This window comes from Pseudorca crassidens, chromosome 2 (assembly GCF_039906515.1).
Source record: "Pseudorca crassidens isolate mPseCra1 chromosome 2, mPseCra1.hap1, whole genome shotgun sequence".
Taxonomy (NCBI): Eukaryota; Metazoa; Chordata; class Mammalia; order Artiodactyla; family Delphinidae; genus Pseudorca; species Pseudorca crassidens.
Genome location: NC_090297.1, coordinates 86,224,631 through 86,497,190, shown reverse-complemented (window position 1 = coordinate 86,497,190; position 272,560 = coordinate 86,224,631). Strand labels below are relative to the sequence as shown.

Sequence of the window (272,560 nt, the reverse complement as noted above, 5' to 3'; positions counted from 1 at the left end):
AGAGAGCTACATCCTGGCAGTCCACAGGTGAAAACAATGCACAGTTGAGGGCCGGGGAATGTGGGAGTACATTTTGGGCTTAGGAAGTGTGGAAGAGGAGCACTGGGTAACAAAGCAAAAGATATATGGAACAGACTGGTGATTCAGAAGCTTAGATTAGGAGTAGGGGAGATGGAGAATGCGGAGAGTGATAAAACTGAGGAGACAAGCAGTACAATTTTTTTAGGCCACACTATAGAGTTTGTTGGTTTTCCATAGGCAATGGAAGACCTTTGCATTGCACCTGGACAAGCTCTGTTCTGCCTCTGATACACTGACACAATTATGTCCCTTCACTTGTTTCCACAAAGAATCCATTTCAAAAAGCTTTTCATGGGATTTATAGACTTACTGAATGCCTTGTCTCTGATATGGTGACCATGAGGAATGTTCAAATCTAATTGTAATGAGTTTCCCATGACAACATTGTGCTGCTTTCCCAAATCTGAGGTAAACTTTTCAGACTCTGCTCACTGGTACTATTTTGTTATATTCTTGGACCCTTTGGTTAGGTAACCTTAAGACATTCACAGCAGTGGAAAATGAAAGATGTCCTCAATTCCCTGTCTGGCCAAAATTGAGGACATTTGACAGGACTATGAAAACTTTTTTTTTGAGAAATGAGATGCTTTTTGCTTTCTACTCTTTCCCCTCCAGCTCAAATTAGAATTAATCCTCTACTACTTGGGCTTTAATTCCCTTTTCATTTCTATTTCCTGATGTTTTATTAGAAAAGAACTTCAAAGCCAAAGAGAAACTGGATCCAAATTTCGAGGCATTATTTTTTTACCTCTCCTACTCCTTAGTCTTACTCCAGACCCTCTGGCATCCTGACTCTTAAATTCTAAGAAACTGTAGACTCATTTGAGAAGATTGCTTCTCAAATTCTTCATCATACTTCTGCACCAAAACTGAGGAGTAAAAATGGTGAGCAATCAACTTCTTTCTGATTCTCTACCTGACCGTGTGATACATTCCCAAGTCCTTCAGCCAGTAGCCATTTCCCATGCTTCGCCGACCCTGAGGAAACACTGCCTCTTTGATCCTGTGAGCCTTCTTCTTTCCTCACCAACACATCAAGGGAAAGTTGTGTACAGGGCAAGCCTTTGATCGAATATATGCATAGAGCTTCTTAGCAACCATGGCTTAAAAAGACACACTTTTTTGAGGGAATGTTCTATACATAGTCTCAGAAACTAAAATGCTATTACTTTTTGAACAATTCCACGTGAATTACACATGAGAGGCAGAGAAAATTATATTCACCATAATTTCTTCCAGGAAGAACACTGAATTTGTTCTGAAGTAACTCTTTTATAACCCCACTTGGGACTTGGGTACACCCTCCAAAGTTCAGTCCCCAAAGAGATTCTCTCACATGTAGAGTATTACTTATCCAGAGGTAAGGAGTAAAAACTTTTGTTGTCACAGGAAAGCGGTAAAAACAAGGAAAAGGGAGGGGAAAAGGGCTAGAGTGGATAAAATAGGCCATTGTGTGGTGTGAGCTCTTTCTGTATCTGTAATCATTAGTAAAAAATATTTTTATTTTATTTTTTATTTCTTTGTTGAGAGAAGACGTTCTGAAGAGGTTGACTCCTATATCCAGAGAGTCTGGATTCGAATAGTCACAGCCATGAGATAATAGGTACACAATACATAAGTTGTGTGTTCTGTTTTGAAAATGGACTATTTGGGAAGATTGAGAAATGTATTAAATTTTAAAACATATTACGCACAATTATTTAGGGGCTATCTTGCAGTAGACAAACCTGTATTTAAATCTAGACTCTACTTCTTGCCAGTTATAGATCTTTTTGTACTTCCGTTTGTGGGATTTTAAATAGATAGCAAATGTAGAATACTTCCCAGGTAAATATTCAATAAATAATACCTGTGATGATGATAATGATGATGACAATGATGAACATCATGCCTACCCCAGCACCTGACAGGTTGTAGGCTCTCAAATTACAACCACACACTAGCATAATAATTATTAGCATTAGTGGAGCATAGTATTATTTAAATTTTAAGCAAGTGTTTGTATGCTGATATATGTTCATACAAAAATAAAAAATAAAAAGTGAGTAAAAGTATGAATGAACAAAGATATGTTTTTCCATATCATTAAATGAGCAAACTTAATGGTATTAGAAATGAAACTCACATTAGAAACAGGGGCCATAATCACAGCACTCGGTCCATTTCCAGAAAGACATATTGGAGTCATTAGGAAACTGAGATCAGAAGAAAATGTGACCTATAAACTACTTCTCCTAAAATAGCTTTATTTATTTATAATGAACATTGACATGAATGTTCTGTTAAACACAAGCTTGGACAATTACCAAAAAATCAGGATATGCTAATTTGATGACTCTAGGACACTACAGGTAAACCTTCCACAGGGACTTTTGCCCCTCCAGAAGTATAAATGTGGATTGCTCTATGGATTAGCATAAATATAGAACTTTGAGAGTCTTCAGGGATGTATTTTTATAAAATATCAATACAGAGGAAAAATTTTGCTACTTAAAGAATACTTCATCTCAGACTCTATACATCAAGAAATCTACAGTTAACAGAGTGAATAATAAAGGCAAATGAAGCAGTTTACTACAAGTAGCAGTCCACCTATAAATACCACTTGTGACAGACACCATCTCATCTTTGCAAGATGTAGTTTTTGGCAAGATCTTAATTGGCCACTGAGATTGTCAAAGAAGTAAATGTCTTAAATATTTCACCATTAAGGAGAATGTTCAGTGCTGTTAGTTCTAACAACACGGGACAATGGCCAGGTATGGCAGGTCAGTATCATCCAGCATTAACCTGCTCGAGATGAGCTTAATAAGGTATTCTTCCCCCTCCTTCGTTTTCCCCTTAGCTGAGGCCATCTTTTAGCTATTTATTAAGACACTGATTAAGATGCTATGCAGTACTTCCTTCATCATTACTGATATAATATTATATATTTTCTTTATTTTCCTTCCATTCTTAGATGTGTGCTTCAGAAATATAAATTCATCATATTTTAGTTGTAAATAATTAGGTCTAACTGTGAAAATAAAGTTGAAAATTCTTATTTTCTTGACAAATGCTGTTTCTAGTATATTCAAATTTCTACTGTATCTTTTTTTGTTGTTTTTGCTATATTCTAGCTTTCTTCTCTATTTTTGTTTGAAAATTTTAACACAGAATTTCATGCCAGAAAAAATTTTTTTTTCTTCTGAAAGCTGGAAGAAATCATTTCAAGTTTCAAGACTGTGAAAATTGACTGTGCCTGACTTTTTCCAAAATGACTCGTAATGCTTTTTGCCAGGCAGATTCTAGGACTAGTTAGTTTATGATCAAAACTTACAGATGGTACTTACAGAAGACCAGCCAGTAGGGCATTTTTCAAGAATGTCAAGATCAAAAACTATAATTAAAGGTTATTTTTGGAAAATTCAGCATCCCCATCACTACTAACTCCACGGGGAAAAAAAAAGAATAAGAAGCAAAAATGATTTTGTGACAAAGTAATTGCTGACAAAAATATTGTAACCCAATGTGTCATTTGAAAACAATTGAATTCTGGTCTTTTCATTGCAGAAGCTTAGCTTTCAAAGTGATGGTTAGTGTTATAGTGTATAATGCTGACTTTTCCTTAAGATCATAGGTTATTTCACAGCTGTCATAGTAACATAGCCGTCTTCCCTGTCACCAGTTCCTGTATCTCGTCCTTGCTGGTGTTATCTTTATGCCCAAACCCTTATAACATTCAATCACCACAAGGTCGAGGTCACATGATGGCAAACCAGTGATGAAATTTTTACCTTCTAACAATGCACAAGTGAAAATTTTATGCACTGAGGCAAAAGCAGGAAATAATGAATATCTATAGTTTAATTTCCATGCATCACTGCTTGTGGCAGTGAAATAAATACCGGGGTGAAGTAATAGAGTAGTTGCAGGGGTGGGCTAGTGGGTTAAAGAAGAGAATTAATATCCATGATTAAAACTGCATGTATCATTGCCAAGGGCTGTGAAAATATGTCAATTGCATGACTATGTCTGTTTCAATGACAGAGAAAGAACATTTAAAGTTTAATAATTGCTCTGTTTCCTTGTATGAAACAAACCAAAGTCCTTACTCCAAAGTCTTGCTAACAATAAATGAATTCTACAGATATCTGTTTTTGAAAATGATCGACTTAATTATATGTATATTTTTATGTACTAACTGATACGTAGTTTTTCAATCTTTTTTTATTTAAAAACTATGCCAACCAACCTAATGTTGCATATCTGCAGGTTCATTTTTAAATTAATTTTGTAAATTCTAGGCAACAAGTCTATGATCATACAGTATTTAATTAGTCCTTGAATTAATATTTGTAGTTCAAGTTTATATTGCTTGAAAATGATGATGAATTTATAATATCCTGTTGCTAGGAAAAATGGCAGTGCATATTCTCAGTATTATTTAGTTATAGGTTTAGGGTTTTTGTGACCAATAACCATGTATAACCTTAAATTACGACATATAAAATGTTCACACGACAAACAACTTACTGGAGTAAATGAAGAACATGTGATTCTTTTATCCTAAGAATATATCTGATTTCAACTGTAGAGAATAAGTTGAAAAAGTATCCCTAGTATTCACATTCCCTACATTTTCAGAAGTCCTACTTTTCATCAGGAAGTGAAAAAGTAGGCTTCCAAACAAAGACTAGTTTGCAAGCCTGGGAAAACATTTTTTAAAACCATTTAACGTACATTGTTACTTCTCTTAGAATTCTTTTTTTTTTTTTTTAAGATTGTTAATTCACTACAAAGCGAAACTCTCAAATGCAAAGCATTTTTAAAAATAATGCTTTCCTGGTTAGAGAAGACCTAAGATAGACTGATTTACTAGCTATCAAAAACAACTAAATCACACATACGCACATACACACGCACACACAGAGCCTTTGTCCAGATTTTTGTTCAATGTTATGCTTCTGCATCTTGTCCCCTTGAAGGAGATGAGTACTGTACTCTTTGTTTTGCTCAGAACTGAGGAATTGAGTACTTGGTCAGCACTCAACAAATAATAAGTCATAATGACAAGTACCGAATCCAATTTGAAACCGTAGGGGAAATTTAAGTGGTCCCAAATGCTAGTGTTCTCTGAGTTAAATCCATTTGTGGAGGAGCTGCAATTCCAGATGGAGGTTTCGTGAAATAATTCAAATTATTCTCTTCTATTTTTAACTTCTGGTTGGGCCGAAGAGATTTTTCACACCAAAGATTACAGCCATGGCTTCCACCAAGCTGAAAAAACAAGCTTTAATGTGATGATCCACACAAGACCAAACTTGATGAGAAATGTAGGGTGTTGCTATGGCAATTCCATTCGTTGGAACTTTTCTCTGTTGGCTTCATTCTGACAGTACATTCTAAAAAGAATTATATGAAAAGGTGTGGTGGCTGTGAAGACATACTTGAAGCCAAGAAGATAGAACTTTCTCATCTTTCTTTCTCCCAAAGAGAGAACACATCGTCATCTTGTAATGCCACCCTAACGTAGTCAGAAGGCTAGCTGAGGAGGTGTCATTCTGAGATTTCATTGAAACCCTGGGGTGTATTTCTTTTTGGCTTAAGTGGAAAAGTGGCGATGCTAGGGTTCTAAGCACAATTACAACATGGAAGAGGATGCTTAGTCGAAACTGAAAGATGATAAGTCCTTGGCTCCTGAAGGAATGAAGATCTGTTTTGTGGTGGTGGTGGTGGTGTTTTGTCTTACTTTCAGCAGAGGGTGGATGTATTAAAATTCATTTAAATCTAGGCATCAGAAGTGAATGAATCCCAGGTCTGAGAGTCTCTGATGGAGAAGGGAGATTTATTAATTCACCTAATGTCATTTCTTTTCAAATAGACCTTCATTTCAGAAGTCATAATCAATCCAATTGTTTATAAAAACAAGCTCAGTTCGAATCTAATTGCAGCCATTGTGTCAAAGCATTTTTTTTTCCTGATTAATATCACTTACACTCTTCACAAACAACCCTATGAGGTAGGTACTATTTTCAACTCTATTTTGTACAAAGGGAAATTCAGAGAAAATGTAACTGGGCTAAGTTTGGTCATCTGGAAAGAAGGAAATACAGAAGTTGAATCCAGAACCAAGATCTTAATGTGTTGTTAAACAGAACTAACTGTGTCAAAATTTGAAGGGGGCGGGGATTCCTAAGCAATTTACTAATAAGCAGGAAAAATTTTATTTTTGCCATTACTGTAAAAACTTATTTTTCCATGCTACAAAGCACAACCAACCAGGTAAGATTAGGGAGATGGTGTATCAGAGAATCTTAACCTTAAAAAGAACCCATTTTACAAATTGAATTCAATGATAATCATTTATTGAGCTCTTAGCACATTCTCTAAGCATAAAAAACTTCTAAAACACCAGTTCTTACCCCAGAAGAATTTATCAATTGCTGGGAGAATGTAGTCAACAAGTAGGGATTAATCCATTTAGAAGTGAGCGTAAGTGTATTTAGCAATAAGACAGAGGTTATGAATTAGTGGCCTGCTGGCTGATGTGGCCCTCAGACATGTTTAATTTGAACCACAAAATCTGAATCTTCTTTTTAAAAAAACCAATTATTTGTGAACACAAAGTTTGCATTCCTATTTGGCAACAATTGGCTGAAGCTAATAGACAGTTTCCACTTTAGAAGTGGTGTGTACTCTCCAGTTTTCCAGATTCCCCACCCCTACTCTTTCTCCCACACTGAAGTTCAATGACAATTGTCATTCATTATAAAACTGTTCCCTTTTTTTTCTTATACCTATTTATATATGTTACTTTCCTGGCCCCTATAGGCTTTTGAGGTTGTCACCAACTTGTAAGGACACCAAAAGCATTTGAGATTCAGATTTATGATGGGTAAGAACAAAAAGACCATCATTCAGGTAGTAGCAGATTATTTACTACTTTCTATCTGCTTCTGTGGATATACTCAAATAGCTAAAGAAGAGATCTGGAATAAGAATTAAAGTTGGCACTACTACTGAGTTTTTCAGAGGCATGATTTATTACAAAACAATTTTGATTTATCTAAACCTGGAGAGGATATAGGTCATTGAGTTGCCCAGGTGTGGGCGTGTTGTGTAAACATTTGCAGATAAACAGGCATAATTTATGTGCAAAGAAAATTCCAACTGGGGAGATAGATTGAGAGAGGAAATAAAATGGAGTAGAGGGCTAGAATGAGGAAGGGAGAGAGAGGTAGGGAAGGAGGGAGAGACTTTAAGAGTTTTGAGATTATAGCCCCTCAAACTCTTAAGCGTTGAGCAGAGGCTTGGTCCTTTCTAGCCATTCATCCAGTAGCCTCTGATAAAATGGACAACGGGCTTTTTTCTTGACTCTTGCTTTTATCTCTACCTGGAAAGACTTCTTTCTCTGCAAACCCTCAATTCATGTGACTTTTCTCTTACATTTCAACACCTGGTTCAGGAGGCTCATTTACCACTAAACTTTCTTGTTGCTCCTTAGAAAACGGAAATAATTTCTCCTTTTATGCTACAAATCTCTTGTATAGGTTTCATTCATTAGACTTACTACATCCCATTGAAATTATGTATCTATGTGCCTGTTTCCCTATAGACTACGAATTCTTGGGAAGGTGCCCATGTTTCACTTATCTTTGTATTGCTGTCTCCCAGCATGGTATAATAAATATTTGTTGAATAAATGAATAAATAATCCTCAAAAGAGAGCCCAATTATTTTATTAACATTTTCTTGACCTATTCACTAATTACATAATTTTAAGGAGCCAAAATTCACTCAAAATAGCTAGTTTACATATGTAATTATTAATTCAATTGATAAAAATTGTGATATTATTCTGAAGTTAAACGTGTATTATATATACATATATCCATGTCTATATATCTATATCTATAGTTAGTGGAACATGTTCTTCATTTGGGACTAAATTAGGCACTTGGCAGAGCACCTGAGTGAAATTTAATTATATAATTAAATAAACATTTAATTTCATTATACAATTTACCAAATATACCTCCTATCCAGCCACCAACCAAAGTTATCATATTCTTTTTAAAAATGTTATCATTAAAATATTAACCAAGGCAAGGAAACAATTGTAAGTCTTCTATATAGTACCTGGAATAGGTATTTTTTCACTTTATTGACATATAATGAAGAAAAGTAAACATAAGGGTATAGCTCAACTGAACAGGCCTGTAGAACAGCGCCTAGATCAAAAATACATTACCACCAGTTCCCTAAAACTCCTATTTCCTCTCCTGTCTGTAGCTCTCTTGTAAGGTTAACTGCATTCCAGACTTCTAAAAGCATAGATTAGTTTTTGCCTGTTTTTAGTAACGGAAATGTTTACTGCATTTAAAACACTACATAATGCACACATTATGACTTCATAAAAAAAATATATTCTTAACTCTGCAGAGTTACAAAGGTAGAGAAGACATAATCTTGACATTCCAGAAGCTTATCTGATAGAGACGGTAACACATAACCAAATACCTGATGCCAAATATGGACACATAGTAGTACATAGTAAATGGATTCTGAGTGATAGCTGAGTCTTACAAAGGGAAGCTCTTGTTTCGTTTCATACAAAATGCAGAATCACTATGGAGGCACCAAAAAATGTTTTCAGGCTCTGAAAAATTATTTCGAATAATAGGTTTCTGTCAGGTTGGCAGGAAAAAAGCTATTTATATCTCCATTATTGTGATAAATTTATCTCATGGGTAGATAGAGATCTCCATAATCTTCTTTCTGGTGGAAGCCTCTTTTTATTTATTTATATTTTAAAAGTTTATTTATTTTATTTTTTGCTGTGTTGGGTCTTTGTTGCTGCACGCGGGCTTTCTCTAGGTGAGGCGGGCGGGGGTTACTCTTCGTTGCGGTGCGCATGCGCCGGCTTCTCATTGCGGTGGCTTCTCTTGTTGCAGAGCACAGGCTACAGGCGCGTGGGCTCAGAAGTTGTGGCTCACAGGCTCTAGAGCACAGGCTCAGTAGTTGTGGCGCACGGACTTAGTTGCTCTGCAGCATGGGATCTTCCCGGACCAGGGCTCGAACCCGTGTTGACACCCCTGCATTGGCAGGCGGATTCTTAACCACTGTGCCACCAAGGGAGCCACTGGTGGAAGCCTCTTAAATCACATTAAAGGTGGGTTGAAGGAGAAAAGTTGGGCAGTGGCCATGATGGTAAAGCACCTCTTTAACCACTTGGGTTACTCTTTGGAAGAAGAACTGTTAATTAACTGCAGTGGTACAGAAAAGTGCACCAGAGGGCTGAGTTTTGAAGATACTCACACATGGATGAGAAGTCACTCAAAGCTAGAAGTAGGAGTTTTGCTAGGAAATAATTTGTTGTGGGTTACACATTGCCTGGACTTAAGCTTCCAAGTAAAAAAGGCTTCTACGTTGCAGAGCCATGTAGGGTGGGTCAGTGGTTGTCTCTGGGAGGCTGAACAGCCAAGGGGGACCATGAGTGTGAACTGGTGAGTATGATACACTACTTTTCAGAAATGCCTTCTTTATGCTGTGATGAAAAATTAATGCCCTTTGTCAAATCATCTTTCTTGGAAGCAGAGTTGTCCTTACTCAAACAGTTTTCTGCCCTAGAATCAACTTAATCTCTTGAACTTCAGGGTCTCATCACCCAGAGCCTTGTATTTCAGGCTGGCTCTCATTAGGCAATGCTTCCTATTACAGGCTACTTGCTTGTATAGTTGGCCATTCCTGACCTTACTCTGGTCTCAGCCCAGGAAATCCTGTCCTCACACCATCACCAAAACAATTTCCCAACAAAAATTCTCTTCTCAAGAAACTCCAATGAGTTTTGGAGAAAAACTGCTCCCCACATAAAAATTGAATGCTCAGAAGTTATGCTATTATTCCATGATGTTCCAAGAACAGTAGAATTTGGCTGCAACTGTGCACTTATTTTGGTTTTGAAAAAACAACAGTCTGAATCACATCTAAACTCCAAAGGACTCATGTTCCCGAGTCACAGTGGAGGAGAGATCTGGTCAGGATGGGGACTGTGTGCTTTCGGAGGAGTCTCCCTGGAGCACAATAAAGAAAGAACCATGTGCAGTTGAGCTCAAGCACTAAAGTAACATTAACATAATGGCACAAAGTGAACAAACCCCTTCTCCCTTGAGTTCTGGAAATGGATGTTCCCTCAGCATATAAGAGAAAGTGCTTCTTCTGTGCCTCTTTGGATAATCTGTCTCAGAATTTGCCTTAGGGAGGATTGCTTTCTCCAGCCCCAAATCATGTAAACACTAGTTCTTAGATTAATTTGAAGGATGTGTTCAAAATAAACTTACTTTACAGTATGGTCTCAGTTATGGAAAAAACAACAAAAGCTATACATGGTTTCAGCAAAAGGAATGTATACATACACACGTATATAGTATAGAGAAAAGAATACAATAGAATATGACCAGTGATTCTTCTTCCTGGGTTGTTAGAGTGTATCCTCCCTGGTGGTGCAGTGGTTAAAAATCCACCTGTCAATGCAGGGGATGCAGATTCAATCCCTGGCCAGGAAACTAGATCCCACACACAAGCTGCAACTAAGAGTTCGCATGCCACAACTAAGGAGCACACGTGCCACAACTAAAGGAGCCGGCAAGCCACAACTAAGACGCCCAGGAGCCACAACTAAGGAGACTGCCTGCTGCAACTAAGACCCGGCACCACCAAAAATAAATAAATAAAATAAAAAGTTAAAAAAATTTGTTCTTAAACTTATCTATAATTTTCTTGTTTTATGTATCAAGCAATATTAGTTATACAACCAAAACTGAAACCAAACTGTTGTTTAAAAACTGTGAACCAATGAATTACTAGAGATCCTGATTTGCAATCTGGGGAATGTTCAGTGGTGTGGGCCCTTTTTGGCTCATAGCAACATTATTAAAACACATCTGTCAAGATTGAGGTATTCCCAGAAGGGCAGGACAAATTGGGCATCGCCACAGTTGCTATGCAAAGTGCAGCACACTGAGTTTATGTGGGTCTACGTATTGACTTATATGTGTTTCCTATTTGTCTTTGACCTTGAGATAAACATGTAGCCCCAGTAAAGTTCCTGGTACAAATCAATACATATTCATTGAATAAATGATTGAAGGAATGAATGAATTTAAATCATGTATGAATGACTGAATTTCCCAACAACCACTTGAGAGTTTCCTAAATGTTCTACAATCTGTCTTCTAACAATTTTAGTTACCACCAACTAAATTCAAAATTTGCTTTAGAAAAATGGGAACAGAGTCAAAGTGAGGATGTTTTTTGATTTCTTTATTCCTTCTTAGGAATATACATTACCTATTTAAAAATTCTATTGTATCCTACCTAAAACAAATGTTTAAGGTAGGATACAATACTAAAAGGTATAGATTAGATGGCAAAAGTTACCCTTGGGAAAATTTATTTATAAAATCAAATCAGTCTATCTTATGGAATCAAAATAGTCACGGTCAGTGTAGATTGGAAAAAAAGTAAGATACCACATTTGATCATAAAACCTTATCTTGAAAAAAAAACAAACAAACCTTATCTTGAACCAAGATCCAATGAAGTAATGATATAAAAATTAGCCTTTTAGTAAAATATTAGTGTTTTATACAGATAATTCAATTATAAATTCATCAAGCAATAGAAGAGAATATATGAGATACTAAAAATAATATGAAAATCTCCATGATATTACATAATTGGCGTAGAATAATACATAGAGTTTTTGATTTTTAAAATGTATCTATTTCCTTGTAGTAGAAGATAGCATTACCAGTTATATATTAATATTTCAGGAATAAGCAGGAAGAATTTTATTAGCAGTATAATATTTTACAAAGAGGTCACTTTTTTAAAGAAGGTGCTCATAGTACTGATCTGATTTTCCAAGGAGTTTATGACTCAAAATTAAATCAGGATGACAGCTTCAAAGTTCATTAGATTTCTGGTTCCTCAGTAACCAGTATCCTGTTAAGGTGTCCGGAACACAGTTTTCCTCTTTTGAGTGCAAGCCAACAGATTGTGCTACTTTTCTGCTGAGTAGTATTTACCCACAGGGACAGATTTTGAGAATAATTTTCCTGAGAAAGTTGATATTTTCATAGAAATCAGGTAAATTCCATTTATCTATGGTGAAATGTTGGCTTCTACAGTGTTGGCCTCTACTTATTATTAAAATACCCATGGAGAACAAAAGGAGCAATGGACAAAGCAGTCACAGATACAGTTTACTTTCTCTTAACTGTACATCTGCCCTACAAAGACCTTTATTAGGAATCTGTTCTCCAGGATTTATCACAAAAAATCCTTTTTCTGTTGGTAGGGAACTCTCTCAATTCCTGGACTACTCATAAGATAAATGAGCATGAACCTCTCTGTGACATATCTCTTATTGAATTGAACTGTTATTTAAATCTTGCATTGCCATTTAATTTCTCACTTGTGTATGTTTTATCTCTTCAACTGAATTGTAAGGTTTTGGAAGGTCATAGAACATGTATCCCATTTTCTATCTTAACCACAGTGTCTTTCATAGTCTTTGGTAGGTACTCACTAAATATTGATGGATAGGGTAAGATTCTGAAAAATACCAGACCTGTACTTTACATATCAGCTGCCAGTTCAGTTCTATGACTTGCAAATTTAATTTTGAGTGAGTACAAAGTACTCACTTATTCTGCAGAATGAAAAACTGTGCATACTTAGAAAGAATCTATCTTCTTCTGGGAACATCAAAACTCTAGATTTGCTTTCTCCCTGAAAGGCCCAAATAATCTGCACATTTCTACCACATTAATTTGCAAGTATTGTAAAGTAAAAACTCAGCATTTCAAATGAACACATCCTGCAAATATATTTTAAAATATGACATTTCTACTGATGATAGGTTTTACTCTACAGAAGGTGAGTGATTTTTACATGTGAATTATGAACCAATCAATGTAAATATTATATCTTGAAATACCAGCATCCTCCTAATTTTGAATTAGTATTCAATAAAAATTACAACTAAAAGGCATGTGGAGTTTTTATTTAATTTGTTTGTATAACATGGGTAAAAGATAAAGGCAAAATCACATAGTATTAGGGCAGGGCTGAGTATTTTCTATTTACTCAGAAAAAAAATAGTCTGTTTCAAATGAATGGTCAAATTTGCTAAACTTTTACATTACTTCAAATCGTCTTAACAACCAAATATTTTCTTAATAATATGGAGGAATATTTGTGCAAGAATTTTCAGTATAACTTATCAATATAGCATTGTATCATATTCTCTAAGTCATCTACCATACTGTGTCATATTAGGTATTTCATCCCAGCAATACTTTAAAAATCTTAAACAGATAGGAAAAAATACATTGTGTCCAATCAAAGGGTGATAAATTTAGTAGCATCTACTTTTACAGGATCATGATAACATTTTCAAACCAAATAACACAATACTATCAAAGACAGCAAATTGGCATGAAACATTTATTTAGAGGACCTGGAATATGGAACTAGGATTAAATGCTTGAAAAACAGAACTTCATACTTATCGATAACCTTAATATACCTTTTTCTTCTCTTTCTCTGAAACAAAAACAAAAAGCTGTAAAACAACATCCTACCTTTAAGTAGTTTCAAAACCCAAGGGCATGTAGGTAACTAATAGCCGTTTAATAAAAACACTCACTGATACTGTACTGTGGTTTAAAAAAAATTGCTGTTCATATTTATTTTGATGAAATGTTGAAAAGCCTAACTTTTGTTTGTTTTTAAGCAAATGCAGTCTTTTCATATTTTTCAATAAAAAATGCAGGGAATCAGCAAAATTATGGAATATATTTCAGTGTCCATTATGTGTCTCCAGGATTTGATTATTTGGAGAAAAATTAAAGCTAAATGGCTTTGATAAAGCAGATATTTAATACTCAAATGACATTTTATGCTTTTTAAAAAAATGATGGGCTTTTGAAAAATCCTGTTTTAAAAGAGATGTATTTTTTACAAATACACAATATAGGTACTAGAAAAATGGCAAAGCTTTGGAAATAAGACAACAGCACTCCCATATACTGCCTCTGTTTTGTCATTGTTGATGTAGCCACTATTCATTTAGATTTAAAGACTGGAATCTTACTCAAGAATCTTTCAGCTTCAACTTCCTCCTCCTAATTGCTATACATATGCTGATATCTACCCTTTAGTGTAATTTAGTTATTTTCTTTTGTTCTTTGCTATCTTAAAAAAGAAAAATTATCTTAAAATTATTTTCTTTCTGTAGGCATAAAAAGTTCTCAGTCCCTTTACTATTCTGGGAAAAAAAATGAAATGAATTGAAATGATGTCCTGGATTAGAAATAATTATTTAAATTGCTTTAGTTTCAGGAAATTGAAAAAGACAAAGCATATTTTCATTTAATACTAGCTCATTTTAAATAAGCTCCTCCAAGAATCTTGGCTACAACTTGCCTGACCACTGTCCACTAGATGACACTGTTGTATAAGCACAATAATGAGAGGCCATAAGTTTGACAATAACTAATTTACCATATATATATAGATAGATAGATAGATATTGTCAGTGTCTCTCTTTCATGGTGAAACTGGCTTAGCATTTTTAATTGGATATGGATGATAACTTCACATAATTTAGAGTAAAGTTACCCTCAAAGGTTAAAACACAGGAAAAAAAAGCATATCTATTTCATAGCATTTATATTTTTTACAATAGAAAAATCTTTCAAAATCTGTATATTTCACAGTTAAAATAGACTTCATTATGAGTTTTAAATAGTGCCATTTTAAATCTAGTGACAAAGATTGTACTGATAATGTTGGTTTTCAAGTAGTGTTTTGTCAGTAATCTTTTTTTTCCTCTCTCTCTCCCTTCCGCGTGCCCGAGTCCTCCCTCCCTTCTCGTCTTTTCAATTCTCTTCTTCTTCTCTCCTTGATTCTGGATTGGGAGCCATTCAAGTGCAGTGCCCAAATCAGGGGAAGAATCAATTGTCTTAAGCTAACAGTCTTTGTGGCACATTGCTGCCAAGCTAGGAGACTTTAGCCTCAGAAAAAGCAGGGGAAAACAGACACAATCTTGATGCACTTGTGTAGATAGAGCCATCGAAGGAAACTTCAACTACCTGGAATTGTATACAAATTTCTGGACGTAGAGATTTTCCTGTAAAATCCGACATTTGAAAAAATCATGTAGATTACTGAGATTTCCACTGATATTAGGATTCTTTTGTAATAACTCATTTTTCCACTGATGTTCAAAATCACTGTTACATTAAGCTTATTTGCCATGGCTTCAATTTAATAAGAATGTTGAAGTAAAAGCATTCATGCTCCTAACTATACGTTACATACACTAATCTCAGGCTGTTTACCTGAAAATCTCGGAGGAGGAGCCAGGCCTAAATGGAAATTACTTAGAGTGCAAGTGGCAATAGAAATGTTTTATGGCAAGCGACACGTCTCAGAGGGAAGCAGCAGACACATCGCATTGTTGTTTTTCTCTTTCTTTTTTTAAGCCAGGCGTGCTAGAGCTAGGGAAGCAAAGTGTCAGATCCCTGCACTTCCATGAGAACTCCCTACACGACAGTGTCTGTCCCACACGACAGACCACACCCCTCCAGGGCTAAGCTCTCACTAGCCTGTTTTGTCAACATGACTGGTGAACACAACTACCAGATTATATCATTACATCTATGACAAGCCATAGAAAAGTGACCCACACACTAAAATTTGTTTTCAAAGTCATGGTTATAATCCTTAAACATCTGAACATCCTCTTAATAGGTGGATGGTGGGAATTTGGATCAGGTGAACATGAAATATAATTAATTTCCTTTTCTTTCTCTTTTTTCTTTCTCCTTTCCCACTTCTCAGAGTCCGTGTTTTCTTTTCTGGTTTTGTTTTTGCTTTTACCCTCTGCTTACTCCAAGAAGAAAACCATTCTCTCTAATCTTAACTGAAAACTATAATATGACAGACAGAAGGACATTTATATGCCCACTCTCCCACTCTGGGCATATTATATAATCTCACTGAGCCTTAGATTTCCTGGTACATAATTCTGCATAGTTGAAGATTAAATGAGACCCTAATATTTGTGAAGTACATGGCAAGTTTTTGACATACAGTAGGTGCACAGCAAATGCTGACCTATAGAAAGCATCCTAAAGGCGAGGCAGGGCGGAGGGGGTGGGTAGTGTGCATGAGAAGGAGGTGGGTGTTAGACAAGAAGCCAGTTCAATGGTGGACCATAAAGTGATGTTGCTTCAGGTCTAGATAAAAAGCAAGGGTGTAAAGACAGGAGTAGAAGAAACTAGAAAGTATCAGCGAGCTGGAGAGAAGAGAATCTGGAAATGGTGTTACAAGCAAAACAGAAGGAAAAGGGAATAATATTATGACAAGAGGAATTACCATTTCTTGAGTGAATATTGGGTGATAGGCACTGTCTATACATTCTCTCATTTAATTCTCACAAAACCCCCATAATGAGTTTTTATTAGCATCTACTTTTTTTTTTTTTTTTTTTTTTTGCGGTACGCGGGCCTTTCACTGTTGTGGCCTCTCGCGTTGCGGAGCACAGGCTCCGGATGTGCAGGCCCAGCGGCCATGGCTCACGGGCCCAGCCGCTCCGCGGCATGTGGGATCTTCCCGGACCGGAGCACGAACCCGTATCCCCTGCATTGGCAGGCGGACTCTCAACCACTGCGCCACCAGGGAAGCCCAGCATCTACTTTTTCTACTGGAGGACACTGAGGCTCCTAGACTTCAGGTATCAAGCCCTAGGTACCCTGGTTCCTGAGTGGTAAAGCCTGTTAAATTTCCAAACACTTTCCACTGCCATTCAGCCACCTCTCTCTTAACACTTTACAGATAGAGCAAATAGGACTCCAATTTTTGCCTTCCTGCCATTCCACACTGATAAATTTGGTGTTTAGAAATTTTCTTTGAGCATACAGAATATATTTTCCTTTAGGAATATGGTTTATAATGCTGAGTGGTTATTTAAGCTTTTTTATCAAAAGCTTAATTAATTCAGAATGTAGCTGATCTACAGATTACAGAACCTGTAGTCTATGGGCCTACAAGATAGTCTGCAGAAAACCCCTTCTTAACTCCAAATAAGAAAGTTGAAGGCACCCCACTCTTTACCACTTTAACACTTTTTACAACTTTAATCACAGCAGAGAGAAGTCACTTCTCTTATCCTCACCCTGTGGATAGATTTAGTATGTGTGAAGATGAAAATGAGGGATGGATTTCCCAAAATATTTAAGGAAAAATGTAGCACCCATTACTACACATTGCTAATTGTGAGCTATTTGGTAGGTGGGTGACCATGTGTGATGGAAAATAAATGTATATTTTGGCAGACATATATAAGACTATATATCTGCAAGACTCAGAAGTTCAATTAAAGGCATAGATACAACAAATTTAGCCCCAGTAATAGTGCAATGTTCTCTCTGAGATCTGAGATCTACTGGCTTTGCATTTTCCTCTTTCCTAACGTTCACAGACATGTCTGAAATATGAAATCTGGATCTCTTACCATTGAGTTACTGTCATATGTTTAGCAAAAGGCAACGTGAATTTAGTAGTTGTTTTATAAAACTGGACGTACACTCCTCTTCCCCTACACACATATATCTTGGTGTCAAATTTTGGATCTCGAATGTGTCCACTAGCTTAGTTTATAGACCCAAAGATGTGATGGGTATTTTCATGAAGACAGCCTCCATTTCTGTGGCTTTTAGAGTAATGTCCTGCTGTATTCTTCCTCTCATGAGAGATCCGTATGTGAACCACCCAGTGATGACTGCATCAGTGGCATGAAGGACTCATCGCTTATTCTCAATCTACTCTTCACTGACATTGCAAGGGAGAAAAAAAGCTCACTGACATTTGCCATTTTGCTCTACCTCTAGCCAAGTATCTTCGGTACTCCACCTCCCTGCCTCCAGCCTCCACTAACATTCTCCCCTTCAATTTACAGTACCCTTTCCTTCTGACGTTATATACAATCTATGATCATTTATTTTTCTGAGGAAAATTGTTACTTATCTCCTATCTAGAAGGTCACAAGGCACAGCAAATGATCAGGAGAGTTAGGAAATCCTCAAAGATGTGGATCTGTTCCCAGGTACCTATGATTTTCTGATTAAGTTCCCTTAAGTATTAAAAATTATCATTTAGTACTGGTGACAAGATTTTTGGGCTGCTGAATCCAGGGGTGAGGTGTTGTCTAAAACATCGAAGGGGTATAGCTATAGTTGCTCTACTGTAAATTCAGGCTTTTAGTTACTTTTTCTATTAAACAAGGCATTTCATAGGACTGGATTCCATGGCTTGGCCTTTAGTTAAGAAAGAATGGTCTGGGACTTCCCTGGTGGCGCAGTGGTTGAGAATCCGCCTGCCAATGCAGGGGACATGGGTTCGAGCCCTGGTCCGGGAAGATCCCACATGCCGTGGAGCAACTAAGCCCGTGAGCCATAACTACTGAGCCCGCGAGCCACAACCACTGAGCCTGCGTGCCTAGAGCCCATGCTCTGCAACAAGAGAAGCCACCACAATTAGAAGCCCGCGCACCACAACGAAGAGTAGCCCCCCACTCACAGCAACTAGAGAAAGCCCTTGCACAGCAACAAAGACCCAACGCAGCCGAAAATAAGTGAATAAATAAATTAATTAATTTAAAAAAATAAGAAAGAATGGTCTGTGTTTAGAGGGGGACTTTTCTAGAGCCTAATTATACCTTAGGACATTAAGTGAGTTCTTCCATCTCTCTGCTAGATTGACATTATTCTATGACCTTTGTAGTCAGAGAATTCAGATTTTACATGCATGAAGGAGAAATTCTTTATTTTCAGCTAAATGCTGAAGATTTCGAAGCAGCACAAGTGCCCAAATGAGTAAGCAATTCTACTTAGAGCATCTAGAGGTCTTTGTTCCCAGAACACTTGGGTGACATGCTTTTTTAAAAATTAAAACATCTTAGAAATTAAAGCTTTTGCTTTCTCTTTCATACACATATTGCTAATTTCTTGGTAACTGGATAGTTTAATTTGAACAGGAAGGAAATGACTAGGAAGCTTTTTCTCAATTATCAGTAGAAGATGTATAGGACTATAAATTGCTCTTATTAAACTAACATCATAAAAAGACAAGGTCAAATGCTGACCATAAAGGCCAAATCATCAGGAAAATAGATACAGCTATCTGTTCCTTACTCACTTGGGAAGCCTGATTTTTCAGAGCAAACACATTGGTATATACTGCAATTTTTCATGTCTCCTCAGTATATACTTCAGACATCTGCCAAACCCCTCACTCAACATCAGAGGCTTGGTCATCTCATTTGGATAATAAAGATGCTACTATTTTGAAGTTACTCTGAGGAGTAAGAGGTAATATAAAATATGTGAACATGTTTTTCAAAGGGTAAAGCAGTAACATGTGTAGATATTATTGGCATTTTCACAGCTTTGCATATATTCAGGGTGAACTATGTTTAAAAGACAAAGTCGGGCTTCCCTGGTGGTGCAGTGGTTGAGAGTCCGCCTGCCGATGCAGGGGACACGGGTTCGTGCCCCGGTCCAGGAAGATCCCACATGCCGCGGAGCGGCTAGGCCCGTGAGCCATGGCCGCTGAGCCTGCACGTCCGGAGCCTGTGCTCCGCAACGGGAGAGGCCACAACGCCCGCATACCGAAAAAAAAAAAAAATCGGAAAGTAATTTTTGAGATATCCTTAGAAATCATGAGGAATGAAACTCAATAGTTTATTTTCTAAATCAAAGTGCTGCCATTAAGTTGGCATTTTCTTGTTTGACTTGGACAACTAAGAATTGGTTTCAATGTTTGAAAAAATTTGACAACTAAAGGAATTCACCCAAGCAAGTAGCTACCTTCTGGGGTAGAGCATCCCATCACTAGAATGTCCCCATATTATCATTAGAATGGTAGAGCCAGTGTCACCCTGTTAAGGGTATGGTGATAAAATTTCTCATCCAAAAGAAGTACCCTTGACATTTCCTAGTCCTTCCCGAATAATTATCTCTAATCAACACATTGTACACTTTACTTATTTATCTGTTTTATTCTCTCTCTCTCTCTCTCTCTCATTAACATGTTAACTCCATGAAGGCAGAGATTTTAGTTTATGTTGTTCATCAGCATATTTCCTGTACTTAAAATTGTGTTGGGTACATAGAAGGTATACAATAAATATTTTTAACATATTAAAGCCTGGATGAGGGCCTCTCTAAGATTCCTTCCTCTTTCCACGTTCTCAGAAACTATGAAAAGAATGCAGTGAGTCCTATATATTAATAAAAAGATCACTGACTTTATAAAAATATACAGATCTTCCATAGACAATGAATCTCTGCTTTGACTCTCCTCATGGGATTTCTTTTACCTAACTTTTGAGTATTTGGGAATCAACAGTGTCCATATACTCTTGTTCCCAGAATTAGGGTGTAAAAAAATATCAACTGCTAAAAATAAGATAACAAAAGAGCATATAGTTATTTTGTTTCTTTACTGACTATTTGGATTTCACACAGAAGGAAAATAGATACCCATTAATTTATTCAACAAACATTTATTGAGTGCTTACTCTATGTCAGGCACTTGCTAAACACTAGGGGAAAAATATTCTGTCCTGGAAGAATTCACATTTAAGAATGAGGGAAAAGACACTCTTAAGCCTCTTAATTTGTTCTTTTTCTCTGAGCCTCAGAATGAAAGTAACAATGTGCATTTAAATGTAGTTGTGCTAGGAGGTTCTGCTCCTTCAAAGCCTTGCTAGCATGTTGGGAAGCTGATAAAAAACAATGGCTGAAAATGTCTTCACAGACTTTAGCTGAGTCTCTATAATATGCCAAACATTGCAAGGGTTCAAGAGTATCTTCAAACTCTGGGAAGGGAAACTTTTAAACAGATCACTGTAACAGTATAAGTGGCACCCATCCTTGAGTTGTAGTGGCAATGCAAGGGAAACAGAGATCTACTCTGATTAAAAGAGTGGGGTAGGGCTTCCCTGGTGGCGCAGTGGTTGAGAGTCCGCCTGATGATGCAGGGATCACGGGTTCGTGCCCCGATCGGGGAAGATTCCACGTGCTGCAGAGCAGCTGGGCCCGTGAGCCACGGCCGCTGAGCCTGAGCGTCCGGAGCCTGTGCTCCGCAAAGGGAGAGGCCACAACAGTGAGAGGCCCGCGTACCGCAAAAAAACCAAACCAAAACAAAACAAAAAACAGTGGGGTAAATGAAAGTGTCCCCGTTAGAATTCTAACAAGAAACACAGGCACCCTCACATTAGGTAGTTATAGAAAAGGCTTTTAATGTGACTATTTACCAAAAGGTGAGCAAGTGTAAGGAAACAAGATAGTGTGATATGTTGGAGGTCATTATACTCCCAGGCTTCATGCAGTAAAGGGGAGATAGATAGAAATTTCTGGAATAGAAACAGCTATTTGGGGGGAAAAAGAAACTGCTAACAAGTGCTGTGGTTTTCAGTTTAGGGATACAGCTAGCCCATGCAGTTTAGGGATGCTAGCTAGCCAGCTTGCTCCCGGGGAGGGAGCTGGGGAGATTAAAAACCCTCGAGTCACTCTCCTTCTTTCCTCTAATCTCTGCCAGTGCTCACATTGGCTGAACCCAAGAAGAAGGCAAAGGACAGAGGGATCCATCGGTAAAGTCAATATGGGTCAGCTTCTCTGGCCACAGAGCACAGGGGAGAAGAACAATGCATCAGTATGGCAGGGCGAACAAAATATAGCCAATGCAGAGGTCTTTGGTGGCAGGAGACACTTGGGCTGGGGCTTGAAGGCTGAGTAGGAGTGCATTCGCTAGATGAACTGGGTCATTCCAGAGAAAAGTTTGAAGAGTGTCTGACAGGAGGGTTGCTACAAAAATTAGAAAATATAGACTTTGTCTAATTGCTTAGGAGATTCCCTGAGCATGCTTTTAGTGCCATGAGCTAATAGCAAAATAACTTGAGTCAAAAGGAGTCTCAGAATCTGGGAACTGACTAAAACCTCTTGTAAATACCAGCAGAAGCACTTCTGCAATCTCAAGATTTTAGGAGACTATTCCAACACCTTCGGTTAGATCCAAGGTGAGACTAACAGTTGGAAATAGTGTTATTTTATGAGGTATGATATGAAATTATAATGTGATAGACCCTTACACAAAATATTAATAAGTGCTATGGATTGAAACTTCCTTTCCACGCCTGTTTGATCAATATAAATCAAGGGTAAATGGACAAAAAAAACAAAAGTCTTCAGTCTCAAATTATTTCAGAGTATAATGGGTTGCATGACTCTTGATGAGAGATTGTTTCTTTGTTATACAATTAGCTTGGACTTTGGAGTTCTTCTGATTCTTATGCATGTAACATCACTGAAGAGTTGATCTATAAGTATTGAACCCTAGCCTACTCTAAGCAGCAGGGTGACCTGATACAGTGGTTTGCAAACTTTTATAAAATGAATTCTCACACACAACTTCAATACACAAATGAGATAAAAGTCAGGGTTCTCTGACAGTTTAAATACTCATTGTTCAGCAGAAAACGTTCTATTACTTGCCCCAAACCCTGAAGTACCATTGTGGACCCTTGAGTTTCCTTGAGTAACAGTTTGAAAATCACTGACTTCAAGAATAGGGGATTATAAGTAGTAACATGACACCCAAGGTTCAAATCTCAGTTTTAAATTAAAATGTCCCCTGAAGTTGCATGGAAAGCAATGACACTTCTTGAGGGACACAGAAATACTTGTATTGATCCTCCTCAGAGGACAGATTCACAGTGTGACTCCGGGCAAGTCACCACACCTCCTCCTGCTTTAGGATCCTTTTCTGTAAAACACGGTTGTTCATAGTTACCATGTCCCTCCTTTATCACACAGATACTGGGAAGATTAAGGAGTGGTTGTTGCTCAGGCTTTAAAAGATCCTTTGAAGAAAGGCTGTAGATAAGACAAAAGAAAAAAAAAAATAAAAAACAAAAAAGAAAGAAAGAAACCCAATGTATTTTAATCAATTCTAACCAATGCTCTGAGAGAGTCCAGAAACAAATACCTAAACTCTAAGTGGATAGTATCAGTTCCAGTTTACTTCTTTGCATGGACAGAGGTGGTGGCATTAGAGCCGACCAAGGATATACGCCTCTGCTTTCTGCTGACTTGCTGTGAGAAAGCAGCTGCAGGGTGGAGAGGAGTGGAGTTAGCAGATATGTCTGGGCACCTGGGGACTAGTGAGATGAGTTGGAACAAGTAAAGGGTAGAGGAGAGAAGGAAAACACTAACTTGAGCTTTCTGAGCACTGCGGGGCCAGAGGAGCTGGTGACAATACACAAATGGAGGTCCTGCAAGAATGGCAGCAGCACCTTCAAGTGTATGCTGTGGGGAGGAAGGTATCATTGGTCCCATCTTACAGATGTTGAGACCAGCCAGTTTCATATCCTACATAGCCTCCACTTTAGCTATCCTGTCTGCACTGAGTTTTATTATTTTGCACAGACAGGACTACTTTCAAAGGAGAGGGACAACACCCCCTGTGGAAATCCCTAGTGTGCACCTCTTTCTTTCCACACCCCTCACTCAGGGCTGGGCTATCTTTACTTCCAGCCTGAAATATTTCAGTGGTTTTCTAAGCACAGTAGTCTTGGTCTCCCATGTCTTCGTTTCTCCAGCTTCCAACTGTTGCTGGAAAATTATCCCAAAGCACAATATGACCTCACAGGCCAAGGCTCAGAAACATTTCATCATGCCTTGGCTGATATCATGCATGTCAAGTTTTTCATGTGGCTTTCAAGGTCGTCCATTATCTGAACCCAACTCATACATCCAGTCCTTCATCTCACTACATTGCCTCACTCTGAGCACGTTACTGAACCAAACTTGGGTCTGCTCACCCATGCGTGGTAAAACCAATCTATGGACACCGAGCTGTGGTGCAGCAATTATTCCAGGGCCAACCAAGGAGTGCAGGCGGCTAGTGCTCAAAAGGCCTGAACTCCCCGAGAGCTTTCAGGAAAAGGTTTTTAAAGACAGGGTGAGGAACGGGGGCTGTGGGGTGTGTGATCAGCTCACAGACATTCTTCTAATTGGTTGGTGGTGAGGTAATTGGCAGTCACATTATTAACCTTCTGGTGTCAGCCATTCTGGGGCCTACACACTTGTGGGCAGCATACAGTTAACTTCTTCCACCTGGTGGGGGCTTCAGAATCTGCAAAACAGCTCAAAGGTCATAGCCCACAATATTATCTCTAGCCCTTGAGGAGAAACTAAACACCTTTGACTTTGCTTAATGGCTAAACTATTATTATTTTGTTTTGCTTGACTATTTTCCTTTGTTTCTGCATTTTCTCACTTCTTTGATTAGATTTATTCTTTGGAACTCAGGGAAAGCCTAGGAGGCTAAAGTTTTTCTACAAATAAGAGACAACCAGAGGACATGGGGTCTGTCCCAAGAAGACCCCATGGGGTCCTACTGAGTTACAAACACATCATATTTCTCGTTGCTCTCAGAACTCAGTCCACAGTCTTCCATTTTAATGCCTTCTCACTCTCCAACATAAATTGCTCTTTCATTGTGCATAACAAGGGAACCAATGACACTCTGTCCATCCTCAAATCTTATTTCAGTTGACAATCTACAGATCCTTTTCAGACTTTCCTACACTCTTCCCCTTTAACCTCTCCCACCACTCTGCTTCCACCTCCGTTTGTCTCTATATTTATTTTCACTTGGGACACGTGCAGTGGGCATGGAGTCCAAAGCCCCAGGTTCACAATTAGCCCTCACCTTGGGACGATAAGTTGTTGTGATTTGGGACAATAAGTTAATTTCTCTGAGCCTCAATTACTTAACCTGTAAATAGGAATAAGATACTTTTAAATGAGAAATGTATGAAAGCCCTTAGCCTTGTACCTGGCACAGAGGAGATACTTGACAAACATTTATTGAGTGGGCGAATGAAGAAAAGAAATAAACTGATGGATTCTGTAATGATACAGCATACTAACTGTTGTCTGAGAAGAGTGGAATCACTCATCCCTGCTTATCCAGCTCTAGAATGAGAACACTTTGTAACAAGGTATCTCTTACAAGATGTGTTGAATGACAGGCCTGTGAAACCTACAAGCTGCAAGTAGGAGGAGCCATTTAGTTTGAGTGTCTGTGTTGGCTTTTTCCTGAGATGATGCAACTTTCTATTTCTGCATAAAGTCCTTCAGGTTTGTTTACCTCAAGATCCAGTTTCCAGCATTATGTCTGCTTCGTTGTTGTCCTTCTTCAAATTCCCTTTCACCAGACAAAGTGAAAAGTTTGGCTTTGAAATCGTAGGAAGCTGAGCTGTCAGCTACCGCGGGAACCCAGGTAGTACAAGTGAAAGCTGGCATTAGAGACCATGGAGATCAGAGGGCATTTCAAAAGCGGCAGGAGCTATTCAGATTCTCTTATTTAAAGGGGCTCTGATGCTACAAGATGGTGTGTTGGACTCTTCTGTGCTACCGGTTTGAAATGTATTTGTAGTTTAATCCTAGAGAGTCCTGATTTAAAATTCCCACTTTCAGGGAGAAAAATGTTTTCTGTTCTAGGGCTCTTGTGCAGCAGCCCTTCTAAGGAAGCCATAAGTCATGCTGTTTTACCATGTCTGCAATTCCTGGGGAGGATTTAGGAGTCAGGAGATAAAGGAAAATGAGAAGACGTTTGCTCTATTTATTTTTCTTGCTCCTAGGATAAGCTCATTGCCTCGATGTTGAACTCTGACACTAGTGTGCTGTGGGTCTAGAAGACATTAAGCAGATATTTGCAGATTGATCTGCAGATTTCAAGGATTGCTTCTTCACTCTATGAGACAATGAAATTCTTTTCCCAAGTACAAATTTAAAGAAAGAAATGAGGTTAGCTGTGGGCAGCCCTGTACTGGCATTTCTCTGACAACTGAATTTGACAAGTGAGAAAAAAGGAAGAGGAGAGGAGACTCTCCTGGTTTGCGTTTCACTCTGTGCAAAGTGATAAAGTTGAGGATGAGTAGACTTATTGAACTAAAACATTAAGTTGCATGCACAGGAGAACTGAAGAAAGCAAAATGTGCAGTTGCCTCTCCCCAAAAGCCTTTTATGGGCAGGGGAAAAAAAAAAAAATGTGTCCCTGTTGTCAATTTCCCTTCCCTCTTAGAAGCAGAATTCTCTCTTGCTGTCCTCCAGGTGACTTTTCTGTATTGTTATTTCAACTACCATAAGCACTTTACCAGATGACAGTGATTACTGGGTTAAAAAAAATTAAAATCGAAATTAAATTTTGGATAGAATACATCGAGGAAATAATTGTATAGATCTTTCACACTTGAACCAAGTTTCTCAGCTGGAGGAACAACAACAACAATAACAAAAATAACATTTTTTCTTTTATTTGCATCACGGCACTATATTCTATTTTAAGAATTAAAAGGAGCATGCTGCGCAGAACAGAAATCAAAACATACTGGGTTGAAGGGAAACAATGGTATGATTCAACTCCAACTTCTTATGTAAACTTACATCATATGATAATGTAGTTGTGCTGCATATTCAATTTTGATATGTAACCTTTGAAATAAATTGGAATATTTTTTCCTGCTATTCTTGGCGCATGCCGAGTGATCATAAACAATAATCTCATAAAGGTCACTTGCTCGCTAAGTGCTGCTCTCGGCAAGAAGTGTTCACGACTACTCAGAGAGATTTTTCCTTTTCTCTGAGACTCTTAATTTATTCTTTTTTCCTTCTTTGAAGCTCCAAACAACACAAATTTTCTTATACCATGTAGACTCACAAGATTTCTGGAATGATTATTGTTTTTCTTACATTTTATTCTTTTTTTAAACTTAAATTGGCTAGTGGAAAGTAGGCAAGGCAGTTTGGGGTGGGGGAGGGACTAAAGTTATTCAGCCAAAAACTAATTGGCTATTTTAAAGAAAACGATTATTTGATTTCAGTCTCTCTCTACTCAAATTAATTTGTGTGAATAGACATGGTTAAAACACATAGGCATTTATATGATGCTTTGTGATGTTCTCTTTTACAGAACTGGTTCATTTATAAAAAGGATTTCAAGAATCTTATAACCAAACCCAAATGTGCTCAATATTGCTTTACCACAGTAACTTCAGCTCCTTATACAAAAACTGAAAGCTGTATTCAGTTAGATTTGAGCTCCGATCATGTCAGTTGTGTCTTTTACCTTTATTCACCAGCAAAATAGCCCCAATCAATATTACTGTACTTGCAGATAACTTCTCTTAGTATATGCCAAGTTGTCTGCTGCTAAATAATACAGGTGACTATCCACCTTACAAGATAATGACATAGGAAAGGACTTCCTTGACACAAACCTATCTAAATATATTTAATATCTTGATATTTGGTCATCTATAAAGCAATGAGGAAGTTATATGGAAAGGGCAGTCAAGAGAGAAGATCATACAAAACTTTCTGTAGGGAGCATTTGCTGCATTCCTAACTTACAGCCCATTCATTTCAAATCTCTTCACCAATTCTAATCAAATAATGAGAATAGGACATTTTCAGAATGAAATAAGTAAAATAAAACTTTTCATTATTTTTTCTGCAACTTATTCTAAGAAGACAACTTGGAGCAACTGAATAAGCTTAATTGTAATTTCAATTTACTATATGCCAGGTTATTATTATCTTTTTTAATCCTTACATTTAAACTCTCTCTTGGATGTTATAGAGTCGTTTAAGCAATAATTATTGTTCTCTCTCAATCTCTCTCTCTTTCTCTCTCTCTCAATATGAATTAATTGCCATAAGTTTTCAAATAAGGAGGAATTGATTTGATTTCCAGTTAGAGTTATTATGAGAAAAATTATAGAATTGCTGTCATTTGAATTGGGATTGAAGTAGGAGTAGTTGTCAAGGGACACTGATGCAGGAATGCCATGTAGGCCTGGGAGTATTGGGAGAGGTAGTGATGAGAAATCTTCTTTTTACCTTATGTCAAATTTTGCATCATTATAATGTCTAAAATTTATTATTACTGATGCTGTTACAGTGGACTTTTGGAAAACTGTAGGCTCTTGTGAGATGTTTCGTTAAGATCTTATGTTCTTCTCTGATAATTAAAAAGTGAAAGTTTATCATAGAGGAAACACTAGCTACAGCACACAGTACTTAGAATTTTTAATAAAATCAGTGATGGACTTGGATAAATCTAACAACTATTGACAAAATGTAGATTTTACTGTCCACTGGGTCTTCTTCTCAGCCACCAAAATGATAGAAGAATACGAATCTAACAGAAGCCCAGCTGAAGGTGACTTTGGGAAGGAGGTGAGCAATCGTGGCCTCTGATAAAGGAGAGACTGCTGTGGTTGTGACTGTTTCCCACAGAGCTTCCTCCTCTGTTAATGAATAAAAGTCAGAGAATTTAAGATATGGTCAAAATTTGTAGTTTATTTTTATGGACTAAAGGGTACAATTATTCCTTTCTCTAGATAATTTTAATTTGAAACTTAAGTAGGCACAAATACCCACTTAAACCATAATGATCTAAGGTAAATATTTAAATTTAGAAATGCATATCTTTGAGACAAATTGTGGTATTAATATGTGGTAGGGCAGATGGACCAAATAAAAATTCAGAACTGAACAAACTCCAGGCGCTATGAATATATTTTACAACATATCTTCTATTTGTTCATTTTTTTAAAAAGCTGTTTCCCTCTTTATTATGCTACTTTAGTTGTCTAGCACCTATAGGAATGGATCTAGAAAATGTGACTTGATTTGATGAATCCTGCAAGAATTTACATTTATCTTTGTCAAGAGGATAACTGAAGGCAGTGAGGTTTCTGTGAAATATTCTAATTAATCCAACTCACCATATTTTTGTATTCTGAAAATCCCATCAACTAAAGTTCAGTTCTCATCTTAAGAAGAAGGAAAAGCGCAGAGGTGTCCCTGAGGAGGAAAAAAGGGAGGAATGAAAATTTAAAAAGCGAACCGAACTAAAGGAAGGAACCAAAATAAGAAGCTTCTGTATAAACATCACCCATCTTTCTGCTTTCCTTCCAACAACCCCTGCCCTCTATCTTCTTGGAGATCTAATCCTGTTTTCAGGGAACACTTTACTCTTCCAGAAAACCCAGAAACTTTTACCAACTTGTCTTCAACTCAGCCAGCTTGTCCGTCTGTGTCTGCATTCTAGCTGCCTCATCTGCCATACGTAGTAGCTGTCCCTAATGGGTGGCAAATTTGAGTGTTTCCATATGCAAATTATGCCTCACAGTACTAAGTAAAGCAAAAGAGGTCCACGTTCTAAGACTCTGCACTTGAGAATGTTTTCGGACAATTTCCGCCCAGATGCTAGTGTGCAGATGCATATCTCAGACATTTTTTTCCTGATTAGCGTGCAGCCAGAACACCTGTTTTGCTGCCTCGTGGAATCAGATTTGAAATGAAGATACACCTGCGCAGTCAAATATTTTCATTGTACTTATAAACAGAGCTCTTAGTGTTGGAGTGAATAACTTCCCATCAGTCCAAAGGTGTGCAGCTGTACGCTCTGAAATGACCTCAGTCCCATTTTGTAGCTTCTCATGGCTATTTAAAAAAACCCTGCATTTTTAAGCAGGTTTGAACTGTTATAATTTCCACAGGGATTACTCAGCACTTGTGTGTTGTGTGCATTGGAAGGGTGACTATCCAAATCTGGGAGCAAATATCCCACTTTGGCAACAGGATAAGACAGACACCATGCATGATATTTCTGAATATTGAAAAGGACAGGCAGGCCATGGTCCAAATGTACACTTTTCTTTGAACACTTACACATATTTAAACCATTTATCATTTGAAAGTTAAGCTTAAGCCTATAACTATAAATATGAAACAGTCATCTCTAAAAGCAAATTTAAAAATTTGTAGTTACTTAAAATTACAACAAATGACAACTCAGATACAACAAATGACAGTTATACTTTATCTTTATTATTGTTCAGAATGATTTTATTTTTAAACATTATATGAAAAGCCTGGCTATTATATGGCTTGATTTAAATGATGGAATTTGAGTAACATAATTCAGAATTTGTGATTAATATACTTCTTGGAACTGAGCTTTCAAACCTTTTCAAGTTCATCAAACACTGCTTTCATAGGCACTTGGATGGATAAATTATATTCTTCTAAATTCCTTAGAATTGAGAACATTAGAATTAAACTCTATCAGTTTAGTACTAATTCTACATGAGCCAGATCCCAGTCATTCATAACTAAAATAGTGAATCCCTCAGCCTAGAATAAGAAAGGAAACACTCAAATAAGACATTTGGGCTGTTATAGAGTACAAAAATATAGATTGGCCCTATATTTTTTACTTAATCTGTCTAAATCAATTAGACATTTGAATTGTGGTATTGTATTTCCGGGAAGCTTCATTGCTTTCTATTATCCTCATGACAAAAATAAACAATTCCTTTTGAAATCGTGAAGAAAAATGCCTCCCACTGAGTTGACGTTGTATGCTGTTCTATGCAAGAATATATGTGTAATAAAAAATGAGAAATTATGGATCAAATAATCATGTTGGAGCCATTATGTAAACAATAGAGAGCATTTTGGATGAGCTCCAAATATCGTCACTATTGTTTAATTTCAGCCCCCTTATGCATCTGCCTAGGCTAGTGTCAGAGATAATAATTTCACCAGATATAAAACGCACAACTAAAATTACATGGCTCTATTATTGTGTTTACACATAGAACTAAACCACTTTTTTCCAGCTGACTGACCCAATGGAGTATTTTGTCCATTGAGCTCCCTTGCAAATTCAGTGGGCTGATGCTCATTCCTTTGTATATATTTGGTCATTTTGTACCACGGTAGGAATAAAGTAACTAAGAAGAGGCATGAATATGTTTGCTCTCTAATGAATCTGTTCTTTACATCTTGCTCTCTGCCTTTCACACACAATTATGGGCTTTCAAAGCAAGGGAGAGCCTTAGAGGAAGTCACAAAATGCCGATTAAAAGAAATGGACAGAAGCTGGGTGCCAAATCATTCATTCTGGGAAAAAGAGGAAGACAAAGAGAGCTATGCATTTCAGCCCTCTTTGCTGAAACATCTTCTGCCAGTCAACACACGATAGGATCCTCAACTAGAAGGAGATTTAGAAAGTTACTCAGTTCAGGACTCTGTGTTTAATTCAAAACCACTTCTCAGAGAAAATTTTCATGTATGATACTAGCCCCCCACCCCCCCCAAAAAGAAAAAAAACCCAAGAAAATTCTAGCCAGAAAATTTTATTGCCTAATTTATAACTAAAGTAAAAGTATTGTAATTTTGAAAGCTATGATTTGTTGGTGGAAAGAAATATCATATTCTTTTGTTTAGTCATGAATTGCAAGACAAAACTTTTGTCATTTATTTTCTTTGAATGCAAAGCATTGCACTCTAAGTAGGGCTGAACAGGATCTGCCTCTCCATCACTGACAGTTAATAATTAAATCAAACATTATATTCAGCAATAGAACATATGCATCAGCTTCTTTCAAATTGCATTTCCTTCCTGTTAGGTCCATTAGTGTAAACCAGACTGCCTTTAGAAATCCCCTTATTGCTGCTGTCTTTCAGCACAGTTCCTGAAATGGATAATGTGGTACATATTATGGGCAATTACACAGAACTCCCCAGCGATAGGGCTTTAGAGTTACAGAATGAAACAGCTGGAACTACAGAGCTATAAGCTAATCGTAAAAAAAGAAAATAGTTAAAAAAATAAATAACCCGGATAAAGAAAAAAAAAACACAAGAGGTTCTGTAAAACGATTGTTTTTAGAGAAACTCTCTGTACCTAGAAGAATCTCTAGGATTCACAGTGTAAAACTATCTACATCTAAACATGTTATTTTTTAAAGGTATTTTGCTAAGTTTTTCACACCCATAGTGTAAAAAGCATTTAACAAACAGCTAGCAAATTTGAGGTACTGGAACCTGACATTTTTCTCTCCAACTTTATCAGTGTGGTGTTTTCATATTAGTACATTGTGAGAAATCTAGTCTTCTTTTTCAATTTTATTTCCATGAAAACATATATGGTACTAGAAGATGAGTTTTCTATTCATTAAATGAGCTACACACATAATATTTTCATCTTGTTATTTTATGCTTGTGCTTGGGTGTGCAGTGCTCATGCCGTAGAGATAAGAAATGATATAATCTATCTCTCCAGTTGGTTTGGGGACTGCAATTGGAGTGTTCTGCTTGAAAAATCAGACACAAACATTAGACATACACCTAAGGGAAAAGTTTCATATGCTAAGGGGAAAATATATGTTCTGATTTTTTTCCACCGTTTAGGGAAGAAAGTAATAATGGGTTTGGATGGCAAAAAATGTTGCTTTGTTTGGTTGTAAGCAAAGTGCAGTTTTAGCTTGTACCAATGAAGTGTTTTGAACATTTTCAGTAAAATTACTTTATAACTTGAGAAATAATGGAACAATCTGCACAGTAACTACTGTGAAATGGAACAAAAGTGGGTGCAATTTCAGACTTTAAATATAGCTACCAAACTATTTTCAAATTTGTTGCTAAAGCAGTCTACCAAAATCTGAAGATATTAAAGGCAGAATATTTGTACAACTCTTGGAGGACTGTTCTTTTTCTCTCTAAAGAGATGGATTACATAGTCATAGCCAGATTTATGTGACTACTTATGGACCTTCATAAGGCTTTAGTAGCCAATATTTATTTCAGCAACAACAAAATGCAGTAGGAAGAAGCTGGACATAAAACATGCTATCTACTTTGATATCCTTAACAGTCATTGTCTCCTACTTCCCTTAAGAGCAGTGATTCTTTGTTGTTGTTAGTTTTGTTTTTCTTCTTCTTTCCAGTAAAAGCTTTATTATGATAGAGTGGAAGGAGGGGAAACAGGGATGTTAACAAGACAAAATGTTAAAATCAAAGGAAGACTATGTCTCCTCATTATAAAAAATAATGTTCATTATAACAGTGAAACCCTCATTTGTTTTTATTATTGAAGCTATATTGGTGACTGTACAGTATAATAAGTGAATATGCTCTGAATGCCCAAACCTATTTGTTATGTAACAAACAAAGTTCAGGAGATTTAATTGGAGGTTATGTTTTCGTATGTCCCTGTTTTTCATAAGGAAGGACGTTGAATGGAGGGAGAAAAGCCCTAATAGAAATGACGTGTGTATTGGGCAGAGGCATCAAGAAACTAGTAACTGATATTTAAAGAAATTTCTTACTTGCTTTTATTTCTATATGGATTTACCCCAAGGAGGAAAAAACTGTTATCTGTCTAATATAAGAAATTTCCAGGGCTTCCCTGGTGGCTCAGTGATTAAGAATCCACCTGCCAATGCAGGGGACACGGGTTCGAGCCCTGACCTGGGAAGATCCCACGTGCCGCGGAGCAACTAAGCCTGTGCGCCACAGCTGCTGAGTCTGCGCTCTGGAGCCCGCAAGCCACAACTACTGACCCGTGTGCCACAACTACTGAGCCCGCACGCCACAGCTACTGGAGACCGCACGCCTAGAGTCTGTGCTCCACAACAAGAGAGGCCACCACAATTGAGAAGCCCGCACACCGCAACAATGAGTAGCCCCCGCTCACTGCAACTGGAGAAAGCCTGCACACGGCAATGAAGACCCAACATAGTCAAAAGTAAGTAAATAAATTTAAAAAAAAAGAGAAATTTCCAGGGGAATTCCCTGGCAGTCCAATGGTTAGGACTCCATGCTTTCACTGCCAGAGACCTGTGTTCAATCCCTGGTCAGGGAACTAGGATCCCACAAGCCACACAGCACAGCCAAAAAAAGAAAAAGAAAAAGAAAAAGAAATTTCCAGAACGATGTCCCTCTTCTTCATATTAAATAATAATTTTTAATCTAAATTTGTCTGTGTTGTTTAACCATAAATATGGTTTGCATTTCTATTTAGACAAAATAATTGCCCTTAGAACACACTTTGCCAGTTGCTGCACTTGATAAATATTAACTGATTTAATTCTCCTAACCATACTATTATTATCCTCATTTTTCTGATGAAGAACCAAACCCGAGGAGTTACCTAAATGGCTAGTCACACAGCTTTATTAAATGCTGGAGCTGAGATTTGAACCCAGGAAGTTGGAGCCCAGAATCTGAGCTCTTAAGTTTTACAGTATAATGCCCTCAAAGAAAGGCATTATATTGAGACCTATAAGGTCCATAAATTATCAGATCTTAGAACATGCTTCTCAGCTGGTTCAAGAATGACTAGACAGAAATGAATCATGCATCCATGTTTGGAACATGCAAATCATGATTATGCAACATTATTTTGGTTACTATTGGAAAGCCTGTAAAATTCTCACAGTTACCTTAGACCTAATTCCAAAAAGAAAAAGGACCGAGCCCCTCTTGCTAATATCATGCTACATTTAGTTCATTGATCTGTTAATTTAAAATATTTTGCTTCATTCTAACAGTTATTCTCCAGACACCTTCAGACTCTTGGCTGGAATGGTTTTGAAAGCATCTGGAAAAATATCTTCCAATAATCCAATGAACATGAGATATAAAAAAGTTGCCTAGTGATAAAGCAGCCTAACATGCATAATAAATTAACACCACATTCAGATCTCTTAAAATTTATTATGTTTTGCTTCTTATTAAAACAGGTAATCACATGTATAAGTAGTATTTTTAAAATGAAAATATCAAAAGAAAATATAGCACAATATTTGTATGATTTTGAGTTGAGTGAACTTGTTATAAGGGAGCCAAGACTCTCAGAATTCATAAAGAACAGGATAAATATTCTTGAGTACATAACCATTTTTAAATGTATGGCAAAGATACCATGCATTTTTAAAATACATCCAGATTATAGACTAGGAAAGCATTTGCCACCCATATGACATAGAAGGGGCTAATATAAATATTAACCGATATAAGGTGCTTCTTACAGTGAGGTTTTTTCTTACTGCATTATCTATACTAGTATTTCTCAACCTATATATAAATCAGCTAGAAACTTGTTAAAATGGAGATTGTGTTTCAGGAGGGATTGGGCCTGAGATTGTGCGTTTTCGACAAGCTCCATGTGATTCTGGTTCTGTTGGTTTACATATTGCAATTTGAGTAGCATTGCTCTAGACCATTCCAGTTCATGTGACAATATAAGTAACCTAACTGACTTCAAATAAAACTTTGAGAACAAATTGTCATGTTTTTATTCATTGCAATTGTTTGAAATTGTGGTTACTTAAAAGGAATACATTCCTTTAACTTTTTTTTTTTTTTTTTTTGCGGTACGCGGGCCTCTCAGTGCTGTGGCCTCTCCCATTGTGGAGCACAGGCTCCGGACGCGCAGGCTCAGCAGCCATGGCTCACGGGCCCAGCCGCTCCGTGGCATGTGGGATCTTCCCGGACCGGGTCATGAACCCGTGTCCCCTGGCATCGGCAGGCGGACTCTCAACCACTGCGCCACCAGGGAAGCCCCATTCCTTTAACTTTGGATTAGAGAAAGTATTTCATATCCATATGACCTAAGGGTGAGAGGAGAACTCTTTTTTCCTTCCTATCCTCTCTAAATCTAATTTTGAAAGAAAAATAATTTTAAAAAGAGGACACAACCCAATAGAAAATTGGGCAAATAATAGTAAAAGATAATTGATATGAAAGGAAGTTAAATGGACAATAAACTTAAGAAAGTATTTTTGATCTCACTATTAGTCATAAAATACAAATTAAAGGAGTAAGAAAATACCCATGTTTACTTATTATATTGGCAAAAATAAAAGAGTAAAAATAAAACTTTTGCTTCTGTGCAGATGTACTAGGTCATGGCAGGTCAGTGATCCTGTAACTTAAAAAAAAAAAGAAGCTTATAATATGTTATATTACACGTAAAAGATGAGAAAATGGAGGCCCAGGGAAGGCAAATAAATTTCCAAGGTCACACAACTGATAAGTGAGCGAGTTGGGCTTTGAACCCAGATATCCTGCCCTTAGATCTTACTATTAAATGCTTCAGACTCTCAGAAAGGTGCTGATTATTTAAGAGGTCCAAGTGATTTAATTTATAACTATAGTGAGTACTGTTTAATCCAATTTTTACAAATGAGGGTTAACTGGAATGCTTAAGTTCTAGGATTACAGTGCAGATACTAAAATAAATTCAAAGAGCATTGACTTTCATACATCAGCTCTAATTTATATACTGTCTATTTGATAGAAAAGCACACTAATAATCATGTCATTGTAAAGAAGAAAACAAAGCTCTAAACATAAAATTTATAAAATACTGTACTTTATATTCTAGAAAAAATTCCATTCAAATTAAAGAGTGAAGTGAAAAAAAAATGAAAGCATAAAATATTGGTATCAAGCGCAGATATACCCTATGATTTCAGGATGGTGAAACCTAAAAGTATTGTTAAAGAAGAAAACACAAAAGAATTAAGGAATCATAGATATGGTGAGATGGAAAGAATGGAAGAAAGAAAACTTCTGTCTCAATAGTACCATTTTAGGTATGTTCATTTATAAATTATATTTATTCTTTTGAAAATAGACTGTTTACATTCTTGACAAATTTTTCTCCATTAATTTGTGCATTTTCTTGTTGATTGATAAGAATATTTTATGCTAATAACGTTAACCTCTGTCAAATATTGTAAATGGTCTTTCTCTGTTCATCCCAGGCCTTTTAATTTTGTTCTTAATGTTTTGGCATCAGTCCAACATACCGTCTGGTAAAAATATATAAATAGGCCCTCTACAAAAGAAGAAATATACAAATGTACAAAGACGTGTACAAAGAACATAAGGAAAAAATGTTCAATATGACTTCTAATGAAAGAAATAAGAAAAATAAATTATTTTTTTCTCCCATTAGATCAAAAACAATTTCCAATAACGATACTGCCCAGTGCTGGAGCAAATTCAGTTACAGGTTAACTTTTACAGACTTCTAGTTGAAATGTAAATTTGTACAGTGCTTATGGAATACAATTATAGAATTTGTAAAAAACAAAAAAATTAAAAAATTTCAATCCCATAAATATCTTCATTCAGTGTGGTCAGGACCCTGAGTTAGTTCCCAGATGTACAGATAAACATTATATAGTGTTTGACTTTACTGAGTTTAGGAATCCACAGTAGAACAGAGTCAAGTGCTCAAGCAGATGTGGCATCTGTTCATGGCAGAATAAGTTATTCAAATAATCTTACAAAGACCAACTAAAAATTCTGTGTGGCATATAATAAAAGCATCTTCTTTATATATATATATATTCATATATATAGGTATATATGTATATGTGTATATGATAGATTTTAAATTTTACTGCTATAGAGTTGCACATAGTACTTTTTTTGTAAATATATATATTTTGTTTAAAGACAAAATATATACATTTTTGAGAAATAATTTGGAAAAAATTTAGACCTAAGAATAGGTTGAATCTAGATAAGCAAACAAGCATTCCAAGCCATGCTTTATCTGAATGTATTTGTATTAAAATTTGTACTAAAATTCTGTGAAACTGAGCTGTTAGCTTATGTCTTTCAAAAAATTGGTCCACTGTATCTAAGTTGTTAAATTAATGTGTGCAGAGTTATTCATAATATTCCCTTATTATTCTTCTAATGTTTGTGGCATCCATAATGATATCTCCTCTTTCATTCCTGATACTGATAATCTGTATCCTCTTTTTTTTTTTTGTCAGTTGCTCTAGAAGCTTATTTTACTGATCTTTTCAAAGAAAAAGTTTTTTTCTTTCTTTGATTTTTCCTTTATTGTTTTTCTGTATTCAATTTCATTGATTTTTAAAAAAATTTATTTGTTTAGTTTTGGCTGCATTGGGTCTTCGCTGCTGCGCACGGGCTTTCTCTAGTTCCCGAGAGTGGGGGCTACTCTCCGTTACAGTGCACGGGCTTCTCAATACGGTGGTTTCTCTAGTTGCGGAACACAGGTTATAGGCGCGCGGGCTTCCGTAGTTGTGGCTCACCAGCTCTAGAGCACGGGCTCAGTAGTTGTGGCGCATGGGCTTAGTTGCTCCGTGGCATGTGGGATCTTCCTGGACCAGGGCTTGAACCCGTGTACCCTGCATTGGCAGGCGGATTCTTAACCACTGCACCACAAAGGAAGCCCAATTTTATTGATTTTTTTAATCTTATTTTAATTTTGTCCTGCTCCTGCTTGCTTTAGGTTTATTTTGTTCTTTTTTTAGTTTATTGAGGTGGAAGCTTAATGAATGATTTAAGCCTTTCTTCTTTTTTAATATAAGCATTTAGTGCAATAAATTTCTTTCTAAGGACTGCTTTAGCTACATCCCACAGATCTTGGTATGCTGTGTTTTCATTTTCATTTACTTCAAGCCTTTATGAGTTTTTTTTAAAAATGACGCATACCCACCATTATAGTGTCATTCAGAATAGTTTCACTGTCCTAAAAATCCTCTGTGCTCTGCCTATTTATCCTTCCCTCTCCTCCAACTTCTGGCAACCACTGATTTTTAAAAAAAATATAATTTTCTTTTTTATTCAGATTTTAAGGTTATGATGGATTCATAAAATGAAATTAGGACATTCTCTTCTTTTTGTGCATGTTAGTTTGAATTATATTAGAATTGTCTGTTTTTTAAAGATGATGTAGAATTCATCTGTGAACCCATCCCACCCTAATACCTTATAAAATGATTGATTTTTAATTGCCTTTCCAATCTTTTCAATGGTAAATAATTCATTTAAGTTTTTATATTTTTCCTTGGTTAACTGTTAGTAATTCACATTTTACTAAGGAACCATCCATTTCATCTAGATTTTAAAATGTACTGTTATAGAGTTGTACACAGTACTTCTGTATAATGCTTTTAATTAATGTAATCTGTGATTATATTTCATTCTCATTCCTGATTGTGCATACTTTTCACTTTTTTTTCTCTTTAATCAAGTGCACGAGGAGGTTACTTAAATATATTTTTAATTGAGGTATAATTGACATAAAACATATTAGTTTCAGGTTACAACATAATGATTCAATATTTGTATATATAGCAAAATGATCACCACAATAGGTCTAGTTAACATCTGCCACCATACATGGTTACAGAATTTTTTTCTCATGATGAGAACTTTTAACATTTATTCTCTCAACAACTTTCAAATGTGCAATACAGTATTAATAACCATAGTCGCCATGCTGTACAATGCAACCCTATGATTTATTTATTTTACAACTGGAAGTTTGTACCTTTTGACTCCTTCCACCCATTTCACATGCCTCCCCACCCCCACTGCCTCTAGCAACCACTAATCTGTTCTTGTTTCTATGATCTTGTTTTATCATTTTTTTCTAGATTCCACATATACGTAAGAGCATACAGTTTTTGTCTTTCTCTGTCTGACTTATTTTTCTTATCCCGATGTCCTCAAGTTCCATCTATGTTGTTGTAAATGGCAAGATTTCATTCCTTTTTATGGCTGAATAATATTTGATGGTATATATATATATATATATATATATATATATATATATATATATATATCACATTTTCTTTATCCATTCATCTGTTAGTGGACACTTAGGTGGTTTCCATGTCTTGGCTATTGTAAATAAAACTGCAATGAATATGAAGGTGCAGATATCTTTTCAAGTTAGTGTTTTTGTTTTCTTCACATGAGTACTCAGAAGCAGAATTGTCACATCATATGGTAGTTCTATATTAAATTCTTTGAGAAACTGCCATTTGAAATATTGTTATTTTTAGAGAACAAGTGTTTGGATTTATTTATTCTTTCTAATGAATTTTTTCTTTTATTAATTTCAGCTTTTATTATTTCTTTTGGCTGCATTGGGTCTTAGTTGTGGCACACGGGATCTCTTTGTTGAGGCATGTGGGATCTTTTGTCGTGGCATGTGGGCTTCTAGTTGTGGCACGCAGGCTTCTCTCTAGTTGTGGCATGCAGGTTTTCCCTCTCTGGTTGTGGTGCGCAGGCTCCAGAGCACGTGGGCTCTGTAGTTTGCAGCATGTGGGTTCTCTCATTGAGGCGCGCAAGCTCAGTAGTTGTGGTGCACGGGCTTAGATGCCCCACGGCATGCGTGATCTTAGTTCCCTGACCAGGGATCAAACCCGTGGCCCCTGCATTGGAAGGCAGATTCTTTACCCCTGGACCACCAGGGAAAACCCCAGCTTTTATTTTTATTACTTATATATTTCCAAGTTTGGGTTGATTAAGTTGATTCATTTTCTAATTTCTTAAAAAATTAGTTTTAAACACAAAGTTCTTTTATTTATTTTTATTAAAAAAATAAGTTTTAGTTTTTAGAGTAGTTTTAGATTCATAGCAAAATTGAGCAGAAGGTACAGAGATTTCTCATATACCCCTCGTTATGCACAGTATCCTCCACTATCAACGTCCTACACCAGAGTAGTATATTTGTTATAATCAATGAGCCTACAGTGATGCATCATTACCACCCAAAGTCTATAATTTAAATTAGTGTTCATTCTTGGTGGTGTACATTTTATGGGTTGTGAAAAAGGTATAATGATATATATTTACCATTATAGTACTATACAGAATACTTTCCGAGGTATAAAAATCCTCTATGCTCAGCCTATTCATCCCTCCCCCACTAAACAGTTTACCCAAGGACATCATGATTGCTTTAGAGTTTTGGAAATTAGGAATAAAAGTACTACAAACATACTTGTGCAGGCTTTTGTGTAGACATAAGTTGTCAATTCCTTTGGGTAAATACCAAAGAGTATGAATGCTGGATCACATGGTAAGAGTATGTTTAGTTTTTTTAAGAAACTACCAAAGTATTTTCCAAAGAGGCTGTACCATTTGCATTTCCACCACCAATGGATTAGAGTTCCTGTTGTTTCACATCCTTACCAGCAATTGGTCTTGTCAGTGTTTTGGATTTTCACCATTCTAATGAGTTTGTAGTGGCATTTCATTATTGTTTAAATTTACAATTCCCTAGTAACATATGGTGTTGAGCATCTATCATATGCTTATTTCAACATCTTTTTAAGTTTCACTTGAGACATCCTCTTTGACTCATGGATTATTTTGAAGTGTGTGTCTAATTTCCAAACCTATAGAAATTCCCTCAGTATTTTTTTTTTAAATTTTCGATATCTAGTTTGATTCCATTATGGTCAGAGAACATTTTTCTATGATCTTAATTTTGTAAAATTTGTTAAAGTTTGTTTTATGACCCATGATATGTCTATCTTTGTGAATATTCCAAGTTTGCTTAAAAAGAATGTGCATTTGTTTTTGTAGAATGACACATTCCTTAAATATCTATTAGGTCCCATTGATTCATGGTGTTCAGTCCTTCTACATACTTGCTAATTTTATGTCTAATGGTTCTATCAGTTACTGAGAAAGGGGTGTTCAACTCTCCAACTGTAATTGTGGCTCTACTTATTTCTCCTTTCAATTTTGTTAGTTTTGCTTTCATATTTTAAAACTCTATTGTTGGTGCATACACACTTATGATTTTTGTATCTTCTTGGTGAATTGGCCATTTTATAATTATGTAATGACCTTTCTTGTCCCTGGTAAATTTCTTTGCTCTGAAGTCTACTTTATCTGATATTACTATAGCCACCACAGCTTTCTTTTGATTAGTGTTTGCATGGCATATCTTTTTCCATCCTTTTACATTTAACCTACCTATAATATTTCAAATGATTTTCATGTAGACAATATATAGCTGGGTCATGTTTTTATATCCATTCTGTCATCCTCTGTCTCTTAATTATGTGTTTAGAACATTTATATTTAACGTAATTATGGATGGTCAACATGGAAACACTTTACACTCTCCATGTCTATAGCACCTAGAGGGAGAGGTGAGAGTCACCACTCAGTGTAAAGTAGGCATGATCAATAATTTGCCCACAGTCTCTTTGAATGCAATGCCTGGTAGGGAAGAAAAGTGGCATAGGCAGCCATTTCATGGTTTCTACCTGGAGTAGGCCAAGTTTAGTCAACATGGTTCTGTTCTTTTTTCTGGTCCTTTGGCTACAAAGATCATGTTTTTACTTTTCTTTTTTTTTTTTCTTTTGGCTGTGACTATGTCGTTTTTGGATTTGGGGCTTCTCTAGAATCCAGGGGGTCATACAAAATAAAACAAACCCAGGGAACTCACCTCCAGTCCTTAGCCAGCCTGCCTTCTTCTCTCCACATTTCGGAGTCTTATGAGAGTTGCCATTTGTATTTTGTCCAGACGGTTAGTTTCAAGAAGAAATATAGTGGATCATACAGTAGCTCTATTTTTAGTTTTTAAGGAACATCCATACTATTCTCCATATTGGCTGTACCAATTTACATTCCCACCAACAGTGTAGGAGGTTTCCCTTCTCTCCACAGCCTCTCCAGCATTTATTGTTTGTGGATTTTTTGATGATAGCCATTCTGACTGGTGTGAGGTGATAACTCATTGTAGTTTTGATTTGCATTTCAAATGAATTTATTTACAAAACAGAAACAGACTCACAGACTTAGAGAACTAGAACTTATGGTTGGGGGTGGGTGGGAAGGGTGGTGGGGAGGTAGGGAGGGATGGTTAGGGAGTTTGGGATTGACATGTACACACTGCTATATTTAAAATGGTTAACCAACAAGAACCTACTGTATAGCACAGGGAACTCTGCTCCATATCATGTAACAACCTAAATGGGAAAAGAATTTGAAAAAGAATAGATACATGTATATGTATAACTAAATCACTTTGCTGTACACCTGAAACTAACACAACAATTTTAATCAACTATACTCAGTATAAAATAAAAAGTTAAAACAAAAAAAAGAAGAAATACACTGGCATGAGTTCACCCCATCTTTTCTGGAACCAGAAGTCTTTCTGGATTAAAAAAAAATTACTATGTTCAATTAAATTGATTATTAGTGTAAATGATACTTGAAATATTCCTCACACAAATGAATTGTTCATAGTATTGGACTTTACCACTTTGTTAAAAATATTTTCCTTGACTGAAATTTAAATGAACTTTAAAATGATGTGAATCTTTGAAGAAAATATAAAATCCATATTTTATTTATCAGAATATGAAATGAATGGACACTTATCCATTGAAGTGAACATAAGCATCAAGGAAATTGGGTTCTGGGGGAAAGTTTTAGTTTTCATTTTATTGAAACAAATTCTCTTTCATTTTCAAGGGGCATATTTCAGATTCAGAATTCACTGGAACACCTCTTCTATGTAGCTATGTACTTTATTTTTGACTTGGCGTTAGTTCCCAAATTATTTCAGTGGTAAATCTGGTTACATAGATGCAATGACTTATTACTCAGTCTAGTTCCTATGTACTGTATTCATGGCACACACTGAGTGTTCAATAAATGTCATCAAATAGACTGAGTGCTTGTTTTATCATTGATTATACTTTTATACCTTATTCAAATTCTAGTGTTTAATTCTCAATAAAATTATTTTTTACATTCACTTATTTAACATGTATTAAATAGACATTTACAGGGACTCTAAAAAGTGCTCTATGGTAGACATAGAAAAATAAAACATAACCCCTTCACTCGAGAAGATGATAATCTAAAAAAAAGAAAAAAAGAGACAAATATGTAAACAAGAGCTTCAGACATAGGGGTTTATAAAGAGTTTGGGGAAACACAAAGCAGAGGACAATCAATTCTACCATATGAGTTGTAAGGAGCTGGGAATCTGAAAAGATTTCATGTTAGGGAGAAGAAGATTGTAGAGTGCTGGGGGCAGCTGGGGGAGGAAAAGCTTGCCAATGCTTGACTTTGAATCATCATTATTTTTCACCTCTTGGCAGTGTTAGGGAAGATGGAGAAGAAGGTTTCAGTTTGGGATACATCAAGGACACAAAGGCAATACAAGTTCAGTTAATGTATGATTATATTCCATACATTAATATATGATTACACACATGTTCAGATTAATGTATGAGCGAGAAGGTATCAAAGAGGTGAGCATTATCAATCCCTGGGTTTAAACTGCTTGGTGATTGGTAATATACTGTTCCTTGAGATAGAAGATTATGTACCAAAGTGTGTGTATTTATATGTAACACACACTTCTCTAGGGAGAATCTGAGTCTTAAAATACAGACTTGGCAGTCATTAGGATGAAATAATCCAGGGGAAATGTATAGAGTAAAAAGAGAAAATGTCAAGTCAAGGAGTCAAGGACATCACCTTGGAAAATATCATAGTTTAGCGGAAATGAGAGTAAAAGGAGCAAGAAGGAAACAGAAAAGAGACATCAAATTTTTGGGAGGAGAGCCAGGTGTAGGCAGTGTCACTGAAACCAGGGAAGTGAAATATTAAAGAAAACAGGCACTGTCAGAAGAGTCAAATGCAAGAAGGCAATCAAGTAGGAGAAGACTGCCAAAGTCCATTGGCTTTGTCAACTGATGCTATAAATAAACTCAGACTGCAGCTGCTTTAAGTGTGAATGGGAGGTGAGAAAGTGGACACAGTTTCTATAGATCATTTTATCAAGAATCTTGACTAAGATGGGAAAAAGGGATAAAGAGGGATCCCATGGGCAAGTAGTCAGAAAGAAGTAAAAGCTAAATATTCAGGAGAAAGACTTGCTGGAGAAGCAAGATCCTAGCAGAGATAAAGGGTAACTAGCCTTGAATAGGATAACATGAGCCTCTGAAACCAGAAGAAAGAAAGTAAGAAAGGAAGAAAGGAAGAAAGAAAGAAAGAAAGAAAGAAAGAAAGAAAGAAAGAAAGAAAGAAAGAAAGGGAGAGAGAGAGAGGGAGGGAGGGAGGGAGGGAGGGAGGAAGGAAGGAAAGAAGGAAGAAAGCTGAACTTGTTCATAAAAGTGAGTATTGTCTTTTTCACAATTGTCTCCTTGAAATGTTATAAAATTATTCCAATTTTGGCTCATTTGCTTAAAATGCTTTAGGAATGTCCTTCTCTTAAGTTCACCTTCAAAGATGGGTGGATTTACCACACACACACCCATACACCCATACATATACATGAGCATGCACACATATCTAAACTTTCTTGTTTAAATTATGTTTGGAGGGCTTCCCTGGGGGCACAGTGTTGAGAGTCCGCCTGCCGATGCAGGGGACACGGGTTCGTGCCCCAGTCTGCGAAGATCCCACATGCCGCAGAGCAGCTGGGCCCGTGGGTCATAGCCGCTGAGCTTGCGCGTCTGGAGTCTGTGCTCCGCAACGGGGGAGGCCACAGAGGTGAGAGGCCCGCATATCGCAAAAAAAAAAAAATTATGTTTGGAAATTGAGAAAAGTTATTTTGAATCATATGAAAAAGGCAAGCTGGTAGATAATCCTTTGGCATAAAACAATGTTTTCTAGAGCAGATTTATTTACTGGCACAAAAATACACTCTAAAAAGTGAGTCCCCAAATGTTTGTTATTTGAAAACTGTTGGAAGAAGTGCGTGACCTTTTTTATTCAATACTTTTATGTATTCATTTGACAAAAATGCATAGAGATTTCACTGCTTGTCAGGCATTAACCTAGAGGGTACTTTGATGAATAGGATTCAATTGTACATGTTCTGATAAATTTATTATAAACTAGATTTCATTACAATGTATACTAACTTGATGTGACCACATATTTTCTCATTAAAATCAGTTAAAGTCACTATTTGCCTCAAGTTTGGACTCTTCTAATTATTTTTTTATATCAATTCTGAAGCATTTAGGCATGACTCTCACTGTCTTAATTTGCAATTATATACACTAACAAAAGAATTCAACTGAATAGAGGAACTTCTATAATCTCATGATGTACTGCTGAAGAAAGAATTCTAGGTTCACCAAACTCAACACAGTTTATAATATATCTCAGTAGAAGTTTGGAAGTATTAACCACCCACATAGAAAAGGGGCTGGTATCAATATGCACAGTAGATTTTCTTATTGCTTCATTATGCCTATGACCCTATGATGATACTTCACGCTACTCCATACTTCAACTTCCCTACTGCAGTTTCTCCTAGTTGGTCACGTGGTGAATCTGCATTTTCCATAAATGTCCCAGGTGATATTTATGTAGCATATAGTTGAGAACCACTGCTAAAATGTGTTTGAAATTGTTGGGCAAGTGTTGTAAATATATATATATATATATATATAGCATCCTCCAGAGACCATATGCTTTGATTTTGAAGAACTACACCGCGTTGGTCAGGTATGACACGGGGTCAGGCAGGACCCCGTGTATTGGCAGCACAGTGTATTGCCAAGACTGTTGATTTTGGATGAAGCAGACTTGAGTTGGACTCTTGTCCACTTCTTTCTGGACTGTGTGTTTAAGAACAATAATTTTACTTCTTTGATCCTCAGTTTTCTGCTCTGTAAAATGGTGGTAGTCACTCCCTCGTAAATTTACTGAGGGGATTAAATAGGCTTAGAAATACAAGTGCCCAGCTTTCTTTCTTCCATCTCTTTATTGATCTTATATTCATTTCCTCACCCAGTCTCCATTCCAGAGAGGCAATCTCAAATACCTTTAAAACCAGGCCCGTGTGTAATATAAATGAGCTATGCAGTCAGGGTATACCAATAGAAAATTATAGAGACTGTGGTGAACTGGAGAAATGTACACCCTACTAAAGACATTTTTATATACATAAAAAAAAATCACTGTGGGCCAAACAAAACCTACCTGCTCATCAAATCAGACATGACAGTTTGTATCCCTTGCCTTAAACTGGTAAATTCAGATCACTTTTTATAAACCAAATGACTTTGATGGTAATGCCTGTTCTTAATCATCTTGATACATATCCTTACTTCCCTGAACTAAGTAGCTAAATTCAGTAACCATGGATTTTATTCCCTTCTCCTGGCTTCCTCTTCAGGTATACTGTAGAATAGGACCCAGTTAGCATGAGAACACTGCTTTCTTTATATATAGGTTTTTTCAAGCTTTATTGAGGTATAATTGACAAAAATGTATATATATATTTGGTGTACAATGTGACGATTTGATGTATGTATACACTTTGAAATGATTATCACAATCAAGCTAATTAACACATCCATCTCCTCACATACTTACCTTTTTTGATGTGTGTGGTAAGAACACTTAAGATCCACACTTTTAGCAACTTTCTTGTATACAGTGATTAACCACAGTCACCATGTTGTACATCAGATCCCCAGAACTTATTCCTCTTATAATTGAAACTTCATACCCTTTGACCAATATCTCCCCCTTTCCTCTCCCCCCTTGCCCCTGGTAGTCATCATTCTCATCTCTCCTATAAATTTGACTTTTTTAGATTCCACATAAAAGTGAGATCATACAGTATTTGTCTTTCTGTGTCTCACTTATTTCCTTAGCATAATGTCTTCCAGGTTCTTCCATGTTATTACAAGTGTCAGAAATTCCTTCTTTTTTATGGCTGAATAATATTCCTGTGTGTGTGTGTGTGTGTGTGTGTGCATGTGTATGTGCGTGTGCATGTGTGTTGCATTTTCTTTATCCATTTATTCACTGACAAACACTTAAGTTGTTTCCATATCTTGACTATTGTGAATAATGCTGCGATGAACATGGGAGTGCAAATCTCTCTTCAAGATACTGATTTTATTTCCTTTGGATATATATCCAGAAGTGGGAGTGCTGGTTTTGAGAACTCTTATTCCTTCACTCTGCTCAAACTTCCTGCCAGCTTGAGGGTAGAGAATAGAGGAGACATGATAAAAGATTAGGACATGTCACATCATCCCTCTATCCTAATCTAGGAGAATTCATTTCATTGTTTACCAGAATCCAAAGCAAAGGGCCTATTGGAGGAAACCTCATCTCCACAGAGAAGTAGAAAGAAAATGATTATTTGAGTTTTATACCCAGCTTCACAACTTAGCAGCTTCACAATCTACATTCAACTACTTATTTTCTCTGATCTTAAATTCCTATTCCTGAAAAACAGGCATAATAATTCCTCTTGTTACTGTTTTAGGTATTATACATTATAATATATATAAACCTCTTTGTACCACAAAAACGCTCATCTCTGCCTTTTGAAGTTTTTCTTGGTATTTAGCTGATGTATTTACACTTCAGGTTAACTGAGCCAGTTCTAACCAAGCTGGCAAATCCATCATCAATTTTTTTCCTTAAATAAAAGGCTGGGTGGGTTGGTGGTATCCAGTGCTAGATCTGAGCATAGATGTGTAATACTTCAGTTGCAGTTTCTTGGCATAGAGTCTAGGGCCAAGAGAAAGCACCCTCTAGGAATTCTGAGTCAGTCATGAAATAGACAAGCTGGAGCTAAGAAACCGAATCTAAATTAAGGCAAGGCAAAGGAGCAAAATCAAGGGACAAAGCCAAGTTCTAGTAGCACAAAGAGTGGGTGTATGGAAAGTTAGGGCAGATATAAAAACAGCAAAGTTAGAGAAATACTCTGGATAAATAGGAGCAGTTTTTTATAGGAATCTTGAGGTGAAGGTAGGGTTCATATATCTAGGAAAACAGCCTGGGAGTAAGGTCAGACATGGCTAACTTCTACTCTAATTAGTATATAATTCTGGTCCAGAGTCCTATTTATGGTTGCAGCCCAGAGACCAGCTAGCCAGCTTTCTTGTACATCCACCTGTTGTCCGATTCTGGCCCCAAGCTCAGACCAGATAACTATCTAACTGGAATATCTCAAGCTTCCTGACATCCATTGTTAATTTGTATTTGCTTCTGTGGATTCCTGCTGACCACACTGGTGAGCATCTTCCTCAATGGATCTGACTTTTAAGAAATCTTGACTTGATCCTCCTTCTGACCATGGGTTATTGTCCCAGGCACTTTGCACTGCTTCCAGCCCTATCTCTTTCAGTTTAACACCTGTTATTTAAGATGGAAGTGTTAATTGCTCTTTTTACATATTACTGTTCCTCACCTGGGTCAACAAATGCCTTTAAGTGGTTTGATTAACCTAGCCTAAGCCATCTCTTGATATTTGGATTTCTTAATTGTAATATCTTTCCCATATTCCCAAACTGCCCCATAAATTACCTCTTTCTCCTTTCCCTTGAGTAACTGAGAATATAAAAGGGAATTCAGGGGCTTCCCTGGTGGTGCAGTGGTTGAGAATCTGCCTGCTAATGCTGGGGACACGGGTTCAAGCCCTGGTCTGGGAAGATCCCACATGCCGCGAAGCAACTAGGCCCGTGAGCCACAACTACTGAGCCTGCGCGTCTGGAGCCTGTGCTCCGCAATAAGAGAGGCCACGATAGTGAGAGGCCCGTGCACCGCGATGAAGAGTGGACCCCGCTTGCCACAACTAGAGAAAGCCCTCGCACAGAAACGAAGATGCAACACAGCAAGAATAAATAAATACATTAAGAAACTCCTACCCCCAACATCTAAAAAAAAAAAAAAAAGGGAATTCAATGAAACTTATGGAGGCCTCATTCTGTCTTCTAATCCTAATTCTTTAATTCTGGGCTACATTTAGAAGTTGAGGATCCAATCTGACTAAATTTTCAAATGAACTTTTCTGCATATTTTGAAACATGTCAATAAGATTAAACATGGCTTAAATAAATATAATTCCCCCCCAAACCTGTGCTAATTATACTACTCTGGCTCTTCGTCCCTGAAATACAAGATACAACCCAATTTTAGAAGAGCAACCACAAATGTATACAGCAGTTAATGCATACTATTTATTATTTGATTAATATTAAAAAATTACACAGTATTGCATACGGCTATAATACAAATCATAGCTTATTAGAAAACATGGAGGAAGGAAGATCTAGAGTTAGCATTCATAAGAATTTTATAAGAACTCAAGGTTCCAAATTTAAGATAAATTAGGGAGAAATAATTTGGATTTCAAAAAATTGATGTGATTTATGACAGAATTCAGCAGAGTTCTTTAAAACAGTAAACAGAATGTAAAATATGGTTTTGATTTCCAAACATCAATATGTATTTTTTCAGCAATACAACAATGGTTTAAATAGCCTAATACACTAAAAACATTACATAACTATGAATAGAACTCCTTGAATATCAGATACACAGTGAAAATTCAAATTTATCATTAAATTACATCAACTTTTCAGTCAGACTGTATTATCTACTTTCAGAACAGAGACAATTACAGTAAGTTCCCTACATACGAACGAGTTCCGTTCTGAGAGTGCATTCGTTAAGTCCAATTTGTTTGTTAAGTCCAACAGTTAGCCTAGGTACCCAACTAACACAATTGTCTATATAGTACTGTATTGTCATAAGTTTATAATACTTTTCCCACAAATAATACATAAAAAACAAACAAACACAAAAAGTAAAGAAAACGTTTTAAATCTTACAGTACAGTACCCTGAAAAGTGAAGTAGTACAGTGGGCTGGCATTGAGTGAACAGGCAACAAGCGTTACTGACTGGAGGAGGGAGAGGAGATGGGAGATGGTAAAGCCAAAGCATCATCAGCAATAGGGGACAGAGGTCAAGCTGCAATTTCACTAATGCCTGACATTGATGGAAAGCACATTCGCATCTTTGAAAGTTCTCAACTTGAAGGTTCGTATGTAGGGGACTTACTGTACCTGATTTACTCCCCTACAGTTGTCTCTTAATTCTTTATAATAGGTGAAAAAAATGCATGCACACAGAATTTTGTTTTGTTTGGTTTGCATTCAAGTTCATGGCTAAGGTTTTGCTAGAAGATTATCTCTTGTAGTAGGAAAAACATGAAAACAAATAAAAACATCTAGAGACATACATCTTAAAGAAATAGAATTTATGACAGTATATTTTAACTTTATTATGTGTATTTGTATATAATATAAATATCTAAATTCTGATCTGGTTATAATATAATTAAATCACTTTGCTGTGTTTTTTGGTTATTTATATGAACAAAAAATGTGAAAAATAAATCTTACCCACAAAAAATAACAATAGTTTAGAGCTTCATCTAAATACATTTATTAAAAGAAGAAATGTTCATAATCTGAGAAAGAACATTTGTGGTAATACCAAAATGATCAAAATGTTAAATCAAGGCTGTGATTGATATAAATTTGCCTTCAGTAAATAAATCATAAACAATTTATCTTCTCATTATTGTATTGTTGCTTTGTTATATAAATATAGGTGAAATCTCTGGACAGAAATTATAAAAAGGGGCCTTATTTTAAGATGGATGCTAAAATGTGGATTATGCTTTGCAACAATAACATTGTGGAAATTAATTGGGATCAACATCTTTTTCCAGCCTGTGAAGCAAGTTTGAAAATATTTTATTTTGGGAGGGGGGTTTTTAAGTGGTGATTCAAGAGGGTATAACTATTCATGCAAAAACAAGATTTGAATCAGTGACTATAATTACATTTGGTGTATTTATGTATTATTTATGTTTATTTGGGCTTCATCATGTATAGGTTTTGTGTACTAATTACTTATGTTTTTTGTACGTTTTGTTAGTTTTAGAAATGCTTGTTTTTAATTAAATAGCCCTATTTGATTCACCAAAAGCAACTTGTACTTGAAGATCTAATATAGTCTTATCATTGGTAGTGAATGATCTTCACTGTCCTGTTTTTAAAAGTATGACATTGGAGGGTTTAAGAAGGTAGAAAAGAAGAACCTGAACTCACCTCTTCCCATGGACATAACAGATCTACAGCTACATATGGAATAATTTCCTCTGAAAATTGGATAAATAGAGTCTCCACAACAAAGGACAGCATTGAGACAGAGAGGAGAAACAGAGATATGAGCTCACGAAGGGAAAAACCACACCTCAGCCAGTGATCCACAATTGGGGAGGCTCACAAAGGTAGGGTTATTTTGCTGAAGAGTGAGGCATTTGAGTTCCACATCAGGCACCCCAACCATTGGATCATGCACAGGAGAAACGAGCCCCCCTCCAAACACCTGGTTTTGAAAACCACCAGAGAACATGTAGAACTATAGGGAATGGAAAACCCACTCTTAAAGGTCTCATGCATCAACTTACTTGACCTGAAAAGAAGCACAAAAACACCAGACTGAAAAGCAGATGGACTATAGGTGGAGGGGACCCACTTACTAACCCTGAAGCATCTGCTGGAGAGGCAGGAACCAGTTGGGATGCTCTCTGGGGACATAGACACTGGTGGGAGTCATTTTATCAATCTCAGACTACCTTGCTAATGCCAGCTCTGATGGGATCCATTTTGGAAATCTCAATCTAACTTGTTAGCATCAGTGGCCATCCCCTGCTGAGAGCCCTGCCCACCCCAGCCACAGCTAGCCAGGTGACAATCCCACCCACTAGCATCCAGCGGCTGTGGTGGCTGCCCCCCAGGCATTCCAGGGGCTAGTCCTACCCACCAGCACATTGCAGCAGCAGCTGCAGCCCTGCCATGACAGGCTGATATTCTGGATGAGCATAGATGCAAAAATCCTCAACAAAATATCAGCAAACCAAATCCAACAATACATTAAAAGGATCACATAACATTATCAAGTGGTATTTATTCCAGGGATGCAAGGATGGTTCAACATCTGCAAATCAATCAATGTGATACATCACATTAACGAAATGAAAGATAAAAATCACGTGATCACCTCAATAGGTGCAGAGAAGACATCTGAAAAAATTCAACATTCATTTATGATAAAAAAAATCTCTCAATAAGTGGGCATAAAGGGAATGTACCTCAATATAATAAAAGCCATATATACAAAACCCACAGCTAAATTCATACTCAATGGTGAAAAGCTGAAAGCTTTTCCTCTAAGATCAGGAATAAGGCAAGTTGACTCACTCTCACCACTTTTATTCAACATTGTATTGGAAGTCCTAGACAGAGCAATTATGCAAGAAAAAGAAATAAAAGGAATCCAAATTGGAAAGAAAGAAGTAAAACTGTTTCTAGTTGCAGATGGCATAATACTACATAGAGAAAACCCTAAAGACTCCAACAAAAAACTGCTAGAACTAATAAATGAATTCAGTGAAGCTGGAGGAAACAAAATTGATATACAGAAATCTATGGAATTTCTATACACTAATAACAAACTATCAGAAATAAAAATTAAGAAAACAGTCCCATTTGTTACAATTGCATCAAAAAGAATAAAATGCTTAGGAATAAATGTAACCAAGAAGGCAAAAGAGCTGTACACTGAAAACCATGACACTAATAAAAGAAATTGAGGAAGACACAAAAAAATAGAAAGGAATTCCGTGTTCATGGATTGGAAGAATTAATATTGTTAAAATGTTCATACTATCCAAATCAATCTACAGATTTAATACAATCCCTATTGAAATTCCAATGCCATATTTCCTGGAAAAAGAACAAATAATTCTAAAATTTGTATGGAGCCACAAAACGCCCTGAATAGCAAAACCAATCTTGAGAAAAAAGAACAAAACTGGAGGTATCAAACTCTCTGATTTAAAACCATATTACAAAGCTATAGTAATCAAAACAGTATGATACTGGCACAAAAAAGGCACATAGATCAATGGAACAGAATTGAGAGTCCAGAAATAAGCCAACATATATATAGACAATCTGTGACAGAGGAGCAAAGAACATACAATGGAGAAAGGACAGTCTCTTTAATAAATTATGTTGGGAAAACTATACAGTCTCATGCAAAAGAATGAAACTGGACCATTCTCTCACACCATACACAAAGATTAACTCAAAATGGATGAAAGAACTGATTACAAGACTTAAAATCTTAAAATTACTAGAAGGAAACATAGACAAACTCATCAACAGTGGACTTAGCAATGTTTTGTAGATCTGAGTCAAAGGCAAGGGAAAGAAAAGCAAAAATAATAAAAGGAGATTACACCATACCAAGAAAGCTTCTACACAGTAAAGGAAACCTTCATCAAAAAGAAAAGACAACATACTGAATAGGAGAAGATATTTGCAAATGATATATCTGATAAGGGGTTAATATCCAAAATATATTAAAAAACTCATACAACTCAATAACAAAAGACGAAGCAACCTGATTTAAAAAATGAACAGAGTATCTGAAAAGATATTTTTCCAGAGAAGACATACAGATGGCCCATAGGCACATGAAAAGTTTTCAACATCACTAATTATCAGGGAAATATAAATCAAAAGCACAATGAGATATTACCTCACACCTGTTAGACTGGTTCTTATCAAAAAGACAAGGAATAACAAATGTTGGAGAGGATATGGAGAAAAGGGAACCCTCATACACTGTGGGTGGGACTGTAAATTGGTGTAGCCACTATGAAAACCAGTATGGAGATTCCTCAAAAAATTAAGAATCAAACTACCATGTGATCTAGTTGTTTCACTTCTGGGCATTTATCCAAAGAACATGAAAACACTAATTTGAAAAGATATATGCACCCCTTTGTTCAGTATAGCATTATTTATGATAGCCAAGATATGGAAACAACTTAAGTGTTTATCAATGGATGAATGTATAAAGAAGTTGTGGTATGTATATAAAATGGAATACTATTCAGCCATAAAAAAGAATGAAATCCTTCCATTTGCAACAACATAATGCCCTCAACATGACCTTGAGGGCATTATGCTAAGTGAAATAAGTCAGACAGAGAAATATAAATACTGTATGATTTTACTCATGTGTGGAATCTAAAAAAAAAAAAGGAACAAACAAATTAAAATAAAACAAACTCTTAGATACAGAGAACAGATTAGTGGTTACCAGAGGGGAAGGGGATTGGGGGTGGGTGAAATGGGTAAAGGGGGCCAACTGTATGGTGATGGATGGTATCTAGACTTGTGGTGGAGATCACTCTGTAGTGTATGGAGATGTTGAACTATAATGCCGGACACCTGAGACTTATATAATAAAATAAATAAATAAATAAATAAAAGTATGATGCTATGTGAGGCACTCTAGATAATTTTGGAGTCTCTCAGTCTTTTTGCTTGCTGGAAATATGTAGTCAGATAGGTATGAGAGTTCTTTATATACTTTGTATTTCAGGACAAGCTTTCTTCTAAGCAAACCCAGGATTATGCTTCTTCACATTTATGCAACAGATCTCTGAGAGAGATGATATTTTCATATTCATTATACAGGTGATTAGCTGGAGCTCAGGGAGGTTAAGTATTTCATATAGTTAGCAAATTGCAGAGCCTGGGCTTGGATTTAGATCTTCCATAATGAACTTCATTCTCTTTCTTCTCTATTCTTTTTTTTTTTTTGCAGTACACGGGCCTCTCACTGCTGTGGCCTGTTGCGGAGCACGGGCTCCAGACGTGCAGGCGCAGCGGCCATGGCTCATGGGCCTAGCCACTCCACGTCATGTGGGATCCTCCCGGACCGGGGCATGAACCCGTGTCCCCTGCATCGGCAGGCGGACTCTCAACCACTGCGCCACCAGGGAAGCCCTCTTCTCTATTCTATGTTGAATATCTATTGACTCCTCCATTGCCCCAGTGAGAGTTTTGCTGTGAGTCATACATGTGAATTTATTTGTGTCATGTATTACTTGGACCAATCAATATACTGAGTGAATCCATTTTGATGGGGAATGAATGGCAGAGAGCATACCTACTGCTAAACTCACTCATCAATATGTCTCAGTGTATATGTTGATAAATATTTATACAAATAAAATTTCAAAATCATATAATGTTTTGAAAATACTAGAAGAGCTTTCTATTTAATTCAGTGAACATTTCTAGAGTACCTAATATGTGGTAGAGATACTGAAATGATTATATTTCTTATATGTCTTTTAAAGAAAACTCTACAGTAAAAAGAAAATACATGAATGATCAATAAGCACATAAAATGCATATTAAACTTCACACTTGTTGGAATTGCTAGAATTGACTACTAGAAACATTGATGAGATTATGGATCAATGTGAACTCTCATATATCCAACCACTTTAGAAAACTATTTGTTTTCTTTGAAAGTTAAACACATACCTACCCTCTGAGGCAGGAATTCTACTCCTAAGTTTTTACCTAAGAAAAATAAAAACATATGTTAGCAAGAAGATTTGTATAAGAATGTTTTCAAAAGTTCTCATCACAAGTTAAAAAAAAAAAAAGGTAACTATGTGTGGTGGTGAATGTCAGCTAAACTTATGCAGTAATCATTTCACAGTACAGACATATATCAAATCATTATTTCATACACCTAAAATGAATACAACATTATATGTTGATTATCTCTTAATAAAAAAAAATAAAATCACTTTAACAACTTTGTTTTTAATAAATCAAACCAGGAAACAATTCAAGTGTCCATCAATAGGAGATATATTCATACAGTGGAATACTACACAACAATAAAAAAGAAAGAAATACTGATAACACTCAGTAATATTAACAAATCTCATAAAACTAAAGAACTGAAGAAGCCAGATATGAAAGAGTGCATACTATATGATTTCAATACATTAAGGTTAAAACAGACAACGTATGGGGATAGAAACCAGAACAGTGATTGCCTATGGTAGGGTGAGGGTAAAATGACTCTAAAGGGGCATGGGAAAACTTTTTGGGATGATGGAAATGGCCTATATCTTGATTTGTGTGTTGGCTACATGGATATATACTTTTGTCAAAACTCATCAATTTGGTCACTTAAGATCTGCGTGTTTTCCTGTTTATAAATTATACCTCAATTTTTAAAAAGTAATCTTCTGGTAAATCCCTTTGTAAAGAAAACAACCTGTTTATAAGCAACTTCCACCTTTTTTTTGTATATTAATAATTAATTTTGAAATTTAATGTTTGCTTAAAGTCAGGGGTACCAACCAGACCTAACAGGTATGAATTTTCAATCTATCCCTCTATACAAGTTCAGCTTCAGAATAGATTTTACTCATTCATTTATATATTCATTCATGCATTTATTTTGAGATTTGAGAAATAACCAATCCTCACCTGGGGACTACCATTTTCTAGCAAATTGATAATAACATGTGTAAAAGACGAGGATAGGCTATCAGCTATGATTTCTAACAATTGCTTCAAGACATTAAACAGTTATTTGCCAACTCTTTTCAGGCATAAATATGAATGGACCCTAGGCCTTTGTGTTTAAGTGCTGCTATGGAAATGGATTGCTTTTGACAAGCACACAGCTCCCAAGCACTATGCGACATATAGCCTCAGTCATCCAGAGGGGCCAAGAGCGCTTCCCTGCTTGGCTTCCCAGCCTACCTTGCAGGCGACTTAAGAGGGCCTCACCCACAATGTTTGTGGAATGCGTTGTGCTAGTTTCCAGGAACATTCAATCTGTGGCCTCTGTGCAGAGCCTGCCAAAAGCACTGCAATTGGTTGTACCAACTGTGTTGGTGTTTTATGGCTCTGTTCATCTTTAATGATCTGCAGCCTCTCTCACCAGGCAAGCTTCTGAATCTTGGCTCCTTCCCAACTGCACTATTGATCTGAAATTTGGCCAGCAAGCAAAATCCTTTTGTTTGTTTTTGGGATTATTTTTATTATCTGGCTCCAGACAGGGAGTACAGAACCCGGTGGAGACCTCACAGAAATTAGGACATCCACTTCTTTGGTAGCGCTCCTGAGGGTCTAAGACCAGTCCTTCGGTGCTATAAAAGAACCCTGTTCAAAGCTGTAAAGAGAATTCACATTAGCATTGTACTGATGGCAACAAGAGCTTGTCAGGCCCCCATCTGTCAGAACAGAAGGTATTCAGCAGTTCAGAGAGTCAGGGCTCTGAGGCACCTCTTTCTAGTATCTTTCCAGAGTGATCTAATGCAAGACAGCAGACACAAGTTTACAGAATACTAGTTTTGCATATAGGAAGAGACATATCTTTCTATACATTAACATTTCAGGGCTGAGAAGCAGCTCAAGTCTTAATTTATTCAAGCTCAAACTGGAGTTTTAAATTCCTCTAAACCAGTGTTTCCAAAACTGGGTACCCTAGGTAACCTAGTAACTCTAAATGACAAAAGTGATTCTAGGAGTTTTGTGTTCAATTATTTTGGGGAGAAACTAAATATCATATTCATTGCTTAAGGATATATAATTTGTATTAACACGTTTAAAAGCTGCAAAAAATCCTCTGGAAAAAAAAATCTGTTTTTCTTTCTTTAAACTAGCACCTCCCAAGTTTCTTGACCATGGGCCTCATTTAGCAGAGGTTTTGCAAAATGCATCTAAAATTTGAATGTAAGAACTTCCCATGGAAAACTTTTCAGAAGAGATATTGAGTGAAATATACATTAAGGTAATAATGGTTAATGTCAGGCATATTTTGATGGTACAGAATATGTGAACACGTGTGTGTGTGTTTGCATGTGTGTGTGTGTGTGTGTGTGTGAGTGTTAGAGAGGGTTAGCTATCCAAAAAATCAATTATTCTCTTCTATAGTTATAGAGTCATATCTAGGAAGCAGCTGCCCAGCTAAGGACTACATTTTCTAGCTTCTCTTATAGTTGGATATGGCCCTATGATTAATATTTGCCAACAGCATCTGAGCAGAATTGAGATCTAAAACTTCTGGCTGAGGCTTCTCCCGCAAAATACGGATGACCCCAAGTCCTCTGGGGACACAATATAAAAGTTTGACCCCTAAATCAACGTCTAGAGGACAGCCGCTTTATAAACAGGAATAAAAACCTGTACTATTATATGAATGAGAAATAAACATCTATTATATTGAGAAATGTCTTAGGATCTATTTGTTACAATACTTTTTAGCCTAATCTCATTAATACTATATTGGGTGAGGGGATGTGAGCAATAACATTTGTAAAGATATTGGAAAAGAATGAAGAGAATGACTAAAGAGCATCAAACACTTGAAGGAGATAAGCAGTAAGTATCTCCAGAGAGAAGAGCCAGGGACTGATGGTTCTAAAATTTAGTTTTACTTTTTTCACTCTATCTAAGTAATTTATAGCAGCAGCATTGGAGACAAATAAACCCAGTTTCAGTGTTTGGCTTGGACAGTTACTAATGTGTCTTTTCCTTGGCCAAGTCTCTGTTGCCACGTGACAAAAAAAATGGACAATGATTTCAATTTGCAAAATTATTTTGAAAATTAAATGGGAAGGTATATGCAGTGTTTAACACAGTATCTACCCAGAAGCACACATGTAAAGTCATTAAAGTCATTAAGCCTAGTCACTAATATTTTATGAGTCTTCCTTCTGGTCTTATACTGTGATTTCAATTCCCTACCTCTTTTGAAATTAGGAGCTGTCATGTGACCTAGGCAAAAGTTTTAAGAGCCAGTACACAATTTTCATGTCTCCCTTTTCCTACCTTAGCAATTATGAAACATGAAATGGATCGCATTTGACCTGGTACTTGGAAGAGGACAACCAGAGCACAGTCCCCAGCTGATGTGCACTGGACGTGTAGCATGAGTGGAAAATGAACCATTTTGGTTCTAAACCACTGTAGCCTAATGTGGTCATTACTGAATGATTCAGAAATTGGTACCACCATTAGAGTTCTGCCACAACATGAACCTGAATTGCACTTACATACATAGAATTTGCTTACTGTTCAGTTGACAGTAAAGAAACTAGTATTGCAGGCTGGAAAGCTGGTGACCTACATTATGAACTCACAAAATGTTTGTTCAACCTGTTGCCTGCAATAATTTGGAAGGCAAACAAGTACCTAATGAACTTGGAATTCTAGGAGAAGAGATTGTAAAACAAAATGCCAGCATGTGTTAGAGTTAATCTTGGTTGCATTTGACAAGGCATTACCAAAAATGAGAGAAGCATAACAAAGCACTGGCTAGTTCACAAGCAGAAGTGAAGGGGGTTAGAGTCCAGACTTTAGCATTTTCATAGCGTTAGAAAGATATGTGCTTTTCAACCCCAGTGGAAACAGATGAAACTGAAGAAGCTTTTGAGCAATAAAGACCGATTAACACTAAGCCTGTGAGGAGGATCAAATCAAGAATACGGCTCTCACACCCATTTTTAAAACCCATGAATTAAGTTAATCTCAGAACAAAGACCCAATTACAATACTGGCAACCAGTAAATCCTTTTAATTGGAGAAAGAACATTGATTAGAGAAAAGAGATTAAAAGTCACTATGTGTTTAAAGAGAGTAAGACATATGGTGGGGGGGATATGGAGAAAGCAAAAAAATATATACAGAAATAATGAAAATTATGTTAAAAATAAAACAATAGATGTGTTGATTTGAATATACATCTGAACATAATATAGGTAAGAAACAATTTTTTTGAGAAATTCATACCATCAAAAAGACAGTCTCTAGTAAAAGAGAATCTGACATATGTTGACCACTGACTTTCCAACCCCCCAAGGTATAATTTTTAACACCTATTTCAGAGGTGACCAAAAGGGATAACAGAGAAGGCAAAACATGGAAGGCAGAGTCAGATTCCACAGGCAACACTGAGCATTATCTAAGCATCCTAGCCTTTGAGCCTGATGTCTTGACTGGATGGGAGACATATATTGACTGAAGTGAGCATTTGTACTCAGTAGTAATTACAAGGATTGTGGTAGTCATTAGGACTATTCATGATTATTCGATTTCTCCTCCATTTGGACATATGGTAAGTTAAAATATTTCTGATCTCTTTGACATGAGGGTGTCCACATGATTTCCTTTGCAAATAAAATGGGAGTGGACATGACTCACAGTGTCAATTCCAACTGGAAACAGAGAACTTAGAAAAATATGTCATATTTCTTTTTCCTTCTTGGCAATAATGGTAACACAGAGATAGAACCTGCTTTAGCTTGGGTCCTTATATGAGGCTGACCTAGAAACTTTCCAAGTACATGAAGACTGAAAAGCAAATCACTGAAAAGTAATTTTAAGTCAGTGAGATTTTGAAGTTGTTTATTACTGCAGCATAGTCTAGCCAATCTTTTTTTTTTTTTTTTTTTGAAGTAGAAAAGAATAGCTTTATTTCTTTGTCAGGCAAAGGGGGACACAGCAGGCTCCTGCCTCAAAAAGCCTTGTGTCCCAAACCCAGAGGATTAATCTAGCCAATCTTGACTGAGAGAAACTCAAGCCAGTTTTACAGGGATAGTTAGTTTTATATTAGGTTCAGTCAAAAAAACATGCAAAACTGATGTTTAGGAGCAGTGTTTTTCTAACCATAGATTGTGACTTGCTTATTAGTGGGCTGTGAAGTCAGTTTGGTGGGTTTAGGGTGCAGCTTTTATAGAACAGAAGGAAAATACACAGTAAGATTAAACATGTTCTGTGTGTGCGTGTGTGGGAGTGTGTGTAAAAGAGAACAGGAGAGAGGTCAATGTAAAGTGTATTTCTTAGTGTAACTCACTGTCAAAAAGTTTGAAAGCCAATGACTTGAAACCTAGTTAATTGGAACATTTGACTCATTGAATTTAGATATTTAAGGCTATCCCCAAAGGGTTTGTGATCTGGTGACATCAAAGGGCTCTATTCTCAAACATTTCCTGTTCAAACGTTTGTTCATAGAGTTAAATGAAGGGCTTATCGATACTTTATTGATATTTTATTGAGTTCAAATGAAATTGGTAAACCAATGTTGGTAATGTATGAAAAACTATGTCAAATACAGCTAGAGGGAATGATAAAGATTAGCATATATTGTCCTGATTTTCAAAACAGGATAACGTTAGTGACACCTATGAGCCAGTGAGCTTGATGTTGTGACAGAAAATATTATAAACTGATAAAATGGTATCTCTATAAAAATTTAAAGAAGTGACAGCATTAAATTTTGTGATTAAGTTATGCCAGATGAATACATTATTTTTAACAGTATTCCCAGATATTGGTTCAGAGTTATGTTAAAGATTGTGTCAAGATTTCAGAAACTCATTTGACAGAATTTCTTATAATATACTTGAAAAAAATGAAGAAATTTGGGCAGGGTGATTGTGCTATTGGATAGATTAATGATGTCTATCATGACTATTTATAAAGGATGTTGTTAATAAATTCATTTATCCTAAGGACGTGTTAAAGGCCTCTGCCCCCATATCTTTCCTACTCAAATATATCGTCATTGTCTTCAGTGAAAAGCTTATCTCATTTTGGGGTGACATAAACCTGAGTGGATAGTGAATAAAGTAGGAAAGTAGGTTAGCAGCTCAAAGTTAAGAATGTCCTCGAAAGGATAGAATTCTGAGTCAAACCTAAAAAATAAAACCTAATTAAGATAATTAAAAACAAACACTTAAGGTTTAAAGGCACAAACAAACCCAGAATAGACAAAATTATAGATACAAAGATGTGTTTCAAAGACAATAGCAAATAGTAAGAGAAAACCTTTACTTTGTGAAAGACACTTTTGTAACTATTTTACTTATATTTACTCATCACGATCACCCTGTGATGTAGGTATCATTTTTACCCCCAATTACTGATGGAAAAACTGAGGCACAGAAATTTTAAACAGCTGCCTAACATCACAGAGCTGACAAACCATATGTTTTTAATACTAGGGGTGTTTATTAGAGGATGCATACTAATACATCAAGAATATAATAAAATTTTTATGCATATAGTTGAGTTCAGACTACATGGTCTCAAGTATTTATAGGTCTGAGAGTTTAAGATTCTGTGAATTTCAAAAAAAAGGAGACAAATTGGTGTCATTTCTCTTTAGACAGAAACAACCAGGGACATGCTTATATTTGACCTGAGTAGTGTTTATTGGCTTGTTGCATTATTTACTCTTGGGGCATCTCAGTAAGAAGGTGTTAGAAATGACTTGTTTTAGGATTTGTCTGGGGTTAGGCATTTTGGGGGAGACTTTAAGGAAGTGGGGCTTTAGTCTGCATCAGATGCTAAGAAGAAGCAAAGGTAATTCTATGATTAGGTATCTTAATACTTCTTATCTAGAAGGTGAGAAAAATGGAGTGAAGCTACACTTTTGATTGGTGGTGAAGCAGTAGATACTCCTATTAGCCAGGATAGGGGAATATATGGTAATATAAAGTCTATTTTTGTGGTGGGGACAATATTTTGTTTTGTCTGTGTATATATATATGATTACACAGTTGCCTTGTTTTTGTCTTGATTTATCACAATCTCAGAGTGGTCTGATTCTGTTGCTCTGTAAAATTGTTTATGTTCAACCAGAGAAGAGAAGCTTAGCTGTGAGGGCTAGGGCTTTTCTTCCCCAGCTCCCATACTGCCTGCGGTAGCATGTCCTTCATGACTTCAGCTCCTACACGATACGCCTGTCTTGGTTCCAACTTCCACTGGTAACCTGTTCTCTAATAAAATTCTCAAGAGCAAAGGCTATGCTTTATTTACCTGTGTATTCCAAGGATAGAGCCTTGTGTCTTAGCGTAGGCATTATTATTATATTATAGACTATATAATATTATTATATATCTTATAGCATGTATGTTATAGAACATATTATGTATTAATATTTTATTATATATTTTATATTATATTCTTATATTAATATGCAGACGTGATATGAAGTTAATGCTTGCATTTTGTTAGCTTTCCATACTGAATTGAGTAGAGTGCTACTCCATTTAGGTGAAACCAATACAACTCTGACAGGCTGAAACATCTCATTGATTTCCAAAAACTTTAGACATTAGATAAGCCTGTACCTATAAGATTCTCGATGTCAAAATCAGATTACTTCACTAACACACCTGCAAAACTTGAATGAAGAAAGCATAGGGGCTTCCCTGGTGGCGCAGTGGTTGAGGGTCCACCTGCCGATGCAGGGCACACGGGTTCGTGCCCCGGTCCGGGAAGATCCCACATGCTGCGGAGCGTCTGGGCCCGTGAGCCATGGCCGCTGAGCCTGCGCTCCGCAACGGGAGAGGCCACAACAGTGAGAAGCCCGCGTACTGAAAAAAAAAAAAAAAAAAAAAAAGAAAGCATAGAAAGGGGCCGGGCAATTTAATGTGCAAATTGCATAATCAGACCTGTAGCAGCCCAGCTGGCATGTGAAAATCAGTGCTTTTAACTATGCCCACTTCATTTAATAAAGAATCCTCTTAGACTTTTCATGTTGGTTGCTCCCTCATTTTTATATGCATTGGAGTTTCCATGTAGTGTGATAGCTGTGAATGAAACTTCTCATGCTATGACCAAAATTTATTGCACATGCACGGAAGCCTCTTTATGTTTGTTTGTTAATAGTGTTCTCTTACTCTTTGGCAATCTAAAATATATATATATATATATATATATATACTAAAAGCACAGGCATTTTTCAATACCCCTGCAAAGGTGAGTAGTCAGAAACATCAATAATGGTATTTGAAAGTCCTCACAGGTTGGTTAGGTATTTGCCTGCAGTACCTATAGTTATAGTTATCTCAGTTGGTTAGTACCTAGTGTTAAGGAGACCAAGTATCTGGGTTTGATCCATTTTGAACTAGAAAGTTTTGTTGAGTTGTCTGAGATTAAAAACTCTGTCCTATTGCCAAAGGCTATGAAAGGCCTACCTGGTTGCCGATTATCCTATGGGTACTAGTGACAGGAGTCTGTCATTTCTGATGCTATAGTGCCTCTTGTCTTAGCTGGGGCACTAACTCAGCCCATTTTGCAGCTCTTGGACCTCCTGAATCTTTTTTGTCTCATCTTCCATTCAGTCCCTTCAATGGGCACAATAACCCCAGCCTCTGCTTCAGGGTCACCTGGCTTCTTCCCATAATATGCCCACTGGCTTTCAACTCAGAAGAGGCAGTGGCGACCTCTAAGTCCCATCCATACCACAGAGTCCAGGTCTGTCCAAAAACCTGAGCTGGAAATTCTTTCTCAGTAAGAAATCATTTCTGTATAATTTCTAACTTCACATCCATTTTTTTTTTAGGGAAATGAATTGATCTCAGAGATGAGCAGTTTAAGGAAAATGTGGTTTGTAGAGAAATTAAAATACATTTGACTAACATTTGCAAAATTACTATGATAGTCTCCTAACACATCTAGTCATTTATTAATCCCTTACTAAGTGTTCAGCACTGGACCCTTGACACAATTCTTACCTCATCTCTTTGTTTTTTTAAAACTTAGCAACAGGAAATATTGGATGGGGAAAATCAAGGTGCTGGTTTCCATACAGAAGTAGGGACAGGGGCTTTCATTCCAACAAACTATTCCTACTCTCATTTTGCTGACTTTAGCATTCCATCTAATACCCTGGTTTTTCAGCTTGTGATAACCACAAAGATACACAGGTGATCATTATACTCTAATACTATCATATTTTTCAAGAGGCATAATATTATTCATAACATCTAAAAGCACACTTTTTATTTGAAATAGACACAACATAGCTTCTTTTGCAGATGGTGACCTAGAATTTGTAAATATGTTCAGCCATGCTAAAGCAGTAATGAGTATATGGAGGGAGCCATCAAGGGTGTGGGAACATTTTCAGGACATCTGGGGCCCATCAGCATCAAATCATTTAACAGAGTGCAAACAATTTAACACTGAGAGCCTCTCAATTATCCACTTGCAAATAAATAAATGATAAAGTATAAATCTTTACACTGTAAGCAGTGAGTACACTTCTGGGTTGCCTCCTCCAATTTGGCATCATTAGTTGATGAATGTTCAAAAAATGCACAAAAAATTTAACATTTATCTGTGAAAAAGATAAATTACATATTTACATATATATTATAAATATGTCACAAATATAGACACCCTAAAAAACACTGAGGTAATGTAGTCAAACAGAAGTATAATATAGGTGATCCACCAGACAGGATAACCCATACTATTCTTTGATGAACACTTACATTATGTATCTGACTTGTATCTGGGGCCCTAATACTTGACTTTTTTATAGACTTTCTAGTATCATGAAAAGTGCTAGTATTTGGAAGCCAGACAGATCTTTTTTGGCTTACAGTTGCTAACTATGTGACTGTGATACTTTTTAAACCTCATTGTTCCCATCAAAAAATGGGAGCAATAATATTAATAATAATACAAAAAATGGGAGCAAGGAAGCTTGTGAGAATAAAAGAAAGGAATACAGCCAGCATTTACTATGTATTATTGTAATAGTAGCTGTTCCTGCTAATGTTATTATAATCATCACTTCAGCGCTTCATTAGTAGTACTTCATTTGACAGTATCAGTCTTTTGATATAAAGATCATGGTGCAAAGAAATCTCAGGCCCGTGAAACAGCATTTCTTGTGCAAAGTTGTATAGATATAATCTTTGTCACAGTCAGATGACAAATTCCAAACTCCAGTCAATGATGTTTCACTATATTATTTCTTATTCTTAAGGTGTACCTTGATATTCTCTTACTTTCTCCTCCTATGCTTCATTTCGTCTTGCAGCCATTCTCCTCTCCTTTCCATATACCACACTGTGAATACTGAGAAAACTTCTGCAAATCACTGTAGAACTTTTCTTACACGCAAACCATAAGTTCTGAAACAATATTCCCTTTAACCTCATGTAATAAAACCCAAACTATTTTAAACAATGTTTTAGTATTTTGATCATTCAAGGTTTTAAAAATAATGAATGATTTAAAAATTTCAGAAATATTAGTTAATTTTTAAATTAAACTTTTTATTTTAGAACAGTTTTAGATTTAAAGAATTACTGCAAAAATAGTGTGGAGGGCTCTCATATACTCCACACCCTTACACTTATATGGTACCTTTATGACAATTAATGAACCAATATTGGTAAATTGTTATTAACTAAAGTCAATACTTTATTTGGTTTCCCCAGGTTGTTCAAAAGTCCTTTTTTTCTGTTCAAGAACCCCATCCAAGACACCACATTTAGCAGTCATGTCTCCTTATGCAGCTCCTGGTATGACAGTTTCTCAGATTTTCCTTGTTTTTGATGACCTTGACAACTCTGAGGATTACCGGTTAGGTATTTTGTAAACTGTCCCTTAATTGGGATTTGTCTGATGTTTTTCTTGTGATTAGAGTAAGTAATGTGTTTATGATAGGAAGATCACAGAGGTGAAGTGCTAGTCTCAATCACATGACTTCAAAGGTACATAATATCAATTTGACTTATTGCTGTCTTCTTACAAGACGTGCTATTTGTCTTTTATTTTATACAATTTGAGTGTGATATGCCTCAATGAATTGTCTTTTCTTTTTTTGGTACTTTTTTTTGTGCGGTACGCGGGCCTCTCACTGTTGTGGCCTCTCCCGTTGCAGAGCACAGGCTCCGGACGCGCAGGCTCAGCGGCCATGGCTCATGGGCCCAGCCGCTCAGCGGCATGTGGGATCCTCCCAGACCGGGGCACGAACCTGTGTCCCCTGCGTCGTCAGGCGGACTCTCAACCACTGCGCCACCCGGGAAGCCCTTTTCGTACCTTTTAATGCTTCATAGTCTCTGAGCTCCCTAGATCTATGGTTTAGTGTCTTTCCTAAATTTTTAAAACTCATTATTACTCTATATTTCTTCTACTCCATTTCTCTTTCTTATTCTTTTAATATTACAATTACACATATGGTATATCTTTTAAAATTGTAAAAATTAATAAACAGAAATCTCATTTAAAATGGCATTGGGAGGACAGAAAGGAGAGCTGTCATGCCCTACCACTCAATTGCAGAACCAAAAGGAAGAAATGTATTTTAGCCTCTCCAACAGGAAGAAGGTTACTACTTTACTACCCAGCAGGAGGAAGAAAATATTTTTCCTTGCCTGGTAACAGCCCAGCCAATTAAAGACTGTCACAACTCAGCCTATGAAAAGTCGCTATACTACAAACTTCCAGTTTCCTCCAAAGGACTCTTTGTTTACATGAGTCACTCCCAACTCCCCCTTCTCCTCTATAAAAGAAACTTTCATCTCTTACGTTCTTCTGACTTGCCTGTGGTTCACCACAGATTGCATGTCCCAAATTGCAATTCTTTGCTGTTCTCCAATTAACCCATTTTGCTGGTAAAATAACTGGCTGTTTTATTGTTTTAGGTCAGCAGTACTGGGTGTCAGAGAAGTGGGATCCAGAAAAGACTCCCAATAACTCTGAGGCTGGTGAGAAAACAGGTGCTGGGACCCACAGAGCCCACTGAGCTCACTACATTCTTGCTGACCTTGGAGTTTGAGGGTAAGTTTTTCCTGGATTTGAGCTCTGCTCCTTTTGTGTTTTAAAGCTCTCCAGACTTTTTTCAGGAACTGCTGTTTTTTGAAGGTTTGTCCTTTCTGTGAGTACTCATTTGGCACTTTGGCCTAACTCTTTTGGAACCAGGCTGTTCCTGTTGGAACTGTGCTGCTAAGATTTTGGTCCAATTGTTTTGGAACTGGGCTGTTTCTATTGGAACTGGGCTATTTAGATTTTTTTTTTCCTTCTTGGATCTAGAGAAAAAACCTCTGAGAAATAAGATCTCGGTCATCTAAATGTTTTGAGGGCACTCCCCCTTCAGGGACCCTGGCTGGTTTTATGTTTAAAAACCATGGTCCCTCCTCATGAGCATTTCTAACTAAATGGACTGACTTAACCAGAAGTAACTTAGAACACTCAAGGACATTATTGGGAACTTTTGAACTCCCCAAAATTACTTTTCTTAAAATGGTATTGGACAGCTATGGCTTGGAAATTGTCAAAAGTGAATTGGATGCCTATTTTGACTAGTATTTTGAGGCTTCCAAACATTATCAAGAGTCTAAAATTGCCTCTGAACAAAATATCATTTTTAAATTAACTGAGGCAAGCAATTGAAGAAAGACAAAATGGCTTATGAGGCCTCCCTTTCCTGTCCTCTATCTCCTTTGTCCCTGGAAGTAGGGCAGCCAGCTTGTGCTTAGGTCCTACCTCTGGTGCCATCTTCCTCCTTCCCTTCTACACTGCCTCTACTTCCTCTGTATCCCCTATTTTCCCATTTTAATTCTCTCCCCGAACTTCCCTTTTTCCCTAAACCTTTCCCCATTACCTCTTTCTCTGAACCTATCAGAACCTGCCCTTTAAAGTTGTCTTCTGAGAATATGAATAGCCATTAGCATAATTAATGCCATTTGGGCCTGTTCTGTTCCTTCTGTCTTTCCGCTGACCCTACCAAGGACTTCACTGTGTAGTAAACTTCTTCTTTCGTCATTAATGGCTTTGTAGTGAATAGATATTGTTTGATGATCACTAGGTCTATGAAGCATGGCCTCCATGCTCTGTTAGTCTCCAAATAATGGTAAAAACATTCACTGACGTATTCCTGGCACCAACAAGACTAGTTAACCATCAATAATCTTGACTTAGGAATGCATTCCCTATTTCCAAGAATGTACCCCCATACCTTAGGTTAACTTTGAAATTGCCCCTTCGTGTCAATGGTCCTTTGGCAGTGTAGATGGAGTGCAGCTGCAAATGCTTCTGGATCACCATCTGTCCAATCCTACCCTGTATGTAAGTTACCCTATAGTAAATTGATCCATTGGCTATTTGGAGCTACCTGCCTCATTTTTCAGGTTCAAGATACCTTGTCAGTTCAGTGGGCATTTTTTATTCCCTCCAATCTGGGACAACTGGAAAGCCAGCCAGGAGACTGAAAACACAGGAATGGATAGAGTAGTTGTGTTGGGGGAAAGCCCGTTGTTGGTGGGGGAAACACCAGTCTGGCTAGCCACTTCCATGTGGGTGAACTGGCTGGGTCTGTGGAATGCTTTGGGCTGGTGCATGAGTATAAGGAAGCTCCCCAAACACCAAAGGGCTTATTAGATATATTAATTGAAGGGGTGAGAAAGTAAAAGTGCAGAAAAGAAAGTGAGCAAGCTATTGAGGCTACAACATGGCCCTTGTTATGCATGCTAAGGATTAGCACAGAAAAAGAATTATGGCTCGGCAGGGAACCAGAAAAGACTGAAGAGACTCTGGTGTTACAGAAGTACAGAGTGCATGCTCCACCAATTTGGACATTATGTTAAAGAAAACACAACATAAAGAAGAGTATATTGAAGTGATGGCATGTAAGATGACTAAAATGCAGGGCTGTAGTCTGCCCCATTCAAAGATGTGCATGATTATTTTACAGGAGAACCTGGACCCCAAGAGGTGGGATCCTTAGGATAATGACTCATCAGAAGATGAGGACAGGGACTTCCCTGGTTGCCACAGTGGTTCAGAATCTGTCTGCCAATGCAGGGGACACGGGTTTGAGCCCTGGTCCAGGAAGATCTCATGTGCTGTGGAGCAACTAAGCTTGTGTACCACAACTACTGAGCCTGTGCTCTAGAGCCCTCGAGCCACAGCTACTGAACCTGCATGCCACAACTACTGAAGCCTGTGTGCCTAGAGCCTGTGCTCGACAGCAAGAGAAGCCACCTCAATGAGAAGTCTGCGCACCGCAATGAAGAGCAGCCCTCGCTCACCGCAACTAGAGAAAGCCCATGTGCAGCAACAAAGACCCAATGCAGTCAAAAAGAAGAAGATGGGGACATAATTATAGAGGAGGAAGAGGACCTGTGGGCACAGTCTCTGATCCAAAGTAAAAATGAAGGCCACCAGAGAACTAGAAGATAATGCAAAGAAGATCCTGTGAGTCAGAAGACAACTGTACAGAAATATTTCTCCACTGACCTAGTAGAATTAATCACCATGTTTAAGCAAAAGAGTAGGGAAGGAGTTCCAACCTGGACACTTTCATTCCCTCCACCTTCAGATAATTTCTTTGTACTGGAACCAAACAAACTCAAGTTTCCTACGTTCCCTGGACTAAAGCTGAATTATGAGCCATAGTTACAGAGTTAGCTAAAATAACTAAGGACCTCCATAGGTTTGCTGAAAATTTTAACATAGCTACTCAAACTTACCAACCTGTTTTTTTAGATATATCAGTTAGTTCACATGCCTCTTGGTCAAGCAAACATTGGATGAAATTTGCCTGATGGGAACATATTAAAAGAGATTTAGAAAAACAAACCCCTAACTTTTGGCAAAAGGCTAGAACAGTCACTGGAGAACTCCACTCAACAATTACAGTAGCTTTTCCTAAGCCTACTGATTGAAACAAAATTCAGGGTTGCACACAAAAATATGATGAACTTGCTCATGAATATTATAATTGACTTCAGATATAGTTTGCCAATATGTTTTCCCATTCATAGGTTGTCTTTTTTCCCTTGATAGTTGATTAATTAATTTTTAAAAGGGATATTTGATCTAGAAAAAATGTTTTCAAGATTATGAATTTGTTACACTCATTACAAAAAAAATTAAAAAAACAAATAAGAGAGCAGAAGCAAGAAGAACTACAATCCTGCAGCCTGTGGAACAAAAACCACATTCACAGAAAGACAGACAAAATGAAAAGGCAGAGGACTATGTACCAGATGAGGGAACAAGATAAAGCCCCAGAAAAACAACTAAATGAAGTGAAGATAGGCAACCTTCCAGAAAAAGAATTCAGAATAATGGTAGTGAAGATGATCCAGGACCTCAGAAAAAGAATGGAGGCAAAGAACAAGAAGATGTAAGAAATGTTTAACAGAGACCTAGAAGAATGAAAGAACAAACAGAGATGAACAATACAATAACTGAAATGAAGAATACACTACAAGGAATCAATAGCAGAATTACTGAGGAAGAAGAACGGATAAGTGACCTGGAAGACAGAATGGTGGAAATCACTGTGACAGAACAGAATAAAGAAAAAAGAATGAAAAGAAATGAAGACAGCCTAAGAGACTGCTAGGACAACATTAAACAAGCCAACATTCACATTATAGGGGTCCAGAAGGAGAAAAGAGAGAGAAAGGACCTGAGAAAATATTTGAAGAGATTATAATCAAAAACTAACACCTCACTTACAGAAATGGACAGATCATCCAGACAGAAAATTAATAATGAAGCACAGGCTTTAAATGACACAATAGACCAGATAGATTTAATTGATATTTATAGGACATTCCATCCAAAACCAGCAGATTACCCTCTCTTCTCAAGTGCACAGGGAACATTCTCCAGGATAGATCACATAATGGGTCACAAATCAAGCCTTGGTAAATTTAAGAAAACTGAAATCATATCAAGCATCTTTTCTGACCATAATGCTATGAGATTAGAAATAAATTACAGGGAAAAAATGTAAAAAACACAAACACATGGAGGCTAAACAATACGTTACTAAATAACAAAAAGATCATTGAAGAAATCAAAGAGGAAATCAAAAAATACTTAGAGACAAATGACAATGAAAACACGACTATCCAAAGCCTATGGGATGCAGCAAAAGCAGTTCTAAGGGGATCATTTACAGCAATACAACCCAACCTCAAGAAACAAGAAAAATCTCAAAAAAACAATCTAACCTTACACCAAAAGGAACTAGAGAAAGAAGAACAAACAAAACCTAAAGTTAGTAGAAGGAAAGAAATCATAAAATCAGATCAGAAATAAATGAAATAGAAACATCAAAAACAATAGCAAAAATCAATAAAACTAAAAGCTGGTTCTTTGAGAAAGTAAACAAAATTGATAAGCCTTTAGCCAGACTCAGCAAGAGAAAGGGGGAGAGGACTCAAATCAATAAAATTAGAAATGAAAAAAGAGACGTTACAACACACACCACAGAAATACAAAGCATCATAAGAGACCACTACAAATAACTCTATGCCAATAAAATGGACAACCTGAAAGAAATGGAAAACTTCTTAGAAAAGTTTAACCTTCCGAGACTGAACCAGGAAGAAGTAGAAAATATGAACAGACCAATCACAAGTAATGAAATTGAAACTGTGATTAAAAATTTTCCAGCAAACAAAGGTCCAGGACCAGAGGGCTTCACAGGTGAATTCTATCAAACATTTAGAGAAGAGCTAACACCCATCCTTCTCAAACTCTTCCAAAGAATTGCAGAGGAAGGAACACTCCCAAACTCATTCTACAAGGCCGCCATCACCCTGACACCAAAACCAGACAAAGATACTACAAAAAAAGAAAATTACACACCAATATCACTGATGAATATAGATGCAAAAATCCTCAACAAAATACTAGCAAGCAGAATCCAACAACAATTAAAAGGATCATACACCATGATCAAGTGTAGATTTATCCCAGGGTTGCAAGGATTCTTCATTATACACAAATCAATCAATGTGATACACCATATTAACAAACTGAAGAATAAAAACCATATGATCATCTCAATAGATGCAGAAAAAGCTTTTGAAAAAATTCAACACCCAATTATGATAAAAACTCTCCAGAAAGTGTGCAGTGTGGGAATCTATCTCAACATAATAAAGGCCATATATGACAAACCCACAGCAAACATCATATTCGATGCTGAAAAACTGAAAGCATTTCCTCTAAGATCAGGAACAACACAAGGATGTCCACTCTTGCCACTATTATTCAACATAGTTTTGGAAGTCCTAGCCATGGCAATCAGAGAAGAAAAAGAAATAAAAAGAAAACAAATTAGAAAAGAAGAAGTAAAATTGTCACTGTTTGCAGATGACATGATACTATACATAGAGAATCCTAAAGATGTCACCAGAAAACTACTAGAGCTAATCAATGAATTTGGTAGAGTTGCAGGATACAATATTAATGCACAGAAATCTCTTGCATTCCTATACACTAACAATGAAAGATCAGAAAGAGAAATTGAGGAAACAATCCCATTCACCATTACAACAAAAAGAATAAAATACCTAGGAATAAACCTACCTAAGGAGGTAAAAGACCTGTACTCAGAAAACTATAAGACACTGATAAAAACAATTAAAGATGACACATATGGATGGAAAGATAAATCATGTCCTTGGATTGAAAGAATCAATATTGTGAAAATGACTATACTACCCAAAGCAATCTACAGATTCAATGCAATCCTTATCAAATTACTAATGGCATTTTTTACAGAACTAGAACAAAAAATCTTAAAATTTGTATGGAGACAAAAAAGACACTGAATAGCCAAAGCAATCTTGAGGGAAAAAACCAAAGCTGGAGGAATCAGACTCCCTGACTTCAGACTATACTACAAAGCTACAGTAATCAAGACAATATGGTACTGCACAAAAACAGAAATACAGATCAATGGAACAGGATAGAAGGCCCAGAGATAAACCCACGCACCTATTGTCAACTAATCTTTGACAAAGGAGGCAATAATATACAGTGGAGAAAAGACACTCTCTTCAGTACGTGGTGCTGGGAAAACTGGACAGCTACATGTAAAAGAATGAAATTAGAACACTCCCTAACACCATACACAAAAATAAACTCAAAATCAATTAAAGACCTAAATGTAAGACTGGACACTATAAAACTCTTAGAGGAAAACATAGGAAGAACACTCTTTGACATAAATCACAGCAAAATCTTTTTTTACCCACCTCCTAGAGTAATGGAAATAAAAACAAAAATAAACAAATGGGATCTAATGAAACTTAAAAGCCTTTGCACAGCAAAGGAAACTATAAACAAGATGAAAAGACAACCGTCAGAATGGGAGAAAATATTTGCAAATGAATCAATGGACAAAGGATTAATCTCTAAAATATATAAATAGCTCATGCAGCTCAATATTAAAAAAAACAAACAACCAATTAAAAAATAGGCAGAAGACCTAAATAGACATTTCTCTAAAGAAGACATACAGATGGCCAAGAAGCGCATGAAAAGATGCTCAACACCACTAATTATTAGAGAAATGCAAATCAAAATTACAATGAGGTATCACCTCACACCAGTTAGAATGGGCATCATCAGAAAAACTACAAAGAGCAAATGCTGGAGAGGGTGTGGAGAAAATGGAACCCTCTTGCACTGTTGGTGGGAATGTAAATTGACACAGCCACTATGGAGAACAGTATGGAGGGTCCTTAAAAAAATAAAAATAGAATTACCATATGACTCAGCAATCCCACTACTGGGCATATACCCAGGGAAAACCATACTTCAAAAAGATACATGCACCCCAATGTTCATTGCAACACTATTTACAATAACCAGGTCATGGAAGCAACCTAAATGCCCATGAACAGACGAATGGATAAAGAAGATGTGGTACATATATACAATGGAATATTACTCAGCCATAAAAAGGAATGAAATTGAGTCCTTTGTAGAGATGTGGATGGACCTAGAGACTGTCATACAGAGTGAAGTAAGTCAGAAAGAGAAAAACAAATATATGTTAACACATATATGTGGAATCTAGGAAAATGGTACAGATGAACTTGTTTGCAAGGTAGAAATAGAGACACAGATGTAGAGAACAAACGTATGGACACCAAGGAGGAAAAGGGGGTTTGGAGTGCAGGTGGTGATGAATTGGGAGGTTGGGATTGACTTATATGCACTAATATGTATGAAAAAGGTAACTAGGGCTTCCCTGGTGGTGCAGTGGTTGAGAGTCCGCCTGCTGATGCAGGGGACACAGGTTCGTGCCCCAGACTGGGAGGATCCCACATGCCGTGGAGCGGCTAGGCCCGTGAGCCATGGCCGCTGTGTGTGTCTGGAGCCTGTGCTCCGCAACAGGAGAGGCCACAACAGTGAGAGGCCCGCGTACTGCAAAAAAAAAAAAAAAAAAAAGGTAACTAATTAAAAAAAAAGAAAAACTAATAAGATTAAAGCTGATAATTTAACAAAAATTAGGCACCTTAGTAATTTCTACTAAGATTTTTATGAATATCAGTATTTATGCATGTACATATTTTCTTTGCATTTTCCCTCTAAGCCTATTTCATTTCTAAAATTTTTCACTTACCATCATAAAAATCATGAGGAATTATTCATAAACATTATTCTAATGGATTGATAATATTCATCATGGGGATGTTCTTTAATTCATTATGCCATCTTATTAGTGGGTACTTAAGTTGTTTTGTGTTTGTGTATGTGAGTATGTGTGTGTGTGTATGCATGTATGTATGCATGTGTGTATGCATATGCTCATATGCTTCATTGGTTCTCAGATGGCCAGGGCCTAGTCAATCATGCTCCTCAGTTTCTTCCATATTTTTAGCATCAGTACATACAAGTCCTCTTTTGTTTCTTCTCATTTTCCATGATCTATATTACCATTCTTATCAATTATAGGTCCCAAGTTTAATGCGTTTTATGTATATCCTGGAACATGCAGGTATCCTTTTAAATTATGATATATTTTATGTTTACATAACTTTCTAGCAAATGGTATAATGTTTTAAAATTTCCAGCATTTTAACACAGAGACTCTCTTTTCTGAGGATTATGCATTCTGCTGTATGTACATATAATCTGTTTTTTCTTACTGTTGCCCAGTGTATAGAACATTGAAAACTATTTTATTTCCCATTCTCCACCAGCACAAGTAACATTGGATTAAATGTTCTCCTACATGTCCACTTCCATACTTGGAGAGAATTTCCTTGAAACTTATAATCAGAAATGGGACCTCTGGGATAAAGAGCATATATGGTCTTCCAGGAATTTTGCTAAATACTGACATTTTGCTTTCCAGAATACCTGAAATAGTTTACAATCACATTTATGTGATGTTTATGAGTTTTTTTTTGCCCAGCTTCTTTGTCAGCACTTGGTATTATCTGAGTTACTATTTTTTGCCATTTTGATGCATGTAAAGTGATATTTCTTAGTTTTAATTTGTATTTCTCAAATGACTAGTAAGTTTGGCTACCTTTTCACATACTTCTCACTCATGTAACTTCCCTGTTCATTTTCTATGTCTGCTTTCTTTGTGTTTCCTTTTTAGTAGTTTAAAAAATATCTCCACAAATTATTATGTACCCCTCCTTTCAAGAGGTGTTGCTCAATTCTCCTCATTTTGAGTGTGGGCTGGACTTCTAAAGAATAGAATGTGGCAGAAGTAACGGTGTGTCACTTGATATGGTCTAATTGTTACTACCTGTCCTTGAATCATTCTGTTCATATTCCTATATATTTCTGACATGTCCTAACATCTAATAGAATGAATGTCCTGGCCTTTTTGAAAGTTAACCAGAGTATTTGAAAGCCTTTGAAAACCAGAGTATTTGTAGATTCTTACTCTTCCATATCTATTTTAGAATGATTTATTGACTCTTCCCCTAATACCTCTAATAACTTCCTCTAATTTTCAAAAGTTTAAATACCCTCATTCTTTTCTCACAAAGAAATAGAAATTTGTGCAAAAGGTTCACATCCTTTTTTTAAAAAAATTATTTTATTTATTTATTTTTGGCTGTGTTGGGTCTTCGTTGCTGCGCACAGGCTTTCTCTAGTTGCGGTGAGCGGGGGCTACTCTTTGTTGCGGTTTGCAGGCTTCTCATTGTGGTGGCTTCTCTTGTTGCGGAGCACCAGATCTAGGCACGCAGGCTTCAGTAGCTGTGGCTCACAGGCTCTAGAGTGGAGGCTCAGTAGTTGTTGTGCACAGGCTTAGTTGCTCTGAGGCATGTGGGATCTTCCCGGACCAGGGCTTGAACCCGTGTCGCCTGCATTGGCAGGTGGTTTCTTAACCACTGTGCCACCAGGGAGGCCCCTCACATCCTTTTTATACATACAATATAAATTTGTTTGAATAAATACAATATTCAAACTATATTTAGCTATGACTTAAGCTCTTTCAGCTCTCTATCCTTAGATAGGACCCTTCTACTTTCAAGGGGTTCCTACCCCTAAATGGGCAAAAGCCTGATATCAGAATGACTGACTGACACCTATAACCAAAGTTCTGGCATAAATTTCCATACAATTGCTTCATCAAACAGGGGAGAATTCTTTTTTTTTTTTTTTGAGAATTCTTGATTTTACTATTTTTTAACAAATTCTCCTGGAACGACAGGATGACAAAATCTATTCACAAAAATTCTTAGTCTTAATATCCATAAGCCATAATTCATTACTATATTCTATTTGGATTGAATAATAAAACCTAGAAGTTTCAAATAAGGATCCTTTTATACCTGGACAGGATTTTGATAGGGGCCTATGTTCATTCTGCTTGTATTATGGGAAGGCAACCAAGAATAGTGATTGTAATATTAGTATCTTTTCTTCCAATTAGAAGAAAAAATGTATATTACATAGTAGGATTAGAGGGATTATTGGTTCCATTTGGTGATTTTTCTTAGAAATAGCGCATACAGGTGTTTATTACGGATCATTTGGAAAATTAAAATGACATAAAGCTTTATCTTTCAGTTTGTCTTCCATGTATATTAAAGCATAAAGTTAAAGTAATTAAGCTGCTAGATCACCCCTTACCTGAAATGAGTTATTTTGATACATCTCAGTTGAGAGAACAGGTTGCCAGCGGGGAGGGGCAGGGGGGAGGGGTGGATTATGAGTTTGGGTTTAGCAGATGCAAACTATTATATATAGAATGGATAAACAACAAGGTCCTACTGTATAGCACAAAGAACTATATTCAATATCCTGTGATAAACCATAATGGAAAAGAATATGAAAATAATGTATGTATATATATACATGTATAACTGAATCACTTTGCTGTACAGTAGAAATTAACACAACGTTGTAAATCAACTGTATTTCAATAAAATAAATTTTAAAAATTAATGCATGATACAAAATTCATGTTAGACTATGATTTTTTTTTTTTTTTGCGGTACGCGGGCCTCTCACTGTTGTGGCCTCTCCCGTTGCGGAGCACAGTCTCCGGACGCGCAGGCTCAGCGGCCATGGCTCACTGGCCCAGCCGCTCGCAGCATGTGGGATCCTCCCGGACCGGGGCACGAACCCGGGTCCCCTGCATCGGCAGGCGGACTCTCAACCACTGTGCCACCAGGGAAGCCCTAGACTATGATTTTAACAGTAGGATTTCCACAATTGTCCAGAATGGTTATATAACCAACACAAGCTAAACTTCATTTGAAGTACTTTGTGCTTCTAAACACATCTCAAGTATCCTAAATGGTCTCAAATAGTAACAGGAAAGTGACTCCTAGCCTGCAGTTGCCAAGTGGTAAGACTAACCCATGGATAGAAGCTAATAGGTCATCAGGAGATCACTACGTACAGCTGTACACGAAAACCAAGTGAACAAACTATTTTCAAAGGTAATAGAAATATTTTGTTCTACTATATGTAGAAAGGAGTATAAAACACCATATAAACATTTTATTGCAATTCTTTGTATGATTGTTATTTACAATGCAGTGCAAGAATGCTCCCAGTAGCTGATAGTGGTTTGAGATAAAATGTTCTTTGTAAAGCAATTTCCACTATTTTCCATCTACACCAATTTAATGTATTCAGTTGTTTAAAACAGCTATTTTTATATTCGGTTAAATGTAATATTACAGTTCATATCATTTTCTTTTCACAGGAAAGTGATTCTATGAATCTAAAACTGAAAATTTAGATCAAAAGAAAACAAATTTAAATCGAGAAAATAATATGGAATAATAAATCAGTTAAATGATTTAACTGGGTCAACTAATTGTTTCTACAAATCAATCAATTATTTGATAAAATTTGTTGGTCAATTTAGTTAAAATATTAATCCAGATTGTTTTGTAGAAATCTTTCTTTTGCCTGACTTCTACTTATTCATCAAGACTCAACCAACTAAAGGGTGACATCATTCAGTAGACCTTGGATCTGACCTTCTTATCATTTTACTCCCAGTTCCCCCAAGGGTTCCAATAGTGTCTTGTGTTATCTCTGTTATGGCTCTTTAATTACAAGTGTTAATATTTATTGAGTCCCAGCTTTTGTCACACATTATCTAATTTCATCTTCAACAACTCTGTGAGACAATTTTTTTGTTCGTGGTGTCGTTTTGTTTGTTTGATAAATGAAGATACTGAGATTCGTGAGTTAATTAATTTACCCACAGTAAGTTAGTTAATAAATAACAAAGATCAAGAACGTATGATCAGAGAGACGAGAGAAGAGCCATGAACAGTGTTTGGTCTCAGAGGTCAAAAAGAAAAGAGAATTCCAAGGAGAGGAAAGTCAAGAAAATCAAAGCAAGAAATATGATAGCTAAGATAGAGCAATAATTATCATTGTATAGTTTTAGTCTGGTGTTGGTGGCAGAATCTAAATTATATTATTTTTAAAAAGCAGTGTATAAAGAAGTAGTCAAGATTCAAATTTGGATCTGTTTGATTTGAAAAGCTCCCAGTTTTTCTTCCAAGCTAGCAGCTTTCAGATGTTAGTACGTATGCATATGAAGCTTCTAGAGAAATTCTTATGAATGTAGGTTCCTGTCTCAAACAGCAAATCTCTGGAGTTAGACGTTGCATTTTTAAGAATCACCACCCCCAGGTGATTCTGGTGAAGTTGCCACTGGGCCACACTTTTAGATACATTGAACTCATGCCTACTATAACAAGGAGCTTCTTGAAAGCAGGGACCTCACTGGGTCTTCAGTAGTGAGCAGAATGCTTGATTCACGGTGAGGATCTAATGTAGTTTTGCAAAGCTAAACTGTGTTGTGGTTTGGAACAAATAATTTACTGTAATTTGAAAATATTATCTTACATGGGAGTGGCCATAATTTCTATAACTCAAGCACCCCGTTTGTTTGTGTTCTGAATTTGCATGCTGATTCTAAACAGTGTCCTTTTTTGTTTCCCAGTGGTTTGGATCTTTGCCCTATGAATGGTCTCCTGACTTATTTCAATGTATAACTATTTTCATTGACTGTTGTAACAATTCATTTGAGAGGACTTTAGCCTTCTTTAAAATAACTTGGCTTACCTCTATCCAATCTTTTTTCTAGCTTTTGTGATTTTAATTCTTATCCCAAAGATCGTATATGCTTATTTTTGAAAACTGAACATTTTAGCAAAGTAATAGGTAAGTAAATTTTTCTTGTTATTCTGCAATAGATGACATAGTTGTATACTTCCTTTCAATCCTATAATTATACATATTTACAAAAAGTATTATAACGTATATATCATTTTGTAACCTCTTTTTGAACTTAAATCATTAACAATGTTTTTACTATTAATTTTCACTAAAACTAAACTTTAAATAGACACATAGTATTGAAATGAATGTATATATTATATGTTTAACCATTTGCATATTTTTGAACTTTTAGGCTATTTTCAATGGTTTCATATTAAAAACTATGTTGGATAAATTCTCATATTTAGATCTTTACACACTTTTTTTACTGTTCCCTTAGCATACATTTCTAGAAATAAACTTCCTAGCTCAAAATATAAATATACTCAAGTTTTTTTGCAAGATTTCCATGTAAAATGTTTTACAATTTATATGCCCTAAGTAGTGTTTGAAAATATCTAAGTACCCTCATTAACATTAGATTTTATTACTTTAAAAAATTTGGTCACTCTGAAGGTGACAAATAATTTTATTTAATGTTTTAACTTGATTACCAGGAAGTTAAATTATTAATTATGTTTATTATTTGTTCATTTAAAAAAAATTATAAAATGCTTCTTATGTCCTCTTTGCTGGACAGAACTATTAATTCCTCAGGATTTTATGATAGTCCAAAAAGATGGCTCTCCCACTTCTGGTGGAGGATTCAACATAATTTCCTGATTTCATCATCTTTGAAAGTGCTTTACCAAGTACAACTGCTCCTCTGTTGTCAGGACCGGCCCTGAGTTATGGTGAGAATTAAAGGAGATAAAGAAAGTAGATGACATTAAAAAAGTAAAGTGCTTTTCTCAGTACCTGGCACATAGTAATCATCCAATATATGGAACAAATGATCATAATTATATTAGGCAAATATAATCCTTGAAATAACTGATAAGCAAAATGATGGTCCAAACAGAAGTTCGTAAACAGGAAAATATAAGCATATTGATGCTTCTTGTGCAGCTGAAATAAGATAATATATATGCATACTCCTTGAAATCTAGAAAGCTGCATATGTTGAAACTATCACTATAATTAAAGTAGTTCCTATAATCTATTGATGGCCATCGATCAGTAAAGCAGGTGCTGTTATTTTTTCACTTTGGAGAGAAAAACACTAGGCAAGAAAAATTTTAAAGTTGACCAAGATTACATAGCCAGCAAGTGGTAGAGCCAGGATTCCAAATAGGGGATTGGTGTGACACCAAACTCTAGCTTCTAATATGTCATGAGGTAGCTTTTAAGGTCTCTGTAAAAAAGATGGAATACATCAGGTTGATACCTGGTGCAGGAGTTCTAAATTTATTTTTGTCTGAGGAAAATGTCAAGTGCTACTTTGGGAATCCTATGAAAACCCTGGACTCAAGGGGTTTGAGGCTGAGGCTCATTCATTTTCTCTGTGGTATATACCATGTGTACTACACATCTTTTCTTTGTTTTCTGTTTTGTTGTTATAAACATACCATGCTATTTCAGATATATTTCCTGACAAACATTTGTAAAAGTTTCTCATGCAATGTAACTAGCAAGTGGAAGTTGCTGGGTTCTAGATTGCAAAATGTTTCCATGAACAAATTATAACATCACATTATTTGAATTCCTTTAATGTATAGTTATATATATAGAAATGTATGCTAACCTTACAGAATGAGTTAGAAGGTACCTCCTTCCTATTTTCTATAAAAATGATTTATATAGAATTGAAAATATATATTCTTTGAATGCTTGGCAAAACTCGTATGTAAATTCTCTGGGACCTGGTATTTATTTTTAAATTCAAATGTCCAATTCAGCACTCTTTTTTATGGTTACATGAGTAAACAGATTTTTTAATTACTTCTTGAGTCAGTTTTAGCAAATTGTATCTTTCTAGAAATTCTTATATTTTGTTTCATGAAGTTATTTGTTAAATACAACATTGTCTTAATATTTTATTTCAGTTGCAACTCTATTATGTACCCTTTTCCTTTTATTATTGTTTATTTCTGCCTTTTGCCTATATTTTTGTGTGTGTGTATCTGTGTTTGTGTGTGTGTGTTTAAACCCCCCAATTAGATTTTGTTTTTTACTATTTGTATACTCAATTTTTATTTATATATACCCACATGTCTATTGTTTATTTAGTCTACTTGTCTTTCTGTAACTCTGACCTTTCTGAGATCATTTTTCTTCTTATTGAAGGACATTGTAAGTTCTTTAGTGGCAAGGTTTTGGTTAAGATGAGAAAATTAACTGAAAATGTCTTTATTTCACTCTGATTATACCAATGTAAGTTGAATGTTTTATTCTCTTAGCACTTTGAAGATATTCCGCTGTTTCCTACTTTTATTTCTACCAACTATTTATATTATTATTATTATTCCTTTTTACATAATTTGTTTTTTCTCTGCTTATATCCTCTTTGTTAATCTATATTTTGACTCTAATATATATTCCTTTTATTGTTGATGTCTAGGATTTCTTTGCTTCCTAAATTTAAGAATTGCTATGCTTGGACTTCCCTGGTGACACAGTGGTTAAGAATCTGCCTGCCAATGCAGGGGACACGGGTATGAGCCCTGGTCCAGGAGGATCCCACATGCCACAGAGCAACTAAGCCTGCGAGCCACAACTACTGAGCCTGTGTTCCAGAGCCCGTGAGCTACAACTACTGAGCCCATGTAACACAACTCCTGAAGCCTGGGTGCCTAGATCCTGTGCTTTGCAACAAAAGAAGCCACCGCAATGAGAACCCTGCACACCACAACAAAGAGTAGGCCCTGTTCACCGCAACTAGAGAAAGCCCGCGTGCAGCAATGAAGACCCAATGCAGCCATAAATAAATGAATAAAATAAATTAAAAAAAAAAAAGAATTGCTATGCTTCATCAACTCCATATTTTTCTGGTTACGTCACTTCCCCATTAGCTCTATTACCTCCTTCTGGAAATCTGACACCTCTTCCTTTCCTCCATGTCTCTTATGCGTAGCTTCACATTACCCATCTGATGATGTATCTCTGGTGACAGCTTCGTGTAACTTCTTGATATCTATCTTTTAGTTCACTAATTTACTTTCACAATGTCCAATCTGTTCTTTAATCATTCCTTTGAGTTTTTAATTATGACATTTTCTATTATTAGAAGTTGTATTTAATGTTTTTCCCCTCAAGTTTACTTGGTCATTTTGATAGTCTCTTGCAATGTATTTATAGTTTTAATTCACTCTTTGTTTACTTTAAACAAATTATTTCTGTTTACTTTTTCCAGATAACTTGAAGCACTACCAACCTTTGTTTTCTTTAATAAAAATTCTCAACTGTGATTATTCTAATTAAAGTTGCAAAATTAGAAAGGACTCAAACTTTTAAACCATATGTGGGCCTACTGAAGGCTATCATTTCTCATGGAGATGCTTTTTTCCCTTTTCCACTCTAAACCAGAGCTGAGAGCAATAAGCTCTTTCAATGTCTACCTCTGAGGAGAAATGCTCTTCCATGACTCCAGTTTATCCTTTTCTGAGCCCTGCCTTTATTGGTAGGAGAGGTCTCTGATATGAACCCCAACTCTGGGAAAGCCCAATGGGATTTTTTTTTTTTTGCCATCTAATTAATTACTTACAGAATTAAAACGAATTCAGACTTCTCAAACCTAAGTTCTCAAATTTAGTAGGTACATAAATCACTTGAGTATCTTAAAAGATAGATTCTCAATAAGCAGGTGGAGCCCAAGATTTTGCACCTCCAATAAGCACTCAGGAGATGCCAGTACCGCTGGTTTAAGAATCAACACTGAATCTCAAGGCTATGACCATCAGAGACTGCAGAACCAGTGGCTATTCAGTGGCTTCAGTGCTAGCTTAGCTCTAGGAATTTATTCTCCTAGTTTGTTGCTGGCCACAAATGATTTCATTTAATTTCTTATAATGTCATATATTTATTTAGAAGGATGTCTTATATTTTATCTAGCATGAGTGTTTTGCAGTATGCAGATTTTAATCTACTATGTTGTGGGAAACAGAATTCTTCTCCATGTAAGGGAGAGAGTCTTATAATCCTTGGTATTCATATGCAAACTCAACCTATTAAGCATTATTTGTATACTATAAAAAAAAGTTGCACTGACATAGATTTAATCAAACATTTTCATATGGAATAAAATTCAGTCATTTTAAATGACTTCTAATTAGCTTTAATGATACACGCAAAAAGAAAAATGAATAAATGAAATAACAATACAGTGAACTTTTACATAATTTATGCAGGTGACAGATGAAAAATAGATCTCATACAAACATATTAGAAACCCATGGCTTGACTGTTTTCTACGACAGGGTTATATTAAAGTAGACTTACTGTACTTTTTTTTGTTGTTGTGTTTTTGTTTTTGCGGTACGCGGGACTCTCACTGTTGTGGCCTCTCCCGTTGCGGAGCACAGGCTCCGGACATGCAGGCTCAGCGGCCATGGCTCACGGGCCCAGCCGCTCCGCGGCATGTGGGATCTTCCCGGACCGGGGCACGAACTCGCGTCCCCTGCATCAGCAGGTGGACTCTCAACCACTGCGCCACCAGGGAAGTCCCAAAGTAGACTTACTATACTTTTGATCAATGCATTTTAAAACCTATAATAAAACTCTTTTCATACTTTCTAAAAAAATCTGAATTGCAACCATTTGATAGTTGTCTTATAAATGTTTAGATCACTTAAAAATATTCATTCAAACTTACTTGTGCCACTTTATAGCTTTGATTAGATATTGATGATGCAGAACACTTAATTTCTCATAGTTTCATGCCAGGAAGGTGAGTGCTACTAAAATCTTGCAAGTTATTAAAGTCCCACTGCAATGACTATTTCTTTAAGTAATAAAAGGTTAATAAAAATTATGATTATTTTGTTTAACTGCCTTTTAAAACAACAAGCCTCTTAAAGGTTATTCTAATCAAAATCTCAAAAAGCTGCTCAAATCAACAGCAAAAACTTGACATATCTAGTGACATTTGAATCTTAGAACAACTCAAGAACAAACAAATGAATGCTAAAGGTTTGATTGTAGATATTATTTATGAAGTCCCATTAGACCATATTTTCATTTTTAAAAATAAAACAGAATGTCCCTATGTGCAAATTGTAAAACACATTCTAGAAGCATATGCCAACAAGAATAGATTTTTACAAATGAAAAGAAGGAATGACCCATTCTTTTCCCACAAAAAATAGTGTACCAGAAAAAAAAAATCTATACTGGAAGTAAATGAAGAAACTCAACTAAGCATAGGTTGTCTCAACTACAGTGTGCAAATAAAATAAGCAAAGACATAAAGCAGAATGGATTCATTGTATAAAAATTAATTAAAGTGAATGAGACTTTTTTTCCCCAGATATAGCAAGGGAAATGATGAAATTAGCAAAAGGTAAAATATATATCACTAATGAATAAACAAGGACATGAAATAAATGAATACTCTTAATTGTTAGTGTTCTGAATTAAGAAAGAAATAATTGATTCACTGAGAATTGTACAGACTCTTCAAAAAATGGTCATTGACAAAAGACACATTAAGAAATTATTGAGACAATGTGAACATGCACTAATTTCCAAAACCAGATGCTGCAGGCTATGAACACTCCAGAAGGAATTTATAATCATTTTCATTGAGTCCCTTAAAGTTGTTCTTAAGATATCCTTAACAACAAGACAAGTTTGAGAAGAATTAAAAAGTAAAAACAAAACAAAATATGAACCTGACTTAACTGAGACAAATGATCCTGAGTATGGCTTAGTGTAAGTCTGTTAAGAAGAAGTAAATGTTATGTCTTTACCTCATAAATTCTTAAAAGTGGTAAGGATTATATCTTTTCAATATATTTATAAAGTTCTTGGTGATGGTTTCTCTCTTTGATAATATCAATAGTAAAGTTATAGATAGAACAGATCCAGATTTTCCAGCTCAGTAGTTCTAATGAATAAAACAGGGAATACTTAATAAAATATGAAGATCATGTACTATTCCATCCTCCGTTCATGTCCATGTGAGGCTAAGCTAGAGAAATAATACCTATGCTCCTTTCGAACGAACATAGAATTAGATCACATTTGATCAGTCATTATCTGATCAAAATGGCTAACATTGCATTCTGTGCTTTTGCTGTTTTTGCTAAGAAGCAAAGGAGGTGACGTTTTGTCATAGAACATGAAGAGACTCGAAATAATATTTTAAAAGACTTTTATACAGCTTACAATCTAAATATCTTATAATAAAATTCAAAAGAATAAGCTATTAATAACCCATGCTCACATGACCTTATAAATAAGGCAGTGTACTCTGAGAATCTTAAATCACTAATGGTTTTTTATGTCTGTGTTTTTTTCTCCTACATGAACAGGTCTGCACTAGTCTGCATTAATTAAATTTAAGTAGGATTTCTGAGCCTGGATCATCATTAAGTCTGTGGCCCTGATTTAAATCTGCAGTAAAACATTTCTCCATTAAGCCTTGTGCTTTTGTGTCATATTTCATACACTAGTTGTCTCTTAATTAAATCCATGATGGTTCACCAACACAGACTATTAAAATAACTATACTTTGCTCTTGACATATTTATGAGACAGAGTCATAAGACTATAGACTGATACTTGAACTACTCACTAGAAATGCTAATAAGATTATGATGAAGGTAAGATTGGAATATTCCTCTTCTTTCTCTCCTCTTCTTTCTAGAGATTTATTTTTATAACTGAAGTTCACTTCTATTTCAGATTCTAACTTTTATGCCAGGCCATCCGAAAGCTCTTTCATTGTAGAATAACTGCCAATTAATAGTCAATGGAAGCCTTGCAAAGTGTTAATTTACATCACATGATATTAATATAAACATTCAGATATATTCTCCTCTGAATTTTTTTCTATTCACAGCTGCAAATAAATATGTTAATCTAGATATATGTTTGCCAAGCCTTTAGGTGTTCAGAGTGAAGAAAATTTACAAGGCCTGAAAAGAGAAAATAGCCCTGAGTGAGAAAGCAGTTAACTTTTAGATGGGGTGAAAGGAAGTCCACATATGTCAACCTCAGATATACTGAATTTTCAGTCTGCTCACCACAAAGAATGATGGTGTCTTCCCGGGAGATTTTTCAGAGAACTTCTTCCTCACAGCATATGGTAAAAGAGAGTTTCCAGTTTGCTTTGCTTGCTTTCAGTAGCTTGATGTACACTTTGTTTTTTTTTTTATTTTTCTTAGAAACATTTTTTTTAATCATTTGTTTGGGAAGTAGGGGGTAGGGCCTTTAAGGGGGAGAAGTGAGATTAAAGGATCATAAATTTCAAATAATCAAAGCAGAGAATATGGACAGAACAACAGGGAAGCTCTTCATCGAGTGACTAACACAAACAGGCATTATCTAATACAAATACAGGGAGGAGCTTTTAAATCCATTTATCTGTTTCTTTCTGGTATCAGTATAAGTTCTGCAGCTTTTAAAAATAATACTATACAATTCATCATTCGGCTCAATATTTTTAGCAGAAGTTTTTAAGAGTAAACAAAAATGAGAGATTTTAACTTATAGTTTTATTTCAGCGTAGGTCTGCAATGAGCAATGCAAGTATGAAATAAATTCTAAGGTCTTGTCAAGAATAGCAGCTACAGTCAGGCAGCTCCACTAAACACATTAAATCTAATAAAATCACCCTCACGTACTCCTGACACTAGTAGTAATTAAAATAACTTGTTTCAAAAAAATTGGTCCTATACATGAATACTTATTGGCAATTATTTCTTAGTTCTTCAAACCAAAGATAACATAATTTGATTCTCACACAATTTTCTTGTCAATGTGGTTCATATTGGGTTTTATATGCAGCTTAAGACTGTTAATTGCCATTTTGAGCCTCACAGTAAAATAGAGTTCAATATGTCGCTTTTCTCAAGCATAGAGAAATGTTTGAGAAATGCTTGTCTTAGTCTAATGAACTGTGAATAATTTACATCCTGAGTCCTGTTTTTCAGTATAAGTGGTTCTGACTTTTCTTAAAACTTGTAAAGCCTAATCAACTTGTTACATTCATCTGATTAAAGAAATCTATGACAAAGTAGAAAGATGAATCCAGTGCTTCTTAAAGGCTGCTTTGGTGTTGTTTTGATTTTTTTAAAGGCCACTTTTTCATTTGGTTCTATTTTTCCTTTAACATTCTAGACAACGTATTATAAACCAAGGGTTTTATTTTCCATATTTGTGAGAAAATATTATCTGACTTAAAATATTTCCAAAATCTCCTATTTCTTGGCAGGCACACTCTTGAATTTAGAGACCTAGCTGTTCTGTCAAGAAGAAAAAGGAGCTCTTTTAGGGTGTGAATATTTTTCATTTCTGAAAGAATCACAAATATGAGACGTGATTCCAGCTACTTCTGAGCATGTATGCTTAACAGAAGTAGGCGGAAGAGATCAAGATAGTGAATCTACATTCAACAACGACCAGTGAAAACAGCAGCTTTGTGTCACTGGCATGAGGGTGGTGCAGACATTTTATATTGCACAGGAATTTGAAAAAGAAGTAAGCAAGTTTAATATTCACTAGGTATTTGCTCAAGGATCATTTTTTGGTAAAAGGTATAATTTTAAAAAGACTTAGAAATATATTAGAGAATGTGTGAGTCAAAAGGAATTTTAGAGACAATTTGATTTTACTCCTCATTTTGTGACAGAGGAAGCTAAAGTCCAGAGAAATTAAGTAACACATTTATTGTTTCATAACCTTGCTGCAGACTGATTGGTAACAGAACAAAGGGACTCATGATGTCAATTCTCTAAAATTAGGAATATGAAGAGAAGACGTATCAGTGAAGGGACCAGCAAACAGTTATTCTTTCTGAGACCATATTGTGCTACGGCTGCCTGTAAAAGAGATCCCTGCTTGAAGCTACATGCCTGCCGGCTATGGGGTCTCCTTATCCTCAAAGTATGGATAAGGAAAACGTAGTGGAAGATGAAGGCGGGGGGAAGAGATAATTTTTTTGCATTTTGAATCTACCCAAATATTGAAAGTCCATGAAGTTAAATGGCAGAATGGAGTCCCACTGTGTATATATATTTGTATTTGTATATATTATTGTTTCTGGGTAAACTGTGAGTTAGAATATGTCAGAAGAATCATCAAGCAAAGCTAGAAGGTGGATATCAACTACCCCAAAATTCAAGGTATGGAAACTAAAATGGAGCCACTGGCAAAAAAGATGAGGATATGCTGAAGTCAAATTTGGCAGTAAATGGGCAACACAGAGAGGACAGGCCAGGAGACCCAACCCAAGGACTAGGACAAGAGAAATAATGACATGTGTTGTGGAAAATCAGAATCTACGTATAAGAGAAAAGTATAATATCAGGGGCTGGAAATTTTTTTTTTCAGCAAAGGGCTAGGTAGTAAATACTTGGGGCTTTGAAGGTTATATGTTCATTGTCATAAGTACTGCAGTCTGCCAGCCATAGACAATATATATACAAAAGGGGATAGCTGTGTTCCAATAAAACTTTTTTTACAAAAAGAGGAACCAGGTGGATTTGACCTGCAGGCTATAATTTGGCTATGACTCTTTTAGATAGAAAGGTAGATACAGATAGATGCTGGGTAGATGGTTAGATATGAGAGAGAAGGGGAGAGAGAGAGAGAGAGAGAGAGAGAGAGAGAGAGAGAGGTATAGGTATAAATCTTTATCGCTTCATAAGCAACATACTTATTTCTCGGATTGTAACTAAATACACTCTGAGAATGATAAAGGAGCATAGGTTTCTATTAAAAATAAAGAACACATCTTTGCTCCAAATAATCTCCACACCACAGCCAGCACAACTTTAAAATATACAAATCCAGTCAGATCCTCCTACGATTAAAACCCTCCCAAGGCTTGCCATTACAAGTAGACTACAGTTTTGAACCACGCTTAATTCTCTCATTTCACCTTTTACCATTCTCTTTCTTATTCACCACACTTTAGCTCAACTGGCCTTGTGATTTTTCAAACATAGAGATTGACACCAAAGTCATTTAGCTCACTGTTCTCACTGAGTAAAACCTGCCTTCTCATATTTTGGTATGATTGGCTTTATTTCAATATTCAGGTATCCTTCAATATTCAGGGCATCAGGTCATACCTTCTCTGTTTACTTTCTTTGTAACACACTCGTCAAAGTCAGAAATTACTTTATTCACTTACTTGTTTATTTCCTGTCACCATAACTAAAATAAAGCTGCTATAAGGGAAAATATGCCTGTGACACTTCTCACTACATTTTAGGACTTGTAAGAGTGCCTGACACATGGTAGATGCTCATTAAATATTTGTAAGTAAATAAACCTGATAAGACTTTTTCATACATTTTCTTTTGTGATGTTCAGAAGAGTCTTGCAATGTGCTATAAGTATTATTGCCAGATAATAAAATGAGGTCTCAGAGAAGTTATATGATTTGTCCACATTTACTGAGGTATAAAATGGCCTAACTATACTGTCCAGTGTTTCGTTCTAAACCCAGTTTGTTTAACATTTGTTATCTGTCAAAACTCTACTAACACTTACAAATATTAGCTCCTTGTAAAACCTTTGTGCCATAAGTACTAGTATCAGCATCATTTTATAGGTGAGAAAACTGAAGGACAGAGAGATTAGATAACTGTACAATGTCTCAAGAATAGCAAGGGGCACAGCTTGGATTCAAACCCAGGTATTAGAGCTCTGGAGTCCTTGTTCTTGACCAATACATTATGCTGTATTTATACAAATACAGTCTGTCTGCAAGATGCTTAGATTTGAACAACTGTAAATAATGTATTCATTTCCTATGGTTGCTATAATAGATTATCTCAAATTAGTGACTTAAAACAACGCAAACTTATTCTCTAAAAGTTCTGAGATCAGAAGTCTAGAATGAATCTTATGGGACTAAAATCAAGCAATCAGCAAGGCTAGTTCCTTTTTAATTCTCCGGGAGAGAATCCCTTCTTCCGTCTTTTCTAGCATCTAGAGGCCCAGTGTATTCCTTGGTTTGTAGCCCCTTCCTTCATATTCAGAACCAGTGGGTAATATCTTCTGTCTCTGACTCTGCTTCCCTGTGCTTCCGTCATCTTTTTGTGACTCTGACCCTCCTATATCCCTCTTGTAAGGATGCTTGTGATTATATTTAGGCCCACCTTGATAATCCAGGTTAATCTGCCCTTCTCAACATCCTTAATTTAATCAATTTAATTGCATCTGCAAAGTGTTCTTTACTTTATGAGGTATCATTCACAGGTTCTGGAGATTAGGATGTGGAAATCTTTGGAAGGCTACCACAAATAATATCTAGCCAACTGTTCAATATCAATTATTTTAACCACTTAACCAAGCATAAGTGGAATGAAAGTGAATGTCATATTGTTGCTGCTCAAATGTCAATCTGACCCCTTGTGCTAAATTGCCACCCTCATACCCATTCCCTGCACCTCATTTTCAGCCTGCTCTAATTTTCCCCATAGAGCTGCCACCATTCACAACTATAAAATTTACTCTTTCTTCTACTAGAACATAAACTCTGTGAAGGAAGGGACTTTGATGGATTTGTTCACAAATGTATCCCATCCCCCATGCTTAAAACAATATCTAGCACATAATGGGCCCTCAATAATTGTCTGATAAATAACAAATACATGAATAAACATCAGTTCACAGATCAGCTCCTGAGAGAGTTGGGTAAGGTTGATGGGATAACAGCTTTGTTAACTGAGTTTTTAATTGACTATTTAAAAAATATTCTACACAGATTATTCTGCTACAATAATATGGTCTTATTATTGAACTCTTTATGATGACAAAAGCATGCAATCTATTATTATAATACACCCAAGGGATAGGATAGTGTCTGGCACATAGTAGGCACTCAATAAAATTTGCTGAGTATATGAATGGATCACAGATTCAGGTACATAAGGAGTCAACTTCTTTGATATGCTCATAGCTAAAAATGAATCTTTCAGCATGCTAAAAAAGATTATGTTAATAGATTATAACAGAATTCTAATAGTATATTCTAATATTGTATTTAAATATATACATCTTCCATAGTTTTCAATGCTAATCCTATATGTGGGGGGCCGGAGGGGTGAGTGAGAGAAAGAATTGGAACATCACTGTAGTAGAATTTAGTCTACTTTTTTTTGTACCACAACTTCCCAGAATTATTTTGACAGAAGCATATAGGAGTCTGGAGTCCAGCTACTTAGTAGTAGGACTTGAAACTATCAGTCACTTTGTTACAAGCAAAGTGGTGTAAGAAAGACTATACTGATTCCTTTGACCACACCATGGTCAAGATAATTCTTTAAACTGATGGGTCACTGAGATGAGGATTAAGACTGGAATATATTGTTATATGCAAATTACCTAAAAGTCAGAAATGAGGCTGATCTTATTTAGCTGAGGTCATCTCAAGGATTTTTTTCTAGCTATTTTATAGTTTCTAATTCTGTAATTCATTGGAATATGAACAGATAGTAGAATTAATTTTGACCTATATCACTGTATCAACCCTTATGACCTGAAGAACATACATATGCACTATCATTTGCATTTAACTTTTTTTTTTTTTTTTTTGCGGTACGCGGACCTCTCACTGTTGTGGCCTCTCCCGTTGCGGAGCACAGGCTCCGGACGCGCAGGCTCAGCGGCCATGGCTCACGGGCCCAGCCGCTCCACGGCATGTGGGATCCTCCCGTACCGGGGCACGAACCCGCGTCCCCTGCCTCGGCAGGCGGACTCTAAACCACTGAGCCACCAGGGAAGTCCCTACATTTAACTTTAATATATAAAAGCATTCTAGACTGAATAGGGTGAAGTAGTTTGAGAGTTAACTGGTCCATCTTCCTCTACCCTAGTTCACTTTTTGCTATTTGTGTGGGTATCTGAGTAACTCATATGATGTACTCCTTGCATTTGGAAGTTCTCCTTAGTCCTAACTTAAATATCTATTCAAATGCATCTTATTTTACTTTATTTTGTTTTAAAAATGTTAGCCCCTCTGTGGACAATAGACCTGCTTCCATTTGAATTTACTAGATCACTTCATAGTTTAAGTGTGGTACATAACTCTTTTGAAATTGTCCTTTAAAAAGCAAAGATCCTAACTTTCCAGAAAACCTTTTACGATTAATGGGAAATGGCTATCTGCTGGTATAGGAGCCTCAAAAGGCTCCCTGTGAGATTGCCAAACCATAGTTAGAAGTGCCCTGAATACACCCATGAACGTAGATTTAAAATTACCTTGCATTATCATTGCATTGATGTATCTTAATTTTAAATCAGATAAACTGTTAATTCTATTTAAATAAACCTTACCCTCACAGAGGCTGAAACTGTCCTTTACTCCCCCATCCCTCCTTTATCTTTTTTTTTTAATTGAAACCACCACAAAGCTGGAATTGTGGATGTTTTACTTTATTTTTTTTTAAGTAAAAGTGGAGTTGGCAGTGATGTTAAAATTTATTGGCCCACTTCAGTAAAAAAACCAAAATCTACAGATGGACTTATAATATTTCACTTTTATTCTTATTCTACATAGCTGGACTCCTGCTTAAGTAGGAGGTGTGGAAATTAATTATTTTCCTCCCATGTGTACCATCCTCTTGTGGCTTCTGTCACAAAACAGCACACTGTGGGATTTTATAACCAGAATTCTGCCTCCTAGAATGCCTCATTAAGTGGCAAATCTAACTTGGTGATTGGCTCAGTTTAGTCATGTGATTCACTGTCTCTTCAGTATTGAGGTAGGGCAAAAGCAATCTCTCATTAGTTTATACAGTGGTAGAGCTCAAAACAAAGAAAGAGAACACAGAAATTTCAAGCCAAGGAGACCTTAAAGATCACTTAGTCAACCCCTTCATTTACAGTGAAGAAAATTACTCTGGAGAGTTTGAGATTCTTGTCTAGGTTCCCCCAGGTAGTTCAAAGCAAGGCTTTCCTACTATTCTGTGCTGTCACTCTCATCATTCAGTAAAACAAAATCCCATCGGCAGCACTAAAGTAGATTCAGTACTAAGGGATTTATGTGTATGCACTAGACATTAATTCAGAAATCTAACTATGCCAGTCTGCATCTTAAAATAATTTGATGGCCTCCCATTACCTTTGGCACAAAGTTCAAACCTTGGCATATATGTTCCTTCATAATCTGCCTCTTGAATTACCAGTGTCCTGTATTAAAATTACCTTACAGATCCCCTTATTAGCATTTCACTAAATATGCCATTCTAGCACGTATCTTCCTCCTTACAAACATTGCTTATTCCCTCTGCCTGGAATTCTCTTTAGTAAGAGGCAACCAGCTAATAACACAGTCTTTCATGAGCAGAGCAAGCACTACTTTTTTGGGAAGCATTTACTAAGTTCTCCAGGTCATTTAGGGACTTGTTTCGGTGATTTTCCCATAATACCTATATTGCACACTTCTTTTACATCTCTCATAACACTATTATAAGTGTAGATTTTCTGGAATCCTCTATTAATATGAGTGCCATGATCACAGAGACTTTAACTTCTTCATTTCTGTATTCCCAGTGCCTAGTAGGCATTCTCGCGCCCAGTACCTGACCCTGGTAGGCATGAAATATACATTTATTGAATGATGAATGGAAATAGCATGTGTTTAAATGATAATCAAACTTGCACTTCTCTCCATTTTATTTTTATTTCTATCTCTATACCTACATCCACCACTATTTAGACTTCTACCATCATTTCTCTTTCAGGCAGATGAGCAAGCCATTCCTAACAATAAAATAATTCCCAGCAACTCTTTAATTACTTTCATTTTCAACTATAACTCCCAAGGGCACGTAACAAAGGCTAGGACTATGCAACACAAAGTGAAATGTGGATTTGGCAGTCTGATCATTAATTGGATCAATGTAGATAACCAAATAATTTAATGCCTGCAGTAGGTGAGGTAAGTGACTTTGTCTGGCATTGTGCTTCATATTTACTTTTCTTTAAGAAACAAAATATGTGGAAATTTTGTGGATATTCAGATTGAGTTCACTTTTTAGCATGTCTACGTAGATCAGCTTACTGAGATGTGTGTTGAACTTCCACTTCACTTACTGTGTATGCATTGTCTAAATGGTGAGAATCTTTTTCCTGAAATATCATCACTGGGAAGAAGATATAAAATATGCCTCAGATGAAGGGAGTCTTGTTATAATACTGGGAAAAAATTTAAAATGAAACAAAGCAAGGAAAGGAAACATTTGGATTTAAAACTGACTGCTAGTTCTACCCCAAATTATCATGTTACAAGTCATGAGAACACAATTAATATTAAAATATTCAGCTTAATCACATGAACTATGATAAAAATATATATATATATAATCATGTTTTTAAAAGGGAGTAAAATGTTAGGCTATTTTCTAAGTCTATTAATTTCTAGAATCAGAAAATTTTGCTCATGGGAACACAGCAGACCTAACTAGAGTTCCTCATGTAAGTAGCTTAAGTGCATTGTTCTTCTATAAATGGTCACATAAAAGTTCAGTTTATAATAATATTTTGAGATAACTGATTAATGTTGCTAAACTATTCAAGTGTCATGCTGAGTAATTATTCATTCCCATACCCAGAATGACAAATACTTAAAAAATGAAGTACAAAGAAAAATAAAAATGTTAACTATTATATAGACCTTTTTGTGTGTGAGAAATAACAAATCACAGATTGTAAAGAAAACTAAAAATTCCTTTATGCTCAGAAAGAACTGAATTTTTTTTTTTTTTTTTTTCGGTACGCGGGCCTCTCACTGTTGTGGCCTCTCCCGTTGCGGAGCACAGGCTCAGCGGCCATGGCTCACGGGCCCAGCCGCTCCGCGGCATGTCGGATCTTCCCGGACCGGGGCACGAACCCCCTGTCCCCTGCATCGGCAGGCGGACTCTCAACCACTGTGCCACCAGGGAAGCCCCAGAACTGAATTTTTTAAAAAAAATACTTCTGGCCAGTAAGAATAGACACAGGAGTGTGTGTGTCTTGTGTATCTGCAGAACAAAAAACAAACCATGGCATCAAGATAAAGTAAAACAAAAATATATCATGAAAAGTCCATTTTTGCATTTTCAAGAAATCTATTCTTTAGCAGCTTCTTGGATATCCATTTATTTTTTCTTGATACTGTTATGATGCATCTTGTAAAGTGATAAGATGGCAGTTTGAAAACACATCAAGATAATTTCCTTCCATGAAGGAGACAAGGAGGCCAACTGCAAAGAGTCTTCTTCTGTGGATTGGGGGCCACTAGCCAGTGTTTCAGGAAAGTTCTATCTCCTCCTTGAAGTAATCCTTAATGAACCGCTTAAGTGTAATGTTCTTTGTAAAATTAAGGTGCTAGCTTCACATATTAAAATTATCAGTAATTTGGATCACCCCTGTAACTTTTGTTTCTTAGCGTTCTCTTGTATTTTTCTTGCCACTATTCTTAAAATATATTTCATTTCTCCAGCATACCTAGTGAATACAGAAATTTTACTTTTTCTTCCTTTAGCTTTCTCCAGAGTACCTAGAGAATTTCTACTCACCTAGCATTCTTGGTGAATTGTAAGTAGTTCAATAGATATTATGGGTGGTTGCCAAGCCGGGGGGTGGAGGGGGTAGGAGAGGGATGAATTGGGAGTTTGGGATCAGCAGATGCAAACTGGTATATACAGAATGGATAAACAACGAGGTCCTACTGTATAGTGCAGGGAACTATATTCAATATCCTGTAATAAACTATAATGGAAAAGAATGTGAAAAAGAATGTTATACATGTATAACTGAGTCACCCTGCTGTACAGTAGTAATTAATACCACATTGTAAATCAACTATACTTCTATTAAAAAAAAACATGAAAAAACAGGTATTATGGAAATTCACTGATATTTGGAATCCATCTGACCTACACTATTTATAGGCTTCTTAACTTTCTTTTATCAGATGTTTATAGAAAACCTAGCCTGATTGCTCAATGACAAGATTTTATTCAGTGAATCAATCGATGAAGCAATCAGTTTTCTCCATGACAAGAACAAGTAGTTACTGTTATAACAAAGATTAGAGTTGGGAAGAATCACATCTATGAGGCCTGGTAACATTAATCTGCACAATATTTAGTTACTTATTTTTTGGTATTGCCATTGTTATTTCGGGTATCCTCATTCCAAGACACCATACTGTAATGAGCTATGTGGTTTGCACTGGATAAAATCATTGCTTTATATTCTGATGTTTGGAATAGCCCAATTGTTCCCAATTCTGTGTCTGCACTCTTTCAGCTGTTAGAGAGGTGTCTTTTTTCAGCTTGCAATAGCATAAGGCTTTGCCTCTAGAGTAACAAAAGTATCATGTCAAAGAGGGAAATAGGCTTCGCTGTACCTGTGGTTTGATGTAATGGTTGTTAGGCACGGATCCACAGAGAGAAATTTCACATAGCTCGGAGATATTCACCATCTGCCATAAGCCTTGACCCTATTTTACAACAGTATCTATAAGCTACAGGGGAACATGTTATTGAAGGATGTCTGATTCCAAGAACCATCACAGCTGTCACTGGGGTTTACTCCATCCACTGGCTGATATGCTTATCATAACCACAAACCTTATATCGACTCATGTTCAGATCTTGACTGTTCCCGTTATACAAGAAAGAGTTAGAAAATAAACACTTGTAGCAGTTTCAGCTTAATGCTTTTTAGAATTGTGTTGGCTAGACAGCAAATCAAATATTCCCCTCCCTTCTTCCCTCCCTTTCTACCTTCCATTAAAACAAACACAAAAATCAAATAAAGCGTAAGATCATAGATCTTTGTGGTCACACTGCTAAGGCTTGGAATTTGAAAATTAGACCTAAGGAACAGATGTGATTCAGCTAACAGAGATATGTAAATCTTCACAAGTCCATGGGCTGAGAGCTAAAAAAATAATGATAATAAATAAATAAAAATAAATCAGGTCAGGTCTGGCAGATATTACGCTCTTTAAAAGTAAGAGTTTAAACAACATTGTAATTCCAAGCATCAATGTTGCACTTTGATTATGATTATTAGGTAGGTCATCATAGAAATGCATGACAAGAAAGCCTAGAGAGAGAGTGGAGATATTTTTTCAACTTATCTACTAGGTTGTTCACCTCATCTGATAAAGTCTGTTGATGAAATAGCTTTTGGTATCTGGTATCCCTATATCTTAATGGTCATTAGTAAATTTCAAACAATCACTGTGATCATTTCACTGCCACAAAGGGTTAAGATTGTGATTCTTAGGGACGTCACCCTCTTTATGTTTAATGAGCGGGAGCTACATCCAGAACCATGCAGTGCTCTTTTCCCATCCTCTTGGAAGTGCACTTAAGCACAGTGTTATATAAAGGAGTTAAATACAGAAAACACTATATCCTGACAGTAAGTTAGGGCAAGGCTGCTAGGCAAGGTTGTCTCTTGTCCCACTGCATGCACCCAACAGCCAATAGTTAAGATATCCTTCACCTCACTCACTGTGTCTACACAGGAGGGAAATTATCTGGCTTTGAGATTCTTCCCTGAGACTCTCCATATACTGTTCTCTGGTATTCACAACTTCATCATACTGCTCTAAGTCATCCTGGGCTATATATTCCAGCTTTCTCAGCTTTCTGAGGTCTTGAAGCTGTTGTGGAATACCCTGAGCTGTGCACCCTCTCTTCACTGTATGAATCCTGCATACAATACAGACTTCACAGAGGGATAGGTGAATACCTGAATTCCTGCAGCCATTCTCTCCTTTATGCCAACAACTACCTTCTATTATGGTTTTGTTTTGGCCAAGCAGGGAATCATTTTTAGCCTCTGAGCAGTCTATTAAAAAATGAACAAATATTCATTTTTCTGGTGTTAATGTGTTGTACTGCAAAATCTACTCTAATTACCAGTCACTGTTGAATTATCACTTCCGTCTTTTATACCTATTTATACATTTGTATAAATAGCTATACTTGGAAGCACTAGTTGTCACATCCCTCATGCTTCCACACTGAAGAGTCTCTAAAATGTTATCAGAATCAGGGTTAAATGTTATTTAAAAACATTTGCTGATTCCCCTAGCTACTGAGCAGGTAGGTTCTCTTGCTTCTCCTAGATCTCCTGACATCCCATGACCTCCTCTGTGAGATCTCTCCATGTGTCCGGGGCTGACAAGTCACTCCACGACAGAAATACTGTGATGCTAAAGGCCCCACATAAAAAGCTTTTTTCATGAACTCTAATTGGTCTGTATAAACAGTGCATTGTTAATGTGGCTATAGCAGCAATAGTTTCTTGTGCCCAACTCTAATTTACAACACATACACAAAAGTCTCTTATGGGTCTGATCTATCCCGTGGATTCCCCAGATTCTCCCTCCCTCAGATTGCCACGGATCCACGGCTAGCCATGCATGATCCTAATGCCAGATGTATGTGCTGAAGGCCCCTGATTTCTAAGCCTGGCTGTGAGGCAGAATTATCAGGAGAATCATGTTAAAATGTTGATTCTCATATCCTATTCCATACCTACTGAATTAGAATCTTCATGGCAGTGATATGAGAAATGGCTCTCAGATCAGAAAGTTATTATTATTTTTAAAAGTTTTTAAACAAATTCCCTTTCTAACCAGTCCAACCCTAGTCTGGTTGGCATTTGAGAACTATTGTTTAAGCTATATTTATTCTGTTTGAAAGAAAAGGAAATGGTACAGGACAAGATGTCAGTCCTTTGGTAAAGTCAAGGTAGCTTATCACTGTGCTACCTGCTCCTTTTGTAGGACTTTGTCATGAAAAGAGACCTGATATGTTTGAAATGGATATATCAGATGGTAATTACACCCACAAATTCATTCTGTGATGGTTTTCCTGCTATTTCTTTGGTCACAGAAATTAGCAATCTGTTTTGTTTTTTAGGTATCAGAGAACCATTTATTTATTTTAAATTGTTATTTGCCAGGAGCTCACTCTATACCAGGCACCCTATAGGTGTTCTGCTTCTCTGGTTGAACACTGAATTGTTCACCTAGTGTCATGTATAATGGAGAATTAGTGATACAAATAAACCCCAAAGCAAAACGAATTGGATTATTTGAATGAACTGTGCAGAAGTTCTTGATATCATTATCAAATTAGCAGAGTACAAAAATCCATTTTATAAAGTATGAAAATAGCTTCGTCCAGTAAACCCTTCATTGTAACATATTTGACCCCCAGATAAATAGAGTATGGTCCCTAGAGAATCCTGTAGAGGTTGAGAGCTCACTTCAACAGGGAGAGAGACTGGTAATACACAAAAAGAGTCAGTCACAGTGTCTGGATGGGAAATGACCCCAGAAGGGGAAAAAAACAAAGTCTACTTACATATAGATTCAAAGAGCCTACTTAACTATACTCAGGCCACTGAACAGATCAAACACTGGCCAGACTCAGGAGGAATTCCTAAACCTCCATGCAAAATACCACGTGGTGCCTGTGGATGTGATACAATATCTGAGGGAGTAATGCAGCATGGAAGCTTCCCTGAGACCTGGATAAGAAATGATGTACTCAGCAAAAATGTACTTGGTGCACAGAATTATTCACCAGTAAAGGGAAAACAGCATCCTTAGAGCCAGAGTTCTACTAGAAAGGATCCCCAAGGCAGGAGACCGGACCTGCTGGAATGACAACACCATCTGGGTAGCAAGGATTATATGGCCAATGCCTGGGGTTTCCAACCTTGCCCGAGTACTCTGTCTTTGAAGCAGACTCATAATATCATCTGGGAGGACTTTAGACCATTGTGATTGTTTTTGTGTGTGTGATCTTTGTAGCTATTTCTCTATTCCCTTATCACAACTTCAATTTGATAGATTGCTTAAAATACTTAAAATGTATTAACTGAGGTCAGTTTCCTGGGTTGGTTGAAGGAGTGATTGACCAGGTTTGTACATAGAGTGGTACCAACCTTAGAAAGGTAACCCAGTCTTTAGTTTCACTTCTCCTGAATGGAGATCCTAGTACAGTGACTGAAGACAAATTTCTTGAAGGCATGGACTGTATCAAGTCATTAATATGAACTGAAAGGATAATTTTGTTTTTAAGTAGATTTGTGTCTTCCAAATGTCTTAATGCAACCAGACTGACTCCCTAGAATTAATACTGAAGATAATAATAGTAAAATCGTGACCACAGAGAAATTTTTAGAACCCAGAACATACTAAGGAAAGAGAAGAAATCAATATTCTGTCATATCTTGACTGAACTCTGACTTTCTATTGCTACCCCCCGATGTCTTATTGAGAACAGCCAGATTCTAAGAATCTTTCCAAAATGTTGGATTATGTTTTTCTTTCCTTTTACATTCATTTCCATTACTCTTTTTTTTTTTGTGGAGACTTTATTTTCTTATTCTGTAATACTTTATAGGCCTCATTCCCCCTAGTTTCTCACATGCCCTCCAAGATTAAATTTAAAACACCACATGATTGGGCTTTAGATCTTCAATGACTTCTTTAACCCACTGCATCCTAGATCCATCACTCCCCATAAAGAGAATCTGCCCAGATTCTCTCTGCCCAGAGAAATGCATTCTTTCTCTCCTTTAAACATTTTCTGTACTCTTCTAATGGCATTTGATGCAATATTCCTTTTATTACAGCATTTTCTCTTATAGCTTGTCTTTTAGACTCTACAGTTCTACCCTTGATGACATGTCTGTGTCTGATTCATCTCTAGCTTCCATCAGGCCCCTGGAAGAATGCCGAGCACATAGGAGGATAGGGCTTTGCTCAATGATTATTTGTAGAATGAACCAATGAGGAATCTTGGCACCTTAGAAAGAGTACTGAAAATTTCAGATCCTTCAGCCAGTACAAGCTATAGGTAATGGTCTTAGAAAAATATATTATCAAATACTTGGAATTCTATGATCTTATACCTGAGTTTCTATTGTGCTCCTGAGGTGCAACAAATTATAAATCAAGACACTTGGGATGTTGTCCTGGCCAGTAAATCACTGTCTTGGTTTCTTGATCCATGAAATGGGGCTAACAACAGACTAATATTGTTGTTACATGGATGGCCAAGACCCTTTCTGTGAAAATGCTATTGAAGGTACCAAGAACTGTATAAATACTAGGGTTACTGTCTTATTCTACAAATGCCAGATGCTGAATTGATTATTTGTTTGTCTGTTTCTCCTACGTTTTTACATGTGTAAATATATGGACAAATAAAAAATGAGGGGAAAAACTACTTAAACAGTACCCGGATCAAATATTTTTAGTATTCTTTACTATGCTTCTAAATATTTAATAGATTGTTAGTAGATGCAAACATAGAAGACATTATTTCACATTTGCATGTTAATGAAAAATCATGAATTATACATTATTTGCTGTGTGGAGTAGTAGAAACAGTATTCATTTTTTACAGCCATAAAAACTTAGATTGTCTCCTGAAACACACATCAAATCCACTTCTGTAATAGTGCCAGAAAGATCTGCAAGCCTTTTAAAACCATCTCCAGTGAAATTAGATTTGTTTGTGCCACTTTGCAACACACTAGTGTGAAAGTTCATTTTAAACAAAATAGTTTTAATAATGTCATTACTAATGTATATTTGGTCATCACTAAAAAATGGGGTTTTAATATGAATGTTTCATTTTAATAAACGGCAGAGGAAGCAAGTTGCCCTGAGTCAGCAGGAAGTGGTTATACACCAGAGAACAGCCTGATTGTGTTAGATTCATCCAGAACACTGAACAGCCCAGAGACGGTCCAAGAAAAAACAACTGGCTTTATTCAAATGATTAGGCTTTCTGCAGCTCAATAGTGAGATTCACACATTCTCCTATTATTTCTTGACCTCATGCCAAAAACTCCCACATACAGTAATAATTAGAATTAGTGTTTCCAGTGCATGCCTCCATCTTCCTAACAAACAGTAAAAAAACATGTGGTGCTTACAAACTATGCACTTAATAAAAATTTTCTTTACTCTGATTAATACAGCTCAATTTCTTAACTCTTTACCATTATGCCAAGTATATCTACCTTCTGTTGCTCAATCTCTACAAGTACCATCACTACCATTGTTGATCCTACAGTTTTGAAAGGAACCGGTGTTTCTTTCTGCCTCTCATTAAATTCTAAGAAGTTTCTTTTATTTTCCTGGTCAGAGCACGTACGTAAAGCTGTCTTTGACTGCTGCCATTCTGGGTCATGTGCAATTTTTGTCTGGTAATGTGGAAAACTGTAAATACTTCACATATTGAATCACAAAGGCTGGAATTAGCATATAGTACAAATTGTTGTGCTGACTATTTTAATGAGAGGCACAGTTTGTGGGGACGGTCTGGAAGGGCCTATGAAAACTTAGTAGATGTCGGTGATATTGTTCCGTCTCCATTGCCCATCTGAACTCCTCACTAGGCTTCTTGTTACACTCAGTCCGCACTGCCACGAGGGGAATGGCAAGAAGGGAGTCATGTCATATTTATGCGTTTAGTGATTCTTGTAGCACTGTGGTTATCACCACTCACAGAAGCCTAACATACATCCAAGGAATTTACCTTTAGTTGGTAGAACCTAATGGGAAATCAAACAGAAATCACAAGCAGGATTAAAAATAATCAAAACTTAAAAAACTATGTTTAATAGAATAAATCTGATTGCTAAGCCAAGTGTGATCAGAATTTCTTGTAAGAGATAAAGCTCAGGACTGGAATCGTAAAACCTAGACTAGACCCCATGGCTCTGCCACTAGCTGATTTTACTCTGTCTTGATGAGGCATCTGGTTGGAGGAGCTCGGGCACTCTGAACCTCAGTACTCTTATCTCTAAAATTCGGAGAGTAAAATCTCTGCCTCGCCACCTCACTAGTTGGTTGTCATGAACAAATGAACAGGGTTGAGTCTTGTAAGGTCAACATGGCTACGTGTTGATGGTTTTTTTGAGTTCTCGGCAAGAGCGTGTGTGGTAAAACCATCACTTCATTCCTCTGCTTCCTATGGAAGCCTCCCACGGCTTCACGTAGCACTGGGTATCCAGCCCTCGCGTGGCTTGCAAGTCTCTCCACAACCAGGGCTCTGCTGCTCCCTTCAGTATGAGCCACTATGGGCCACAGTCACACTAGCCTGGGCATAGGCCAAGATCCAGATCATTTCTACTTCAAGGCCTTTTGGGTGCAGGACCCACTGAGTGGAATGTTCTTTTCCAGAACTTTATATGTCTGGCTCCTCTTTCTTCTACTCCAGTTAAATTTTATCTCTTCAACAGGCCTTTTTTAGCTAAGATGTCCTCTCCCACAGCATTCTTTGTCTGATCCATTGTCTTTTTACAATCTGAAATTATCTGCCTCATTTATTCGTTTACCTGTTTATTAAAGAGTCCCCACAGAATATAAGCTTCCTAACAGTAAGACCATTGCCTTTGGCACCTAGAAAAGTGCCCAGCCCATAGCAGGGATTCGCTTATACTTGTTGACTGAATGAATGAATATGGTAGTTCACAATTTACCAGGAGGCACAGAGAGTAGGAAGGGCCCAGCTGGTGTTCAAAGACCCTGACTACTTCCCTTTTTGTAAACTGTCCCAATTCTCTCCCCTGCCCTCATACTATGTCTCCTGATCTCTCTCCACCCAGCTACCCAGTGTCCCTACTCTATCTTCTCTCACAGGATTAAAAACAATAATAGCAGTAATAATGAGTTAGCGTAACATGTAGCTAAGTATTTTACATACACGATCACATTTAAATCTTTAGAACTTTTTACTTTAGGGTGCACTGAGAATTAGAGAGATTAAGTAAGTTGTTGAACATCTCATCTTGAGAGGCAGAGCATATTCTCAAATGCATGCTGGTCTGACACTCATGCTCTCTCCTGCACCATGCTGCTTTCTATACATCAAAGCCCTTGTAGCCAGTGACTCATACTCTTGCTTCAACACAGTTTGAGTCACTTTTTCTCTACCTTGGTATCATCCTCTATCCTGGGTGATGAACTGATTGAATTATCAGAGAAATGAACCAGGTAGATCATGCTCATGTTTTCTGATCAAGGTATATATCTTATCAGAATCTTTCTGAATACAAAATAACTGACCAGGGGACACATCAGATGGATGACTGTAATAATAGTTTACATTTATGGAGCACATACTAAGTCACTTGAAACTTCATGACAACTCTGTGAAGTAGGTACTGCTTTTATTCTCATTTTTATAAATGAGGAAACTGAGGCATGATGGAGTTTAATAACCTGCCCAAGGTCACACAGCTAGCACATGGCGGAGCTGGGATTTCTACTCACTAGTGTGACTGCAAAGGCAGCGTGTTACTCACTATGCTAAACTGATGGGCCTATGATATGGAGGTGAGGGCTAGTTTACTTGGCCTATATATAAAACACCTTTAATAGCAACTCATGTTTCCATAGAGCATCTGGTATAAGATGAACACTTAAATCAATCACTTTCCTTTTTTTGGCAAATGTTAGTGCTTTCCTCTTGTGATTACATTTAATATTAGAATGATAAAAAGATTATAGTCTTGGATAAATCAACAATCTATTTTTCATATGATACAGATGCAGATGAGTCATCAAGATGACAATATCATTAATCACCTAAATATATCTATCACCATCACTTTCTCTAGAATTTTTTCTTTCTCTGTCAAGGAGAAATATGAAATAAAACAACTGTGTCATAAGAAATCATGCAAACAACTCACTGGTATTTTCGGTTTTCATTTAATTTTTTTTGTTGCTGTTGTTAAGATTTCAAATCATACTGATTTTAGTTAGAGGTACAATTTCATTAAGCCACAGTAGCTTAAATAAGGGAAGTTTTTAAAAGGAAGTAAAAATAGTTATACAAAAACTCCTAAAGAACAGGCAGTTTTAATGAGAGTTATTTCATTAAAAATGAGACATTCTTTTAAAAAAGTCAACCAAAAGGGAGAAAAAAAAATGACAGCTAGAGATTTGTGGATCAGGCATTTCAGTAATTAACCACCGAATTTCCAGATGACAATGCAGAAAGCAAGTTATGTCTTGGAGAAATTGCCCTCTGGAGAGAAAGGAAGAAAAGGATTTTGAGTTTGACAGTACAACCTTGCACCAGCACTGTTTTCTTCTCCTGCTGGTTCAAGGAGTTCTAAGCACTCTTCTGTAAATCATCATCTCACATGTATTTATTATCTTCCAGCTCAGTACACAATACTATCTGTTACACATGGATACCAGCAATAATACATGGGGGGAGGGGGCTCCTGCATAAGAGACAAGCAAGCTCTGTGCTCATCTGCATTCTGAGTCTCATCCTGCAATGGAGTTTCTGCTCACGCTGTAGTCACCATGGCCAGCAATTAAAACAAAGGTATTATGTTTCTAGTATTTATTCCTCTGTATTTTACCCCTGCAATATGATGTTAGTCATCCAGAGCCACATGAATAGAGAAAACGTTTGACTGCGTTAGAGCAGCATAATGTTGAACACTTTTTTTCTGCTGTTGGAGTGGGCAATTCCATAGGACTTCGGTAACCTGTATTACAAGATGCTTGTATACACAGTGGCACTGTTCCTGCTCAGCGGAGAGCTAAAATGCATGAATCTCCCATCCCTTCCAGAATGCTACCAAAATGTTAGCTATTATTGTAAAGAGGGAATCAGACTGCGTCCTGCAAAAATTAAGAACTTTAAATGTTAAATGTGTTATATATTGTAGTGATTCTCAACAGAGGCTATAAGAATCACCTGGAAAGATTTAAAAACTGAAGATACTCAGGGTCCATCCATCAGAGAGGCTGATTCAGTTAGTCTGGGGTGGGGTCCAGTCACTTGTATTTTTTTTTTTTTTTTTTTTTGCGGTACACGGGCCTCTCACTGTTGTGGCCTCTCCCGCTGCGGAGCACAGGCTCCGGACGCGCAGGCTCAGCGGCCATGGCTCATGGGCCCAGCCGCTCTGCGGCATGTGGGATCTTCCCGGACCGGGGCACGAACCCATGTCCCCTGCATCGGCAGGCGGACTCTCAACCACTGCGCCACCAGGGAAGCCCACCTGTATTTTTTTAAAGCCTCTTGAGATAATTCCAATTTGCAGGCAGGACTGAGTGCAACTGGTATGTGGGAAAGAAACTTCAGAACCCATTTGTTGCTGAAGTGCTAGCACCTTGTTAACTACTTATGAGACTTTCACCGAATCCTTCATCTTTCTTTCAGTTTCTTTGTGGTTTTATCCATCATACAGAGTTGTCACAGCGATTAATTAAACCATGTAAGTGAAACTACCCTCATAAGCATAGAATGCTGTAAAAATATAAAATGAAAAAGAAATGAAAAAAGACTCTGAAATCGAAGAATCCTGAGTTCTCTTGTGGATTCTGACATGAGTTTTAGACCCAGGATATTTGCCAGACATCAAGTATATCCTTTTATATCTCAATTTTATTTCCTTACCTGTAAAATGAAAATAATATATTTAACCTGTAGCAGGATAAAGGGGAAGAGAAAAACTCCTGTTTTATAGAAGTGTTAGTATTAAAATATCAGAGTGCTTTTAGGGTACAATTTCAATTGTTTTTGGTTTGTTTTGTTCCCTTTCTTCTGAAGTCTTTCTGAGGATCAAATGAGTTAATTTATGTGAGAGCACATTATAACTAAAATTTGCTATTGCTATGCAATTATTATTATAAGTTTTTATTATGCCTCAATTTCTTCAACTGTAAAATGGGAGTATTGAACTAAATCATTCTTACAATGTCCTGTAAGCACTAAAAATCTGTGATTCTTTAAAAGCAGGAGTTGTACAGCTTTTCTCTTTCATCTGATTCTTATTTAGGGTGTGTGTGTGCATGCATGCGTGTGTGTGTGTATGTTTCAGAGAACATTAATGGGAAGAAGGTTCCTGAGTTGTCTTAGCCTAGTATTCATCATACTCAGTGACTGCATTCCTCTGGGAGAATCCACAGGAGAATTCAGAAGGGCTCACAAACAAGAATCCCTTTCCTTTCTAGAAGCATATGTCTACCTTGACTTTTGCTGGTTTTAAGTTACTCTGTTGGGTGCTGAGATCTAACTTTGTTTCAAGCCAGGAGGCTAAAGGAGCAAGTCCACTGACTACATGCTGCTCTCCCGAACAATTCACAGAGGCCCAACTCACACTGCTGTCCTGTCTGACTCACTTAAAAACAGAGCTGCCAGCCTCTTCAAACAGACTCTGTGGCCAACTTTCTGATGCTAGATTGGGGAGAGGAAAAACACATTTCTGCATTTGTGACAGCATACAAGGGAGGTAGCAGGAAAATGCTGCATTCTGTTAGTAGGTGTCTGTCTGTGCGGCTTCCCTATTGTGTGAATCTTTAAGCTGTCCTCTCCGCTGGCTCATTTCCTTTAGGCTATAAACATGTTCAGGTTTCTCCAATCTTAAAACAAAAACAAAAGGATACAGAAATTAAAAATCCTCCTTCCACCCAATACGGTTTGCTAGCTACAGCACTCTCTTCTTATTTTCATAACCAACACACTTAAAGAGCTGTCTACACCTGCTGCCTATATTTCATCTCTTCTGATTCATTCCTAGATCCCCAGAAACCTGGCTTTGTCTGTAACTTTAGCCAAGGGTGGCAATGAACTCCCAGGTATTAATTTTAAAATGTCAGTTATTCCTTCATTTGGGCTCACTGATCACCACTACACCTCTAATTCCATCGGCCACGTCTCTTTTCTCAGACTTTCCCTTCCCTTGTGTTTAGAACACTGACCGCTTCTAGTTCTTCCTCTATGCCCAACTTTGGCTTCCTTTCAGCATCCTTGTGGTTCATCTGGTTCTTAAATGCTGGTTCCCCAGGAACCTATTCCTGACCCTTCTTCTGATTGCTCTGTACACACTTTCTGGCTGGACTCACCCAATTGCATGATAGCAGTCACTACCCTCTCAGGTTTCTTAGAAATCAGCCTGAGTGAGACCCATCCTTACACGCTGTTGCTTCCTTAGGAAGTACAATCTCAGAGAAGCATGAGCGAGCAAAACGGGAGTAAGGAGTAAGAACAAATACAAAGGTACAGCTCTCTGCAGCTTTGTGTAAAACACACCTGACTTCTCTGTCTCACAGTGTGCTTCAAAAGATCATATAAAATCCTATGTGTCAGAACAAACTGTGTAGGGCAGGAAAGAACTTATCCATTGGCTCCCCTCCTATGTTGACCAAAATCTACCCCACGGAGCATCAACACCTTCACACTGACTTGTGCCATCCTGCCCTTTTGGGTGTTGTCAAGTACATTAGTTTTCTATGGCTGCTATAACAAATTATTACAAATAGTGGCTAAAAAAATCCAAATTTATACCCCTCAACAGTGTAGGAGGGTTCCGTTTTCTCCCACTATGAAGAACAGTATAGAGGTTCCTTTAAAAAACAAAAATAGAGCCACCATATGATCTTGCAATCCCACTCCTGGGCATAAATCCACAGAAAACCATAATTCAAAAAGAAACATGCACTGTAGTGTTCATTTCAGCACTATTTACAATAGCCAAGACATTGGGAGCAACCTAAATGTCCATCGACAGATGAATGGATAAAGAAGATGTGGTATATTTATACAATGGAATACTACTCAGCCATAAAAAAGAATGAAATAATGCCATTTGCAGCAATACAGATGGACCTAGAGATTAACATAGTAAGTAAAGTAAGTCAGACAAAGACAAATATCATATGACATCGCTTACATGTGGAATCTAAAAAGAAAATGATACAAATGAACTTATTCACAAAACAGAAATAGACCCACAGACACAGAAAACAAACTTATGGTTACCAAAGGGAAAGGGAGCAGGGATAAATTAGGAGTTTGGGATTTACGTATACACACTATTATATATAAAATAGATAACCAACAAGAACCAACTGTATAGCACAGGGAACTATACTCAATATTTTGTAATAACCTATAAGGGAAAAGAATCTAAAATATATATATATATATATATATATATATATATGTATGTATAACTGAATCACTTTGCTGTATACCTTCATCTAATACAACATTTTGAATCAACTACAAATAAAAAATTCTAAATTCATTATCTTACAGGATTATCTTATTATCTTAAAGTCTAACACAGCTCTCACTGGGTCAAAATCAATGTTATCAGGGCTATTCTCATTTCTGGAGGCTCTTGAGGAGGATCCATTTTCTCGCCTTTTCCAGCTTCTAGAATGAAATAATGCCATTTGCAGCAATATGGACAGACTGAGAGATTATCACAGTAAGTAAAGTAAGCCAGACAAAGACAAGCTGCCCACATGCCTTGGCGCTTGTGGTCCCTTCCTCCATCTTTAAAGCCAGCAACAGTGAATTGAGTCCCCAGACTGCACCACTCTGAACTCTTCTACTTCCTTCTTTTACTTTCACAGATTCTTGCGATTACTCTGCTCTCACCCAGAGAATTCGGATAATTGGCAATCTTAATTCCCCTTTGCCATGTGAGGTGACATATTCACAGTCCCAAGGATTAGGACATGGAACTTTTTGGGGAGGGGACATCATTCTGCTTATCAAACCGGGAAAGCCAGATCCCAAGATCTAGTGGCAGCCTCTGCATTAAGAAGCACAGGACCTGGGTATGAGCCAGGTGTACTATTTCCCTGTTTGTCAGCAACTCACAACCCAGAGGCCAGGGTGGGTGAGCCTATGGCTGTGTATGGGCCATGCCAGTCCCACAGTGTCTTGTTTTTCAGAGGCAATGCATGAACCCTTAGTAGGAGAGCAGAAACCCACTGCATGAGGTGTGAGGCACTATTGGTCCTGCCTGTAAATGCCATGAGAGATGAAGAGTGGCCACTCTAGTGGACCCAGCTGTTTGATCAGGCAAAATGCTATCATTTCCACAAGAAACAATCTTCATAACACTAATGTGGGGTTCAGTTGAAGTTGATGAAGGGGGTCTATGAAGTTGATAGAAACCTCTCCCTGCAGGGGCTGATGCCACATGATTTTCCTGGGAGGGTCATCACGAGTCCTGAACCACAGCCTTACCAGTCCGCAGAGGTACAGAGTGTGACTGGTTCTCTATCCAATTCCTGACAACTCCAATTTATGATTACCATTCAGCCTCTCTTCTGGGTTCCAAAGTACCTGTAGGACATTTTAATGCAGATATCCCATAGCTTCAGAGTAGGCTACATTCAATTCAGCATCTTTTCTACCCCTCTAACTCCCAATATCTGCTCCTTCTATAGGATTTCTTTTTTTTTTTTTTTTTTTTTTGGTGAGTGGTACCTTCATTAACCTAAGAAACCCAAATCAGAAAAACTAATAGTCATCTTTCACTGCCCTCTCTGACTCACCACCAACCCATTCCTGACATCTTGAAGTCACCTGACTCCAATTCTCTTCCATTCTTAGCATTCCTTCCTTCATCTGGTTTTTATTTTCTCTGAACTTTTCTCCATTCTTCCAGTCATCACTCTTTCCAATCAATGCTTCACTCAACCTCCAGAATTACCTTTCTTAAATAAGTATCTGATCAAGTAATCCTTTTGCATACAAATCTTTTATTGACTTATCAATGTCTTTAGGATAATAATGGAAGTCCCTAGCATAACATTCAAGGCCCTTCATGATCTGGACTTGATTCCACTTTTTATACCCTGCTCCTTTTCTTCTTGTAAACCTTGAATTTTAGCTACATTGAACTACCTGTACTTCCCCCAATGTGTTGTGTTATGTTATACCATTCTCCTTCTGCTCACGCACTTTTCATTGCTTGGAATGTCCCCTCCCCCAACTTCTCCTGGCTTATGCCTATGCATGCTACAAGATTTGGATCATGTTTCCCAAGAAACATAACCTCACCCAGTCCCCTTTCTGCAATATGGACTCAGCACCCTTACTGGTTGCTCTCACTACATCTTAACATTGTACTTGCTGCACACTCTATGATGATTATTTTTCCTTTGAGACTTATTTTTCTGCAAGATTGTGAATAATTTTGAGAACAGAGACACCATAGATTAATTATGTACTTTTGATTCTCTGGTACCCAATGCAGAATGGCATGTAGAGACTGTTTAATGAATGTTTGATGAATGAATAAATGATCTGGGTGGTAACAATATATACTTATTTTTAATATAATGCATTTTAGTGTTAGAGAGATCAAGTTACCTAATACATTGTTCTTGTTATTATCATATTGGAAGTATGATAGAAATCTAGGAAGGGTTCTATTAAAGGTAGATGATTTTTGACTAGAGATTTTCTTTCCAGCATTTTCTCCTGCTGTTCGAGGACTTCCTCCACCCGAGAGCTAACATTTGCTGTGCTCTTACTATTGTTCAGCCAGGCACTGAGCTAAACCTATTAATACTCACAAGAACCCCTATGTGATAGAGACATTTATTCCTATGATACAGGTGAGGAGAGTATAGCACAGAGAAAATAAGTAACTTCACCAGGATAACATTGATGAGTCAGAGCTGGGATTTCATCACAGACCCCCAGACCCGCACACCACTCAACATATCATTCCTGAAGCCCGATGATTGGTTTAAAGCACAAGTAAATGTAGGCATCGGGAAACCTGGATTCTAATCCCTGCTTCTTTTTATTAAGCTAGAGAACCTTGCCTTGGTCACTGGGACTCAGTTTCCCTATCTATAAAGAGGGGAGAGTTTACTTCTGTTCACTATGGTCCCTTCTGACGCATATTTTGTTAACTAGATCATGTCTAACTTAGCTTTATAAGCTCAATAGGAAAGGGAATCATTGTATATTTCCATTTTTAAAAGGTGGAAAACAAAAACCATGCACCAGAGAAGTAACAAAGGAAGTACAGAGCTGCCTACCACCTACTAAGAACCCAAATGATTTTCAGATCAACCTATGTTAACCGAATTCACTATCACTTTTTAAAACAGTTGGTTATGGAAACAGTTTATAAAATTGCTATTCATTCTTTGTTTGGCCCTCTTGTGTTTTTATCCTTTAATTCTTTTGCCAGTTAGATGAATAAAGTTACTTTCCAGAGCTGCTCAAGCACATCCTTCAGGTGTCTGAACAAGCAGAGGGAAGCCACTGCGTAGCGCTTTCCTCTGAAGGTTAAGTCCTCCTCCCCCAAGCTAGGGAAGACACTAAACACAATGTCTCAAGGGATGAATTCAGGAGAAAATGTGACTCCAAGAGAAAGCAGCCTTTGTTACACAGTATGCTTCTTCCCAGTCCCCCTTCTTCCCAATCACCCTTGGTATGAGATCAGGATTATAAATATTACACAAGCAAGCCCCTGCTCAGTCCTGAGCCAGAATGGGAGCATTTAGGGAGTTGACAGCAGTTTTTGTCACACAGTACGCCTCATCAGAATCATCTTAGGGGTGTGTGTGTGTGTGTGTGTGTGTGTGTGTGTGTGTGTGTGTAAGGGAAAATTAAGTGTATGCAGAAAACGGTCTTTCTCCAATGGAGATTTCTTAATTTTGCAGTTAATTAAATGGTTTTCAAACCATGACCTTTAGTTCAAGTCTGCTCCTAACTAGCCTACATAGCTTTTCAGAAGTCTTATCTCTCTGAGTCTCTGTTTCATTATATAGAAAATTAGTAGTTGGACAAAAACAATTTCTTAAGATCTTTGTAGTTCTAACATTCTATAATTCTGATTTTTGCTAAGGCTCCAGAATTTAAATTTATTCTGCTATCCCAGATATTGCCACAAAAGTCTTTTTTGTTAAGTCAGTTTCATAGAGCTCAGAATTTCATGCTCAATAAAAAACATATGGAAAAAAACACACCCTTTTATTCCTTTCAATCAAGTTTAGAAACTAGAGTGTAGGTGGTCCTCTTGGGTAAACTGCAGTGTGCCCACATTGCCCTGGTTTGGAATTCTCTTCTCTTGGGTCAGAACCAGACCAGTTTTGAGAAGTCAATTGTCTCCCTACATTTCATCTGAGTTTGATTTGAATGAGAAAATTGCAGATAAAACCCAGAAAGAATTTTTTTGTTAGAAGTCAACAAATTACTATAACTAAGATTGTTTGGTCTCTGAATCAACTTTATTTCTTGTCTTTTTGCTCTTTTGAAAATAAAAAAATCTCACTTCCAGCTCATAAAGGAGCATTAGTTCTTATTTTCCATACGTTAGAAGTCAACTGCTAATTCATACAAATTAAATCAGTGACTTGCATTTAATTTACTGATGACAAACTATAGGATTCAGCAGTTTTGCTCTGATAACATTTAAAATGTATTAATTTCATCAGTGATTTACATAGGGCTTTATTTCCCACTGCTACAGCTTCATTCTCCAAAGAAATATCCCATGGTTTTTCAATTTGTTACCTAATCAGCACAATATATTCCTCCTTTTCTTCCTTTTATATTGTCTCCTAAATTTGAGACCTCAATATTTGAAGAAATCACACCAAGACATCTCACATGGTTTTTCTATTTCTGTGAACCTTTAAGGGAATAAACAGAGAAAAAGTATTCCACTGAACCAGGGATGCTGCCTGCAGCCACAGGGATCTTAAGATGGTTGCATTCAAATGAATTTTTTTTCAAATCATGATCCATGGACATTACAATATATATCCACAAATCCACCTAAAGCTCCTAATATCAATATATCAAAATCTCTGGAGCCATACCAATGACAAATGTTGGAGTTCTGAAAAGAAGTTTCCTAAGGTGATTCCGATGAGGCTCCCTGTGTGACAAAATCTGCTCTCGCCTCCCTAAATGCTCCCATTCTGGCTCAGAACTGAGCAAGTAAATTCTTTTCAGGCTTACCTTTCTCTATGATTATTTCTGGGCCAGAGGATCCCAGATATAACGGAGGTGATTCCAGAATTGAGAAGACTTGGGGTTGGACAGAACTCCAGTTTCTTTAAGCTATTACAACCATATGCTTTATATCTAGTTAAATCTATGGAAGAGACCCTTCTTCAAAATTTAAGATGGTTTTGGAAGTGTTCCTTTGGCTAAAGGCAGTGAAATTAAACCGTAAATTCAAAGTGCAAGTAAGGCGTTTTCCCAAACTCAGTTAAACAAAAGTGCTTATCTCATGGAAAGAAAGGATGGCAAAGAGGATTCAGGAACTACCAAAGTACCCACCAAACATGCCTGGTGCTCCCCATTGGTGGTGTGGGACATTTGGCTAAACTAAGAGGACTGACATGGGGGACAAGAGTTTGGGAAGAAATGAAAGTGCACTTGAAGCTATACTGAGAAAGTGGACAGAGTTTTGGCCATTTGAGTAGAGATATACACAGTCTACTATGCCTGGCAAGTTCAACAAAAAGAACCCTGCAGGGGAATACTTTGAGGCCTGCTCTGGGCGAACAATGTTTTGAATATAAAATGGAAGGACAAATAAGATCCAGAGGTCTAAAGGAATGAACTAACACTGAAGCCATTCCATTCTAAGTCACTTTATTCTTTTGATCACATTGTATTCGTTAGGTCTACTCTTTGCCATGTTTGAGTTCTTCTGACATTGAATCTGTGAGGTAAAAATATATGGTGTACCACAGCAATCCCCAGCCTCTTTGGCACTTGGGACCGGTTTCTTGGAAGATGATTTTTCCACGGGGTAGTGATGAGGGGAATGGTCGAGGCCGTAATGCGAGCGATGGGGGGCGATGGGGAGCCGCAGATGAAACTTCGCTCGTGCGCCCCCCCGCTCACCTCCTGCTGTGCAGCCCGGTTCCTACAGGTCCGTGGCCCAGGGGTTGGGGACCCCTGGTGTACCGTACATTTTATTCATAAAAAATAAGACATATCATAATATAAACTATAAAATATTACCTCTATGTTACTAAATTTATTTTTCACTTATATATGTTCCTTATCAAACACAGCTTCCTATAAATGTTTACATTTTCTTTGCATACTGTTTGATAAAGATCCTGCACTTTTTCCTTAGAGTTTATTTTATCTTGAAAAAGACTCAGATTTTATTTATTTGCTGACATTGTGTGACATTTAAGCCAAACATGGTTTACTAAACCATTTTTTTAGTTCATGATTTCTGGATTGGTTGCTATTCTGAATGAATAACAGAAACCCTGCTTTTTCACTTTTCACTTTCCAAATAAACTCTCTTGATTGATACTATCCTTTCCTCATTTCTCCATTTTGTATTTTGCACTCTCACAATTCCATTGTGATTAAATAGAGAAACAAAGATTACAATTTAGACTTTAGTGAACTAGAATCTATACTTCAGGAGGGCAGTGACTTTGTCCCCAGTTCCTCAGGATCCCCACTGCTTTTGCAGTTATGAGAATGGTGTCTGTCACAGAGTAGTCAGTCAAAAAATATTCTTGAAGGATTTGATTATTAAGAGCACTCTCTGAATCAGTTGACCACAAGTGTTCCCAAGATGGAGTCAGCAATGATGCCAGCCTAGATGGTCTGCACCAAGGTAAACCTGGTGGGATTTTGCCCAGCTGAGATAAAAGCAGTCTAATGAATCCTATCTCAAGGAGGAAGCTAGAGGTCAGGGTCAGTATAAACTATCATTTCCCAAGAGTGTGGATCAAGTGCCACTGCTTGGACTCTTCCTATGTGTTCTATCCTGGTGTTATTAAACGGGCATGTTCTATTCATATTTAAAGCATGGCAACATAAGAGCTGTATCCTATGATTTCACAGATCATAATGTGGATAAAAGAAAAATCTAAAAGCTAGATCACGTCTTATTTTTGAACCACACAAGTGACTTTTAAAGTATTACTGCTCAATATTATGTAACAACCTAAATGGGAAAAAAATTTGAAAAAGAATAGAAACAGGTATATATATATATATATATATATATATATATATATATATATATATATATATATATCTCTGAATCACTTTGCTATACACCTGAAACTATCACAACATTGTTAATCAACTATACTTCACTATAAAATAAAGTTAAAAAACCCATCACATTGTATACTTTAAAAATTACATTGTACAATGTAAATATATATATCTTTTATTTGTCAATCATACCTCAATAAAATAAAACTGGAAAAGAATTTTAAATAGAAAAAAAATAAAGTGTTACTGAGAAAGCAAAAAATGCCAGTGAGGTACAATATTTGTGAAAGGAATTAGAAGTAAGCCACTAAGCCAGGTTACTATTTAAAGATTGCACAGTAAATTCTCAGCCCAGGTGATCTGGATATTTATTTTACTGAAAAAACAATGTATGTATGAATTGAACTGTATAACATCATTCTTAAAAATACATATAAGCCTCATGGTGAACACTTGAAATTTTTTTTTAAAGAAGTTACATATTCTAATATACTATCCAATTACTCAATATAAATAAGGATATATGACACTAAAGTATTTGTATTTTTTTAAAACTTCTTTTTATGCAGTGTGTTTGTGTATTTACTAGAGACTCTTCAGCCTCTGGGATGTCTAACTTGGGACATTTTGCATGTATCTCTATGAGGCTGCATTAGTTTGTTATGGTAATTGAAGCCAAAGTTTCAATTTAATACATGGTAAAGAAACATACTTCTTTATTATGGAGATTCAGATCATAGTGTAGTGTTTAAGGGAATTGATTCACAGATGAGAATCCTATATATTGTTTCAGTCTCCTCCACCTTTGACATTTCATGTAGCCTTGGTAAACCACCCCTGCAGTTTGTCCTTAGTGCCTACCTTTGGAGAATCTTTTTGCTAAGTAAATTCCAGGAGTCAAGTCAAGAGAATTCTGTGACAAGTTTCTGTTTGAAACCAGCACAACAAATTCTTGCCATTACATAAAAAGGTTTCTAAGACTTAAAGATTAAGTATACCCTACCAGCTGTTCCAGATGTGTCAGATTATTATCAGTCTGTTTATGACAGGGAGCAAAGGAAATAAAAGGCCTCCTTTATAGGCAATTTGCAATACTCAAATTTCTAAAGTCATACTGTTGACTTTTCTGTGATTGTAGTATACAACTTTAAGCCAAAATAATGTATGTTGGAGAAAGACCATAGCCAAAAGAACAACATAAGGCTACTCTGTACCACATGTTTCAGTGCATTCAAAATATCACAAAAGATATTTTAAAAGAGTGAGATAAGTGATAAAGTAAAAATCATAAAGTTTCACTCGGAGTTATGTTTAGAAAGAGAGCAAATGCTGCTTTCCTGTGTTAAGAACTCCTACTCATCCTTCAAAGCGCCATCTATTGCCCCTGGCCTGTTTTCTAAAGTAGAGGTCCTAGGAAGAGATAATCACTTCCTATTTTGTGATGTCCCTATTCTTTGTATTTTTCTGATTATAGCCATTATGCAGCTATTTATTTAATGTCTTTCTCTACTTCTACTGTGGTGTTACTTGAGGTTGGGGATTAAGTCATTTATTCCTATTCATGGTAACATTTTGCCTAGGACACAGGAGACACAGCTGAATTTGATTGACTTATTGAACACACCATAATTTTATATAATTGGGCTCATGGACTGTTGCCTGTAACAACTGCAATAATGATACCTAGCATTTGCCTTGCTCAAGCTGCTTTGTGCAAAACTGTCCATTAGAGCAGGCTTATAGATCCAACAGCAACATACCACACCCCTAAGTCAACTGTGAGTTGTTGCCCATGTTGAATTTTATTGCTCCTGATGGACTGCATTTTTCAATATACTGCGTCCCACATCTGTGGCCCTATCTCTAAGAACAGAAAAGATATGGAGGGCTTACTTTCCTAGTCAGAAATATTATTTTTCAGTATAGTGAGTCCTACAAATTTTAGGACCCTTGAGTCTATGAGAAAGCATCTTTTCTATTAGTTTTTCCTTAAGTACTGATGAGAAATTATGGTGCAATTCTGTCTAGGCCTTCACTATGGAAATAAAATGGATTTTGAAAGCTCTGCTAAGTACCAGCAACTTAGCACTATTTGGAAAAGATCTGGAAGGATCTTTCAGGTCTGATTTAAGCCAACACTGACCTCTGAACTCTTCAGAGATGGTGTTTATTTCTAGTTTCCACTACCACTTACATTCAGATGACTCAATCTATGTGTCAAGTCCTAATTGCTCTCTGAGCACTAGACCCTAAATTGAACAATATCATAAAGAAACTAATCCAGAGCTGATTTAATCTTCTCCTTCCCAAAGTCAAACATCTTTAAGATGTCCCTGGAAAAAAAGCCAATTTTGCCTCTCAAATTTCGGGCTAACTTTATCACTCCCTGGCTAGAAAATGCCTTCCGTGTCCTGCAAGCCTCCCCATTCCTGTTAAAATAAGCCCACCACCCTTGTAAGAGAGCCAGTATGATATCTGTTAAGGGTAGACTCTGAGGCCAATTAGATTGGGTTGGGGTTGCTGGATAAAACACAGGACACCCAGACAAATTTGAATTTTAGGTAAATAGTAAGTGATTTTTAATGAAAAAGTAATTTCTAATGAAAAAGTTCTTAGTATGTCCCATGCAATATTTTGGACATACTTACACTAAGAACTTTTTCATTGTTTATCTGAAATTCAAATTACACTAGGTGATCTTCATTTTAATTTGCTAAACTTGGCAATCTTAGATTCTGCCACTAACATCTACCCTTGGAAAGTTACCTAGCCTTTCTGTTAGGACTGTTCAAGGATTTAAATCATGTAACATGTTAGAACAGTGCCTGGAATATGGTAAGTGTTTCATAAATGTTAGCTAATTTCATTATTCTGATCATCTAGAGTAAGGATCAGCAAACTTTTCTGTAAAGGGCAAGATAGTAAATATTTTAGAGTTTGCAGGCAATATAGTCTCTTGTTGCTACCACTTGACTCTTCTATTGTAGGGCGAAAGCGGTCCCAGACAATCCCTAAACAAATGGGCGTGGTCATGTTTCAATAAAACTTTATTTACAAAAACAGGCAATGGGCAGATTTGACCCCTGGACTATGGTTTGCCCAAATTTAGATTAAAACCATGTAGTAATCTTCTACTACTCCTTACTGCATCCACTTCCTTTTATTAAAATACTTATTATTGCACCCATCCCCTTTCATTATAATATTTCCTATTTTAAAGAAACTTTTGATGGATCATGACTGACTACCTATTTAAAAACTCTAATACTACCTAATATTTATAGAGTATATCTCATGTTTAAAGTGCTTCATATGAATATATATAGTGATATTCTAATTATATATATAATTATACATATACATATATAAATCTTCACAATAACATCATGAACTAGGTTAATAAAAATTTCTCCCTGATATTCCTTGGTTCTTTTCTTTCATAGATTCCACTTTTCTCCTATACATTATCTTTCACTTTCGCCCATAATCCCCTGCAAGTCTCCTATATTGCAATTTACCTGGGCAATTTGCTATTCCCTAAATATTCCCCTGACTTTCATCTTTATGGGTTTCTACATGATCTTCCCTTATCATGATATGCTTTCTATCCCCTCTCTCCTTGTCAGCAGATTATATATTCACAGAATGAGTAAAAACTTAGAAAGATCAAATTGATAAAAAAAAAATACCTCGAGGTTGTCTCTACCTTATTTTGTAATTGTGTGTGTGAATGTATGTATATGTATGTATATGTGTGTTTGTGTGTGTATTCCAAATAGTTTGCACTTTTACCTTTATTCACTTTGAAGTCACATCACTTCTTTGCCCAATGCTTAGGAAATAAGATACCAACGTGACTAAGACCCAATTTGGTGTCAGGTTTCTTGATTCCACTCTGATTGCTGTTGTCAGTGAGCGACTTGTTGCTCAGCACACTAATAGCTCTTCAACGAAGAAGGTTTAAAACCAGAGGGAGGTGTGTTCTTTAAAGAAAAAATTTATAACTGTTGAGAAATTAGAAGCCCTCTCTTATTATTGTATTGCTCTCCTTTCATCTTTAGCCTTCTGATGTTTTCGTTTTCTTCCTTCCTTGATGCCCTGAATGTATTACCATTTTAATGAGATGTGGCTATGTCCATCCCTGGCCAATAACTAACTTCTTCCCCTCTGTCAGAATGTTAGCATTTTATGGCATTTCTACCTTCTGGGAGTTTAAGTATAGGGTCTAAGTAAGAAAGTGTGTATCACTGGCACAGTTTCTAGGATAAGGTGCTTCTAAATCATCAGTGAAGAATTCCACTTAAGAAGTCAACTTCAGATAGATTCTGGGGATGGGAAAACACAAAGAGCAAGAAGATAGAGGCTCCAGTACAAAGGCAATTTTTGGCCAGCTTGGAAGAAGGATGATGTGACTTAAATAGAAGATGAGGCTGAGGAGAAAATTACCACAACAATCACCACAAAGAGCGAGAGACATATAGTTCCAGAGTCTCAAGTGAGACAGGATTGAAAACATTAATCTACAATCCTTCTCATCAGAAAGTAAATTTCACAAAGTGAGATATGGAATAGATAAAGTTCAAATTTCCAATATAGAAATTCTATTTTTCCTCCAGAAATATATGTTGAGATTTTGACCAGTTTTGCCAAATCGGTGCACGTGTTCTGTACCTCCACACAACTCAGAAAACATTCATTGATGACATGACATTTTGATATGGTTCAATTAGGCAGCTCAAAATGTCTGCAACATAAATTATACAACAAATACTGCTGAGAGAGTCTCCATTTTGGTTTTAAAGTCTTGCCAGTCATATTCCTTTTCCTTCTTCAAATGGCTGTACTTTTGCACGAGTAACATATTACTGTTTCTTCTAAGCACACCTTAATGAAATCTTCCTAGCATTCTGCAATTACCTACAGTTTTAAAAACTAGGGTTTCAGAATATTTCAGCAGTAAGGAGCCCAGTTGTCTTCATCTGCTCAAGAGAAGGTTCAGAAGAAGAGAAGCCATTGTACAATCAGGTTCTGCTGCCTCATCCACATCCTAAGACCCTCCTCTGAAAGGTGACAGCTGAGGAATAGAAATGATGGTGGAGTTCATTCATTCCAACATCCCAGCAGCAGGTTTGGTTGTAGTTTTGCTATGAGGCCATTTCTACAGTTTCAGCTTTACAGTCACTGAAAGCAACACAGTGCTCTTCGACTCCCAAGACTGGTTTCTAGCCTTTCTATAAATTCTGTAAGCTTCTAGTATTTCTCAAGAATATTCCCTTTTGCTTAAGTTAGCCAGAATCAGTTTCTCCTGCTGCAACCAAGGAAACCAGCTGGCAGATCCTAGCTGGTGGTTAGAAATTGCCGAGAAGTATTTACCATATTCTCAGGAAAATTCTGTGTGTGTGTACATGTGTGTCTATATGTGTGTGCATGTGATGAAGACAAAAATGAATACAGTGATACTTTCATCTGGCAGTTGGAGAAACTAGCATACAGAGGTGAGATTTTTTTCATGCTGTTCTCTACTGAGGAGGCTAGCTACTTCTCTACATTTCTATGCTTCCCCAGCAAATTATAGGGAAAAAATCCATGGAAGATGCGCTCTACTATGTAAATGTCTCTTCTTCTCTTTTGAAACACCACCAGAATCTGTTAGCAGCATATTCTTGGTTCTTAATATGGCATATAGTAATAATAACTTGCAGTAAATTAGTAGCTTGTTGCTTGCCACTAAGGCCAAAAAGATGGTGAAATCTTACTAGTGGTTACTGCTCTAGCCACATTAACCCATTTCAATACCTCCTTCCTTATTCCTGTCTTCCAAACATCTCCCCAGTATTGGAGAGTTGGGGTTCCACTGGAGGGGGTGTTTTCATCAAACCTCCAACTTTTCTAGCCAAACTGAGTCTTCAAAGCCCTAAGCCCAAAACACAAAGGAAGTAAAATTCTAAACAATCATCTTCTTCTAATTGCTTTCTCCATCTCTTCCTCCCTAACGGTTTGATTAGAGCAGTCTTCTACTTTAAATGGCAGCTTTTTTCTGGAAGACAAAATTACTTAAGGAAGGAAAATATTTAGGAGTTCTAGATTCCTTTAAACTTTACCACTAATTGCTGTGTAACTGAGTGACTCAATACTTGTAGAAAAAGGGAGTGATAATATTAAACATAAATGATATTTCCCTAATGGGCCACTGAATTGCAATTCAAAGAATACTTGGAAAACTCATGAGTGTTTTTGATTTAAGTGGAAAATGGGAGGTAGGGAGGACCTAACCATGAAAATATTTATGTAAAAATCAAAAAAATCTCTGCCCTATTAGCACGAAAAAAACAACTTATGAAATCACCTTAATATCGTTTGTAGAGCATGTAATAAACACATTATTCTTCAGGAAATTCCCTAGAGGATATTGGCAAAACTAGGCACTGAGCCACATTTCAAAGCTTTCTGCAGTTATTTCAAGAAAGAAAGAGCAACAGACCACTCCTTGCACTTCTAATCCCTAAATGCATCTATCTCTGTGTTAAAAGTTTGACATATAAGTTATTTTAGTCTCATTATGAATACTTAAACATGGAGCATGCAGTTGTATTATGTTTATATGTCGAATGTAATAATTCAGTAATAATGACCTTAAATGCACAAGAGCAAAATTGGTAAACATAAATTATATTTTTCTTAAAAAGGAATTTTGAGATGTTTTTCCAGCATGTTTCTTCCTACTTTTTAAATATGTTTGGAGGTGTTATGAATACCCAAACTCCAGTGAAGCCCTAAACTTTAACCTGTATGAGTTGTGGTAGAAGGTAAGGAAGCGGGGGTGGAAAGGTGACCACTAGATCATCTTTCCTTTGACCCCAGCTGGTTGCAGGAGACAAGCCACTGTGTTAATGTGAGACAGGCTGCCCTGGTCAGACAAAAGCACAGTGTGCTTACAGGAGCCTCAGTTAGCAACAACAATTACTGTTTCAAAGGGAAAAGAAGGAGAATTACACAAGCAAAACATTTTCTAGGATGTTCTTCTGATAAGTATGATCAGGGAACGCATTTTTGGCATTAATTACTTTGTTGCTCAACCATTGTCATTTGAAAGTTCTTAAAAATGAATCTTGCTCCATGTTTACAGATGGTGGAAGAAAAAAAAGCCCACAGCACTTTATTCTCATTTTGGAAATTGTAATTTTCACACACACACACACACACACACACACACACACTGCACATAGGTTCTGATAAGCCATAAATAGTCCTCTGTCTTCCTCCCCTCATTTTCGTTCTCCCCGTCTTCTATGTGAATAAGACTTTAGCTGAGCACATTTTCCAAGCTTAAATTAGCAGTGGCCACGTGACCCCTCCTCACCCTCCTCCTTCTTCTACTTCTTCTGTCTCTTACGCTTTGATCCTCTCTCCCTACCTGAATGTAGTAAAATTAACAAATAAGTATGAAGCTGGGAGTATGAATATAAGGGAGTAAGGCAACTGATATAGGATAAAATTAGAGTTTGGGGGGAAAATAGCGGCCCCCTCATTTGTGCCTTCTGAAGATTATTGCTTTTACAGTGACTTCCACACCTTTTATACACAGCATCACTTTTAGACTATCTTTTCTGGTTAGTCTTGATTGCCAAGTTAACCTGTAAATTAATTATGCTGGTAAACCACTATATAAACAACATCTATATTTTTTAAAACAGCTAGAAAATTGATACTAAAAAGCACATGCTGAGCAAATACTTGATGGTTAATTGATGGTTGATTGGTCTTAGCAATGGACCAGAAGAAAGGCTAATAGATTATGGCCGTAAAAAGAAATTTTCCTATAGAAGGTCAGAGTTCAGGAAGATTATATTTTAGAAGAACAAGCTTTTCATTCATTCAGCAAAGAGCTATTGAATTTATTGTATTCCATTTAAAATATTTGATCAGAGAGTAAGATAAGGATGAAGAATAATTTCTTACTGTGCTAGGGTAAATCCTGGAAACTTACCCTCAGTGGTTGTATTAAATGGGCTTCTGACTTAGAAAGTGACTTTCCAGGGCAATGTGGCCCCGGGTGTACGAAGCTGTTACGTGTATTATCACAGATGGTCGCTAAAGGTGGACCAGGGGCAGCCATCCATATGAGAAGCACTGGCCATCTCAAGAGTCACAGCTGAGGAGGGAACAATGGCAGCCTCCAATAAAACCACAAAAGCTTCCATAACAGAAAGAGTTAGTATTAAACATCAGCCAAGTCCAGAGGCTATGAAGTCATCTTAGGATGGTACCTTTGAAAACTGAAGTATTCTCCTGATGGCCATTTTAAAACCATGTTGGAGGAGAGAGCAGATAGTGAGAAGGGCTGAGGAGAGTGAAAACAAGTGAGGAGGCCAACTGCACCCTGCTCCCTGAAGGCCTGTAGCCTACCTTAGCCAGTCCCAAGTGGGGGGGAAAGGGGATTGGGTTTGAAGTGTTGATTAATACTAGATTAGACACTTTATAATTGCTGAATTGTGACTATACTTAAAGAGACAATAGGGTAGGGCTTCCCTGGTGGCGCAGTGGTTGAGAGTCCGCCTGCCGATGCAGGGGACACGGGTTCGTGTTCTGGTCCAAGAGGATCCCACATGCCACAGAGCGGCTGGGCCTGTGAGCCATGGCCGCTGAGCCTGCGCGTCCGGAGCCTGTGCTCCGCAACGGGAGAAGCCACAACAGTGAGAGGCCCGTGTACCGCAAAAAAACAAAAACAAAAACAAAGAGACAATAGGGTCTTTTATCACCCGGATATTATGAGAAAACTTATGAGCTTGCCCAAGTTTCTATCCTGTGGCAAGATGTGGACAACTTACACCAAGGACATTTACAGGGTTACTGACAGAGAAAATTAAAGATGCTTTTCTGATGACTCCCTAAAAATTCTGCTTGTTCAATATTTAGTACATGAGCACACTGCTTCATTTTCCTCTTCTCTGATTTATTCTTCATACCCTCTCAGTTTTACCCATACTTAGAAACCACAACAATGCTTTTCTCCACAGTGAAGACTGCACTCATTTTCACAGCTTATAAACTTATTGTGGGTGTTAATTATGAAGCCACACAAAATTTACACAGCCCCAGAGCTCATGGGACCTGGCCTGGGTGCTCAATATTCTATCTGCAGCATATAAAACTGGCTGGGAAATGTTTTGTGAGCAAGAACTTAGAGCAATTTCTTGAAATGTTTCCTGAAAAAGAACTTTGCTTGATCTTCTTCTAAATGCTCCTACTCAGCTCCATGGATTAGCATTCTTTAAAAAAAAAAGAAAATTGTATCTCTAATTACTTCACTTTAATAAGTAATTAAAAATGAAATATAATGTATACAAACATTGGCTGCTCCACTGTGACCAAAATAACTGTTACTTAAGCAAGATTGAAGTTTATTTCTTTCACTTAGCAGTTGAGCTTTGACAGTTCAAGTCTGATTGATGGCTCACTGCATGGAATGACCATGTTCCTTCTGTCTTGCTTTACCATCCTTAACACAGTGTTTCCATCTTCTGATCTAAGAGAACTGATCCAACTCAGTCATCATATTCAGATTTCAGCTAATGGGGGGATGAAAAAGAAAGGGGAGGACAGACTCTTTTAAGTATAGGAACCCACAGTTATAAGTATCATTTGTGTTCACACTCCATTGGCCAAAACCTTGTCACATGGCCACTGCTAGTTTAAGAGGAGTCTGGGAAATATGCTCAGCTAAAGTCTTATTAGCATAGAGGAAGGGGAGAACAGATAATGGGGGAATGCCTGGCAGTCCCTCATTTATATACAAAGACTTTAAAAAAGAACTTTATCATCAATTTCATTTCAAATTGCATGCCTGTTTTAGAATAGCCCCTATAGAAAGTAAAGCCTGGGCAAGAATTAAAGTGCTGCTGCTTGGACTGGAAGGTACTGACCAAGGGTGTTGAGGGTGAAGAAAAAATGGGGAAATGAGTCAAGGAAAACGTCAAAGCAATAATGTGCTTGAATGCAACACTATGGTTCAACATGTATCATTTCTTCATTATACGGGACTTCTCCAAAGAGTTGACAAGGAGAAACTACATCTCAGAGCAGTCCACGAGTGGGAGAAAGGAAAGAAACATCTGCCTGTTTCCTGCCTGTTTCTCACATTCCAATAATCAAGATTTAACACACTGGAAGCAAATTCTCCTGAACTTCTGAGTTTTCTCATCAGCCCCTTCAAGGTTGAGAGTCAATTTGGTATAGATGAAGCAACAAAAAAGATAGAGAAAGAAAAGAAACAGTTGAGGAACCTTAAGAAGGTGCACAACATTTGTATCTAATATAATACATTAAAAGGAAGAAATCTAATACTTAGTCTCCATTCCTGATGTCTCTTTTCACATGGAAGGGTTTCCATCAGAGTCATGGAGTCCATTAGAGTTATTTTCGTCTTTCTCCCAACTTTCTCACTTACTCAACTCCATGGAAAGGTGTGTGACTTATCCAACAGGTAAATCTGGATATAAGAACTGAGCATATGTGGCTCAGCCACATCCCCATGTTTTTTTGTGATTTGCTGTCTACAGAATGTATGTTCTCCAGTCTGCTTGATGCCATGAAGTTAACTTGGTGGTAGAGGCCCTGCTCCTGGAGAAGCTGGAAGGCTTGCAGTTGTTTGATGCTAACTATGACTGGCAATGTCAGCCTCATTCTGAGGTGGAGTATTGGGAGGTCTATTATTGCCTTGGAATTAAACTATACTCTCCAGTATCTGTTTTATCAGTAGTAAAGCTGATAATTTTATTTCCACCTGCCTTACCCACTGTCTATCTCAGAACCTATATTGGATAAAAGGGAGCTGATCTATTGGTTTACTAAAAATTCAACAGAAAGAAAGAAAAAAAGACAACAATCATTTTCTCTATAGACTGACTATTTGTTGCTTTATAAGAGAGGAGGAAATTATGTATGGTCATCTTATTTTTATTATTATTGTAGCTAGAATTTATTGAGACCATAAGTCTCAATAAATACTTATGTACTCACACTGTGAGTACAGTATTTCATTTAATCCTTACAACAGACTTGAGGGGTTTACAGATAGGCAAGCTGAGACTTATTTCTAAAGATTCATTAATTCATTCAACACATATTTATTGTCTACCTACTACATGCCAGGACTAAATGAAAAAGAGGGCAGGATTTACCCTCATGTAATATAGAGTTTAATTGGGAGGCATATATTAATCAATTATTCATATGAAGAAATGTTTAACTGCAACTGTGATTAGTGGCATACAAGAGAGAGACAGTGCGTAACATGTGAAATGAAACAGCAGTGACTAAATTGGGTTCTGAAGCACGAGTGAGCATTAATTGAAGGTAGTGTGTGCATACTGTGGTTGGCTGGGGATAGGAGTGGCAGGAAAGGATGGAATTCCAGACAGAGGTAACACCATGTACAAAAGCCCTGTGGTACATAAGGCAGCATGGAGAAACGGAAGATCCTTTAAAATGGCCAATATGGCTGCAGTGAAAAGAGTGAGAGGAAGACTGAGTAGAAGCAAGGCCAGGTGTACAGGGGCCAGATTGTATTTTTAGACTCGTTAAGGCATTTTTACTTTATTCCAAAAGGAATCTAAAGCCATTGAGTGGTTAAAAAATGCGTTGTGATGCAATGATACTTGTTTCAATTATAATTTGGAGAGTGGATCAGAGGAAAGTCAGAATGGATGTTTTTAATCAGTCAAGGAAATTTTGCCAGCATCCAGGTGAGACAAGCTTGTGATTATATGGTACAAAGATGTGTATACATTTGAAAAATATATAAAGAATAGAACAGATTATATATGAGGCATGAAGGAGACCAAAGTGTCAAGGATGGCACTTAGGTGTCAGGATAGGGTGACTAACCAAGAGTCAAGAAGCTGGTGTGTCTATTTACAAATCCAAACTCTTTCCATTATAAAATAACAATAAACATTTCTGCTTCAGAACAGTTTCACTTTGATAACCCAGTAATCTGCTTGACCAGGTTTACAAGGAGAGATTCTTTCTCTCCTTCTTGTTTGCAATAAGTATCTACCTTTTAAAAGCATATCCAGAACATTTTCCTTTAAGAATTTTCTAAAATATATGTTGCTGAGATAAAAGTCAATACAAAATTGCCCTGTCTACAGTTAGACACTTGTCAAAAATCATATAATTACTCTGAGTTTCAGATATATCCCTTCCTATGGTAATTAAATATTTCTATGAGAACCAGATACATTTTGTGGACTCAGAGGACAGAACTGTTTAATGTGACTACGTTTTTGAATATTTGGTGAGATTTTTCATATTGACAAAAGTTCTAGTAGCTTATTAGTGCCTTATTAGTGAAAAGTAAGAAAGAAAGGAAAGGTGTAGTTAACCAAAGGCTGGTTTTGATTTAGTGGATCCTATTTTTGCATCTTCTTTTCTCATACTGCAGATCCCTAAGACAGATATAACTTTACCAAAATACCTATTGTGCTTTGCAGCTGTGTGATGGACGCTTTTCCAGTTATGGATTCACAAATATCATGTCTTAGCTTAGCTAACAAGGCTTTTTTTTCTTAAATGAGGCAGAATAGTTAAGTGAAAGTCCCTTAATTTGAGCATGAGCGTTCCATTCCAATTAAGCTTGAAGAATCAAAGAAAAGAGAGTTGATTTCATTTTTTTTTTCTGAAGTGAAAGTAGGCAGCGTACTAAAAGATGAAAATGATATAGTAGCATCTGCAAATCACACATTTTTATTTAGAACTTAGGTCAAATATGAAAAACTTTAAAGGATGCTATGAAAAAAATGAAACTAATACAAAATATATTAAGGTATTAACAAGTAGATGGGACAGACTCTAGCCAATGCACCTGCTGTTTACCTTAAAATTGAAAATGTTCAAAAGCCACCAACAGCGCCATTTCACTATTGGCAATAATGTACTGTTCATAGCGACGTAATACCGGAAAGTTGTGTACAATTACCATCACTTTTATCAATGTTTCTTCTGATGCTGTTGATAAAGAAAGTCAACATTTCTAGAAATAATTTTACTATCTGAGAAATAAAGGCCTATAGCCAGTGAATCCATGCAACCACCTGTATTGCTGGCTTAGTCCTATTGAGTTAATTACTACTGGGCCTAATTAGTCAAGGGTATTAATCAAGGTAGGCTAGGATATGCTGGGGAAATATTTTTACTCAGGAATCTTAGCCACTGTACACGAAAAGCATGCATTTCTCACTCATGCTACATGTACAGCTCTGGTTGGGGGTAGGTGCACATGGGGCCACTAAGGGACTCAGGATGACACTGATGCAGGTATCTTGTGATGCTGCTACCCCCAACAAGTAGATTCCAGGGCCTGCCTCTCGGTAGTCCAGACCTCCATCATTTCCATTCCTAACCAGAGCTAATCATCCAACCTCAACCTAACTACAAGGGTTGCAGGGAGAAACAGGGAGCACACAGACTACTTAGTAAGTACTACTGTATTTTGTTACACTACATTAGTCGGTCTGTGCAATATAAGATTGGCCAGATGGCAAACTTTGATTGAAATTTTTTTAAAAAAGAATTTGAGTATGATTTCACAGGAGGAGTGTTAAGAAGGTTCAGCATTAAAAAGAGATTCTGTCTAGGCTGGAGAAGGGGTGCAATGGGCATGGTTATTACAGAAGATTGATGTAAAGTAGTAGAAGAAAATGAAGTAGTTAAGGGAGGAAAGAAAAATAACAGTCTAAGATTCTGCACTCATTGAAGCAAGCTAAGTAAACCAATTAACCAAGATGACCTTGAAAGAATAAGAAAAAACGAAAACTAAATATAACATCTTGAGAGCCTTGGTGTCCTCATGAGAAGTTTTTTTTTTTTTTTTACTTCACATGATGAATCACTGGATAATTTTGAATAATGGAATGACATATCTGTAGGGAAACCAAGGCTATTCCAACTATGGCATTTTAAACCGAGTAAAATCAAGATAGTATCAAGGAGATGCAATAATCTGGAAGTTTGTTAAGGATTTGAAAATAGAGAAGAAGTATATATTAAAAAGATGAAATATATTTTTGGCAATTTAGTGAATGTGTATGTAATTCAAAGAGCAGGAATGAACTGTGATGACCCTTAGAGCTGTATAATCACAGGGTTTAGGAGTTTGACAGGGAAAAAGGAAGGAAGAAAAAAAGGAGGAAGAGTGCAGAATGTTTAAAACATAGGAGAAAGAAGAGTGTGGAGGAAAGAGCTTTCTGCTTCTCATCTTTTTTAAATTTGATGCACCATGGTGCAAAATATTTTTCTCTGTTTTACTTTTCACCATAATAACAGTGGAAACAGCAATAATTTAAATTGATTGCAAAGCTCTATAACAAGTGCTTAACATGCATTATAATTTTATATTCACAATATATTATGACAAATTACGGTTTACATATGGCAAATAACTTACCAAAATCAATCAGTTCATAAACTGGATTTGAGTCCAGGTTTATCTGAAATCAGACTGTCAATGAAAGCTTTCTTCTCAACCTCTCTACTTTTCTATTTTTCCTTTTCCCCATTTTCTTTTTTTCCAACTTTTTTCCATCTGTATATGCCACACTATATAGTTCCAAAAGCATCCTCCCCCCCCCCAAAAAAAATCAGGATATATTGTACAAATCAAATTTGAGAGAAATAACCTAATTAACTAAGGAGTAAATGTTCAGGTCCTAATTTTTCCTAGTTCAAGTCCTATTGTAAAGCTTACTGGGGTTTACTAGGGAAATGAAACAAGGAATGAATAAAGGACACAAAGGCTTCCATATTTAATTTGGACATCAAATTGTGTCTTCACAGTAACTAAACAACTAGTTGAAAAGCAAAATGGGCAACTTATCAATTAAGTTGAATTGGCTGGAGCTGCACAATCCTTACATGAGTTATCAATTCTGGGAAATAAAAAATAATACATCATCTTGGAATTGTAATTGTAGAGAAATTACATAGTACTTATTCTTCTTTTCTAGTCTTGTCCAGGCTTTCATATTTTCATAATTTCCCTTGTATTTTAAGTTTCTAATCTCATAAATTAATTAAACTCTATAAGTTTAATTAAACTCTAATAAAATTTCATTTCATTCTGTTATTATTATAAAATATAATATTACCCAGAATATTTCAAGAGCTTGATCAATTTCTGCTTGAAGTCTCCTGGATATTACTTTAAAATTACTAAAAATGACTTACAGGCAGCTGAAATTCTTCTTTCCACTCCCCAAACCCCAACTTGTGCTTTTCTCTTCCCTCATTTCTTGAACCTCAAAATTGATAATAACCTCGACAAACATTATGGCATAGGCAATGGACAAAATCTGATGAACTAGGCAGAAACATTGCTGTCAATGAACTTCACAATACCTGGGAGGTATTATGGTGTTTGGAAACCCCAAAGAGAAGAGTGAATTTAAAAGTAGGTTGCAATTTTTATTGACCTCCATCCTGAGTCCAATATTTTTGTTCTAAAGAATAGAACTAGCCCCTTTAAAAGAAAATCTCTTCATGTTAGGAATCCCAGCTGCCTTGTTTTCCCCAACTAAGTTATGTGTAAAACATAAAGAGAATTCTTAGATCTGCTGGGATATAGGGTTGCTAGGGTGGCTGTTAAAGAAAGAGAGCCAGAGACTATCAGAAATCAATAAGAAAAGGAAGGCACTAGGGGCTAAAGTTAGAAATATTAAATCTCTGGACAAGACCTTTTTCTCTAAAGCTTAGAGATCTAATTGGTTTTCTTGGTTTTATCTCTCAGCAGTGGTTACCTAACACACAGATATCTCTTTTCAGATCATACACTTGTTATCTCTCTTCTCTTTTTTTTGTATTTCTTCAAGACAGACATGAGATGAGTAAAGATTCATAACCAGGAAAGAGGAGCCGCCTTGGTGGTCATATTCCATACCTCCTCTTAACTCATCATTGGTCCTTCTCTTCTTTGCTTATTTCTTTTCCATTACCCCTTCAAAAAGGAGATCAATGACCCTAAACTTCAAACTAAAACCTCCTCACACTACACAAAGCCATCTCCAAATACGTAAATAATAATGAACTAAAACTGAAAATATTCTAACACTGTTGTAAAAGTGTATTTCTCACTCTATGCTGTGGTCCTATGGAGGAAAGAGGAAAAAGAGGAAAGGGAGTCACTGAAAGTGACACATATAAGTTCCACTGATAAGAATTCATCATTTGGCCATACCTAGACACAGGGAGCTGGGATTTATAATCCCTGGTTGGGCCGCTGCATTTCAGCAACAATTTTAAGTGTAGAGTCTATAGTATAGATTCTATACCATGAACAGGAAAACAGAGATTCTGGTGGCTGGCTGGCTTTCTACAGTACTATATAAACATTAACACCAATAAAATATGATAAATGTGTGATTAAATCTATGATGTTCTACTATTGTTTGACTGATTTCTTTTTCCTGGTTAATTAAATCAAAGGTTCATTTACTATATGCTTATAATGTGAGTAGACATGATTCTAGGTTTGGGAGATACAGTAATGAATAAAACAGACAAAAACCACATCCCTCCTGAAGCTTATATCTTAGTGAAGGTATGTCAGAAACTAAGTAAAATTTATACTAAATTCTGTAGTTTAATTGAAAGAGATAAGTGCCATGAAGAAAAATAAAATTGGGGGAAAGGGAGAGAAAATGTGCGAAATGATTTCAATAGGATGGTCAGGTAAGACTTGAAAAGGGGCTATTTGGATAAGCCTGAAAGTGATTAGAGAGAGAGTCACGTGCTATCCACGAAGGGCGTTTCAGGTAATGGTGTAAGTCCAGCGGGTATGTACAAGAAGCAAAGAGGTCTTGTGTGGCTAGAGTGGAATAAATAAGAAGGAGTTTTCTAGTAGATAAATTCACAAATGGAGGGAGGGTAGATTCTATGGCCTTATACCCATAGAAGATCTTTGGCTTTAACTCTACAGTAAAAAGTCCATTTGAAGGTTTTGTGTGGAAATGTGGTGTGTTCTGCCTTGCATTTTAATAGAATCACTCTTACGGCAGAGTTGAAAATCACTAAAGCAAGACAAGGTGGAAGCCTGTAGACCAGTTAGGAGGCTGTTAAAATAATTCAGGCAGGCAATATTAGTAGCATAGATCAGGTTGCCAAAACAGGTGGTGGTGAGATGTAGCTGGATTCTGGATACGTTTTAAAAGGAGAGCCAGAACAATTTGCTGCGAGCTTAGATGTGGGCAGGAAGGCAACAGAAGAGTGAAAATAACTAAGATTTTTGGTCTTAGTAACTGGAAGGTGGTGTTGACATTGAGACATAGGGGAAAGCTAAATTTCAATCAGGTTTGAGGGGTGATATAGAAAGTTCTAAAACACAATTAGTTAAGATGTTTATTAATCATCAAAGTGGAGATATAGGGTAACAAATTGAATATACAAATCTGAAGTTCAAGGGAGAAAGAGTGGAGATTAAAATTTGGTATTTAAGGCATTTACATCCATGAGACTGAATGAGACCACCAAGTGTGTGAGTTCAAGGAGAGGTCCCAGGTCTAAGCAGTGGAGAGCACTAGTGTTAACAGATTGGGGCAGATGAAGAGATCCGTGTCTTATCTCATTCTGCATATCTGAAAAAGTGGACTTAGAGTCAACTAAGGTTGCCAACATCATAATAATAGTCCCAACCTTGAAAAGAGTACTCAGAAAAGCTGTTGTTAAGAAAAATTAATGAATTATGTGCATTATTTTAGCAAACCCATAAGCGCTAGACTACATACAGTTAATTACAGATACATATTTTCTTGGTTTACATTTCATCTAAGGAATTCAGAGTTCTGACAAGTTATGATTTTCAGTGAACTTACTGTTAATTCATTCTTATGTAGAGTAACAGGGAATTTCCCAACACTAGCTTCCCACCATAAAACTGGCAAATTTCCACAAGGCGGCAGCTATAATACAGTCATTTTCTATGATGCCATAACCTCGATCAAGAAGAGATTAGAAAGAGAACAGATTTTCCAGGCAGAGATAAAATCACTGTCTGCAAAATTTAGTGGATTCCAGTCTAAAAACTTCAAGCTTAAATAATTCAATTAACTATTCAGCATATCAGATTCCATTTTCCCTTCCTAAATTTCACATATCTCTCGAGTTTCCTCTCTATCTCTAATTAATGGAATTTTAAGCAACTAATGTCCATGTGGAAAACACTGGAAATTAAATCACAAACAAGGATACTCATGATGACTAAACAAATTTTTGAAAAGAGACTGGGAAGATTATGTATTGATAATTTATTATAGCTAGTACTTACATGATGCTTCCTATGTGGTAGGCACTTTTCTATTGGGAAGAGTATTTATTTTTATTATTATTATTATTGCTAGTACTCACATAATTTTTTCTATATTAGGCCCTTTTCTTAGCACTTTATATCTATTTAATATAATATTCATAATAATTAAACAAAGCAGGTAAGATTATAATCTACATTTTACAGATGAAGAAACTCAGACACAAAGAGGTTTAGTAACCTGCCTAAGATTTCACAGCTAATGAGAAATCAGGATTTGGACCTAGGCTGTCCTGCTCCCAAGTCCCTGCTTTTATCCACCATGCTATGCTGCCTCTGATACATCATTAGACTTAGGTTTTTCATTCTTTCATTAGCTGCCCATTTTTCATGCTATTCTTTGACCTATTTTTTTCTGTTGATTAAAGGGAAGATTTCCTTGAAAGAGTTCTAGCATTTTTGTTATTTATTGTCACAACTGGTGAGTCCATTGACCATTATTCATTAATGGTCATTCATTCACTCATTCAATTAAAAAGAACAATATTGACCATCCAATTTGTGGCAGAAATTAAATTAGGTGCTAGGTTTTGTCAACCAAAAGACTGAAAAGAGGTGTTAGATGTGTACACTTGATTAGAACTTAGTTTGATAAGTGATAAAGATCTGCACTACATCCTATGCGAGCAAAGAGAGGTGGGACAGGAACAAATTATTCCAATCCCAGACCTTGAACAAGGATGGGAGTCAGCCAGCTGATGGAGAAGGAAACATAAAGTACAGACAGAGACAATGTGTGAGCAAAGACATGGAAGCATAAACAAGTACAGTAAACTGGAAAAATTCCAAGTAGTTCAGCATTATTCATTTTTCAAAATTATTGAGCACTCAGTAGGTGTCATACACTGTACTAAATACTGGAGACTCACAGAAAAATAAGACACAGTCCCCATGCTCAAGAAATTTAAAAACAAGTCATGGGTAACTCTTTGAAGAGGCATGGTTCTTTTGGCATAAATTGCTTAAGACCTTTTCAATTGTCCCTGTTTAACTCTAGCTTCTCATGAATAGCAAGAATCAGTACATTATATTACTTGGGGATACAGTCCTTGTTTGGAAGATATTCCCATTTCCACTTAGTGGTCTTCGCATCACAAGAAGGAGACAAGGACTTAACTTACAGGGTCCCGTGACTTTGGCTATGGGGCTCTGATCTCATCCAAATGGCACAGGGAGACTCTGAAGGACTTAAATCTGAAACTGACATGAGATGGAAATGTCCCATGCTTTATGTGTTTTAATGTGCTTCTTCTTTTGCTATAATGTCTCTTTTAAAAAGAGTTTAAATTCTGCAAAATGGATATCAGAATCATAAAACAGTAAACCTCATATAGCAATTTACTATAAAACAGAAGCTTAGATATAAAATGATGAGAGAAAGATAAAGTAGGCATATAAGTTACCCTTAACATCTGTGCTGAATAAATTTAAAACACCGGAATTTCAGATGCTGAGAATAACAATTGTGTTTGCTTGTCAGAGTCTGCTTTGGTCCATTTGAGAAAAACGTCAGTCATTCTTAATGGGCTCTGCAAAACCCTAACCATGTCTTTGCCAAGACTCTCCTATAATCGTTACATGATAAGCCCCACTGTGCTTCACAATAAATCAGGGAGTTGCACAGCTAAGTTACATGATAAGCCTTTCTATATTGAACAGTAAATCATGGAATTCCTCAATAAAGTTACACACTAAAACTCCCTAGCTTGTTTATTTATTTTTTCCTTTATGGTATTATCTCCCAGTGGTGGGTAAAGGTCAACAATATGGCTTCTGCTCACCTGCTTCCCTTTATCCCTTCGTCATTCACATTTCTGGAGAATACTCCAAGTCCCTCCTGTCACACCCAGAGAATGGCGAATATTAAACCTGACAGAAACCCAAAAGACCTCAGAACTGGAATCTACCTTGATGGAATGATGAGGGTGGGAAATGGGGATGAAGAAGAAGTATGTGAAGTTAGAACGCATTAGAAGGAGTAGAAACAATGAAGCTTTAACATACCTTTTGTTCCTGAGAAATCCATGGAATAAAGGTAATAGTAACATCAGTAAACATTCTCTAATGATAATTCAATGACTACAAACTATTACATTATCAAGATAAAGTTTTGTTTCCCTTAAGACATTATGAATATTGTTTAATGTCTACCTGCAGATACCCAGCACTTTATCCAAGTATGAAAGTGTACTAAGGGAGTCTAGGAGAAAGAATAGTCAGTCTGTCCACTTGCCCCACCTCCTCCCCAGGACACAGAGTCATCATAGAAATAATAAACTATGCTACTCAGTAGCAGGAAACATAAGCACCAACATGAATCTGTGGACTAGTAAGGCCTTTTATCACAAGAGTCTATATCTTGAGACAGATTTCATTTTGTTTAATTATATATAACTCACATACACAAATACGGTAGCATAAAATAAATACAGCATATTGAGATATGAAAATGACAAACTAGTGTACACTCAAACCTTACAAAGTCTCAAATACAATTATCAATTTAAAAAAATTAGATATTACATCTAGCTTCTCAGAAAAGATTTGCAAGCAGGGTAATAATGCATTGCCTGCTCATATTACTAAAACTTCATTACTCTACAAAATAGCCTACAGTACATTTGTAAGTATACTATTATCATAAATAATTAAACCCAAACAACGCTGGTCAAAATAAATAACCAAAGTACATTTTGCACTTTAATAATCTTGTTTCAACTGTGGGTTTGGGGGGGATTTTTTGGGGGGGGTTTGTTTTGTTTGATTCTTATTTACTTAAGTGCTAATTCCCATAAATTGGTAACCCACATTTTTTCTCTCAGTTGTCAATTAAATTTAAGAAGAATATATTGTGTAGACAAATGATCTTATGTAAAATGCTGCCAGTGCAGCATTACAAGGAAGAAACTTAATAGGAATTACAAGTTTGATAAATTCAACTTTAAACATATTTTACCTAGAACGTATGTGTGTATTTTTTTCCTACTATTTATCAATAGGTCACAAAAACTCAGTCGATTTAAGTGAAAGTCTTAAGCTAAGTTTTTAAAAGCATATACTGTATTTTCCTACAGAAAGAAAAATAATGTGCTTAATTTCAATTATCCATATATAGGAAACAGTGATTAGGAGACATGCAGCAGGACAAACATTCAACATTTATGTTATATATTTCTCCAATTTTCTGGATGGATGAATGGATGGACGAGGAGACAGACATACAGATACACGTAACTGACAAAAACAAAAATAATCCATAAAAAAGAAATAACCACCACTTGTTGGACATTTCATGGATCAAGATCTGAGCTATGCATATTTAAAATATATAATCTTTAATATTGATAACTACACATCAGTCACATTTTTGTACGGTCAAACTGAGGTTCAGGGAAATTAAGTAATTTTTCTAAGCTCACACAGCTCATAAGAATCAGAGCCAATAAGCTAAAATGGAGAAGAATCAGAAAAAAAAGAATACAGATATATACATTTATTTAGGTATAACTGAATCACTTGGCTGTACACTTGAAATTGACACAGTATTCTGAATCAACTATAGTTCAATTCAAAAAATAAAAATAATCAGAGCCAGGATTTAAATTTAGATTTACCTAGCTACAAAGCCTGTGTCTTACCCCTATACTATACTTTGCATCAGATGTGATAGAGCAGTCCCATGGTGTCTCTCTGAACAAATCAGATCTCTCAAAGATGGATCAGGACCTCCCATTACCTTTCTGGTCCCAGAGACCAGTGGGAAAACAAGCTCTTTTGCTTTCTTTTATGTGATGGGCTAGTTGCTTCAAATTATGTCCAAAAAAAAAAAAAAGAGGGTGGAGTAGTTACTTAGTCTTACTATCTGTTTTCTTCCAAACAGGGAGCTTGTGGTACATGAGGAAAACAAACAAGAACAAGCAAAAAACAACAAAAAATCAATAAATCTTATGAAATTTCCTAATTTGGAGAAAGACTTTCTAGTTAAAGTATTTAACATTTTTTTCTTTCTTTTTGATATGTGTATAGAGTATTTAGCTTATCTGTATTCAGATTCAGATTGTTTTCTTAACCATGCGGCTTGGGGTGAGAATGTGGGAGGAACGGTGAAATATGTAGAACTTGTTTCTTTAGTAATTCAAATTTCTATGTATTGAGTTGTTTACTCATCCACATTCAAAGCAGATTTTTCCTTGCATGCACCACTAGTTCAAAAATAGCCATCATCAGGACACTCCTGGGACTGGCCTAGAATGCAATGGGGTATTTTTCAAGGCTCTCAGCCATCTCTGGATTTGAAAAAGAAGGCTAGTAAATACCTTTTTTATTTTAAATCTAATCATTTTCCTCATTGTAACCTCATAAGCTTAGTGAAAGTCTCAGCCTCTGATGATGTCTGGCCACTAGAGAGTTGTTCCACTGCTTCCAAATCTTGGCAATGCTATGAGAACCCTTCTACCAGGAGGGGTAGCATGAGGTGAAGGGAGGATGTGGCCCTTACCTACCCCAATTTTAGGAATTAGGTTCCAGGAGTAGCATTTGGTGGTCTGTGTTTCAAAATGAGCAGTGTCTCAAAGGGTAGATGGTTTCATTAAGTAAATAGAAGCATTTTCTCTAATGATGCTAAGTGGTATGTCCCTTTTACTGAAGAAAGGGCATCTCATGCTGTTAGGGGAAGGAAGAGAGGGGTCTGGGGAAGGTCAGAGCACTCATGCAAAGACCCTGAGCTTTGGTGCAGAAGACAGAAAGGGAAACCAGTGAGCGTCCACCCACCCGTCAAGTGAAGGGAGTTATGACTCTGAAAGATCTGTGCAGACAAGCCCCTTTTGGACACTATCTATGGACAGTGCTGAATGTCTAGGGATAATTAGATTTTCAGGTAGGTATGCATCACCCAAAATGTTTTTAGAAATATTTTAGCCGGGAAGTTTTAATTGTTAACATTTTCCTCTGAGCCTAAGTCCTTGCACACAACTGCCACATTCTTTGACTGGAAATATTAGTTTTGTTATGCCACTTTCCTGCCTTAAAAATCTCTAATGTCTTCTGTTTGCTTAATGAGATAAAGTGCACAGGCTTCATTCTGGCATTCAAAGCATTTCATTCTCAGGCCTCAACTGACATACCCAGCTTTATAATCTATCTTGTGCCGCCCATATTTATCCACTACAATCATTTACATCTAGTCCCTGTCCCTTGAAAATACCCAACGGCTCTCATCTCCGTGCCTCTGCGAATGCTGTTTCCTTCTCCTAATCTGTTCTTCCACCCCTTTGCTCCTTTCAAGGATAGAGAGACTCCCTAATGCCTTCTTTGAACTCACCACCCCTGCAGTTATTTCTCCCACTTTGAACTCCTGTTAGTATTTAACATCTGGGATGCTCATTTGGCCCTTGCCACTTGCTGCCTTTTATTGTTTATGAAAATGATTATTTTCTTAGATTTTTGCAAGCAATTTTCTACTCATTTTTCCTTTTTCTTTTTTTTGTTAATTCCCTCACCTCCAGGACCTAGAATAGTGTTTTGCGTTCAATAGATGCTCAACAAATGTTCATGACTTGAAAACTCATCCTGAAAAAAAAGAATGCTAAGGAAGGAAGTTAATTTAAACATATTTAATAATAATTAAGTTCAGTTTTCACAAACATTTTTTTCATGTAATTTTCAAAGCAGCTCTAGAGGTGTGTAATGTTATCTCAGTTTCACATGTGAGAAAAGTGAAACTCAGAGAGATGAAAATACATGCTAATGTTTACACAATCCAAAGGAGGCTACATCTGTCTGTTTGCCACTAGATTCCAAATGCCCAGCACAATCCCTTGCACATGAATATTTTCTGTGCAATAAGTTTGCAATAATCAACTTTTTAACAAACTAATAAATTTATGTTGGAATTATGTTTGCTTCTAAATCCCAAGCTCTGTATTTATGATATGAAAAAGTTTATGGATTTGGTAAATTCAGACATATTTGTCATGCAGAAGTAGCTGAAAGCTGGTTTGCTCCTCATGAAATTTGAAAAAAGGGTTAACTCTAAACAGCAGGAAGTACTAGAAAAATTTCCAGTCCCAACAGGGGACATAAGAAAAATATATGTAACTTCAATAATGATATAGGTCATTGTTTTCCAAAATGCAATCCAAGGAAATTTCACAGTACAACACTAGGTGTTCCCTTTTTTCTCTTTCTTCCATGCTTTCTTTATTGTGTGTGTGTGTGGTTGTGATGTTCTGCAATCATATGTGTTTGGAAAATGCTGGTGTAAACATAGTCTCTTTACTATGACTTTAAATATGTGAGATACATTATGACTCTCCAGGTATGGATAGAATAAGGAGTATTTCCCAACAGAATTTAGCCACAGAACTATTTTTCTCACAACAACCCTAAGACTAGAAGTTCATAAAACAGGCTTTGGGAAACACTCTTGTGAGTATGTACATGTATGAGATATTTCTTATGAGTTTCTAAAAGAAGTATAGGTGTATTGTGATAAATTCCTAAAACTAAGAATGCTGTCACGACTGGATTATCTCCAATGTTATATAGTATGTTGGAGGGAACAGGCAGTATGACCATGGGTCTAAGGTGTTTCTACTCTTATTTCTTGGAGCCTAACATTTTGTCTTTTATTATCACATTCTCTTCCATTCATTTGGGAATCCTACTGGGAGTGAGACAGCTCAGATGTCTATATACTGTGTGCAGTGAATATTTATTGTGCTTTTCTAACCCTTCCCCATACTACTGGTAATGGCATCCACTTTCTTTGGGGAGTTGCCTTTTCTCATCCCTGTGTAATTCTAATGGGCTGGCCAAATACACAACTGTGGGGCTGGGCAAGTGTCAGTTCACTTTGTCAGTAAAAGTCTAGTGGAGAGCACATAGTCCAAGCCAGGATAAGCAGTGTCCTTCCCAAAGCTCTTTTAATTTGGACCTGGAGGAGAAGAGTTCTTTCACATTGTGTTCTAAAAGCTGGAAGGGTATGTCTGGAGCTACCAATGACCACATTCCCTTACATCAACAAATTTTTTTTAGAAGATAGCTAACGATAGGAAAGACTAAACCTGTTCAGAGACAAATAAGGATGAGGGGAAAGGAGAGAAGAATGGAACAGGAAAGAGCAAGAATGAGAGAAAGAGCACAAGAGGGCAAGAGCTGACATTGTTTTTTTTGAATTCCTGGTTTTGGTCATATCTGAAGCATGTGTCTCTTTGGACTTCCCAGTTACGAGTCAGTGCATTCTTTTTTTCTGCTTAACTAGTTTAAGTTCTGATAATACCAACAAAAAGCAAAGCTACAACAAAAAGCAAAGCTACTACAATGTTGGGATGGTTTTACATAGTGTGCCTGGGGAAATATATTCTCTTACTTAATTTGGTAGTTACCTGCGTGCTCAGGGTCAGTGCAAATGACAGTAGACTGTAGGTTTTTAAATTTATAAAATATTACTATTAAGACAAGACCTTGAGAAATAATATAATCCAACTCCCTGATTTTGCAGGTAGAAAAACTGAGGCATAGAAAGCTGAAGCAATTTTCCCTAAAAATGTAACATCAACTAAAAGAGCACAACCAGGACTAAACTCAAGTCTATGTTCTTTTCCATTTTAACATATTTTCTAATTTTGTCCTCATTTTTTGTCCATGAAGAAAGTGAGTAGGAAATGACATTGTGTATTAGGAAGCAGCTTATGTGGTAGAGAGAATATTGGACTTTGTGTAGGAAGTCTGAGTTTGAATCACAGGTCTGTCATTTCCTTAGGCAGGTTACTTAACCTCACTGAACCCAAGTTCTATTACACAGAAAATGAGGCTAATAATATATACCCTGCATACTTCAAATAATGATTTCTGTAAAAGCACTTTGCAAACTCTACAACACTACTCAAGAGATACTCCAAAAATTATTCTCTGTCATCATGAATATGCTTTATTTTCTTCTTTTGTAAAATGAAGTTTTTACAACTCATTTCAGGGGCAGTTACCGCTTTATCCATATAGGGTAATGACCCTATATTTTGCAGTAACTGTTTCATTTTACTCTCACACTGGGAAGTTTAGCCAACCTAACAGCCATAGGGTATGTTTAATTCTACATGTGCATTTCAGGACAGTAGTATAAACACATGCTACAATTGATAGGACATAAGCAATTTTTCTGATCCATATTCCTGAAGTCAGGGTCACTTGACAGAATTCTGTTCTCTCAGCTACCCTAGCACACCTTGATTTTTCTAAATAAAAAATCATTTTCATTGAGTACTTTTATAAATCAGCATGATCATTCTTCTTTTAAGATTATCAGAGGGAGGATGGTTATGAACTGCCAACCTAAATCCCCTTGAAAAACTTTCATTCCTATATCTCAAATGATATAATTATAGAAAAAATTTTGCATATATATATATATGTATATGGAGAGGAAGCAGTTTTATAATTGTTTCCAAAATCAGTTGCCTTTTCTATAGTAGATTATTTTTCTCTACATCAACAACACCAGAATTGACCTTGTGATTTGCTTTGACCAGTGAAATTTGAGCAGAAGTGACACTTGACACTTTCAAGCAGAAGCTCTAAGAACCATTAAGAGATTCTGCCCTCTTCCTTTTCCCTCTGCCATAATACTAACAGTATCCCAGATTGGGAATGCTCCTTCAGTCTGAGTCCCAGACTGAAGAGCCAAAGCCAGCAATCAATGAAGATGTAACATGACTGAGAAATGCACCTTCCTTAACATGAGCCTCTATATTTTGAGGTCTTTTGTTACTGAAGCATAACTTGACTTAAGCTCACTGACACAGTGTGTGATGACATGTTAAATATACTGAGCTTCCATATAGTAGTGATAGTTCCTTCTCAGTACAGATGGAGAGACTAAAGTAAAAGAAAGAAACCCAACCATGAGGAAAGTAAAAAACTGTGCACCAAGGAAACTAAATGTTTGTCAGTATTTTACTGGTGGTACTTTCCATTCTTCAATTGATTTTTTAAATAGATAAAATTCAAAGATTTTTAATGATGTTTCTAAATAGTTTACAACTTCCAGTCATGGAATAAAAGTATCCAAATCCTGCTAAATTGAGAACTCTAATATCAATCCATAGACATTTTTAAAACTCTAATATCAATCCATAGACATTTTAATAAAAATAAATCACAATCACACAGTGACAGTCTTACCTTTCATTGTATTTTACCAGAAAGACTATCTGCAGTGCCCTTTTGAATTCCCCCACCATAAATTCCTTCACTGGGCCATATTCCCTCTCTCTTTGCAAGTACATCTGCACAATGTCACTTGGCCAACAAGAACTACCTCTAAAGTTGTACGTACCAAACAGCATGTAGAGACTAACAGACAGTAAATTTAAAATCCAATTTGAATAGTTATCAATTTCACATAGAAACCTAGGCAATGCATATCTGATCACATTATTATATGTTCTTTATCTTTCATTAAAAGGCAAAGGATGAACATGCTTGCTCTTCCCCCAGAAGAAAATTACTTTAAAACATAAAGTGTACAGTTTGCCCTAAATGCCCTTTAAATTGTGTATCTCCAGGAAAATCCTCAAGTCAAAACAGTGAAGAATATGTTAAATAATTTCCAATAAAACCTAACTCATTTCTTAATCTCCCTGTCCAATAGCATAATATTTGCTCACCACAAGAAATACCTGGTTTAAACAATTTAGGCACATTCCATTCTAATCTGTTCATAGATTATATGAAGAAAAAAACATAAAATCATTAAAGATAATGAAGCACCAATCCTCTGAGCTGCTTTGTTGTATTTATATCTTAAGAAATTGTGTCTTTAGTTGCGAATTAAAAATGAGTTGTCAGGTTCCCTTAATAATTAATGCTGAAGTGAACAACTGTTTCAAGTACAACACATTCCATTTAATGTTAAACAGTGTTATATTTACTATAATTCCACCTTTCATCCTAATGTCAACCTCTAAATCTTTAATGCTTTAATCACACTTCTTTTTCTGATATCCCTTGTGAGTTTCTCAAACCAATGCCCACTCCTTTGTGATAAGGTGGGCATTTTATGCTGCAAAGGTTAGTCAGCAGCAATTGTTAATTATTAAGGAAAACAAAATGCAGCTGCTGGAAAATTGTGTTTGTTCCCAGCAGGGCATGTTACCTTTAATCTCTACTGACACTGAGGGAAGTGAAGTCATAAAAGGGAGATAATGCATTTCAAGAACATGGCCCCATAGAAAATTAAAGAATTTCCTATAAAATTAATGAGTCTAATTACAGATAATGTCCACATTTTCCTTTCAGTATGTTATCCGCCTTTCTGATAGAGAGCTGGAAAGAGAGGAAGCATGGGTTGAGTTCCCAAGGAGCAGCTTAGTTGCTGGTTGGGTGGAGTCAGGAGAAATGAGAAGAAAGTCAAACTTTGTACTTCAGGGCTTCTATTTTTCCTGGAAACTAATGAGAGGATGAAGGGCCAATATGTGTTAAGAATGCTCTGTCTGCAAAGTAATGTACAAGGCGAGGCATATTTTAGCTCTGCCATTTACCAGGTTTGGGGCCTTGGGCCATAATTTCACCTGAGACTTCATTTCCTCACCGTTATCATGGGTTATTTCAAGGATTCGTTTAAGATATTTTATGTAAAGCTCTTAGTGCAATGCTTGGAATCCAAAAAACCTGCACTAAATATTACCAAATAGTTATTGAATTGTCACTGCAATTCAGAGAATTAGATACTATTATCTCCAATATCATTATCTCCCAATTTAAGCAGGTAGTATGTAGAGGACCCAAAATGTGACTTTGAGTCCTTCACATATTCAAAGACTTCAAAGACTGAGCTACGATTATGTCTTTCATGTGTAAAATGGACCATTTGCCGCCTTCCAAAAAGACAGATGAATAATAAGTGAATAAAGTTTACTCCCCTTCTTCAATAGGTAACTTTTATTTCTAACTTAGTGTTTATAGAAATTCAAGTGGGAAAGATGGCTATATGACAGTTTCAAGAAGGAAAAGCCTCAAGGAACAGCCCCTTAAAGCAGCCTGAATTTCCATATTCTTAAATGCCTTCTGTGCATTGCTCAAAACCTGCAACCTCCTTCAGGAGTCAAAAGCCACAATTATCATCCCAAAATGAATCTGGAGTAGTAAAACTACAATAAAGGCCACTGAACAAAGCCTAGTTTTTAGAGTTAACTGAGCTTCATGGTGCTTCTGGGGAGGAGGGACTCTTACTGAGTCAGACGCTTTGGGGCCCAGGAATTGATATTGATAAGAATCCTCAGAATAGTCCTAATGTAAAAAATCCCTCACCATATTGGTTCATAAACCACTGTGAAAATTTGTTGAATCCTATGAATAGTCTACCTAGAAAAAAATGTACATTTGTACTTAGGTATCCTATATGGATTTTGCTTTTGATCTAGTGAATTTTAAGAGTTTAAAGTCTAAGACTGTAAGCTGTAAGTTAGAGCAAGTCTTTTAATACTGTCCTCAGCCCATGAGTCTTCCCTGAGGATTGGGGTTGCCCCTGATGTGATCAGTGGTCCACAGCTGGCTGCTCAGTGATCACTGGGTGGATGGGTATGCCAAGGGCACAGTATCTGCTCAGAACTGGTGAATTTGTCCCCAATGTCCTGGAATATCTGGTCCAACCTAATGGCGAAGACCCCTCAGAAGGCACATTTTTTCAGCCCTCCACATATACTAGTCCGATGAATAACTTTTAGTAATACATCTTACGTAAAATGTACCTTACATAAATTTTAATTCACATATGTGAAGGCATTTTTATAAATTATAAGGCACTATGCAAGCCACAGTTAAAATTCCTTGAACTTTTCATTTCAAGAGAAAGACAGAAAAATGAACATTTTCCATTTTTTCACATAATCCTTATAGTAGCCCTCAATAATAACTCTGTTTTGCACTTAAGAAAACATACATCATAAAAGTTTCAAAGTTTCTGTTTAATATCCTAAAAATGTTTACCACACTTCTCCACTTTGCAAAGATTAAATAAATTGCTGAGGTATGAAACTTGGGCAGAATATTCCTTAACGAAGATATTCCTTACCAGCTTTAGATTGATGTTGTGCCAATAAGGGAAAAACTGCACTCAGCAGCTGCATTTTCTCAGCTGTAGGAGAATATTCCACAATGATACTGTACAACATAATAGGACAAAACTTACTTGTTAAAATCGTGATCTTCAGATTCAGACACACCTGAGTTCAACTCCCATTTTTACCACTTACTAGCTGTGTGACCTTGGAAAATTTACTTAAGGTCTCAAAGCCCTGTTTGCTTCATTAATAAAAAGGAAACATATTTCTCATGAGGCTATTGTGTAGATTAAATGAGAGATGCAGGTTTAGTGCTTGGCATAGGTCTGATACATAGTAAGCCATCTGTGTATATTACCACTTGCTCTGCCATTTATCATGTATTTATTATACACCTCCTATGAATCTCTTTAATAGTTTTTGAAAATTGAAATTCCAGGAGGGTTGAAGTAACCCATTAAGATAGGCTACTTTGTCGTTCTTACGTTTTATTGTCTTTTTCTTGAGCTTTAGTCCCTTGGCTCTACTTCCACTAATACTATGCATTTCCTCTTTCATGTCTCCAAACAGAGCAAGCTTTTTGCCCAGCATTAAGGAAAACAGAGATAAATAAGGGAAAATGCCTGTCTTGATGACCTCGATGTTTAGAGACACAGAGCAGAAAACATCAGTGATTACCTTACACTGGCTGCTATCGGGGCCCAGAGAAGGAGAAGGGAGGAGATTATTCCTTAGCTGGGGTGGGTGAAGAACTACAGGGAGTCTGACACAAGAAGCAAAGTATCATGTGCAGAGGTGGACAGGTGAAGCTAGCTAGGCAGACAGAGGGCAAACCATGAATGCATAATAAGCTGCATGAATCTGGATTTCACTCTGAAGGAAATGAAGAACTAATGATACGGGGAGGAAGATGATGTAAGGGAAAGGGGAGAGTAGAAGATGGTTTACAAGGGTGAGGCTAGAGTCTTAGAGGGCGAGGATGCCAGGCCCTGAACTAGAGACACACATGGCAGAGCAGAATTACGGAAAGAGAATGACTTCTGTTTGGAACACACTGAGCAGGAGGTTTGTGGGGATGGTGAATGGCACTTGCTTCTTTTTTTTCCATCTAAAAAGGGAGTTTGGATCAATTGCTTTATCGAACTGAAACTGGGTCTGCTTGCTAGCCTTGCAGCAAAACCCATCTGCTAACACCAAGTTGTGGTGGAAAGTACAGCATTAATTGCCAGCCATGTGGCTGACAGGGTCTTGGTGCTCCGGCCGGGTGTCAAGCCTAAGCCTCTGAGGTGGGAGAGCTGAGTGCAGGACATTGGACCACCAGAGACCTCCTGGCCCCACGTAATATCAATTGATGAGAGCTCTACCAGAGATCTCCATCTCAACGCTATGACTCAGCTCCACTCAACGACCAGCAAGTTCCGGTGCAGGACACATCATGCCAAACAACTAGCAAGACAGGAACACAACCCCACCCATTAGCAAAGAGGCTGCCTAAAATCATACTAAGTTCACAGAGACCCCAAAGCACAGCACCGGACATGGTCCTGCCCACAAGAAAGACAAGATCCAGCCTCATCCACCAGAACACAGGCACCAGTCCCCTCCACCAGGAAGCATACACAACTCACTGAACCAACCTAACTCACTAGGGAAAGACACCAAAAACAACGGGAACTACGAACCTGCAGCCTACAAAAAGGAGACCCCCAAACACAGTAAGGTAAGCAAAATGGGAAGACAGAGAAAAATGCAGCAGATGAAGGAGCAAGGTAAAAACCCACCAGACCTAACAAATGAAGAGATAATAGGCAGTCTACCTGAAAAAGAATTCAGAGTAGTGATAATAAAGATGATCCAAAATCTTGGAAATAGAATGCAGAAAATACAAGAAACGTTTAACAAGGACCTAGAAGAACTAAAGAGCAAACAAACAGTGATGAACAACACAATAAATGAAATTTAAACTTCTCTAGAAGGAATCAATAGCAGAATAACTGAGGCAGAAGAAGGATAAGTGATCTGGAGGATAAAATAATGGAAATACCTATCACAGAGCAGAATAAAGAAAAAAGAATGAAGAGAATTGAGGACAATCCCAGAGACCTCTGGGACAATATTAAATGCAGCAACATTCGAATTATAGGGGTCCCAGAAAAAGAAGAGAAAAAGAAAGGAAATGAGAAAATATTTGAAGAGCCTATAGCTAAAAACTTCCCTAATATGGGAAAGGAAATAGTAAATCAAGTCCAGAAAGTGCAGAGGGTCCCATACAGAATAAATCCAAGGAGAAACATGCCAAGACACATATTAATCAAACTATCAAAAATTAAATACAAAGAAAAAATATTAAAAGCAGCAAGGGAAAAGCAACAAATAACATACAAGGGAATCCCTGTAAGGTTAACAGCGAACCTTTCAGCAGAAACTCTGCAAGCCAGAAGGGAGTGGCAGGACCTATTTAAAGTGATGGAAGGGGAAAACCTACAACCAAGATTACTCTACCCAGCAAGGATCTCATTCAGATTTGACAGAGAAATTAAAACCTTTACAGACAAGCAAAAGTTAAGAGAATTCAGCACCAGCAAACCAGCTTTACAACAAATACTAAAGGAACTTCTTTAGGCAGGAAACAAGAGAAGGACGACGTACAATAGCAAACACAAAACAATTAAGGAAATGGTAATAGGAACATACATATTGATAATTACCTTAAATGTAAATGGATTAAATTCACCAACCAAAAGACATAGGGTGGCTGAATGGATACAAAAACAAGACCCAAACAGATGCTGTCTACAAGAGACCGACTTCAGACCTAGGGACACATACAGACTGAAAGTGAGGGGATGGAGAAAGATATTCCATGAAAATGGAAATCAAAAGAAAGCTGGAGTAGCAATTCTTATATCAGACAATATAGACTTTAAAACAAAGACTATTACAAGAGACAAAGAAGGACACTACATAATGATCAAAGGATCAATCCAAGAAGAAGATTATAACAATTGTAAATATTTATGCACCCAACATAGGAGCACCTCAATACATAAGGCAAATGCTAACAACTATAAAAGGGGAAATCGACAGTAACACAATAAAAGTAGGGGACTTTAACACCCTACTTTCACCAATGGACAGATCATCCAAAATGAAAATAAATAAGGAAACACAAGCTTTAAATGATACATTAGACAAGATGGACTTAATTGATATTTATAGGACATTCCATCCAAAAACAACAGAATACACATTCTTCTCAAGGGCTCATGGAACATTCTACAGGATACATCATATCTTGGGTCACAAATCAAGCCTTGGTAAATTTAAGAAAATTAAAATCATATCAGGTATCTTTTCTGACCACAATGCTATGAGACTAGATATCAATTACAGGAAAAAAACTGTGACAAACACAAACACATGGAGGCTAAACAATACGTTACTAAATAACCAAGAGATCACTGAAGAAATCAAAGAGGAAATCAAAAAATACCTAGAAACAAAAGACAATGAAAACCTATGGGATGCAGCAAAAGCAATCCTAAAAGGGAAGTTTATAGTAATGCAATCCTACTTCAAGAAACAAGAAAAATCTCAAATAAACAATCTAACCTTACACCTAAAGGAACTAGAGAAAGAAGAATAAAAAGCCCCCAAAGTTAGCAGGAGTAAAGAAATCATAAAGATCAGATCAGAAATAAATTTAAAGGAAATGAAGGAAACAATAGCCAAGATCAATAAATCTAAAAACTGGTTCTTTGAGAAGATAAACAAAATTGATAAACTTAATGGTTTATCATCAAGACTCATCAAGAAAAAAAGGGGGATGACTCAAATCAACAAAATTATAAATGAAAATGAAGTAACAACTGACACTGCAGAAATACAAAGGATCATGAGAGATTATTACAAGCAACTATAAGGAAATAAAATGGAAAACCTGGAAGAAATGGACAATTTCTTAGAAAAGCACAACCTTCCAAAACTGAACCAGGAAGAAATAGAAAATAAAAACAGACCAATCACAAGCACTGAAATTGAGAATGTGATTAAAAATCTTCCAACAAACAAAAGCACAGGACTAGATGGCTTCACAGGCGAATTCTACCAAACATTTAGAGAACAGCTGAGAACAGCTAACACTTACACTTCTCAAACTCTTCCAAAATATAGCAGAGAGAGGAACACTCCCAAACTCATTCTACGAGGCCACCATCACCCTTACACCAAAACCAGACAAAGATGATACAAAAAAAAGAAAACTACAAGCTAATATCACTGATGAATATAGATGCAAAAATCCTCAACAAAATAGTAGCAAACAGACTCCAGCAGCACATTAAAAGGATCATACACCATGATCAAGTGGGGATTACCCTAGGAATGCAAGGATTCTTCAATATATGCAAATTAATCAATGTGATACACCATATTAAAAAATTGAAGGAGAAAAACTATATGATAATCTCAACAGATTCTTCTTCTCAGCAGAAGAAGATTTCGACAATATTCAACACTCATTTATGATAAAAATTCTCCATAAAGTAGGCATAGAGGGAACTTACCTCAACATAATAAAGGCCATATATGACAAACCCACAGCCAACATCATCCTCAATGGTGAAAAACTGAAAGCATTTCCACTAACATCAGGAACAAGACAAGGTTGCTCACTCTCACCACTATTATTCAACATTGTTTTGGAAGTTTTAGCCACAGCAATCAGAGAAGAAAAAGAAACAAAAGGAATACAAATTGGAAAAGAAGAAGTAAAACTGCCACTGTTTGTAGATGACATGACACTATACATAGAGAATCCTAAAGATGCTACCAGAAAACTACTAGAGCTAATCAATGAATTTGGTAAAGTAGCAGGATACAAAATTAATGCACAGAAATGTCTTCCATTCCTATACACTAATGATGAAAAATCTGAAAGACAAATTAAGGAAACACTACCATTTACCACTGAAACAAAAAGAACAAAATACCTATGAATAAACCTACATAAGGAGACAAAAGACCTGTATGCAGAAAACTATAAGACACTGATGAAAGAAATTAAAGATGATACAAACAGTTGAAGAGATATACCATGTTCTTGGATTGGAAGAATCAACATTGTGAAATTGACTATACTACCCAAAGCAATCTACAGATTTCATACAATTCCTATCAAGCTATCAATGGCATTTTTCACAGAACTAGAACAAAAAATTTCACAATTTGTATGGAAACAAAAAAGACCCCAAATAGCCAAAGCAATCTTGAGAAAGAAAAACAGAGCTGGAAGAATCAGGCTCCCTGACTTCAGACTATACTACAAAGCTACAGTAATCAAGACAGTATGGTACTGGCACAAAAACAGAAATATAGATCAATGGAACAGGTTAGAAAGCCCAGAAATAAACCCATGCACATATGGTCACCTTACCTTTGATAAAGGAGACAAGAATATACAATGGAGAAAAGACAACCTCTTCAATAAATGGTGCTGGGAAAAATGGACAGTTACATGTAAAAGAATGATATTAGAACACTTCCTAATATCAGACACAAAAATAAACTCAAAATGAATTAAAGACCTAAATGTAAGTCCAGACATTATAAAACTCTTAGAGGAAAACAGAGCAGAACACTTTATGACATAAATCACAGCAAGATCCTATTTGACCCACCTCCTAGAGAAAAGGAAATAAAAACAAAAATAAACAAATGGGACCTAAAGAAACTTAAAAGCTTTTGCACAGCAAAGGAAACCATAAAGAAGATGAAAAGACAACCCTCAGAATGGGAGAAAATATTTGCAAACGAAGCAATGGACAAAGGATTAATCTCCAAAATTTACAAGCAGCTCATGCATCTCAGTATCAAAAAAACAAACAACCCAATCCAAAAATGGGCAGAAGACCTAAGTAGACATTTCTCTGAAGAAGATATACAGATTGCCAACAAACACACGAAAGGATACTCAACATCACTAATCTTTAAAGAAATGCAAATCAAAACTACAATGAGGTATCACCTCACACTGGTCAGAATGGCCATCGTCAAAAATCTAGAAACAATAAATGCTGGAGAAGGTGTGGAGAAAAAGGAACCCTCTTGCACTGTTGGTGGGAATGTAAATTGATCTAGCCACTATGGAGAACAGTATGGAGGTTCCTTAAAAAACTAAAAATAGAACTACCATATGACTCAGCAATCCCACTACTGGACATATACCCAGAGAAAACCTTAATGCTAAAAGAGTCATGTACCACAATGTTCATTGCAGCACTATTTACAATAGCCAGGACATGGAAGCAACCTAAGTGTCCATCAACAGATGAATGGATAAAGAAGATGTGGCACATATATACAATGGAATATTACTCAGCCAAAAAAAGAAGAAAAGAAATTGAGTTTTTTGTAGTGAGCTGGATGGTCCTAGAGACTGTCATACAGAGTGAAGTAAGTCAGAAAGAGAAAAACAAATACCGTATGCTAACACATATATATGGAATCTAAAAAAATATATAAATGGTTCTGAAGAACCTAGGGGCAGGACAGGTATAAAGACGCAGACGTAGAGAATGGACTTGAGGACACGGGGAGGGGGAAGGGTAAGCTGAGACGAAGTGAGAGAGTGGCATTGACATATATTCACTATCAAGTGTAAAATAGTTAGTGGAAAGCAGTTGCATAGCACAGGGAGATCACCTCGGTGCTTTGTGTCCACCTAGAGGGTTGGGATAGGGAGGGCGAGAGAGAGATGCAAGAGGGAGGGGATATGGGGAAATATGTATACACATAGGTGATTCACTTTGTTATACAGCAGCAACTAACACAACATTGTAAAGCAATTATACTCCAATAAAGATGTTAAAATAATAAAATAAAAATGGAGTTTGAGGTATCAACCCCATTATTTGTTTCTTATGCCTACCATAACAAAGTATAACAAACTGGTGGCTTCAAACAGCAGAAATTTATTCTCTCATAGTTTTTGAGGCTAGAAGTCCGAAATCAATGGGTTGACAGGCCATGCTCCCATCTGAAGGCTCTAGGGGATAATCCTTCCTTGACTTTTCCTAGCATCTGGTGGGTGCCAGAAATCCTTGGTGTTCCTAAGGCTTGTAGATGCATCACTCTAATCTCTGTCTTCATCTTCACATGGGACAGTCTTCTTCTATGTGTTTGTGTTCAAATTTCCTTCTTCTTTCAAAGTTACCAGTCATTGGATTAGGGCCCACCCTAATCCAGTGTGACTTCATCCTAACGTGGTTATATCTGCAAAGACCCTGTTATACCAAATAAGGTCTTATTCACAGGTTTTGGTGGGCATGAATGCAGGTTGGGGCACTATTCCACCAAGTACAACCCCTGCATCCCATTTACGAGGGTATCATCAGTGGCTGACGGACTTTGAAGACCCAAGGAAACCATGCTCACCACCTGTGGAAGACTACCACTTGATAGAGGCCACCAGAAGCAGAGAGACCACAATGTACAAGAGTCTGCCTAGTAGCTGAAGAAAAGCTTCCCCGTCCATCCTCCTGCCCAGATCCAACAGACCTTAGGAAAAGAGACGACCCTGGGGTCTACATAAACCCTTGGAGTAGGAGAGGAAAAGCAAGAAGTTTGGCTAAATCCACCCTCCTCATTTAAAAGATGGAGGGGAAAGGTTTGAATTAAATATGGGATTAAGACTATACGTTATATTGGACTTAATTTTAATAAGTGACAGTGGCTGAAAAGTTATGGAATCATCCCAGATGTCATGAGGGGCCAAAAAGTAAGATTTAACGTGATAAAGTGGAAGTCAGTTATTGGAGAATAAAATTCACATCTATACCCCAAAATATAGACAGAAGGCTCCTCTGATTACATGCATTAAGAAGATGTCTAATTATGCTGAGATGTCACAATGAAGCTGTGGTTAAAGGCCTTAACACAACTCACAGGAACCGAGAAAAAACCTCAACAAGGTGTACCATGTCTGTAAGGCGGGACCCAAACATAGCCATGGAGAGAATTTCACTCAGAATGAAAATAAGAAAAGCTCTCATGTTCAGGAAGCCAAAGCAAGCCCCAGAGGACTTGTATTACACTGACCCCCTTCTCTACATCTGCCTTTTCCTTGTCTTTTTACTGCCTGCAGAGGAATTTAAGTTTTACACAATAATATTCTCTTTTCCTCCTCAAAGCGCTCTCTCTCTCCACTCCAGTCATGACGGTTTCTGGCAAACAGCGTTCATCCTTTTTTTAAATACTCAGTGTCACTTTTCAAATCACTCCCCACCCCACCCCACTGACCCCCTCCCATCAACCACATTCCCTAAAGACACCCTTTTCAGGCAGAACAGGGTACTAAGAGCCAAACAAGAAAACTGAAAAGTGAAAAAGAATACTGGAGTTGATCAAAATGAGGAAAATTAGTTTAGCCATGGTTTCAATCCCCTCTGGTCATCAGAGTATGTATTCCAGGCATACTGTTTGAACTGGGGTTCACCATCAGCCACATTTTAAAAAGTCTGCTTTTCTAGTATTATCATACCAGCTGGAGTTACTTATTTCATTCCAGCTCAGTAGGAATCCACAGGCTGCATAAAAATACATTAAGGAATATTTATAAGACGGCAAACAGGACCAAATGTATGGGAAAGAATAATATTGTGCATTGCTCGTTACAAACATGATTATTTTGTGTTTGTAACGGATGTGTTGTTAAGGCACAGTGGGTTGTTTGAAGTTTACAAGTTTGTTATGGATTGATTTATTCATGAAATGCTTTGTTTCTATGACAACTTTATTGGTTTGCCTGTGGTCTAAATACATATAGGCATGGCAGGAATTCCACAGTACAAAACAAATTACACAGTCCTCTCTGAATCACTTGCTGCCTTTAGGGAGTGTAGCAAAAGGATTTCCAACCAGGGCAGACATCACCATACACAGGGCCAGCATTAGAGAGCTCACATAATAAAGGGGAAAAAGGCTTTTCAAGAAGAACAACTTAAAAGTCTCCAACAGCCTCCAACTCTATAATATAAGATGGAAATGAGCAACAAAATGCCCAGCCTAAGATAAGAGAATACAATCTACCCACAATGCATGAGGTTTTTATTCAAGAGAAAACACTGATCAAAGACCCATATTTCCTGCTATAAATAATACCCCTTGAAGGATACCATTAATATTCACAACAGTTGTGTAACTACAAAAGACACTGAGAATTGTTGTTTAAAGAAAATAATAATGGGTTTTTGGAGATAAAAGAGAAGGATGGAAGAGAAAAAAAGAGAGAGAAAAAGAAAGATATTTACTGTGGACCAAGGATAATCAAGGAGGGAACAGCTCTGAGTTATCCAGTGAAACTTAAGTCAGGGAAATCATGCCTGAGGAGATTTAGACCTTGTGAAAGCTGGAAAAGAGAGGGCAGATTTGAAATAATTTTCCTCATATTACTCCAGAAATGGAAACCCATGTATTCATGGGAGGAAAACTTAAAATGAGGAAGATTATTTAGAATAAATTGTTGTTCTTTATAAATCCAAAGAATGCCATGTTACATAATGGACATAGTCTTATATACAGTGAGATAGTATGAATTTAGATTAAAAATATACATGAAGCAAGATGTGTTTCCCAAAAATCATTATTTTAACTTTTTGTGAGAGCTACTTCAAATTTTCTGCTCTTATTTTCATTTCCACAGACCTTTTATTATGTTGGTAAATGTAGAACATTGATTTTGAGGTATATGCCTGCCTGCACAACCTTTTCTTAGAATCAGTTCCTTTCTCCATTTCCCTGCAAAGGGGCTGGATTAGACAACCATATCTCCACCATGTGACTCCACATCACAGCCACTACGGATTAAGTCTGAGTTGAACATCTAACCCAGGGGAAATAATCCACTTACGTGCCATCAACTAATTAATTACTTTCAATAAATTGCATATTCAGAAAATAATGGGGAGGGAGGCAGTGCAAAATGAAAGACCTTGTCAAGTGAGATATGGGGCAGGCATTATCAGTAATGGTGCACCAATGCCACCCTCTAGAGAAAAGTAGAAACAATGGAGTAGGTGCACCAGAGAACACAGACCATATAAGCTATTAAAGAGATGAGGGAGAATGGAAAGAAGAGATGCCTCAGCCCCTGAGGGCTCCAGTTCCCCATTGGTTACAACTTATTTCCCTGAAGATACTATGTCTTTCCAATAAATTATTTCTTTGAGCTAACTTGAGGGAAATTTTTTCCCCTGCAACTAAAAGACTTGATTAAACTGTATAATCTTACTGTGTCATTTTTAACAATGGTTCATTTACCTCTACAATGGAAATATGTTATATGCTATAGCAACTATTGACATGACGTAATTACAGAGCTCTGGCAACCAACGTGAAAAAAAACACTGCAACATGTCCCAGACATTGTCAGTGTATTACCTAGTTGTAATTAGCTGACGTCCTTGATGGTCCAGTTGGTCTAAATATCAATCAGTGGGAAATTTTCAAACCAGTATAAGTGTAATTGATCTTAGTGGTGCAAAACAAATGCTGCATACATTTTATATATTACACAGGTCATACCAGTCTTTATTTGCTGCATTTGATAGAGTCTAGTTCAATGAAATTTGGTGGATGAAACATCCTAGAAACCATATTTTTCTAAAAAATTAGAACACATATATGTTTATGTTGTAGTTTACACAATTGTACTTGTGTGATTGAATCAGGAATATGTTCACATCCAATAACTGAGCATTCCACATTTTGACTTTAGGCTTCAGGGTGTTTGCTATGATGCCATGAGGAGCTTGCACATCAGTCTTATAACTACTCCCACAAGTACTAGGAAATCACCACTTACATACAATGTTTCCCTTGAATCCAAACCTCTTCCAAGTTTGAAAAGAAATCAGTAAACATATTAATGGCTGTGACCCATAAAAATCACTTTCACAATTTGACTCAAAACCACAGAAGAAAACGAATGACTTCCAGGTGAACTGAATACTGAATTTTTCTTGGGAAAATTAAAGTGTCGGGCTCAATCAGTTACTCATATATTATTTTAACAAAGATTGTGTGAGGTCCCACAATGTGCACACACTTTCTCCACCTTGCAGATTATCCATCATCTGGTGAGTCAGACAATAATAAATAAGTAAATCAATCAGTAAGATCCTGACAAATGATGGTAAGTGCTATCTGGGAAACCAATGTGGGGCTGAGATAGGTAAAAATAGAAGGGAGAAAAATTACTTTAGATAAAATAGTTAAGGAGTGATTTTTAAGCTGATCCCTGAAGGGTAAGAAGAATTTAGTTATACGAATAAGAGTGTAGAGACAGGAAGAAACGTTCTAAAATACAGGAAAACTGGGCTAAAAACGGTCTTGAGGCAAGAAGGAGCTTGGAATGTTAGAGAATAGTCACAGCTAACACTGTTAAGTGCTTTACTTCTATTACATCCTTTAACTGAGAAAAGACCAGTAAGGCCGCCACATGAAAAGTTCTTAATATGTATTTATTGAATAAATGGATTTTTAAAAATAACTGTCTGCATCTTATTAAAGTCTAATTACTTATCCATGTGACACAGAATATAGTATTGGAAAGGGACCTGGCTTGAAAATTACTGAAAAAGTTACTCAGGATGTTAACTAGATTTACTGTGGTAATCATTTCACAATATATACAAATCAAATCATTACACTGTACACCTGAATCTAATATAATGTTATATGTCAATTATACCTCCATTAAAAAATAAGAAAAAGATACCCAGATGACACTGGTATGTACCCCTGCTATTTAAACAAAAAGCACTCTTCTAAATAATGAGTCTCTTTTGAGGTTCAGCTTCTGGAATATATATTTTTTACTTCATAGTTATAACAAGGAAATTTGTCCAGATAAAAGCTCTCACGATTGCATCACACAACTCCAGGGGGCACCATTCACGTCATATGCTTTGTCAGTGGTGCTCCTTGGAATTTTGTAATGCAGTGGTCTTGCTGATTAAGCTATATTTCCACAGAGGTCACTGGGATACAAAGTAGATGTGTCTGGCTTACACAATCACGCTTACCTCTGACGATAAAAAAGAAAAGAGAAGAAAAGTTGAATCTCCTTAGAAAAGGCTCATAGAGAATCCTTCTGGGGAACACATACCATATGAACATTTTATCTCAACACTTTAGTGCTGGAACCATTTTGCTAATTTGACATGGGAAGCGCTAATAAGATAAAAAGCTCAGGCGTCCTCATCCCATTAGCACTTCCTCTATAGTTTTCCTGACCCACATTCTGACCTGATCTCTCCCATATTCCCCATGGCTTGTATTGTACTGATTAAACCCTTCATTCTTTTGAAAAGATGTTGGGGAATTGACTGGATTTAACTAAAATTTCCAGCTTAAATTACTGTGTGATTTTTAGCTGATCAGAACCCATTTAGCATCAGTGGCCATGGCCAAATCAAGGGATAGGCGACAGAGTAGAGAAAGGATATAAACAGAAGAAGCCAGTTAATAGGCAATTAAAGCTTCACTGCCTTCCCACTACCACAAAGCTCCTTATCTAGACTCACAAAGGCAAGGAAGAAAGCCAGGCAGTTGAAATCACTCTTTATTTTGCTTGGCCTTTTCAGAGTTTTCTTTTTGTTTTTTGTTTGTTTGTTCAGACTAATCTGCATTCATTCAGAGCTCATATTTTCCAACCCCCTAGCCTCATCTCTGACTGAACTATTTTAGAATTTTTCTTTATCAGAAGTATTTTGATCTCTTCTCATTCGAAACATGCTAGTTTATTCTAGAGAACAATAATTAAGGGATATGGTTGTATTCAACCCTGCCACTCTAAGTGAAACATAATCCCTCTTTGCTCTTCCCCCTGCCAGGGTACATCGCCAGGCTTCAGGTATTTTCTGTTTTAGTGACCACAACCACCTACTTCTTGGCCTTTCCCATATTTTCTCCTTCTTATTCTATTTAGATCATTCCTGCCAAGTCAATTTTCCTTGCATGCTAGGGACCACGTCAGTGTTCCACGGATCTTGACACAAGCTCCTCTGATAGGCTCCAACTTCAGACTCTGTCACATTCAAGGGTTCTTTCTTCTACTAGCGCCTTGTTTTCTGCCTCTCCATCCATTCCTTAGCACCCAGTCTTCTTTCCCTTCCTGTTCTTCAATTTGATGGTAACTTCTGTAGGTAGGAGGCTGTCCATTTGTATTCTGCTTGTCAAGTGGAGCAGAGCACTACTGAATAGAAGACCCAGAGACCATCTAGCCCAAGTGTTCGTCTCAGAGAGAAGCAAACTAGGGCACAGAAGGTGCGGGTAGCTGGTTACAGTCATCCTGCTGGATGTTGCTGCAGAGCCAGGGTAGAATCAAGTTCTCCCAATTCTCCCTCAGGGCTCTTCCTCTTCCACCAGAGGTTCCTAATGTTTCCAAGAATGAAGACCCCCTTCTTGATGTTAGAATTTTTGAAAAGAGACTTCTGGTTGGAAACCATAGCTTGAGAACATTAACATATTCTTCCTAAGAAAAATCCATCTAAAATTATTGTAAAGAATACAAAGATATAAATCCATAATACCTCACGGAGAGAAAGAAGGCATCAGCAGATGACAGAATTTCATCAGATTCTGGAAAATGGAGAGTTGCTTGAAGAATAATTACTGATGAATCAGGGACAGAAAAGAATCATAGGGCTTCCCTGGTGGCGCAGTGGTTGAGAGTCCGCCTGCCGATGCAGGGAACACGGGTTCGTGCCCCGGTCCGGGAAGATCCCATATGCCACGGAGCTGCTGGGCCCGTGAGCCATGGCCGCTGAGCCTGCGCGTCCGGAGCCTGTGCTCCGCAACGGGAGAGGCTGCAACAGTGAGAGGCCCACGTACCGCAAAAAAAAAAAAAAAAAAAAAGAATCATAGCCTAGGGCTGGGAATCTCTACACACGTTTGAATATTTTACATAAACACACACACCATATATACATATATATATATTTATGTCTTATTTATTACTAAGTTTTCTAAGCATTTATATAACATACATTGTTTTAAGAAAAAAATAAACATTATATTAAAAGAAAAAGGCACTATTTTAAAATTGAGCAATTCTGTGTAATAGAAATCACATTTTTAAATTTTTGAGTGACCAAATGCTCAAAAGGTTAGTTCAAATTCAGGAATATATTAAAATAAATTTCTCATTAATTGATCAAATAGTATCTGCATGCATGTGAAACACAGTATATATGTATGAAAGATCATGTTTTCAGTACATAAATACTGTTTGATATCCACATGGTTGACCAGACTCCCTGCAATAACTTGTTAGTTATTGCACTTTGGGAACCACAACTCCAGACTATTCTATCAATCTGTTAACAGAGCGTAATGACTGACTGCTTGAATGCAGTGAGGATTAGAAAACAACAGAAGAGTCATTCTTCTTGGCAAAACATGATACCTTAGCCAGTGTAGACAATATTTCTTTGTAGGACCCAATACCAGTAGAGGATTTACTTGGATTAGAGGAGATTTGGGCATTTGAGGAAGAATGCAGAAGCCAAGGAGCCAGTAAGCGGAGAGGTTATTTACCTATGGAAAGAGAAGTAGAGTTCAATAACAAAACAATGTATTTGAACAATGCAGAAGGCTCATCAGGGTCATATTTAGGGGATTGGGCTTAACCGGTGTCAAGGCAGGATCTATTTCCTTTTTAAAAGTAATTCAAGGGCTTCCCTGGTGGCGCAGTGGTTGAGAGTCCACCTGCCGATGCAGGGGACACAGGTTCATGCCCCGGTCCGGGAAGATCCCACATGCTGCGGAGCGGCTGGGCCCGTGAGCCATGGCCGCTGAGCCTGTGTGTCCGGAGCCTGTGCTCCGCAACGGGAGAGGCCACAACAGTGAGAGGCCCGCATACTGCAAAAAAAAAAAAAAAAATCCCCAAAAAGTAATTCAAATAATTCAATTTTGACCTTTATTTACATATTTAATAATAACTTTAGTTATATGAGGATAACTTTTCGTGAATAAATTAGATAACTGTCTTCATTCTTTGATTGCTTATGAGAGATAACGGCAGACCTGTTCCAAAAGTGAATAACACTGTAGGCAGCATGCCCATTTTCTCCTATGCTTCCAGTCAGGCCCAGAGTTTTTCTACACCCAACATATAAGGGACATTCATCCAGTCAACCAGCTCCAGTTCTGGCTTCTCAAACTCATGCTCTTGGGATCCTTGTATTTTCATCATCTTTGTAATGATACTAAGTCTATCTTGATAGCTTCCAGATCTTCAAAGTCTATCTGTTTAAAAATATTGACTAAAATGGCTTAATTCTATATTCAAGCCAAAATATTTTTCAAAAGAAGAAAATCTCTCTAATATGAAAAATCTGTATATAACTTCTTTCTGATGCAACTCTGAATTACTATCACTCTCAACTTCTTTTTTTAACATCTTTATTGGAGTATAATTGCTTTACAATGGTGTGTCAGTTTCTGCTTTATAACAAAGTGAATCAGTTATACATATACATATGTCCCCATATCTCTTCCCTCTTGCATCTCCCTCCCTCCCACCCTCACTATCCCACCCCTCTAGGTGGTCACAAAGCACTGAGCTGATCTCCCTGTGCTATGTGGCTGCTTCCCACTAGCTATCTATTTTATGTTTGGTAGTGTATATATGTCCATGCCACTCTCTCACTTTGTCCCAACTTACCCTTCCCCCTCCCCGTATCCTCAAGTCCATTCTCTAGTAAGTCTGCATCTTTATTCCCATCTTGCCCCTAGGTTCTTCATGACCATTTTTTTTTTTTAGATTCCATATATATATATGTTAGCATATGGTATTTGTTTTTCTCTTTCTGACTTACTTCACTCTGCATGACAGTCTCTAGGTCGATCCAACTCACTACAAATAACTCAGTTCCATTCCTTTTTATGGCTGAGTAATTTTCCATTGTGTATATGTGCCACATCTTCTTTATCCATTCATCTGTTGATGGACACTTTGGTTGCTTCCATGTCCTGGCTACTGTAAATAGAGCTGCAATGAACATTTTGGTACATGACTCTTTTTGAATTATGGTTTTCTCACGGTATATGCCCAGTAGTGGGATTGCTGATTCATATGGTATTTCTATTTTTAGTTTTTAAGGAACCTCCATACTGTTCTCCATAGTGGCTGTATCAATTTACATTCCTACCAACAGTGCAAGAGGGTTCCCTTTTCTCCACACCCTCTCCGGCATTTATTGTTTGTAGATTTTTTGATGATGGCCATTCTGATCAGTGTGAGATGATATCACATTGTAGTTTTGATTTGCATTTCTCTAATGATTAATGATGTTGAGCATTCTTTCATGTGTTTGTTGGCAATCTGTATATCTTCTTTGGAGAAATGTCTATTTAGCTCTTCTGCCCGTTTTTGGATTGGGTTGTTTTTTGATATTGAGCTGTGTGAGCTGCTTGTAAATTTTGGAGATTAATCCTTTGTCAGTTGCTTCATTTGCAAATATTTTCTCCCATTCTGAGGGTTGTCTTTTCATCTTGTTTATGGTTTCCTTTGCTGTGCAACACTCTCAACTTCTTTAAAAGCACATTCCTTCCTCCCCCTCTTTCCTTCCCCTCTCCCTCTCCCTCTCATCTCTCTTTCTCACTGTCTAAATTTTTTGGCCCTCAAATTTCACCATGAGGTATGTGGGCTATGATCATGTAGGAATTTTGAAAAAAAACTTCACAGTGGTGACTGTGCCTATCTTCATCAGATAGATGAAGCAGATAAATGTCTATATAAGTGTAAGTAGTAAGAAAATAAGTATACCCACACTCTATTTGTTAGATTTAAGAAATAAGTTGTTTACAGTTAGACCAATAGATAAAAGGTGACCATTTGAAGGAGAAACCCAGTGAGTCAAACTTAAAGAAATGTGAAATTTTTAGAAACACTTATTATTTTAGCAAATATTTTCTCCTTGTACATGACAATTGTCAACAAAAATGAAGATGAGTAGGATTTTGCACAAGCAGACTGTAGGCAGGGCAGTAAGTGTTACACCATTATAATGGTACCATTTTTCTCCAAAATTTTGGGAATACTTTATTGTTGTTTTTTATAAGTCAAAATAGGCTATGGTAGCAAAAAAGCAAAAGAAATTATTTCTATTTCATGACACAAGTCCATTGGGTCTGGAGATTGGGATTGGAGGTAGAGGCTGTATTCATCATAGTGACTCAGAGATCCAGACAGATGGATGCTCTATCTCAACACATGTTTCCATGCTCACCTCAGCAGGGAGAAAAAAAAAGCACACTAGTTGGACATGCCACATAGCACTCCTACTCTGGGGTATTCTAGAAAAATGTTCATCAGCCAGAACTTTGAGAAAAAAAGCACTGATTCGGAGTGTTTGCAAATATCTGAGTGTAAATACTCCCACTGTGACTGACTTTAAGTTATCAACATGATGAACGTGGAGTTAGAAGGAAATGCAGACCATCATATAGTATTTTCACCACATAAAGACGACAGACAGGAATACCCTCAAGAAAATCCAAGATAATAAAATATAGTGAACTAATTAGGAAGTGGTGCTTTTTGAGTATTTATTATCTTACATTTTAAACTTTATTTCTTAATTTATATAATTTAGTTGTTAATAATGGCTATTTTCATCTATCAGCACCCCAAATTTGTGCTTGAAAGAGCCAGTACAAGCTAACTCCAAGGCACCACTAGGGCCAGTTCACTGGGGAAAGCAAGTATGATCACTCCTATCTTTAAAGGTAGCAGGGAAGGCAGTCCTGCTGTACATGTAGAATGACTACTTTAGTTTCCATGGGAGCCTTGACAATCCATGTAAAATCATATTTATTTTTCAAAATTCTAGTGAGAAACTGAAGACAGAGCTAATTAATTGAAGTTAATTAGACTTAAGCAGAAGAGTAGGTAATCTAGGATTACTCAGTGAATGGCTCAGTTAGCCAACACTAATTCATCAGCTACTGGAGGACCAGGAGCAAATTTATTCATCTTTGGACTCTTAGTTTCTAGTACAGTACCTAGCGCACATTGTTTCTCAAGAAATGTTTGTATGAGTGACCTAAAGTTAGTAGTATATACTATTTTCTGATTCATGTTTAGACTTTTCTATCTGCAGTAGAAAGGCTAAAATTTCAGTATGTTTATGCACTATCAAGATGCTAAAATCTTAGAAGTTGTAACTACTTTAGAATGGAAGGGCAATCTTTGGTCCTTTTGACTATGAAAAAACTAACTTTTATTATTATCAGTCTCCAATATTGCAATTCGTATAGTTAGGCATGTTTTCTGTCCTCTTGTGATTGTAAAAGATAACTGCTTTACCATCTGATTTAAGCACAGACCTCTATTTGCATGTGTGTATTTGCTACAGTAACAACGGGCTTGAGGGTAACATTGGTCTGCTTCTAACCTATGCTGCATTCATTTTCCCAACATATTGTCTAAAGTCATAGGTTGGTGACAGAAAGGTTATTTGACTAAAATCTGTTTCTTTTTTTTCCTCAGGAATGCTGCCTTTTAAAGACTTCGAAATTTGAAACTGATTCACCAAAATAATATTTTAGGGAAATCCTGTATGTTTCTTAAATCATCTGTTTCTCTTCTGGGTGTAACAATTTCTGCCTGTGGAGTCAACAGAGCTTACTGTAGTTGTTAGTTAACTGCAAGTATTTTCTCTTTGGAATCACTAAGATATCATCCTCCTTTAAAAAAATCATATAGAAATAAACCAACCATCCTCTCCCCAAAACTCCCCTTGGTATATTTTAAAATTTGTTATTAATTAAATATGATTCTCTTTTTCAAAACGATGTATTCCCTCCTCTCCTCACTCCCTCTTTCCCTCTCTCCCTTATTGTTTTCTTTCTTTCTCCCTCCTTCCCTTCCTTTTCTCCTTCCTTTCTTCCTCCCCCACCTCCTTCTTTTCTTTTACTTTTACTCCCATCAGATTTTGCTAGCACACCAGTGTTATAAAGTTTTCTGAACTTCCAGAAGTACAATGGGCTCATGAACTTGATCTTATTCTTCCTGCACCTCTAGTAAGAGCACACTTTGTTCATAAAATCTTTAAAGAATGACTATCATCAGATAATTTTTCCTCAAATAAAGATGCATCTGTTCTCTTCAAACCCATTAATTTTTCAGAAGCAAAGCCATTTGCTTACAAATGAAAACAAGGATTTTGTTATATGTATCAATCAGGGTTCAATAAAAGAAGCAGAACCACTAGAAGATACACACACACATATCACATGTTTATATATAAAGGGATTTGTTACAGGGGTTTACCCTTATACAGCTGAGATAGCTGGTTATGCACTCTCTGTAAGGCTGCTGTCTTTGAGTCTGATGTCAGGTCTTGAAGTCCACAGGGCAGGCAGTCATGAAGGGAAGATGAACATAATATGAGGTATCAAGCATAAGCTAGAACCCACAGGCATAGGCTGGAAACTGTCAAAAAGAGGGTGAAGCCAATATTTTTTATTACCTTTGACTTATGGACTTGGCTCAAGAGTTGCAGAAGCTGGAGGATCTAGAGGAAAGCTGATCAGTTGCAGGCCCAGTTCTGCCACATGTCAAGGAGGTAAATCAGTGGATTAGTGATAATGTATGTGAGCTACAGAAATGGCTGCTGCTTCCTTTCTGCCTTCCAAATATCACAATAATCTCTCTGTGGCCCACCCTAACCAGAAACACACACAAAAGAGAATTCTGGGCGCTGAATTCATCCTAGCCAAGCTGACACATTACAAAGCCACCAGAGTTTGTATATGTGTCATTTTTGCAATCTCTCTTTCCTCTACACCTACATCCAATCTAACACACGTTCTATCAATTCTACCTCTAAAGCGTATTCTAAATTCATCTTTTTCTTTCCATCTCTATTTCCACTTTCTAGAACAAGCCACCATCTTCTCTCACCTGCACTCTTGCAATCACTTTAATTGTTCTGTCTTCATTCACTCTTACACGTCTCCAATCATTCTCTAAAAAGCAGCTGGACAAAGCCGGGCATGCCTCTGCCCTCTTTAAAACACATTAAATCACCTTGTTACCCATAAAATAAAATACACATTCCATGACAACATAATGCCCAACACGATACAAGATCTCACCCCAGCTTCATCTCGGGTCACTTTCCTCCTTGTTCACAAAGCTCCAGTCACACTGATTTCCTCTTGCTTCATTCATTAAACCCTCTAAGCATGTTCCCACTTCAGGCCTTGGCACATACAATTTTCTTTGTCTGGAATTGTATTCTCCCAGATTTTCATCATTCTGTCTTCTTTTAGTCCTTCAGAAATACCACATTCTCAGTAAAGCCTTCCTTGAACACACAGTTGAGAATGGGTACCCCCGTCCAATTCTCCAAATGTTTTTAGACTCATCACATTATTATAATTTATAATTATACAATTATTTGTATCCATTTTAAAAATATATTCTCCTGCCTCCCCCCATAAGACTATACATTTTTTTTTTTTTTGCGGTACGCGGGCCTCTCACTGCTGTGGCCCCTCCCGTTGTGGAGGACTAGCTCCGGACGCGCAGGCTCAGCGGCCATGACTCACGGGCCCAGCCGCTCCGCGGCATGTAGGATCCTCCCGGACCGGGGCACGAACCCGCGTCCCCTGCATCGGCAGGCGGACTCTCAACCACTGCACCACCAGTGAAGCCCCAAGACTATACATTTTTATAAGGACAGAAGTCATAACTTTTCTGACCACTAATGTATACCTAGAATCTAACTCAGTACAGTAAGTAGTCAATAAATGTATGTAAGTAGTCAATAAATGTATGTGGAATTCATGAATGGACGTGTCATTCCTGGACTGAATGAATGTATACCAAATTACCAGCTTAATTTCACAAGAAAGAAAAAATAGAGAAGAGACATATTTACAATTGTAATAGGAACAGCAGGGACTATTTCAGAGATTTATGGCAGATCCACTAAATGATTATGTTGTACAATCATTAAAATGATGGTTTTTATAAAAGAATCATGTGAAAGACACTACTTGTGATACAATGTTAAATTAAAAACCAGGGTAAGATATATTGAATATGATTTAAACCAGGTTGTAAAAAGATATATGGGAAAGCAAGGGAAAGGAAATGCACCAATATGTTAGTATTGCTTTAGTGGGATCATAAGATTTTGATATTTTCCCTTGAGTCTTTTTATATAACAGTAAAAGGCAAAAATAGAAAGTCTAATATTTTTATGTCATCAGTTTACAGAGTGATTTCACAAATATTATTTTAAATGAAACTCAGTAATCCTACAGGATGTCTAGAAATGTACATGAAATCTCCATTTTTGAATCAGGAAACTAAAAGTCAAAGAGATTGTTAGATGTCAAACATCATGCAATGGCAGTGGTAGAGCCGATACTCCAACCAAGTTAGACTCCTATGATTGCAATTCCAAAGCCCTTTCTACTTTATCTCACTGTCTTCTAGATAATATATTAGGGCAGTAGAACCCTGAAGCCCACAACCTAGTATAGGGATGGTGACTATGATGCCACTTCCCACCTCCACACCAGAGGAGAAGCTGCTGATCCATTGTGCCATTCTTTCCTGCTGAGCCCAGAGGTAACTTCAGAATCTTTCTTAACACAAAAACTCCACCAGTCACTAGTGAAATGACACATGTTGACTATTGAGAATCCAAGCTATCTAAAAAAGAAGAGAACAAAAGCAGGGCAAATGAGCAGAAGAATATGAGGCCAAAATATACATCAAATTTGTTGGAAATGAAAACAAGTAAACTTAGTGACTGAGAGATTTATGAAATAATCATTTGTGCTCTATACAGATAATGGGAATAATAATTAAATTGTATTGAAATTCTGAAATGTAATGATCAGGATATACAATGGAGTGGCCAAGATATTAGCAATAAATTATAGTGGAAAATATGTTAAATATTATTTTTCATATATGTGAAAGTTGAGACAGGGGTTGAAAATCAATGATAAGAAAAATAAGTGCTATAGAATATAGTGCAGGTCAGGAAACGGAAACTTCATTGTGATAATCTGGAAGGCTTTAATATGGGTATACTGGAACTTGAGACAGACTCTAAAAGAGGAGCATTATTCAAATAAGAGAAAAGAAAGACATTCCAGGTGAAGAAAGTGACATGTACTATGTGTAGAGTGTGAATTCTATACTGTGAAAGCAGAATAAATAAGATATCAATAGAATAATGAGTAGAACTCTAGATCCTACAATCAGAATTTAGGACTGAGGAGGAATATCATGGACTATAATCATTATTCTTGGTTCCATCCCCTCATTATGAGTGAGTCTAAGAATCAGAGAGATGATATTATTTGACAATGATTATATGCCAGTTAGAAACCAAATAAATAATATAATCCAATTGTCTTAACTCCCACTTCAATGCTTCATCCACTTCCCTACATTACTTTTAGTTTAGTTGGACATGAAAAATGGTGGCCGAAGAGGTAGCAACTGCTTAGGAAGATAGAGCTTGAATTTTTTTCTTTAAGTAATGGAGAACCATTGATTATTTTAGAGCACCATGGTGATATGATGAAAATGTTATGTTAGAAAAACTATTCTGAAAGTGGTGTTCAGGGTATTTAAGGGTGAGGGAGGGTACTTAGGAGAATTGGTAATTTTCTATATCTGAAAAGGAAAGGGCCTTTGCTAGGGTGGTAGTTGTAAACATGGGGAAAAGGCCAGATAAAATACAAGAAATACATCTACAAGACATAGTAATCAGTCCAATAAAAGGGGATTCAAATTCGAGTGTGTGTGTATAGTATAGTAGTGTATATATAAATACATGTATATATTTGAATTATAAGGGGTCAAAAGTAGCAAGGATCTATTTGGGAATGAATAGTCAGAAAGATGGCAAATTTGTTTTTGACATTTCTGATTTGGATAAATCCACAACACTCAAATGAAAACATCCTCAGATAGTAGGAAATGTGGGCTATGTTAAAAGAATAAAAAAGTTGAAGATAGATTTGAGATGAAATGGGACCTTAGCTAAAGCAGAATCTAGAAAGCCAGTATTAGAAGACCGCTGAAAGTGCCTTAGGACAAAAGTATATCGAAAGAGCATGGGGGCTTCTAAGTGAAAAAGGACAAGTGCTTTAAGCATTTGGGAACTCAATAAAATTAATTTATTTTTTAGCACCTTACAGGGGTAGAAAAAACTATTTTATTTTGAGGTAAAACGACAACATTAGAAGGCTCTGCTCTTCATCCAGACATTTTACAACTCCAAATGTCTCTTCCATCTGTCACAAAAGTAGGTGGAACATACTGTACCATCTTAGAAATTTGAGGGCATTTATATAAAAAGTACTTGGGCAAATGGCAATTTCTATCACAGTAGAAACATATGTAAAATTGTATAGTATTCTGGGAGAATTTTTCCTTAGAATAAATTCTCTAGAGCAGTAGTCACAATCTGAAAGAGGCAAAGGAATTTCTGAGTCATATTTATGTTAAAGGACATAAACCCTTTACCGCATTTTGATCCAGAGGATTGGGGAAGGAGAAGGAGGGGGAAGACTGGGCAAAGCAGTTTCCTGGGTGAAAGTTTCGGAACTGAGGTGAAAAAATTAATTTACAGTTTTGCCTCTCTCAGGGGGTGTTGTAAAATAAAGAAAGCTGCAATTTCAGTACACTGGCTCAGGGAAGATGGGACCTTGGTACTGGGAGACCAGTACAGTCTCTCTTTCTACTTTCCCAAGTGATGAAGTAGATGATAGACTTCTATTTCTTTCCTTAAATCAAAGGTTTCTATTCCAAGTCTTCCGTCAGCATTGAATTTACCTTTAAATTCCAGGGTAATGCAGAGCCATATATGTGAAGGAAAAAAATAGGAAAAAGTAAACATTTTATTTCTAGTATATACTTCTTTTTGATTTATATTTGGTAATTGATAATTTTAGCTATTACTTCTGCCTCTTTGTTTTAATTCCTCCTGAGTTTTAAAAGCATTCCTTATGGAACATTAAAAAAAAATTTAATTTAGAAAGTTTGACCCACTTTTAAGTTCTCCTTTTATTTTTCTCTGGAAACTAAAATTAGATATTTGGATTTGTGTTTAATAAACACAAACATTCAGGAGTGTGGTTTGTACATGAGCAACAACTTCTGTTTGGTAATTGGCACTTTTCCTCTTTCTGGTGAACCACATTTGTACAGCTGAATTTAGAAATGCTTTAGGAGAAACATTGCCAATCTTAATATTATAATTTTAATATTTTTAAAAGCCACTGATTTTAAATAGTAGAAAGAAAAATGTCATGACAGCTAAAAGTGATATGGAGGTGAAATAGCTAGAATACCTCACTTCTCTCCTAAAAAGATAGTAAAACAACAGTTGGATCAGAGAGGCCTCATTCACATTTGATAAGCTCTAGATCATAAAGGATGTCCTAAATGCATTTCCATTTATTTCTGATGGAATGATAGCTATACAGTGGGAGTTCAATAAATATTTTTAGAAGAAGGGGAGAAGAGAATCTGTATATATACACAATATTTTTAAAGTGGAAGTGTACAGATTGAGTTTTCCTTTTAAAGACATGAAACTCGAAAAATTAATATGAAAGCTTTGTCAGGTGTAAATGTTATAATGAAATATTTAGCTTGATGCCAAGTCCAATGGGCTGCCAATTCACTTATCTATGTTAGCAAGTCTATTTTTTTTTTTTTAAAGAAAACACCTTTTTAAATGTTTCCTTTTATTCATCCACTTGTCCCCAAAATGAGACCCAAGTGATGAGTGACTGGTATCCGGTAGCTCTGGGGTAAACTAGAAGGCTGAGACTTTCACTTGTGTCCTAGCATGTAGCCGAAGCACCACAACCTGCCATGTAACCACAGGGCCACAACTGGCCACACAGAAGGCTCACTGCTCAGCTCTGAAATGGTAGCAAGTGGCTGTTAGCTGAAACCGACAGCTGAAATTATCTTTACATTTGTGCCTTGGCCCTGTGCTTACAAATATAAGAGAAAGTTACTGTGTACATGGGTTGTAGAAAGGTATTTTGGGGGCTAATGCTCACATTTGCAATGCATGTAGTTTATGTATTTATAAGCATGAAGCATATGCAAACTTTGTTATATATATGTATATATGTGTATGTATGTATATATATATGTGTGTATATATGTGTGTGGGGGGGTATTTTGTTTTGTTTTTTGTTGTTAAATAAGAAAAGGGTTTTACATTTTTTTCCCTTTGGGTTACAGCTGTCGATTTGGTGTCTAAAGCCAGGTTGGTGTCTGTGTCTGGTGTTTTGCCAGTTTATAGCAAGGGCAATAAAATGAGCTTTCAGATTCTCACATTGGGAGGGCCTCACATCTCCTGGGACGTTAAGTCCAGGAACCTTTCGGGCTGTCTATAAAATATAGACCTAGTAATTCAGCAACTGTGGAGCTGTCATCAGCAAGAGAGGGAGACCTAGAAGGAAAGGGAATGAATATTCATATGACAAATGCTGCCTAGAGAAGCTGGGAAAATAAATGATAAACCATCATATTTGGCTGAGGTGTTACACATGATTGAAAGAAAAGACATTAAAATATGGATGGGTGGAAGGCATTTCAGGAGGAACTAGTCACCAGATGGTAAGTAATTCTAAAGCTCTTGTTCTTTGTATCTCTGACTTGGAAAAATGGTCATAGTGAAATGACCTCTGAGAAGGATACTTTTTTAGAGGATCCTCAAATATTAAGCTTATGTTGATGTCAAACAAAAGGTTAAGCAGCACATATGATTCCTTTTTATCCAAGGTACCAAATTCTTTGAAAATCAGGACATACAAAGAGCTATTTCTATGAAAAATTCATCCACATTTACTGTTTATGGAGTAAAACAGCACAATACAAAAGGGACGTAAACCAAGACTTTACCTAGTAATTCTAGAAGCTTTTTTCCCACAGAGAGTTTTGGCCCAAGGCATTTTAAAATTAACTGACTGGGCCAAGGGAAAGGTACCTTTATACCCTGCACTGGCTAGAACTGATCATAAACATGTCCGTGATAGCATCATAAACTTTCACTCAAAGCCACTAGGCCAAGTAACTAGATTGCAAAAGTTACATTATACTTGAGTCCAGAGTTCACAAGCAAACAATACATGTGGCCTTTGTTCCTCAGAGAGAGTCTCAATTAATTTGAAGAGAGCATGAATTATGGGATTCAAGGTTCATATTATGCTAACTTTGGGGGAGTCAAGTAATAGTCAAAGATGTCAATTTATTTGTCTGGCTTTCTGGCTTTCTCTCTCTCTCTCTCTTTCTTTCTGTTTGGTTCACCTAGCTAACATCTTCTGCTAGGCCTCTAGCTTCTGGAAATCAAACCAATGCATACTAGAATAGAAGCCTAGCCTCTTTTCAATCTGATATTTGCTTTTGGTGTCGTTTCAGCTATTAAGGCACAAATGTGAAGCTGAAATCTGCCATTCACCAGAAACCTAAATTTTGTGCCTGTCTTCTTTCCTCAGGTTGGTCTCCATTGAAGAATAACATCTCTACCCTAGAAGTTTTTAAAGTGTGCTATTGGCCTTGGACTTGTTGATTTGGACTGCTGGTCCCTAGAAAGGTTTATCCATCTGTTTTAGAGTATTTTTTAAGCTCCTACTGAGACAAGTATCAACTTTTTCTGTCCACTTACTTGGAACTTCTAAAATGTTTTGGAGTCAGAGTCAGCCCAGGTATATCAAATTGAAAGTTAATAGAAATGGGTTTTGATCCTGACCCTGCTACCAACTATGAGCCCAAGGTAAGTCCCATAAAATTCTTGGGCTTCAATTTCCTCATCCATATAAGTACTAAATTCCCAATGAGATTGTTCCCCATTTCCAAAGTTCTTTGATTTGTGATGACATAACAAAGGTTAAGATTAGTCACAAGAACTGAACTGCTAGAAAAGGGTTTATTTAGGTAGATGTTTCCTGGAGGTGAACAGAAACATCAAAGGGCTTTCCTTTGAGTGTGTGCAGTCAAATAAATCCAAGCATGACCTGAAATTTTTAGAAACATGATTACAGACATCACTGTCCTTTGTATTTGAAGAGAGTGCTACTGACTGTGATTGCTATATCTCTGGATGGGAAACTAGAATCATCTAAATGTGCTCCATAACCCCTTTCAAACACACAGAAAGGATAACCATATTTGTAGAACTTAACACTGAAGGTAAATTTTGCTAATGTATGAATGACCTTTCCCTTCTATTACTGACCACCAGGTAAATGTGTCTAAAGCTATTATTAGCAACTTCCCAAAGATATTACATGATTGGAAATAGTTTTTCAATGTGTCCCAAAGTAATTTTAGAACATTTTTATTAGAGAGATTACCTTAATCTTAGTATTAATGGCATTATCACTATTAGTATCCAACTGTTTTGTTTTTGGTCATCGATAACTTTAAGCCTTAGATAAACCAGAAGTTTAAGCCTAAATATGTAAGAGAATTGTTTGAAATATACCAGTTTCAGATACCACTTAACAAAGCTCTCCATAAAGTTTTTTGAGTAATTTAGAAAATTATCAAAATTGAGGTGCTGAGTTCCCAGCTCTTGTAAAATTAGTAACAATTCTTTCATTTTCATAGACCAAAAGCTTTGAAATAATTTTAATTTTACATGTCTTTTATTCATAGCAATGAGGAAGGCATATCCATCATTTAAGCCTTACTATGACTCTCTTAATCTTCATAGCAAGTGTTTTTAGCAATAAGCAAACTGACTCTGATTGGTTAAGGAATTTGCTTCAAGCTAAAAATGCTAGAGTTTTTACTCTAACAGAAGTTTACCTAATTCAGAGTTTTAATTTACAAAGACTATAATTTTGTCATTTATTCTTTTGCTTACTCAATTATAGAGTACCGTTCAATTACAGGAACTATACTAAGTTATGAGAATTTGAAGATAAGCAGGACAGAATCCCTGTCCTTTAGGAGATAATAGCCTATAGGGGGAGACATTCAGCAAAACAATTTTCACCATAGTGTGGTGAGGGCTATAAACAAGAGCACCCTCAGGGAAGAGAACCCAACTCAGACAGGAAGGATTAGGGATATACCACCTGTCTTAGACGTTGAGAAGATATTATCAAGGAGGAAAAAAAAGAGCATGGAGTCATGGAGGTCTTAGAGATCATGGTGCTTAAAAACAGTTCTGTATAAGATAATTAACAGGTACAAGGGGCAAGTTGCGAAAATGACGGGAAAGCCAGGTTAGAGTCAATCCTGAAGAGTATTTTATACAATGGTGATAAGTTTGAATGTTATTTGGAAGGCAATAATGAGATATTGATGGATTTTAATCAGTCATGACAGTATGGGGAATAGTTTCAAAGGAAATAGCTGAACTTAAGATCAGTTAAGAGTCTACAAAAGTCAGTTGATTAAATGATTAGATCTTGAACTCAGCAAATGGTAATGAAGATAAAAGGCCATGAGGTTAGGAGAGTGGACACATTTGACAGATATTAAAATGTTACAATACATAGGATTTGGATACTCAGTGGATATTTATAGAAGGAAAGGGGGAGATGGAGAGACATTTATGAACATTTTAGGTTTCTGTTTAGAACAGAGGGAAAAAAGCAGATTTGGAAGTAGTAGTAACACATTCCATTTTAAGCAATTTAATCTTGACGTATTCCTCGGACCCCTAAGAGATCTAAATCTCTATAAGCCTCGGAAACAAATCTACTCAAAGCACTTGAATGCTAGCGTCTGGTACAGAGAGAGTTCTGGGAATCATCCATATATAGGAAAGAGGTGTAGATAAAAAATATCCAGAGAGAAGTTATTCTTGGGAAAAGAGTCACATACACTGTCCTGAGGAACAGTAAAATATGTCTTTGTTGGAGAAAAGGGAGCTGCTAATGGCAAGTGATGGTGAGATGTTAGATGATGATCTAGATGGTGTCCTCTAACGTTTGCAGGACAAGAGTACAAGATGAGTCTGTACGAGACCCTACCTCTTTCTCTTCGAATTCTTATTTCCACCTGTCATTTGTGCATGTATGGGGATAGCGGACGATTCAGCCTGAAAATCCAAATTCCATCAAAACCTCCTCCCCTACAACTGCCACTTTTTGCCACTGTTTGGTCCTAGGGGATGTGCATTCTGGCAGCAAAGTCCCCGGTGAGGACAGTCACAGGGAGGAGGCTCCATTTGATCTTAGAAGCAGACTTAGCACCATTGGGCAAAGAAATATGTTGGCCCAAGTACCCAGAGCATGGTAAGTGGGTAGGGAAGAAGCTCCCAGTGGGCATGTCCCTCTGGTGCTGAGACTGCTTACCCTTTTGAAAGGTGCTGAGTTCCCAGCTCTTGTAAAATTAGTAACAATTATTTCATTTTCATAGACCCAAAGGCTTTGAAATAATTTTAATTTTACATGTCTTTTATTCATAGCAACAGGGAAGGCATATCCATCATTTAAGTCTTACTATGACTCTCTTAATCTTCACAGGAACTGTAAAAGGGACACAAAGAGTGGCCTCTAATGCACATAAACAAGGGCAAGATGCCCCACATACCCTGATTTAAGGATAGTACTGGACAAAACAAGCAGACTGTAAAACAGGGATGTTTTTACAAAGCAATAGCAAGAGGTTTCAGGATTATAATATAAATTGCTATAGAGATGTCAAGTGAGAGATAGGGTTAAAAGTTAAGAATGTCAAGTGAAAGATGTATTCATCAATTGAATGGACATTTGATTATACTAAGTTATTGTTAATTTTTAGGTGTGACAATGATATTATGGTTATAAAAATGCTTTTATTTTAGGGATTCACAGAAAAGTATTTATTTATGAACAAAATGTTATGGTGTGTAAAATTTTGCTTCACAATAATCCGGTTGGGGTAGTGGATGAGGTCATAGATGAAACAGAATTAGCTATATGTTGATAACAGGCATGTGTTATATTATTCTCTTTGCTTTTGAGTATTTTTTAATATTTCCCATAATAAATGTTTTTTTAAATGTTCATGCAATTTGGCAGCTATTAAGGCATTGATAACATCAACAGGAGAAAATGCTATGTTGAGCGCTGGATATGATAGTGAAGTCAGGTTTAGAAAGAATGAAAGAGGAGCAAGTAGAGATCTCAAGGGTTAAAATGTCTCTCTGGTAAAAAAAAAAATAAGATAGTGGATGAATAGGAATACAGAGTGTAAGGATGGGTGACTTTAATGGGCTAAGTTTGAATACATTTATATGCTGAAGTGAAGGAGCCTAAAATGAGAGATGAGGCAGGCAAGAGGTGACAGATCATGGCTCACCTCTTTTCCTGAGGACAAAGTGTCTATTCTTGGTCATGTAGGCTCCTGCCTTTCCCAAGACTCTTCAGCTACTTTCATTTTCTTGGGATGGCCACAGTTTTCAGTGTGGACTCCTGAGCCCGTCTGCCTGGGTCTAAATCCCTTCTCCCCAACTTGTTTTCTGTGACACCTTCATTAAGTCTCTTAAATGAGTCTTCATCATCTCATTTGAAAAACAGCAATGAGAGTAGCCACCTTATGGAGCTACCATGAAGCTTAAAGTAGTTAATACAGATGTTCCCTACCTTAGGATGGTCTGACATACAATTTTTTACAGTGATGCAAAAGCAATCTGTGTTCAGTCAAAACCTTACTTCAAATTTTGAATCCTGATCTTTTCCTGGGCTAGCAATAAGTGATAGATACTGTCTCCCAGTGCTGGGCAGAGGCAGCCAGCGAGCTGCAGCTCCCAGTCAGCCACGCGATCACGAGGGGAAGCAAATGATACACTTGCCACCATGCTGTACCCTTGCAACCATTCTGTTTCAACTTTCAGTACAGTAGTCAATAAATTATACGAGATATTCAACACTTTATTATAAAATAGACTTTGAGTCAGGTGATTTTGACCAACTGCAGATTAATATAAGTGTTCTGAGCACTCTTAAGGTAGGCTAGGGGAAGCTATGATCTTTGGTAGGTTAGGTGTATTAAATGCATTTTCAGCTTACGATATTTATGATTTTACTTATGATGGGACATAACCCCATCATAAACTGGGGAAGATCTGTACATATAAAGCTCTAAAAACAATATTTAGAACCTGGTAAGCAATATGTAAGTGCCTGCCTTACTTTTATTATTGACCACACTGCTCAAGACAGTAAATATTTTAACGTTTTCTCTCCACCAGGATCATGAGATTGAGAATTAGCCATACTTCACTAATCCTGGGGTTCTGTGAGCCCTCCACACCAAACTGCTCAGTAAAGCATGGTCTTTCCATGGCCATGACCCATGACACACTCCTACCTCCATGTTGGCTCAGGCCATATAGCTGTTTTTCTGCCATTTTCCCATTTATCACTCTTTTTCCCTAAAAGAACTGGAGCTTATTTTGTATTCTTATCCCTTTTCTGAGGCCCTGACAAGTTCTTAAACTCTAACCCCAGATTTCAATCCTGCTTCTTACACCTATAGTGCCTAGCTTGTTTCTATGTAGAATATACTTACCTCCAGAACTATGATGCTGAAAATCTACCTGACTTACACAGTGTCTGCTGGTTGCATTTTAATGTCCTATACTCTCATGATGTGACAGCAAAATCCAGAATCTTTGACAATATATGGTAAGGATTAGTAGGGTTTAACTAAAAAAAGAGAAAAATGGGTGAATTTAGGATCCTTATCTATATCTAGAGAGAGAGAGAAGAAAACTTTCAAGGAAAATAATCTGCCATATAGGGGCAGATGGAGAGATCCTTTTCTAGGATGTGTGTTTTTACTCACCTGACCTTTCTTTAAAAAATCAGAACAGTTCATAGGGCTAAATATCTGATGTGTTCTTTTGAAGTGCCTGGTGTAGTCGATTATGCAATATTAGGTGCCTAATAAATATCTGTGGGTGATATGTGAACCCACAGGAAATACTTTAATAACAGAAGTGATTTCCATCTATGAGGATGGATTGTTTCTACCTGTGCCAGAACAGAAAGCTATTTCTGGAGTGACCAATAGTTCCGGTTTACCTCGGACTTTGCCAGTTGTAGCCCTGAGTCCTTCATCCCAGGAAACGTTAGTCATGGTAAAGCCAGGATAATTGGTCACCCTGTATTAGATCTACATACTAGGTATATATTTCCAAAATTATTTTTTCAGGGTCAAAAATCTTTTAGAAAAGGTGTCAAATTAGCCAGATGAATTGATCTTTTCTCTCTCTCAAGACCCAAAGTGAGAGGAAGAAATTTAAATTTTTTTTAGAAAAGCATCATCTCAGAGGGATAAGGAAAATCACCAAAGGCAGGAAAAATATTTCAAAAAAGCTTTAGAAGACAGAAAGTGGATGAAGAAATAGTTTCTGCTTTAGCAGAGGCTGGGAATCTACAAGGTAGTGCCAACAGAGGAATACACCAAGGTGACATGAGCTATGAACCCCTGAAAGTGTTGGGACTTTCAGGCACCAGATAAAGCAGGGTGGGATTGGGGTGCATGGCTTAGGATGGAGGAAGTACTGAAAGTTTATATACTGACAGAGAGCAAGCTGCCTTCCCCATGCCATGTAGCTAAATGATGGGCAATGGGCATCCCCACCCACCAACAAAGACACCCTCAGAAAGGAGGAAATATATTCTCTAGATAGACTGAACCAAAGATGTTCAAGGCTTAGGGACACTAAAGGTGGTGGGCATAGGGATGAAATTTTAAGCTGACCAAAGATCAAATGAAAGTCTGCATGGCAATAGGAGACATCCTTAGTATCTTCTCTCCACCACTTCCAAAAAACAACAATCTATCTATCAAGTATCAGACTAAAATAAAGATATTTTCTGACATGCAAGGACTCAGGATATTTACCCCCCACATACCCTACCAGAGTGTATGCACCAATAAAATTTCTCTTTCACCAAGAAAATGGAAAATATGGGATCCAGGAAGCAGTCAATTAAACATGGGATAAAGGTAAAAGGAAGTCAGAACAACAGCCGTGTAGCAGGCCTAAAAATTAATCAGCATGAATTTGAGTAAAATAATTTTTTTTTAAAAAGGGAAAAAATGGGACTGATAAATTTTTGACACGTTTTGATATTTGGAAAAAATAACCTAGTGATAAGTGTATGATAGATCTGATAAAGAAATTTAAAATATCCAAATGTGTATTTATAGTATAGTACACATGTGAAAAATGAGGCTTATTTATAACAGAAAAAATTGTAAAAGAAATTAAACATATTCTTAATACATTACTTTTTTCTGCAGTGAGCAACATTTACATAGTCAAAATAATGGAAACACTAGAGTTTTAACTAAAAATTGTTAGAGAGCAAACTCTAAAGGAGAAGTGAATGAAGCTGGAGTGTGTAGGAGAGCTAAATCATCATCCACCATGATGAGAAAAGCACAAATGGTACCTGAAAATAATAAATTAGGTATAATTATGAACATTATAATTTGGACCGTATAGCTATGAATCAAAAAAAAAAGCCTGAATAGCTAAGGAAGCTAAGCCATCAATTAGATTGGGTGGGGCAAAATGGGCATCCCAAGAGTATGTCAGGCAGAGTGAGCCTGGTGGCAAAACCTGGGGTCAGAGAGAATTTGATGGGGTAGCCTCGTTGGAGGTGAGGGTAGAGCTGTACAGACAAGTAAAATCTTGGAGGATTTTTTTCAAGCATGTTAAAGGTTTTTATTTTAATCCTAGGAGTATTTAGTAAACATTCATTAAATCAGTAATAGACAAAATGTGCTCTGAGGACCGCTGAAGGTCTCCGAGTCTCTTTTGGATATCCCAGGGGTCAAAACCATTTTCATAATAATACTAAAAAGCTATTTGTCTTTTCTTTTATCATCTTTATTGGAGTATAATTGCTTTACTATGGTGTGTTAGTTTCTGCTGTATAACAAAGTGAATCAGCTATACATATACATATATCCCCATATCTCCTCCCTCTTGTGTCTCCCTCCCACCCTCCTATCCCACCCCTCTAGGTGGTCACAAAGCACCGAGCTGATCTCCCTGTGCTATACGGCTGCTTCCCACTAGCTATTTTACATTTGGTAGTGTATATATGTCAATGCCACTCTCTCACTTCATCCCAGCTTACCCTTCCCCCTCCCCGTGTCCTCAAGTACATTCTCTACATTTGCATCTTTATTGCTGTCCTGCCCCTAGGTTCTTCAGAACCATTTTTTTTTTTTAGATTCCATATATATGTGTTAGCATACAGTATTTGTTTTTCTCTTTCTGAATTACTTCACTCTGTCTGACAGTCTCTAGGTCCATCCACCTCACTACAAATAACTCAATTTCATTTCTTTTTATGGCTGAGTAATATTCCATTGTATATATTTGCCTTTTACACATCCTTTCTCTCACAGTGTATGGTAGAGATTTTCAGAGACTACATAGACTGTAGTGTCATTTCTCTGAGGGTTATGTGTATTTTTGTGTTTTCTTAAGGTATAAATATGTGCATTTTTCAGAGATTAACTCAGTTTGATATCAGTATTTCTACTGTGCTGTTACTAGCTAGTTTTCGTTATACTTGCTATAATTTTGTAACTTCATTATCTTTCAACAAATTACTATTTTGAAACCCTAAAGTTTTCCTTGAACCTGTGCAGAAACACACATAGAACTAAGAATACTTTTATCATTTTACAATATGTTTTTAATTTTGAAAACTTTTCTAAATTGTTGATTTTTATCAAAAATATTATTTTCTAGTTAAATACCATTTTATTCTAAAATAAAATAAGCTTATTTATAATATATTTTTATTATATTTTAGGATGGATTATTGACTTTAAAAGAAAGATTAGAAGACATGTTTTCTTAACCTGCAGCTGCACCATCTAGGTCTAAAAATGCTGAAAAAGATGAAACTGGAGAGGAGCTTCAAGATGGCAGAAGAGTAAGACATGGAGATCACCTTCCTCCCCACAAATAAATCAGAAATACATCTACATGTGGAACACTCCTACAGAACACCTACTGAACGCTGGCAGAAGACCTCAGACCTCCCAAAAGGCAAAAAACTCCCCACGTACCTGGGTAGGGCAAAAGAAAAAGAGAAAAAAAGAGACAAAAGAATAGGGACGGGACCTGCACCAGTGGGAGGGAGCTGTGAAGGAGGAAAGGTTTCCACACACTAGGAAGCCCCTTTGCGGGCAGAGGCTGCGGGTGACGGAGGTGGGGAGCTTTGGGGCCGCGGAGGAGAGTGCAGCAACAGGGGTGCGGAGGGCAAAGCGGGGAGATTCCCACACAGAGGATCGGTGCCAACCGGCACTCACCAGCCCGAGAGGCTTGTCTGCTCACCTGCCGGGATGGGCGGGGCTGGGAGCTGAGGCTCGGGCTTCGGTCGGAGCGCAGGGAGAGGACTGGGGTTGGCTGAGTGAACACAGCCTGCAGGGGGTTAGTGCACCACAGCTAGCAGGGCGGGAGTCCGGGAGAAGCGGCAACAGGCGTTTTCTTGCCTCTTTGTTTCCTGGTGCGCGAGGAGAGGGGATTAAGAGTGCTGCTTAAAGGAGCTCCAGAGACGGGCATGAGACGCTAAGGCTGCTGCTGCCGCCACCAAGAAGCCTGTGTGAGAACACAGGTCACTATCCACACCTCCCCTCCCAGGAACCTGTACAGCCCGCCACTGCCAGGGTCCCGTGATCCAGGGACAACTTCCCCGGAAGAACGCACGGCGCGCCTCAGGCTGGTGCAACGTCACGCCGGCCTCTGCCTCCACAGGCTCGCTCCGCACTCCGTGCCCCGCCCTGCCCCTCAGCCTGAGTGAGCCAGAGCCCCCGAATCAGCTGCTCCTTTAACCCCGTCCTGTGTGAGCAAAGAACAGACGCCCTCCGGCGACCTACACGCAGAGGCGGGGCCAAATCCAAAGCTGACCCCTGGGAGCTGTGCGAACAGAGAAGAGAAAGGGAAATTTCTCCCAGCAGCCTCAGAAGCAGCGGATTAAATCTCCACAATCAACTTGATGTGCCCTGCATCTGTGGAATACCTGAATAGACAACAAATCATCCCAAATTGAGGCTGTGGACTTTGGGAGCAATGATATATATATATTTTTTCCCTTTTTCTCTTTTTGTGAGTGTGTATTCATATGCTCCTGTGTGTGATTTTGTCTGTATAACTTTGCTTTTTACCATTTGTCCTAGGGTTCTATCTGTCTTTTTTTTTTTTTTTTTTTTCTTTTTTAGTATAGGTTTCAGCACTTGTTATCATTGGTGGATTTGTTTTTCAGTTTGGTTGCTCTCTTCTTTCGTTCTTATTTTTTTTTTACTACATAAAATTTTTTTTAATAATTATGTTTTATTTTAATAACTTTATTTTATTTTTCTCTATTTTATTTTATTTTATTTTACTCTTCTTCTTTCTTTCTTTCTTTTTTTTCTCCCTTTTATTTTGAGCCGTGTGGACGACAGGGTCCTGGTGCTCCAGCCAGGTGTCAGGGCTGTGCCTCTGAAATGGGAGAGCCAAGTTCAGGACACTGGTCCACAAGAGACCTCCCAGCTCCACATAATATCAAACGGTGAAAATCTCCCAGAGACCTCCATCTTAACACCAGCACCCAGCTTCACTCAACGACCAGCAAGCTACAGTGCTGGACAACCTATGCCAAACAACTAGCAAAACAGGAACATGACCCCATCCATTAGCAGAGACGCTGCCTAAAATCATATTAAGGCCACAGACACCCAAAAACACACCAACAGACATGCACCTGTCCACAGGAAAGACAAGATCCAGACTCATCCACCAGAACACAGGCACTAGTCCCCTCCACCAGGAAGCCTACACAACCCAATGAACCAACCTTAGCCACTGGGGACAGACACCAAAAACAATAGGAACTATGAACCTGCAGCCTGTGAAAAGGAGACCTCAAACACAGCAAGTTAAGCAAAACGAGAAGATAGAGAAACACACAGCTGATGAAGGAGCAAGGCAAAAACCCACCAGAGCAAACAAATGAAGCAGAAATAGGCAGTCTACCTGAAAAAGAATTCAGAATAATGATAGTAAAGATGATCCAAAATCTTGGAAATAGAATGCAGAAAATACAAGAAACGTTTAACAAGGAACTAGAAGAACTAAACAGCAAACAAACAGTGATGAACAACACAATAAAGGAAATAAAAAATTCTCTAGAAGGGATCAATAGCAGAATAACTGAGGCAGAAGAACTGATAAGTGACCTGGAAGATAAAATAGTGGAAATAACTACTGTAGAGCAGAATAAAGAAAAAAGAATGAAAAGAATTGAGGACAGTCTCAGAGACCTCTGGGACAAAATTAAATGCACCAACATTTGAATTGTAGGGGTCTCAGAAAAAGAAGAGAAAAAGAAAGGGACTGAGAAAATTTTGAAGAGATTATAGTTGAAAACTTCCCTAATTTCCTAATGGGAAAGGAAATAGTTAACCAAGTCCAGGAAGCACAGAGAGCCCCATACAGGATAAATCCAAGGAGAAACACGCAAAGACACATATTAAACAAACTATCAAAAATCAAATACAAAGAAAAAATATTAAAAGCAGCAAGGGAAAAACAACAAATAACACACAAGGGAATCCCCATAAGGTTAACAGCTGACCTTTCAGCAGAAACTCTGCAAGCCAGAAGGGAGTGGCAGGACATATTTAAAGTGATAAAAGAGAAAAACCTACAGCCAAGATTACTCTACCCAGCAAGGATCTCATTCAGATTTGACAGAGAAATTAAAACCTTTACAGACAAGAAAAAGCTAAGAGAATTCTGCACCACCAAACCAGCTTTACAAAAAATACTAAAGGAACTTCTCTAGGCAGGAAACACAAGAGAAGGAAAAGACCTACAAGAACAAACCCCAAACAATTAAGGAAATGGAAATAGGAACATACATATTGATAATTACCTTAAATGTAAATGGATTAAATGCTCCAACCAAAAGACATAGACTGGCTGAATGGTTAAAAAATAAGACATGTATATATGCTGTCCACAAGAGTCCCACTTCAGACCTAGGGACACATACAGACTGAAAATGAGGGGATGGAAAAAGATACTCCATGCAAATGGAAATCAAAAGAAAGCTGGAGTAGCAATTCTTATATCAGACAATATAGACTTTAAAACAAAGACTATTACAAGAGACAAAGAAGGACACTACATAATGATCAAGTGATCAATCCAAGAAGATATAACAATTGTAAATATTTATGCACCCAACACAGGAGCACCTCAATACATAAGGCAAATGCTAAAAACTATAAAAGGAGAAATCGACAGTAACACAATAAAAGTAGGGGACTTTAACACCCCACTTTCACCAATGGACAGATCATCCAAAATGAAAATAAATAAGGAAACACAAGCTTTAAATGATACATTAAACAAGATGGACTTAATTGATATTTATAGGACATTCCATCCAAAAACAACAGAATACACATTCTTCTCAAGGGCTCATGGAACACTATCCAGGATAGATCATATCTTGGGTCACAAATCAAGCTTTGGTAAATTTACGAAAATTGAAATCATATCAAGTATCTTTTCTGACCACAGCGCTATGAGACTAGATATCAATTAAAGGATACAAACACGTGGAGGCCAAACAATACACTACTTAATAACCAAGAGATCACTTAAGAAATCAAAGAGGAAATCAAAAAATACCTAAAATAAAATGGCAATGAAAACACGATGACCCAAAACCTATGGGGTGCAGCAAAAGCAGTTCTAAGAGGAAACTTTATAGCAATACTATCCTACCTTAAGAAACAAGAAACATCTTAAACAAACAACCTAACCTTACACCTAAAGCAATTAGAGAAAGAAGAACAAAAAAACCCAAAGTTAGCAGGAGGAAAGAAATCATAAAAATCAGATCAGAAATAAATGAAAAAGAAATGAAGGAAACGATAGCAAAGATCAATAAAACTAAAAGCTGGTTCTTTGAAAGGATAAACAAAATTGATAAACCATTAGCCAGACTCATCAAGAAAAAAAGGGAGAAGACTCAAATCAATAGAATTAGAAATGAAAAAGGAGAAGTAACGACTGACACTGCAGAAATACAAAAGATCATGAGAGATTACTACAAGCAACTCTATGCCAATAAAATGGACAACCTGGAAGAAATGGACAAATTCTTAGAAAGGCACAACCTGCCAAGACTGAATCAGGAAGAAATAGAAAATATGAACAGACCAATCACAAGCACTGAAATTGAAACTGTGATTAAAAATCTTCCAACAAGCAAAAGCCCAGGACCAGATGGCTTCACAGGCGAATTCTATCAAACATTTAGAGAAGAGCTATCACCTATCCTTCTCAGACTCTTCCAAAATATAGCAGAGGGAGGAACACTCCCCAACTCATTCTACGAGGCCACCATCACCCTGATACCAAAACCAGACAAGGATGTCACAAAGAAAGAAAACTACAGGCCAATATCACTGATGAACATAGATGCAAAGATCCTCAACAAAATACTAGCAAACAGAATCCAACAGCACATTAAACGGATCATACACCATGATCAAGTGGGGTTTATTCCAGGAATGCAAGGATTCTTCAATATACGCAAATCAATCAACGTGATACACCATATTAACAAATTGAAGGAGAAAAACCATATGATCATCTCAATAGATGCAGAGAAAGCTTTTGACAAAATTCAACACCCATTTATGATAAAAACCCTGCAGAAAGTAGGCATAGAGGGAACTTTCCTCAACATAATAAAGGCCATATATGACAAACCCACAGCCAACATCGTCCTCAATGGTGAAAAACTGAAACCATTTCCACTAAGATCAGGAACAAGACAAGGTTGCCCACTCTCACCACTCTTATTCAACATAGTTTTGGAAGTTTTAGGCACAGCAATCAGACAAGAAAAGGAAATAAAAGGAATCCAAATCGGAAAAGAAGAAGTAAAGCTGTCACTGTTTGCAGATGACATGATACTATACATACAGAACCCTAAAGATGCTACCAGAAAACTACTAGAGCTAATCAATGAATTTGGTAAAGTAGCAGGATACAAAATTAATGCACAGAAATCTCTGGCATTCCTATACACTAAGGATGAAAAATCTGAAAGTGAAATCAAGAAAACACTCCCATTTACCATTGCAACAAAAAGAATAAAATACCTAGGAATAAACCTACCTAAGGAGACAAAAGACCTCTATGCAGAAAATTATAAGACACTGATGAAAGAAATTAAAAATGATACAAATAGATGGAGAGATATACCATGTTCTTGGATTGGAAGAATCAACATTGTGAAAATGACTCTACTACCCAAAGCAATCTACAGATTCAATGCAATCCCTATGAAACTACCACTGGCATTTTTCACAGAACTAGAACAAAAAATCTCACAATTTGTATGGAAACACAAAAGACCCCGAATAGCCAAAGCAATTTTGAGAACGAAAAATGGAGCTAGAGGAATCAGGCTTCCTGACTTCAGACTATACTACAAAGCTACAGTAATCAAGACAGTATGGTACTGGCACAAAAACAGAAATACAGATCAATGGAACAGGATAGAAAGCCCAGAGATAAACCCACGCACATATGGTCACCTTATCTTTGACAAAGGAGGCAGAAATGTACAGTGGAGAAAGGACAGCCTATTCAATAAGAGGTGCTGGGAAAACTGGACAGCTACATGTAAAAGTATGAGATTAGATCACTCCCTAACACCATACACAAAAATAAGCTCAAAATGGATTAAAGACCTAAATGTAAGGCCAGAAACTATCAAACTCTTAGAGGAAAACATAGGCAGAACACTCTATGACATAAATCACAGCAAGATCCTTTTTGACCCACCTCCTAGAGAAATGGAAATAAAAACAAAAGTAAACAAATGGGACCTAATGAAACTTAAAAGCTTTTGCGCAGCAAAGGAAACCATAAAGAAGACCAAAAGACAACCCTCAGAATGGGAGAAAATATTTGCAAATGAAGCAACTGACAAAGGATTAATCTCCAAAATTTATAAGCAGCTCATGCAGCTTAATAACAAAAGAACAAACAACCCAATCCAAAAATGGGCAGAAGACCTAAATAGACATTTCTCCAAAGAAGATATACAGAGTGCCAACAAACACATGAAAGAATGCTCAACATCACTAATCATTAGAGAAATGCAAATCAAAACTACAATGAGATATCATCTCACACCAGTCAGAATGGCCATCATTAAAAAATCTAGAAACAATAAATGCTGGAGAGGGTGTGGAGAAAAGGGAACCCTCTTACACTGTTGGTGGGAATGTAAATTGATACAGCCACTGTGGAGAACAGTATGGAGGTTCCTTAAAAAGCTACAAATAGAACTACCATATGACCCAGCAATCCCACTACTGGGCATATACCCTGAGAAAACCATAATTCAAAAAGAGTCATGTACCAAAATGTTCATTGCCGCTCTATTTACAATAGCCCAGAGATGGAAACAACCTAAGTGTCCATCATCGGATGAATGGATAAAGAAGATGTGGCACATATATACAATGGAGTATTACTCAGCCATAAAAAGAGACGAAATTGAGCTATTTGTAATGAGGTGGATAGACCTAGAGTCTGTCATACAGAGTGAAGTAAGTCAGAAAGAGAGAGACAAATACCATATGCTAACACATATATATGGAATTTAAGAAAAAAAAAAATGTCATGAAAAACCTAGGGGTGAAACAGGAATAAAGACACAGACTTACTAGAGAATGGACTTGAGGCTATGGGGAGGGGGAAGGGTAAACGGTGACAAAGCAATAAAGAGGCATGGACATGTATACACTACCAAACGTAAGGTAGATAGCTAGTGGGAAGCAGCGGCATAGCACAGGGAGATCAGCTCGGTGCTGTGTGACCGCCTGGAGGGGTGGGATAGGGAGGGTGGGAGGGAGGGTGACGCAAGCGGGAAGAGATATGGGAACATATGTATATATATAACTGATTCATTTTGTTGTGAAGCTGAAACTAACATACCATTGTAAAGCAATTATGCTCCAATAAAGATGTTAAAAAAAAAAAAAGAAACAAGAAACATCTTAAACAAACAACCTAACCTTACACCTAAAGCAATTAGAGAAAGAAGAACAAAAAAACCCAAAGTTAGCAGAAGTAAAGAAATCATAAAGATCAGATCAGAAATAAACAAAAAAGAAATGAAGGAAACGATAGCAAAGATCAATAAAACTAAAAGCTGGTTCTTTGAGAAGATAAACAAAATTGATAAACCATTAGCCAGACTCATCAAGAAAAAAAGGGAGAAGACTCAAATCAATAGAATTAGAAATGAAAAAGGAGAAGAAACGACTGACACTGCAGAAATACAAAGGTTCATGAGAGATTACTACAAGCAATTATATGCCAATAAAGTGGACAATCTGGAAGAAATGGACAAACTCTTAGAAATGCACAACATTCCGAGACTGAACCAGGAAGAAATAGAAAATATGAACAGACCAATCACAAGCACTGAAATTGAAACTGTGATTAAAAGTCTTCCAACAAACAAAAGCCCAGAACCAGATGGCTTCACAGGCGAATTCTATCAAATATTTAAGGAAGAGCTAACACCTATCCTTCTCAAACTCTTCCAAATTATAGCAGAGGGAGGAACACTCCCAAACGCATTCTATCAGGCCACCATCACCCTGATACCAAAAGCAGACAAAGATGTCACAAAGAAAGAAAACTACAGGCCAATATCACTGATGAACATAGATGCAAAACTCCTCAACAAAATACTAGCAAACAGAATCCAACAGCACATTAAAAGGATCATACACCATGATCAAGTGGGGTTTAACCTAGGAATGCAAGGATTCTTCAATATACACAAATCAATCAATATGATACACCATAATAACTAACTGAAGGAGAAAAACCATATAGTCATCTCAGTAGATACAGAGAAAGCTTTTGACAAAATTCAACACCCATTTATGATAAAAACCCTAAAGAAAGTAGGCATAGAGGGAACTTTCCTCAACATAATAAAGGCCATATATGACAAACCCACAGCCAACATCATCCTCAATGGTGAAAAACTGAAACCATTTCCACTAACATCAGGGACAAGACAAGGTTGCCCACTCTCACCACTATTATTCAACATAGTTTTGGAAGTTTTAGCCACAGCAATCAGAGAAGGAAAAGAAATAAAAGGAATCCAAATCAAAAAAGAAGAAGTAAAGCTGTCACTGTTTGCAAATGACATGATACTATACATAGAGAATCCTAAAGATGCTACCAGAAAACTACTAGAGCTAATCAATGAATTTGGCAAAGTAGCAGGATACAAAATTAATGCACAGAAATCTCTGGCATTCCTATACACTAATGATGAAAAATCTGAAAGTGAAATTACGAAAACACTCCCACTTACCACTGCAAGAAAAAGAATAAAATATCTAGGAATAAACCTACCTAAGGAGACAAAAGGGCTGTACGTAGAAAATTATAAGACACTCATGAAAGAAATTAAAGATGACACAAATAGATGGAGAGGTATACCATGTTCTTGGATTGGAAGAATTAACATTGTGAAAATGACTATGCTACCCAAAGCAATCTACAGATTCAATGCTATCCATATCAAACTACCACTGGCATTTTTCACAGAACTACAACAAAAAATTTCACAATTTGTATGGAAACACAAAAGACCCATAATAGCCAAGGACATTCTGAGAAAGAAAAACGGACCTGGAGGAATCAGGCTCCCTGACTTTAGACTATGCTGCAAAGCTACAGTAATCAAGACAGTATGCTACTGGCACAAAAACAAAAATATAGATCAATGGAACAGGATAGAGAGCCCAGAGATAAACCCATGCACATATGGTCACCTTATCTTTGATAAGGGAGGTAAGAATATACAGTGAAGAAAAGACAATGTCTTCAATAATTGGTGCTGGGAAACCTGGACAGCTACATTTAAAGAATGAAATTAGAACACTCCCTAACACCATACACAAACATAAACTCAAAATGAATTAAAGACCTAAATGTAAGGCCAGACACTATCAAACTCTTAGAGGAAAACAGAGAAAGAACACTCTATGGCATAAATCACAGCAAGATCCTTTTTGACCCACCTCTTAGAGAAATGGAAATAAAACCAAAAATAAACAAATGGGACCTAATGAAACTTAAAAGCTTTTGCACAGCAAAGGAAACCATAAAGAAGACGAAAAGACAACCTCAGAATGGGAGAAAATATTTTCAAATGAAGCAACTGACAAAGGATTAATCTCCAAAATTTAGAAGCAGCTCATGCAGCTCCATATCAAAAGAACAAACAACCCAATCCAAAAATGGGCAGAAGATCTAAATAGACATTTCTCCTAAGAAGATATACAGATTGCCAACAAACACTTGAAAGGATGCTCAACATCATTAATCATTAGAGAAATGCAAATCAAAACTACAATGCGATATCATCTCACACTGGTCAGAATGGCCATCATCAAAAAATCTACAAACAACACATGCTGGAGAGGGTGTGGAGAAAAGGGAACCCTCTTGCACTGTTGGTGGGAATGTAAATTGATCTAGTCACTATGGAGAACAATATGGAGGTTCCTTAAAAAACTAAAAATAGAACTACCCTATGACTCAGCAATCCCACTACTGGGCATATACCGTGAGAAAACCATAATTCAAAAAGAGTCATGTACCAAAATGTTCATCGCAGCTCTATTTACAATAGCCAGGACATGGAAGCAACCTAACTGTCCATCAATAGATGAATGGATAAAGAAGATGTGGCACATATATACAATGGAATATTACTCAGCCATAAAAAGAAACGAAATTGAATTATTTGTAGTGAGGTGGCTATACCTAGAGTCTGTCATACACGGTGAAGTAAATCAGAAAGAGAAAAGCAAATACCATATGCTAACACATATATATATGGAATCAAAAAAAAAAAAAGGTCATGAAGAACCTAGGGATAAGACAGGAATAAAGACACAGACCTACTAGAGAATTCACTTGAGGATATGGGGAGGGGGAAGGGTAAGCTGGGACAAAGTGAGAAATTGGCATGGACATATATACACTACCAAACGTAAAATAGATAGCTAGTGGGAAGCAGCCGCATAGCACAGGGAGTTCAGCTTGGTGCTTTAAGACTACCTAGAGGAGTGGGATAGGGAGGGTGGGAGGGAGGGAGACTCATGAGGGAAGAGATATGGGGACATATGTATATGTATCACTGATTCACTTTGTTATAAAGCAGAAAGTAACACACCATTGTAAAGAAATTATACTCCACTAAAGATGTTTAAAAAAAAAAAAAGAAAAAGATGAAAGTGACATTGGAATCCTCTGATTCATGGAAGAGAAGAATATACTCCAAAGAAAATAAGAAAAACTGTAAATAAAAATGAAAATGTGAAAAAAGCTACCTTTCCCTCAACTTTATAGGTATTAAAAGTTTACCTTACGATGGCTTACACAACAGAACTTTTAGAATAGTATTATGGTGGTGTCTTTTCGAGACCAATCATTCAGAGTTTAAAGGAAAAGGAACTGAATATTTTGTACACAGGAAAAATGAACTTTTAAAGGTAAAAATGGTTCACCACTTTGCAGACCAGAAATGAAAAAGTCACTAAAGTACTTTACAGGTTAAGTTATATTTTGCATTGGACGGAGACACGCAAACAACAACTGAAAGACTAACAAAGCCCTGCAGAGTTGACATTTCTGAATACCTGTTGGAGGAAAAGGCTGTAAAAGAAATCATGGCACTGTTAGTTTCCAACAATACAGTAATTTGTTGAATTAACAACTGAACTGCAAACATGAAGACTGAGTTTATGTCTCCTCTGCTGAACTGTATTTTTTGCTGTATAAGTGGACCAGTGCACAGATGTGTTGGGGCTGTTTGTTGTTTTGTTTGTATGTGTCTGGTATCAACACCAGCTACTCATTGAAGAAAATTTATTTTATGTAAATAGTTGGCCACAAACACAAGTGATACTGATATATTCAAAGAGTTGTGTGCTTATTTTTTAACTTTATGTCTTATTCTGGAATAAGCCGTAATGCCATGGATTGTGCAAAAGAATGTTGGGGAAAACTGCTAGTACCTTAGCATGAATCAAGGCTGTGGCACCAAACTGTAGTGATAGTCATTGTATTTTCCTATGTACCCCTGGGGGGTGGGGAGGGAAGCAAAGCCAGTTTCACTTAAGAATATCCTGATGAAGTAATAAAAATGATCAGTTCTATAAATATCAACCTTTGAGTACAAATTTTTAAAATATTCTGTGTATAAACTGAGAAGTAAAGCTCTTCTGGTACATACCTAAGTATGATTGTTGTCTCAAAGAAAAGCATTGTGCAATTACGTGAGTTGTGAGCTAAACGAGATGATGTTTTCACAAAACACCATTTTTACTTGAAAGAAAGACTTATGGACAAACTATGGTTCTTCAGACTTGTTATGTGGCAATCATTTTATCGAAAATGAACTGAGTGAGCTTGTCACTTCAAGCAAAATACTGATTGTTACAAATGATGAAGTTAGAGGTTTCAAGTGAATTTTGGAAAATGTATATCCACACTACCATGAGCTTGACAGCTTCCAAATACCTAAAGACTTTTGATACATATGGCAGTGACAGTAACTAATGTGATATTTTGATATTGTATAAATGAAATGTGTCAACATTTGGAAGATCTATATAACTCAATGAACTAATATTTTCCAAATGAGTGCATGATGTTTAAAGTCACTCATGGGTAAAAGATCCATTTACAATGCTAGAAAGACCAATGAATGTTAATGTAGCAGAGTACAAAAAGTTCAGTGATATGTTTTCAGATTCCACAATGCAACTAACCTTTCAGGAGTATTTTGGTGTAGTAAAAGTAAAAAAAGGTATTTTCTTCCCCTTAAAAAAGTAAAACTCCTTAAAGAAAAATTTTAGTATAGTATCTAAAAGGACTATCCAAAAAGACTATTAAGATCCTCCTCAAACGACTTATGTCTCAGAAGCCGGAGTTTCTTCATATGCTTCAACTAAACAACATATTGCAACAGACTGGATACAGAAGCAGATGTAAGAATCCAGCTATCTTCTACTAATCCAGACCTTAAAGAGATTCACAAAAATGTAAAATGATGCTGTTCTTGTCATTGCTTGTTTTGGAAAACACAATTATTTTTCACAAAAAAATGTAATATTCTTATTATTTTTAAATGAATTAATATGTAAGTAATTTTTAATCTCTCAGTTTTCATTTCTAATATGGTAAATATCAATAGATGTACCCACATGAACAAAAAGCTTTGGGGACTTTAAATAAATTTATGAATATGAAGGAGACCTCCTGGGACACAATAGTTTAAGAACCACTGCATCAAACCTTTTATGCAAGTGCCATGATTGGCTTACTCCTTAAGAATAAGTTTGTAGGAGATAGGTTAAGTGATGCTCATTAAGAGGTCCTTGCAGTATCAGTTACAGATGATGGTAAATTAGGCTGGTGTCAATGGAGAGTAGTAGATAGAGTTGAGAACTATTAACTGATAAATCTAAGACTTGGAGAAGGATTGGGTATGGCTTGATAAGGGGAATATAGGTGAGGAAAATACAAGCCAAAGAATGCTCCCAGGTTTCTGATTTTTGTAAGAGAATGGACCCTCTCCCAATCTATGAAACACAGGAAGGTAATAAGAATGGGGAATGGGAAGAGAGATTATGATTTTTGTCATGTTGAGTTTGAATCTCCCCTGTTTTAGTCAGCTAAATTGTATGCAGTCTTCCCCCATAATTTATCTCAAACTACAATTCACTTGGAAATGATTGGGAGTTAACAGAGAAAAGCAACTTGTGATTCTCAGAATCAATTTATAAGAAATAAACCTTGAGCACCAAGGTTAGTAAGTGACAAAATTGGGTGGTTGAACTTGCTAATCACAACCCATTCTCTCCTTAAGGATGGGGTGATTGAATTTTTCAATGAACTGGTCCCCATAAATGCTGAGAGTGTGCCCTTTTCAAGTTGCTAAATGGTTTCCCTAGTGTAGTGCTCCCAGGACTCTGATGCTGAGATGTGATGTGGGTGGGATAATCATCGTGTTATCTTTAGTAATACATTCTGTTAACCTGACAAATTAAAAAGTATTTGACAAATGCATACTGTAACTTTTCTTGGATATTTTTCATATTATATAAACCATTCCAAAATGCAAATATATCATTGATAGACTATTATGGGCAACATCATCCCTTAGCATCAGAAGGACAGCATGGGCGGGGATTGTTACAAAACACAAGATGAGATTTTAATTTGTAGAATATATGTTTTTATAACAAGTTCAAAATTTGTATCAGATAATCCTTTGTTTATGCTTAGAACAGAACCACAACTTGGTATTTATCTTATGTACCTGCATTAGCTCACTGACTTTCTAAAAATTATAAGCTAATCATTAAAACGTTCCACCTTAGTGACAGACAAAAAATAAACTATGTGGGAACTAACAAACAGCCTGCTTAGTGCATTCCAGACATTCATGGTGGGCAATTCTTTGTGAGAAGAATGAAAAAATAGCAAATGCATTCCCCTTAATTTCCAGGACTGCTATCCCCATTGAAACCCCCTGTGTGGATGTGTTTGTACACACACATGAGTTATAAGCAGGAACCTTTTTCATTAAGGGTGCGGTGTTTTTCATGCTAGTGCAGCACCTATCTATCTTCTTTCTGGCAGGGCTGTCTGCTTTTCGGTCAGCATCTGACTAAAGATCAATGAGAGAAAGCTTTTTGAAGGTGCTTTCAGGTCCTGCGGCGAGGGAGATGATCAGAAAGCTGCCATCAGCTTCAGACCCACTTGACAAATTAGGAACTATTTTGGTGCTCTATAAACTGCTGTCACATCAGGTACAAACACTAATTAGAGATACAACACTTTGATAGTGAAAGTGTCCAGTGCATTAAATACCACTTTTGCTTGCTGCAATTAGCTTATACATTGACTTACACTTTGTAGTGTAAGACAGTCAGAGATTAAAATGCATCAACCATTATTAAAAAATTTATAAGGTAAATATGAGCTAACTGTCAAATAGCTTTTTTCCCATTGCCCTTTGACCCTTCCAGTTCTTGTTTTTCAACGCTTTTGCACACAGTTTTTTTTCAACCAGTTTTCATTTGTCTGGACGAAATATCATGCCTTATGATAGTCTACCATCCAGCATCAATTAATCAAATTCTGCATTCTGAGAATGTGGTGTGTAAGGAATACTGCCTCTGGGTTTTATAGAGCAATTAGCTATTGGGCCATTATAGCATCCAGCACTCCCAAAAAACAAATAGAATTTTTTGCTTTTTCAGTGCAGTCCCAGTGATGGGGTATTATTGATGAACAAACATTTAAAAATCCATCACGTTGATTTTTAAAAAAGCTACTTTAAAGTTTTTTTAATGGCATTTCCATTTTGGTAGAAGGATAAGTCTGCATTTGAAAAAATATCTAGCAATAACTGACAGACGTGGTATGTTTATAACACAAGAAAAGAATGGGGAAAATGTCAGGATTTTGGTGCTGATTATCTCTAGAGTTCCAAGAATGCTTTTTTCTTCCCTTTAACTTTCTCTGTGTGTGTGTGTGTGTGCTTGTGTGTGTGTGTGTGTGTGTGTGTGTGTGTGTATTTATGTTGGGAAGATATATTTGAAACTTTTTCAAGGATAAAAAAGTATGTGAAATATAAACCTCAACTTATTTATGATGCATTTTTTGAGATGGCGTATAAAGCATTATTTTAAAGTATACTTTGGCTTCCAAAATACACAAACTAATCACTTTTGCCTACCCTTATTCACCAAATGCACAATCTCTAGTACAGTATGCAGTTGTTTCAACAATATTTGTTGAGGAATATGGCTCTGAAATAATAATTTAATATTAATCTGAGTATAAAGTAGAGGTAATACTTACAAATTTTCTCAAAAGTAAAAAAAATGAAAGTCAAAATAAATTTTATATATATATACACATATATACATATATATATAAAACAACCCTACAGTAATAGGTTAAATGGATAGAGTTCAAACAATTATTTTCAAACTATTTTGTGTGGTACCCATATCTTACAAAGAAGAAACTGTCATTCATTTTACATGCCTAAAAATCAAATGTTACTTAATTTTATGGAAACAAGCTCTGGGATCCAAATCTCTCTGTTCTCTTCCCACTTCAATTTATATCAGGGAGGCAGCATATGGTGGAGGACAGCCGAAGGCCTGCAAGTCACCTCTGCAGAGATGGTTTCAATGGCAACACATTGAAATCCAGTCTAGAAAATGGATGCAATAATTCTCATCACTTCTTTATTTCAAACAGGGCTGGAAGGATTAAAGAGCTAGTGCTCCAAATTCAAATTCATATTTTCCTCCAAATCTCAGCAGAATTCTTTGTCATCCCAACAGAGATGATCTGAGTGAGAAGTGCCATTAAGGAAATAGTAGCACACACAGAAGAGCTCCAGAGGGATTCAGAAGAGCTCTGGCAGAAGTTCCGGGCTAGATATAAACTCAGCCCAGTGCTCATAAAGCACGTTGAAAATTCTCAAGTGATAGGCACTACATGGGAACAAATCATTCTTAATTTAAGAGATAAACATGCCATATCCAGAACTAATAATGAAGGGGCCAGAATAACTATGACTATAATGATTATGATCGTTTATCCCTAAATCTGGCTTAGTTTCTCAGTGACAGCTGGAAATACAGTGACAATTGTCTGTCCTGTGCTATACAATGCTGGCAATATTCAAGATCTCTGGTGTTGCTCTGACTGTCACTAAGTAGCAGATTGAACAAGATTGATCAGTCTGCAATGGTCCAACCCTCTTTCAGCACCTACATAAACATGCTATCCACCAGCTTTAGCAATTAGGAAAAGCTCGTATGATTTCCGACCTGTGCACCTGCTCCACATGTTTCCTTAGCTAGACATTCAAGAGGAAAATTGTGTGCACAGTATCAGGTCACCAGTGCTTAATGTCAGCGATCACACTATCTGCACCTTTGAAAAGACTGAAATCTGCAAGGAGGAAAGAATCCCAATCTGCTTTTTGACAATTTTACCATTTAATAACTTTCAGAAAATGTTATTTCTTCTTAATTCAAGTTGAGTTTCAGAAGACACTTGCTGTAAAATATTATTTATTTATCACACTAAGGTTGACAATATAAAATGATTTAGAGAACAAAATCGTCTCTACCTATGGCTTGAACTCACATTATGAAGCTTGTAACATCACTTGTCTAAGGTAATTTATTTATTTTCTATACTAATTGGAACAATTTGAAAGTGTATATAGAATGTGACTACAAAGCAAGGGTATTGGTTCTGAGTTACATCATGTTAATCAATCGTTTGGATACAGTCCACTTACCACGTTTGAACCCATTCATTCTATACTATTATTCCATTGTTATCATTCATTCTTTTCCACAAACTTGATCAGTGACTTGATGAAATCCAGACACTATGTATCTACAAAGTTTTTCTATCTACAAATTTAGTCATTGTAGCCAACAGAAATTTGTTGAGTCTAATACAAATTGTTTTTACTTCTTTAGTTAAGCCATGCTGGTTCTCAGTGAACTACTTGCTGGAAAGTTATTCATTCATTCATTCATTCATTCACTCATTCATTCATATACTCATTCTGGAATCTGCTGGCCATCAGTAAAATGGGTTTAGGTCTGATAAGGTGAATGGCCTTTTTCTTTATATGAAATGCTTCACCATTAAGCTAATAATGCCCTTATGTTATCAGTGAAATATACTGAATTAGAATTATATAATTTTTATACCCAGAGATTAATAACTGTAATCTAATCTGATATGTCTGATATGTTGTGTTTCCAAGGTGGAGATAACAGCTTGGATAGACTAGATGTATTCCTTTCACTGCTTATCACAAACTCTTAGCATGAGTAAGAAAGAACACAGTTCTGCAGCTACAGGTCAGAATCTGAATTTTCCTCTTACCACCCAAATGATTTTAAGCTTGTTGCTTAAATATTATGAGTATTCTTTACTTAATTTTTTTCAAATAGAGCTACAATATATAGCTATTCGAGTACAAATATATATAATACATACAAATAAAATTTATTCTATTTGAATATGGAGAATTTTTTAAGTTTACACACCTAAAGTGTACATACACACACTTATTAAATATCAAAATACAGTGCTTAACATGATATATTAGCTTCTTTCTACTTAATTCTTCCCAAAGTTTCTTTTACTTCAGTTTCAATACATAGTTCCTCATTGTTGATATGAGATTATGTCCTGATTAGGACTTCCATGTTTCACCATTTTTGGTGAAACAAAAATGTTTTTGTATTTTGAAAATACAAAATTGACAAGGTTTACAAGTGTTTATCAAACTTATTTTTGACAAAAAATAAACTCTATTACCTCAGATTCATAAGACTTTTCCATCAAATTTGACTGATTACTTTCTACTGTTTTTTAAAAAGTAAAGCTTCGTTGATATGTATGAGGTTCACCTGTAACAGAAATCTCCATATAACAATGACCTTAATCTCTTAAAAAGAGAGAACTGTATTTCTCTCTCATCCAAAGTTGGAAGGAGGCCATGGAGAGCCATTCCGTGGCTCTAAGATTCATGCTTCTTCTAACTTTCCATTCTCTCGCCAAGTATCCATGGCTCAGGATGGACTTTAGCATCACATTCATGTTCCAAGCATTCAGAAGAAGAAAGGACGCAAAAGGGGGCACACACACAGGCATGTGTTCTCTTTCATTAACTCATCAAACATTTCTTAAGCACCCACTATGTGTTAGAACTTATTCCAGGTTCTGGCCATACAACAGTAAAGAAAACAGATAAAATTATCTGCACTCATGAGGCTCCCTTTTCAGATTTACCCTACATAAGGGAAATCCCATATGCTTCCAGCTGATACTTCTCCAGCTAAGATTCTATAGAAAATAAAAGAAAGAAGTTTATAGAGGGAAATTTAGCAATGTCTGTTACAAAATTCATCATGAAAATAGAAAGGAATATTTTCACCTTTGAAGCATTACAAAAATCTGTGCATGAGCAAGGAGTATAACTAGAATTCATAACAGACCACTCACCCAAAATGAGCACTCAAGATTCATTTACATAAATAAATGCTGGTAGGTTTCTCTAAAAATCTAAAATATTTTAATAATGCATTAATACTTTTGAAACAAGTGGCCAAGATCAGGACAAATAAATTTATTTGAAATAAAAAGAAAAATTACTAACAGGAAAAACAAATTACCCAAACTCAACTGGAAATTGTGAGTGGGAAAATATTTAGATGAGTATTAGAAGAATGAAAATAGATTCGTGGCCCCTAATAAAAGAGAACACGTTGAAGTAAATTACAAGTAAAATTTAAAAACAATTCATAATTATTAAAATATGGATTTTAAGGTAAATATAGTCTGATACAGCCCCCTTACAGTAGGTGAATTTCTAGTAATTTCTAGACATGAAATACTGTATCTAATATCCATCTCCTGATTATGCTTCCAATGCTAATTTTGTTTTCTCTTCTTTTCTCCTTCCCACCCTCCCTTCCTGCCTTCCTTCTCTCCTCTTTAATCCTCTCTCTCTTTCCAAACTTTCAATATAAATTTAAAGCATCTGTCAAATAGGGGGCTTTCAGTAGATTCAAGTCTGAGATAAATTCTCACTTCACAAAATCTGAGTGGCGTGGAGACTTTCTTTGGTAATTTGCCTAACCTTACTTTATATAGCTTTCACCAGGATGGAATATGTTAGATAAGGAGACTTAGAAAACTAAAACAATAAAGAAACTTATTTCCCTCTTTTCTGAGTCATAATTTAAATTGTAAAATCTGACAGCCTGCCTCCACAATTCTGCAGTGTGCTGTGGTGGAAACAGTACTGGACAGGCACTCAGGGGGATATTTCAGTTCCAGGGAAGCTTCTACGTACCTGCATTGCCCTAGGGATATTACTTAACCTTCTTGAACTTCTGTGTCCATATCTTCAAAATGAAGGAGTTGGATATGATGACCATTATTATGGCTTATAATTCTACAATTCTATTATTCTAATTCAATATCTTACTTGGAAATGTATTCTTTAATAAGGAAAAGGAACTATTTGTATGTGTGTGTGAGAGAGGAGATATCCCAATCATGCTACTGGATGACATGACACAGAGAGTGACCAGTCTCTCCAGACCATCTATCACAGTTTAGTCCTCTTGGACTATTTTAACAATGAATCAACCAATCAAGCAAAGAAAGTCAGGAATGCATTATTATACAGAAAAGCAGCAATGACACATTTATAAATCAGGACACTGACTTAATAGCAGGAGATATATAATTCACTATATAAAATTTTCATGTACTATGCTTTTTGTTCTAGAAAATAGTAAACATTTAATGCCATATTTGGAATTATTATCTCTGCTGTTTTTCTGTGGATAAGGAACAAGACCTTTATAATCAAAGTGTAGTATATAAAGGAAACATATTTTTTAGGAAATCTAAGTATATTTTCAGTCCAATTCAGTGCAACTGATCTGTTGGCTTTTTGTCTCCTGATTATTTTTTTGCTTATAATGCCAAAGTAAGCCTGAAATTTTCACTACCATTTAATAATTTAATGTTTTACCTGTGAGATCCTCATAGTTCCTAGTATAGTATATAGCACATATTAAATATTAATAAAAAGTTGCTAAAACAGTGATTTCCCCAAACCATTAATTTTTTTTTCTTTTAAATACATGACATTTTTTTTTTGTACCTGACAGTCAAAGGAGTTAGTAAGAATGTGCATCAGAAACAAACCAAATATTTCTCAAGTTGATGAACTTAAACTGTTTCAGCACTGAGAAAGCACACCTATTTATAGTATCTGATTTGTTAAAGAACAGAGAAAAGAAAACATTTCAAGTTTAAGTTGGGATTTGGAGAGTGAGGCAGAGAGTTGATTGGCCATATCTTAAAAATCAAAACCAGAAAATGTGAGTGAAAATCAGAAATTTTAATTTATTTATTCCTGTCTGATCAAAAGTATTTTCATAAACTATGAATTGAATATTAATTTCTCAGTATAATAATATATATTTCAGATCAATAGCTGACTTCAATGTAAAAAGAAGCTAGTAATACAAGAAGGATGCCCACTATCACTACAAATACTTATATATTTATCTATGTTTTTCTTTATTAATGCAGTGTTGAGAAATTTTAGTTTGAGTTTATTCTTAAAGGATAGATTATTTAATTTTATGCTTCTATGTTGACAGTTTTTCTTTTTTTTTTTTCACACTTTAGCACTTTGAAGCTGTAACACCACTGTTTTCCGTCTTCTGTGGTTGAAGTTGAAGGTCTATTTTTAGTCTAATAATTGGGCCTTTGTAATTAACTTACATTTTTCTGAATGTTATAAAAATTTCCCTTTTCTTTGATCTTATTCACTTTATTGTGATATCTAGGTATGAATTACTATCTATTATTATTATTCCTGTAAATTGTACATCTCAGGCTTGGAGATATATGGCTTTTGTCAAGTCTGGAAAATTCTGAGCCATTCTTTTTACTTCCTCTGGAATCTTATTAACACATGTTGAAAGCACTCTTTCATACTCCCTATTTCTTTATCTTTCTGTGCTGCATTACGTTTCTCCCCCTATGTTTCTCTTCCAGTTGACTTATTCTCTCATACTTTTGGGATGTCTAATTTGCTTTTTAAATCATCAATTAAGTTTTAAATTTCAAAAAAATGTTTTTCTATTTTTAGAACTTGTATTTCGTAACTTTTCAAAACTGCATTTGTTTGTTTTTGATCAGTCTCCTATTCTCTTATTTTCTATAATTTTATTACATTATTAATTTTATTTTTTAAGATTTATTTATTATTTATTTTATTTACTTTTGGCTGCATCAGGTCTTAGTTGCGGCATGCGGGATCTTCGTTGAGGCATGTAGGATCTTCCACTGCGGCATGAGGGATTTCCTCTCTCTAGTTGTGGTGCACAGGCTCCAGGGCACGTGAGCTCTGTAGTTTGCAGCATGTGCTCTCTCGTTGAGGCGCGCCAACTCAGTAGTTGTGGCACTCGGGCTTAGTTACCCTGCAGCATGTGGGATCATCGTTCCCTGACCAGGGATTGAACCCATGTCCTCTGCATTGTAAGGCAGATTCTTTACCACTGGACCACCAGGGAAGTCCCTACATTATTAATTTTAAATACACCTATTTATCCTATATAGTGTCTCTTTAATAGTATTGCTCTATTTTCTCAAGTTTTGCAGGTGTTAGTTAATTCTCTTGTTTGTCTAGATCTTATTCATTGTGAATTTTTCTCATCTCATGTTTTGTAATTTTTTTTGCTATTACCTTATCTTGTTCAAAGCATGTTATAATGGGAATTCCATACATCTCAGTTTTTGAAGTATCTCTCCAGAGAGCTTTGCTTTTGTTTCCAACAGACACCAGAGATGTTCCAATGACCAGAGACCAATTTCTATGTTTATTTCTCAGTATGGGGTTTCTTGGAATACAGGAATAGTGTAAAATTGGACTCCAATTAATCAGAGGCACAGGCCTTAGATTTTGAATTCTCATTGGAGATGTTTTGTGCCACCCAGAGTAAAAACAGCAGCTAGCTAATTATAGCCATTCACAGCCTGCCTTTCCATGGTAGTTGGAAGTCAAGCTAGGGGGCAATACTGTATCCTTACACCACCTCCATCACATGTGGCCTGCAACATCATGAGCTGGCATGACCACTGCTCTGCCTCTCACCTACCCCTATGCTTCTGGTGTGTGGGGTTTTCCTATCTTGCGTGCTTGATAGGTGCAGCCATTTAATTAATTAATTAATTTATTTATTTAATCCAGAATATACAGGTGGAATAGTCAACTATTTCATCAAATAGGAGTCTGAGACCTTACAAATTAAATAAAGACATAGGTAAAGAGCATTATTGGTAACTCACTAGTGAACAGTACAAATGACTGATAAAAATGGAAAATTAAATCTCATTGTTAACCAAATAAAGACAAAATAAAATGTTATTTGTTTACTCGTCAATAATAGAAAAGACTAAGAAGCATGGTAAAGTGTGAAGAACCTGGGGACCCTTATATACAGCACAATTTCTAAAGAACATTTGACTATATATAGAATGCATAAAATATGAATATACTTATAACCATCTCTTTCAGTATTTTTATTTCTAGTATTCTTTTCTTAAGGAAATAATCAGATTTATCTATAAAATTTTCATTGGAATATTATTTACGATAGCATTAAAAAATCCTCAGATAAACAATTGTGACGAACTGGCCAAATAAATTATAGAGGAAGCTAAATAATTTTTACATCTGATTATTTACATCTAAATAATGGAAGAATGAGAGGTTATTAAAAATGAAATTATAACAGAATAAACACTGACATGGGAAACTATTTATGGTAGAGTAGTTAAGTGAAAAAAAAGCAGGCACTGGGCTTCCCTGGTGGCGCAGTGGTTGAGAGTCCGCCTGCCGATGCAGGGGACGCGGGTTCGTGCCCCGGTCCGGGAGGATCCCACGTGCCGCGGAGCGGCTGGGCCCGTGAGCCATGGCCGCTGGGCCTGCGCGTCCGGAGCCTGTGCTCCGCAACGGGAGAGGCCACAACAGTGAGAGGCTCGCGTACCGTAAAAAAGAAAAAAGCACTAAGCAGTATGGACCCAAATATGTGAAACATTTACAAATATAACTTTATGTGAAAAAATATGGTTTATACACAAAAATACTAACAATGTGAATTCCTCAAATGAATATATGAGTTCATAATCAGAAAACAGAAATGAAAAGTGCTATTTTTTAAAGCAGTATACTAGTTTGAAGCTATACAAACTTCTTATCAGTCTCTGGTAATATTCTCTCTATTTCAATGACCTTTCCCACACCACAAAGACTGTGAGTAATCAAAAGCGGCCACTGTTTTATTCATTTTTATGGTCTTAATCAGAGCTCATAATAAATACTCAATAAAAGTATAAATAAAGTTAATGAGTAAATAAAATTTTAAAATAATGATGTTGTAATCAACTTTGTATAGGATAGTGATAATTTGAAAAACAAAATGAAATTAATCACTGTGTTAAAATGAACCACTGTAGTAACATTCTAAAAAGTAGATCAAATATTTTAGAAATTGATCTTTTTAAATAAATAATAGTTTGAAATTCAATAGTTAACTGTATGCATAAGATTTACATTTGTATACGCTATTAATAAGACCAAATTATTTGACCGAGTTTAAGAAGAATTTCAACTTATCAGTAATATCTTCATAAGCTATCCCCCTATAATCCATTCCAACCAAAGAATTTAGCTGTGTTGCTTCTGATAATGGGTCTTCAGTTTATGCTTTTTGAAACAACTCACAAGAGAGGAAAACATGGGAATATTTTCAATGCATTCAATACTATACTTCCTTTCCCAGCGTTACTAAGCTCCATCATAAGTGGATATCAAAAGGGGCTCTAAATGATCTCTGCTAAAGTGCTGGCTCCATATGTAAACATAGTCATAAAAGCAACCCAGAAAACAAATCTAAAACAAGAGAGAAAAATCCTTAAGAAGCAAATTATGTACTGTATATGTGACAGTAGAAGGTTTAGATACATATAAAAGAAGTGCCTTGTGCTCTGCTATTTTAGAATGACACCCCACTCTGGAAGTCAGGCAAGTTATGTTCATAGAGGCTTAGTACAATATTGCCGTCGTATTTAAAAACTCAAATCAATATTTAACAATATAACACTTAGGTAATTGTAAAGGCTAAGCTTTGGGATTTAAAACGTATAAGTGAACTTGAAGAAAACACAGAACTTTACTAGGATTTTATGTTGTTATCCCAAAGCTCTTTTTAGTATCCTACAGAACAAATCCATACTTCAGCCTAAAATGTTACAATAATATAAAGATAACTGTACTATCAGAAATCTGGTATGAGATTCTGTTGTCTGAATGGTGTGTATTTTTAATCAATCTAAAATCTCTGATTTGGGGATTTAATACCAGTGATTGCTGTTAATTTCTTCAGATTAGTACTCATCATAAAAATCATATTTCCGTATGAGTTTTTCTTCCCTTCATAAAATCTTATCCCGAGACAGCTAAAATCCTTCTGAGAGCACAAACAGTCAAACCTGGGCTCATAACACAGAGATAAAACACTCTTTATAGCAGCATTCATTAAGGTACTAGACAAAGTACAAAAAGCAGCAACAGGGAGCTTTCACCTAAAAGCTTTTAATACACCTCTATCCAAGACCCATTAAACCAGCTCAGCACTAAAGCCTCCAGCCACCCCATCTATTGATCCCCATCACTACGGAGCCCCCTACTCTGTCCAACTAAAGTCTCAGGTAATTTATGTCTGATGAATAGTCCACTGAAGAGTCACTAGTAGAAAAGCAACAAGTCAGAATCCAAACTCTGAGTCAATTGTCCAGTGTTGTCTGTCTGTTCCTGAAAAGTTCCTGCTAATATAAATATTTTGTAAATCTCTTTCCCTTGATTTCCATTTGATTTATCCAAATAGGTCATACTAATAGGTAACATTTATTGAACACGTACTATGTGGCTGCACTAGGACATGTGTTTTATACATTGAATCCTTACAACAGCAGGATGGGTCGTATATCCCCATTGAAATGATGAGAGAAATGAGGCTCAGAGAGTTTAAATAACTTTCCAGAAACTCCAAGCCAATAGGTGGCAGAATCACTGTTCGAAAAAGGCTTATAGTGAATCTTTCTACTCACCTTATCTTTTATTTTTATTTTGGGCTGTGTTTCCATGTACTGGGACCTGAAGTGGACATAGTTTTGCAATGGTGAATGGCATGGACGTAATCCCTGTGTTCATGGTGCTTCCAGTCCCGTGAAAGCAAAAGCTGTCCATGAGTAAATTTAAAATCAGTTGCAAAGGATAATAATTATTATGAGGAACAAAGTAAGTTAAGAATGTTTTTCTTTTTGTAGGATTAATAACTCTTTCTTTCCCATTTATGTGGCACATTTAGATTATATTTTCAATAAGGTACAACCATAAAAAATGCTTATCATTTTCTTTCTAATCAAAAGAATGACTCATAGTATCCTTAATTCAGACAAGAAAAAGTTCTTTGAAATTGATGATCCTTTATCCATAGGATAACCATATATTCTGAACATACAGTCCCAGGTATGATTCTGGGCTCAGTGCCCTTTCCAGTTTAGCAGTTTGTATTCTCATGATGACTACTTATACAATATTTAGAGCCATTTTGAATGTGTTTGGAGAGAATAGTGGTGAGCCTAACTACTGATTACGTCCTACAATCTGCTAGAATCATTACATATATAAATTCATTTAGTCTTCTTCAGAACACCTCACGCAGGTGATGATTGCTGTACTCACTTTATGGGTGAGGAAATTTAGAGGGCAAGAAACATGTTCAAGGTCACAAAACTCATCCAAGCACCTGTGCTTCAAAGTAGTTGATCATCACATTTATAATCACACACACACAATACAAATTTACATGGAAATAGTCAAGTGATATCTCTTCCTTCTCAAATAGGATACAGAAGTAGAAAATGGCCTGTTCTTTACCTCTGACTGACGGACTTAACTGGAACAATAAGAACAGAGATGTCTTGAAGACATCACTTACAATCTATCAGTTTAGACTTCTTAGACAGACTTAACTTGAACAATAAGAACAGAAATGTTTTGAAGACATCACTTACAATCTATCAGTTTACACTTCTTAAATGTCTCTCAAATACTCCCGTTCTTCACCTCACCATTCATTCTCTAAATACTGATTGAGCCCCTTCTTGGTGCCAGACATGGTGGTAGGTACCAGGATACAAGATGACAGGACGAATGTAGTTTGTCTTTGCCTACACGGAACTTGCAGTCTAGTGGGGAAAGCAAATAATAACAAGTAACGAAAAACAAAATAACTATAAACTGCTCTAAATGTTATGAAAGGTAATAAAAATAAAGTCTAGTAGCTTCCTCATGGGTTATCTTATTCCAGTATGCCAATAACCACTCCCCATGCCATCAATGAAATTTCTGAACACAAACTTTAAAATGTTTCTCCAGGGCTTCCCTGGTGGTGCAGTGGTTGAGAGTCCGCCTGCCGATGCAGGGGACACGGGTTCGTGCCCCGGTTCGGGAAGATCCCACATACCGCGGAGCGGCTGGGCCCGTGAGCCATGGCCGCTGAGCCTGCGCGTCCGGAGCCTGTGCTCCACAACGGGAGAGGCCACAACAGTGAGCGGCCCGCGTACCGCAAAGAAAAAAAAAAAAAAATGTTTTTCCATAATTTAAATTTATTTGAAAGCTCCTTAAAATCACCAGCATTAAGTCCATATATGCAAGTCACTATGATTTGCTCTCTGCCTACAACTTTTGTATACATTTGACATTATTGGCCTATGACCTATGATATTTTTTCATGACTGAAAAATTGTGACCTGAAAAATAGGCTCAGAAGTGTAAAATAAATGATACAAAATAAAAATTCATATGTGATTAATTGTATGTCTAAAGAAGGTACCATTATATCAATTATATATGCATTATATATGTTATATATTACAATATATACAATATGTTATAGTATTATACAGTAAATTACATTTAGAAATATATATTATACTTAGAAAGCAAACCTTAAATATGCTACTCTACTCTCTCATCTTTTTGCATGTTTGGTTAACGTCTATTCATCATTTAAAACTCTCTCAAAGATCCTGTCCTCTGATCATTCCTAATATTCAGGGCAGAGTCGACTGATCCACTACTGTCTCTCTTTAAGCCTTGTTTCTACTTCTTGTCTACTGTAGCACTTATATTGTTCTAGGTATTGACACCTGCCATTTCCAAAGTTTTTTGATCATGTATCCCTATCAGTTAAAAAAAAAGTCACATGCATATTCAATATATATATGCGTATTTCTATAATTATAAATAACAATTTACTACTGTACTACTATTTACTCACATTGTATACATATACAAAATAATAGGAACTAAAACTAAAAGGATGAAATAACGATGAAAGTACACATTATTATGAAGTATTTTACTCTATATAATTTTTAATACTGCAAATACTTCAATTTCACCAAATGTCATTAGAATTTAGTAGTATCTTTATTAATAATCTAGTATGATAAATATACTTCATTTTAAAAAGTCATGCCTTAAATCCTTGTGATACAAGGATTCAAAGATACCATTCTGAATTCACTTATTTTGACACTGGGTATTAATGATTGTCATGGCTGGAATGGATAGTATTTTTATTTACCATATTCAAAATTCCTGATACTCATTTGTATTTTTGTTTGTCCCGTTTTTTGAAGGGAGTGTGTGCAGATATAGGATCCCAGGTGTAGAAGCTTAAGCTAATCATGCTTTTCCATTCATAACATGCTATCAATTTCAATCCATTCGAAGGCTCTCTGTTATTTTATTTATCTATTCTCTTTTATCAACAAACCCTCATCTCATTCTCCTACCAATCCTCCCAAAGTAATATGTCATTATCATTTAGTGTATTTATGCTCTTATAGATGTGAGTGATTGTTTTGTGTGCATGTATTTTTAATTTATATGAATATTTCTGGTTTATATATCTCATTCAGTTTCTCACTCTTCCCATTAAGAATTATAATTTTAAAGATAAATTCATGTTGCCATATGTACATTTAATTCTTTTCCTTTAATTGCTGCATAATATCCAAAAACATCTTTATCCACTTTCCCAGTGATGGACACTTTTGTCTCTATCCGCCTACCCAGTGATGGACACTTTTTTGTCTCTAACTCCCCAGTACCACAAATAAGAGTACAATAAACACTGTAGAATATATCTCGTTAAAAGCCTGTGTAAGGAATTCAGGGGAATATACAAGAAGTGAAATTCCTGGAACTGTGGGTGAGCACAGTAATTTGCAAAGTATTTTTTTAATTCCCAAGGACTTTACTTCCATCCTTGATGTGAATCAATTTTTCTTGTAAACCAATAGGAGTATATTGAATTTTAATGGGCTCAAATTTTAATAATTTTTAATGGACTCAAACTCACAGAAGGTCTTCATCTGAGATATTTATTAGCAGGGTAAAAAAAAAAAAAACCTACTATAAAATTTTCTAAGTATGCCAATATGAGAGGTTTTATAGGTACAAGCATTTGTTTTTCAACAAAATCTCATAATGACTGGAACAGTTCTAAATATCTATTTTCAAAATGTTCTCTCCATTGCTTAAATTTCTGATGAAAACAAATTATTTTCTTGCTTACCATTAAAAGGCATATTTTTTTTCCCTTTACATAGAAGGGAAAAATTGTGTGTGTGTGTGTTTAATGTCTGCTAGGTAACAGACAAGTATGGCAACCAGTCATGTAGAAAGAGTCAATAAAGCTGGAGTATATGCCCTTTTATTAAAAAATTACATATCTTTCCTTTAAATTTGATAGTTCTATTGATTTATTTATTTTTATATTAAATTAATTTTTATTAAGAGATAATATACATACAGTAGAGTGCATAAAGTGCACACAGTAAAGTATATTCAACTACACAGCTGTATGAGTTTGTATATATGTAGGCAGCCATGTAACCATAGCCAGATCAATATACTAGCATTACTAGCATCCTCTAAGGTTCTATTTAATGAAATTTAAGAACTGGTAAAACTAACTGATGGTGATATTCAAATACTTTGTCACAAGGTATCAGTGAATTTGTATGTGATACAAAAGACTTCAGGGTCACTCCATGTCTTACTACAAAGTATTGTAAAAAAAACTCTTTCCTTCTTATTATAACCTAGGAATCCAAGAAACATACACAAACTCTAAACTATTGGAATAAATGTAACATAAATAAACAAGTGAAAAATGCAGCTCTCAACTCTTTCATATTGTAGACATCTCACTCTTCCTTAAAGGAAAACTTGGACCTTGGTGACATATAACCATCTCACCAAATAAACAAGTTATGGTACCGATGATAATACATATTTTTACTATCAGTAAACTAATAATTACCTGAATTTTTAGATCAAACTATAAATAGAAATTATTTTTTCCCAATGAATAGTTTAGTACAACATATGACAATGCACCCCTCCCCCCCACTTTGGAGACCTTTAGTGTGTTTGCTTATTCCATTAGACTGTAAAGCCCTTTGAGAACTAAAGCTATATAATTCATTGTTGTACCTCCAATCCTTGAGTATCTAGCATGTTATCTGAATGGAAGCCAGGAAGTCATCATTGTAAACTCTCTGACTGAATGAATGAACAAGTCAGTCACTCACTCACTCAATCAATGAGCAAGTGCAGAGTGCCCAGTACTCACAGCACATTGGCAGTGGTATGGCCCATATAACTAAAGAGGATATGGCATAGGTACCAACATTTTCCTAATATTTCTAAGTTTAACAAAATACCACTGTAGGGAAGTGGATCTTGAACACTGACATTTTTCTTTAGTAATTATCATTTGGATGTTTATTTGTTTTTAAATAGTTCTTTCACAAAAGAGCATATTTCTCACAAATCTCTTTCAGAATAGTGATTCCCAGGGAAGTGACTTTCAAGATTAGGGTCAGGAATTAAGTTTACGCTCACCATTCTGACTACACACAATTCCACTGTGACAAATATTCAGTAATACTCTGGGCTAACGGACATGTTGCTGAATATCCCTGAACATGGTACAGGTGCCCTTCCAGGATGATTCCCTTACAGGATCCACTAACATAAGCCAAGAGAAAGTAATCCATACTATTTGCATCTCAAAATGAAAAATGGGAATCACTTTTACAAGGGCATTAAATTGAATAAAGGCAGAAATGCTAAAAGTAGAACAAAGACATTTAAAAACATATTTATGCAGCAAAACTATTAGTGAATTTTACTGTACTCTGTGGATAAAACCATTTTTTCTGTCTGGAAAACAATCGTTACCTTAAGAAAAGAACATACCTATGTGCATTATAGGAAATCTTCAAAAACAAATAAGGAGAAAAGAGGGATTGCATTCTGCTGACCTGGGAGGCTGGAAAGAAAGCGAAGCTGAGGGAACCAGCATTATGTTAGCTGACTAAGGGTGCATTTAGTGTTTACCCACTCCAGGCAAGTCTGTGAACCACAGACAGACTTTTACAACAATCCTTCACCTGCAGCTATTATGGTGGAGGTAGTGTGGGGGAGGGAGTGGGCATCCAAGACATATACAGTGAGCTGTTGATTATTCATGGTGACCATGTGAGTCATGTTACAGATTTATTCAAAAATCAGTGTAGATTTAACCTTATTGTCTTTGTACGTAAATTTAAATTTATGGCCTAGACTGCAGTTCTGAATATTCCACAAACTTAAAACAAAAATAATAAAACTATATCAGTGTATCTTAACAGGTGAAGCTGAAATATTGCTGTGTTTTCCCTGCTCAGAACCCTTCGTCCTCCACGCTAATAAGAAAGCATCATACTGGACTTATGAAACACCTCCACTTTGGGGATTGCATATTTCCTGAATGGGGGGCAGGTAATTAAAGCTGCAGAATAAACTAAATAGAGTCAATGTCACAGAATCAGAAAGATACTCGTAGTTTTTTTCACTCGGAAAAAAAAAAATGTAGTTGCTTTATGTTCTTTACCTGCTCTGATCATTCTCATGATTCGCTTACTGGGAAACAGATGGGGAAATATCTAAATTTTTGTTTTACTTTGATGCATTAATTTAAATATTCCCTTTGGGCAATACTAAAACATTATAAGTTAAAATGTCCAGTCTTCTAGTTTTCTAGTGCCCTACTCTGCTCTTCTGGGATACACGCAAGGTACACACCATACAGTGGTGGCAAAAGGAGTGATCTACAGCTCAGTGCCTCTCAATGTGCCTTGTAATCTCACTCATCTCAGCCAGAGACAAGTTAGTCTGGGTTTCCCCATGAACCAGATGTGAGGTGAGCTAGTACAATCTTGGAACTTTTGCTGACCTCTGATGCTATAGTCAGATAAGGTTATATCTGTGACTTTTTTTTTTTTCAGTTGGTCAGGATTCAGTTGTACAGATGGCTTATGATTGTTCCACTTAGGATTTTTTGACTTTACAATGGTGGGAAAGCAATATGCATTCAGTAGAAACCGTGCTTCAAATTTTGAATTGATATTTTCCAGGGCTAGTGATATGTGGCATGATACTCTCTCATGACGCTGGGCAAGGGCAGGGCAAGGACAGCTTCCAGTCCACCATGTTATCACAAGGGGAAACAACCAATACACTTACCACCATTCTGTACCCATACAACCATTCTGTTTTTCACTTTTAGTACAGCATTCAATAAATTATGAGATATTCAACACTTTATTATAAAATAGGCTTTGTGTTAGATATATGATTTTGCTCAGCTGTAGGTTACGTGTATTAAACACATTTTCAATTTACAATATTTTCAACTTACAACGGGTTTATTGGGACATAAACCCATCATAAATCGAGGGAGATCTGTATTCCCTCTTTTTTTTTTTTTTTTTTAAACATCTTTATTGGAGCATAATTGCTTTACAATGGTATGTTAGTTTCAGCTTCACAACAAAATGAATCAGTTATATATATACATATGTTCCCATATCTCTTCCCGCTTGCATCACCCTCCCTCCCACCCTCCCTATCCCACCCCTCCAGGCGGTCACACAGCACCGAGCTGATCTCCCTGTGCTATGCCGCTGCTTCCCACTAGCTATCTACCTTACGTTTGGTAGTGTATACATGTCCATGCCTCTTTATTGCTTTGTCACCGTTTACCCTTCCCCCTCCCCATAGCCTCAAGTCCATTCTCTAGTAAGTCTGTGTCTTTATTCCTGTTTCACCCCTAGGTTTTTCATGACATTTTTTTTTCTTAAATTCCATATATATGTGTTAGCATATGGTATTTGTCTCTCTCTTTCTGACTTACTTCACTCTGTATGACAGACTCTAGGTCTATCCACCTCATTACAAATAGCTCAATTTCGTCTCTTTTTATGGCTGAGTAATATTCCATTGTATATATGTGCCACATCTTCTTTATCCATTCATCCGATGATGGACACTTAGGTTGTTTCCATCTCTGGGCTATTGTAAATAGAGCTGCAATGAACATTTTGGTACACGACTCTTTTTGAATTATGGTTTTCTCAGGGTATATGCCCAGTAGTGGGATTGCTGGGTCATATGGTAGTTCTATTTGTAGCTTTTTAAGGAACCTCCATACTGTTCTCCACAGTGGCTGTATCAATTTACATTCCCACCAACAGTGTAAGAGGGTTCCCTTTTCTCCACACCCTCTCCAGCATTTATTGTTTCTAGATTTTTTGATGACGGCCATTCTGACTGGTGTGAGATGATATCTCATTGTAGTTTTGATTTGCATTTCTCTAATGATTAGTGATGTTGAGCATTCTTTCATGTGTTTGTTGGCACTCTGTATATCTTCTTTGGAGAAATGTCTATTTAGGTCTTCTGCCCATTTTTGGATTGGGTTGTTTGTTCTTTTGTTATTAAGCTGCATGAGCTGCTTATAAATTTTGGAGATTAATCCTTTGTCAGTTGCTTCATTTGCAAATATTTTCTCCCATTCTGAGGGTTGTCTTTTGGTCTTCTTTATGGTTTCCTTTGCTGCACAAAAGCTTTTAAGTTTCATTAGGTCCCATTTGTTTACTTTTGTTTTTATTTCCATTTCTCTAGGAGGTGGGTCAAAAAGGATCTTGCTGTGATTTATGTCATAGAGTGTTCTGCCTATGTTTTCCTGTAAGAGTTTGATAGTGTCTGGCCTTACATTTAGGTCTTTAATCCATTTTGAGCTTATTTTTGTGTATGGTGTTAGGGAGTGATCTAATCTCATACTTTTACATGTAGCTGTCCAGTTTTCCCAGCACCTCTTATTGAATAGGCTGTCCTTTCTCCACTGTACATTTCTGCCTCCTTTGTCAAAGATAAGGTGACCATATGTGCGTGGGTTTATCTCTGGGCTTTCTATCCTGTTCCATTGATCTGTATTTCTGTTTTTGTGCCAGTACCATACTGTCTTGATTACTGTAGCTTTGTAGTATAGTCTGAAGTCAGGAACCCTGATTCCTCCAGCTCCATTTTTCGTTCTCAAGATTGCTTTGGCTATTCGGGGTCTTTTGTGTTTCCATACAAATTGTGAGATTTTTTGTTCTAGTTCTGTGAAAAATGCCAGTGGTAGTTTCATAGGGATTGCATTGAATCTGTAGATTGCTTTGGGTAGTAGAGTCATTTTCACAATGTTGATTCTTCCAATCCAAGAACATGGTATATCTCTCCATCTATTTGTATCATTTTTAATTTCTTTCATCAGTGTCTTATAATTTTCTGCATAGAGGTCTTTTGTCTCCTTAGGTAGGTTTATTCCTAGGTATTTTATTCTTTTTGTTGCAATGGTAAATGGGAGTGTTTTCTTGATTTCACTTTCAGATTTTTCATCCTTAGTGTATAGGAATGCCAGAGATTTCTGTGCATTAATTTTGTATCCTGCTACTTTACCAAATTCATTGATTAGCTCTAGTAGTTTTCTGGTAGCATCTTTAGGGTTCTGTATGTATAGTATCATGTCATCTGCAAACAGTGACAGCTTTACTTCTTCTTTTCCGATTTGGATTCCTTTTATTTCCTTTTCTTCTCTGATTGCTGTGGCTAAAACTTCCAAAACTATGTTGAATAAGAGTCGTGAGAGTGGGCAACCTTGTCTTGCTCCTGATCTTAGTGGAAATGCTTTCAGTTTTTCACCATTGAGGACGATGTTGGCTGTGGGTTTGTCATATATGGCCTTTATTATGTTGAGGAAAGTTCCCTCTATGCCTACTTTCTGCAGGGTTTTTATCATAAATGGGTGTTGAATTTTGTCAAAAGCTTTCTCTGCATCTATTGAGATGATCATATGGTTTTTCTCCTTCAATTTGTTAATATGGTGTATCACGTTGATTGATTTGCGTATATTGAAGAATCCTTGCATTCCTGGAATAAACCCCACTTGATCATGGTGTATGATCCGTTTAATGTGCTGTTGGATTCTGTTTGCTAGTATTTTGTTGAGGATCTTTGCATCTATGTTCATCAGTGATATTGGCCTGTAGTTTTCTTTCTTTGTGACATCCTTGTCTGGTTTTGGTATCAGGGTGATGGTGGCCTCGTAGAATGAGTTGGGGAGTGTTCCTCCCTCTGCTATATTTTGGAAGAGTCTGAGAAGGATAGGTGATAGCTCTTCTCTAAATGTTTGATAGAATTCGCCTGTGAAGCCATCTGGTCCTGGGCTTTTGCTTGTTGGAAGATTTTTAATCACAGTTTCAATTTCAGTGCTTGTGATTGGTCTGTTCATATTTTCTATTTCTTCCTGATTCAGTCTTGGCAGGTTGTGCCTTTCTAAGAATTTGTCCATTTCTTCCAGGTTGTCCATTTTATTGGCATAGAGTTGCTTGTAGTAATCTCTCATGATCTTTTGTATTTCTGCAGTGTCAGTCGTTACTTCTCCTTTTTCATTTCTAATTCTATTGATTTGAGTCTTCTCCCTTTTTTTCTTGATGAGTCTGGCTAATGGTTTATCAATTTTGTTTATCCTTTCAAAGAACCAGCTTTTAGTTTTATTGATCTTTGCTATCGTTTCCTTCATTTCTTTTTCATTTATTTCTGATCTGATTTTTATGATTTCTTTCCTCCTGCTAACTTTGGGGTTTTTTTGTTCTTCTTTCTCTAATTGCTTTAGGTGCAAGGTTAGGTTGTTTATTCGAGATGTTTCCTGTTTCTTAAGGTAAGATTGTATTGCTATAAACTTCCCTCTTAGAACTGCTTTTGCTGCATCCCATAGATTTTGAGTCGTCGTGTCTCCATTGTCATTTGTTTCTAGGTATTTTTTGATTTCCCCTTTGATTTCCTCAGTGATCACTTGGTTATTAAGTAGTGTATTGTTTAGCCTCCATGTGTTTGTATTTTTTACAGATCTTCTCCTGTGATTGATATCAAGTCTCATAGCGTTGTGGTCGGAAAAGATACTTGATACAATTTCAATTTTCTTAAATTTACCAAGGCTTGATTTGTGACCCAAGATATGATCTATCCTGGAGAATGTTCCATGAGCACTTGAGAAAAATGTGTATTCTGTTGTTTTTGGATGGAATGTCCTATAAATATCAATTAACTCCATCTCGTTTAATGTATCATTTAAAGCTTGTGTTTCCTTATTTATTTTCATTTTGGATGATCTGTCCATTGGTGAAAGTGGGGTGTTAAAGTCCCCTACTATGAATGTGTTACTGTCGATTTCCCCTTTTATGGTTGTCAGTATTTGCCTTATGTATTGAGGTGCACCTATGTTGGGTGCATAAATATTTACAATTGTTATATCTTCCTCTTGGATCGATCCCTTGATCATTAAGTAGTGTCCTTCTTTGTCTCTTCTAATAGTCTTTGTTTTAAAGTCTATTTTGTCTGATATGAGAATTGCTACTCCAGCTTTCTTTTGGTTTCCATTTGCATGAAATACCTTTTTCCATCCCCTTACTTTCAGTCTGTATGTGTCTCTAGGTCTGAAGTGGGTCTCTTGTAGACAGCAAATATATGGGTCTTGTTTTTGTATCCATTCAGCCAATCTGTGTCTTTTGGTGGGAGCATTTAGTCCATTTACATTTAAGGTAATTATCGATATGTGTGTTCCCATTCCCATTTTCTTAATTGTTTTGGGTTTGTTATTGTAGGTCTTTTCCTTCTTTTGTGTTTCTTGCCTAGAGAAGTTCCTTTAGCAGTTGTTGTAGAGCTGGTTTGGTGGTGCTGAACTCTCTCAGCTTTTGCTTGTCTCTAAAGGTTTTAATTTCTCCATCAAATCTGAATGAGATGCTTGCTGGGTAGAGTAATCTTGGTTGCAGGTTTTTCTCCTTCAACACTTTCAATATGTCCTGCCACTCCCTTCTGGCTTGCAGAGTTTCTGCTGAAAGATCAGCTGTTAACCTTATGGGGATTCCCTTGTGTGTTATTTGTTGTTTTTCCCTTGCTGCTTTTAATATGTTTTCTTTGTATTTAATTTTTGACAGTTTGATTAATATGTGTCTTGGCGTATTTCTCCTTGGATTTATCCTGTATGGGACTCTCTGTGCTTCCTGGACTTGATTAACTATTTCCTTTCCCATATTAGGGAAGTTTTCAACTATAATCTCTTCAAATATTTTCTCAGTCCCTTTCTTTTTCTCTTCTTCTTCTGGAACCCCTATAATTCGAATGTTGGTGCGTCTAATGTTGTCCCAGAGGTCTCCGAGACTGTCCTCAGTTCTTTTCATTCTTTTTTCTTTATTCTGCTCTGCAGTAGTTATTTCCACTATTTTATCTTCCAGGTCACTTATCCGTTCTTCTGCCTCAGTTATTCTGCTATTGATCCCATCTAGAGTACTTTTAATTTCATTTATTGTGTTGTTCATCGTTGCTTGTTTCATCTTTAGTTCTTCTAGGTCCTTGTTAACTGATTCTTGCATTTTGTCCATTCTATTGTCCATTCTATCTCCAAGATTTCGGATCAACCTTACTATCATTATTCTGAATTCTTTTTCAGGTAGACTGCCTATTTCCTCTTCATTTGTTAGGTCTGATGGGTTTTTATCTTGCTCCTTCATCTGCGGTGTGTTTTTCTGTCTTTTCATTTTGCTTATCTTACTGTGTTTGGGGTCTCCTTTTTTGCAGGCTGAAGGTTCGTAGTTCCCGTTGTTTTTGGTGTCTGTCCCCAGTGGCTAAGGTTGGTTCAGTGGGTTGTGTAGGCTTCCTGGTGGAGGGTACTAGTGCCTGTGTTCTGGTGGATGAGGCTAGATCTTGTCTTTCTGGTGGGCAGGTCCACGTCTGGTGGTGTGTTTTGGGGTGTCTGTAGACTTATTATGATTTTGGGCCGCCTCTCTGCTAATGGGTGGGGTTGTGTTCCTGTCTTGCTAGTTGTTTGGCATAGGATGTCCAGCACTGTAGCTTGCTGGTCGTTGAGTGAAGCTGGGTGCTGGCGTTGAGATGGAGATCTCTCGGAAATTTTTGCTGTTTGATATTATGTGCGGCTGGGAGGTCTCTTGTGGATCAGTGTCCTGAAGTTGGCTCTCCCACCTCAGAGGCACAGCACTGACTCCTGGCTGCAGCACCAAGAGCCTTTCATCCACAGGGCTCCTTAATTTGGGATGATTGGTTGTCTATTCAGGTATTCCACAGATGCAGGGTATATCAAGTTGATTGTGGAGCTTTAATCCGCTGCTTCTGATGCTGCTGGGAGAGATTTCCCTTTCTCTTCTTTGTTCTCACAGCTCCCAGGGGCTCAGCTTTGGATTTAGCCCCGCCTGTGCGTGTAGGTCGCCGGAGGGCGTCTGTTCTTTGCTCAGACAGGACGGGGTTAAAGGAGCCGCTGATTCGGAGGCTCTGGCTCACTCAGGCCCGGGGGTAGGGAGGGGCACGGAGTGTGGGGCGGGCCTGCGGCGGCAGAGGCCTGCGAGACGTTGCAGCTTGAGGCGCGCCTGTGCGTTCTCCCGGGGGAGTTGTCCCTGGATCCCGGGACCCTGGCAGTGGCGGGCTGCACAGGCTCCCCGGAAGGGCGTGTGGCTAGTGACCTGTGTTCGCACACAGGCCTCCCGGTGGCGGCAGCAGCGGCCCTAGCGTCTCATGTCTGTCTCTGGGCTCCGCACTTTTAGCCGCGGCTCGCGCCCGTCCCTGGAGCTCTCTCAAGCAGCGTTCTTAATCCCCTCTCCTCGTGCACCAGGAAACAAAGAGGGACGTAAAAGTCTCTTGCCTCTTCGGCAGTTCCAGACTTCTCCCCGGACTCTCTCCCGGCCAGCCGCGGCGCACCAACGCCCTGCAGGCTGTGTTCACGCCGCCAACCTCAGTCCTCTCCCGGCGCTCCGACAAAAGCCGGAGCCTCAGCTCCCAGTCCCGCCCGCCCCGGCGGGCGAGCAGACAAGTCTCTCGGCTGGCGAGTTCCGGTCGGCCCGATCCTCTGCGCTGGAATCTGTCCGCTTTTCCCTCCGCACCCCTGTTGCTGTGCTCTCCTCCGCGGCTCCCAAGCTCCCCCACTCCGCCTCCCGAAGTCTCCACCCGCGAAGGGGCTTCCTAGTGTGTGGACACTTTTCCTCCTTCACAGCTCTCTCCCGCTGGTGCAGGACCCGTCCCTATCCTTTTGTCTCTGTTTAGTTTTTTCTTTTGCCCTACCCAGGTACGTGGGGGGTTTCTTGCCTTTTGGGAGGTCTGAGGTCTTCTGCCAGCGTTCAGTAGATGCTCTGTAGGAGTTGTTCCACGCGTAGATGTATTTCTGGTGTATCTGTGGGGAGGAACGTGATCTCCGCGTCTTACTCTTCCGCCATCTTCCCGGAAGTCCTGTATTCCCTCTTAATATGGCACCTTGGTTCCTGAAGGCTCTCTAGGCCACTTGGAACAACTGTCGTGACCACCATCTATCTCCTCACTCAAAATTCTCAGCTCAGTTACTCGTAGCTGAATCATGTGCCACATGCCTCAGCACAACACAATGAAAAGATCACAAGCCCTCAATTATACCTACATTTTCCTACAGAAACATCTGAGTTTTGTTCATTCTGTGCAAGAGCTGTGGACTAAATCTGGCTATTCTTCTGCCAAATCAAGCTGCCTGCAAAGTTTACTTTGATTTAACTAACCTCCAAGTTGGTCCCGGGAAACCTATGAGGCTATCCCTTCCCAGAGCAAAAGCCCAGAACAGGCAATAGGGACCCATGTGTCTCACTGCTGGCTTCCCTGGTACACACAGTCACACCAGACAACAGAAACAGTCAGGTGGCATGAAGCTCTCCCTTTCCTTAGTTCCACATTCTCAATAGCATGTGAGTGCATCTAACTAGCAGAATGTAATTCACATCCAGAACTTTAGGGGTAATGAAATTTGGGAACAATGTATTTTAATTTTCTAGCTTCTGCAATACAGGAAGACAAACTAGAAGGAGAGTAAAACCACCATATCCATTTCAAACAAGCCCATAATTACTCTCACCCTTACAATTTCACATAGATTTATGCCTAACTAAGAAGTCTGCTTACTCTGGGGAATTTTCTGGACATCCTAATGGGAACTTCTTCAGTTTCATATCACTCATATCGCCATAAGGAAAGTTTCATTTTATAGGGATGAAAGACACTAATTATTATTATTACTATTATTGTTACTTCCCTTGGAGAGTATGCCAAAATGCTAACGTCTTCGTTATTACGGTATCTTCAAGTTTCATACAAAGGAAGAATGACTAGCCTAGGCAAATTCCAGGCCTTCTTCTTTGGGCTCCCTCTAGTGCTTCTTTATCTGTCTGGGGAGTGGTTTATGCTTTTATTTAAAAGCTTAATGAGAAAGCTTGGACTTGGACTTTTGCCCAGAAAGGCCTAATGTGATGAAGCCCCAGAGGGATTTTAAGTTTTATGCCCCTTCAATTCACTGGAAACTGAAACATCCCTCTATTTCCTGAATGGAATGGCCCCCATTTTCTTCCCCAAAATCTCAGCAATACTTGTGGGGTGTGTGTGTGTGTGTGTGTGTGTGTGTGTGTATACAATCCTGGCCTACAAGCAGAGATTGCTTAGATTCAAATTTTTCCATGTTCAGACAGAGGGCTCAGTGCAATGTATTTAATAATTTTTTCAGGAGACTTAACATAACATAGAGGTTAAGAGCATAGGTTCTGCAGTCAGACTGCCTGAGTTCAATGACTACTCCATTATTAAACGTGTAATCTGGGGTGAGTCTCTTAATCTCTCTGTACTGCATTTTCCTCATTTGTATAATGAAGTGAAAGAACACATAAGACTTCTGTGAAGATTAAATTAGTCAATATATGAAGTTCTAAGAATGGTACCTGGCTCTTTAATACTTAGTAAGCTACTAAAATTCTTCCTACTACTTTTATTAATAGGGCATCCTGAAGTCTCTTTTGGTGTCCCAAACTTTGCATAATGATGTAAATGTTCAAGGGACAGCGTGATCTTGAAACTGAGTAGGGCCATATGTGCTCCTGGGCACAAAAGCCTTTCTGTGTCCCCCTTTTCTCGACCTTCCCTGAGTTCCAAAGGGCAGATTCAAACAGTTGCTAATCAGAGAAGGGAGGGGGATGCAGAGACAAGGGAGGAGCAGCCAAGAAACAACAGTGCAGCCTTGGGGCAGGGTCCTGGTTCAGTCTCAAGGGATACACATAATGATATCTTTGAGCTTTTCTGCTGAACTAAAACCTCCACCAATGGAAGATGCTCCAGAGAGAAGTTCACAGTTTGATAACCTTGAGAAATTCATCAGGAGACCACCTGAGTCCAGATTAAAGGAGTGCAGGCCTTGCACACACCCTGATCCTTAACAGCAAACCTGCCCTTGAACCTTTGCTATAAAACTCCTCACCAAGGGCTTCCCTGGTGGCGCAGTGGTTGGGGGTCCGCCTGCCGATGCAGGGGACACAGGTTCATGCCCCAGTCCGGGAAGATCCCACATGCCACGGAGCGGCTGGGCCCATGAGCCATGGCTGCTGAGCCTGCGCGTCCGGAGCCTGTGCTCCGCAACAGGAGAGGCCACAACAGTGAGAGGCCCGCGTACCGCAAAAAAAAAAAATACTCCTCACCAAATCCTCCTGGGTTGGGGCACACCGTTTTGAGGGGCACAAGCCCACTGTGTCCCCCTTTGCCTGTCAAAGTAATAAAGCTATTCTTTCCTACTTCATCCAAAACTCTGTCTCTGAGATTCGATTCGGCACCGGTGCAGAGAAGCCGAGTTTTTGGCATCAATCTCACTCAGAAAAAGAAAACTCTTTTCATTTAGGGCAGACCACACATCACTGCTACTTGTTAATTCTTCTCTCAAACAAAACTGTATTGAGCAAGATGTATCAAGCTCTGTATCTTATCTGCTTTAACCTTCACAACAACCTTCTCAAGACACTCATTGTCTCCATTTTACAGATGATACAATGAAGGCACAGAGAGGTTAGGTCATTTTCATATGTGTAAGGTCTGATAAGGTGACTGGCTAGGGTGTAAACCTAAATCTGTCTGAGCCCAAGTCCAATGCCTTTTCCACTGCTCTGTATTGCCTCTCTAAATAGTAACAAATCTCTCGAGCTATCTACAGCTTATAAAGCAATTGCACATACATTATTTCATTTAATGTAATTCTCACAACAGCTCTATGATATTGACCATCAGGATCATTCAGCTGCAGGTAACAGCCTGGATGGCAGTTGTTTAATCAAATGGAGGTTTATTTTTTGCACACAGGAGTAAGCCCAGACTTAGTTGGTTGCTGGCATTGCCTCAGTGGCTCAGTGGCACCATCAAGAACCCAGGCTCCTTCTATCTTTTCCCTCCACCATTCTAGGCATGTTGACTTTTCAATCTTAAGCTTGTCGTCTTATGTTCGCAAAATGTTTCTCATAGCTCCAGGCAAAGCAAGGCAGGAGCAGGTAGTTGGAGCAGATGCTGGCAAGGGAGGGAAGCAAACAGAACTTACTACTTTTATAAAGGAGAACAAATATCTTCCTTACAGACATATCAGTCATGTGGCCACACCCAGCCACAAAGGAGACCGGGAAGGTGAACAGTTAACTTTTCCCAGACTCTCTAGTGGGAGACAGGACAAGGTGAAGGAGGTTAGGAATAGGTCTTAGGGGTGAGACAACAGTAGTTTCCACTCCTATGTATTATTATAAAAATTTCTCAGATAGGGTCACAGATACAGAGACATTGTGACTTGTCCAGTGCCCTAGAGATAGCATCCAGTGTCCCAGTGGTTTTAAATTAAAGTTTTTTCCCCTATCCTCTGAAATTTCCACTGTATCACAAGAGCCACATAACTAGGTATTGTTTCTCAATTTTTCAGGTGGACAGTAAGAAGAATGGTCCTTAAATTCACTTCTGGGTATGTTATTTATTTCATAATTTATACCATTTTTTTTCAAAAACAATGAGAAGGATTACAATAAAAGATATGTATCTAATAAAGTTGCACAAATTGATACTTTAAAAAAAGATATGATGAAAAGGAGAGATTAAAAGCTAACCACAAGGGTTATAGAATTATTGAGATTAATTTTTAAATGTTTTATACATCTTGGCACCTGAAGGGAAGAAAGAATCGAATGGGTTTATATAACTTCCCCTATATTTTGGGACCTAGAGGAAAATACTCCAAATTTCAAAGACAAACTGTTTTCCATAATTAAATTTTTCAAAATTATAAAGTAATTTATGTGCTCTAATTTAACATGAGGTTAGAACCTGGAATGATTAAAGAAATGTCTGGACAGTATGTTTCTTATACCATCTTCTGAGGGCATCACTTCTCTCAGCCAGGCTTTCTTCTTGCACAAACATTTGAACCTTAATTACAGAAGTAATACATGCTCAGTGGGAACACACACACACATATACACACATGCAGAAACAGATGAAATGAAATGAGAAATAAACCACTTCTAATCTTACCACCCAGAGGTAACTGTTTACACGTTGCTGCATGTATCTAGCCAATATCTTTTCATGCATAAAATGAGTATTTTTCTTTCTAAAATGTTACTGTACTACATATGTTGTTTTCTGTCTGATTTTTCATTTATGAATGTACCAGAAACACTATCCCTAATCAGTTAATAGCATCACACAACGTGAGTTTTAATTTCACTTTCATATTCCATTATATGGATATATATCACAGTGTTTTAACCAGTTTCCTAATTTTAGACTTTTAGGTTTAGAATTTTCCCCTATTATAAGTATTAAGATACTTACCATCATTGTACATATACCTTTGCATGCATTTATGAAAAATTACTAGAAGTGGAATTGCTATGCCAAAGTGTTGGAGCATTTTTAAACATTTTGTCACATACTGTAAAATTGATCTCTAGAAATTTATTCTCTCACCATCTCAGCCAGGCTTTTGACAGGAGCTGGATAGCAGACAATTTGAATTATACTCTCTGATGAGTCCTACCATGATGTACTACCATGACATTGGAAACAACCTTCCCCAGTTTGGAGGTGAAGTTTGGAGGTGAGATGGGAAGTCCTGCCCTGGGAATCAGAACATATGGGTTATGGTTGGAGTATTATTATCTGCTCTATTTAATTGGTTGTTATGCAGATCAAATGAGATAACATATATGAACATTCCTTATAAATGTCATAGAAAGTTGCAATCATAAGGAATTGCTAATTCAACAGGGGTATTCTTCTAGGGATATCCCACAAGGAGAAGACATTTATCTTGACCGTAAATGAGACAGAAGCAAAGGAATCTTCCCAGGGAATCCTCTTAGGGATGGAATTGCATGTTCTCAGGACCTTTTGCATCACTTTTTGCTTTATCTTTTAGGAAATAGTTAAAGAAATGTGAACACACGCTCATTTGTATAGGTTTTTTGCTGGGTGTTGCCCTGTTAGTTATTTTCTCATAGACCCTAAGGACAACTGGATATTAAAACACAGTACAAGAGAGGCAAGTGGTGGCTCTTTACCCTTTTCTGATATATAGGAGGAAATTGAGCCTGGTGTTCAAGAATACTTCAAGATTCCTGGCAATAAATACTGTGCTTTTATTATTTTAAAATTATATATTGAGTACATTAAAAAGGCACTGAATCTGTTTAAACAGGATTATTATTCCCTTTAATTCCACATCCATTTTCAAGTAAAATCACCATTATTATCATTGTCTTCTCTGGAAGCTTAGTCTCTTTTTTCTATTCATAATATCAAATAGGATAGCATGTAGAATGATTTGTCCAATACAAATGATAGTGAATAGTCAAAATAGCAAAGCATGTGACTGTGGTGATAAAGATGGCTGAACTTGAAACAGGAAAGTCCCATGCCAACAATAATTCTGAATAGCCTTGTTTGAGTAAGTTGGTCAGAACATGAATATCATTTAATGTATCATTTAATGTCATTTTTTTGGTGTCTATCCATTTGGCAGAGAGTGTCAGAGAGGATTCCATTTCTGACAAAATTTGACTCTTGGCATCAAAGAATTAATAGCATTGAGTTCAGGGCAGGAGCAATTTATGCACTGATGTTTTTCCATGGAGTTTCCTCTTCCTGTTAAATCAGCTATTCACCAAAAAAAAAAAAAAAAAAAAAAAAGTATTGCCTGCACTTGTCACATCACATGATTCTATGCTCAGACAACCCCTGAAATTCATAGCATTTTTCCAGTGTCACATACTGCATGTCACACCAGCTGCAACTTCAGTACATTTTTCCTCCAATATTTTAATGGGCAAACTTGAGTAACATATTTCCCAATTTCAAACCCTTCAGCACTGACAGTCCAAAACTCCTGAGGATATGAACTAATGCAAAAGGTTCCGGCAGTGCTGAGCATCTTCAGCTCTGGTCTATCAGTGTCAAGTCCTCAAGCTCTTGAGAAATAATTTTACTTATTAAAACACATTTTCCCACAAAAATACTGTAGGAAAGACAAAGCTCTCAGTGACCTCTTAGAAAATTGTTGAATTAAGGAGAGAAGTCTATATAACTCCTCCATTTTAAAGTCCTGTGAAAGTATAATTAATGTGCCAAGAAAGAGCTCTGCTTTTTGTTCATAGATTTGAATTACTGAACTGAACCGGTACTTTGGGACTATGTTCCAAACACATTGCTTCCCAGTATCTCCTTCCTCTCAAAAATAAGGACAGACAACACCAACACGTTGGATTAAAGAATAGAGCATACATGTACAGGTTTTTAGCCAATGTCTTAAATCCTTTAAGATTCCCAATTCCCCCAGGAATTTCATACCCCTTAAATTGAAACTAATCGTCAGTGTAGTTGTGATGAACACCTTAACAGTGTTTAAAAATCCATTGTGTCCAGAGTATCTTAATTTGATTTCAAAGAATGGGTCAGCACCATGGTTAGAGATTTCTATTGAGTTAGTGTTAATGTACAAGAAAGAACTACTTGCAAATTCACTAATTTTGGTCCCTTGTGATTTTATATCATTTTTGCAGAAACATATATCTTAATGACAACTCTTCATGAAAATATTTATTGAAGTAAAAGTCCTTTTTAAAAATGTAATTCACATTATTTATTCTGCATGTGTTTTTCCATCACAACACATTAGCCTTCCTTTTAAGATAGTAATGATTATTAAAAGTTAGCACTGTGCCAAGTACAGGGTCAATAGCAGACAAAAATCATTCAGTTTCCTGAAATAAAGCCACCTTGGTTTAAAGAAAAACTGCTGATTAAGAATACTAGTAAGGGTAACATCCTGACTTAAAGATTTGATGTCACTTACTTTTTGAAAATATTAAGTCTTTATTTGGTAATAGTCAGATTGCTTACAGTCCAATGGGAGAGAGGAAGCAAATGACTATGGAGTAGTCAAAAGAGCACTAAAAAGGAAGTAATGTCTAGCAGAACAAGCAAATTTCAACTCTGTACACCATTCTATAAATGATAAGGAATTCTTTGATAAAACTGTCAAAGAGGCAGTTTATCATTCACATCATTTCACATATCCTGTAAATGACTTCATTTAGTCTGAAGTCCCACCTGGGCCTGCCACTCTTCAAAAATTACCATACCTACAAACTTCCAGTTGCAAACTAAATGAGTCATGGGTATGAAATGTACAGTGTGAGGAATATAGGTAATAACTATGTAATATCTTTGTATGGTGACATATTGTAACTAGACTTATCATGGTGATCAGTTTGAAATGTATAGAAAAAAATCACTATGTTGTATAACAGGAATTAACATAGTGTTGTAGGGCAATTATACTTCAAAAACAAACATGCATACAAACAAGCTCACAGAAAAAGAGATCAGATTTGTGGTTACCAGAGGCGAGGGGTGGAGGAAAGGGAACTGGATGAAGGCAGAAAAGGTATAAACTTCCAGTTATAAGATAAATATGTCCTAGGATGTTATGTACAACATGATCAATATAATGAACACTGCTGTATGTTTTATAGGAAAGTTGTTAAGAGAGCAAATCCTAAGAGTTCTCATCACACACACACGCACACACACACAAAATTTTTTCTCTCTCTAATGTTGTATCTATACGAGATGGTGGATGTTCACTAAACTTATTATGACAATCATTTCATGATGTATGTAAGCCAAATCATTATGCTGTACACCTTAAATTAGTACAGTGCTATATGTCAATTATATATCAATAAAAATGGAAGAAAAAAATTACTTTACCTAGCACCTCTTAGCTTTTGGGGGGTAATGCGGTGGTAGATAATTAGTTCTAATTCATTCTCAAGAAATTATCAGAAATATTCAGAGTTAATTACAATACATTTCAATGCAATGTTGATTATAATAGCAAAAATATGGGCACAACCTAATTTTCAAAAAGAAGTGTTTGTTATACAGTGGTATATTCAAGAAACAAAATAATGCTATAGTAGAATAATAAATAAGTATAGTAGAATAATAAGTGTCATGGAAAGATGTTCAAAATACACTGTTAGGTGAAAAAAATATCAAATAATATACCCATAAATGTATAATGTATGTGTAAGATTAGAAATATTTACATTAAATATTAAAAATTTCTAGGGATGATACAATTATAAGTTATCCTTCTGTTTGTTTAGTAGTAGTTTTAGCTATCTAAAATGAATTTGTGGGCTTCCCTGGTGTCGCAGTTGTTGAGAGTCCGCCTGCCGATGCAGGGAACACGGGTTCGTGCCCCGGTCCAGGAAGATCCCACATGTCGTGGAGTGGCTGGGCCCGTGAGCCATGGCCGCTGAGCCTGGGCATCCGGAGCCTGTGCTCTGCAATGGGAGAGGCCACAACAGTGAGAGGCCCGCAAAATACAAAAAAAATTTTTTTTTAAAAAGAAAAAAATAAAATGAATTTGTAAAGAAAAAATAATTTTAAAAAAGAATTTACAGTTTCCTTAAGGGCTGACACTAGTCAGCCAATAATATCAAGTTCTTAATAGCCAAGTGTAGTGTTGTTTGTAGAGTTCTCCAGTTACTTGAATTACTTTTATTCTGACAGGGAATTTCAGAAAACACAATTGCTTAAAGTGAAGAAATGAATCTCTAGTAGAGAAATTTCTGACTCCTTGACCATCTCTTGGAACAAATCTTTAGAAAGAGCATCCAGGAACCTCTCCAAATATCTTTCTTACAGCCCAGCCTGAATCACTAGTTTTATCCAATGTTTAGGCTTCATGCAGGAAATTTGAAGCAAAGCTTTAGAAGCGGGCTAGGAAAATGAGTTGGCCAAGTGGAAGCAGGTGGTACCATTGGAGGCCTTTTTCAGATAGGAAATATTGCAGACTCAAAATCTGACTTGGTTCTCTTGGAGTCACACTTCCTGTATTCAAATTCTAGCTCCTCCAAGATTCATAGCTGTGTGACTTTGAGTAACCTTTCTGTGCTTCGGTTTCCTCATCTATACTTATTTTCTAGACTTGTTGTGAGAAGCAAATGATTTAATATAGCAAAAGTATTTAGGACAAAACAAGTCTTTTATGAATGCTAGTTGGTACCAGCTATTATTATGCCACAAACTGGCAGTGTTTCAGGACCTGGGAAAAACTACTATTCTCCCTTGAGGGTACTATCTATTTAAACAACCAGAATCTAATGCCTTGAAAAGATCTGGGCTCTCTGACATATTCAGTGAATGTGTTGAGAGCCTATCATCTTCCAGACCCCAACTCAGAAAGGAATCCACTTCAGAACTGCTCCAGGAGGCACGAATCTGATAGTGAGGTCACTGAGAGCACACCTATCTTTGTCTGACTGTATCTAATGTAATGAGAGATGCTTCAGATGTCCAGGGGTGTATTCTTTGCAAGAGGTCACCAAACAGAAAACTTCCTGTTTTCTTACTGATTTAAAAAGGAGAAAACACCAGGTTCACAGCTTAATAAAATGACCTATGAGAACTCATAAGCTGATTTGTATGAAGAGGAAAACCTGAAATGCCAATCCTTTCTTTGTTTATATCACCTTTCTTTGTTTATTTCTCCATTCACAGTTGTAGCTGATGGTGTAAATGCAGCATATTCCCTGCCTAAGGCCAACTCCAAATATGTTTGTGTTTGTAAACATCATTGATTCACTGAATCACTTAGACTCCAAAGTATAATTTTCTGAGTTTGAACATCAGGGTCTAGACACAATAAAATGTAATCTCAAACGTCATTTTTATTTGAAAGTAATCGTATAGACTATGTATGTACTGTACGTTCAAGCCTTCTGAAAAAGAGGCTAGCTGGTTAGATGAAGCCTTAGGTGGAAATTCTATTTCCAGTGTATCATTACTATTTGTTAACAGCATTCCTGATTTTGGATAATCATAGGGGAAAACACACAAAAAAGCCACTAAGCTATAAATCTCCAGCAAACTTGTGGAAAGGCGGGGGCAGCCAGCCTCTCATTATACAGCTGTTTCCCAACAGGCTCTTCAGGCACACAGAGGGCCTTACTGAATTTGAATGTGCTGCGCACCGTGTTTTCTTCTTTACTAAATCATTTCGCCTATTCTATAAGCTCCAGTAGCAATCTGCTTTTTAAAATACTGTTCCGAATATTTGAATTAAGAGTATACATCTTGACTATTTGGAGGTATAGAAATATGAAGTTTTCCTTCTCTGTGGGACTGCAATATAGTATAATAATTAAGTATCATGTATGTTTATACAAGTATAATTATACATTCCATATTTTATATATAATTTGAGTACCTTGCCAGGGTTTAAAAGGCCCTGTAGGGCTTCCCTGGTGGCGCAGTGGTTGAGAGTCCACCTGCCGATGCAGGGGACGCGGGTTCGTGCCCCGGTCCTGGAGGATCCCGCATGCCGCGGAGCGGCTGGACCCGTGAGCCGTGGCCGCTGGGCCTGCGCATCTGGATCCTGTGCTCCGCGGCGGCAGAGGCCACAGAGGTGAGAGGCCCGCGTACCGGCAAAAAAAAAAAAAAACGCCCTGTAAAATGTGGCATGTTCTGATTCTCGCAGTCTCATCCTGTGCCCCTCTCCTCTTTACTCTTTGCCTTCTAGCCAACCTATCTTCAGAAATTGCTTCAAAATGGCCAGTTCTCTTTCTGGCATTTTAGAACCTTACATACATGCTGTTTCATCTATCTGGGTGGAAACCTGGCTACTTACAACTCATTTTTGTTTAGAACCTAGCTTAAATATCAGTTCACTCATTCATTTATTCATTCATTCAAGCAATAGGTGTTCATTGAACACATGCTAAGTTTAGGAAGTGTTTTAAGCCTTGAGTATGTGAACAAAAGAGATGAGGACCTTATTTTCATGGAGCTTAGAGTCCAATGAAGAAGAAAAGCAATGAATAATTACACTAACTTACACATAACACAATTATGACAACTGGTTTGAAGGTACACAATAGAGAGAAAAACAGAGGACCTAATTTAGATGAGCCAGGGATGAGGCTGGGGGGAGAAAATTAAGGAAATTCTCTGAAAAGTGGCAGTTAGGTTGAGATCTGAGAATTAAACTAGACAAATGATAGTGGGAAGAGTTTTTCAGGTATAGAAAACAGCACAAAGACCCGGACCTCCTTTATAAAACCAGTTCTACATACTATGTTCTTATTGCATTCTACATTAATTACAATGGTAATTAAACAATTATTTGGGAAATACTTGCCTCTTCCACTAGACTGTAACTTTCATAAGATAGTAATAGTATCTGCCTTGTTCTCTGCTCTGTCCCAGGCACTAAGCACAGTGAGGGCCTGATCCATGGTGGGTGCTGAACAACGGACTGTCAATGAATTGGATGAAGCAAACGTTGTTCATGAGCTGGGGAGGTCAGAAAAGGAAGTGCTGCATTGTTACTTTTAATCAACAATGAAGCCCTATTTAAATATGTACAATGTAATTCATTCCACTCTGCCCATTAAAAAGAATTTAGACTAAAGCACGCATGTTGGTTGGGGGGTAAATGTGGGCTTTATACTGAAGGGGAAAGATCAGAAGTGGAAATATTGACTCATTCTGAATTCACACATCATTTCAGTTAAAAACTGTCATTCATGCTATTATCTCCATATAGCACACTATCCTTCCGGCACATAGTAGGTACTCAAATATTTGCACAATCAATGATAATGAATGAATTAATGGAAGACACTGTTAAAGTTATGTTCGGTTATTCCAATTCATTTATTGAGCAATATCCACTGACCACCTACTATGTATGTAGAGTTTTGCTGGGTTCTGGGAATACACAGGTAGATCTCAAAGAGCTCACAGTACTCAGAAGGAGAATCAAGATTTATAGACTTCCGGGAAGATGGCGGAAGAGTAAGACGCGGAGATCACGTTCCTCCCCACAGATACACCAGAAATACATCTACGCATGGAACAACTCCTACAGAGCATCTACTGAACGCTGGCAGAGGACCTCGGACCTCCCAAAGGGCAAGAAACCCCCCACGTACCTGGGTAGGGCAAAAGAAAAAACTAAACAGAGACAAAGGGATGGGGACGGGTCCTGCACCAGCGGGAGAGAGCTGTGAAGGAGGAAAAGTGTCCACACACTAGGAAGCCCCTTCGCGGGTGGAGGCTTCGGGAGGCGGAGTGGGGGAGCTTGGGAGCCGCGGAGGAGAGCACAGCAACAGGGGTGCGGAGGACAAGGAGGACAGATTCCAGCGCAGAGGATCGGGCCGACCGGAACTCGCCAGCCGAGAGGCTTGTCTGCTCGCCCGCCGGGGCGGGCGGGACTGGGAGCTGAGGCTCCGGCTTTTGTCGGAGCGCCGGGAGAGGACTGAGGTTGGCGGCGTGAACACAGCCTGCAGGGCGTTAGTGCACCGCGGCTGGCCGGGAGGGAGTCCGGGGAGAAGTCTGGAACTGCCGAAGAGGCAAGAGACTTTTACGTCCCTCTTTGTTTCCTGGTGCACGAGGAGAGGGGATTAAGAACGCTGCTTGAGAGAGCTCCAGGGACGGGCGCGAGCCGCGGCTAAAAGTGCGGAGCCCAGAGACAGACATGAGACGCTAGGGCCGCTGCTGCCGCCACCGGGAGGCCTGTGTGCGAACACAGGTCACTAGCCACACGCCCTTCCGGGGAGCCTGTGCAGCCCGCCACTGCCAGGGTCCCGGGATCCAGGGACAACTCCCCCGGGAGAACGCACAGGCGCGCCTCAGGCTGCAACTTCTCACCGGCCTCTGCCGCCGCAGGCCCGCCCCACACTCCGTGCCCCTCCCTACCCCCGGGCCTGAGTGAGCCAGAGCCTCCGAATCAGCGGCTCCTTTAACCCCGTCCTGTCTGAGCAAAGAACAGACGCCCTCCGGCGACCTACACGCACAGGCGGGGCTAAATCCAAAGCTGAGCCCCTGGGAGCTGTGAGAACAAAGAAGAGAAAGGGAAATCTCTCCCAGCAGCATCAGAAGCAGCGGATTAAAGCTCCACAATCAACTTGATATACCCTGCATCTGTGGAACACCTGAATAGACAACGAGTCATCCCAAATTAAGGAGCCCTGTGGATGAAAGGCTCTTGGTGCTGCAGCCAGGAGTCAGTGCTGTGCCTCTGAGGTGGGAGAGCCAACTTCAGGACACTGATCCACAAGAGACCTCCCAGCTGCACATAATATCAAACAGCAAAAATTTCCGAGAGATCTCCATCTCAACGCCAGCACCCAGCTTCACTCAACGACCAGCAAGCTACAGTGCTGGACATCCTATGCCAAACAACTAGCAAGACAGGAACACAACCCCACCCATTAGCAGAGAGGCGGCCCAAAATCATAATAAGTCTACAGACACCCCAAAACACACCACCAGACGTGGACCTGCACACCAGAAAGACAAGATCTAGCCTCATCCACCAGAACACAGGCACTAGTACCCTCCACCAGGAAGCCTACACAACCCACTGAACCAACCTTAGCCACTGGGGACAGACACAAAAAACAACAGGAACTACGAACCTTCAGCCTGCAAAAAAGGAGACCCCAAACACAGTAAGATAAGCAAAATGAAAAGACAGAAAAACACACCGCAGATGAGGGAGCAAGATAAAAACCCATCAGACCTAACAAATGAAGAGGAAATAGGCAGTCTACCTGAAAAAGAATTCAAAATAATGATAGTAAGGTTGATCCGAAATCTTGGAGATAGAATGGACAATAGAATGGACAAAATGCAAGAATCAGTTAACAAGGACCTAGAAGAACTAAAGATGAAACAAGCAACGATGAACAACACAATAAATGAAATTAAAAGTACTCTAGATGGGATCAATAGCAGAATAACTGAGGCAGAAGAACGGATAAGTGACCTGGAAGATAAAATAGTGGAAATAACTACTGCAGAGCAGAATAAAGAAAAAAGAATGAAAAGAACTGAGGACAGTCTCAGAGACCTCTGGGACAACATTAAACGTACCAACATTCGAATTATAGGGGTTCCAGAAGAAGAAGAGAAAAAGAAAGGGACTGAGAAAATATTTGAAGAGATTATAGTTGAAAACTTCCCTAATATGGGAAAGGAAATAGTTAATCAAGTCCAGGAAGCACAGAGAGTCCCATACAGGATAAATCCAAGGAGAAATACGCCAAGACACATATTAATCAAACTGTCAAAAATTAAATACAAAGAAAACATATTAAAAGCAGCAAGGGAAAAACAACAAATAACACACAAGGGAATCCCCATAAGGTTAACAGCTGATCTTTCAGCAGAAACTCTGCAAGCCAGAAGGGAGTGGCAGGACATATTGAAAGTGTTGAAGGAGAAAAACCTGCAACCAAGATTACTCTACCCAGCAAGGATCTCATTCAGATTTGATGGAGAAATTAAAACCTTTAGAGACAAGCAAAAGCTGAGAGAGTTCAGCACCACCAAACCAGCTCTACAACAACTGCTAAAGGAACTTCTCTAGGCAAGAAACACAAAAGAAGGAAAAGACCTACAATAACAAACCCAAAACAATTAAGAAAATGGGAATGGGAACACACATATCGATAATTACCTTAAATGTAAATGGACTAAATGCTCCCACCAAAAGACACAGATTGGCTGAATGGATACAAAAACAGACCCATATATTTGCTGTCTACAAGAGACCCGTATGCTAACACATATATATGGAATTTAAGAAAAAAAAAAAATGTCATGAAAAACCTAGGGGTGAAACAGGAATAAAGACACAGACTTATTAGAGAATGGACTTGAGGCTATGGGGAGGGGGAAGGGTAAACGGTGACAAAGCAATAAAGAGGCATGGACATGTATACACTACCAAACGTAAGGTAGATAGCTAGTGGGAAGCAGCCGCATAGCACAGGGAGATCAGCTCGGTGCTGTGTGACCGCCTGGAGGGGTGGGATAGGGAGGGTGGGAGGGAGGGTGACGCAAGCGGGAAGAGATATGGGAACATATGTATATAGATAACTGATTCATTTTGTTGTGAAGCTGAAACTAACATACCATTGTAAAGCAATTATGCTCCAATAAAGATGTTTAAAAAAAAAAAAAAAAAAAAAAAAAAAAGATTTATAAAAGCAATGAGGTAAGGGCTGAAAACGTCGTAACTATAACTTACTATGGGAGTTAGGAATGGGGAGAAAAGTAGGAAGTTATATAAGTGTAGGGTGAGTAACAGTTTTTTCAAAAAGTGGTGATAGTTGCTATGTTGCATAGGACCAGTAAGAGTTACCCCCACTTGCAAACAAAGGAAGTACATTCATCCCAGCTATTCAGAATTTTAGCCATTGATAATAAAGACTAAATTACTTGGCTGTTCAGGCTTTCCAGCCACATGGGAACTGTCTCCCCAAAACATATGTAATTGAATTTTTCAGGCAAAGTTATTTCATACTGAGTTACATTGCTGAATTATCTGCATTACAACGGAAGCTGAGGTCTAACTCACTTGATATGTAATTAAAAGACATGAATTGAGGTTAGAAATGAACTCCTTACAAAGAAGGTAATTTTTTGTTTTTGTTTACATCCTCAGTGATCTGTGCTTTCTTTTGGACCTGAAAGGATTTAGGGAGGAGTTCTGTTCATGAGAAAGCATTTCTAAGACAACAGTAGCTTGAAATTTACTCGTGATGTTAAAATAGTGGCAAAGGTGGCAGAAATGATTCAGTGTGACTGAGACCTGTTTGTTGTGAATTGCTAATTAGTATAATTATTAACATCCAAAGAATAGCAAAGCAGGAAATTTTCAGCCCCGACTGCTTATCATTCACATGACAGTACTAAATTAAAATAAAACAGCACAGCCACAGAATAAGTAACAAAATGTTCTATAACATTTCTCAGGAACAATCTATTAGAGAACTATAGAAAATTGTTCATCTATGCAGAATGCCATTCTATTCCATTTCTATAACATTTTTTTTAGAAATTTCAGAGACTGTGTTTTGTAAAGAGGAATATCTACAAAGGCTGTATATTGAACTCCCTGCAGATCACAAGTGCAAGAACATACCTTCAATATATGGCCTTTCTCTCAGCCCCTAAATATCCTTTATTAAATATAATGTTGAATCTCCTTTATTGCTCATGCAAAAGCTGAAAATTGTGTTCCAAAGAAATGAATACATATTCTAAGCAGAAGAAAATTCATGGAAATACGCAGGCATGTTGGAGATTATAAAAAAATTGTATTATGCCTACTGGAAAAAAATGATAAAAGGAAAAAGCACATTCACACAAAAAAAATCCTCAGACAAGTATTTTGAAATTGTTTTCTATCTGAGATTCAATTAAAAAATTACTAACTAAAATTAATACTTATCCTTGAACTGGGAATTGAATCAAATTCAAAACAGAAGTCTGATTTGGAGTAGTTTTAATTTAAATAAAAAAGTAAACTCAAATCAGTATTTTTCTATTTTGCTTAAGTTCTTTTTGAACTAAATTCAAGAAAAGAATTACATAGGATCAAAAAGTAGCAGTAAATGAGGTTGACACCATCTACATCATATGCGTATAGCTACAAAAATAGAGATGAGATTTTTAGAAATTACAGCCCTCAAAATAAAAGATATAGTGAGGCACATCAAAATAATTGCTGACATGACTCCCTAAAATGTCTCTGACCCACCATGTGTGTGTATATGATATGAATTTTAATATACAAGTATTCATTTAGGGCACATTATTACCAATTTAGCTTTTAGAAACAGTGACTAAAGCTTCATACTATGTATATGTACCTGAAAATAGCCTATATGAACATGTTAATTACATATTTTAAAGTTAAGGCATTATTTCACTTATTTTTATTCAACACTGAGTAACTCCTCTATGGGTCACACTGTGCTTAGTACTGAAAATACAAGAGAATGAGAAAGAGCCGACCCCACCTTCAAGAAGTTTTGATACAGGAAACACTCAGCATCCATTTTTATGGTAACCAAATAATTTAAAAGTCTAGTTAATATGGGTCAGACAATAATAAAACTAATTCCCTGGTCTATCGCAATATATTTTTTCCTTCTTGGGCTTCACAACTATGGACCAACATGGAGGGCATAGAGACTGTTTAGATGATAATTAGAAAATAGAACTATTGTCATCATAAATGAACCAGAAATAATTAAGTTTGAGTAAATAAATATTATTAATAGTAGTCCAGCATAAGGGAAATAACCATCAAAGAAAGGGTCTTTGTGGACTGAAGAGAATTTAGGCACAACCATGAACAAAGAAGACAAATTTAATTAGAACTAGAACAGAAACAATTCCCTTAGCTTCATCTGGGTAAAGACTATCTATCATTTTCTAAGGCAGAAGTGGAAGTTAAAACCAAATCATTGTTTTGAATTAGTTATAAATGGTAATATAATAATATGTATAATTCTCACTCTATAGTATGGGTCCAACCATTCTCAACTAAACATCTCTACTCTCTTCATAAAATTCCAAGTTTAAGAAACACTTCATGTGTTATTACGAATAAGTGCCTGTCTCCCATTTGATCACTGTTTCCAAGCTTCCTGTGCCCAGAGCAAGACTTTCTTACAGGTTGATGCTGTAATGATGTTATTTTTGTTTGGACACAGCATATTATTTCTAACTGCTTGGCTTGCAACTTTGATGTAATTTAGCTTCTTATCTAGTTTTGCTCATGAATTTCCTTGAAAGACGTCCTCTCTGGTAAGTAAGCTGCTTACCCATGTTCCCCATGCACTGCAGACAAAAGAGGGAAGCTATGAACACTCCCTAGAGATTTTATCAATGTTCCTGGAAATATTTTAGGTTTTTCACACCATCTTACTTCAATAGCATCACCACCCAGCTTTGTTCAACCTCTACTCAAGTCACTGGTTTTCAAAGTCCATCTTTGTTCAACTTAATCTGAGTTTCTTGGTTGTCATCATGCATGGGCTAATTTATCCTTTTCTTTTTTGTGAACCCATAGTGAGATGAGAGCTGCCATCACCTACTTCTTGAACCTGAGAAATGAGACATTGCAGGAGAATAATTGAGAGCTGTCAGGGTTGGTTCCTCCTTGATAGTATAATTAACTGAAACCAAGTCATATATTCACCCTGTGGTAAATGCCTTAATATGTGATTTAGTTTTTCCTTATTCTTTTTACTTTTGGTATCCTAAAACGTCTCTTTTCTGGGAAAAAAGCTGTATCTTTCACATTCTTCTCTATTTTCCATCTTTTTTGTCTTTCTACCTGAATTCTTCATGATTCTCCTATTGTTCACTTCATTAATACTCTTTTTGGCTATACTATGCTACTGCTAAAACTATCCACTGAGTTCTTCATTCAGGTTATTGTATTTTTATTTCTGGAATTTGTATTTGGTTTTTTTTCAAATGTGATAATTTAGTCTATACAGTTTCAGTTTCCTACTAGAATTTTCAAACGTGGATTTTCTCATTCTTAATCTGATACTGTATAATTTTAATCTGTTTTTGAAATTCTAATATGTCAACTTTTTGCATATATGTTTCTTTTGTCTACTGAGTCTTCAGATTCCCATACATGATGCCTTTTTCTTTATGTGTCTACTCATCTTTGACAAGTGCTAATGCCTGTGATAGATGCATTCCTAGCAGTAATTACAGCAGATTTCTTGTTGGAAACAATGTAAACCAGAAGACTGTGGATCAATATCTTTAAGGTAATAAAAGAAAAAACTGTCAACTTAGCAAAATTATCTTTCAAATATTAAAGCAAAATAAAAACATTTTATGATATGCAAAAGCCAAAATGATTCATCACCAGCAAACTTACAAGAAATGTTAAAGAAAATCCTGCAGGGAGAACGGAAGTGATATCAGATGGAAATATGAATCTACACAAAGAACTGAAGAGCATTAGAAATGGTAAATATTTTTTAAATTTTAAATTTAAAAATCCATTGAAAATACAATTGAATGTTTAAACACAAACAGTAACAATGAATTGTGAGGTCTATAATATATGTAAAAGTAAAATGGATGACATCAAAAGCACAAAAACTGGAAATAGAGAAATAAAAGTATATTATGAAGTTCTTAAATATAATGTGATTTTACATATTATCACTTATGGTCAATTGTGTATTTAAAGATGTACACTGTATATCTTTTTTGAAAAAACACTAAAAATGATTTATAATGAATAAGCAAACATAAGAGATCAAGCAGCATCATAAAAATGTATAAGAAATTAGTACAAAAGAAAACAAAAGGATAAAAGAGGAACAAGCAATAAATGTGACAAACAGAAAATAATTAGCAAATGTCAGATTTAAACTCAACCATTTTAATAAAAACAGTAAATATAAATGGTAAAAAACCATTTAAAATAAAAATTTGTCAGCATGGATTAAAAAAAAGAAAAAACTTAACTATGTGCTGCCTACAAAAAAAACTTAACTATATGCTGCCTTAAAGTAACCCACTTTAAAGGTAAAGAAACAAACGGATTAAAAGTAAAATAATGAAATAATGGAATAGATATACTTGGCAACACTAATCTGAAAAAAGCAAAATAGATTTCAAAGCAAAAGATATTATTAGGGATAAAAAAAGGATCATTTCATAATGAAGAAGGGGTCAATTCATCAAGACACTATAACAATTCTAAGATTTTATACACTTAATAACAGAGTTTCATAATACCGGAAGTAAAAACTGATGCAACTACAAGGAGAAGTATATAAATCCAGTTAAAGTGAAAGATTTCAATACTCTTCTCAATGTCTGTTAGAAAAAGTAAGTAGAAAATCAGTAAGGATATATAAGATTTGAATGACTGTCAACCAACTTGGCCTATCTGATATTTATAGAACACTCTGCTCTATAATGGCAAAATATATATTCTTTTCTAGGACACATTTATTTAGAAATAATTAGAGAGTTGAGTAAGTTGTCTGGATATATAATCAACATACAAAAATGTTTATACTCACCAACCACACATTTAGAAAATATAATCTTAAAAGATATTTACAAGTTTATAAGAAAAAGTATAAATTAATAGCAAAATTGTATTCAACTGATCCAGAAAAAAATATAAAATTTATGAAAAATCACTACAGAATACCTAGAGAGACACCAGATACATAAATAGGATAATTCAGTATTTTAAGATGTCAGGTTTCCCAAACAATATGACTTTAAATCAATTTTAATCATAGCACTAATAGGGTTTTTCAAGGACCTGGCCAAGCTGATAGTAAAATTTATATAAAAGGGGAAAAGTCAGAGGATAATGAAGAGAGTCCTGACAAAGATTAGGGTAGAGGGGGACTTGCCTTTTCATACTTCAAGACTTATTATATAGCCATAGTAATTAGAACTATCTATTATTGCTGATGCAATATTTCTATTGAAATAGAAAATGTCAATATTGGTACAGTTGGTAGAGTCCAGAAACAGACTCACACATATAAGCTAATTTGATATATGAGAAAGGTGGCATGGCCCATTACAGGGAAATAAATGAGCCTGAACAATAAGTTGTCCATAAAAAAGAATGGAAATAGAATTACCACTTCATATCATACATATAAATCAATTTACAATAGGTTAAAAACTTAAATATGAAAGACAAAACCTGTAAAAAGCATTAAATGAGGAGAATATTAATAAATTTTAGGAATAAAAATAAATTAACAAAAGCCTTCATAAAGGAAGGACTTGGATGAATGGGACTACTTATAATGGGAATTTAAGTTACTGCAGTCACTATAGAACAACTTGGCACTATCTCACAAAGCTCAGCATTCACATAACCTAGAACCCATCAATTCCACTCCTAGGAACTTTTACACATGTGCACTTGGATACATCTACAAAAATATTCATATTAGAGAAACTGGAAACAAGTCAAATATCCACAGAAGGGATGAAAAAATTGTACTATGTTCCTTTACTATGTTCCTGCATTGGAATATTATACAGTCATGAAAAATTGTGAACTGTAGCTACATGTAAGAACATGGATGAATCAAAGAAAATATTGAGAAAATCTCATAAGATTACATATATGATTTTTATAAAGCTCAAAAGAAAGCAACACTAAACAATTTACTAGCTTTTAAGTTGTGTTCACATATTTTCATGTTAATGTTCTACATCATAGCCTACATCGTTTTTACCTGCATTCACTTGTATATTTCAAATATTATAAAATAAAACTTGTTAAAATCTACAGTCATCATTTTTAAATGGTATTCAGCTTCAAAAGAGCTGATTAAGTCTGCCCTCAGCATCATTTTCTTCAGTCAAAATCAATCAATTCCATCTCTTCTCAGTAACTCTTCCATTTTTTTCTGTTTCTCACTAAAACAACTTCATTCTCTTATCATTCCCCTTATAGTACAAGCTATAAAAAAATAGAAATTGTGTTCAAGTAGGTGTTGAGTTTTTGGGGAGGATTACTTTCTAAATATTTCTTGTTACTTTACTGTTAATATATCCCAGAATCATGTGAGTTTTTGGCTAGGAGTACTCCTACTGACTCATTTTAAGCACACAGTCAAAGCAATAATGCCTAGCAATTTATTTCCCATATGTATAGTTTATTTTTATCACATTATTTAGTACCTGGCATTTATTTCTATCTTTTAAGGATCACATAGCTAATTTGTGAAAATCACCTTAAATTATATGCCTGCCTTCAGAGAAGCTGACAACTTCATTTAAATTAAAGTAGGTCTACCTAACATTAAGCTATCTGATTAATATAGAGGAAAGGGAACATCTAGAATCTTAGGTTCTACTCCGGATAAACGAATTCAACAAGGTAGCAGGATATAAGATTAACGTACAGAAATTGGTTCCATTTCTTTACACTAACAATGAAATCTCCAAAAGGGGAAAAAAAGGCAATTCCTTTTTAAATAGCTTCAATAAAAATAAAATACTTAGGAATAAACCTGATCAAGGAGGTCAAAGACTTATACACTGAGAACAATAAAACACTGATAAAGGAAATTGAAGGTGACTTAAAGAAATGAAAAGATATCCCATGCTCCTGGTTTGGAAGAATTAATATTGTTAAAATGGCCATGCTACCCAAAGCAATCTACAGATTTAATGCGATCCCTATCCAATTACCCATGACATTTTTCACAGAACTCAAACAAATAATCCTAAAATTTATATGGAATCACAAAAGACCCAGAATTGCCAAAGCAATCTTGAGGAAAAAGAACAAAGCTGCAGGCATAACCCTTCCAGACTTCAGACAATACTCCAAAACAACAGTAATCAAAAAAGCATTGTGTTGGCACAAAAACAGACATAAGAATCAATGGAACAGAACAGAGAGCCCAGAAATAAACCTACACACCTATGGTCAATTAATATTTGACAAAGGAGGCAAGAATATACAGTGGAGAAAAGACAGTCTTTTCAGCAAGTGGTGTTGGAAAAGCTGGCCAGCCAGTAAATCAGTGAAGTTAGACCACTCCCTCACACCATACACAAAAATAAATTCAAAATGGCTTAAAGACTTAAATATAAGAAAGGACACCATAAGGCTCTTAGAAGAGAACATAAGTAAAACATTCTCTGACCTAAGTCATACCAATGTTGGCTCAGTCTCCCAAGGCAATAAAAATAAAAGCAAAAATAAACAAATAGGACCTAATCAAACTTACAAGCTTTTGTGCAGCAAAGGAAATGATAAACAAAATGAAAAGACAACATACGGCCAGGGAGAAAATATTTCAAATGATGCGACCAACAAGGATTTAATTTCCAAAATATACAAACAGCTCATACAACTCAATAACAAAAAAGCAACCCAATCAAAAAATAGACAGAAGACCTAAATAGACATTTTCCAAAGAAGACATACAGATGGCAAAGAGGCACATGAAAAATTGCTCAAAATTGTTAATCATCAGAGCAATGCAAATCAAAACTACAATGATGTATCACCTCACACTGGTCAGAATGGCCATCATTAAAAGGTTCACAAACAATAAATGCTGGAGAGGGTGTGGAGAAAAGGGAACCCTCCTACATTTTTGGTCATTACGTAAATTGGTTCAGCCCCTATGGAAAACAATACAGAGGTTGCTTAAAAAACTAAAAATAGTTACTATATGATCCAGAAATCCCATTCCTGAGCATATATCTGGAGAACACTCTAATTTGAGAAGATACATGCAGCTCAATGTTCATAGCAGCACTATTTACAATAGCCAAGACATGGAAGCAGCCTAAATGTCCACTGACAGATGAATGGATAAAGAAGATGTGGTGCACGCATGTGCGCGCGCGCACACACACACACACACACACACACACACACACACACACACACACACACTGGAATACTACTCAACCATAAAAAAGAATGAAATAATGTTATTTGCAGTAACATGGATGGACCTAGAGATTATCATACTAAGTGAAGTAAGTCAGACAAAGACAAATATTGTATGATATCATTCACATGTGGAATCTAAAATATGACACAAAAGAACTTATTTACAAAACAGAAATAGACTCACAGACATAGAAAACAAATTTAAGGTTACCAAAGGGGAACAGGGGGAGGGATAAATTAGGTGATTGGGATTAGCATATACAATCTATGATATAAAAAACAGATAAATAACAAGTCCTACTGTATAGCACAGGAAACTATATTCAATATCTTGTAATAACCTATAATGAAAAAGAATATATATAAGTATAACTGAATCACTTTGCTGTGTAACAGAAACTAATACAACATTGTAAATAAACTATACTTCAATAAAAAAAGTATTAACTACCCAAGTATTTAATGGGATAATCTAGGGATAAATCTGATAAATGAGGTGTGAGACAAGTATTCTGAAAACTAAAATATATTGATTAAAAATATCAAAGACTTAAATCAATGGAAAGATATACCAAATTCATGGATCAGAAAACTCAGAGAGTGCACAAAAGAGAGAGAATTCATGAACTGTGGGAAAATACTGAATGCTCTAATGTAAGTGAAATTGAAATCCTAGAAGAAAAGAAATATAGCCACAAATTTCTCCAACATGTTTAAAGACGTTAACTCATAGATGTAAGATCCCAGGGACATGCAAGCAGGAAGTATATCTCTACTATTCAAGTTAGGGTCAATGGAGTGCCATCTTTAAACTACTAAAAGGAAGAAAAATGAAAAAAAACAGATTGTCAACCCAGAATTCCATACCCAGCAAAAATACTTTTCAAAAATGAAGGCAGGGGCTTCCCTGGTGGCGCAGCGGTTAAGAATCCGCCTGCCAGTGCAGGGGACACAGGTTCGAGCCCTGGCCCGGGAAGGTCCCACATGCCACGGAGCAACTAAGCCCGTACACCACAACTACTGAGCCTGCGCTCTGGAGCCCGTGCTCCACAACAAGAGAAGCGAAGGCACCGCAATGAAAAAAAAGTAGCCCCTGCTCACCGCAACTAGAGAAAGCCCGCCTGCAGCAACAAAGACCCAATGCAGCCAAAAATAAATAAAAATAAAATTTTTTAAAAAAATGAAGGCAAAATAAATGCTTTTTTTCAGTGGAAAACAAAATTATTGGAGAGAATTCTCTTCCAGCAGAACTGCATTGCAAGAAATGTTAAAGGAGGGCTTCCCTGGTGGCCCAGTGGTTAAGAATTCACCTGCCAATTCAGGGACATGGGTTTGAGCCCTGGTCTGGGAAGATCCCACATGCCGTGGAGCAACTAAGCCCATATGCCACAACTACTGAGTCTGTGCTCTAGAGCCTGTGAGCCACAACTACTGAAGCCTGAATGCCTAAAGCCCATGCTCCACAACAAGAGAAGCGCACACACTGCAACGAAGAGTAGCCCCTGCTCACCGGAACTAGAGAAAGCCCGTGCACAGCAACAAAGACCCAGTGCAGCCAAAAATAAATAAATTAATTTAAAAAAAAAAAGAAATGTTAAAGGAAAGTCTTTAGGAAGAGTAAGTATGTTACCACACTGGAATAGAATCTACACAAAGAAATGAAGATCACTGGTAATTATATAAATGAAAGTAAACGTAAAAGACAATTTTCTTATTTTTAATCACTTAAAAGAAATTTGACTGTTTATAGCAAAAAATGTAAAAACATTATTATGGGGTTTAAACCATACATAATATTAATATATATGACAACAATATCAAAAAAGATGGGAGAGAGGATTTGGAAGTGTACTGTTGTAGGATTCAGAAGCTACTTATGTACTAGTACATTATTATTTGAAAGCAGCTTGTCATAAGGCAAAGATGTACCTTATAAGCCCTTGGAGACAACCACTAAAAAAGAAAAAATAGTATAACCTATTAACTAATAGTGGAGAAAAACAAAATTATTTTTAAACATACTAATTTTTTTAAAAGATAGAAAAAAGAAACAAAGAACCAATTGCACAGATAGGAAACAAGAAGGAAGATAAATTTAAACAATGTTATCAATAATTAAGTAAAATGTAAATTGTCTCATCACCTCCAATTAAGACAGAGATTTTCAAAACTGAGTAACAAAGGAAAACCTAACTATATGTTGTCTGTAAGAAACTTGCCTTAAGTATAAAGAAAAGGATAAATTAAAAGGTTTGAAAATATTGCAAAAACTAATTAAATAGAAAAGCTGAACTGATTATATAAGTATTAGACAAAATACACTTCAGAACAAGGTTCTGAATTACTAGAAATTTAAAGAGGGACATTACATAATGATAAATTGATAAATCCATCAAGAAGTCAAACCATTCCTAAATGTCACTGGATAAAAATCAATATACCAAAATATATATATATAGGAAAAATGTATATTATTATTATATTTATATAATCTATGTCATATAAGATAAATAAATATAAATGTATTATATAATATTTTAAAATGTGTGATATAAAATAATACATTTTACATATAATGATTACATACAAATAAATACCATAAATATAAAACCATCAGAAACATTAAATACCTAGGTATTTAATGGGATAAGCTGAGGATAAATCAAACAAAAGAGGTGCAAGATTTGTATACTTAAAACTACAAAATTTTGACTAGAGAAATCAAAGACCTAAATAGAGAGATATACTATTTTCATGGATAAGAAAACTCAGTATTAGTAAGATTTCATTTTTCTCTGAATTGATCTCTAGATTCAATGCAATCCCAATCAAAATCCCAAATACTGTCCCCTCCCTTTTTTTTTTTTTTTTAAGTAGAACTCAACAAGCTGGTTATAAAACTTGGATGGAAAATGAAGAACCTAGAATAACAGAAGCAATTTTGAAAAAGAATAAAGATAGATTTCTTTATTTCTAGGTTTACTATAAAACTGAAAATTACTGACATACAGAACAATGTGACAGAATGGCGAGTACAGAAATAAATCCATATATATATATAAGCCATTGATTTTTTTAAAAGTCGCCAAAGTAATTCAATGGATAAAAAATAGCTTTTTCAGAAAACAGTGTGGAAACAATAAGAAAAACAGTTTAAAAAAAAAAAAGAACCTAGGTCTTCATACCATATTTACAGATTAACTTAATATGGATCATAGGCCTTGATGTAAAACCCAAAACTTTTAAAAGGAAACAAAGAAGAAAATCTTTGTGATTTTGAATTAGGCAAAGATATTTTAGATAGGATAGGAAAATTGCAGTCCATAAAATTTTATAAACTGTACATCTTCAAAATTAAAATTTCTGCTCTGCAAAACAGACTAATAAGAAAATAAAAAGGCAAACCACAGACCAGAAGAAAATATTTGCAAAACATACATTTGGAAAATAACTTGTATCCATAATACATGAAGCACTCATAACTTAATAATAAGAAAACAAACAACCCTATTAAAAAGTTGGCAAAAGATTTGAAAAGACACTTCACTAAAAAGATACTGATGACATATAACCACATGAAAGATGCTCAACATCATTACTCATATGGAAATGTAAGTTAAACCCACAGTGAGGTATCACAATATATTTACAATCTAAAATAAAACGCTGACAACCACAAATATCACCAAGAATGCAGAACAACTGTAACTCTCACACATTGCTCACGGTAATAAAAAATGATACAGTAATTTTGGAAAATAGTCTGGTAGTTTCTTAAAAATTTAAACATACCTTTACCATATGACCCAGCAATTCCACTCCTAGCTATTTATTCCAAAAAAGACAACTTATGAACATGTAAAAATCTGCATGTACATGCTTATAGAATCATAAAGTCTACATAGCAGGAACAATCAGCTATAAACCCAATTTATTATCCATTGTCACTTTAGTCAATGTCTTGTAAGCTCTATTTTTCTAGCTACAAATAAAAATATTGAGAATACTGGGCCTGAGATTATCCCTTATGGAAAGATTTATTCTCTCATAAAATGGCAATAATTTTTCTTAAATCTTCCCATAAAACTTTCAGTTAGGTGAAAAGTCTTTCATAACTCATACATATTATAGCTACTGCACTCCATTAATAAATAGAAAACCTAAAGAACCTGCTATTTTTGAGAAGCTGTAGATGGTATCAAAGTACCACAGGGGCATGTTGATCAAGAAAGGCATTGGGGCAGAAAAAGAAAATAAGAATCTAATTTAAATTATTAGAAAATAAGTAGAAGATACCCTTAAATGATAAAAAAAATAAACACTTCTTAAAATTATCTTCCAGTTACAAAATAAATAAGTAATAGGGATGTAATGCACAACATGATAAATATATGTTATATATGAAAGTTGTATGTTATGCTACTACTGTACTAACTACATAACAATAGTTATACTACAGTAACATACTACTGTATGTTATATATGAACATTAAGAGAGTAAATCCTGTGTTCTCATCACAAAACATTTTCTTCTATTTCTTTAATTTTGTATCTGTATGAGATGATGGATGTTTACTAAACTTATTGTGACAGTCATTTCCTGATGTAAGTCAAATCATTATGCTGTACACCTTAAGCTTGTACAGTGCTGTATGTCAATTATATCTCAATAAAACTGAAAGAAAAAAGGTAATAATCACAACTAATTTAATGGCTACTATATAACAATTTTTTAGTAAATATGAATGAATGAATAAATACAATCTAGAAGATCACAGTGGGCAAAATTTTATTCAAATATAATTAAAATATTAGTAGATGCATGCAAAACATGGTGATAAACACTTGAAGTAAGTATATTTAAAAATATTACTTGAAGATAAATTCTCTTTCTCTTTTGTTCCATTTACCATGTTCTAGTTTTTGATGAGTTTAATACAAAGGAAGTTGCCCTTAATTGCACTGTGGACAAAGTGAGTGCTTGCTTTCATTTCATTTGGCGACTCTGGTTGCACCATGAAAAAAGAAAACGAAAGAACTCTTTACCTGGCTGCCCTTGTTCTAAGGTATGAATTAGAGTGAACCTTAAATAAAAAGTTTCTTCTTTCTCCTCTTTGGCTTCCAATGTAGCTACCATATAACTCTTGAATTGTGCTGTCCAGTATGGTAGCCACTAGTCATATGTGATTACTTAACTTTAAAGTTAAATAAAATTAAAAATTTACTTTTTCAGTTACTTTAGCCTTAAGTTAAGGGCTCAAATTTCACAGGTAGTAGGGCTTACTCTACTGGGCAGTGCAGATTATAGAATTGTTCCATCATCAAAATAAGATCTATTGGTCAGCACTGATCAAGAGCCAGTAACTTCCCATCTAAAAGTAACTACTTAAAATAGCGATACTCTTCCTCAAATGTTATTCTTCTCCCTATCCCTATCTCTATAATGTTCTTATTTTTAAATCAAATTATCCATCGTGATATATGGCCTGACAAGGTCAACTGCCTTTGTAAGCTGTCTCTACTCCTTCAAAGTTTCTCCTACCTACTATGGATTTGGTTATCATTGAAACATAATAGCCTTTCTAAACTGCATCATTTCCTCTCCTCCTACACTGCAACTTTCTAGAGACCTATCTGAGAAAATTATTGTATTAAATGAGATGGGAGTTTAAAACACTGTGAAATGCAGCTAACAAAATTAATTCCCACTGCCCTACATAAAAGTACCATCAAATAGATTTAATACTGGATGAAAGTCTGTGAGTAGAAAACTGATAAATTGTTCTATTTTCAGTTCAGGTTTTGTGTCTCATAGGCTGCCAAGGAGTTCTTTGTTCGGCTTGGTTTTATTTAACAACTTTATTAATGATTTGAAAAGAGGAGTAAACAGGTTGTTAATGGAACTCATTGATGAGGCTGCCTCGGTAGTGTTACAAACACAACTGATGACAAAGAAATTACCTAATAAAATGCAGAGGGTCGTGAACTATTGACAAAAGCACCCCAAATTATATTCCACTTGGTAAAAATTAATGCTTAGTACTAAGGATGCCTAATTCAAAACAAGAGTGCTCAATGAAAACATAAGGAAAAGAGTTTCTGGCCTTTGCAATATTAAACTGCAATATACAGGTACTTACAAAGGAAACAGTAGGTTCTATTCTCTTTGACTGAAGCTGTATTATCTGAAAAAGACAAAAATAGATCTTTTTAGCCATGTCACTATCATCTGCGGTATGCATGGTTAATCAATACGTTAGAATAAATTTGACTTTTTTTTCATTGAATTGATCTTCAGGTTATGTTTTTGAGTTTGGTTATATGTGTGTGCAAACAAGCACATGCAAAATGCAAATGTAACTAGAGACATTAATGTCTATGCTATTCATAGTTTCTTATAATGAACTCTGGCATGTATTGAGAATATTTATATTTGGTTATACTCTTTTACAAACTGTACTCTCATATCCAATTGCATTCAAACAATGGTGAAAATAATAACAACAAATAAATACTACTGCCTAGTTTATACATATGGTTATAAATATTTAAATGTTATATAACTCAGTTTTTTTATTGTGGCAAAAGATACATAACATAAAATTTACCATTTTTTGGAGTACAGTTCAGTGACATTGACATTGCTGTGTTACCATCACTACCTACCATCTCCAGAACTTTTCCATCTTTCCAAACTGAAACTCTATACCCACTAAATAATAAATTCCCATTTCCCCTATGCTCAGCACATGGCACCCAGCATTCTATTCTCTGTCTATATGAATTTCACTACTCCAATTACCTTATATAAGAGGAATCATACAGTATTTGTCCTTTTCTGTCTGCTTTATTTCACTTAGCATAATGTCTTTAAGGTTCTCCCATGTCAAAGCATGTGTTAGAATTTCCTTGCTTTTTTAAGGCTGAATAATATTCCATTGTATGTGTATACCACATTTTGTTTATCCATTCATCCACTGGTGGACATTTAAGTTGTTTCTACCTTTTGGCTTTTGAAAATAATGCTGCTATGAATATTGATGTACAAATACTTGAGTCACTGCTTTCAATTCATTAGGGTATTTACCCAGTAGTGGAATTGCTAGATCATATGATATTCTATGTTTAATTTTTTGAGAAATTGTCATTCTATTTTCCACAGCAGTGCAACCCATAATATTAGATCCTTGCCCTTTCAAGTCTCACTGTGCTCTGATATCCTTAGGAAAATGTAAAATATTCATTGTGTCCTTGAAAATTTCATTCTAGTCACCTGCAATAACACCTACAGGTTATTAAGTCACCTGCAATAACACCTACAGGTTATAAAGTCCTATCTTTATACACAATTTGCAACAGCTTCTTAGCACTTTAAAAAATGCTTTTTATTAAACGATACACATACAGAAAGTGCACAAATTTAAATGTAAAGATCAACGAATTATGCCACAGTGAGCAAACTCTTATAACCATCCCCAAATTAAGAAATGAATCAGCAACCCAGAAGCCCTGCTTACATCCCTCCCATAATTAGCCCCTCCCTCTTCCTCAAAGGTAACTATTCCTGACTACAAACACAACAGATTAGTTTTATCTGTCTTTAAAATTTTTGTAAATGGGATTATATATTATGTATTCCTTTCCCTCAATATGTTTGTAAGGTTTGTCCAATGTAGTTGTGTATAACAGTAGCTCCTTCATTCACCTTCAAGTTTCATTCACTTTATTTATACATTGGACCATTGATAGATATGTGGATTTGGGGTTATTATGAGTATTTTTATTATAATTATATATTTTATATAATTATATATTATATATATTATATGTTATATATATTTTATATATATATATATATAACATTTTTTACTGTAGTGCAGATCTGCTAATGAAAAATTGCCTCAGGTTTCATTTTTCTGAAAGAGTCTTTATTTTTTCTTCATTTTGAAAGATATTTTCACTGGGTGTATAATATTTTGGTTGACAATTTTCTTTCCTCATCTTAAAGATGTCTCTCCATGATCTTCTCACTTGCATAATTTCTGAAAACATGTGTGGTTTTATTCACATTTTTCTTCACAACTGACGTTTAAGAATTTCTTCACAAATGACCTTGGGTGCGTCATTTATCAGTTCCTTTGTTTTTGAGGGAAGAGAACAGTATGCAGATTTTTGACTGCACAGGGGTTAGCACCCTTAACCCCTACCTTGTTCAAAGGTAAACTGTACTTCTAAAAAATCTGTAATTTTCTAAAATCAATATTTCTAATTTTCTGTCTACCTTTTCTATCAATTACTGAAAGAGGTGAGAAATTTTATCACTATGATTGTGGGCTAATCTATTTTTCTTGTAATTACTTTATTGTAATTTTTCTTTTATGTATTTTGAGGTAACATAATCATGTGAAGTTACCTCAGAATTAAGTTCAGAATTACCCTAATTCCTTGCAGTTGAAATTTTTATTATTCTTAAATGTCTTTCCTTACAGTTGTTCTCAATAAGAGGGTTGATCCAAATCACATAATCTACCATTACAGGTATGGAACCATTGACATGTGAATGTATGTTCACAAATCGGAAGATATTGGAGGAAAGCTTCTTGTATGAAATATAGAGATAAAAATAATCAAAAGTGTAAAGGGAGACACAAGGAAACAAATACTTCTTTAATTAAAGCTATAACATTTTCTCTGGGACAAAGAGATAAGGAGATATTATATCTATTTAAAATAGCAGAATGCATAAATCAAAGAAAACAGGAGAAAAAATAATACTTGAAATCAAGAACATGGTAATCAAGTTAATACAAAATATGAAATTGAAAAAAAATCAGAAGCTCTCACAGAAAGAATAAAAATTAAGACATATAGAAAATAGAAATGAGGGCTTCCCTGGTGGCACAGTGGCTGAGAGTCCGCCTGCCGATGCAGGGGACTTGGGTTCGTGCCCTGGTCCGGGAAGATCCCACATGCCGCGGAGCGGCTGGGCCCGTGAGCCATGGCCGCTGGGCCTGCGCTTCCAGAGCCTGTGCTCCGGAACGGGGGAGGCTGTGGCAGTGAGAGGCCCGCGTACCGGAAAAAAAAAAAAAAAAAAGAAAAGAAAATAGAAGTGAGAAGATAAGGAAAGGAAGGACTTTGATGAGGAAAATGGAGGCTTGGTGTTAAGCCTATGAGGGCCAACATCCAACTAATAGGAGTCTAAAAGTAGAGAGAAGAGGGAACAGAGGAAGGAGTTATGAAAAAAATAATATTAGGAAAATTTGAACCTACACAATAAAAAAACAATGTATCATAATATTTTTAATACACATAGTTCCATAATCCTACAGTTTCAAAATACCAGAGATCAGATGAATTACTAAAAGACTTTAAAGACAGGAAGAAAATGAGTACATATGATATGGAGAAGTCAAAACGGCATGGGACTTTTCAGAGAAGAGCAGAGAAATTAATTCTATGGCGACAATAAAGGACAACTCCAGGTCAACAGCTAAGCAGCTGGCCTGGGAACAACCAGTATAGGTGGGAAGAGGGGGTAGAGGTATGTCAAAGGGAGGTTTCTGGGAGAAAAAGTGGAACTCATAGATCATTTGATGTATTTATGAATTTGAAAAAAATTAAAGGTACGCGTTGAAACATTTGGCAAACTAAAAAAGCAGATCTATAGAAATCTAAGCAAGTGAAAAATGAAGACAATTATTGACCCCAGAAAAACAAGAAGTTTACATAAAACAAAAATTATAATCATAATTCATTATATGAATCATCAGGAAATAATGTTTACAAGGCCATATTGATTTAATAATGCAACCACTGATTTAACTAACATTATAATATTATTAAAATGAGCAAATAGTGAGAAATAAAATGGGGAGTTTAAAATGTTCAGAAAACACAGCAGGAAGTCAATGCCTGAAATAGATAAATCAAAAACTAGTGGGATATGAATATTGTTTATAAATATAGAAGTCACTAATCCAGCTCTTTCTCAAATCTCATTTTTCTTGATCTTCTCCACTGCTTATCTACCTTTCAATCCACTTGCCACATGTCAGCTCCAGGGAGTTTTCAAAATGCAAATCTTGTCATTTTCACGAAACTCTGAAAACCCATAATAGAGTTCTTCAAATGCATCCCATTGTCTTAGATTAAATCTTTCACAGGGTTTTGAAGGCCACGGATAGACTGGTTCCTGCCTCCTTTCACCTCTTATCACTCTACTCCTTAGGCCTTCTATGCTTCAGCCACACTGACCAAGTTCTACTTCTCTGAAAACATCAAACTTCCTGCCACACTGGGGTTTTGATATATGCTGCTCCTATTTCAAAACATTACCCCACCCCAGTTCCCACATCCTTTTTACACACACACCCCTTCGGTTTCAGAAAGTTATCTCCTTTCTTTTCCTTTCAAACCCCAGTTCAATGACTTAGTTTGATACCGATGACTCCCAGTACATTAACGTCCTCTGGCTTGAGTTCTCCTTTAGAGCCCTTACTCGCTTTTCCACCCTTATTTGACTGCCTGCCTCCACACCCCTCCCTTCCCTGCCATTAGACTGTAAACTTCAAGAAGTGACAAATATTGTCTCTTTGCTCGTCACTGTACACCAGTTTGTAGCACAATACCTGGAACATAATAGGTGTTCAATACATATCTTATGAATGAATGAACAAATTAAAAATAGACTAAACATCCAAGACCTAGGTGAAGTCTTACCTCGCTAGCTCTACCACTTACTAGCTATGTGACCTTGAGCAAAGCATTTAACCACTCAACGTCTTACTTCCTCATATATAAACATGACAATACATAGTTCAAAAATTATTATAAAGATTATATGAAATGTAATGCATATAGAAATAAGTTTTGCCCTGTGTATATGCTATACAAACATAAACTTTCTTTTCTTTCCTTTCTTTAAATTATTAATGATAACCTTGGCATATATTTGACCATAACATGTATTCTCTAAACTTAAAAGGAAAAAGGAAAAGAGATGGCACCTCATCAAGAGCAGTGTGCTTCAAGGGGCAGTGGAATATCTATGTTCACAGAGTAAAAAGGGCAAGGCTTCCCTGAGTTTTAAAGTTTTCAACCCAGTTCATCATTATTCACATTCTACCAACAAAACAAGTTTAACTATGGCACAGTTCATAAGTGCAAAATATTTCATTTGTGGCTGGAATAAATGAGACACATAATCACATCAAATGTATATTCAGTTGAAATTCCACTTTGCCATCTGTGAGTTTTCACATACTTCAGTGTAACTGAGTTTCTAACAGAAAATCCAGCTCTCAAGGACATTATATGAATTTGTGACATGACTGTAGGACACTCACTGGGAAGGTAAAATAATGAACAAGTTAGTTTTCTTTTTTTCATCTATCTAGGAGATTCATCTGTGACAGATATCATAGTGATAATAATTGAATCATAATTTTACTATTATGCCATATTATTATGACAGTTAAGTTTATAATTTAATGTCACACCGTTTTAATTCAATAAAAGTTATTAATACACTCAAAATCTTTTACTAGTAAAGGTTTACATTTAGCCAAGATTTTCTTTCTCTTGATAGTACGAAAATTATATGCTCAGATAAAAAATAATTTCATTGCTTGAGTAACAAACTAGGTATTAAATTTGGATTCTGAGAGGTCTTGGGTAACTTCCTAAATTTTCACCCATGCATCACGAGTGTTTCCTTCCCTCCCTCTCTCTCTCCGCCTCTCTGAAACATTTGTTCACTACTTCACCAAGATTTTTTGTTTGAAAAATTTTCCCTCACCAGTTATGTTTCGCTCTTTTGACATCATCCAGCTGTGTTCCCTTCATGACTGGAGCTGTAGTGAAAGCATATATAGGCATTACAGACAGGTCTGGACAAAAAGAGAAAAAAGAAAGAAAAAGAAGCTATTGTGATAATGTTGGCAGCTTGCCAAGTCTCTACTATTTTGATGTGATTTCCCCTGAGTCTGGCTGGAAAGATTGCTGGGGCCTTAGCCTTTCTAAATCCCACGGCAACCCCTCCTGAGCAATCTCCCTCTTCATTAGAGTACAGAACCTCAGGTTTACAGACAGCACTGCAGGTCAACTCAAACTCTCCAAAGTGACTGAAAATACCAACTCAGCCTATATTCGATCAAATCAGTCACCTGACCAGTGCTTCTGAAAATTTAATATGCCCATGAATCACCTGGTGATCTGGTTACAATACAGATTCTAATTGGGTAGGTCTAGAGTGGGAACAAGCTAGTGGGCCCTGGACCATATATCCGTAACAAGGACCAAGTGTATCGTCTCTACTCTGAAAATTCACGGATGCCATTAACTGACCGGCTTCTCTACCTCTCTTTTCCACTTCTCCCAGATTCCCACATTTTTACTACTCTGCTTACAGTAAAAATTAAAAAAACATAATTGACCCAGCATGAACCAGGCTTATATAGAATACAAAAATACTTCAAGGAGTATTTCTTCGATTTTATAACTTTTCTAATTCTAAGAAAGAATGGCGTGGTTGAATGCACACTGGCTGTGTAATTATGCAGAACTGGATGTGAATTCCAACTATGCCTCTTAATAGCCAGGCAAATTTTAGGACAAGTTACTCAGTCTCATGTCAGTCTTCTCATCTGTAGAGTGGAGATAATAAATCTACTTCATAGGATTTTTGTGAAGCCTAAAAAAAGAAAACCATCAAATAGTTCCTGGTATACTATAAATTCTTTTTTTTTTTATTTTTTTTTTTGTGGTATGCGGGCCTCTCACTGTTGTGGCCTCTCCCGTTGCGGAGCACAGGCTCCGGACGCGCAGGCTCAGCGGCCATGGCTCACGGGCCCAGCTGCTCCGCGGCATGTGGGATCTTCCCGGACCTGGGCACGAACCCATGTCCCCTGCATTGGCAGGCGGACTCTCCACCACTGCGCCACCAGGGAAGCCCTATAAATTCTTGATAAATGTTGGAAAATAGTGATTAGATATACTCAGCTCAATGGAATTACTCAATACTATATAAAATTATTTTTAAGTTGGAATTTAGTGTGCAAAATATGTGAAAGTTTAAGAAAATGCTTTTTTTAAAAAATAAAAAAATCAAGGTATTATTAACTGTTATATGCTTGGCAAAGAGAGTCTATTTTTAAATTTTGAATTTCATTTGAGATAAATTATTTTGTATTATAAAGCGGCTGTGTGGCAAATATTTTAAGCAGCTTTCACAGCCTTTGAAATACATTTGTTAATTGGAAACAAAATAAGTGGCTTAAAATTTCTGTGGATGCAGCAACTCTAGTTAATATTTTCTAAATGGTGCTTGAAAATAAATATGTAGGTAACAAAGTATTTGATAAGCAGCTAAATATGAAGACACCCCCCCCCAAAATCACTAGTGCATCAAGTTATATTGATGCCTTGATAGAATGGTCTCTAGTGATTTGCTGCTAATCAGTTTTAAGAAATGGAGGACAGCAAGGTATTTTTAAAGAGTTCTCTTGCAGCTGACATGGATTTGGACTATGTAAACTGACTCACCATTTAAATTAGACTATATAGAATAGTGTGCTATTGATTCAGACAGTACTTGACCTCAAGGATAACATTTGCCTTAGCTGAGGAAGCCAAGTTTTAGTTTGGAACGTGCTGTCTTTCAGCATCTTTGCCTAGTGACAACAATAAAACAGAAAGATTAGGAAAGCATACGTTGAGTTAATACAAGAAAAGGAACCCACCTTTACCCAAACTGCTCATGCTAGGCAAAGAATAACAATCTCCCTTCCCAAGCTAGGCTTTGGGGGTATTTTTAACTGCCACCCCCCTGTACAGTTTGATTCACATTTTGAGGTGAGCAGCTCTGGTTTCTTTTCAGTGTCACTATTGTCTTTAGAATGAAAATACCATTTGAATTGCCTGCATCATCCCGAATTTGGAGTATGAAGATATGCTGCTGGAATGTGATTCAAGCTGTGTAAGGATGTACCTGACTCAGAATTGGAAAATTGTTAAATAAGTTTGGAGAACAACTCCCTTAGTGGTGCTTTCTCTTTTCACTCTCACAAATGGGAAAATAGAGCACTGTGATGAGGAGAGCATGTTTTCTAAAAGGGTCTTCTCCAGCTGGAGAGATGCCAAATCCCATAGTCGAAAGCAAAGCTTTTCAACCGAATATTTAATTTTATTTCCTCCAAGTAGCAACAGTTTCTTGTTCTCCTCTTTTCCTTCTATTAATTGTTTTTTTAAATTTCTCCCTCTCTCTCTAGATCTACAGATAGATCTCTATCTCTATCTCTATATATCTATATTTATAAGATTTATATCTATATTTTATAGATACAGATAGATGACAGATCTGAATATCTCTATATATCCATATAAGATATATTGATATAAAATATTTATATCATATAGATATATGATGATAAAGATGAAAGAAAGAAAGAAAGACACATTCTCATTCTCTTTTTCCCCCCTATTTTGCTCTTAGCCCCTCTTGTCCCACCTCCCAATCCTGTGTATGGATGAAAATAAAGAAGTACGTTATATATCCATCAGAATTAATCTACAGGGATTCCATCTTTGAATGGGACTATTAAGCTTAATGACTGTCTTTTTAATGGTATCTCATTTTGGTTCATGGCGTAATATAGAAAAGAGTGTTTTTAGGAAGTTTACATCATCTTCAATATCCTTACACACACACACACACACGAATCTGCTTGAAAATGTAGCCAACTCTTGATTATGCTGCAAATGGGAAATCATAGAATATACACAACTTATTAAAATCCATACATAATTTTTAAAAAACATATCTAGTCCAACTGGTTTAAACTTTCTTCTCAAATTTTCATCAAAACTGCTACAAGTAACAAATAATTTCATTTACAGTCTGAAAGCTTTGATTACTTTCTGTCCTTTTTGCAAACACTGAAATGCCCCCAAAAAACAATCAGCGAAGGATGAGGGGAAAATACTAAATTTAGATCCAGATAACATAGACATATTTTGACCCTAAATTAAAAATGAGACGTATATTTAATGGCTATGAATCAAATCATAACATGGTTATTTGATTATATATATGCACACAAATGCACATCATTTACCCGTATATTGATAACATTTTTATTATGTACCAATTCATTTGTTCTGCCAGTAATGGCAATCCATACACTCTCTACCTGGAAAACCCTATACTTACATGAGACAGCTGAAGTGACATATCTCTTTTCTGTGAAGTCACCCAAGACTTCAGGATATAAAACTCAAAAAAAATAAAATGCATCTCTTCAAATTGTAATCTACCTATATACTTCTGTTCTGCTTTACAATGTCAGGTTTTTGAAGGTAGGGGTACACAATACACACGTACATATTTCAAAATTTTACAAGTCCCTTCTTATTCTAAAAATTCCATGTGCCAAAGATCTAACAGGAAAACTGCTGAAAGTAATCATATTACTAACATTTTATCAGTTCACAAATCCTACCATCTCTAATGATTAGAATATAAAGCAAATGATGCCACTATTTGAGTGGTGTGTGTGTGTGTGTGTGTGTGTGTGTGTGTGTGTGTGTGTGTGTGTGTGTTCTGCATGGCAAAATTACCCACTCAAGTACTTTTACAAGTACTCAACTTCTGCCAAAGCAAAAATTGGGGCAAAATTTATGCTTAAAAAGTCATTAAAAAATTGAGTGTACCTTGTTAAACCACACTGTACATATGGGAAAGAAACATGAGTGGTGTGAAAGTACAATGCAATCCATACATATTTTATTACACAAGGACCTAAGTGTGAATTTACCTAAGATTAGTGATATACCATGATTACTCTCATCCTAGGAAATCACTATGTGAAACAGTTCAACATCACAACAAGGACATTGCTGCTTTTTATGGGCATAATTATAAGTAAAGTAATTGCTTCCAGTGACCTTCCTGCTTTTGTGAGTGTTTCATAGTGTATTTTCAGCATTGTCTACAGCTGAAGTTCTCTTCATTATTTCCACTTTTAAACAAGAATTTTCCCTGTTGTGTGTACCAGTCATTTGAATTCTAAACATTTGAAACCATTAAGTCATTTTACATTCTTAGCCACAAAAATAACCACTTATTTCATTTATTTGTGATTCTATATATTTTTGCTAATGCAGCCTATAAAGAGAAATCATAATGCACATCTCAGCTTTAATTTCAAGAGATGCAGGCAGCAATTTCAGACAGTTAGTCTTTCTTACAGACTAGTGTCTTTTGATATATTGAAAAGACTAGGGAAGCTGTTACAATGATAATGGAAGAACCTATACATTTTCATTGACATCAAGTTGCCATTGACATCATGGAATTGACAAGGTAATGGTTTTCACACATACTTTCATTGACACCGTAACATCAGAAATGTCAGACACAATGGAAGTGTCTCCTACAAGATCTACTCGTATTAAAAAAAGAAGGAAAGTAAATGCGAAGGGATAGGATGATATAATATTATGTCTCTTAACATTCCTAATTGTCCATAATTCACCTGATTTATAATGAACTCCTCATCACCTTTCACACACACAAAGTTGAGGAAGGGGAAAGGTGAGAAAATTGGAGGCAATGAGTGTTAAGGCTATTGTGATAGATGTAAAAATAAACTTTATCTGGAGCTAACATTTATAAAGTACAATGTACAATTGTTCAAAACCAGGAGCAGACTGTGGTAATTAGAAAATAGTCAACGAACTCACACCAATTTGGTATTTTAGGTTAATTGCTTTATTATTAATCCAGAGAGGTTACACAATAGTTCTGTATAATTAGACAGAAATTATGCAGTGTTTGGTAATTGTAGCAGAATTCTGCAGTTTGCTATAACTCTGCGCTGAACCAATATAAAAAATAAAGAATTGCAATCTTTAAAAAGAGAGACATAGTTGGCATCAGAGCATAACTTGAAGCAGAAGCTGATAGATGACAGATTTTCATTGTTTCTGAGAGGTAGGTTAACTCGATCATATCTGTATGACACGGTATTAATAAGATACTGCGTGATATTTTTAGTGTAACTAGAAGTATCTCTAGCAGCCAGAGATTTAACTTGTTTTCTTCCCATTTAGAGCACTTAGATTTTGGATTACCTGATTCAGTTTATAATCTTAAATTAAGACTCTTTAGAAAAGTAGCTGGGATTGGATCTTTTCTGTTACCATAGTTAAAATTATGCTTATCTGAACAATAATTTTAATGTCTATAAATGTGTATAAATTTTAGTGCATTCTATGTCTCAAAGACATGACAAGCATTAGAGATAGGGAGATGACCAAGGGAGACATCATCTCCGACCTGTAGACCGTATATTTCTCTGAGGAAGGCAGAGTCTGAACAGCTAATTTCCAACTTGTTATTTATTTACAGGACAGTTGAAAGGTATCCTGGAGAAATCATGGTGCTAAGAGATCACAGAAAAAGGCAGGTCTGAAATAATCTTGGAGAAGGCAGGCTTATCAGAGGAAATGGCATTTGTTCTGAAACCTGAAAACTGAGTAGGCTAGCTGGCAAAAGGAGAGGTGATGAGAAAAACATTCAGAGTAGAAAGAAAAATTCTACTTGAAAGCCTTGAGGTACAAAGTATGAATATGGAAGAAGATCAGGCTGGCACTCTGTGTTCCTTTAGAATGTGTTTATTTTCATTCTACATATCTGAGTGAAATACACCCGAGTGAAGGAAGCTATGAATAAAGAGCATCGTCCACTTCCCTGTAAACTGGTCACTGTTGCCAGGTCAGTGTATCTGTGAAACTGACTTTGGGGGCTTCCATCATGTTGTCATTTTGCCAGTTTTGACAAGGTTTTCCCTCCCTCTTCCCTAATCTATCTCAGAATATTTCTGTTTAGAATTCCAATGATTAGGTTAATTTTTAAAGTAAATTTAATTGCTAGCTAATTTCCTTATTCATAACTAGAATTACTTTTTCCTGAAATTCCTGTTAGATAGGTAGCAGACTATCTTTTTAAAAGAGGTATGTGCCAGGCTGGACTACACTAATGAATAAACATACATAGTTTTGCCCTTACAAAACTTATCATCTAACAGGAAGTCAAATAAAGCACAGCAAGTACCAATATATAAAATCATGAAATTATAAAATATTTCTAAAATATAAATTAGCACCTTAGAGAATACAAGGATGAGAGAATTAACTAATTCTGCACATATATTCTCTGCCAAACATTATACTAAGTCTTAGAACTCTTTAACCCATAAGCTGTGTACCTCACAATTTCAAAACTAGATTTATTGCAAATCAGCTAATATTTTACTGAGCACCTACTATATAAAGCACTATAGTTGTACTATTCTTCTCACTAAGCTTCACTACTCCAGCCTCCTTGCTCTTCCCTGAATATGCCAGGCACACTCCCATCTCAGAGCTTTGCATGTGTTTCCTCTCTGGAAATGTTCTTCTCCTAAATTACCTCTAGGATCACTCCCTCACTTCCTTCACTTCTTTCTCCAATGCCCACTTCTCACTGAGACATTCTTTGGCCACCTTATCTAAAATTGCTCCGCAACCCCCATAGTGCCCATCTCCATTCCATATACTTCAGTTATCTTCAAAGAAAAGGTTTCTTTACCATCTAACATGCTAAATATTTTCTATATTTATTTAAATTTATTTCCTATTTTCATTCTCACTTCTGTATAAGTATAGTCCCATCCTGGCACATACCTCTTTTGAAAGAATAGTCTGCTACCTTTTCTTATCATTTCCATAAACTCCTAGTGTTCAGGGACATATCCTATGATTATGAGGTCATTAACATTATTTTTATATATACAAGCTAAAGGGAGTTATTAATTAATTTGTCAGCTTGATCACTTGCTAGAGTTGGTAACCACTTTTATCTTATTTATAGATTTGGATAAACCTAAGTAAATAACCAACCACTGGAGAAAATGAGAATTTGTTAACTATGTATAATAATGAAATTCTATTTAAATACTGAATTTTAATTTTTCTTATTACAAAAGCAATCAAGTTCATTACAGAAGAAAATAGAAAACAGATAAAAGAAGAAAATAAATACAAACTATATTCCCAAAACCCAACTACAATCATTGTTGTTTTGGGGTTTTTTTGGGTTTGGTTTTGGTTTTGGTTTTGGCTGTGCCATGTGGCATGCAGGATCCTAGTTCTCCACCCAGGGATCAAACCCACGCCCCCTGCATTGAGAGCGCAGAGTCTTAACCATAGGACCACCAGGGAAGTCCCTACAATCATTGTTAATCGTAATAATTTCTATGCCAAAAATAGAGTCCTAGTATTCATTCTACTCTGTAAACCACTCAGTCAATGTCCTACATGCATCAGATGCTCAGGCCTCTTCTGGGTGGGCTCAGACCTACTTTACACAGGCACACCTGACATGTATTGGGGATGCTCACAGATGAACCCACTATTGAGTAAGCTGGAAGTGTGGAAGAGTTAACCTCCCATAGGAAAGAACTGACCAGTGGGGGATAGAAAGCTATAGATACATTCTTTCCCCTTTCTACTCCCAACACCCACCTCCAGAATCCAGATAATATAATATAGAGAGAACTCAGTCTCACTGATCTAGTCACTGGTTTCATTTAGCAGTGACCAGGTCAATAATGCCTTCTCCTCCTGTTGACTCTCCCTTCTTCCCTGCCTCACTCTCCCTGTCCCTCACTTTTGCTTCCTGGGCTTGTACTTCCTAATAAAATAATAGAACATAAGCCATCTGCTGATGGATTTGCTTCTTGGGGAACCCAAGTTAGGACCCTTCACTTTTCCATTAAAATATATGTTCTAAAGAGACATGTATCACAGTGTTCATTGCAGCGCTATTTACAATAGCCAGGACATGGAACCAACTTAAATGTCCATTGACAGATGAATGGATAAAGAAGATGTGGCATATATATACAATGGAATATTACTTAGCCATAAAAAGAAACAAAATCGAGTTATTTGTAGTGAGGTGGACGGACCTAGAGTCTGTCATGCAGAGTGAAGTAAGTCAGAAAGAGAAAAATACCATATGCTAACACATATATATGGAATCTAAAAAAAAAAAAAAATTGGTATTGATGAACCTAGTGGCAGGGCAGGAATAAAGACATAGACACAGAGAATGGACTTGAGGACACGGTGGGAGAGGGGGAAGCTGGGGCGAAGTGAGAGTAGCAACGACATATATACACTACTGAATGTAAAATAGTTAGCTAGTGGGAAGCAGCAGCAAAGCACAGGGAGATCAGCTCGGTGCTTTGCTATGACCTAGAGAGGTGGGATAGCGAGGGTGGGAGGGAGGCTCAAGAGGGAGGGGATATGGGGATATATGTATGCATATGGTTGATTCACATTGTTGTGCAACAGAAACTAACACAGTATTGTGAAGCAATTATACTCCAATAAATATCTATTAATATATATATGTTAAACATCCTTTTCTATCACTGTCAATCCTTCTATACATAATGAAAATTCAGTAAGGTCAAAACTTCCTCTTCCTTATTGCTTTATATTCAGTACCTGAGTGCTGACATATAGTAGGTGCTTCTTGATACAATTTTACTGAGTATATCAGTTTAACATTGCTGTAAAATATGAGTCTACCTTACTTAAATCTTTGCTAGATTATATAAACCTCAATACATTTATTCAGACCACTATTGGACATTCAAGTTGTTCCTAATTTTACCTATTTTAATCTGCCATGCTTATGAAGCAAAATCTTGGCTCAGACCCATGATTATTTCCACATTCTTAAAAGTGAATTCTCTGGGTCAAAGGGTATGCACAATTTAAAAATGTTTTGTATGCATTTACTCTTCAATTTGAATAAAAATTATGACATTACATTTATTTTAATCTATTGGCAATTCTTCCAGGGAACTGGGATATCTTCATAGTATCAACAGAGGAAAGGCATAACCTATGCTCACCTGTTTCATCAGTTTAAAAACCACATGCTTTTATGGGATGGAAATGAGGGGGCTGATCAGGAGGATTAAGCCAGCAAGTCTGTAAAGAAACATTTAAACCTTAAAAATCTTTGCTGCTGAAAAACAGCTTTTTTTTTTTAATATAATAAGATCCCTCTTCCTACTACCCCACCCAATAGCAATTTACTTTTCATGTCACAGAACTCAGCACCAAACAAATTACACACCTTATCCATAGCTGTAAGCTCAAAATACTCAGACCAATGTTTTTCACTATAAACCACGATTCCAGGGTGATTTTTCTGATAGTAGAAGAAATCCTGGAAACTCTTTACAATTATTCCTGCATGGATCAATGTGGCATATAGCAGTAGTCTAGAGATCAGTATGAGACATATTTGAAGGTGAATCCATGCTGATAGAGAAATACTTTCTATTCGTCAAATACTTGAAGTAACTCATTTCCTATGAACTGGATTATCCCTTCATAAATTGTGGGCAACAACTACGACGAGTTTAGCTCCTACCTCTGTTACCAAATACAGCCAGCTGATCTGTGCGTAATAGAGACAACCGAGTAATTGGTTTCAGAAACCAAAACATATTTATTGTTTGAGAAACTAATCAGTCCATTCTGTGCATAAAAGGAAAAGCCATTCGCTATGATGAGTTTGCTTGGATACCCCACACCAGACTTGGTATTACAACTTTATATGGGAATTTGGAGGATTGCTCTTGCTTAGTATCAAGTTAATTATTGGACAAATAAATTCAAATTGATAGATCCAAAACAGTCAGTTAACAGCCTTTACCACACGATATCAAAACAATGTCACTGAGCATCAGTACAGTTTTTTTTTTTTAAGGGTTTTTTTTCTTTCTCTTGAAACCTTTTTTGACTACCTCAAAATGTTCTTTGTAATATGTGATATATGTATGTAAATATTTGTTTTCACAGACTCTTTAAAAGTTTGAATTAAGCACATATCTTTTAATGGGGACAACAGGATCATATCACTGATGAAAAAAAAAAAATCACCAGGTAGCCAACAGACAAGGCTACTGAGTAAACCAGGCCCCATGGACTAGATGTAAACCATAGCTCTGTCCATTGTAGAACTTGAAGGGTTGAAATAAAACCAACACATGCCACCAACGTATTTCTGCTTTAATAAACATTGTTTAAATTTCCCTTGGCATTAAAAAAATTACATATTAAAAAGAAGAATGTGCACAACGCAGGCTAAGGACAATTCTGAGCCTCCTCAAGTATAAATGTGTTCAACTTGATATTTTTAGTTCTGTGTCTATTGAAAGAAAGACATTTTTGCACAACCCCAGTCTATAAATTTCTGTGTGCTTATTGACATAATATGTAGATGTCCTTGGCCATATAAAAAGACAAAAAGAAAACTGCCTGCCTGCTTGCACAAGCCATGAAGCACTGCAAACCCTCTCAAAGACCTCTCTCTAATCAAAACAATTCTCCAAGGCTGAGCGATGGTCTGAAAAAAACTAAGAGAAAAAAATCAAACTTGCACATTTTTAACCTACATCTGTTGAAATATAATGTCTTACAAATAAATAAGCAAAAATATGAAGTTTTGATAAAATATTTTCAAAGATGTTTATTTTTAAAAAAAGAAAAAAAAGACCCAATTATGAGATAAACATTGCCAGGGGAACAAAAGCTATACATTCACCACAAACTTGGTCTTTACTTCATTTTAAAAGACAGGTGTCGTCTACCTTTCATATATTAAACTACGATAGATTTTTATTCTTTTTAAAGTAATTCTGTCTTTTCTTATGACTGCAATTATCTGATGCTAGCCAATGTTCAGTAAGGGATCAACCAATGAATTTCAAGTTTATTATGCTGCAAATAGCATCTCCAAGTACTCTAAGTTCCTCACCTCACATCGAAGGTCAACTATCTATACCAGTTTCACCTTAAAAAATTAGTTTTTAAATATGAAGGAAATTTGCTATGAAACTTGGACTTGATTCTTTAATGACTGAGTTCTATTAGACTAAATCTCTAAAACGGGTGCTGCCTTAGATATCATCGTTCTCTTTGGAAAACTGACTCCATCTATACAGAGTTTTGGCAACATAATAGAAACTATTGTCAAATTCTCAAAAGCTACCTTGCTTCCAGAATCATAAATGATCTTCATGTCCTAAATCAATACATCACTTATGCACATTTTCTTGAAAATGTCAATTGTATATATTTAGATTTAACAAATACTTTATTGTAGCTCTTTTCATTTCTTTTGGTTACTGGAGACTGTTCTGACATCATGGGGAGATGTATAAAGACAAATATTAAATGCCGCACTATACCAATCATGTCAGTAGCACTATTGAATGAGGTTTTCAATGCTAAGCCACATGACAACTATACTGTTTCTGCCAGACATTCAGTTGGCATTTCAGCACTTCTCTGGAACACAACCACTTTTTAGAATTACAAGGTTACTTAATTGAAAGTAGATTTTAAAATTATAGTAGTTGTTAAATACTAGGAGCTAAATTTTCACTTGTATACTTAAAGCTGTTATTTGGAGCTGAATCGGGCAGGCAGTTTAACAAGCAACAGGAAATGTTTAAAATCACCAAGATCATTATCCAGTGAAATTAAAATCCCCAAACCAGAGGGCTCAGCATTGCATGGGAATTTGCAAGTGAAACCAGCATCATCATCAGGGACACATCTGGATAGGTAAAATGATTAGATACACCTGGTCCCATCTAAGGAGGAGAAGAGAGGCCAGAAAGTCCCCAGCCTGGGGGAAATCATGCTCCCTGGGGCTGCAGACTTGGAGTCAGGAGTGCAGTGTAAGAGAACTGTTAGTTTTAGTGAAAGTGGCTGTGTTAGTGCTCTGTGGTGTGTGCTCAAACGTATATGTGTTTGTAAATCCTATTTCCCTGGCCTCTTTCCTAGACCTATGGGAGCGGGGGGAGTGAGAGATGTACAGTGTGAGGCCAATGATCATGAATTGATAGCAGGAAAAGAGTAGCATGCTACAAAAGTAGGGGGAGGCAGAATAATGGCCCCTAAAGAGTCCACATCTTTATCCCCAAACTTGTAATATGGCACCTTAGATGGCAAAAAGGACTCTCCAAATATAATTAAGTTAAGGATCTTGAGATGGGGAGATTACCCTGGATTACCTGGGGGGACCCAATAAACAGGTCCCTAAAGAGAGAGGCAGGAGAGTCAAGGTCAGAGAAAGAGATGAACAATGGAAGCAGAGGTCAGAGAGAAGAGAAGATGGTATATTGCTGCCTTTGAAAATGGAAGGAGCAACAAGCCAAGAGGCCAAGAGGCCAAGTATGTGACCTCTAGAATCTGGAAAAAACAAAGAAGTGATACTCCGCTAAAGCCTCCAGAAATCATCAGTCCTGCTAATGTCTTGATTTTCTCACCAGTGAGACATCCGATTTTCAGAACTGTAAGAGGAATTTGTGGAAATTTGTTACAGCAGCAAAAGAAGATTAATACAGATATTTTATGGCAAGTTAAAGAGTGGCAGCTTACATTCTGTCACAAAACTTTTACCCAATGCCCACTGTCTGTGCATAGTGGTGACCAAGATGGCCTTAACGTGTTCCACTCAGCTGTTTTAGCCGGGTTTCTTCCTGACCTCCCTTTTCTTAGAGCATTTTCTTTAGAGAATTTACATGTGTAAATTTTCTGCTGCTATGAGATGTAAATCTTCTCCCAGCCTCTTACCAGTTTCACACCCTCAAAATGTTTTTCTCAAAGGCCTGGGAGCCCTTGAAATGTAATCATAAAAGGAAACAGTGCCCAGATCTCCCTGTCTCTATGAGAGGGCAGGAACCTAACTTCCACAAGCACCAAGAAGCAAACGCAGATGCCCTAATCACACTGAACAACCTTCTCCCTAATATCTTCCAATACTTTTCCCCTGGCTTCCACAGAATACTCTTCTGTGTCTTGAATTATCTGTTCCCTCTGATGTCAGTTATCCCATTTTTTATCTTTGTCTTCTCTTTCCCATTGTTGGTTTTGCTCCACATTGGGAATGCTTGGTTATTAGTTTATGGGAATGGGTTGATTAGCGTAGCTGCTAATATGGTTTCTCTCTGCAGTTGTTTCAGGTTTTTTACCGTAACAGGATTTTTCCTCTAACATAAAGGCAGATGGCAAGCTCCATGTAGATTTTTGGGTATGTAAGTACAGGTAGCCAGGAAGGTTCAGGGCGCTCTGGCAATGGAGAATTTTAGTATATTTCTCTCCTGGGAAGAACTGCCTTGCCTTCACATTCTACTCCGCGTTTGCTTGGGGACGCAGCATTACTTCAATCTTGACTTGCTCTTTTCCTATACCTATACAAGGTCCTCCCCAGCTAGTGACATTTTCTGCAGAAAAAAGAAAAAACTATCATGATCTGTGAATGTTAGGGAGAAAGAGAGGATGGTGCCTTTTGGGCCCAACATCTCTGATTACCCTCCAGCCTACTCTAGCTCTTTCTAGTTTGACTCTAAGCCAAAGAAGATTGGAACCTCTCTGGGACTCCTTCTAAGACTGATCTTACTCTGTTGTTTGGGGCCAGTGGATCACTATTCTCCCTTTCCTTCATCATTCTCCTTTCAGTCTTCCAGGGTTTCCTTAAAATCCTCAAGCACTGCCTGAACTCTTTCTCATTTGCCAGCACTATTCTAATATCAATCATATGTGTATATATATTTTCTTTCATTCTATTGGAACTTGGGAGAGAGGGATGGTAGACCCACATGCTCAATTTGTCATTTTATACCAATTTCCTGTTCTTAAACTGTTCCGTCAGACACTTTCACCAGATTAGACTTCTGTCTCTTCTACCCAGCCATTCACCTTGCTTTTTTTCTTCACTGCTCTTCACTAAAAAACAAAACCAACAAGGAAACAAGCCACAAACAAACAAAAGCCTCCTTCCTTTTTATGCCAACAAATTTTGCTTTCTTTAGTCCCTATCCTGAGCCCTGGACCTTTTTTTGCATTTCTAGAGACTCTGAATTCTGTGGTAAACTTAAATGAGTATTGCACTAGGGATTTCACACCTCCTACTTCCTTCACCAGTTTCTGCCAAGGGGAGAAACTGCTCTACCTCCCCACTGGTACAAGTTACGCCATCTCTATTAGAGGGCAGACACACTACATGTGGTTTGAGTTTTAAATATAATTTTTCCTTCCTCCTAGATTTTATCTTAAACTAAACAAAAAAAATCATATAGGTAGCTTTACATACATGATGTCAAAATATAGAGGAAGAAAAATGCCATTTGATTCCTCCTTCAATTTTCTCCTGACACATGTACTCTGGGTTCTTGTTCATAACAATATCCAAGTTCTGTTCTGACTAAAGAACCTCCAAAGGTCAAAGTGAGTGGGTGGTTACTATGTATTAATATCTCTTTCCTATAATAATTGTTCACTGGACTTATTTCCACCTAAGAATGCAATGTCCTATGCATTTTCTCAGTGTGTAGAAAACAGTAGGAGTGAAAAATCATTTTGTCACAGCTATCCAAAATTATGGAACCAGGAGACTGGGACTGAGGATGACAATTGGTTAGGGATATATATATTAATTACCTATGAAGGTAATAAAGTATTTTCCTCTTTTAATTTAGAAAGCAACATTGCTTTGGGCTTCCCAGGAGAGAAAAGGACAAATCAATTAACATAGCTCATTGATTGAACTGACAACCCCAAATCTTTCCTTTCTCCCTTCCTTACTTCCCTCCTTCCCCCTGCCTTCCCTTCTTCTTTCCATTCTTTCTTCCTTCCTTCCATCTATCCATCTATAAATATTTATTGTATGTAAAAAGTGTGCCAGGAATTTTTCTGAGGGTTGTAAACATAAAGATGACTAAGAAAGGGCACTTTTTGGCTTTCAGCTCTCACAGTCCATTGGGGCAGACAGTAATGACCACAGACAGTAATGATGTAGCCCCTGCAGTCTAACAACTGCTATAACTGAGGTGTGAACAAAACACTGTGGGAACACAATGATCACCTATTACATTTCATCAAGATGATGAAATCTGACCTGTAAGGAGTTTTTTCAGGTAAGACACAGGAAAGGAAGAGGTAACCGTACAGTACATGCAAATGCCTAGAGCAGTAACAGGGCAAGAGTTGTTTGCAGAGTGGTGAGAAGTACAGTGTGAATGGAGCCCTGAGTACACAGGTGCAATGCCACAGTTGATGTCCATAGGCACATTGGGATTAATCTGTCTCAAACTTTGTGTTCCATGTCTAGAAATACGAAACACACCCTAACAAAGCAAAGGTTTACAAGCAAGGAAGCAGCATTAAAATTTATTTTTTAGGAAGCTCTTAGTCTGCTCAGGCTACCACAACCAAATATATAGACTAGATGGTTTAAACAACAGAAATTTATTTTCTCACAGTTCTGGAGTCTAGAATTCTCAGACCAGGGTGTCAGCATGGTCAGGTTCTCTTGAGAGTTCTCTTCCTGACTTGCACAGGATCACCTTCTTGCTGTGTCATCACACGGCAGAAAGAGAGAGAGAGCTCTCTGGTGTCTCTTAAGGGT

General features: G+C 36.7%; 2 long non-coding RNA genes across 2 annotated transcripts; one reads left to right on the top strand and one right to left on the bottom strand.

The window, feature by feature from the left end:
* Positions 1–28,996: 28,996 nt before the first annotated feature.
* Positions 28,997–256,858, bottom strand: LOC137211006 (uncharacterized). Its single transcript, XR_010936848.1, has 3 exons — positions 256,817–256,858; positions 251,160–251,204; positions 28,997–29,075 (listed from the first exon to the last, which is right to left on the bottom strand). It is a non-coding gene; the product is annotated as an uncharacterized lncRNA (long non-coding RNA).
* LOC137211003 (uncharacterized) lies at positions 67,895–83,639 on the top strand. The gene is made up of 3 exons (XR_010936847.1): positions 67,895–68,145; positions 80,711–80,787; positions 83,285–83,639. It is a non-coding gene; the product is annotated as an uncharacterized lncRNA (long non-coding RNA).
* Positions 256,859–272,560: the final 15,702 nt, after the last annotated feature.